Genomic DNA, 269,267 nt, shown 5'->3' on the forward strand with positions numbered 1-269,267 from the left:
GTCAGTTGGTCAGTTCAGTTTCAGATAGTTTCTTGTTCCAGCTTATACTTCTTGTCAAGGTTTATAATCCCCTTCCAGTGCTCAGTCAGTGCTAATACAGAGTTTTAATCTGCTGCACCTGTCACTTCCAAAGCAGTTCCCTCTTCTTTGTTTATTTTGGCTTCCTCTGTTCGCAAGTCTCTTCAGTGTCTAAATTCTGCCCTGACGCAAGGGGTGAAGGTGGCCACTTATTTAGGCTCACTCGTTCAGTCGTGCTGTGGGGAGGGAGGAACACTGCAAACAATTATCACTGGCATGTGTGGGGAGTGCTCACAGTGTATGGACCACACTGGGTCTGCTCCAGTTCATGGCAAGTGTGCTTTCCCGGTCTACACTGCTCAGGCTCCAGGTGGCTCTGCAGGGAAACTGTCCAAAGCAGGCCCTGGGTTTTGTGCACTTCCCAGGTCTAAGCTGCTCAGATTCAGGTTCTCCAGTATTCCACAAAGACACGGACTTGGTTGGGCCTGCGTTTTTTGCCCTTCCCAGTTCCGAGTAGCTCAGGCGACCAGGTGCTTTGTGAATGTACTGTCCCAGGTGGACTGTGCATCTTAATCACCTCCCTGGTCCCAGCCACTCGGTTTCCCTGGTGCACCACAAGAGTGCCATCTCAGGTGTGCCGTGTGTCTCCCTGGGGAGCTGATCTCTGGCTGTGACCCTCCTGGCAGATATCAACCATCCAGGATCCCAGGAAGACTTGGTTAGCAACTGGGAGCCTGCTCACAATTTGGTGGAGGATGCTGTCTTTGGGGCCAAGATTGCCCCTCGCCTTCCAGATCTGGCTGTCTCCCACCCGCAGGGGGATGGGCCGGTCCACAGCTGGCAAGCTCTGTTTTGGTATTCACTCAATACTTTGTTCTGGAGGCAGGCCCGGCTGTGGCTTAGGTTAGAGCTTTTCACAGGAAAGCTCTCTCTCACGCTCTCTCTCTCTCTCTCTTTCTCTCTCTGGCTATCCTACAGTTTGGGTCACTATCTCACGTTAGCTCCCTCAGATTGTCCTCAGGGCATTCAGGCTTGGTCCTTACCCTAAGCACGCAACTCATGCCTCCCTGTTCAGCCTCCACTTGCTCATGGCACATGCGAGCACCTGGGCTACTTCTCCACTGGGAGTTGTGGTTAGGTGTGTATTCTGTGGGGTTTTTTTTTTTTTTTCCCCTCCCAGTTATATTGCCCTCCGAGATTCCAAAACTCTCCACAGACCCGCCGGTGAGAGGGTTTCCTGGTGTTTGGAAACCTCTGCCTTCACAACTCCCTCCCCTGGACAGGTTTCCATCCCAAACTCTTTTTTCTCTCTTTTTGTCTTTTATATTTTGTCCTACCTCCTTTTGAAGAGAATGGATGACCTTTCTGGGTGCCTGGTGTCCTCCACCAACATTCAGAAGTTGTTATGTGGAAGTTACTCAGCATTCAAATGATCTTTTTATGAATTTGTAGGGGAGAAAATGGTCTCCCCCTCCAATTCCTCTGCCATCTTAGGACCGCCCTCCACATGCTGTATTTTATAACACACAGTGTAAACTGAAAATGCTTTAATTTTTATATAGTTTCTAATTTGTTCTCAATAAAAGTTAATTTGTATAAATTGCTAATTGCCTATTACAGTGCATGTTAAAGCTTATAAATTATAATAAAAAGACAATTCAACAAAAACTAAACAAAATATTTGAAAAGGCCTCTCACCAAAGAAAATCTACATGGCAAATAAACAAAAATGTTCGATATCACTAGCCATTAAGAACATGCAAATTAATATCAAATGCGATACCAATACACAATGGAATATTACTCATTAAAAAGAGTGAAATAAACAGATTTGTGACACAGTCAGAGAAGGAGAGGGTGGGATGATAGAGCAGCATTGAAACATGCACATTACCATATGTAAAACAGATAGCCAGTGGGAATTTTCTGTATGATGCAGGGAACTCAAATGCAAAACTCTGTGACAACCTAAAGGGGTGGGAAGTGGGAAGGAAGTTCAAGAGGAAGGGGACATATGTATACCTATGGCTGATTCATGTTGATGTATGGCAGAAACCAAAACAATATTGTAAGTAATTATCCTCCAATTAAAAGTAAATAAATTTTTTAAAAAGGAATTTAAAAAGGATGAATTCCTCCTCTGAAGATCCTTAACTTAATCACATCTTCTGCCACATTAGATTAATTTTCACAGGTTCTGGGGATTAAGATACAGATGTATTTTTAGCCCACTACACAACCCAAATGTTAATCAACTAGTGAATGGAAAAAAACAAATTTTGATATATCCATAGTAGAATATCACATGGCCATAAGAAAGAACTAGCTACCAATAAATGCAACAACATAAATGCACTTCAGCAGCACTTTGCTGAGTAAAATAAGCCAAATTCAATAGGCTACAGGCTGCATGATTCTATTTGCATTGTATACCCACTATAGGGATAGAAACCATATTAGTGATATCCAAGGGCTAGCGGTTCAAGAAGGGGATTGACTGTAAAGGGACATAAGGGAATTGTTTGGGTGATGGAAATTACATCTACTGATTATTATGTGAGTGGCTTGCATGTTGGTTGCATGACTATATGCATTTTGAAATTAATCAACCTTCACATTTAAAATTGGCAAATTTTACTTTATATAAAGTAACCTCAATAAACCTACTTTTAAACAAGCATACCAGGGACTTCCCTGGTGGTCCAGTGGCTAAGACTCCATGAACCCAATGCAGGGGGTCTGGGTTCAATCGCTGGTCAGGAAAATAGACCCCACATGTCGCAATTAAGAGTTCGCCTGCCACAATTAAAGATCCTGTGTGCTGCAACTAAGACCTGGTGCAGCCAAATAAATAAAAATAAATATTAAAATCAAGCATATCAAATTTTAATAATTTCATGCCGGACCTGCCGGCAAAACGAACAGGTCGAGGATGCAATCACCAGAGCCCCTGAGAAATAAAAAGACTCAGAAAGATGGGGTTGAGAGGGACGGAGTCAGCTTGTGACTGATTCCGACGACTTTATTGAGGGGTAACATACATATATATGCTAACAGGATTCACCAAATTTTAGATCAAAGACCTGCATACGTGCAGAACTACAGACATTAGTTTTAACTCAGGAGTTTTATCTTAACTCCAGCAGAGCATGGCACCAGCGTCTTACAATCAGTTAAAGACTACCTAGACATAAACCATTCACAGGAGCCCGATAATCTTATCAGAGTCAGGAAAATGGGCAAATGGTGGCTGCAGCGATTTCCTTGAGGGAGGTGAGAAAGGCCAATTTGCACTTTAATAAATCAGGGGTGGCGGGACAGAGAGGGACCTCTTAGATCTCTCTCAGGGCCGAGAAGGGGCCTGAGCAGTCAGGCCGGCTCCCCGCAATTTCATACTTTTAGCCTGAGATTCTATTAAGTTCTGATAATGTTCTGTCAGTGTGTTATAATTTTTCAAGGTTCTGTGGTTTTATAAAAAGTTTGGAAACTTTCCTTCTCTGTCTCTCCTTTTTAGAATACATTATCAGCCACTGTGAAGAAAACAAAAAGAATCCTATCCCAAAATCACTTTTGCCTGAATGACATGGAGGTTCTCTTAAGTTTCTAGAATGTTTTGGAACTCCCCTGCCCTATAGATGAGGGCCAGACGCTGATTAGGTGGTGGGTGGGAGATCAAAGGGCTGTGGTGGCAGAGCTGGTAGAGGAGGACCAGAGTCTGCAGTGTGGGAACAGAGCCCACGGAGGCACTGGGATGTGGGAAAAGAAGGGACCAGATCGACCTTAGAGCAGGACAAGAGGCCTCTTCCCTATGCCCACACTTTGGACCCCAGTCTAACCCTCTGCTGACAGCACCCCCCCCCCCCCACCAATCCTCATGGGGTGAAGACTCTGAGAGCCAAAGGGACACACCTATCCATGGCTCTCTCCACCAGGTGCTCACTTGGCAATATGTGGCCCACAACCCAGCAGTATTAGTATCATCTGGACTCTGGTAAGGAAAGCAGGCTCCCAGCCCTGTCTTCTGACCATAGCATGTTAACAAGTCTTCATTCAGTCTAACAAGATCCCCAGGAGGATTATTTGCATCTTAAAGATCCAGAATCACTGATCTAGACCATGCAGGGTCACCTGCCTAGGGTCCAAGACTGCCCAAGTGTCCCCAGCCTACTTCAAGAGCTTGTTTGGGCCTGTAGCCTGAGTCCATTGTCCCAAGGGCGAGAGCACCAGGCAGTTCCAAAGGCATGAGTAGTCCTGGGCCTTGTCTTGAGAAACCTGTATGCAGGTCAGGAAGCAAAGCTTAGAACTGGACATGGAACAACAGACTGGTTCCAAATAGGAAAAGGAGTACGTCAAGGCTGTATATTGTCAGCCAGCTTATTTAACTTATATGTAGAGTACATCATGAGAAACACTGAGCTGCAGGAAGCACAGGCTGAAATCAAGATTACCAGGAGAAGTATCAATAACCTCAGATATGTAGATGACACCATCCTTATGGCAGAAAGTGAAGAGGAACTAAAGAGCCTCTTGATGAAGGTGAAAAAGGAGAGTGACAAAGTTGGCTTAAAGCTCAACATTCAGAAAACTAAGATCATGGCATCCAGTCCCATCACCTCATGGCAAATAGATGGGGAAACAGTGAAAACAGTGTCAGACTTTATTTTGGGGGCTCCAAAGTCACTTCAGATGGTGACTGAAGCCATGAAATGAAAAGACACTTACTCCTTGGAAGGAAAGTGATGACCAACCTAGATAGCATATTAAAAAGCAGAGACATTACTTTGTCAACAAAGGTCCATCCAGTCAAGGCTATGGTTTTTCCAGTGGCCATGTATGGATGTGAGAGTTGAAGTATAAAGAAAGCTGAGCACAGAATTGATGCTTTTGAACTGTGGTGTTGGAGAAGACTCTTGAGAGTCCCTTGGACTGCAAGGAGATCCAACCAGTCCATCCTAAAGGAGATTCGTCCTGGGTGTTCATTGGAAGGACTGATGTTGAAGCTGAAACTCCAGTACTTTGGCCATCTGATGCAAAGAGCTGACTCATTTGAAAAGACCCTCATGCTGGGAAAGATTGAGGGCAGGAGAAGAAGGGGACGACAGAGAATGAGATGGTTGGATGGCATTACCGACTCAATGGACATGGGTTTGGGTGGACTCCGGGAGTTGGTGATGGACAAGGAGGCCTGGTGTGCTGTGGTTCATGGGGTTGCAAAGAGTCGGACATGACCGAACGACTGAATTGAACTGAACTGAAGTCCTGGGCCTGGGAGGCCCATTTTCCAGGGTGTGGAGTGGAGGAAAGCATATTTGAAAGAGCTTAGTTTGCTGGATCCTTTCCTTGTGAACTGGAGAACACAATGTGCCCTCAATATTTTCACTGCATTTGCTATGAAATGCAAAAACTGAAAATACTTAGTGAAAGAAATCTGCAAATTTCAGTAGAACTTCAAAGTGACCAAAGATGTTAATCTGTCAGGTGAAATCAGATATCCCTGTTTCTCAGTGTTATCTCCAGTTATCAAGGTGAACTTTCTTGGAACTGGTTTCCTACTTGGAGTAAAGGAATTCTAGCAGCATTAATGTCTCCTCTGTGCCTGGGTGTTGACTTGGTTACTACACATACAAGCCGCATCCAACCAGCTATGATGCTTTCTTATAAAGTCCACTAGTGGCAGAGTCAGCTCAGTTCAATTAGATCTTTAAGAAAACTAATGAAAAGGAGTTGTTCTTTTCATAGCAAGAAAAGGCATACCAGAATAAACTTGACTGATGTAATTCTAGGTAGAAATATGTATATATCATGGAAAAAAAAGAGAACCTCTGGAAAAAAATGAATTTACACTGCAAGACACAGTTGGGAGGAGTCTACAGGGCTTCTGTTGAGCACTGGATTGTGTTTTCACTGCCTCTGGAGGCCCCAGACATCCACTCCTCACTGTAGCTCTGCTGTTGGCAGAACCTCCACTCAGAACACTGCGGATTCACACAGGGTTCCCTCCCTCTAGCAACAGTGGAATGAATGGCTGTCCTGGGAATTTGGCTCACAGGTGAGTCTGCATTTGGTATTATTAAATCCTTAAAAAAAAATCACCTAATGCCATATCCTGCCTGTGTGAAAACTAACTTTGTTAGCAGTAAGCACCTTGGCTCCACATGCTCCCTGATGAGGCTGTGCATATTTCTGTGCTTTTACTCCCAGCTAGACGGGAGCCCTGCAGCTTGTAGGGAGCTGTGCAAATGACGCTCACAGAATTAAAACCCGTCTTAACCTATGCCATTGTCATTTTAAATAGAAAGGCTAGTTGTTGCGTAGAATGTCCTCAATTTGGGTGATCAAACTGATTTAGGCTATGCTTTTTTTTTTTTTTTTTTTTCTTTTGGAGGCAGGAGAAAGAACACCTTAGAAAGGATATTGTCAATACTTCCCTGGGTTGGGAAGATCCTCTGGAGAAGGGAACAGCTACCCGCTACAGTATTCTGGCTTGGAGAATTCCATGGACTGTATAGTCCATGGGGTCACAAAGAGTTGTACACAACTGAGTGACTTTCACTTTCACACATCAAGAGGCAAGGGTCCACTATTGGTAAAGTTAACTCTGGTCACTTGAGTAGGAGGCTGTGTGCCACACTTTCCTACTTTAAACATACAATTCCTCCCTTATTAACTAGTTAATTTGAGAAGATGCTTTCAGTCTATGAACATTCCCTTTCTCCCCTCACGTTCCAAGCATTCACCCTATATTCATTTATCAGCCAATATTGAATTTTGTCTGAATTTCTTAAAACAATTATGGCTGCCAGACAGCACATTTTCTGTCAATCTTTCTACATTTTTTTAGTTGGTAAGCTACTACAAAAAAAGATCTGTCCATTCCTTTATATCATTTATCTTATTAGAATCAGTATAAACTCATTTTTTAAAATTGTGTTATAAAATGGAAAGTTTGAAAATCCTCAGAACTCTGTTTACTGGTAATTACACTGTTTTAAATGTGATATAAACTATATCTCATAGAGACTCATTTTCATTTCTAAGTAGTATGCAAATTTTAACTTTAGACAATTTTTGTGTAAGATTAAATATGATTAGCTTTTGGATCAAATACTGTTTTGGAATACCGAAAGCTTTCGTCTATTGTGATGGATAATTATGAGTTACTTTGTTAAAACATTTGCTTCTTTTATGAGCAGGGTTGCTGAGCGAAAGAGTGAATTTAGTCAAAACTATCCAGTGTAAGCTTGCTGTAAAAACATTCTTAGTGTGTTGTTGTTGAGTTGCGAAGTGCTGTCCAACTCTTTGTGACCCTATGGACTACAGCATGCCAGGCTCCTGTGTCCTCCACTATCTCCCAGAGTTTGCTCAAATTCACATCCATTGAGTTAGTGATGCTATCTAACCATCTCATCCTCTGCTGTCCCCTTCTCCTTTTGCCTTCAAACTTTCCCAGCATCAGGGTCTTTTCCAATGAGTTCGTTCTTCACATCAGGTGGCCAAAGTATTGGAGCCTCAGCTTCAGTGTCAGTCCTTCTAATGAACATTCAGGACTGATTTCCTTTAGGATTGACTGGTTTGATCCCCTTGCAGTCCAAGTGACTCACAAGAAAGCATCAATTCTTTGGTACGCAGCCTTCTTTATGGACCAACTCTCATATTTGTACATGACTACTGGAAAAAACATAGCTTTGACTATAGGGACTTTTGTCAGAAAAGTGATATCTCCACTTTTTAGTATGCTAAGTTTGTCATAGCTTTTCTTCCAAGGAGCAAGCATCTTAATTTCAAGGTTGCAGTCATCATCCACAGTGATTTTGGAGCCTAAGAAAACCAAACCTGAAACTGCTTCTAATTTTTCCACTTCTATTTAAGAGATGGAACTGAATGCCATGATCTTAGGTTTTTGAATGTTCAGTTTTAAGCCAACATTTTGTTCTCCTGTTCCACCCTCATCAAAAGGCTCTTTACTTCCTCTTCATTTTCTGCCATTAGAGTGTTATCATCTGCATATATGAAGTTGTTGATAGTTCTCCCAGTAATCTTGATTCCAGCTTGTGCTTCATCCAGCCCAGGATTGCACATGATGTACTCTGCATATAAGTTAAATAAACAAGGTGACAATATACAGCCTTGTCATACTCCTTTCCCAATTTTGAACCAGTCCATTGTTCCATGTCTGGTTCTAACTGTTGCTTCTTGACCTGCATATAGGTTTCTCAGGAGACAGGTAAGATTGTCTGGTATTCCCATCTCTTTAAGAATTTTCCACAATTTGTTGTGATCCACACAATCAAAGGCTTTAGCATAGTCACTGAAGCAGAAGTTTTTCCAGAATTCCCTTGCCTTCTCCATGATCCAACAGATATTGGATCATCTTAAGAACATTAGATTTAAAAAGAAAAAGCTCAGTTATTTCATATTCTTTCAGTTTTCAAAGGAAAATCAACAGCTTACACATAAAACCCTGTGTTCTCTGAAGGGTTTTAAAGTGACTTGTGTGTTTCCAGGTAGCTTCTTCAACATCAAGACCATGCTGTTGATTTAAGAATAGCATCATTGTAAATACATGGACAGTATCTTTTTTAATACTTTATTTATTTCAGACTGTGCTGCATTTTTGTTGCTGTAGGGGCTTTCTCAAGTTGCAAAAAGCAGGGGCTACCATCTGTTGAAGTGCACTGGCTTCTCATTGCTATGACTTCTCTTGTTGCAGATCCTGGACTCTAGGGCACCGGCTCAGTAGTTGTGGGGCATGGGTTTAGTTGTTCCGCATCATGTGGGATCTTCCCAAATCAGGGATCTAAGCTGTGTCTCATGCATTAGCTGGCAGATTCTTTACCACTAAGCCACCAGGGAGGGCCTGGACAGCACTGTTTTTAGACCCAAGGGAAAAAAATCCAGAAAACTCTAATCCTGAGCAGGAGTTCAATTATTGCTAATGTACAGAAGGGCCTTTTGAAAGCCCACATGGTTTAATTTTAAACATAATATGATGGTGACAATAAAAAAGAGGATAATGTTGATAGTGTGGATTGAGAGTTTCTCAACTATCTGGGGTTAGGATTCAGTTTTATTTAATTTTACATTTTCAGCTATTGCAAACTAATCACTGATCCACTGGGAATGGCTAATGTGCAGTTCAGTCACTTGCCCTACCCCCTGCAACACTCACACTGGTCTCTGAGTTTTTCAGGATCCCACACATCCTAAGTGTGGATGTTGTGGCAATAGCAGACGGCTGCATGTTTCTAACTTTCTTCAAATTCCTGTACTTATTTCTAAACTGGTTACAAACCATGGTTCATGGACTAGCACTAACCCACAGACCACACTATGAGTGTCACTATCATATTTAAACTTTGCAACAGCCCTCTGACTATCCCCATCCAAAAGTACTATCCCCATCTCAACTTTCAGTCAAAAACTGAAGCACAGTGGGCTTCCCAATCTTACCCACACTTACCAGGTAGCAGACTCATCTCTAAACCCAGTCAGCAATGCCCAGAGGAGCCAGTATTTGTCCCTGGAAGGCTGACTCCAGAGTTTGTGCTCCTCCCCTGGTGCTTGTGTCATTTTAACTACATGTGAAGGAAGAACAGTTTGGTTTAGGTCATCAGATGAAGACCTCCTCAAATACACCTTCTACAGCCTACAAACCTCCTTCATCCATGCCCATCCTGCTCTCCTCTCCTGGTGAGTAGGTATCACCAAGGTCAGTGACTCCATCCTTTGTTTCATTGAATGCTTTTTGGTCCATCTGTCATCCCAACCAATGCAACTGTTCAAGGACAGGAACTATAGTCATTATTCAGAGGAAGCTGAGATTCAGGGATTGAGTCACTTACCAAGCATGTAACTAAGGTTACAAGGCTGTAGGGTGTCCATAGCCCATTTTGTCAAGCATGGTGCTAGTTTATTGTCCTGTCACTTTGGCTGATCATTGCTTTCCTTTCATTCTTAAGTGTCCCACCTCTGAGAGTACATTCTTTTGGCACCCATATTGCTAGCAAGTGGCAGAGAAAGAACTGATATACAGATAAGTGTGACTGACTCCAAAACCAGGGCTTTCTGTTATCCCAGGCTATACCTTAACATTTCAAAATCATAAAGTTTAAAAGGAAACAGTCATTCAGCAATCATTTACTGAGCACCTTTTATGTGATAGACACTGTACTAGAAGATGTAATTAAAAAGTGAATAGGGCATAGTTCCAAGTCTCTAGAAGCTCGTGGTTTAACGAGTAAACAGACTACCCATGAAAACTCAATCTTGACAGACTATATAATTTACAAGACCCAGTGCAAAATGGAAAAAGTAGGGTCCCTTGCTTAAAAGTTAAGTATTTCTATATGATGAAAATATGACATTAAACCAAGTTTGATTCAGCTTAACAAAACAGAGGTGCTTAGGGTATAACAGAAATATAAGCTATCTAGGATGATAGCTGATCTTAAGGTGGCTTCCTAGAAGAGGTGAAAACTGGATTGACCCTAGAGGATATCTCCTTTACATGAACTTTTCTTCCATTTTTTAGACCATAAATTATGGAGGAGAATTAGTTGGTCATTTTGAACTAAATATTGGTCATCAAGAGTTTACCCTACAATACATCTTCATCATCTACCTCTGGAGCTGTGACACATGCCATGGGGACTTGGAGACGTGCTGTCCTGACCTCCCTTCAAGGGCCTGTTGTCCAGCTGCTGGAAGTGCTGCCAGTGGGCAACTTTAAACCCCAGCCCCCCTGGGAGCAGCTTCTATGCAGTGACCTATCCAGGCTGAGGCATAAAGTCCTGGCCAGGGGACATGACAGGACAACCATGAAGGGCCATCTTCATTCCAGACCCTTCATGGGGTCAGCTAAGGTCATCTGGACAGTGATGCAGCTTGACTTTTCCCTCTGCCCTATCCCGTTTCTTCCCTTCTGATTCCACAATTGTTGATCCCAAGGGCAGCCCTAATAAACATCTCAACACTAATCTCCATCCCAGTCTGCATCCCAGAGAACCATCCTGCAAAATGTATCAAGGAAACATTCCAGTACTCAGGAGGATTTTTATTTGAACATATACAAATGTTATACATATAACATTTTCAAATTGCCAAATAAAATACAAAATGGTGGAAACAAGGACTTATTGTGTGAATGCGGTTATGGTTTAAAATCCATAATCTAATGTCTGGCCAAAATGAAATTGTTATATATTAATAACAAAAGAAAACTATTGTGTTGAACCATATGAAACTGCCATTGCACAGGTTAAAAAAAGGTTAAATGTTAGCAATTCCACATGGTTTGATCTAACAGAAAAATCTATTAGCATTTGCAATTTAAAGCACATTACACTTATGAATAACTCATGGGTAAGAGATATAATTAATGAATTAAATTAGAAATTTTTATAAAAGCAATATTATGGTTACTGATCAGTACTAAATACCAAAACTTCTAAGTTGCAGCTAAAGTGGAACTTAGTGGGGAAAAAAGTTGGTTTTATATACTTATACTAGAAAAATAATTAAATTACTAATCCAAGTTTCCAATTTAAAAATTTAGAGAAAAAAAAATCTCAAAGTAAATGAAAAGTTGAAGAAAAGAAAGAATAATATGACAAACTAGAAAACAAAAAAACAGACAACATTAACAAAGCAAAAAAATGATTCTTTGAGAGTTCATAGAAAAAGTTTTGTAAGGTTATTCATAAAAAAGAAGGCTCAAAGATAATAACAAAGCCCAAAGAACACAATTATATATGCTGTAGAGGTTAAACATGTAAGATATTGTGAGTAACTTTATTCCAATCAAACTCAAAACTTACAGGAAACAAATACACTCCAAAAATGAAGCTTACCAAAAATGTCTCTGTAGAAATAACAAACTGAATAATCCTAACATAATTACCAAAAGTTAACTAGACACTGATGGTTGCACACCACTGTAAATGTGATTAATTTCACTGAATGGTATGTTTAAAAATAGTTTTATGGCAAATTTTGTGTTATATATATTTTACCACAGTAACCAAGTGTAAAAAAAATAAAATCCTCAATCTAGAAGACAGCTGATCACGTGTCTGTCCTTCATAATCAAATCCCCTAGAACAGTTCCTATTTTGAGAAAGCTCATTTTGTCTCCTTTTATCTGTTAGAACACATTATATTGTCCTTCTGGGTATATACATATATATACATGTATATGTACATGTATATATATATATACACATATGTATATATACATGTACATATATATACCCTATATATGTATATTTTATTCGGAGGGGTTCACCTCTTTCTTCTATCATGTCACTTAAACTATAGTACATTGTATGTTTTTCCTATTAGCTTTCTCGGTAGTATTTTAAACAGAGGTATTTGGGTTGAAAAATGGATCCAGTTATGTTAAAGGAACTGGTGACACAAAATTTCAATTGCACACTATCTTCAAGTAAATAGAATCCGTGATATAATTGGAAAGTAACATGTAATTTATGGAACAGTAAAAAAATTACATCTGTGACAACTTTGTCTTGCAGCTTAGGAAATGAGTTTGGCTCTGGAGTCTCTTAAGGCACACAGCCTGGGAGACAGCTTTCCTTGATGGCTGCACCTCCAATTTAAAAAAGGAAAAACAATAATATAACATGTAAATAAATATGATAAATCCTTTTGCAAGAGATTGAAATCATTGAGTGAACTTGGAAAAAAAGTCTGAGTAAACTAATATATTGTAATGTGTAAATATTTGTTGCTGGTGTAAAAAAATAACAGTATAGTTTATGCAGTGCAAAAACTATTGAAGAAATGCTTTCAGAATTGACCTGACCTCATGGTAGAATCACAGTGTTGACTCAAACATTATTAAGGCTGCAGGTTGTCCACTGGAAGTGTTCATAACCACATGGTAACTGTGAGTAATATTTGACTATTTCATTTTGAAGTACACCTGAGGGGAAAAAAGACAAGAGCAACATGTTTAATAAGAGTTTTAAAGTCCTCCTTCTAAGGCAATATATTTCTAGATTCACTTCTTCATGTGAAGCAAACTGTATTACTCTTGGAGGTACAGTTTTTAAAAACTGGGGCTGTATTTATTCTATGGAGGAAGTAGCCCAATTAAAACCCTCAGTGGAGCTGGACTTAATGCCAAACAACCTGTAGATTCACTTGAGTTCTGATCATTCTGATTGTTTTATCACTACAGTAAATTGATAAGCAAAATCCTTTTACTGATTCAAAGTCTGGAGATAAATTAAAAACAGGGTGACACATATATATGGAATTTAGAAAGATGGTAATGATAACCCTATATGCAAAACAGAAAAAGAGACACAGATGTACAGAACAGACTTTTGGACTCTGTGGGAGAAGGCGGGGGTGGGATGTTCAGAGAGAACAGCATTGAAACACGTATATTATCTAGGGTGAAACAGATCACCAGCCCAGGTTGGATGCATGAGACAAGTGCTCGGGCCTGGTGCACTGGGAAGACCCAGAAGGATCGGGTAGAGAGGGAGGTGGGAGGGGGGATCGGGATGGGGAATACATGTAAATCCATGGCTAATTCATGGCAATGTATGACAAAAACCACTACAATCTTGTAAAGTAATTAGCCTCCAACTAATAAAAATAAATGAAAAAAAAAGGGTGACAGACTGAGAAATATAGCATCTGCAGGAGGGTTTCTCATTTTCACACATAAAATGAGCACAACAGATTTGGATGTTAATATCAGGTTATAATCTCTATATTTTATAATCTCTGATTGACAAACATTGAAATGCTGGCATATATGTATGAAATATCCTGGCATTTAATTTGTGTGGCAAAGCAGTTACAGGGCCTATAGAAATGTGATCTGTGGATAGTGGGTCCCAAGAATGAAAAGAGAAGCAAAAGCTTTAACAATGACTCAACCAAACAACTTCTCTAAAACGCAAGACGATACCAAATAATAGGACAGATCTTAGAGTTCTCGAATGTTACCGATTTCTCTCTGAACTGGAAGAGATACAGGTTTTCTGATAAATGTATAATCAGTACACAAAGGAAATGAAATGCTGTCATTTCTCTGCCACAATCATCAGTTTTTAATAGTTATATCATATCTCAGTTTCTTGATAGATGCACAAAACAAACTGAAATAATGTCAAGACTTGTAAGGCCTTATCTCAAAATGTGTTTGGATGAAAAACGACTTCCCTAAAAACAGAATGTGAAAAATTTTGTCTGATTCTTTAAAACAAAAATATGTACCATCTATCTGAGGCCGACTCATGTCAGAAGTTGGGTCATTCAGACATGTGATTACAGATCTGTTTTATAAATTGTGAGTTCAGGTACATTTGTGAATGCTGTCAACAAACATCACAAGAGATAACGGACCTCACATATGAAAGGCACTGAGACATCTACCTTCATAGTGAAAGAAAGTGTTAGTTGCTCAGTCGTGTAGTACTCTTTATGACCCCATGGACTGGAGCCCATCAAGCTCCTCTGTCCATCGGATTCTCCAGGCAAGGATACTGTAGTGGGTTGCCATTTCCTTTTCCAGGGGATCTTCCTGACCCAGAGGTCAAATCCAGGTCTCCTGCATTGCAGGCAGACTCTTTGCAGTCTGAGCCACCAGGGAAGCCACTTTCATAGTAAGTGCACTTATTCTCTTGTTGCTTGCATACAGGTTACCCCCAAACGGCTCTGCATATGACACCCTATATATTTAAATGTCACAAGTTAAGGAGAAATATAAATGCTCCAAGAAAGTTTGGGCCCCACTGAGTAAAATCTGAGGCTATTTCCATTGTAGCGGAAATATTTAAAAATAAGGTTGGGGTCGGGGGAAGGTGGCACAGCTAATTACATATCATCTCCCTCCTCCATTTTATTAAGCTAACCATATTTTGTAGAGTTATATATTTACGTACTCTCTTGGTAAAACTAAAAACAGTCAAAAGAACAAAAGGAAATACATTTTCTATTGCTTGACACATTCCCTCCAAAAATACCTGATTCCTTTCTCCATAGCACTTCTAAATATAAGTTTTTATGAAGAAAATGTTGTCATTAGCAACTTTTAACTGAAATTACCCTCACTTCATGGTCTGAAATACCTATACTTAATATTGCAAAAGATCTTTCTGTGTATAAAATCCTTGATTTGACCTTTCTTTCTCTTATCTGTTGTCATGGTTGTAGGCCATACTCTGGCTGACAACAGAAGTGAAAGAAGGTATCTTTTTCACTGGGTGGGTTATAAAGGGATTTGATATGACTGAAGATTTGTTAGCAGAGTCATTGTGAATGGTCTGAACCTGGGATGGAAAAGCCCAGTCTCACTTCTCTGCTGGGACCACTGCTTATTCTGGAAAAATCACTTAAGCTTTCTCTGCACTGACTTCCTCATTTGTGAAATGAAACAATGGCCTACCTCATAGGAACTAATTGATGTCTACAAAGTGCAGGTTGAAAACAGGCTGAGCTATGCTTAGGGTGTAACTATGATGCTGCTCAGGGATGGGGTCCCTTAATAGCAGCATCTCTCGGCTTGAATGATGAAAACAAAACATCTGAGAGGCCCTTTTGTGAATATTTTTATTTTTTTCTTTACAGAAGACTAGAGGTGAAGTTAAGACACATTTAACTGAGGGAACATGACAACCAGGTAGGCAGAAATGTAGTTAAAAGATTACTAACACTTTCTCTTCTGTGACTTTGAGAAGTTGCATAGGCCCCTCTATCTCATATTTTCCATCTGAGGAATAATAATGCCAGTTTGAAACAGTTGGAAAAATTAAAAGAGATGATAGCAAAAAAAAAGTTCAAATTTAGGCAAGCAGAACATAAGACCAGACAGTGATGGGCTTCTTGGCTCTCTTCTCGTTCTCTTGGTTTTGCTCATTATAGTTGCTCCAATGTAGATAGAAACTAAGTCTACTATTTAAACTCCAGCTTGTAAACAAAGCCACCATCATGGAATTAGATCTTACTAAATACAACAGAGCAGTAAAAGCTTCCTTGTATAGATAAAAGTCATCACTTCATGGTTCAATATATGTAGAATTCTGTCAGGATTCATTCTCACTGAACTGCAAGACCTTAGTTCAATCCCAGTAACCATCAAACTTCTCATTTTTAAAGTAGATCTAACTTAGGTATACATACTGGCAGGTATATTATCAAAGTTAAAGAGGGCTACAGAGTTAGGATTTCTGCTTCTAAGTTAATGCAATAATGAATTTTCTATTCTCTTATCCTTTCAGAAAGTGAAAATGAAGTTGCTCAGTCATGTCTGACTCTTTGTGACCCCATGAACTGTAGCCTACCAAGCTTCTCCATCCATGAGATTTTCCAGGCAAGAATACTGGAGTGGGTTGCCATTTCCTTCTCCAGGAGATCTTCCCGACCCAGGGATTGAACCCAGGTCTCCCGCATTGTAGGCAGACACTTTACTGTCTGAGCCACCAGGGAAGTCTTATCCTTTCAGAACTCATCCTAAAGAGCAAGGATGTGTGTGTATGCTCAGTCGCTCAGTCGTGTCTGACTTTGAAACCCTGTGGATTATAGGTGGCCAGGCTCCTCTGTCCTTGGAATTCTCCAGGCAAGAATACTGGAACAGGCTGTCATTTCCTACTCCAAGGGATCTTCCTGATTCAGGGATCAAAGTCACATCTCTTGTATCTCCTGCATTGGCAGGAGGATTCTTTACCACTGAGCCACCTGGGAAGCCCAAATAGCAAGGGTATTGGGAGATTTAAAAAATAAGCCTAACCTTTGATGAAATTAGGAGTCATTTGAAATCCCAAATGACAAAATATTTGGACAGGATGTCTTAAGAAACTAGATACAGAGGGCTGTGGAGCGGCGCTAGAGCGGGGAATTCTTGACAGTCCCTTGGACTGCAAGGAGATCCAACCAGTCCATCCTAAAGGAGATCAGTCCTGGGTATTCATTGAAAGGACTGATGTTGAAGCTGAAACTCCAATACTTTGGCTACCTGATGAGAAGAGCTGACTCATTTCAAAAGACCTTGATCCTAGGCAAGATTGAAGGCAGGAGAAGAAGGGGATGACAGAGGATGAGATGGTTGGATGGCATCACTGACTCAATAGACATGAGTTTGAGTAAACTCCAGGAGTTGGTGATAGACAGGGAGGCTTGGCATGCTGCAACAGTCCATGGGGTCACAAAGAGTCAGACGCAACTCAGCAAATGAACTGAACTGAACTAACAGAGGGTTATGGTAAGACAGAGAGCTGGTTCTATGGAACCAGATCTCAGCAATCATGGGACAGCACAGTTTTCCAACTAACTGATGAATTCTAAGTTGTGCCAATGAGGAATTATATGGAACCACCATCTTTGTCTGAAGCATTTACACTCTAATGTCCTAGGAGAAGAGAGATTCTGAAACGCAAGCAGCATTGACTGCCCATCTCCGCAAGCTAGAGAGAAATACAGGCTAAGTGGATTTGTGTTCTCAATTTCTCTCTCACTCACTTGTATACATATATTCACACACTCATTTTCTGGACTGTGAGGAGCTTCTCTGCTAAGCAGAAAGAATTCCATTTAGCCTGAAATCATGCCCTAGCCACAGCTATCCTGCAAATATATAATCTAGGAGAAACTCACTTAACTGAAATGTGAGTAGTAGGAAAAACAACAATAAAAAGGTAGCATGGGATCTGTAGGGGCTTTCCAGGTGGTGCTAGTGAAAAAGAAATAATTTGCCAATGCAGGAGACAATAAAGATGTGGGTTCAACTACTGGGTCAGTAAGATCCCCTGGAGAAGGGAATGGCTGCTCACTCTTATTCTTGTCTGGAGAATCCCTTGGACAGAGGAGCCTGGTGGGATACAGTCCATGGGGTCACAAAGAATTGGACATGACTTAAGTGATTTAGCACACATGTACACATAGGATCTGTAAAATATTCAAACAAAAAAAAATGAGGGTAAAGAACAAGATGAGTATATGCTGGATGAAAAAATACTTAACAAATGAAAATTATGAAAAAATATAATGCAATACATTCAAAGATAACATAGTATAATCAACCTGTGGACAACAGACATCTGAGAGTACAAGAAAACATAGCCACAGAAGATGATGAAACACTATTTGATAGAGGCCAAAAGTGAAATTGAAGAGAAAAATGAAAACATCAACAAAATGATCATTCTAAAAGGCAGCATAAAAAAGATTAGTCACTGCTGAAAAAGCAATATGAGACATGAAGGATAAGAGTAAGAATGCAAGGGAAATAGTGGAAACTAATAAAAATTTTTAAAGGATTATGGAGATAATAACTTTATAAAATAGACAAAGGACAGATACTATGTATATTATAGATATTTGTAAAGAGGAGAGTCTGATTAAATAAAACAAATTCAAACATAGTAATTCAAACAAACTTCCAGAAATAAAAGACTTGAATGTAGAGAAGAGTACACGATGCCCTAGGAAAAACTAACGACCTTCAAAATAGAGAAAGAATCCTTTGAGAATCCAGGAAATATGATCAAGTTATTTTAAATCAGAGATGCAGCAGATAAATATTTCATAAAGTTGACCTTTGATCAACATGAGTGTTAGGGGCTCTGACATTCTGAACAATCTGTACAACTCTGACTTTCTGAACAGAAACTCTGTATATAACTTTAGAGTCATCCCTCTGTATCCACAAATTCAACCAACTGTTGATTGTGTAGCACTTCAGCACGTATTTATTGAAAAAATCCACTGTAAGTGGGCCCATGTTGTTCAAACCTTTGCTGTTCAAGTATTAACTCTATTTACAATAGTTTAGAGACTCTAACTCCAATAGATCATCCCTTAAAATGTATAGAGCCTTGTTTTCAACTGTTTATTTCTACTGCCACCCACAATAATAAATACATTTAACTTTACATTGAGTCCCAGAACAGATTCACTATCTATATCTATGTTTATCCTGAAAGAAATTTCATGAAACATTTCCTGCTACCAGAAAAGAAACTGTCCTTTATTATTCCATTCCTTTCTTTTCTGTTTCATTTCCTAAAACATGCTGATCATGACTAAATGGATTTCATAGCACTACTAATGAATCACAACTCAAAGTTTGACAAATATCATAATAGAGGACATACTTTAGTCAACTAAAGATGGGGAAAGTATCATTTGAATCATATATATAAAATAATAGAGAATTAAATATTTTTAAAGACTTAAAGGTAAATAGTAGAAGAAAAACCCATTGAACAATTAAAATTTGGTGGTAGAATGGAGAAAAGAGAAATACGCTGTCAGTATTTATTAGATGGAGGTAATAATAAAGAAATAAAGTACTCAAAGAAGATATTAATGGGGCTAACCAGGTGACTCAGTGGTAAAGAATCTGCCTGCCAATGCAGGAGACTCAGGAGATGTGGCTTCAATCCCTGGATAAGGAAGATCCCCTGGAGGAGGAAATGGCAACCCTCTCCAGTATTCTTCCTAGAGAATTCCATTAACAAAGGAGCCTGGAGGCCTACAGTCCATGAGGTAGCAAAGAGTTGGACATGACCAAGCGACTGAGTAGCAGAAGATACTAAAGCAACACACATAAAATAATGAACACAAAACAAAAATTACGAATTACAAATTAAAAGGTTTTTTTTTTTTATTTAAAAAAGAACACTTAAAACTGAAAGCATAATAGAACTAAAATAAAACATACCTATAAGGGCAAAGATTAAATCTCAAAGCTAAATTTAATTATTGTAGAAGACACATCTACGATATGATACTAAAAGACAATCAAAGGCATATTCAGTTCAGTTCAGTTGCTCAGTCATGTCAAAGGCATATTAGACAAATGAAAACAAAATTAAAACAGGGGAGTCAATTTCAGTTTTGAACCAGCTTGGATTATGGGCCAGGAACATTAAATGAATGAAATAAAGGCATCTTAAAATAGCAGAAAATATAATTCATAGTGGAAACTAAAGGCATGAATGTCTGTGGACTGAAAAATCCCAACTGCAAAATTAATAAAAATGACAAGAACTACAAAGTAAAACTTCATGCAATATGGAGACTAATTCACCTCTCTAAGCCCAAGTCACACAAATAGACCTAAATAAATAAGGATAGAGAAAATATAAAGTCACTTTTTTGTTGTTTATTTTATTTTATTTTTTAATTTATTTATTTTAATTGGAGGCTACTTACTTTACAATATTGTAGTGGTTTTGCCATACAAACACTATAACTTAAACAGACAATAGCCTATCATCTTAAATGCCCTAAGAACATTCACAAAATAACCTATATACTAGAACACAAAAAAGTATTAATAAATACTGTTTATGGTATAAATAGTACAGAGAACTTTTTTTTTTTTTTTCATCACAAGACAATGAAATCAGTAAAATAATGAGTAAAGTAGGAAACAAATAAATATAAAAAGTCTCTATCCCCAGGAAATCTTAAAGATCTCCTTCTCAAAGAATTTTTGGGCCAAAGAGGAAATGAAAGCCAAAACTGCAGAATCTGTACATAAAAACCTAACTACCATGAGAGCACTGGGAAACATAGATGGCTCAGTGGTAAAGAATTTGCCTGCCAATGCAGGAGAAGGGGGTTTGATCCCTGGGTCTGGAAGATCCTCTAGAGAAGGAGATGGCAACCCACTCCAGCATTTTCTCCGGGAAATTGCATGGATAAAGGAGCCTGGCAAGCTACACCATCCATAGGGTCACAAAAAGTCAGACACACCTTAGAAACTAAACAATAGCAGCCTATCGACTTATAAAAAATGATCCCACTTTTATGTATTTTAAAATGCTCAATATTCTCAAAGAACTTAAGCAGGTGCTCTCTCATATGATCCCTGTAATAGGTGAAGGATCCGGCAGGGCTGTAATTCCTACCCTGCACACAGGTGAGGTCCTGAGGCTCAGAAACCTTTGCGGGACACAAGGCTATGTGGATGCTAAGTGCCTCCTCCACCTACTCAAACTGTTACAGACTCCTATATATAGGATGCTGGGATTTTATTGCTTTTGAGTTGTATCAGGCAATTTCATGAATAGACAAAAGGACATCTCTGTTATACACCGGTAACAAAGAAACTTCAAAAAACCTCAATCAGGTCTGCTTCATGACAGAACAAAATCAATGACAAGCATTGATCCTTTATCATGGGCCATCCTGTGTCCCCTCCAATGTTATATGTTGAAGTTCTAAACACACCAGTACCTCTGAATATCACCATATATGGAGATAGGGTCTTCAAAGAGGAAATTACGTTAAAATGAAGTCATATAGGTGGGCCCTAACCTATTATGACTGGAGTCCTTGTAAGAAGAGGAGATTAGGACACAGGCACACAGAGGATGTGAGGATACAGAAAGAAGATGGCATCTCCAAGCCAAGGAGAGAGACCTCAGGGAACCAACCCTATTGACACTTCGATCTCAGACTTCCAGTAACCAGGGCTATGAGGAAATAAGTTTCTGTTAAGTTGCCTACTCAGTGGTACTTTGGATGGGAGCCCTAGCAAACTAATGCACCCTTCAGCTTTATGGAGCTAAATGGTACTTTCTCTACTATTTCATGGATCATCCCAAAGGGTAAATCATGATGCAGCTTGCCTGCACCAACATTTTCAGAGAAGAACTACATGATCAAGAAAATGTGACTTGGAAGCACCTTTTCCCAGGTGCTGAATTTTCTTTTGATTATGAATTCTATTCTGTTAGAGTGAAAATCCTGTTGTCTTAGGCTAATCCTCCCAGAGTTGCAATGGTAAATGATGCATTGATACCTGATGCTTGCACATTTAAGGAGCTGACAATCTGACAACTTGTTCTTTTAAGAGGACCGAGCATATGCAGAAATAGTGTCAAAAATTTATTCAACTGAAATGGGAATCAAGATTGGTATTTCCTTATGTCTTTCCATAGAGATGACTTGAGCCTGTGGCAGGACTGAAATCTGAGAGTGAAATTCTGTCACCTTGTGAACTTGGGTGATGGCCCTGCCTTGGAAATCATGTGAAGGGAACACTGCTCTCAGACTCAACACAGAACACAATGCCTAGGGTGGCATTCAGCCTCCTCCTCCTCCTTCTGTGCTCCTTGAACTAATTCTGTGACCTTAGGTGAGTCCTTGAGTTAATCTCCTTAACCACAACATGGAATTAAAAAAGGAATGACATGAGAAGAAAGTGAAATCATACATGTGGGAATTATGCAAAACAAATGATAAGAGCTGCTCTAATGTAACTTACCACTAACATTGTTAAATTAGGTGCAGGCTTACTAGACCAGGAATCACAGATTTCTAATTCTATGACCTATGTCTATTTTTGTATGCATGTGACACTTGATTTGAAACATTTACTGAATGAACAGATTTTTAATTCTGTGTCTGCTCCAAACTAGTATAACACTTTTTGTATATAAAGGGCCATTTTCCTTCTAAGGGGTCTTACTTTCCTCATCTGTAAAATGCAGAGGCTGAATTGTGATTAAGTGAATTAGATCACACCTAAAATTGTGTGATCTACTTCTAATTACACAATGTTTGATAACATATAATGATAACACATATTTAAAATGAAGACTTTGATGCATAGGTGAAGACACCATTCTTTGACATGAATTGCCTAAGGTCAAAAGGTTTTGAGAGATTTCAGGCTATCTTGTGACTGTGTTTTAGAGAATTACAAATAATTATCAGGTCTTAGAAGAGAAACTCTGAGGGGAGACACGTTAATGGATGACAACACTCTATGAATTTCAGTCATAAATAAATATAGAGCTTCAAGTGTTGCTTCTGTATATTTGTATACAATATAAGCACCTAGGAAAAAATCAGAACACAGACTTCATTGTCCCTAAATCTAGATTTGACCTACAGGTCAAGGAGTAAAAGTTAGAACTGGACATGGGACAAAAAACTGGTTCAAAATTGAGAAAGGAGTACATCAAGGCTATATATTGTCACCCTGCAATATTAACTTCTATGCAGAGTACATCATGTGAAATGCTGGGCTGGATGAAGCACAAGCTGGAATCAAGATTGCCGGGAGAAATATCAATAACCTCAGATATGCAGATCATAGCACCCTTATGGCCAAAAGCAAAGACGAACTAAAGAGCCTCTTGATGATGGTGGAAGATCTGAGATACCAAGGTATGTATGCATGCCCACTCAGTCGTGTCCGACTCTTTGTGACCCTATGGACTATAACCCACCAGGCTCCTCTGTCCATGGAATTTTCCAGGCAAGAATACTGGAGTGGGATGCCATTTCCTTCTCCAGGGGATCTTCCTGACCGAAGGATCAAACTCGGGTCTCTTGTATCTCCTGCATCGGCAGGCAGATTCTTTACCAGCTGAGCCATAGAGTGAAAAAGCTGGCTTAAAACTCAATTTGCACAAAACTAAAATTATGGCATCTTGTCCCATCACTTCATGACAAATAGATGGGGGGAAAATGGAAACAGTGACAGACTTTATTTTATTGGCTCCAAAATCACTGCGGAGAGTGACTGAGCCATGAAATTAAAAGATGCTTGCTCCTTGGAAGAAAAGCTATGACAAAGATAGACCACACATTAAAAAGTAGAGACATCACTTTGCCAACAAAGGTCCGTATAATCAAATCTATGGTTTTTCCAGTCTTCATGTACAGATGTGAGAGTTGAACCATAAAGAAGGCTGAGTGCAGAAGAACTGATCCTTTCACATTGTGATGGTAGAGAAAACTCTTGAGAGTCCCTTGGACAAAAAAGAGATCAAACCAATCAATCCTAAAGGAAATCAGTGCTAAATATGCATTGGAAGGACTGAATCTGAGGTTGAAGCTCCAATACTTTAGCCACCTAATGCTAAGAGCTGACTCAGTGGAAAAGATCCGGATGCTGAGAAAGACTGAAGGCAGGAGAAGGGGGTGACAAGAAGATGAGATGGTTGGATGGCATCACTGACTCAACGGACATGAGTTTGAGCAAACTCAGGGAGATAGTGAAGGACAGGGAAGCCTGGCATGCTGCAGTTCATGGGATCACAAAGAGTCAGACAAAACTGAGTGACTGAAAAACAACAAAACCTAGATTTGAACTCAAACTCTACCAACTCTTCAGCCAGCTCTTTGACCCTGGACAATATCCTACCCTATGAACAGTGAAAAGTTCTGCTCTTCATTTCTTCATTTCTAAAGAGGGGGAATAAGATGAAACAGTGACAGAGGGAAATAAGGATACATTTTAGATAAATCTCACATATAGAAATACTGTTAGATACTGGAACATACTTACTTTGAGGGATACTATAAATATTATACAAATGATTTTATACAAATAACCAATTTAATCACATAGACCACAGCAGTGTCTAACTCAATGAAACTGTGAGCCATGCCATGTAGGGAAACCCGAAACAGATGGGTAATAGTGGAGAGTTCTGACAAAATGTGGTCCACTGGAGAAGGGAAGGGCAAGCCACTTCAATATTCCTGCCTTGAAAACCCTATGAACAATATGAAAAGGCAAAAAGATAGGACACTGAAAGATCAACTCCCCAGGTTGGTAGGTGTCCAATATGCCACTGGAGATAAGTGGAGAAATAACTCCATAAAGAATGAAGAGACTGAGCCAAAGCAAAAACAACACCCAGGTGTGGATGTGACTGGTGATAGAAGAAAGTTCCGATGATATAAAGAGCATTATTGTATAGGACCATAGAATGTTAGGTCCATGAATCAAAGCAAATTGGAAGTGATCAAACAGGAGATGGCAAGAGTGAACGTTGACATTTTAGGAATCAGCAAACTAGAATGGACTGCAATAGGTGAATCTAACTCAAATGACCATTATATCTACTACTGTGGGCAAGAATCCCTTAGAAGAAATGGAATAGCCATCATAGTTGACAAAAGAGTCCGAAATGCAGTACTTGGGTGCAGTCTCAAAAATGACAGAATGATCTCTGTTTGTTTACAAGGCAAACCATTCAATATCACAGTAATCCAACTCTATGCTCCGACCAGTAATAATGAAGAAGTTGAAGCTGAATGGTTCTATGAAGACCTACAATACCTTCTAGAACTAACATCCCCAAAAATATTTTCTTTTCTTATAGGGGACTGGAATGCAAAAGTGGGGAGTCAAGAAACACCTGGAGTTACAGGCAAATTTGGCTGTGGAGTACATAACGAAGCAGGGCAAAGTCAAATAGAGCTCTGCCAAGAGAACGCACTTGTCATAGCAAACACCCTCTTCCAACAACACAATAGAAGGCTCTACACAAGGACATCACCAGATGGTCAACACCAAAATCAGATTGATTATATTCTTTGCAGCCAAAGACAGAGAAGCTCTATACATTCAGCAAAAACAAGACCAGAAGGTGACTGTGGCTCAGATCATGAACTCCTTATTGCCAGATTCAGATTTAATTGAAGAAAGTAGGGAAAAACACTAGACCATTTAGGTATGACCCAAATCAAATCCCTAATGATTATACAGTGGAAGTGAGAAATAGATTTAAGGGACTAGATCTGATAGACATAATGCCTGATGAACTATGGACGGAGGTTTGCAACATTGTACAGGAGACAGGGAGCAAGACCATCCCCAAGAAAAAGAAATGCAAAAAAGCAAAATGGCTGTCTGAGGAGGCCTTGCAAATAGCTGTGAAAAGAAGGGAAGCCCAAAGCAAAGGAGAAAAGGAAAGATATACCCATCTGAATGCAGAGTTCCAAATAATAGCAAGGAGAGATAAGAAAGCCTTCCTCAGCGATCAATGCAAAGAAATAGAGGAAAACAATAGAATGGGAAAGACTAGAGATCTCTTCAAGAAAATTAGAGATACCAAGGGACCATTTCATGCAAAGATGGGCTCAATAAAGCATAGAAATGGTAGGGACCTAACAGAAGCAGAAGATATTAAGAAGAGGTGGCAAGAATACACAGAAGAGCTGTACAAAAAAGATCTTCACAATCCAGATAATCACAATGGTGTGATCACTCACCTAGAGCCAGACATCCTGGAATGTGAAGTCAAGTGGGCTTTAGGAAGCATCACTATGAACAAAGCTAGTGGAGGTGATGGAATTCCAGTTGAGCCATTTCAAAATCTAAAAAATGATGCTGTGAAAGTGCTGTACTCAATATGTCAGCAAATTTGGAAAACACAGCAGTGGCCACAGGCCAATCCCTAAGAAAGGCAATGCCAAGCAATGGTCAAACTACAGCACAGTGGCACTCATCTCACACGCTAGTAAAGTAGTGCTTAAAATACTCCAAGCCAGGCTTCAACAATACGTGAACCTTGAACTTCCAGATGTTCAAGCTGGTTTTAGAAAAGACAGAGGAGCCAGAGATCATATTGCCAACATCCTCTGAATCATCGAAAAAGCAAGACAGTTCCAGAAAAACATGTTTCTGCTTTATTGACTATGCCAAAGCCTTTGACTGTGTGGATCACAATAAACTGTGGAAAATTCTGAAAGAGATGGGAATATCAGACCACCTGACCTGCCTCTTGAGAAATCTGTATGCAGGTCAGGAAGCAACAGTTAGAACTGGACATGGAACAACAGACTGGTTCCAAATAGGAAAGGAGTATGTCAAGGCTGTATATTGTCACTGGGCTTATTTAAATTATATGCAGACTATATCATGAGAAATGCTGGGCTGGATGAAGCACAAGCTGGAATCAAGATTGCAAGGAGAAATATCAATAACCTCAGATATGTGACACCACCCTTGCAGCAGAAAGTGAAGACGAACTAAAGAGCCTCTTGATGAAAGTGAAAGAGGAGAGTGAAAAAGTTGGCTTAAAGCTCAACATTCAGAAAACAAAGATCATGGCATCCAGTTCCATCACCTCATTGCAAATAGATGGAGAAACAGTGGGAACAATGGCAGACTTTATTTTTGGGGGCTCCAAAATCATTTCAGAAAATGTGAAGTATGAAGAAAGAAAAACATACCCATAATTTAATGCTCAGAGATACAGTTTTGATAGGAAGCCTCACCACATACATTTGGAAGCCTTATCCCACTCTGAGGCATGTATCTCAACGGGCAAGATCACCAGACTTTCCTTTGCTTCCTCCGTCCTTCCATACACTCCACTCACACCTTGTTTTAGAGAGAATTACAAGTGGCTACATGAGAGTGACTAAGTTTCTTAAACCAGACCTCAGTTATCACATTTGTATTACAAGATATTACCACTTCACATGGTTAGAATCATATTGTAACAGGACCCAGGTGCTGCAACTATTTGATGAAAGTTTTTGTTCTTTTCATCTTCTCCCTCTGTGGCTAGGGACTGAAACTTACTTTCTTTGTTATTGTTCATTCTTTGTTATTGATAAATGAGGAGTGACGTAATTACTGTTTCTACTTGCTCCTCTTATTTTAACCAAGAAACCCAAGGCCATGAAGTCAACCAAGCAAGAATTGCCAAAAGAGGAACATTTTGACCATGACTAGAGGACCAAAACAATCAGAGGACCAAAATGGCCCAGGATAATGTCATGGAAACAAATAGCTCAACAAGTGACAGTATCCAGGTAGGAGTTTTCTTTACAGATTAAAAAACAGAAATGACCTACATCTTTCCCTGGTAAATCTTTCCAGGTCCAATTAATAATATCCGATGTTCTTTTTCTCAAACCCTCAGCACCTCCAGGATGTTGCTTGATAGTGTTTGTATTACAAATGTGCTGAGTACCTATCAGGATGAAACATGAAGGGTGTGCAAAATGAGAGTTTTCTGTGTTCCATGAGAACATGAAACCAGAGTACAAATGTGTAGGAAGTCCAATCCAAATCTCTCTCAGGCACATGTGAGCATACACACTTCCTGACCCCACCCCACCACTTCCTCAGATTCCCAGCAGACCTGCCTTCAACCTGCAACATGTTAAGACTCAGTAATGAAACTTTGTCTCTGGAGGCTTATAAGGGCACAGAGAAATTGTTGCCTGGTCCCTAGTACCAGATCATAAGGAATGAACCATGGAGCTGTAATTAGAACTTCCTGAAGTGGGCTCACCTGTTTTGCTGTTTTAGTGAGGGCAGTGGCCTCTGCCTCACCCAGTTGTTGCACCATCTTGTAAAACAGGCTGTCTGTATTTTGCAGCAAAACATATGGCTCATTATATTCTTCCAGTCTTCCCGAATCCAAAACCTGTTAGTCAGCAGAAAGAAACCTGTTAGTGCACAATGCTTTGCAGTAATGTATTATAACTCCAACAATATTTTAGAAAGGGGCAGGACAGGGAGAACAGAGACAATCTATTTGGGAGGTAGGACTGGCTGGTATTTAAATTGATTACTCTGTTGTACTAGCAGACAAAGGTCTAACCTGACCTTTTATTATTATTATAAGAACAGAAGAATATCAAAGCCTTCAACTATGATTATTGGCACTCAGCAATTTATAAAACTGTATATACTGCCAAAAGCATTTACGGTTCTTATCATTAGTGTTTTAGCGCTTTGACTCTGGGCTTGGAGGGCTACTTATACAGATACATGGAATTGGGAAATTTCTTGATTCAAGAAAATAAAATTCAATGTATTTAAAAAGTAAGTTGGTGTCACAGAAACCAGATGACAGTGACCTCACAGCAAAATTATTTTCAGGTTGGTTAACAAAATCTGAGTAACATTTTGGGGAAAACGTAAATGCTTCCATTTATGTCAGCTGCTAAGAGGGGCTGAATTCCTTGTCAGAGAGGTTAAGGTGCTTCTTAAAGTTGGCTTTGATTGTAGTTTATTTTTCTGAGAGTAAATTCTGCCAAAAAGATATGCTTCCAACCTGGGCTGGTGATCTGTTTCACCCTTGATAATATACATATTTCGATGCTGTAGTCTCGAAACATCTCACCCTCGCCTTCTCCCACAGAGTCCCAAAGTCTGTTCTGTACATCTGTGTCTCTTCGGGCCTGGTGCACTGGGAAGACCCAGAGGAATCGGGTGGAGAGGGAGGTGGTAGGGGGGATCGGGATGGGGAATACATGTAAATCCATGGCTGATTCATGTCAATGTATGGCAAAAACCACTACAATATTGTAAAGTAATTAGCCTCCAACTAATAAAAATAAATGGAAAAAAAAGATATGCTAAATAAGCAGCTTTAGCAGAAATTGCTCTCTTTGGAAGAATTCTCTAGAAATCCACTTTTCTATTTGAATAAGACTAAAGCAACTAAGAAATTGAGCCCCAAATTCCAGTGATCACAGCCCACACAGCACACAAGGGCAGCCCAATCTGAAGTGCTGAGTGTTTCACAAATTATTTTTCTTTACTTCTTTTCCTCTCTATCTTAAGCTGCCTTTCAGCCAGTTTATTGCTCCTTAATATCCCCACTACTTGGAAACTGAAAGGGAGAGGAAAGTGCTCTTAAATGCCTTTCTACTTATTAATGACTTTTGTTAATGGTTTCGGAGAGAAGAGTGTGAAACAACTGGCTCAAATGATGTACTGAGGAAAACAGTTCTGATGTCAAGTGGTAGTTAGTTCTTCATTTTGGTCACATTTAGAGTAAATATGGGCTTCCCAGGTTGGTGAGACATAAAGAATACGTCTAACAATGCAGGAGATGCAGAAGACATGGGTTGGATCCCTGGGTCAAGAAGATCCCCAGGAGGAAGTAATGGCAACCCTCTCCAATATTCTTGCCTGGAAAATCCCACAGAGTAGGCTGGTGGCTACAGACCATGGGGTTGCAAAGAGTCAGACATAACTGAGCACACACACACATGCAGAGTAAATGTATCTCAAGAAAATACGCTGAAATTCTAAGCAGGACACAGGTTGTTTTTCCACATCCAGGTATTGCAGTTAACTCCATCCCATCATATTTAATTGGAAATATTAAGTCTCATAAAGATCCTTCTCCTGTTAATCTTTTTTTTACTATTGTGAATCATAACTCAGGGCAGCTCTCTCAAAAGAGTTCATGAATAATGATCTGCCATATCCACATAATTGTTAAAATATCCAATAATTTTGCATAGCAACTCACATGCACTGAATGTATAGTTTTACTGAATCAAACATCATAGAGCATAACCATTTCTTCTGATGTTGAAGAAAATAATGCAGTCTTACAACACAGGTTGTACTTATGTTTAAGTCTACGTAAATAAGTAAACAAAATTATTTCATACAGTAAAGAAATTTACATCTTGCAAAAGCAGCAACTTTTAAAAATCACCACTTCAGAGTTGGTGGAAATGGGTTATCTGACTCTAAACATTATACATATATATATTTTTTTAAACTGGAAGAAAGTATTACTAACATTTGCCCAACTTTCTACTTCATTTATTCAAATTTTAGTGAATGGTAAGTTTTTCCACTTTATCTCATATTGCCTAAGACACATGATGTCACTGAAATGAATAGTTATCAGAAATAACCAATACCTAAAAATGCAAAGCCAGGAAAAATTAATGCTTTAAGATGCAATAGCATTAACAGTATAAATGGCACAAAGATCATTTTGATTAAAATGTTTTGAGCCTTATAAGTATTAGCAATTTAATACCTGTGTATTATATAAGTGAGTTTTCAATTTTTAGAGAGATGGTATAGAACTGTGACAGTTTATTATAATGCATTCTTATCAGAATCTTAACATCTGTAAAATAAAACTTTATGAGTGTAAAATAGATACAATACACCTCTTTAATACTCTTTTGATATGTATTAAAGCAAAATACAATATCTTAAAATGAACTGTATTTTTAAGACAACAGCAAATGGACAAATTCACAAGTTTCAAGAGAAGGGATGCCCTGGCAAATAAATACAATGTAACAAAAGACCATGGCTACCATAAAATCAATTAAATAATCCTATAACTAAACTAACAATCCTTGAGTTTGAAAAGGAAAATTAAAATAGCTGTGAGTTAAGCATTCACTGTGTCATATGCTTTATAGTTATCACTGTTAATTCTCAAGATAGAGTAGACGAACAAGGTACAAAATTTCCTTCTAACCATCCATCCATCCTTCCATCTAGTTAAGTACTGAATATCTATCACCAAAGCACTTTTCTAGAATGGAAGATTCAACTGTAAGCAAAACAGCCTATCAAAATTCTCTTGGCCAGGGGAGAGGGGAGGAGAGGGAGAGATGTGAGGAGAGAGTAACATGAAAACTTACATTACCATACGTAAAATAGCCAATGGGAATTTGTTGTATGTCTCAGGGAACTCAAACAGGGGCTCTGTATCAACCTAGAGGGGTGGGGTGGGATGGGAAGGGAGATGGGAGGGAGGTTCAAGAGGGAGGGGACATATGTATACCTGTGGCTGATTCATGTTGAGGTTTGACAGAAACAACAAAATTCTGTAAAGCAATTATCCTTCAATTTAAAAATAAATAAATAAATTTTTAAAAAAGAAAAAAAATCTCATGGCCAGAGATGAAGACTAAGGTGCAATTAAGTAATTTGGCTGAGGCAGCAGAATCAGTAGATGGCAGAGTTGGAATTCAAACTCAGGTCTGAACCTGTACTTGTTCATCACCAGGTGAGTTACCAGTGAAAGACATTGTTAGGCAACTTATTATCAGATGTAAAATAAGGGAGATGAGAATGGTAACATTCAATTTTCTAAAATACTTTCCATATGGATAATACTTTATATAACTTTATATATAATTTAAGAAAACATGCCTATAAACAGAAACACTTCCCCTGTCTACTGTCCACTGCAATTGTATTACACTCAGGCTCAAATTATTTACTGTATGACTAGTATACACTTAGAGAAGAAGAAAATCAATTTTATTTAACATTCAGAATTAAATAAAGAGTAACACAAAGCAAAATTCATTTAAGGAAAATGCTTTTTCATTAGTAAATGAAAATTTTCATTAGTTTCTGAATTTATTCAGTAAACATTTATTGAACATTTAACTGCTTGCCTGACATTATGCTAGATGCTATGGAAGAGGCAAACACAAGTAAGTTACAGCCCCTGCCTTTAGGAAGCTGATACTGAAAGGAGACAGGGAAGAAAATCCTCTATACTGCAAGAAAAAAAAAAAAAAAAAAACAATAATTAGTAGCAGAACACATTACTTCTGGTCAGAGGTTGTGAGGACAAGCTTCAAGGAGGACAGAGGGCAGTGAACTGGGTCTTGAAGAATGAATAGATGTGAACATGCAGAAATAGGGGTGGTGGGTAGACAGCGGTCATTACAGACACAGGGAACAACATGGGCTAAGAGGGCTGGAGGTGAGCCTGGTAGCTCCTGAAGGGCAGGGTTATGTGGTTTCTTTTGTTCACTGTTACATCTCAGGGCTCTGGCATTGACCATGAAATGTAACAGGTACATGATACATGCTGGTTGAAGGTTAAATACAAAGAAAATTAAATTTAGGGCATGAATGAGTGACTGCCCAATGGTGTAGTCTGTCAAGATTGTAGGGTGAGATCAAGGGAGAAAAGAGTATAGCTGGCATGAGAATAGCTAAAGCAGTGGGTCACAGGGATGAGAGGATTAGGGATGTAGACCTGGAAGAGCACATGCCTCAGGTTGATGACTGTGGACAAGGTGGGGGGGGGGGCGGTGGGAGGGGAAATGAGGGAGGGACAAGCCAAGGTTGAGGATGGAGACTTGAAACTCATTCACTGTCAAATATTGAGAAAGAGAAAGAAGAAAACGGGCAGTCAGAGTGGAGGGAGACTTGAGAGAAGCAAGAATGCAGTGTGGCCAAGGCTCACATCACGGGACTTACAAGAGCTGCATCAGGGGGCATAGACTGAAAAAAGGCCAGGAATAGAATTTTACCAACTTAACTTGTACATTTACTGGTTTGGTCAAAGATTCAAGATATTTCAGAAAAAAAGAAATAAATATAAAGCAACCAAAAATTTTCTTATATACAGAAAAGTGGCTATAGTTTTGAATTTTTATCTTAACACCCTTTAATACTGTAATTAAAAGTTTCCAGTAATCTACTCTTCCTGCAGTCCAAGTTAAACCATAAACTAAACCACTTCTCAAACAGTCATATTGCCTGTCACTTTCTAATACGTTAAGAAAAAATAGATTACATTGGCTGAGTCAGTCAGTTATATAAGCTCAATGAAGATGTGTTTATCAGATCTTTGTCTCTGCAGATAACCCAGATAGCTGTCCTAGACATAAAAATTAAATTAACCCACTGCAAAATAATATGATTTGTGTTTATTGGCAGGGTGCCATCAGTGATAATGGGGTGGCTGCAGGGAGAGGTGGAGGGCAGGACAGGGTGAAGGAAAAGCCTGACAAAGGGCTTGAAACAGGTAAAGTTCACAGCATCACTCACTTACTGTGGAACAAGGATGTTTGGGGGAAACAGTATGCAAATACAATGCTGACAGATGAGACCAACAAAGTGACAGGTAAAAAGTAGAAAGAAAAGGTTACTTTTCCAATTAGCATTCAAGAACACAAAATGAAGGCCTAAGGATGTTACACACTAAACATCACTGGAGTCTAAGAGTCACTGTCCTACCATCTTGAAATGACACCTGGTCCTTCCCAAAACTGCAGGATAAGCCTGCTTCCTATTATGATGTTCTAGTCCAGATGACCAGACACACTGCTCAGAGCCTATAGCATCCCTTTGGTTGGGATTCCCTACTCCTGTCATCTACCTCCCCAGAGCTCATGCCTGTAAACATCCAGCTCAGGGGAGTGAGGATACAGGCAGTGCCTCAGTGCTGAGTCCTGTCTGACAATGCACATGAAATAGGGTGGGAGGTGATATTCCAGAAACTGTCCAAGAAGTCAAAAGATACAGTTCCATTATTGTTGGACATAAGAAAGTTTGGGTATTACTGACCTTTTATCACAAATTATGATCTGGTGGTTCAGTTGGTAAACAATGTGCATGCAATGCAGGAGATCTGGGTTAGATCCCTGGGTTGGGGAGATCCTCTGGAGAAGAGAACATATACCCACTCCAGTATTTTGGCCTGGAGAATTCCATGGACTATATATAAGTCTATGGGGTTGCAAAGAGTCGGACACAACTGAGTGACTTCCACGACCTGTTTAGTAATGGAAAATCATATAACTCTGGGATTATATGCAGCCAAAGGTTTTACCTTTTGAGTGATGCTTTCCTTATCATTTTGTGAAGCCATACCTTAACATTTATTGAACCTCAGCAAGCAACAGAGGGAAATAAAAAGGAGAGAACTTTAAAAAAGAGAGAGAGAGAAAAGTAATAGAGGAAGAAAAGAAAAGAAAAGAAAGCCAAGGAAGGAAATATTAAATTACTAAAGAAGAAAGAGCCCATCAAACCAGGAAGGAAGATACTAGATAGACATCCAGAGATGAAAGTTTGGAGCTTGCTGTGTGTGCAGAGTCCAGATCTACTGTGTAAAAGACTGCTAGTTGTTAATTTACAGTCTCTCAGTCTTGATTTACCTTTCTTTCTACACTCTTATCTGAGATGTAGAGTCTGGGTTTCTGCAAGTCACATTTCAGAGGCTCTTTGGCCCGCTGAATGAAAAGTGAAAGTCGATCAGTTATGTCCGATTCTTTGTGACCCCCATGGACTATACAGTCCATGGAATTCTCCAGGCCAGAATATTGGAGTGGGTTGCGTTTCCCTTCTCCAGGGGATCTTCCCAACCCAGGGATCGAACCCAGGTCTGCTGCACTGCAGGCGGGTTCCTTTGTGAAGTTCTGCCAGTAGGGGGCACTAGAGGGAGACTGAAAGTGAGGAGCAGAGATAATGGTCTACTTGGTTTCTGCTACTCCTGCAGCATCACCTCAGCAGTCGGACCTGACTCCAGCTCCCAGCTTCTATTAGCACATGGAGAACCAGCCCCATCCTGCTCCCTCAGAAATATGACTAGAACCTGGGGCAGTCACCGCTTCTTGGAGGTCTGAGCACTGACTCTTAGGGCCTGTCCTCTGAGTTCTTAGGTCAGAGGACAAATCCCCAGGAACAGTAGCTGCTTCCTAAAATTACTGCCCTAGTGTTTTCTTTCATTTTTCCAGCCCTCAGATTCCTATGTAACAAATTACCTATACCAACTTTTTCCATTGAGATACTTTGTTTTTCTCACTGCACTCTTTCTCCTCATAGACCCCTCCAACAGCACATCTTGTGAATGTCCCGACAGTTGAGAAATTCGTCAGCCTCATCTAACAACCTCCTGAGAGTCTAATGAAACACTAATGTTTTAATTAAGGTAATCCAAAAATGCTGAAAGGACTGTGACACAGTAGAAATGACTGTGTTCTATCACTCTGAAATATGAAGCCATATCTTGGATTTGCAATATTTTCACGGTTTGCCATTTTAAAGAAAAAGAGCAATTCAAATAAACTTTTATTCTGAAAACAGGGAGTTACCTGATATATTATTAAATAGCACATTCTGAAAGGATATTCAAGTACTTGAGCTATGTCAGGAATGGGAAAAAAAATTAACTTAGTGGAAGTTCTCATTAAGTTTTACAAGGAAGGATACATTGAAAAATTGAACATAAATTGAAACAATAGAAATTCCACAGATGAGGGTCTTACCATTATTGTGTCACTGTCAATAATGGTGCTCACCCTGTGTGTGATGGTTAGCACAGTGCACTGGGCAAATTTCTCCCAGATTTTTCTTTTTATCATCTCGTCAGTTCTGGAATCAAAGTAGTTGAGTTTCGTTTCATAAAGACAAGAAAAATAGATTTAAGATTTTAAAATATCATGTATTTTTTATGCTTTTAGAAAAACAATACATTAAGATGTAACATTGCTCTTGAAGAACTAAGCATGAAAACACCAATTAGAAATTTACTATTTTCCCAAAACAATGAAAAATCACCTTCACTCAAAATTGCTTTAAACTATCAGAAGCTGGATTTATGAATCTAGCTCTTAGGATGCCTCATCACAACATTAATGCCATATAAGATGTTTTGGTTTCTCCCTCTGTTTTCTAAAATTAATGTTAATAAGAAATGTCTTTCAGGCAACAAAAGCACTTGGAAACTTTCTCAACATCACTAAATATTTCCCATGTATCCCATTTAGACTTGGATACAAGATTTCATGGACCTCAGCTCCATACCTTAGATCCACATGTGCTGTGGCTTCATCAATAATCAATATCCGGTTTTTCCTGAGAAGAGCCCTGGCCAGACACATCAGTTGTCTCTGTCCAACACTTAAGTTTGATCCTGATTCTGCTAATTCAGTATCCATTTTACCAGGAAGGCCTTCAACGGCTTCTTTAAGTTGTACCTGTGGACACAAAAAGAATGACAATTTTCTAAACAAACTCTTCTGGAGTAGACAATCCTCTTAGACGTTAGAGATTTAAAGTCCTCAGGACTTCTCATGTAGTCTACATGTACAGACAGAGAAATCTACTTCTAATGAGCATTTACTGAGAAAGATAGTAGAGTCAACAGTGGAGTCGAGACAAAAAGATTTCAGTGTCCTCTATCCCTACTTAAGAATTAATTAAGGAAATCTCTCAAAAACCAAAGACATTTCTCTCAATGTGATTTGAACATGTAAGTCAAAAGGATCTTTATGACTGGAATGAGTCATAAAGTATACCTTTTGCAAGGAAGTTGGTAAACTAAAGGGAAAATTTTTTAAATTATTGTAGGAAGTATGGTCCTCTAAATGCATAATCTTAGGAGCACTTTACCACTTTGGAAAGTCTAAATATTTCAAAAATATAAATTCAAACAGTGGGAAAATGCATGTTGACTCATACATCAACAGACCTATAGCTATTTTGTGATGGTCCTCTCTGATGTTTAATCCCATAATTATTGGACAAGTACATTTTCTTCAGTATCATAACTTTTTAAAAAAATTTTTTATTGAACTATTGTTGATTTGGTCCACTGGAGAAGGGAATGGGAAACCACTTCAGGATTCTTGCCTTGGAAACCCCATGAACAGTATGAAAAGGCAAAAATATAGGACACTGAAAGATGAACTCACCAGATGGGTAGGTGCACAATATGATACTGGAGATCAGTGGAGAAATAACTCCAGAAAGAATGAAGGGATGGAGCTAGAGCAAAAACAACACCCAATTGTGGATGTGACTGGTGATAGAAGCAAGGTTCGATGCTGCAAAGAGCAATATTGCATAAGAACCTGGAATGTTAGGTCCATGAATCAAGGCAAATTGGAAGTGGTCAAACAGGAGATGGCAAGAGTGAACATCGACATTCTAGGAATCAGCGAACTAAGATGGACTGGAATTGGGTGAATTTAACTCAGATGACCATTATATCTACTACTGTTGGCAGGAATCCCTTAGAAAAAATGGAGTAGCCATTATAGTCAATAAAAGAGTCCGAAATGCAGTACTTGGGTGCAGTCTCAAAAACGACAGAATGATCTCTGTTCGTTTCCAAGGCAAACCATTCAATATCATGGTAATCCAAGTCTATGCCAGTAATACTGAAGAAACTGAAGTTGAACGGTTCTATGAAGACCTACAAGACCTTCTAGAACTAACACGTAAAAAAAAAGATTTTCATTTCATTATAGGGTACTGGAACGCAAAAGTAGGAAGTCAATAAACACCTGGAGTTACAGGCAAATTTGGCAGTGGAGTACAGAATGAAGCAGGGCAAAGGCTAATAGAGTTCTGCCAAGAGAACACACTGGTCATAGCAAACATTCTTTTCCAACAACACAAGAGAAGACTCTACACATGGACATCACCAGATGGTCAACACCGAAATCATATTGATTATATTCTTTGCAGCCAGAGATGGAGAAGCTCTATACAGTCAGCAAGAACAAGACAAGAGCTGACTATGGCTCAGATCATGAAATCCTTATTGCCAGATTCAGACTGAAATTGAAGAAAGTGGAGAAAACCACTAGACCATTCAGGTATGACCTAAATCAAATCCCTTATGACTATACAATGGAAGTGAGAAATAGATTTAAGGGACTAGATCTGATAGACAGAGTGCTTGATGAACTATGGATGGAGGTTTGTGACATTGTACAGGAGACAGGAAGCAAGACCATCCCCAAGAAAAAGAAATACAAAAAAGCAACATAGCTGTCTGAGGAGGCCTTACAAATAGCTGTGAAAAGAAGGGAAGTGAAAAGCAAAGGGGAAAAGGAAAGAGATACCCATTTGAATGCAGAGTTCCAAAGAATAGCAAGGAGAGATAAGAAAGCCTTCCTCAGCGATCAATGCAAAGAAATAGAGGAAAACAATAGAATGGGAAAGACTAGAGATCTCTTCAAGAAAATTAGAGATACCAAGGGAACATTTCATGCAAAGATGAGCTCAACAAAGGACAGAAATGGTAGGGACCTAACAGAAGCAGAAGATATTAAGAAGAGGTGGCAAGAATACACTGAAGAACTATACAAAAAATATCTTTACAACCCAGATAATCACGATGGTGTGATCACTGACTAGAGCCAGACATCCTGGAATGTGGGCCTTAGGAAGCATCACTATGAACAAAGCTAGTGGAGGTGATGGAATTCCAGTTGAGCTATTTCAAATCGTAAAAGACGATGCTGTGAAAGTGCTGCACTCAAGATGTCAGCAAATTTGGGAGAGGAGCTAAGATGGTGGAGGAATAGGAAGGGAAGACCACTTTCTCCCCTACAAATTCATCGAAAGAACATTTGAACGCTGAGCAAACTCTACAAAACAACTTCTGATCGCTAGCAGAGGACATCAGGCACCCAGAAAAGCAGCCCATTGTCTTCGAAAGGAGGTAGGGAAAAAATACTAAAGATAAAAAGAGAGACAGAAGAGTTAGGGACGGAGATCCATCCCGGGAAGGGAGTCGTAATAGAGGAAGTTTCCAAACACCAGGAAACCCTCTCACTGACTGGTCTGGGGGAAGTTTTCGAATCTCGGAGGGCAAACTAACCAGGAGGAAAAATAAATAAAACCCACAGATTACTTGCCTAAAAGCAATTCCCAGCAGAAAAGTACTCCAGATGCTCGCATCCACCACCAGCAAGAGGGGGCTGAACGGAGAGGAGCGGGTGGCATTGCTTAGGGTAAGGACCGGGCCTGAATGCCCTGAGGGCAATCTGAGGGAGCTAACATGAGATAGCAACTTAAACTGTGGGATAGCAAGAGAGAGAGAGAGAGAATTAACTTGCAAAAAGCCCTAACCTAAGACACTGCCAACCCATTCGCAGAAAGAAGGACAGAGCAATACCAGAGAATAGCTAGCCAGCTGCAGAGTGGCCCATCCCCCACCAGAGGCAGGGGGAAGCCAGCGCCACCCAGAGCTGGAAAGGGGCAAACACGGCCCCAGAGACAGCATCCTTTACCAAACTGCAAACGGGCTTCCCGTTTCTAAGCAAAGACTTCCTGAGATTCTGGATGGTTGACATCTGCCAGGAGGGTTGCAGCCAGAGATCAGCTCCCCAGAAGAGACACAAGGCGCACCGGACCGGGTGCGCCTGGAAACTGAGGCTGGGACCGCAGAGGGGATAATGCGCACTGCACCCAGGGAGAGTGTGCTCGTCAAGCTCCTGGTTGCCTGAGCTGCTTGGATGGGGAAGGCACAAAATGCAGACCCAACCGAGTCTGGGTCTTTGTGGAGTACCAGAGAAGGTGAACCTGAGCGGCTTAGGCCTGGGAAGTGCACGCAACTCAGGGCCTGCTCCCTGTAGAGCAACCTGAAGCCTGAGCAGTGTAGACGGGAAAGCACACACGCCGTAAGCAGGGGCAAACCCAGTGTGGTCGGAACACTGCGAGTACTCCCCACACACACCAATGATATTTGCTTGTGGTTTTCCTCCCTCCACACAACACAACTGAACAAGCTAACCTAAACAAGAGACCACCTCTGCCCCTCTTGGGTCAGGGCAGAAATTAGACACTGAAGAGACATGCAAACAAAAGCCAAATAAACAAAGGGAACTGCTTTAGAAGCGACACATGCAACAGATTAAAATCCCTATAGTTAACACCGACTACACTGGAAGGGGCCTATACATAGTGAGAAGTATAAGCTGGAACAAGGAACTATCTGAAACCGAACTGAACCCACACTGCCCGCAACAGCTCCAGAGAAATTTCTAGATATATTTTTAGTATTATTATTTTTTTAATTAAATTTTTTTTCTTTTTTTTTAAAGTCCTCTATTACTCCTCTGCTAAGTTGCTTCAGTCATGTCCAACTGTGTGCAACCCCATAGATGGCAGCCCACCAGGCTCCCCCATCCATGGAATTCCCCAAGCAAGAACACTGGAGTGGGTTGCCATTTCCATCTCCAATGCATGAAAGTGAAAAATGAAAGTGAAGTTGCTCACTTGTGTCTGACTCTTCACAACCCCATGGACTGAAGCCTACCAGGCTCCTCCGTCCAAGGGATTCTCCAGGCAAGAGCACTGGAGTGGGGTGCCATTGTCTTCTCCTATTACTCCTCTATTACTCCTTAATTTTCATTTTTATAACCCACTATAACCTGGAAAAAAAAAACCCTATTTTTAAAGTGAACTTCATATATATTTCTTAATTTTTTTTTCAATATTGTATTTTTAAGAGTCTAACCATTACTCTAGATTTTTAATTTTTATTTTTCAGTATTTGATATCAATTTTGGACATTTAAGAATCGAATCTTCAGTACCCACTTTTACTCAGGAGTGTGATTACTGGCTTGATAACTCTCTCTCCCTTTTGACTCTCCTTTTTCTCCCCCAGATCACCTCTATTTCCTCCCTCCCCCTTCTCTTCTCAATCCAATTCTGTGAATCTCTGTGGATGTTCTGGGCTGTGGAGAACACTTAGGGAACAGAGTACTGCCTAGATCTGTCTCTCTCCTCTTGAGTCCCCCTTTTTCTCCTCCTGCTCATCTCTATCTCCATCCCCCCTCTCCTCTTCTTCATGTAACTCTGTGAACCTCTCTGGGTGTCCCACACTGTGGAGAATCTTTTCACCATTAACCTAGAAGTTTTACTATCAATGCTGTATGGACAGAGAAGTCTTGAGGCTACTGGAAGAATAAGACTAAAATCCAGAGGCAGGTGGTTTAAGCCCAAAACCTGAGAACACCAGAGATCTCCTGAGTACAGGGAACATTAATTAATAAGAGATCATGCAAAAGCCTCCATACCTACACTGAAACCAACCACCACCCAAGAACCAATAAGTTCCAGAGCAAGACATACCATGCAAATTCTCCAGCAACGAAGGAACACAGCCCTGAGTGTCATATACAGGCAGCCCAAAGTCACACCAAACCTATAGACCCATCTCAAAAACTCACTACTGGACACTCAATTGCACACCAAAGAGAAGAAATCCAGCTCCACCCACCAGAACACCGACTCAAGCTTCCTAACCAAGAAACCTTGACAAGCCAATCGCCCAACCCCACGCACTGGGAGAAACCTTCACAATAAAAAGGAACCACAGACTACCAGAATACAGAAAGGCCACCCCAAACACAGCAATCTAAATAAGATGAAACGGCAGAGAAATACCCAGCAGGTAAAGGAACATGAAAAATGCCCACCAAGCCAAACAAAAGAGGAGGAAATAGGGAATCTACCTGAAAAAGAATTTAGAATAATGATAATAAAAATGATCCAAATCTTGAAAACAAAATGGAGTTACAGATAAATAGCCTTGAGACAAGGATTGAAAAGATGCAAGAAAGGTTTAACAAGGACCTAGAAGAAATAAAAAAGAGTCAACTAAAAATGAATAATGCAATAAATGAGATCAAAAATATTCTGGAGGGAACCAACAGTAGAATAACGGAGGCAGAAGATAGGATAAGTGAGGTAGAAGATAAAATGGTGGAAATAAATGAAGCAGAGAGGAAAAAAGAAAAAAGAATCAAAAGAAATGAGGACAACCTCAGGGACCTCTGGGACAATGTGAAACGCCCCAACATTTAAATCATAGGAGTTCCAGGAGAAGAAGACAAAAAGAAAGGCCATGAGAAAATACTCGAGGAGATAATAGCTGAAAACTTCCCTAAAATGGGGAAGGAAATAGCCACCCAAGTCCAAGAAACCCAGAGAGTCCCAAACAGGATAAACCCAAGGTGAAACACCCCAAGACACATATTAATCAAATTAACAAAGATCAATAACAAAGAACAAATATTAAAAGCAGATAGGGAGAAACAGCAAATAACACACAAGGGATTCCCATAAGGATCTTTCAATAGAAACTCTTCAGGTCAGAAGGGAATGGCAGGACATACTTAAAATAATGAAAGAGAACAACCAACAACCCAGATTACTGTACCCAGCAAGGATCTCATTCAGATATGAAGGAGAATTCAAAAACTTTACAGACAAGCAGAAGCTGAGAGAATTCAGCACCACCAAACCAGCTCTTCAACAAATGCTAAAGGATCTTCTCTAGAACAGGAAACACAGAAAGGCTGAATAAATGCAAATGCAACATAACAAAGTAAATGGCAACAAGACCATACCTATCAATAATTACCTTAAATGTAAATGGGTTGAATGCCCCAACCAAAACACAAAGACTGGCTGAATGGATACAAAAATAAGACCCATATATATGCTGTCTACAAGAGACCCATCTCAAAACAAGGGACACATACAGACTGAAAGTGAAGGGCTGGAAAAAATATTTCACGCAAACAGAGACCAAACGAAAGCAAGAGTCAGAATACTCATATCAGATAAAACAGACTTTACAATAAAGGCTGTGAAAAGAGACAAAGAAGGACACTACATAATGATCAAAGGATCAATCCAAGAAGAAGATATAACAATTAAAAATATATATGCACCCAAAAGAGGAGCACCACAATATGTAAGGCAAATGCTAACAACTATGAAAGGGGAAATTAACAGTAACACAATAATTCTAGGAGACTTTAATACCCCACTCACAACTATGGATAGATCAACTAAACAGAAAATTAACAAGGAAACACAAACTTTAAATGACACAATGGACCAGGTATACCTAATTGATATCTATAGGACATTTCACCCCAAGCAATCAAGTTCACCTTTTTCTCAAGAGCACATGGAACCTTCTCCAGAATAGATCACATCCTGGGCTATAATTACCACATCCTTGGTAAATTTTTTTAAAAAATGAAATCATTTCAGTCATCTTTTCTGACTACAATGCAGTAAGATTAGATCCCAATTAAAGGAAAAAATCTATTAAAAATTCAAACATATGGAGGCTAAATAACACGCTTCCCAATAACCAACAAATCATAGAAGAAATCAAAAAAGAAATCAAAATATGCATAGAAATGAATGAAAATGAAAACACAACATCCAAAACCTAAGGGACACTATAGAAGCAGTGCTGAGGGGAAGGTTCATAGCAATACAGGCTTACCTCAAGAAACAAGAAAGAACCCAAATAAATAACCTAACTCGACACCTAAAGCAACAAAGAAGGAAGAAATGAAGAACCCCAGGGATAGTAGAAGGAAAGAAATCTTAAAAATTAGGGCAGAAATAAATGCAAAAGAAACAAAAGAGTCCATAGAAAAATCAACAAAGCTAAAAGCTGGTTTTTTAAAAAGATAAATAAAATTGACAAACCGTTAGCCAGATTCATCAGGAAACAAAGGGAGAAGAACCAAATCAACAAAATTAGAAATGAAAATGGAGAGATCACAACAGACAACACTGAAATACAAAGGCTCATAAGAGACTACAACCAGTAGCTCTATGGCAATAAAATGGACAACTTGGAAGAAATGGACAAACTCTTAGAAAAGTACAACTTTCCAAAACTGAACCAGGAAGAAATAGAAGATCTTAACAGACCCATCACAAGCATTGAAATCGAAACTGTAATCAGAAATCTTCCAGCAAACGAAAGCCCAGGACCAGATGGCTTCACAGCTGAATGCTACCAAAAATTTAGAGAAGAGCTAACACCTATCTTACTCAAACTCTTCCAGAAAATTGCAGAAGAAGGTAAACTTCCAAACTCATTTTATGAGGTCACCATCACCCTAATACCAAAACCAGACAAAGATGTCACAAAAAAAGAACAATACAGGCCAATATCACTGATGAACATAGATGCAAAAATCTTTAACAAAATTCTAGCAAACAAAATCCAACAACATATTAAAAAGATCATACATCATGACCAAGTGGGCTTTATCCCAGGAATGCAAGGATTCTTTAATATCCACAAATCAATCAATGTAATACACCACATTAACAAATTGAAAGAAACTAGTACAGCCGCTATGGAGAACAGTGTGGAGATTTCTTAAAAAACTGGAAATAGAACTGCCATATGACCCAGCAATCCCACTGCTGCGCATACACATTGAGGAAACCAGATCTGAAAGAGACACGTGCACTCCAATGTTCATCGCAGCACTGTTTATAATAGCCAGGACATGGAAGCAACCTAGATGCCCATCAGCAGATGAATGGATAAGGAAGCTTATTACTTCCTGACTCCTTAATATTACTCAGCCATTAAAAAGAATTCATTTGCATCAGTTCTCATGAGATGGATGAAACTGGAGCCCATTATACAGAGTGAAGTAAGCCAGAAAGATAAAGACCAACACAGCATACTAACGCATATATATGGAATTTAAAAAGATGGTAACGATAACCCTATATGCAAAACAGAAAAAGAGACACAGATGTACAGAACAGACTTGGACTCTGTGGGAGAAGGCGAGGGTGGGATGTTTTGAGAGAACAATATCGAAACGAGTATACATTCAAGTGTGAAACAGATCACCAGCCTAGATTGGCTGCATGAGACAAGTGCTCAGGCCTGGTGCACTGGGAAGACCCAGAGGAATCGGGTGGAGAGGGAGGTGGGAGGGGGGATTGGGATGGGGAATACTTGTAAATCCATGGGTGATTCATGTCAATGTATGACAAAAACCACTACAATATTGTAAAATAATTAGCCTCCAACGAAAAAAAAAACAAATTGAAAGATAAAATCCACATGATTATCTCAATAGATGCAGAAAAAGCCTTTGACAAAATTCAACATCCATTTATGATAAAAAACCCTCCAGAAAGCAGGAATAGAAGAAACAAACCTCAACATAATAAAAGCTATATATGACAAACCCACAGCAAACATTGTCCTCAATGGTGAAAAATTGAAAGCATTTCCCCTAAAGTCAGGAACAAGACAAGGGTACCCACTCTCACCACTACTATTCAACATAGTTTTGGAAGTGTTGACCATATCAATCAGAGCAGAAAAAGAAATAAAAGGAATCCAAATTGGAAAAGAAGTAAAACTCTTACTGTTTGCAGATGACATGATCCTCTACATAGAAAACCCTAAAGACTCTACAAGAAAATTACTAGAGCTAATCAACGAATATAGTAAAGTTTCAGGATATAAAATTAACAAACATAAATCCTATGCATTCCTATACACTAACAATGAGAAAACAGAAAGAGAAATTAAGGAAACAATACCATTCACCATTGCAACAAAAAGAATAAAATACTTAGGAGTATATTTACCTAAAGAAACAAAAGACCTATACATAGAAAACTATAAAACAATGATGAAAGAAATCAAAGAGGACACAAATAGACAGAGAAACATACGGTGTTCATGGATTGGAAGAATCAATATTGTCAAAATGACTATACTGCCAAAGCAATCTATAGATTCAATGTAATCCCTATCAAGCTACCAAAGATATTTTTCACAGAACTAGAACAAATAATTTCACAATCTGTATGGAAATTCAAGAAACCTCGAATAGCCAAAGCAAATTTGAGAAAGAAGAATGGAACTGGAGCAATCAACCTGCCTGACTTCAGGCTCTACTACAAAGCCACAGTCATCAAGACAGTATGGTCCTGGCACAAAGACAGAAATATAGATCAATGGAACAAAATAGAAAGCCCAGTGATAAATCCATGAACCTATAAACATCTTATCTTTGACAAAGGAGGCAAGAAAACACAATGGAAAAAAGACAATCCCTTTAACAAGTGCTGCTGGGAAAACTGGTCAACCACTTGTAAAAGAATGAAACTAGAATACTTTTTAACACCATACACAAAAACAAACTCAAAATGGATTAAAGATCTAAATGTAAGACCAGAAACTATAAAACTCTTAGAGGAGAACATAGGCAAAACACTCTCCGACATAAATAAAAGCAAGAACCTCTATGACCCACCTCCCAGAATATTGGGAATAAAAGCAAAAATAAACAAATGGGACCTAATGAAACTTAAAAGCTTTTGCACAACAAAGGAAATTATAAGCAAGGTGAAAAGACAGCCTTCAGAGTGGGAGAAAATAATAGCAAATGAAGCAAAATACAAAGGATTCATCTCAAAAATATACAAGCAACTCCTGATGCTCAATTCTAGTAAAATAAATGACCCAATCAAAAAATGGGCCAAAGAACTAAGTAGACACTTCTCCAAAAAAAGACATACAGATGGCTAACAATCACATAAAAAGATGCTCAACATCACTAGCTATCAGAGAAATACAAATCAAAACCACAGTGAGGTACCATTACACGTCAGTCAGAATGGTTACTATCCAAAAGTCTACAAGCAATAAATGCTGGAGAGGGTGTGGAGAAAAGGGAATGCTCTTACACTGTTGGTGGGAATGCAAACTAGTACAGCCACTATGGAGAACAGTGTGGAGATTCCTTAAAAACTGGAAATAGAACTGCCATATGACCCAGCAATCCCACTCCTCAGCATACAAACCAAGGAAAACAGAATTGAAAGAGACACATGTACCCCAATGTTCATCACAGCACTGTTTATAATAGTCAGGACATGGAAGCAACCTAGACGCCCATCAGCAGATGAATGGATAAGGAAGCTGTGGTACATATACACAATGGAATATTACTCAGCCATTAAAAAGAATTCATTTGAATCAGTTCTAATGAGATGGATGAAACTGGAGCCCATTATACAGAGTGAAGTAAGCCAGAAAGATAAAGACCAATACAGTATACTAGTGCATACATATGGAATTTAAAAAGATGGTAATGATAACCCTATATGCAAAACAGAAAAAGAGACACAGATATACAGAACAGACCTTTGGACTCTGTGGGAGAAGGCAAGGGTGGGATGTTCTGAGAGAATAGCATTGAAACAAGTATACTATCAAGTGTGAAACAGATTGCCAGCCTAGGTTGGCTGCATGAGATAAGTGCACCGGGCTGGTGTACTGGGATGACCCAGAGGGATGTGATAGGGAGGGAGGCGGGAGGGGGGATCAGGATAGGGAACACATGTAAATACATGGCTGATTCATGTCAATGTATGGAAAAAACCATTACAATATTGTAAAGTAATTAGCCCCCAACTAATAAAATTAATGGGAAAAAAAAAAAAAAAAGATATCAGCAAACTTGGAAAACTCAGCAGTGGCCACAGAACTGCAAAAGGTGTTTTCATTCCAATCCCAAAGAAAGGCAATCCCAAAGAATGCTCAAACTACCACACAATTGCACTCATCTCACACGCTAGTAAAGAGATGCTTAAAATTCTCCAAGCCAGGATCAGGAATATGTGAACCTTGAACTTCCAGATGTTCAAGCTGGTTTTAGAAAAGGCAGAGGAACCAGAGATCAAATTGCCAACATCTGCTGGATCATCAAAAATGCAAGTGATTTCCAGAAGAACATCTATTTCTGCTTTATTGAGTATGCCAAAGCCTTTGATTGGTGTGGATCACAATAAACTGTGGAAAATTCTGAAAGAGATGGGAATACCAAACCACCTGACCTGCCTCTTGAGAAACCTATATGCAGGTCAGGAAGCAACAGTTAGAACTGGACATGGAACAACAGACTGGTTCCAAATAGGAAAAGGAGTACGTCAAGGCTGTATATTGTCACCCTGCTTATTTAACTTATATGCAGAGTACATCATGAGAAACGCTGGGCTGGAAGAAGCACAGGCTGGAATCAAGATTGCCAGGAGAAATATCAATAACCTCATATATTCAGATGACACCACACTTATGGCAGAAAGTGAAGAAGAACTAAAGAGCCTCTTGATGAAAGTGAAAAAAAAGAGTGAAAAAGTTGGCTTAAAGCTCAACATTCAGAAAACTAAGATCATGGTATCTGGTCCCATCACTTCATGGCAAATACATGGGGAAACAGTGGCTGACTTTATTTTTCTGGGTTCCCCAATCACTGCACATGGTGACTCCAGCCATGAAATTAAAAGATGCTTACTCCTTGGAAGAAAAGTTATGACCAACCTAGGCAGCATATTAAAAAGCAGAGACATTACTTTGTCAACAAAGGTCCGTCTAGTCAAGGCTATTGTTTTTCCAGTGGTCATATATGGATGTGAGAGTTGGACTATATAGAAAGCTGAGCACAGAAGAATTGATGCTTTTGAACTGTGGTGTTGAAGAAGACTCTTGAGAGTCCCTTGGACTGCAAGGAGAGCCAACCAGTCCATCCCTAAAGGATATCACTCCTGGGTGTTCATTGGAAGGACTGATGTTGAAGCTGAAACACCAATAGTTTGGCCACTTGATGCAAAGAGCTGACTCATTGGAAAAGACCCTGATGCTAGGAGGGATTGGGGCCAGGAGGAGAAGGGGACGACAGAGGATGAGATGGTTGGATGGCATCATTGTCTCATTGGACATGGGTTTGGGTGGACTCCAGGAGTTGGTGATGGACAGGGAGGTCTGGTGTGCTGCGATTCATGGGGTCGCAGAGTCGGACATGACTGAGCAACTGAACTGAACTGAACTGGATTGTTGATTTACAATATTGTTTCAGGTATACAGCAAAGTGAATCAATTACATACACACACACACACACATACACATTTGTTCAGCTTATCACAGGATATTAACTACAGTTCCTTGTACTATACAGTAAATTCTGATTGCTTTTCTATGTTATGTATGTTCGTTACTCAGTTGTGTCTGACTCTTTGTTTCCCCATGGACTGTAGCTCACCAGGCTCCTCTGTTCATGGAGTTCTTCAGGCAAAATACTGGAGTGGTAGCCATTCCTTTCTCCAGGGGACCTTCCCGAATCAGGGTTTGAACCCAGGCCTCTAGTATTGCAGGCAGATGCTTTACTGTCTCCAACACCATTTTATGTATAGTAGTTTCTATCAGCTAATTTCATACTTTTAATTTATCCCCCCTCCACCAACTTCCCTTTTTGCTTTGGTAACCATAAGTGTTTTCTATGCCTGTGAGTCTGTTTCTGGTTTCTATATAGATTCAGTTTCTCTTTCGTATATAGGTTAATTTTTATTGGGCTTTCCTGATGACTCAGCTGGTAAAGAATCCACCTACAATGTGGGATAACTGGGTTCAATCCCTGGGATGATATCCTGGAAAAAAAGAACGGCTACCCACTCCAGTGTTCTGGCCTGAAGAATTCCATGGACTCTATAGTCCATGGGGTCGCAAAGAGTCAGACATAACTGAGTGACTTTCACTTTTCATTTGTATTACTTTTTAGATTCTTTATATAGGTAATATCATATAATATTTGTCTTTCTCTTTCTTAGTATGACATTTTCTAGGTCCATCAAAGTTGCTGATAATCATAATATTTCATCCCTTGTTATAATATTCCTGTATGTGTATATGTAAACTACACTGATATAGGTAAATAGATATCACATCTTCTTAAACCAGTTGTCTTTGATGGGCACTTGGGCTGTTTCCATATCTTAGCTATTGTATATAGTGCTGTTTTGAACACTGGGGTGCATGTATCTTTTTAAATTAGTGTTTCAATTTTTTTCTAGATGTATACTCAGGAGTGAGACTGCTGGATTATATGCTAGTTCTATTTTTAGTTTTTTGGGGGAAATTCTATGATGTTTTACATAGTGGCTACACCAATTTACACTCCCAGCAACAGTGTATGAGGGCTCCCTTTTTTTCTACACCCTCTCCAGCATTTATTATTTATAAGTTTTTGATGGTAACCATTCTGACCAGTTTGAGGTGGTACCTCATTGTTGTTTTGATCTGTATTTCTCAAATAATCATTGATGCTAAGCATCTTTTCATTTGCCTGTTGGTCATCTATATGTCATCTCTGGAGAATGTAATAAATGTTTTAAAGTGAATGAAAACTCAGGAAAAGCAGGACACAACATAGCATGTTATTTTCCCCAGACTATGGCTATAGGTGGTTTATATTAATCTTCATAAAATTATAATCAAAAGATTAAAAACCCCAAAATTTTAACTGTCAAAGATAATCTGAAACTACATTTGGTGGTGGGTGTCAATTCAGTGAATAGTTGTTTTGGGGAAATATTATAGAACAAGAAGCAAACTCAGACTATATTTGAAAAACAAAGAGTAAACACACTTCAAATTAAGAGATTAACAGATTGATGACCAAAAAGCACGGACCCAGAATTTCAGTGTCGAATAACAAAACACCAAGGTTGAAAGGGTAGTGTTTTCATGGTATGCTAAATGCTGAAGCATTTTTATGAATGTGATCCTGAATTGTGCTCCTGATGGAGTCCAATCCTGAGAAAGCAGAATTCTGAGTTAGGATTAAATATGCTATTGGTATTTAATGTTAGCATGAAAGGTACACAAAATCTAGAAGGTAAGATTTGGACTGTGATGTAACTGATGGTACTGAAAATTGTCAAATGGAACATGTCAGCTTATTTATCCCTCCCCTGTTACTGGGAAGAGGCATTACTGGGTATTCTTTCTATGAAATATATTCATAAATCTACACCCTGGTGATGGGACTGATCAAAAAGTGTGACAGCATCAAGGTTTTTATTGCTTTTCCTTCTGAATTGAAACTGGTAATCCTTGTATATGTAAAATGGTCTTCCTTAAAACTGATGTCCTAACTTTGAAGAAATAACTTCATAGTTGCCTCTGAATCAAGTGTCATCTCATCACTAATCTGATTGTTGACCTTGCTTCAGGTTGTCTATAGCTGTCATATGAGGAACAAGAGGTGTGAGGTGAAAATGTTTTCCAGAAAACACTATTTTCTGAGACTCTAACTTCATTTATGAATCAGGGATGGTTATGTAAATGTTATGAGTATGAAGGCCCTCTGTAGTATAAAAATATCAAGTTATAATTAAGTATTAGAATGGACAAAAAGCAACAGAGTCAGCAGACATTGGTAACTAAGAGTTACATTTGGAGAATCTGAAAACATATTAATAGTGTAATATTACTATAAAATTTGTTGAGTGAGATAACAACACAATGTTATATAGAAGAATGTCCTTATTCTTAAAAAGGTGTAAGTTTACATGTTTAGGATGAGCAGCAACTTTTAATGAAAATTTCTGCAACTTTTGTTCAAATAGTTCAGCAAAATACTGATTGTAGAAAAGAGAATCAAATACAAAAAAAAAATATTAACAGCTGGTGAATTTACATGAAGGTGTGTGTGTTTATCACACTATTCCTTCTATATTCCTGTGACTTGAAAACTTTAAAACAAAACGCTGGGCATAAATCCTTTCTAGCTCTGCCAATTGGACAGCTTCCTAAACGTTCTGTGTCTTAGCTTCCTAAACCCTAAGACTATAATATTGTAATAATAAAGGAATCTACATCCTAACATTGTTAGAATATAAAATAAGTCAGCAGGTGTAGAATTTACAACAGTGCTTTATACAAAGAGATCAATAGATATTACCCGTTATGAATAATGCTGTCAGCTTGCCTCTCTTCAAAGTTCTGCTCTTCCTCATTTATTTGTATCAGTGCTGAGACTTTATTACATATGCACTAGCTTGTTTTTCATCTTCTCCACCAGAATTTAAGGCCAAAAGAATAGAAACTTTGTCTCTCCTGATGACTGTAATAGCCCCAGAATCTGCAACAGTGCCTGTCTATCAAGCTCTCAGTCGATATTTGTTGGCTGGATGAATGAAGGCACAAGTGAATCTTATCTTGTGATACATCTGCACCTATAATTTTAAAATGAATCCATATAGATAACTTATGTATAATACTATTTTCTTATTAAATGTCATTGTAAAAGAAATATATTATCAATTTGCTCCAAGATATCATAACATCCTACTTTAAACTATGGAAATCTTTTATAAAAAGTCACAAGTTAAGGAAAACAGAGAAAATAATACTACTCAAAATTACACATCTCAGTATAGAATACTTCAGATCATTTTTTAGTTTGGAATAATAATAAACTATAGCAAAAGTGAAAATAATAAGCTGAACTTATGTGCATATGTTAGTTGCTCAGTTGTGTCAGACTTTTTGAGATCCCGTGGACTGTAGCCCACCAGGCTCCTCTATCTGTGAAATTCTCTGGCCAAAAAAACGAGTAGGTAGCCATTCCCTTCTCCAGGGGTCTCTTCCCAACCCAGGGATCGAACCCAGGTCTCCTGCATTGCAGGCAGATTCTTTACCGTCTGAGCTACTAAGGGAGCCCTTATAAAATACCCCATTTCTATTATCATAAACATTTTCAAATACCCTCCTAAGTGTACTTTCTCTCTCACTCAAGTGCCAATGCCCCTCACAGGAAGTTAAATAGATGTCAGATGGTTTCCACATTTGGTAGAATCTTCTCACTTTTCAAAATAAAAGGCTGGTGTGAGACAGTGAAATGCAACCAAGAAATGGGGAAGAGCTTTTATTAGAGAGAGAGCAATAAATGAAGTAAAGGAAGAGCCCGTTCACCTAAATACAAGGCCCCGGGAAATGGACATGTGAGCTGTCTCCACAGCAAGGACTGAACTACATGTTCCTGATGCACAGGCTGCACAGATTTCTGTATGTTGGTTTCCTGTCTGATGAGACACACATGAGTCCTAACAGAGACACTATCAATGTTGAACGTTTACCTGCATGATTTCTTCCCAGTTTTGACATGATATGTTGTTGTTCAGTCACCCAGTCATGTCTGACTCTTTGTGACCCCATGGGCTGCAGCATGCCAGGCCTCCCTGTCCCTCACAATCTCTGAAATTTGCCCAAGTTCATGTCCATTGAATTGGTGATGCCATCCAGCCATCTCATTCTCTGAAGCCCTCTTCTCCCTCTGCCCTCAATCTTTCCCAGCATCAGGGACTTTTCCAAAGAGTCAGTTGTTCATATCAGGTGACCAAAATACTGGAGCTTCATCTTCAGCATCCGTTCTTCCAACAAGTATTCAGGGTTGATTTCCTTTAAGATTGACTTGTTTTATCTCCTTGTTGTCCAAGGGACTCTCGGGGGTCTTCTCCTTGACATGATATACCATTCTGTTAATTGTACATCCCAGTATAAAAGTTGTTTTGTTTTTTAATAACTTCAACACATCGATCATTCATTTCCAGAGTTTTATTTACAGTCCAATACTTTGGCCACCTGACATGAAGAAATTTCTCATTGGAAAAGTTCCTGATGCTGGGAAAGATTGAAGGCGGGAGGAGAAGCGGATGACAGAGGATGAGATGGATGGCATCACTGATGTGATGGGCATGAGTTTGAGTAGGCTCCGAGAGCTGATGATGGACAGGGAAGCCTGGCGTGCTGCAGTCCATAGGGTCACAAAGAGTCAGACATGACTGAACAACTGAACTGAACTGATCTACTGTGAACCTCAAACCTTTGAGGGATAAAGTGCTTCATCTTCAGTTACTACTCAAGTTATATTTATAGAGGTGCTCTTGCTTTTTAGGTTCCCCAATGGGCACTAATTTCTGATGAATGTTCTTCAGTTTACAGTAAACTATTTTTCAGTATATGAAAAAATGTATTTTCAGTGTATTCTGAACAATAACCAAGATGAAATGGACAGCATCCTTAAAACTGTCTTCCTTCTGAATGTCCATCTCCACCAAGAGAGAAAGAGGAGACTGAAATTTGGGTTGACAGTTTCAGTTTGGCTTTACTTATAAAACAACAACTGGGGTTTTTTATAACCTAAGAACTGACCCCATTATTTTAGTGATACATAGTAGAGTGAGAAATCATCCCATCATTCTGTTACTCTAGGAATTATTTTTTTATGACCTTTGTATGTTTTTCAGTGAAAGATTTTCTTTTCATAGTACACAAAATCTTTCATCAAAAAATATATAGAATTCTTAAAGAAACAATTCCTAGAGAAACACAATAATGAGATGATTTCTCACTAAGAGATATCACTAAGGTAATAGGGTCAATTCTAGAACCAATACATGGAAACCACACACATCAGTTTGTGGAAAAATTTATGTTTATTTCAATTTGTAGAAAATTCTAAATGTAGTTTGAATAAAGATAGACCTTAGCACTGTCTATCACTTCCAGCATCTCATCATTTTTAGAACTGAGAAGTTACTAAATTTTATTTTAATTTTGGCTCTATCACTGGTGCAATGGACATGAACTTGGGCAAACTTCAGGAGATGGTGAGGGACAGGGAGGCCTGGCGTGCTGCAGTCCATGGGGTAACAAAGAGTTGGACACGACTGGGCAACTGAACAACAACAATAACAGATGAATTAAGTATAAGTTAGAGCCAAGTTCTGAGATAGTTTTTGACAGAATTTGTTTCCCAATTAACATTTCATCACTGTCCATGGAGTAATGTGTTCTAAAATTCTAGAGTTATCTTTACTACCTGAGAATCTGTGAAGAGAGATCTCGAGCTAGGAAACAAATAGAAAAATAACTTACCAGTACTTCCAGTTACTTTTTAAAGATGTGTCCCAATTTCACCATTAACTTTTTCTATGAATTCAAGAGCAATGACTCATCCTACTATTTTTTACATTTGATGGTTAACTACTCTCCCCACCTGTTCTCTTTTAGAATTCATAGTAGAAAGATTCACATACCTAAGTGAAATCAGAGGTCCACTGCTTTTCAAACAGGAGAAAGTGAAGCAATCAGCGTGATTTAGGAAAATAAAATCCCCACATTTCTGGAAAGCAGGGTAGGTGTGTAAAGATTCAGTGCCAACATGCCTTCAGAAACCTGAATTATTGGCTGAGAATTGACACACCTCCAAATCTGCCTGCTCATAATCAAAGCTCACCTATAGATTATAGATTTCCAAGCTATGCCTGAAAGAGTGATGATAAATGACAAACACACCAATTCAAAACAACAATGTGAGCAACTGGCCACTGGAATTTGTGCAATTTTCCTTTTTTAATGAAATACGTCACAATTCTCTGAAATGAAGAGATGGAACAAACATTCAGTACTTGTTTACTGAGCACATACTCTTTAAAGGCAAAAGACTGAGCTAGGTCTTTTATATGAGAGTTTAGAAGTCTGTCTATGGTTTCAAAGTCTAAAGAGAGTTTCTGCCATCAGCACATTACAACCAAGTTGAAAAACTAGGGCAAATACACGAAATAATTAGTACTAAAATATACAAAACATCAGCACCTTAACAGTCAAAAATCCTTTTCATGCACAGGTATGGAGATTCCAGGAAGTGGTCAAAAAAAAAATCACAAAGATAATAGAAAATCTAGAAAAGAACTTATCAGTATAAAAACTTAGCAAAAGTTACAGGATCCTGTTACTAGCATTCACTCTGCAGCATTAAAATGACCTGATTGCCAATAAATAATTATCAGGTTCCAATTGTGTAGTATACCTTCATGAACACAGTCTTATGAAATTTTACAGCATTTTACTGGGATGGGTTCATTTATCTTTCAGTTAATAATGAAAAACTACTATTGTCTCTACTTAGTAGATGTTCCCTAAAATGAAAGGAATAAAATGAATGTTGCAAGGTAACTAGGGTAATTAATGCACTAGATCATTTGTAGAATTTGAACCCAAATTCTTCTAGCTTAATGCTTCTAAACTAGTGCTCTGCAAAAGATAAGAAAAACAATGCATCTAGTTGCTTCGAAGGAAAAAACTAAAATAGAAACATGAGGCATTATGTTGTTCATTTTCATCATCATCATCATGAATACACACATTTTAAGTGCCCCCATATCATCAAAGTTCTCCTAGGAGGTAAACAAAGTCAGTTACCCCAATATGCTCCCCTTAAATACCTCAATACTATGAATGTACATACATATATACTGATGCTAATATATTAATTACAATTAATAAATTACCTCTTCCAAAGCATTCTGCAGTTCATCATCCGTATGTTCATTAAAGGGATCCAGGTTTTTCCTCATTGTTCCAGTGAATAAAAAAGGTTCCTAAATACCCCCAAAATAGTGAATATTATTAGCATAACCTCTTTTCATTTTATTCCAGTATTTACAGAACAGAATTAGAATTAAAAAACAAATTCACTATAATCATTAATAATAAGGTTGCAGCCTCACACAAGCTACACAGACACTACATGTAAAAATAAAATTAGAGAAACCTCCCTGGTGGTCCAGTGGCTAACACTCTGCTTTCCTAAAGCAGGGGGCCCAGGTTTGAGCCCTGGTCAGGGAACTAGAACCCACATACTGCAACTAAGACCTGGCACAGCCAAATAAATAAAAATATATTTAAAAGTGAAATTAGAACATTTTAAACACCATACACAAAAATAAGCTTAAAATGGATTAAAGACCTCCATGTGAAACCAAACACTTATAGGAAATCATAGGCAGAACACTCTCTGACATAAATCTCAGCAATATTTTTTTTCAATCTGTCTCCCAGAATAAAGGAAATAAAAACAAAATAAACAAATAGGACCTAATTAAACTCAAAAGTATTTGCACATCAAAGAAAATCATAAATTAAACAAAAAAACAACCACAGAATGGGAGAAAATATTTTCAAATTATGTGACCGAAAGGGATTAGTGTCTAAAATTTACATACAAACAGCTCATATGGCTTAATATCATAAAAAGAAGCAACCCAATCAAAAAATGGGCAGAAGACCTAAGTAGGCGCTTTCCCAAGGAAGTCATCCAGGTGGCCAGGAGGCACATGAAAAGATGTTCAACATCATAATTATTAGAGAAAATGCAAATCAAAACTATAATGAGATATCACCTCACAGCAGTCAGTATGGCCATCATCAAAAAATTCACAAACAAGAAGTGCTGGAGGGGGTTTGGAGAGAAGGGAACTTTCCTATGCTGTTGGTGGTAATGTAAAGTGGTATAACCACTTTAGAGAACAGGCTGGAGGTTCCTTTAAAAACTAAAAATAGAGCTATCATATGATTCTGCAATCCCACTCCCAGGCATATATCCAGAGAAAAACATGGTATGAAAAGTTACATGCATCCCAACATTCATTGCAACACTGTTTACAATAGCCAAGACATGGATACAACCTACATGTTCATTGACAGAGGAATGGATAGAGAAAACGTGATACATATATACAATAAAATATTATTCAGTCATTAAGCAGAACAAAATAATGCCATTTGCAGCAATGTGGATGTACCTAGACATTATCATATGAGTGAAGTAAGACAAAGAGAAACATCATATGATATTGCTTATATGTGGAATCTAAACAAAAATATTATACAAATGAACTTACTTACAAAATAGAAACTGACTCACAAACTTAAGAGAACTGACTTGTGACTACAGTGGGGAAGGGTGGAGGGGAGGGATAGTTAGGTAATCTGGGATTGACATGTACACACTGCTATAATTAAAATGAATAGCCAAAAAGAACCTATAGCATAGCAAAGGGAACTCTACTCAAGATTATGTAACAACCTAAGTAGGAAAAGAATTTGAAAAAGAATAGATACTGAATCACTTTTCTGTATACCTGAAAGGAACACAACATTGTTACTCAACTATACTCCAATGCAAAATAAAAAGTTAAATAAAAAATAAATGTAATTGGAAATTTACCTTGAAAAGAACTAATAGTAAAGTTGCAAATGCCTGTTTACAAAACACAATCTGTATATTAATTTTTCAATGTGTGCTCCAAAATACCTTCTGGATCATTGAATACTAATAAAAAAAAGTGTTAAAGTATGTCATCTTAAGAAAAAACTAGAAAAAGATATGAATTTTTACAAATGAATTCCTAATAATATCTGCTTAACAAACAACAACAACAAAATTAGGACATAGTTATTTGAGAAAATTTACATCAACAGAGCTAGTTAAATTAGTTGTCAATCCTGGTGATGAGATGATATCCCAATGTAGGGGCAGAGTGATGGGACAAAGTAAGTGATTATATAGTTAATTCCACTATGGGATCACAAGTAAAGAAAAAAAAAAAAAATGAGAGATCCTTGTAAGTTAATGATCACTCAAGAAAGCATGCTTGCTTAGCAACAAACCCATGCAACAGAAGCATGAGACATGTCCCCAAACAATAAAACAATGGAATGAGGCCCACCAAGTCAGTAAGTTAATGTATCCTACTACATGTTCCTCTGTGCACATTAAAACCAAAAATAAAGGGGAAAGATGATATTACTCTGAAACCTGAGATGATTTGCCACTTTTAGAAAATGTTACCACCCTTCTGCTAATTTGAATAATGGCATGACAGCCCCAGTTTGACTATGCAGGGACAAGAAAATTCCACCATTCAAGAAGCTGATGATGAAATTCGACCTCTACTCAAGAATGAAGAAGGAGATATGTTGATTAGACTACTCCTTTCTGCCTGTGGATGCTGTCAAGTAAGCATCATTGAAGCCTCCTCTCTTCATAGATGTCTCATCTAAATCAGAGGCTCCCAAAGAGCCTGAACAGCTACAGAAGCTCGTAATTGTAGATTCAAGCTCTGAAACAACAGATGGAAGAGCTGTGGAACCAAAGAGAGCCATCTCATGAAAAGATTCTCAAAGACCTGGTGCCTACTTAACTGTAAAAAAGATGTTTGCTGGTGGCATTAAAGACCCTGAAGAATATTACCTAAGAGATTATTTTGAACAGTATGGAAAAATTGAAGTGATTGAAATCACAACTGACTATGTGAAAGTGTTAGTCAACAGTCATATCCAACTCTTTGTTACCCCATGGATTGTAGCCCACCAGGCTCCTCTGTCCATGGGATTTTCCAGGCAAGAATACTGGAGGGCCATTTCCTTCTTCAGGGGATCTTCCTGACCCAGGGATAAAACCCAGGTCTCCTGCATTGCAGGCAGATTCTTTACCATTTGAGCCACCAGGGAATTTCTTGACTGACTGAGGCAATAGCAGAATAATAGGCCGTGCTTTCATAATCTTTGATGACCATGACTCCATAGACAGGATTGCTCAGAAATACCACACAGTGAATGGCTAAAACTGTGACCAACTAAACAAGAGATGGCTAGTGCTTCATCCAGCTGAAGAGATTGAAGTGGTACTGAAAACTTTGGTGGTGGTTGTAGAGGTGGTTTTGGTGGGAACGACAACTTTGACAATGGAGGAAACTTCAATGGTTGAGGTGGCTTTGTTGGTAGCCATAGTAGTGGTGGATATGGTGGCAGTGGGGATGGCTATGATGGATTTGGCAATGATGGAAGCAATTTTGGAGGTGGTGGAAAGTACTAGATTTTGGCAATTACAACAGTCTTCAAATCTTGGACCCATGAAAGGAAGAGATTTTGGAAGCAGAAAGTTTGGACCTCTATGTTGGTAGAGGCCTATATTTTGCCAAACCACAGAACCAAGGTGACTGTGGTGGTTCCAGCAGCAATAACAGTAGCTATGGCAGTGGCAGGAGGTTTTAATTACTGCCAAGAAATGGAGATTAGAAAGAGAGGAGAGCCAGAGATGTGACAAGAAAGCTACAGGTTACAACAGATTTGTGAACTCAACCAAGCACAGTGGTGGCAGGACCTAGCTGCTACAAAGAAGACATGTTGTAGTCAAACCCATGTGTATGGGCAAAAACTCAAGGGTTGTATTTGTGACTGATTTTATAACAGGTTATTTTAATTTCTCTTCTGTGAAAAGTATAGAGTATTCCAACAAAGTGTTTTAGTGTAGATTTTTTTTTTTACACCCACACTGTTGATCGCTAATTCTAATAGTCTGATCATGATGCTGAGTAAATGTCTTTAAAAAAAAATAATGAGGAAATTAGGTGGTTTTATCCCCCTTACCATTCTTCTTTTGATTACAAAATTGTAGCTCACTAAGTTCTCAGGGTGACACTCCCTTGCCCACCTGCTTGTACTTCTCAGAAGTGTCCTATACTAATAAACTCTGTCTTACCTATCACTCTGCCTCTTGTTGAATTCTTTCTGTAATGAGACAGAAGAATCTATGCTCTACTGAGATGTATTCTGTGGGTTTCAGTGTGATACTGGGAAATACCAGTAAAAGTTTTGCACTGAAGAATAAACTGGGACATTTTCTCCTTTGGTAAAACAGTATTCTGGGGTGGAGAATCTTTAGGAAATTCCTCAAAGCAGGTGAAGCTCTCCAAAGACTAGAAGACTAAAACGGAATTCTTTGCAGAAAGAGGAGAAGACTAAAACGGAATTCTTTGCAGAAAGAGGAGTCTCTCACTACAGAGATCCAGACCAACACCTGTAGCTGCTTCATGCTGAGATTTAGACAGAGCCTTCAGATACTCTGTCAGCCTTAAAGTGAAAGTCACTCAGTCATGTCCAACTCTTTATTACCCCATGGACGGTAGCCTGTCAGGCTTGTCTGTCCATGGATTATCCAGGCCAGAATACTGGAGTGGGTAGCCATTTCCTTCTCCAAGGGATCTTCCCAACTCAGGGATTAAACCCAGGTCTCCTGCCTGGCAGGCAGATTCTTTACTGTCTGAGCCAACAGGGAAGCCAAAGAATACTGGAGTGGTTAGCCTTATCCTTCTCCAGGAGATGTTCCCAACTCAGGAATCAAACTGGGGTCTCCTGCATTTCAGGTGGATTCTTTACCAGCTGACCTATGAAGGAAACCCTGGCCTTAAGGAGGTTCTGCACTCATTATCACCAAACCACTGATGACTGTCATCAAAAGAAAAAAAAAAAACTTAAGTATTTCCCATTATAATAAGTGTCCCCACTTAAGTCTAGATCATCAGTCTGAAAGGATATAGTGGGCAATTACATGTGTTTATTTAGCATTATTTGATGGAAGGATACAGTTTGGCAAATGAGAACACTTCTCTTTGTTATGACAAATACATTTCAAAATCAGTAATTTCTGTCAAAACTTGTTGAATGAAAAGAATAATTTATTAATATAATAACTGATTGAAGGTATACTTTTCTCTATAGCCAGCAGGCGATTTGTGAACAATGTCTGTTTAACATGTCAATGTGTTTTATGTTTGGTGTTCCTTTGCTTTCTATTCATTCTACCTTCATCCACTTTCAACCAAATAAGAAACTACTACATTATGTTCAAAGAGTTTCCCTGATGGTCCAGTAGTTGAGAATCTGCCTTGCAGTGCAGGGGGTCAATGGTTCATTCTCTGGTTTGGGAAGATCCTACATTCTGCAGGGCAATGAAGCTCTTCAGCCACAGCTACTGAAGCCTGCTTGCTCTAGGTCCCGTACTTCACAAGAGAAGTCACTGCAATGAGAAGCATGTGCACCACAACTAGAGAGAAGCCCCTGCTCCCCGCAACTAGAGGAAGCCCATGTGCAGCAATGAATAACCAGTGCAGCCAAACTAAATAAATAAATAAAATTATAAAGAGGTAATAAAAGTGCTCACAGTAGTCAACAACAAGTCTGGGTAAGGGTCAGATTAATGATCACTCCTGATAGATATTAATTAATGTACCCACATCTAAGCAATGAAATTAATAAATTAATCTTATAAACGTGTTGTACCAATGTTTGTGGGGAAAACACTTCAGCATAGAGACTTACAGTAGGACATACAAACTTTATGTAAATATACAATAAAGTCATTTAGCCCATGTATACTTTTTTCTGAAGGTACAGAATTATACCTGATTTAATAATATTTAGATGGCAGAGCAGCATCAGGCAACACATGCTTATCTTCAATGTAGTATTCTAAATGCATTAGTTTCAAAACCATTTTTCATTATGTTTTAAAATTGATACTTTTGCTAAGATGGTGGAGGAATAGGATGGGGAAATGACTTTCTCCCCCACAAAATCATCAAAAGATCATTTGAACGCTGAGCAAATACCACAAAACAACTTCTGAATGCTGGCAGAGGACACCAGGCACCCAGAAAGGCAGCCCGTTGTCTTCAAAAGGAGGCAGGACAAAATATAAAAGGTAAGAAGAGAGACAAAGGAGTTAGGGACAGAGACCCGTCCTGGGGAGGGAGTCGTAAAAGATAAGAAGTTTCCAAACACTAGGAAACCGTCTCACCAGCAGGTCTATGGGGAGTTTTGAATCTCAGAGGGCAACATAACCAGGAGAAAAAGATAAATAAATAAAACCCACAGATTATGTATCTAACTGCAACTCCCAGTGGAAAAGTAGCCCAGACACTGGCATCCACCACCAGCAAGAGGGGGCCAAACAGGGAGGTATGGGCTCCACTGCTTAGGGTAAGGACCGGGCCTGAATGCCCTGAGGGCAATCTGAGGGAGCTAATATGAGATGGCAACCCAAACTGTGGGATAGCCAAAGAGACAGAGAGAGAAAAAAAAAAAAGAGGAAAGAGAGACAGAGAGAAATTTCCCATGAAATGTTCTAACTAAGGCACTGCTGGGTCCGCTCGCAGAACAAAGGACTGAGTGAATACCAGAGGAGCGCTAGCCAGCTGTGGACTGGCCCATTCCCCGCTGGAGGCAGGGAGGAAGGCAGGCAACAGCCAGAGCCAGAAGGCAAGGGGCAAACTTGGCCCCAGAGAGGGCATCCTCTACCAAACTACCAAACTGTAAGCATGCTCCCAGTTGCTAACCTTTCTGGAATCCTGGAAAAAGATATTTCATGCAAATGGAGATCAAAAGAAAGCAGGAGTAGCAATACTCATATCAGATAAACTAGACTTTGAAATAAAGGCCATGAAAAGAGACAAAGAAGGACACTACATAATGATTAAAGGATCAATCCAAAAAGAAATATAACAATTATAAATACTTATACACCCACTTTGGAGAACCACAATATGTAAGGCAAATGTTAACAAGTATGAAAGGGGAAATTAACAGTAACACAATAATAGTGGGAGACTTTAATATCCCACTCACACCTATGGCTAGATCAACTAAACAGAAAATTAACAAGAAAACACAATCTTTAAATGATACAATGGACCAGTTAGACCTAATTGATATCTAAAGGACATTTCACCCTAAAACAATGAATTTCACCTTTTTTCTCAAGTGCACACAGAAACTTCTCGAGGATAGATCACATTCTGGGCCATAAATCTAGCCTTTGTAAATTAAAAAAAAAAAATAATTGAAATCATCTCAAGCATCCTTTCTGATCATAATGCAGTATGATTACATGTCAACTACAGGGGGAAAAAAACTATTAAAAATACAAACATATGGAGGCTAAACAATTTACTTCTGAATTACCAACAAGTCACAGAAGAAATCAAAAAGGAAATCAAAATATGCATAGAAACAAAGGAAAATTAAAACACAACAAACCAAAACCTATGGGATCCAGTAAAAGCAGTGCTGAGGGAAAGGTTCATATCAATACAAGCCTACCTCAAGAAATAGGAGAGAAATCAAATAAATAACCTAACTTTACACATAAAGCAACTATAAAAAGAAGAAATGAAGCACCCCAGGGTTAGTAGATGGAAAGAAATCATAAAAATTAGGGCAGAAATAAATGAAAAATAAACAAAGGAGACCATAGCAAAAATCAACAAAGCTAAAAGCTGGTTCTTTCAGAAGATAAATAAAATAGACAAACAATTAACCATCAAGAAAACAAGGGAGTAGAATCAAAATAACAAAATTAGAAATGAAAATGGAGAAATCACAACAGAAAACACAGAAATACAAAGGATCAGAAGAGACTACTATCAGCAACTGATTGCCAATAAAATGGACAACTTGGACGAAATGGACAAATTCTTAGAAAAGGATAACTTTCCAAAACTGAACCAGGAAGAAATAGAAAATCTGAAAAGACCCATAACAAGCACGGACATCAAAACTGTAATCACAAATCTTCCAACAAATGAAACCCCAGAACCAGACGGCTTCACAACTGAATTCTACCAAAAAATTTACAGAAGAGCTAACACCTATCCTACTCAAACTCTTCCAGAAAATTGAGGAGGAAGGTAAACCTCCATTCTATGAGGAATGGAAAATGGTAAAACTCATTCTATGAGGCCACCATCACCCTAAAACCAAAACCAGACAAAGGCGCCACAAAATAAGAAACCTACAAGCAAATATCACTGATGAACACAGATGCAAAAATCCTTAACAAAATTCTAGTAAACAGAATCAAACAACATATGAAAAAGATCATACATCATGACCAAGTGGGCTTTATCTCAGGGATTCGATTCTTCAATATTTGCAAATCAATCAATGTGATACACCACATTAACAAATTGAAAGATAAAAACCATATGATTATCTCAATAGATTCAGAGAAAGCCTTTGACAAAATTCAACATCCATTTATGATAAAAAAAAAAAACCTTCCAGAAAGCAGGCATAGAAGGAACATACCTCAATATAATAAAAGCCATATGTGATAAACCCACATGAAACATTATACTCAATGGTGAAAAATTGAAAGCATTTCCCTTAAAGTCAGGAACAAGACAAGGATGCCCACTCTTACCACTACTATTAAACATAGTTCTGGAAGTTTTAGCCACAACAATCAGAGAAGAAAAAGAAATAAAAGGAATCCAGATTGGAAAAGAAGAAGTAAAACACTCGCTGTTTGCAGATGACATGATCCTCCACATAGAAAACCCTAAAGACACTGCCAGAAAATTACTAGAGCTGATCAATGAATATAGTAAAGTTGCAGGATATAAAATTAACACACAGAAATCCCTGGCATGTCTATACACTAACAATGAGAAAACAGAGAGATATTAAGGAAACAATTCCATTCACCATTGCAATGAAAAGAATAAAATACTTAGGAGTATATCTACCTAAAGAAACAAAAGACCTATATAAAGAAAACTATAAAACACTGATGAAAGAAACCAAAGATGACACAAATAGATGGAGAAATATACCATGTTCATGGATCAGAAGAATCAATATAATGAAAATGAGTATATGACGCAAAGCAATGTATAGATTCAATGCAATCCCTAACAAGCTACCAAAGGTATTTTTCAGAGAACTAGAACAAATCATTTCACAATTTGTAAGGAAATACAAAAAACCTAGAATAGTCAAAGCAATCTTAAGAAAGAAGAATGGAACTGGAGGAATCAACCTGCCTGACCTCAGACTATACTACAAAGCAACATTCATCAAGACACTATGGTACTGGCACAAAGATAGAAACATAGATCAATGGAACAAAATTATAAGCCCAGAGATAAATCCACGAACCTATGGACACCTTGTCTTTGACAAAGGAGGAAAGAATATACAATGGAGAAAAGATAATCCCTTTAACAAGTGGTACTGGGAAAACTGGTCAACCACTTGTAAAAGAATGAAACTAGAACACTTTCTAACACCATACACAAAAATAAACTCAAAATGGATTAAAGATCTAAATGTAAGGCCAGAAACTATAAAACTCCTAGAGGAAAACATAGGCAAAACACTCTCTGACATAAATCATAGCAGTACCCTCTAGACCCACCTCCCAGGGTAATTGAAATAAAAGCAAAAATAAACAAATGGGACCTAATAAAACTTAAAAGCTTCTGCACAATGAAGGAAACTATAAGCAAGGTGAAAAGACAGCCTTCAGAATGGGAGAAAATAATAGCAAATGAAGCAACTGACAAAGAATTAATCTCAAAAATATACAAGCAACTCCTGCAGTTCAATTACATTAAAATTAGTAACCCAATAAATAAATTGGCCAAATAACTAAACAGACATTTCTCCAAAGAAGACATACGGATGGCTAACAAATACATGAAAAAATGCTCAACATCACTCATTATCAGAGAAATGCAAATCAAAACTAAATGAGGTACCATCTCACGCTAGTCAGAATGGCTGCTATCAAAAAGTCTACAAACAATAAATGCTGGAGAGGATGTGGATAAAAGGGAACTCTCTTACACTGTTGGTGGGAATGCAAACCAGTACAGCCTCTATGGAGAACAGTGTGGAGATTCCTTAAAACCTGGATGTAGAACTGCCATACCAAGCAGCAATCCCACTGTTGGGCATACACACCAAGGAAACCAGAGTTGAAAGAGACATTTGTAGCCCAGTGTTCATCACAGCATTGTTTACAATAGCCAGGACATGGAAGCAACCTAGATGTCCATCAGCAGACGAATGCATAAGAAAGCAGTGGTACATATACACAATGGAATATTACTCAGCTATTTAAAAGAATGCATTTGAATCAGTTCTAATTAGGTGGATGAAACTGGAGCCTATTATACAGAGTGAAGTAAGTCAGAAAGAAAAACACCAATACAGTATATTAATGCATATACATGGAATTAGAAAGATGGTAATGATGACCCTATATGAGAGACAGCAAAAGAGACACAGATGTAAGTAGACTTTTGGACTCTGTAGAAGAAGGCGAGGGTGGGATGATTTGACAGAATAGCATTGAAATATGTATATTATCATATGTGAAATCGATTTCCAGTCCAGGTTTGACGCATGAGACAGGGTGCTCAGGGCTGGTGCACTGTAATGACCCTGAAGGATGGGATGGGGAGGGAGGAGGGAGGGAGGGTCAGGATGGGGAACACTTGTACACCCATGACTGATTCATGTGAATGTATGGTAAAAACCACCACAATAATGTAAAGTAATTAGCCTCCAATTAGAATAATTTTAATGTAAATAAATAAATATGGAAAGTTGAGCAAGATTTAAAAAAATCAAATTGATACTTTCAAAATTTATCCTCTGTGCTGTACTGTATTCAGTAGTAATTTTTTCTTTATTACTAACATAAGTTCACATTAGATCTGTGACCCAAAAATGGCCACTCTAATCAAAGCATTTAATGTAGTAAACTGATGATCCCTCAACACAACTTCAGGGCTTCCCAGGTATCACAGTGGTAAAGAATCTGCCTGCCAATGCAGGAGACAAAGGAGATGAGGGTTTGATCCCTGGGTCAGGAAGACCCCTTCTGAGGAGGAAATAACAATCTGTTCCAGTATTCTTGCCTGTATAATTCCATGGATAGAGGAGCCTGGCTGGCTACCGTCCACAGGGCCACAACAAGTCACTCATGACTGAGCAACTGAGCACACACACAACACAGCTACACTACTGGAAACAGCAGTCTTACTGGACCTTTTGTATAAGCTGCTAGCAGACAAGACTCCATTATTTTACAAAGAAATCCTGCTAACTTTCTAATGCTTAAAATGACCTGAGACCTAGAAACAACCATAAAAGTTGTTACAAACTAAGCAGATAAAGCACAACAGTTTGTTCTAATCATCTCAGTCCAAACCAGGAAACTGCCTTCCACTAAAGTATATCTTCTAGACTAGCTACTGCTTCTGTTTGCTGAAAGTTGCCATTTGAATGCAGAGTTCCAAAGAATAGCAAGGAAAGATAAGAAAGACTTCCTCAGCAATCAGTGCAAAGAAATAGAGGAAAACAATAGGATGGGAAAGACTAGAGATCTCCTCAAGAAAATTAGAGATACCAAGGGAACATTTCATGCAAAGATGGGCTCAATAAAGGACAGAAATGGCAGGGACCTAACAGAGGCAGCAGATAATAAGAAGATATGGCAAGAATACACATAAAAACTGTACAAAAAAGATTATCCAGATAATCACGATGGTGTGATCACTCACACGCACCTAGAGCCAGACATCCTGTAATGTGAAGTCAAATGGGCCTTAGGAAGCATCACTACAAACAAAGCTAGTGGAGGTGATGGAATTCCAGTTGAGCTATTTCAAATCCTGAAAGATGATGCTGTGGAAGTGCTGCACTCAAGATGTCAGCAAATTTGGAAAACTCACCAGTGGCCACAGAACTGCAAAAGGTCAGTTCTCATTCCAATCCCTAAAAGAGGCAATCCCAAAGAATGCTCAAACTACCACACAATTGCACTCATCTCACACGCTAGTAAAGTAATGCTTAAAATTCTCCAAGTCAGGTTTCAGGAATATGTGAAACTTGAACTTCCAATGTTCAAGCTGGTTTTAGAAAAGGCAGAGGAACCAGAGATCAAATTGCCAACATCCGCTGGATCATCGAAAAAGCAAGAGATTTCCGGAAAAACATCTATTTCTGCTTTATTGAGTATGCCAAAGCCTTTGATTGGTGTGGATCACAATAAACTGTGGAAAATTCTGAAACAGACTGGAATACCAGACCACCTGACCTGCCTCTTGAGAAACCTATATGCAGGTCAGGAAGCAACAATTAGATCTGGACATGGAACAACAGACTGATTCCAAATAGGAAAAGGAGTACATCAAGGCTGTATATTGTCACCCTGCTTATTTAACTTATATGCAGAGTACATCATGAGAAATGCTGGGCTGGAAGAAACACAAGCTGGAATCAAGATTGCTGGGAGAAATATCAATAACCTCAGGTATGCAGATGACACCACCCTTATGGCAGAAAGTGAAGAGAAACTGAACAGCCTCTTGATGAAACTTTAAAAATAGAGTGAAAAAGTTGGCTTAAAGCTCAACATTCAGAAAACTAAGATCATGGCATCCGATCCCATCACTTCATGGCAAATATATGGGGAAACAGTGGAAATAGTGGCTGACTTTATTTTCTGAGTTCCAAAATCACTGCACATCGTGACTCCAGCCATGAAATTAAAAGATGCTTACGCCTTGGAAGAAAATTTATGACCAACCTAGACAGCATATTAAAAAGCAGAGACATTACTTCATCAACAAAGGTCCGTCTAGTCAAGGCTATGGTTTTTCCAGTGGTCATGTGTGGATGTGAGAGTTGGACTATAAAGAAAGCTGAGCACAGCAGTATTGATGCTTTTGAACTGTGGTGTTGGAGAAGACTCTTGAGAGTCCCTTGGACTGCAAGGAGATCCAACCAGTCCATCCTAAAGGAGGTCAGTCCTGGGCGTTCGTTGGAAGGACTGATATTGAAGCTGAAACCCCAATACTTTGGCCATCTGATGCAAAGAGCTGACTCATTGGAAAAGACCCTGATGCTGGGAAAGATTGAGGGCAGGAGGAGAAGGGAATGACAGAGGGTGAGATGGTTGGATGGCATCACCAACTCAAGGGACATGGGTTTGGGTGGACTCTGGGAGTTGGTGATGGACAGGGAGGCCTGGCGTGCTGCGATTCATGGGGTCACAAAGAGTCAGACACGACTGAGCGACTGAACTGATGTTCTCATTTTTAATCTGAGGCCCTTATTTAAGGGTCAACTAGTGTACCTGTTTCAAGAATCAGGGAATTGGACTTCCCAGGTGGCGCAGTGGATAATCATCCACCTGCCAATTCAGAAAACATGGGTTTGATCCCTAGTCCAGGAAATTTCACATGCTGTGGAGCAACTAATCCCATGTGACACAACTACTGAAATCTGAGTGCTCTAGGGCCTGCAACAAAGAGTAGGCCCCACTCTCCACAACTAGAGAAAGCCCTTGCTAACTAATGAAGACTCAGCACAGCCATAAATAAATTATATTTTTAAAAAAAAGAATAATGGAATCACCTGACGTTGCTTCAAATATTGGTTTCCCTCTTTAAAAAAAAATCCTATCGCTTCTAAATGAACTGATTATCATCCATATTCAGAAGTGAAGAACATTATTTGCCAACGAAAGGAAAAGAACTTGTGTAAAGTCCTCTTTCAGGGGCTTCACGGAGCAGTTCCAAGTGACTTAATGAAGACTTCAGGGTCAGAAACAAAGGGCCAACTGCATTAGGCTAGAATCCAGTTGTGTATCTTTGCTAGTAACAGCATGGCCACCTCTTCTGAGTTTTCTTCTTAACAACAACAACAACAAAAAACACAGGTTATCAAGGAGAAGTCTTAGAGAGACAGCTCTGGTTCACCTTCTTCAACCTACTGAAGAAAATTCAGGGAACAGAACTACCGAAGAGCAGAGTGAGTCATTTAAAAAACCTAGTTTCTGCTTTGATTTTTTTAAATGCCTATTAAATATAAAAACTGAATCTGCATAAGCATGATAAAGATGATGGCTGTTGATCTGTGCCAACCTGTGGACTGCAATCATAAGTCCTGAATTTGCATGGAATCCCTCTTCCGTTGAAAACACTTTCTTTATGCAAATAGCATAAGGGACTCTCGGTACAGAGAATCATCAAAAGAACTTCTGAAATCCACTTTTTCAGATCCTTTCAGATGAGCAGCTACTCCTTGAATATAATCTTCCCTCTGTGTCCTTTCTAACTACTTAACTACTTCAGATCTTGAGCACAAAGAGCACATACACATCAGCTACCTGTTCTATTTAAGGATATTATCTAGGAAGTGCTTTCATTTTTTTTTTTTTTTTTGAAAATCTGAATACAAATAAGGAGTACCTTCTTAAGAATACAATATTTATCTTCAAAAATTTCCCCCAGGGCTGACAGTTTATGCCCCTAGTCCTCTGCCTCTGGTTCCTACCCAAGTCCTTGCTGTTGTCACATGTTCCACAATTTATGGTGGGGTCAACAGTATTGGAGATAAGCCTGGGAGACAGAGAGAGAGAGAGAGTGAACCCTGGAAGCTTACCAGTGCTCCCAGGATCACAGAGAGCAGGGAGCCAGGGAAGAGAATGCAAGCCTGGCTCACCTAAGCTAGGCAATTCAAAGAAACAACACTGGGCTCCCCCTCTGCAGAGTCTGCTCTCAGTTTCCCAGGTTCCGTAAATCAGGGTATTGAGACACAAATAATACTGCTTCCTACCCATTTGGCAGGAAGAGGAGTAAAATCTTTCTGCACTTAGACAGGCAACTTCAAGTAACCACAGTAACAGACCTTCTCTACATCCACATCCAGCTAGACAATGTGAAAAGAAAGGGATCTTGGCTCTGGAGGGTAAAATTTTTAGAATCTTCCCCTGACACTTATCAGCCCATAACATTTAAATGAATAAACTTATTTCTAAACTGATACTGTCCAAACAAAGGACCCAGCATTAAGAGAAACATCTTCCTGTTTTGCTCTATATTTATTCACTTTTGTTATGTTTGGGGATTTGGAGAATTCTTCTGATGGAGTGGTAGGAAAATATGTGGAAATATCTGATGAGAATATCATTCAATTCAACAAACATTTATTGAAAAAAATACATACATCTGGAGTCATATAGTTTTAAGTTCTGATTCTACTGTTATTAGACTCATGTAAGCTATTAATCTCCCCAAGCCTCAACTCCTTTCCTGGAAAATGGGGCTAACCTTGGGGCTGTTGTGAGAAACTAGAACAACAGTGAAGCTCCTGGTGTGATATTAACATGGACCAGGAGCCCAGCCCAAAACAGGGGCAGTGAAAGACAATGTATGTCAAACTGTAGGTGTAGTCAGTGAATCAGAAAATAGATTTTATGCCTCGGTAACCATCATTTTGTCTTTTATATGATCTATAATAGAACAGATATGATAGGAAATATCAGAGCACAAAGCAAGAGTAATACTGTTTTGTGGAATTTTTGTTCCCATTTGTGCATGTGTGCATGTGTCTATATATGAAATCATGATACTAATGAGTTCTATTGTGAACAACAGTCAACAATGTATTGAAGTCCCCAGCAGAGTGGTGAGCTGCTCAGCCTCTGGAGTCAGAAATCACCCTAAATTAAATTTGAATCTGGGCTCTGTCACCTACTCGGTAAACGAGTTAAACTCACAGTGCCGATGTTTTTTAATTCATCAGATAAGGATCACAAGAAAATCCTCATGAGGATTAAGTAGAACATGGTAAGGAAAAAGGTTAAAACATGTTAAGGATTCCACAAGTGTTAGGAATTATTATGAATACTTGTATAACTTGTTAGGGGTTGCAACAAGCAGGAGAGCAACAGAAACAAGAGACTTGTCCTCAAGGACAGGAAGAAAATCATCAACAATGTAGAGAAGGCTAAGGAAGATGCCAGAGGTCTTTGTCAGGGACCTGGAAAGTAAGAGTTAGGGTACAGAGTGGTGGTCAGGAAAGAAGCTGAGAGGAGGGCAGCCAGAAATCAAAAGAAAATTAAAAAGTAATATTCTGTCCTCTTGTTCATTGGAGAAAAGAATTTAGATGTATTTCTCTGTTATGTTTTTTCCCTAAAACTCCTACTGTGTTGATTTTCTTTTTTCTTTTGCTTTGCTCTTTTATTTATAGAAATAATATGGTTTATGTTGTAAGCAATAAGCATAAAGAAAGTCATCTCGGATCACAAAAACATGAACAGAAATTAAAGAGCAAGGTGATTTCATAATGTGTTCTCTTTTTTACTTAAGTAGATATAATACCCAGAAGGCCAGTGCCCCAATTCTTAAGACCAATACTCATTTCTATTGACCCAGTATTCCAAGAACCAGGCATGGGCCACAAACATTTTCTCAGCCAGTTATATCTTCACAACAAATCTTCGTGGCAGTTGTCCCTAGACCAGGTTTAAGGATGAGGGCACTGAAGCTTGGAAGCCTAGTGACATCATCAAAGCCCCACAGTTGTGTGAGGCAGAGCAGGAATAAAACTGTGGGTCACGTTGACACTCGGTGTGCACTCTTGAACATTCTATCCCTGGCTGCCTCCTGAATCATTTCCTGGGACCCTTTACACATCCATCGCAAGCTCTCTGCAGATTCTCTCTGTTTAATCAACCAACATTGTACCTTGGTGACAAAGGCATTTAAAGTGAAAAAGGTTCTGTGTTTACCATAGTTATCATTATCTGCGTGGATACAAGCTTAGCACTGTTATGTAAGCATGCTCTCTGGAGTGTGCACACAGAGCATGCTCAAAAGTAGGATGAAACCAGTGGAATAGAACCAAAAACTAATGTTGTCAAGGTATATTTAATCTTTGTTCAGATGCGCTTCTAAAACATTGCTGGCAGAGCCAAGAATCATCTGTTACTTTTTATTTATAGAAGTCCTTTATGTACAGTAGTCAAACAATATTTTCTTATTAAGAAGTAATAAAAGTAATGCAGGGCAGGTTTCTAGATCCTTTCATCCAAGAATATGAAAAGACTTTAGAGACATACCCATTATTTCTGCCAACTAGTCTCATTTGGTCCATTTCAGAGATGGGTACAATAAAAATGTAAAACTTGGGAACCTAAATTCATTTATTTTCTATGGTAAGCACTAAGTCATGAATCTAATAGCCAGAGAGAATTTTTAAATAAAGGGGTTATATGTGCTGAAAATTCCTTCCCATTTTTCCTGAACTGGATATCTTAAAATAAAAACATTTTTTAGTTTTGATAAAACACACACAACATAAATTTATGACTTTAATCATTTTTCAGTGCAAAGTTCGGTTGTATTAAATACATTCATATTGTTGTACAGCCATCGCCATTGTCTAGCCACAGAATTCCTTATATCTTGCAAAACTGAAACTCTTCATCCATTAAACAACTCCTCACTCCCCTCTCCTCTCCTGTTGAGGCAGCTCCTGACACCCACCGTTCTACTTCTTGTCTGCATGAATTGACTACTCTAGGTGTCTCAGACTAGTAGAATCATACAATATAATATTTGTACTTTGTAGTTGGCTTATGTCCTAAAGATTCACCTGTGTTGTAGTATGTGTCAGAATTTCTTTCTTTTTAAAGGAAGAATAATATTCCATTGTGCACATTTTGTTTAATCCCTTCTTTTGTTAATGGACCCTTGGGAGCTTCCACCTTGTTGCTATTACGAATAACGCTACTATAAACATTCATGTACAGATATTCCTTCAAGACCCTGCTTTCAACGCTTTTGGGCTTATACCCTAAAGTTGAATTTCTAGATTGTATGATAATTATATTTTTAAATATTTTAAAGAACCTGCATCTAGTTTTCACAGTCACTGTATCATTTTGCATTCCTACCAACAATGTGCAAGGATTTCAAATTCTCTATGTCCTCATCAACACTTGCTAATGTTTATTTATTTTCTAAAGTAGACAGACTAACGGGTGTGAGATGACATCTCATTGTGGTCTAAAAGGAATATCTTGATTTCAGAAGTACTTAGAGTATTCCAGGTATTTTAGAGGATGGGTAGGTAGCAATGGCTGTAATCAATCATAAGACACAAGTCCATGTTCTCCTTCCCTTTGGGTGCCATGTCCAATTTGCTTCCTAATAAACAGGCATTTCAGAATTCATTATACCCACATTCCAGGAAGTGTATCTGTCTGACCCTTTCTGGCTCATCTCCTCTCTATATTTCTCATCTCAAGAGGGTATATGTTTTCTTCAGCTTCCCTTGATAGCCAGATGATTGTAGAGGAATTAAAAACAAACAAAATCAGCAAATTTCAAAGCAGAGGGCAGGATGGAGACATGAAGCCATAGGGTGGAGGGCATGTGGCCTATGTTGCCCTTGGCTATACCTGGAGGATAGTAATTATTCAAGAAATAGTCTCTGAATTATCATGAGTGGAAGAACCACAATGAAGGACTGGAGCTTCTACTGTACATATAATCCAATCACCAAACATTCCATGAAAGTCATAGTTCTTCAAGAACAAGGAAAACAGAATCAGAGACCAGGAAGAGAAGGTCAATTCAATTCTTCACCATCTCAGCAACCACTTATTGGGTCCATGTGAAGTACTCCACATGCACTGATCTATTTAGCCCTCACAACAGCTCAGAGAGTTACTACTGTTAGCTGCCTTTTAAGAGAGAGAAAACTGAGGAGCATGGAGAAGGAATTCCATGTCCTGTGCTCTTTCTCACTATTTTGTACTGCTTCCATGATTAAAATCATTTACTAATGGCAGAATTCCTAAAGTCTCCCTAAATCATCCATAAACTGGAATTCTCAAAAGTCCCACAGTTTCATAGAAAGCCCTCCAAGGATATGATCACCTTTAAAAAGTTTATTTTCTACAGGAATATTCCATCATTAAGACACAGTTTGTGTTTCCTTATACAAACCTCTCACATGCTAAACAAGCCATTTATCATTTTGATCTCAGAATTGTGGCTATCAGTGGATAATTCTGGTACCTGGGAAAATTTTGGTCTAGAAATATGAGTAAGTTATTAAGTCACACACACACACACCCCCCAAAAGAATAAACAAAAAACCTGGTATCTGACGAAAGTATCTGTTGAAAACACCTGGTGCCAAAAATATGCTCTATTGAGGGAAAAAGTGTCAAACTTTCATGCAATTTGGAAAAAAAATCAAATTAAAAGCAATTAAACTTAGGTGCCTTACAAAAAGAACAGATGAGAGTGCTCTGACATGCATACCTGAGGTACAACTGACATTTTCTTCCGTAAATCGTGAAGTCCAATACTGGTTGTCAAGATCTCATTAATCCAAATGCTACCTTCAGGTTCTGACAGTCTAAATAGGGCAGCGATAAGGGAACTTTTTCCAGCTCCTGTTCTTCCTACAATGCCAACCTGCAAAGAGATCCAAGAGGGATTAAGAACTAGCAATATGCAACAAATCTAAGAGAAACCTTGGTTGTTGAAGATGGATTTTAAAAGTTCTATACTGAATGCCATCTGTAAGTTTCTCAACCATGGCACTGTTGATATTTTGGATCAGATAATTCAATGTTAGGGGGCTTTGGGGGTGCCCTGTATATCCTGTATACTATAAGATATTTAGCAGTGTCCCTGGACTTTACCCACTAGATAGAAGAAACATCCCCAAAATTGTGATAACCAAAATATCAGTAATTGACAAATGTTTCCTGGTTGAGAACCCCTGGTCCAAAGAAGAGTTAAAAATAACAGAATCAGCCTCCTGGCAATGAAAAACCAGCAGTCACCTAAATGGTCCAAAAGAAGTCAGCTTTTAAATTAGCTTTTACTGCCTGGGTATTCTTTTGTGAAAAATGTTACAGAGATATCAACAAATAAAAGTCAAAAGTATTCGGGGGGGGGGGGGAGAGTGTTACATCTAAACAAGTATGCATTTTCCCAGAGTTTTATTATTTAAGAAGACTTATTTTTTGGTTTTCCCTGGTGGCTCAGCAGTAAAGAAACTGCCTGCAATGCAGGAGACACCGGGGATGCCAGTTCAATTCCTGGGTCAGGAAGATCACCTGGAGGAGGAGATGGCAACCCACTCCAGTACTCTTGCCTGGGAAATCCCATGGACAAAAGAGCCTGATGGGCTTCAGTCCCTGGGGTCACAATGAGTTGGACACAACTGAGCACATACTTTGGTAGAGAAATTAAATTACTTCAAGATACAAAATACCTTGACTGTGTTCTATGTTAAAAGGAAATGTCCTAAAATTTTAAAATGTAGATCTCGGTGTCTTAAAAGACAGTAGCCAGTAGACAAAATATACATAAGATCAACAACAACACAAAAAAAATTGTCATTATACAGAGTCTTTCATCTGAGTTGTTCAAAATACATTTTACAACCCTATTAATAGTTACAACTGCACCTTGGGAAAGATAAATGTCAATTATCAGTCTAGTTACTAAAACCAAAGCACAGAGAAATTAAGTGTACTAGCAATAAGATCAAAGAATCAGTATAATGCAGGTAAAATGCTGATCAGGAATGAAACTATTATATAAATTGGCTTTTAGCTAGTGCATTTAAACATATATGTATACATTATGTATACATTTATGTTTTACATATGTAAACATATGTATACATTAACTTTTTAAAAAAATTGTTTAGCAATGAATTTGCTCAACTGAAAATTCCCTGGTGGGAGCTTCCCAAAAGATGACTTCATGTCTATTTAGAAATCTGGAATTGATAAGGGGTGTAAGACAGACTCATTTGTAAATTAATTAATTGTAAATTAATTCCATTAGGGAACTTTTAAAACTCATGGTTTTTAAAAACAGAAAAACTCAATCTTTTAATCTGTATAACGGAAACGATAATACTTGCTTCTTTCTGATATAGCTGCAAGGATTCAATAAAAAATATATGTAAAAGAAACAACAGAAGAACTAAATCTTTCTGAGCACTGATTATATGCTGGGAACTTTGCATATTTTCTTGAGTACTCACAAAGGATTTATTAATAGTTGATTTATCTTTGTAGCCATTTCCTAGATTATAGTAAGTCCTAATTTATATATAATACAGATGAGCCATTTTCTGCATATAGGCAGGCTCTAGAGCACATGTATGTTTGTGTGTGTATATATATATACATACACCTTGCTCATGTGTCCTGTGTACAGACTGACCTGGGCAATATTGCAGGTTAAGTCCCAGATCATTGCAATAAAGTAAGTATCATAATAAAGCAAGTCACATGCCTCTTTTGGCTTCCCCATGCAAATAAAAATTACATTTATGCTATACTGTAGTCTTTTATATGTGCAATTGCATTATTTCTTAAAAAACAATGTACATATCTTGGTTAAAAATATTTTATTTTTAAAAAAATGCTAACCATCATCTGAGCCTTCAGCAAATTGTAGTTGTAACATCAAAGATCATAGATCCTAACAAATATAATAATAATGAGAGTGAGCAAATTGTGTAGAAAAAAATGGTGTTGATGGACTTACTTGATATCAGTTTGCCACATATGTTTGATTTATAAAGAAAGCAATATCTGTAAAGCACAGTATTTCTGGCTGTCCTCAAATGTAAATCAACACACATCTGGACATATATGAGAACTGAGTCATGAGAATGTATGGTGCACTCCAAACTCCAGTGAAGGGAGTAAGAAAAAGGCAATGCAAAGAAAACCCAACTCTGGCTGTCTTGATGACAATTTAGCCATTAAAACTATAATCTGAGTCTTTCCCATGTCACCAATGGGTTTCGCCAACTGCCTATGGTGAAACATATGGAGACTGTCACCATAGCAGTAGGTTTACATTCCTAACACTCAAGACACTTGGAGATAGTCTTATTTTAGTTTCTTTGCTACTGCCCTACTCTGTTTTCCCAAACAGGCCAAGGTTGGTCTCTGATGACCACACCAACTTGTTAAACATTTGTACCTGGATCTCTCTTCATACACCAAACTCAACACAATCAACATTCAATGCCCCACACAAAACAACCACTTCCTCAGTCTTCCCCACTTTACTCTCATTACTTCTTTTAGGCTCATGGACTCAACTGTCCACCTTTCTTCCAGCTTTCCCCGAGTCCAGCATGCTGCCAAGCCCTGAAGACTCTACTCCTGCAATGTTTCATGACTCAATCCCTTATTTTAATGCCCACAGTCATCACTTGAGCGCCAAGCTGCATTAGATTTTTAAAAATGAACATTTTTCTTAATCATAACCAGTGCAAATAAATCTGAAACGTAAATATAACTTCTAACCATCACCACAGCACTCTGATCAAACCATTCCTAAGATGTTGATACATTTTCTTCCTGGACTTGTATGTGTCAGAGATACAAGTTCATTTAAACAAATTGAGATTAATGTGAACATATTGTTGTAATTTGTTTTCATTTAGCATTTCATAAAATATTTAACAGCTATAAAATATTACAGTATATATGATTATCTCTTAACAAACCCCCTACTGGTGGATATTTAGGTGGTCTGTAATATTTTGCAATTATAAATAACTGTATGCTAAATAGTCTTGAAGTGCAGTCTTTGCAGACAACCTTCATAATTTCCTTAAGATAAATTCTTAGGTGTGGAATTGCTAAGAAATAGGTATGAACATTTTTAAAGTAGACTCTTAAGTACTGCCAATGATATCAATTTCTACTTTCATCCCTTTCCCTGCACATTCATAAAATTGAAAAAGTTCTAACTTTGCTTTAATTGGTTTGATTCCAAAAGTAGAATACCTTTCTTAGCATGTTTTACTGGAAGCATAACAGATCCTGGCTCCCTGCCTCCTGCACCTGCCCACTCTGGGCCATGTGCACTCACTTCTCAGATTGAACTCCTGAAGGTCACCTCTGTGCCCATCACTCCACCCTAGGATGTCTCTTCTACAAAACTGTCCCCACTGATCTCTCCATCCTTCATGTCCATGAATCAGCTTCCTTGGGGTCACTTGGATGTTGTTAGGGTTGAACATGAAAATGTGAGTTACACACCTGGTAGTTGATTTTCCTGAATGCTCTGCAGGTACCTAGTTCTTCATTCACTGGATCAGGGCATCATGCCTTTGTTCATGCTGGTCCCACCTCCTGGAATGCCTTTAACATGCACTTCCTCCTGCTGAAATCCTAATCACTCATCACTAAGTCTGTCTCACATTCCAGATTCCTCAGAAATGCTCTTCCTGTCCCCTCATGTAGTCTTCTCCCAACCCTAACAGATGTCATATCCTCTTTTTTAAACTTCTATAAAAATTCTGACAACCTTCTCTCATGTAAAGCTAATATAGCCTTTTCTTCCCATTTCTTCAACTGGACTATATACATTAACAGCAGGATCTGTATTGGATTTTCCTTTGTATTTTTTGTTACCTGTAGTATCTTGTGCAAAAAAGGATTCCATAGGGAGATGAGGCTTATAACTCAGGCTGAAGAAATGCATGGAAGACCTATTACCATATTCTTTAGGTATGTGAAAAGCTGGACAGAGAATAAACACAGTAGAAAGAAAAAGTGTAGTCACTCAGTCATGTCTAAGTCTTTGCAACCCCATGAACTGTATAGCCTGCCAGGCTCCTCTGTTCATGGAATTCTCTAGGCAGGAATACTGGAGTGGATTGCCATTCCCTTTTCCACGGGACCTTCCTGACTCAGGGATTGAACCTTGGTCTCCCACACTGCATGCAAATTCTTTACCATCTGAGCCACAAGACACAAGACACAGTAGATAGATCCTATAGCCATAAATACAATTGCAAATGGCTAACCCCTCACTTTCAGAGGACATAGAAAATTTTACACAGTGTAAATGGTTAAGGTCATTCGACATCCTATGAAAATGACAACTATCTTTGTCCATGTATTTATTCTGTGCTGCTCTCCATGCTGGGTGTTTTGTGTCTTATCTTGTTTAAGTTGTACAACTACCCTGAGGTTAGGTCCTACCACAACCATTTTGCAAAAGAGAAGATCAATGCTTACTTAGATTAGCCCAGAATTATTTCCTAAGTGCCAGGATGGGACTTAAACCCATATGTGTCTGCCTCTTTTCCATTCTACTGATGGCCTCCTTATCACCTAGATGGCCTGGCACCTCATTATGCCCCTCTGTGTAGCTAGAAGAGAGAAAGCGGGGAGAGATGTAGCTGCAATTAAAAGATCAGGCCTACCATACAGGTCCTACTGCCAGACAGTTAAAGTATGACATGGATACCAGTGAATATAAAATAGTAGGTGGGACAACAGGGCTGACATCACTAAAGAAAGATTATACCTGAGGTCAGGTGGGCTGGCTGTCAGTCAGAAGAACCAGAGCCCACAGCTGGGCTGGAAGAGAAACCCGCAGCTAAGTGGGGCACATGGTTCCACAGGAAACAGGCCAAACAGACCTCATGCCCTGTTTGGGGCAGCAAGACTCATTCTTTTACCTGATCCCATCAGGTGGTGAAAAAGCCGCACATACACTGCTACACTGGGCTGTCTCTGACTCCAGATCCAAGCAGGGCTGAGCCTATGGGAAATCCCTTCAGGAAATCCCTGCAGGAGGCTGATGTGGGGAAGGCGGGAGCAGGATGAAAACTGCCCGTGATGAAGACAGACTTCATAGAAAAGACACAAATAAATGCAGTGGAATCACACAAAATTATGATGTAAAGTTATAATGGTATAGTGTAAAGGCATGATTCATCAAATATGAAAGTAAATAAATCTGTAGGGTAAGTGGCACAGAACTTTCTAGAGCCTCCTGCTCAGTCACAAAAGGGATATGGGCAATTCATGAGCTCAATTTCAAACTGTCAAAGTACATTTCTTGGAAATCATATGTTATCAGTCATCAAAGTTGCCTATCAGAGAGAAAGGACTTTACTGAAAGGTCTTGTTCAAATCCAATGCTAAGTCAAGTGGTCTGGGTGAATCTGAAACTCTGCATTTCTAAGAAGTTCCAAGAGATGCAGGTGCTGCTGGCCCTGGCACCACAGTCTGAGTCACAGGGAATTAGGAAGCAGGCAGGGGAAGGGGGACAAGCTGGGAATAAGAGGAGGGGTTCCTGAGAAAATATTATATAAAAATGAAGAAAATGTAGACTGCAGCCTGCCAAGCTCCTCTGTCCATGGAGATTCTCCAGGCAAGAACACTGGAGTGGGTTGTCATGCCCTCCTCCAGGGGATCTTCCCACAGGAATTGAACCCAGGTTTCCCACATTGCACATGGATTCTTTACTGTTTGAACCTCCAGGGAAGGCCAAAAAAGAAGAAAATATAGGAAACTAGTATTTTTGCACATTGCAAGATCTAGTAAGCATCTATAAAAATGTATCATCCAAGTAACAGCTCTGAGCAAGAAAAACAAGCCAAAATCAATCTACCTCTAGAGTTGGAAAATGCTTTAAAATGGTCCAGTACTCTCCAAAATGATCAAATCAACCACAAAATCATCTAAATGAAAAATGCAGCCCATGTTCAGAATTTACCCAGGAAGCCTGGGGTGCTATTTCCTTCATTTTGGTTCTCTATTTTTACTTCTATTTCTTCCTTGAATTAGAATCCTATGTAGGACCTACTACATTTTCCTGTTGACTCTAACATCCAGGAATTGGGATAGCAGAGGAAATGAAGGAAAGAGAATAGAGTCCCACTTCTGCTGGGAGGGCTCACTCCCATGTCCTTTTACCCAGCAGCCTCTCTCAATCAAATCCAACACCAAGGGGGTTTCCTGGAGTGACAGGGGCTGGGACAGGTGAGCAGAAAGGGAGGTACACGGGGAGGTACACAGACAGAGTGAAATCACTTCATGAACACACTGTCCGAGTACCACCTCCAAACACAGATATGAAGGTAATGATGGTATGATAAGTGGACCAAGACACAAATCAAAAGTCAAGTTACTGCTGTTAACAATTCAATCTCCAAATTAAATGTTCCCTCAGACATTTTAGAATCTCAGATAATCCTATAATTTGAGGGTCTTAAGATGAAAGAATATAAATATATTTCTAAGTTATACTACAGAGTTTGTTAGAGAATCCATATTTTACATCTTTGCAGGAAATTTTAGACATGAACAAACTGATGGAATTACATTCACAACAGAAAATCTGATGGATACATTGTCTGTGAGTAAGCAGACATCACCTACAGTGCTCTCAGGGAATAGATTGCATCAAGAGCTAGGTCAATGTTTTCCCGACACAGCAGTCCTTACCTTCTTCCTTATATAGAATCAAACAGGAAATAGTTACGAGCAAGGTTTTGCCATGTGACTAACTGAAGCTGCTTTCTGTGTATCATTTGTGTATTAAGTTGAATATTCTTTCATGTCACAAGTGTATCATTCATTAAATAAGGCTTGTTCAGTTGCTAAGTTGTGTCTGACTCTGTGACCCCATGGACTGCAGCATGCCAGGCTACAGTCCACAGGATGGGGCTGTGGTGGAAAGGAGTTTTAAAGAACAGTTCTCTAAATATCTTGGGCTTACCAGGTGACTCATGTCTTTGCATGCTTGCATGCTTAGTCATGTGCAACTTTTTGCAACCTCATGGACTGTAGTCCGTCAATCTCTACTGTCTATGGGATTTGTCATAAAGAGTACTGGAGTGGGTTACCATTTCCTTCTCCAGGGGATCTTCCCAACCCAGGAACAGAATCTGACTCTCTTGCATTTGCAGGTGGATTCTTTACCACTGAGCCACCTGGCAAGTCCATCTAACATGTCTAGGTAATTGTTTGTCCACACAACTGTCTTTGTGCATTTTGGTTACTGTTTGCTTGTACCTGTATTTTACTCACTCACTTTCCCAGCAAACAGACCCTCTTTCCAGCAGAATGTCACTTTGGGAGTAACAGAGATGAAAATAAGATGCTCCCTGATTTTAAGAAGACTCAGGGTTCTATGAGATACAGACCCCAAACTACAAATCATGTCACAGATGCTGGATCATTTATGTTAATTGTGGTAAAATACAAACAACATAAACTTTACCAACTTAACACACTTTTAAGTTGACAGTTTAGTGTTAAGTTCATTCACATTGTTGTGCAAAAATCAACCTCCAGTGTATTTTTTGCCTTGTAAAACTGAAATTCTATACCCTTTAAACAACTCTCCTCCTCAGGAGAGTTAATTCCTCCCCAAGAATTAAGCAATTCCTCCTCCCCAGTCCCTGACAACCACCATTTCTACTTTCAGTCTATGAATTTGACTACCCCAAGAAGTTTATAAATCATACAGTATTTGTCCCTTGTATGTCTGGCTTATTTTATTTAACATAATGTCCTCAAGGTTTACCTATCTACTGATGGACACTTGGGTTGCTTCCAACTTTTGGCTAGCATGAATAATGCTGCTATAAGCACAAGTGTACCATTTACTCTATCTTAAAAGAATATATAAAATGAGGAAGAATTAAGAAGCAGACACATTAAAACTAACTCAGAAAATGAGACATTCACTAGTCAGATGACAGAAGGGTTCTCTGTGGTAGAGGGGCAGCATGCACATTGGGAGGACATGGTGCTTTGGAAGAACCTACACATGACCTGAGTATAGAGGGTTTGTGAATGTGAGGACTTGAGGCTGGAGAGGTATGGGGAAGAGTTTCCTATCACCTTGTCTCTTCTAGTTTAGCCTTTTCTGTAAGACTCTGTTCTTGTCCTGGCTAAGGGCTACAAACAGAGTGTGAAGGAACATCAGCAGACAAGGATGATGGTGGGACCAGGTCCCAAACCTCTCTGCCATCTCCCATGTAAATCTTGCCTTGCTCCTCTTGGTTTGGTTTCATCAACTTTGAGTGAATCTCTAGGTCCTTCCTCTATAGGAGGCTCTGGTTCCTCACCCCTAATTGAGGCATGATTCTGGGCACTTCTCTGGCAGCTACAAGCTGGCCATGCAGTCTCTCCTTGCATGGACTTGGGACTGCACTATAGTTGCAACAGCAGGTTGTCCAAGTCAGTAAGGATACATCTGTGATTCAGAAAGTTGTCTGTAGTGGGGGCTGCGGGTGAGGGATGCAGATGACAGCTAAGTGTGGGTGAGTGAAGCTCAAGTCTAAGGAAAGGGCCAAGGGACAGAAGACAAAGCTGCAGGGCATCACAGATGAAGAGAAGGTTTCAAAAATACAAAGAAAGGATGGAAAGGAAGGAAGCCAGGGCTGACTTCCAAGACTTTGCATGATAATGAGGTGAAACATGCAAGGTCCTGGGTCAGGTTAAGTTCCACCTTCATGGCCCAGGGCCACCAACCACCATGAGGGAGCTCCTGACACAGGTAAAGAAATGCTGGGATCCCCATTCCATGGTCAGTTTCCAAGGAAGATTCACCTACAAAGTCACTGATCTAATCTGCATCCATTAGGAACAAAGAGTCCCCCTGACACACTGACAAGGAAACCAAGAGCAGATGTGGTGCTAGATCTTTAGCTGGATTTTAAAGAGGCAAATGGCTTAAACTAACCTTTTCTCTTGACTCAATAAATGCTCTCAGATCCTTCAATACCAGAGGCCCGTCCAAGCTGTACCTAAAGTTAATATCAAAGAAAATGTTTCCTTCATGGGGCCAGGATGGCAGTGGACGATTCTCATATTCCCAAGGTGCTTCTTTCTTAAGATCTGTGTATTCAATCACTCTTTCTACTGAAATCATCTGAAACACATATGACACCACATGAGTTAGAATTGGAGGGTTTTCTTTATTGATATTCAGAGATTGTAAATGAAATGTTCTGCTTTTATATCTTTATATCTGCTTTTACATGGTTCAGAATATCTCAGATCTTAGCATCCACAAAGGATAGAAGTAGGAGAGGGTGAAGACTTGGATGATTTGCAAATTTGTTCATTTGTTCAACGGTCATCAAACCTTATTTTAATAGTTAGTCACTTTCTACTCTACTAGAACAAAAATGGAAAGATTTTTGTTTTATTGCTTTTCTCCCTTTAGGAATTGCAAATATTCAAAGGAAGACACAATTTACATATTGACCTCCATTTACATAAGGTCTCCTAAACAACCATAACTCAACACTTCTGACAGCACACTCTGAGAGGGAGCTTATCCTACAAGAAGGAAAACCAACAAATTCAGGTGTCCAACATATACAAGAATAAATGCTAAACTGGGGGATGGGTAGGAAATATCTAGTAATTTAACAAACAACCACGATATATTGAATTCTTCTTTTACCAAAAATGAGGAATTACCATTTAGATAATAATAACAAACAAGCCCCAAAGAATTTAGCTTATATCCTCTCCAGGATTTCAGAACCTCCCTCCTACAGAGACATTTATTACATTTGAAGACATCTGTGATGAATATAAAGCCTGCTGACATAGCATACATAAGACTGAGAAAAAGATGTATTTTTTTATGGAGAAAGGATCTAACAAACTGTTAGCTATGATATAAAAATGACAGTTTTAAGATTTTACATGAGAATTTCTTTCATGTCATTCAATGCCAAGAAGACTTGAAAAGGCTAAGAAGAGTAAGAAAGAGTCACCATATTCTCAACTTCGATGCTTTGCCTGATGGACCACTGGAACATTCCCATAAGGGTGAGGGCGTTGGAGAGTACCAGGCCAAACTGACCAGCATTCAAAGCTATAAGAAGAAGAGGAATAAAGTCAATCCTGTTCTCAATCCGAAGTCTAGCTCTTTCTATCGCTTTACCAAGAAGACTCCTTTATAAGATTTAAATTATTTGCATTTAATTATATTACCATTTATCCTTTTACTATCAGTTGACTGAGACTATGGAACAATGAAAAAATCCCCTATGAACTTAGAAAGATTATTAAATGAGTTTATAAATCCCCAAAGGATTGACATACACTTCACAGTATTACATAGGTGAGGAAAAATGTGATTATTCAGATTTTCTTTATTATGGTGTCAAGACCATTAGTAATTTCACTTGGAACATTCAATGCAGCTGCAATTAGAAATTATGAGAAACAAGGCAATGGGTTCTAAGAGCCATTGCTTTTAAATCTAAAATACCACTCTCATTGTTCCATTATTAAAGATTGTTATTCAGTGTTTTCACTATGGAATAGTTATGCATGTGTGCTCAGTTGCATCTGACTCTCCAACCCCATGGACTGTAGCCCACCAGGCTCCTCTGTCCATGAAATTTTCCAGGCAAGAACACTGGGGTGGGTTGCTATTTCCCACTCTAGTAGATCTTCCCAAACAAGCAATTAAACCTACGCCTCTTGTTTCTCCTGCATAGTTAGCATGGTGGATACATGCCACTCATCTAACACCTGCTTATCTGGTATCCACACAGCAATGAGGATACTGTTCTTTTCTACAGAGAATCTTCTCACCCCAGTGCATCAGGCACCTACAATCAAGAAACATGAGAAGACCTAAAGCTAAAACCTAAACCCTAAGCTGAACAAAAAGCTCAACGGTACTCTTGGTTCTCTCCTTCCAACTATAAGACACTGCCTGAAATGTTCAAAAGGTTAGCTTGCTACACCTGTGTAGACTTTAACCCACTTAAGAAAAATAAAAGGATAAAATGTCTCATCATACAAATGACTACTGTATGTGGACCACACTGTGAAATCATACACTGTAAATGCTTCAGTACAATTCATTAGAACCAAATTGTATATTAGACAAAGTGGCAAGAGTTTAATAAATATAAACACACCAATAAATTGTAGTCATACCACATATAGTTATTCACATCTGTACTTACTATTTGCCAAAAACAGAGACCCAAAAGCAACAACGGTGACAAAGATGGCACAGGTGGCATCTAGACGCACAGCAAACCATCGAGTTGTGGTCAAAAATAAAAACCAAGCCTCTGGATTTGTGAACCATAATAAGAACAATGGATAAGCAGAAAAACCATGTTAGTTTCATTAAATGAGGGAAAGCATTTTGCTCAGATGAGCTTCAGAAGATTTTTACACAATGTAGGACAACATAGTTACATACCCAAGGAACTTGAAGATTCCAGAAAGCTAGGTTTTGACAAAAGTCAACAAATGGTACACATGGGAATCAGTCCAAGGGCTTTGTGGGAAATGTGCATCGAAAACGTCAACCCACAGGTTATAAACAGAAATATTATAGTCATAAAGAAGATGGAAAATGGTTTCGTTGATGCGTTTCCTGCAGTGCAGGCCCTCAGCATGAAGATCATCCTCTCACAGGGTCAACTGCTCCCAGCTTTCTGACAGCAGAGAACACAGCTCACACACTGATTCCAGCACTTTCTGCCCTCACCCCAGGGCCTGCATGTGTTTATTCTTAGGAGCTAGTGTCTACATGACCATCAGCTAAAAGGATCTGCATGTGGCTTTCAAAATGCCATTTTATCTTTAAAATACAATAACAATTGGAAAGATGGGTCAGGATTAAATAGACTTACAGAAAATTCTGAAATTTCTACCTATAAAAACAAATCACCAATATAAGGAATAATACACATCAAGTGAGCAGCAAATCAGGAAATTATTTTCTTCAATCACATTGTCACCCTGCATACTTTGAAAACAGAAGATATCTGGCTCTTCAAAAAAAAAAAAAAAAAAGTTTGCTGACTCCTGTCCTAAAGGGACAGAAAGCCAGAAAGCACCATAATGGAAGGGTAATGCGAGCCAGTCACAAGAGAAAAGCAGAGATGTGATGAGGTAAGAGGGGAGCACAGAGGGGATGCTGAGAGGAAGGGGCAGGGGAGGCAGGGGTGTAGAGGGGGACGTGGGGCGGCACAGAAAGAGGTGGGGGCCAGCAAGGCCACACAAGAAGGGGGTCAGACCTCAGAAGGCAGCACATCCCCTCCTTCGAAATCATCTCCAGAAACTTACAGACCTGATTGCAAGTCCTGATATGCATCAAACATCTCCTGAAACCTCTGTTCAGCTTTGTACACCCGGATGGTCCAGAGTCCCCGCAGAGAAGATGCTAAGTGGGACAATACCGGACTCTGAGCTAGGGAAGCAGAGACAGACACAGGACAGAGAAAGTCAGGGAGGCTGGATACAAAGAAACCAACTGCCTACTCTTCTCCATCCTGCCAAACAGCACACCCAGGGATTCCTGGTGGGTTGCCTGGGGGAGGAAGGATGACACTTCTGGAGAGAATCCTCCATGTGACCCTCAAATTCTTGGTCACACCAAGCTTCACTTAATGACCTGGAAATGAAGGATTCTCTTTGAAACCATTTTGGTCCAAATTCAAACCACTGCTATATTTAAATAACAGAATTATTTCTTTCCTAGTTTGTTTGTCAAAGTCTTCCTCAAACATGTCCTTCCTGCAAATTCTTCCCTGACATCCCTCTGAGTGAAAATTATTGTCCACGAATGTTTGAGTAAGTAGCATTCTAAAATTTAATCCTCTTTGAGAGTCCTCGCTACTCTGAAGTTTGCTAAGCTACCTGTGTGCTGTCTCCACCTTAGATGAGAAACCTAAGGGTTGGAATAGAATCAGTACATCCCCCACCCTGGATCAGAGCCAGACCCAGGACAGGGTGTCCACAGGACCCAGGAGATGAGGAGTCTTTGAATGGTCTTGACTTCTGCTCTGGGGACCAGATGAATGTTTTTATAACTGCCCTGCTGAGTATCTGTCCTGGCATCTGGAGGCCACTGTGACATGTGACACTCACATCACTCTATTAGAATCTGACTGTGGCATCAGCAGTCATTCTCTTTTAAGTGACTTCATGTGGCTTTGGGGTCTGGTGTCACATGACTGGTCATTCATTTCCTGCCATGTTCTCTAAGAGCACACTGACCAGTATGAGCATCAGGGTCAGGCTCCTGCCGATCAGGGAACAGGTGGGCTGCAAGCTGACAGGAAGAGAGGACCCCTCACGGCTCTCATTCCCCACCAGGAATGAGGCTGTAACTTGCTGTTGTCAGGGGCACATAGTAAGCCTGTGACCTCTGTCTGGGATGAGAGATAACTTGTGCTGTGTCAGCAGGAAATACTGACATCACTTTGTTACCTATGCACCTCCTAGAGAAGAGCTGTTAGCAAAACCTGGGTGTTTAGGGGAACTGAACATCACTTATCTTATAGGAGGCTACAAAGATTATACAAAATGACTGGAGGAAAGAATTAAGTAGGAAAACTCCAACTTTTTCAGGGCCTGATTCCCTAACCTGGCCTCTGAATGCCTGTGTAGGTGGCAATTTAGTCAATACCAACATGCACACAGGCACTGCAGATGTGTGTGGTAGAGGGACTGGGGTACAAATGGGCAAAGACACAGAACCTCCTCTTGTCCTTAGTGTCCTTGGTTCTATACAGAAGGAAGGAGTGGTCTTCCTCCTGTGAGACACTGGGGCTCAGAGCAAGTGGACCCCCTGGGCTGGGGGAGGATAGGATGGGCTAGGGGCAGCTGACCTTCCACTCCACCCTGGGGCTCTTTCCACCTGGAACATCTAACCAGAAACTGTAACTGTTAGGGGCCCTCACCTGTGAAATTGCTTTAAGGAATAAACCCTTTCCTGAACCGGACATAATTTCCCCTCGTATCTAATTCAGGCAAAGAACCTCCAGTGATTTGCTGATGCTTCTGACTATCCAGTTGTTGTCTGCAGTTTTACTTAAGCATCCACACTCTTATCTCTCTTCATTCTATTTAGTAACTTTTTATTTTAGCTTCCTATAACTTTACACTTTCAAGTCTGTAATGTGAACACAGGCTGAGCTCATGCTCCAAACAAGAAAGGCCCGAAGTTCTGTACAGGCCTTTTTGCAGCCCCAGCAGGTGTCCCAGCCCTAGAACTGTCAGTCTGGAAGCAGGGTGCTCACAAGGATGATGCAGGTGAATTCCAGGACCATCAACCTCTCAGGAGAATGCTGAGAATCCAGCTCTGGAGAGCACAGAAAACTCACTAGAACCAGGGTCCTTTTTCCACAGCAAATGTTGGGACATCAACACTATTCATCACAGACAAGGCTTCTGAGAAGGAAGCAAATGTGGCTGTTCACCCAGGGAGATCTTAGAATGAACTCTTCAGCACGGACTCCCTCACCTGCTTTCCCTGTCAGGAGATAAACTGCAGCTGATTCTTTCTAGCAGAGTTTCCCTGGTGGCTCAGACAGTAAAGAATCTGCCTGCAATGCAGGTGACCTGATTTCTTTCCCTGGGTCAGGAAGATCCCCGGGAGAAGGGAATGGCAACCTACTCCAATATTCTTGCCTGGAGAATTCCAAGGACAGAGGAGCCTGGCGGGCTACAGTTCATGGGGTCACAAAGAGTTGGACACAACAGAGCAACTAACACTTTCACTTTCTTTCACAGGAGGGTAGGAGGGTGGGGTCGACTTTAGAAATCAGATATTATCTTGGCCTTGAATACCAGGGAACCCAAACACCCCATCACCTACCTCACCTCATACCCAAGAGCTACAGTGGGCCAGTGGGAATACTGACCTGTGAAAAATTATCCTGCTTCATTCAAACCCCACTTAGGGCCAAGCAGGATGCCAGGATGAGTGACCTGGAAGGTCTGCAAAGGATATTAGCTAGTATGGGGCAGAGGGGATGTCAAAACTCTGGTATTGCCTTGCCCAATGTAACATCCTCTTTCTACAAAGACTGAGCTCGCTGTCCTGAAGCAGACTGTGTAACAGTCATGGTGTCAGTCTGCACTCATAAACACGAGTAACCCTACAGCTCACATGACTGACAGCTGTGTTCTCCACAACCCTGAGGACACTTGGGAACACATCCCACCAGTTCTGCAGATCTTTCTTTGCAGGGGGACTGCGTGCAGATAGCCCTGCTGCAGGTTATCATTTATGCTATGTGAGGCCTGCCAGTTGTTATTATGTTCTTAATTCCCTCACTTTCAATATTCTAGTATCTTTGGTAGTAGCCAGCAAACTACAAGGAGAAGGAAATGGCAACCCACTCCAGTGTTCTTGCCCTGAGAATCCCAGGGACGGGGGAGCCTGGTGGGCTGCCGTCTGTGGGGTCGCACAGGGTCGGACACGACTGAAGTGACTTAGCAGTAGCAGCAGCAACAAACTACAATTATGAAGTCAAGCAATCCTCATGAGACCCCCTCATGCAACTGAGGGATTAAGAGCCCTCACTGCCCAAAATTAAGTAAATTAACCCACCTAAGTGGTAGAGCTGAGTATCAGACACAATTCTTATTCCCAAGGCTGTGCTTTTAATCACAGCTACAGTGAGTTAGGGGGAGAGTAATCAGAGTTAAGGATGCCCATGGTTACCAAAGGCATTTTTTCACGGCTCTATTGTTTATATATTAAAACCCCCAAATATTACTTCACTAACATCCAACAGCCTTAGCCATTACTGAACATCTTACTAAGCAGCTTATCTTGAACAAAGCCCCTGGAAATCTGGCACAAAAACCCCTTAGAACACAGAGTTGAGGACCTATGGTCTGAATACACATGACACATGCTAAGCCTCCCCTAGCAATGCCCATGGCAGACATTGATAGTTGATCACAGTACGTTTTAGACAGAATTTGGACATGGCTTCATCATTCAGGCACTGCCAAATGAACAGTTAGTTAGAGAATGGCAACCAAACTCCATCCTAGATTTATGTACTTCTTTGTGACTGACCACTGTTGTGCTCACTTTTGCAAAAATGTGCATGAAAACTCCATTATAATTAGCTGTAGATCTGTTATTAAGATGACAAATGTCAACCTAAGCTTCCAGAGGCATCTGGGCAGTAGGATTTGAAACTAAACCTCAGAAAATCACTAGTCCTTAGGAGCACAAGGATGAAGCAGGTTTATGCCTTCTGGCCACAGCAGTCAGGTGTCCTTTTTGCTGGTGACTCCAGCAGTGACCTTAAGACATACTATCTGTTCCTTCATAGAGAAAATGGTGGTATTGCTATCTACAGCACAGACCCACCACCTAAATAGATTAAAAAAATAGTTCTAACCAACTGGCCACCACATTCAGTTAGCTGGGGAGTATGGAGGAATGAACATCCAGATTGAATTTAATGTTAACTTATTGTTACAGCCTGCCTGCCTGCTTTAGTTGCTCAGTCATGTCTGACTCTTTGTGACCCCATGGACTGTAGCCCACCAGGATCCTCTGTCCATGGGGATTCTCCAGGAAAGAATACTGGAGTGGGTTGCCACGCTCTCCTCCAGGGGATATTCCCAACCCAGGGATTGAACCCAGGTCTTCCACACTGCAGGTGGATTCCTTACTATCTGAGCCACCAGGAAAGCCCAAAAATACTTGAGTGGGTAGCCTATCCCTTCTCCAGCAGATCTTCTTGACCTGGGACTCAAACCATGGTCTCCAGCATTGCACGCAGATTCTTTACCAGCTTAGCTACCAGGGAAGCTTGTGTTGCAGTCTAGTAGGATGCAAAAAAAAAAAAAAAAAACTGATATTTCACAGGGATGGAGCCAAAGTTTTCACAGTCTCCAGATCAAACAGTAAGAAAATCCTATACTGCTTCTATACAAAAGCCTCAGGAGGTGCCCTTGTTTCCACTTCTGTATGGATGGGAAGTGGCCCTTTCCCTAGGTATAAATATTAACCAAATGTTTCTTTTGGAACAACCCCTCTTTGAAAGTACCAGAGATCTGCTTTGCCACAAAACTGTTGAATGACTCCATTTCATGGGCAGCCTCAAATGATAAAATATCTGAAGCCTTGTCTACACAAAAGACTGGACGGAGCTCATCACTTCCCCTTCTGCCTCCCCAGGTCCTACCATCAACCAAGTCACATCAGCAGAACATCACACCCACCTGGACTCTACTGCTCCCCAACCATCCAAACACCTCACAAGACCAGACCTCATGGGAGTTTAGGTTTTTCTCTCAATGACTGAGAACTTTTTCTATAGCTCTTATGAAAATGACACCCACTATCCTTTATACAAATACTTAATACAAATGTCTCTTAACAGTTTAGTATTAAGGAAAAGAAAATATGCAAATACTATAAAAAAAAAAAAAACTCCTTTGTCTTGATGAACTCATATTTTTTCACCTACTAGATATGGAAGATCATGGGACTCATAATGTTTCTCTTCTTGGCTTAGGTTCTGGAAAGTTAATTTGGTATTAATTTGTAGTAATTATCCACAGTTGACATTTCTGATATAAACATTCTCCTTCTTTACTTTTTGGTTATTGTCCTTATACCTTGTAAAATATACATTATACTTCTGTTCTCCATATGATTTGCTTTAATAATGATGAAATATGTCTGTGCACTGAGGAGATAAGCTCTGAATTATTTCAGTCTCTGCAATTTGCAGTAGGATAGAATGATTAATCGTAAAATGTTTTTCCCATTTGTCCAAAACTAGAAAGTTGAATGGAGTGATAGACTAAATGCATGTTAAATGGATCCTCCTCCTGTGTCCTCCTAAGGGGATATTTTCAGTATCATTTATATGAACAGCCTTGGGGAGGAGGGCCCACAGTGTGGCATCACTCTAAATACTAGTGATGATAAAGAGCAAACCTGAAAACAATAGTGCTTGTCTTTCTAAAACATTTAACTGTAACTTACTTGCCATCTTCTGAATATGTGAGAGAATGTATTTTTCGAATGTATCAATTCTGACATATGAGCATATTTCATGATGCCTCCTTTCCTTTTCCCAATCTTCTTTCCTTATCATTTCTGGTAATTTCAGGGAAATAAAAATCTCCTATTTTCCTTCTACGAAGTTCCAACATGATGAAACTTTTTTTTTTTTTTTTTTAAGAAAAACATTTACTTAGTGGCTATTCTGTGTTAGGAAGTCATGAACAGCACAGAAATGGTCCCGTCCTCATGGTGCTCACATTCATCCCTCTTGTGCTCAAACATAAAGCTACAGTTAACACACCACCAGTTCCATGTGCCTTACAGGCCACACTGATTCACAGGGGCCATAATATGCAATTACCTAATGTTAACTTACTGAGAAATTTCAGAAGACAAAGTCTGCAGAAGCCAGTCTGTATTGCCATCCCAACCTGAGAGTCCCAGTATACTCACTTGTAGATTCCAGGCATTTGACATCTTGTGAAGTCTTTAAGAAATATCGCCGGAGAACAAAGAAAATGATGCCAAGGGGAATCACAGGTATTGCAATCCAAGGAATCATGGCCACCATAACACCCACCATACCAATCAAAAGTAGAGATGACTGAAATAGCAAAAATAGATACAGAGGTCTCCTTGTCAAGGACTCTACTCAAAGATAAACATTAATGTGTTGTCTTATTAGGATCAAACTTCTTTTCTCAAAAGACTTGTTGGAATAGCAGGGAATGCTTTTTCATTCAAAAAAATAAAATTTAGGTGTTTCACATGTCTATTGCATGTGCCAAATATTGTACTATAAGAAGAATTTCCTAGGTATTAGCTATTTTGATACACTTAGTAGCCCAATAGGGCAGGCATTACAATTTTTAACAAATAAGAGAATATTTTACTCAGAGTGGGACTTGAATCTTAAACTATCATGAGTCAGAAAGTATTAGAGAGATTAGCAAGCAGGTATTACAGATAAGGAATCCAGAAACCTCAGCTACATATGTGAGGATAAAAAAGTGGTTCATTACAAACTAAGTATCCATAAAAGAAGGAAAATTCACATGCTGGCCTTTGGAAGTGGAAATTCCTCTTTCCTGGTTTTTTATCCATAGGCAACATTTACTGAGTGCTGACTGAATACAGAGGTGCACATTCAATACTTCACATGCATTAACTCATTAATCCTCACAATATCCCTATTGAGTAATAGTGTTATCTCATTTTATAGATGGAGACACTGAGGCACAAGGAGGGGAAAAGCAACTTGATAAAGAACAAGAAGCCTCCCAGCACCAGCACCCACATCCCATGCTCTCCAGCCCAGGACCTCCCCACCTTGTCACACAGGGCAGCTAGCCCTGGGTATATCTCTGAGTGACAGGTTAGGAGGGTAATGCCTGTATTGCAGAGACTTGGGTTACCATTTCACAGCTCTTCCAGATCAGTTTTCTCCAAGGATCCTCACAACCATCATGTGAATGAGAAAATTAAGAACATTCATTCCAATTTACACATAAGAAGTACTAAGCTGGGAGGTTAAGTGAGCATTCTAAGTTGTCCTGGGAAGTTAGTGTGTGTCATGGAAAAAGCCAGGAGCAGTTCGTACTCAGGGAACCCCAGAGCCACAGCTGAAGGAGGAGGAGGTTGGAAGGAAGAGGAAACATCCAGAACTGTGACTCTGTGGCCAGGAGCCCTTGTGAACCAAACATCATTATCTGGATGTAGAACAATATTCTCCTGTTTCTTCCACTCTCTACTGTGGTATAAAAATAAGACTCAGAATGAAGAGATGTTGAATATTGGAGGAACAAATTCCAATCATAAGTGGAGAAAAATAGAGTTGTCCAAACTCTCTCCTATAATATACCTGTAGCAGAACAATTTCTTACAGCTACCAGATTAACTGATGCATCCCACCCTGCCATACCCTTCATCCTCATGAGGAGATCTTAAACCTCCTTGTATGTCTGATCTTAAGTAAAACCACTAGGGGTGCCATCACTACTTGTCAGAGGAAAAAAACCTGCTGAAAGGTCCATTACCCAAAAAAAGAAAAAAAATCCAAATTATAAATTTTAGGAGACACATCATTTGACTGGATAATATTCATCAGTTTTAATACCATGTCTCCTACCAGGTGAAGAACTTTCATGGCTACCCGAGCCTGGCAGATTACCTGGGAAGCAAAGTTAAGATCAAAATGAAGGGCCATGGGAGCTGTGCTGATGCATTTTCCTTGGGTAGCTGTTGAATACTGGTGTTGCTACAGATACTGATAATAGTATTTGAGGTCTACTTTTGAAGATGTACTTTTAAAATAATATGACCAATAAGTCATGACTACTACAATTTCTGTCCTATTTTCTTCCCAGTGCTAGGCTTTCCAAAGATTGATAACCTTAGAGATATGGCAGCAAGCTGACAATTTGGGGAGATGCTTCTTTTTTATTACATATCTTCTATCTGCTTCAAGTTTGGCTTCTTCTTGGTGAAGACTTACTGTTATGAAACTGCTGAGCATTTCTGATAGACTAAGGAAAAAACTAGTGGACCTCTGAATCATCAAAACCAAATCAGATTATTCAATATATTCCAAAGACAAGATCACTTGGATGTTTTTTTATTTCTTGCACCATTAACTGGTGTGCTGATACCACTGTAAGCACAATAGCTAGATTTTGTATACTAGTGAATCCCAGGAAATTCAACTGTGCCCACTCTAGCTCAGCCTTCTTGGTACAAGCAAGCAAGCTGGTTATGATCTCAGGATGACTAAGTAGAGACCCTGCACCACCAACCATGGAAAAAAGTCTAATGAGCACCTCTTATTCACAAAAAGGATGTTATCCTGGGAGCAACCATTTCTGACAAATCACAGTTCAGTTCAGTTCAGTGGCTCAGTCATGTCCGACTCTTTGCAACCCCATGAATCACAGCACACCAGGCTTCCCTGTCCATCACCAACTCCCGGAGTTTACTCAAACTCACATCCATTGAGTTTGATGCTATCCAGCCATCCAGACATCTCATACTCTGTCGTCCCCTTCTCCTCCTGCCTCCAATTCCACCCAGCATCAGGGTCTTTTCCAGTGAGTCAACTCTTCGCATGAGGTGGCCAAAGTATTGGAGTTTCAGCTTCAGCATCAGTCCTTCCAATGAACACTCAGGACTGATCTCCTTTAGGATGGACTGGTCGGATCTCCTTGCAGTCCAAGGGACTCTCAAGAGTCTTCTCCAACACCACAGTTCAAAAGCATCAATTCTTTGGCACTCAGCTTTCTTCACAGTCCAACTCTCACATCCATACATGACCACTGGAAAAATCACAGCCTTGACTAGGTGGACTTTTGTTGGCAAAGTAATGTCTGTGCTTTTTAATATGCTATCTAAGTTGGTCATAACTTTCCTTCCAAGGAGTAAGCATCTTTTAATTTCATGGCTTCAGTCACCATCTGAAGTGATTTTGGAGTCCAAAAAATAAAGTCTGACACTGTTTCCACTGTTTCCCCATCTATTTCCCATGAAGTGATGGGACCAGATGCCATGATCTTAGTTTTCTGAATGTTGAGCTTTAAGCCAACTTTTTCACTCTCCTCTTTCACTTTCATCAAGAGGCTTTTTAGTTTCTCTACACTTTCTGCCATAAGGGTGGTATCATCTGCATATCTGAGGTTACTGATATTTCTCCCTGCAATCTTGATTTCAGCTTGTGCTTCTTCCAGCCCAGCATTTCTCATGATGTACTCTACATATAAGTTAAATAAGCTGGCTGACAATATACAGCCTTGACGTACTCCTTTTCCTATTTGGAACCAGTCTGTTGTTCCATGTCCAGTTCTAACTGTTGCTTCCTGACCTGCATATAGGTTTCTCAAGAGGTAGGTCAGGTGGTCTGATATTCCCATCTCTTTCAGAATTTTCCACAGTTTATTGTGATCCACACAGTCAAAGGCTTTGGCATAGTCAGTGGCATCGAAATGAATTGTTAGTGAAGTATATACAAAAACAACACGTTAAAAGAAAACATTTGTGAACAATATTAATGGTTTTGATTAAAATCAAGAAAAGTTTTATTAATGGGAAAGAGAGATTAGGATTCTCTAGCCAGCAAGGGGTGAACAACAACAAGGAGGGAATCTCTGCATGTCTCCATCCCCTGGAGTGGGAGGGATGTGCTGGAAGAGACTCATAAGAGGAGGACTTTGTGTCTGACTAATCCATATACCTCAGGGCTTCAACTCTTATCTCAGTTTGTTGAAAAGAGGGAGGGAGAGGGGGAAATACCACCCACCTCATGCCCTGCCTCCAACTCACAAACTATAAACCCAAAACCAGCAACACCTCCTCAGATCCTACACTCCAGATGGGCCTCTCTCCTGCTTCATTCAAACTTCTTCCAGGAGTAGCCTGTCTTCACCTCAACTCCCTCCACACCTCCTGGATTTGCAGCCCTTTGCAATCTGGCCTCCTCACATCTAAAACCTGCTCCTCAGTCACTGGACACCTCCCAATCCCAAATTAACCAACAAGTTTCCATGGACTCACCTTTTTGTTTGCATTGAACAGACCTGTCCTTCCTCAGTTCCACAACCTAAATCCTCCCCTCTTTCTCTGATGTTCACTGTGCAGCTCCTCTGCTTCCCTCTGAATACCATGGCTTTCATAAGCTTCTGATCCTGGCCCCTAAAAATGCTTCCCTCTCTCTGGGCAATCTTATCTATCATCACAGATTCAGCTATGACCTGCTCAGTGAAGAATATGCAGGCTCCAAACTCATCTCAAGTTTCTCTCTCAAACACCAGACCTTTACTTTCAATTAACTAAAGGATGCCTCCACCTGGAGGTCACAAAATTCAAGGTAATGGAACTAAAAGTGGCAGAACTGGGACTGGAAATCTACTAGATTAGACTTTTCTCTCCTCACACTACTGAGAATGTTTTATTCTGATGTCAAGTAGCATCTCTCCCTGACCCTCTAAACATCATGCAAAAATATGAGACATTTTCTAATTATTAGGGCTAACTAACCATGTCCTAAGGACACAGAGGGCCAGACAGCTTTGGAGAACCCAACCCTGGCCTAGCTTACAGTAGTAAAGAAATAGAACTTTTCACAAAATCTTAAAGTAATTCACAATCACTGTCAAACTATGACACTGCTTTAGTGAAAGATGGATTCTGGGGATAAATTACATAGCTAAACCCATCAGTACACATTTATAAATAAGTTTGTTGAAGAGAAAAAAATCAGATATCTTTACAGTAAAAGTACTATGCCTCAGTTTACTTCATGTTGGTAAACAGTGGAATCCTTTACCCATAGGCTATGCTGTTTGCAGTCACTTATTCACTGCTGCATTTCCATGTGACTAACAGGAATGCCTAGAATCATATCCCACCTATTACTGATTTTTCTGACATAGCTAATTTTTGAAATTACTTTTGGCTCCTTTTATAAAAACTAGCCTAAGAAACCCTAAGTTTTGACTTGAAAAGTATTTGACCATTGAGATAAAAAACATGATCAGTACATAATTATAAACCCTAATTGTGACATTTCTGCTTCTAGGCCTTAAAATGTTAGTCATTCAGTTGTGTCTGACTCTTTGCAATCCCATGGACTGTAGCCTGCCAGGCTCCTCTGTCCACGGAATTCTCCAGGCAAGAATACTAGAGTGGATGTGCTGTACTCTTCTCCAGGGGATCTTCTCAACCCAGGGATCAAATCCAGGTCTCCTGCATTGCAGGGAGATTCTTTACTATCTGAGCCACCAGGCAAGCTCTAAGCCTTAAAATAAGTTCATGCAAACTAGCCCTTAGGAAAAGTGAAAAAGGTTCAAACTTATGAAGCATTTTAGAGTAGCTGTGATTTTAGAGTCTGTGCAGCTTTTGATAAATGTATTTCCTGTCCCTGCAGTCTGAATCTCTGACAAGTAGACAGAATTAACCAACAGAAAAAATATTCCATATGAGTTACAATATTGAAAGAGAAGATGAGAGATGAGATGACCCAACATCATTCTTTAGAACCTCAAGTTCACAGACAAAACAAAGGCTGGATAAAAGGTATTTCTGTGGGGTTGTTAGGTTTTACAAAAATACACAAAAAGGTACCTAAAGACTTAGAGCAATAGAAGTGTGAAGAGAAAAGCTGCCTACAAAAAGGAAAAAAAAACATTTTCTGAGATAACTTTGATCTTGTACTCAAATTGTTGGCTTAAACGTACTTGCCTTTAAAGCCTTCACCTGGCTTTACAAAAAAAAAAAAAATAAAGATGTGAGAGTTGGACCATAAAGAAAACTGAGCACCAAAGAATTGATGCTTTTGAACTGTGGTGTTGGAGAAGACTCTTGAGAGTCCTTTGGACAGCAAGGAGATCAAACCAGTCAATCCTAAAAGAAATCAGTTCTGAATACTCATTGGGAGGACTGATGCTGAAGCTCCAATACTTTGGCCACCTGATGAGAAAAACTGACTCCTTGGAAAAGACCCTGATGCTAGGAAAGACTGAAAGCAGGAGAAGGGGATGACAAAGGATGAGATGGTTGGATGGCATCACTGACTCAATGTACATGAGTTGGAGTAGGCTCCAGGAGTTGGTAATGGACAGGGAAACATGGTGTGCTGCAGTCCGTGGGGTCACAAAGAGTAAGACACAACTGAGCAACTGAACTGAACTGATCTTCAATAACTGCTCTCTATTGTCCTTGTTAAAGTATTATTTTCACTTCATTATTACTAATCTTTTCTTTGTAAGTAAACATACCTGGCTTTAAAAAAAAAAAAAAAAGAACAGTGCAATAAGTATTTGTCCTTTGTGGTAATACAGTGCATAATTTAGTTCATTTAGGCTATCTTTCCATGAGAAGTGATTGGTTTTGTCATGAATGTGCTCACAGTAAAGGGAATCCAGTGAGACACCAGGAAGGCAGAGTGAAAACCACTCACCCAGCATGTCCGCTGCTTCAGATCAACCTTGATGTGACTGAGTAGCCACTGCTGCCCCAGGGGTTACTCATGTTAACCAGCCTCCCAATCACAGCCACCCCTTTCTCTCACAAACACGGCCTTTTACTGAAGGTAACAGAACACATCACCAGGCTGAAAGCCCACCCTCTGCCCCTGTGAAAAGGCCTTGAGAAATAGGTACTCTGCTCTTCCCTGTGAAAACTTGACAGAATTCCTAACATTACCTGCATGAAAACTTGAAACATCAGGGGCAGTGAGTCATCCATTTGTCCAATGTCTTTGAAGAAACGATTTAAAATTCCTCCTGCAGGAACAAGATATGAGAAATTATTCATTTCTCCAGATAAGCCCTTTAAGAGAAACAATTCATGAACAAATCAAAACAATATTTTAAATGCATATATATTTAACATACAGTAAGTCCCCTACATACAAATGAGTTCTATTCCAAGAGTACATTCGAAAGTCCAATTTATTCATAAATCCAACAAAGTTAGGCTAGGTACACAACTAACACAATCAGCTATATAGTACTATACTGTAATAGGTTTATAATACTTTTCAGACAAGTAATACATAAAAAACAAACACAAAAATAAACATTTTTAACCTTACAGTACAGTACCTTGAAAAGTACAGTAGTCTAGTACAGAGGCTGGCATACAGTGACTGGCACTGAGTGAACAAGTAAGAAAAGTTACTGACTGGAGGAGGGACAGGAGGTGGGAGATAGTAGAGCTGAAGGATCATCAGCAGGAGATAGAAGGCAAGCTGCAATTTCATTCATGCCTGATGTTAATGGCACAAGTTCTGGTTCCTTGCTGGATTCAATTTTATCTACCCTCTTGAAAAAACTACCAGTGATGTCTGGGTAGTACTGTACCAGCTACAAGTTTCTTGAGTGTGAAGTCTCTCAGCAGAGAGTCGTCAGGAGAACCACTGACTAAAACTGCCTGCCCTAACCAGGTACCATGCTACTGCTGCTGCTAAGTCGCTTTGGTCATGTCTGACTCTGCGACCCCATAGACGGCAGCCCACCAGGCTCCCCCATCCCTGGGATTCTCCAGGCAAGAACACTGGAGTGGGTTGCCATTTCCTTCTCCAATGCATGAAAGTGAAAAGTGAAAGTGAAGTCGCTCAGTCATGTTCAACTCTTCATGACCCCATGGACTGCAACCTACCAGGCTCCTCCATCCACGGGATTTTCCAGGAAAGAGTACTGGAGTGGGATGCCATTGCCTTCTCCAACCAGCTACCATAGTAACCACTTAAATGAGTTATCTTAAACCCAGGAGATTCTGGTAAGGAACATGGAACAAACAAGCTACCACCAACCAAAAGAATTCAGGAAAGGTAAGGAGGAAAAAGGAGACACCAGTCCATATGTCCTAACAACCTTCCAGAATTCTTCTCACTGGAATCCATCTTGGCTGAGCCATGCATGTGCCACCAAGGACCCTGAGTCAAAATGATTGATAAGAGACAACCCAAAAACTAATCCCATCACCGTAAAAACTGGAGACTGTGAGCCACATGGCAGAGCAGTCCTCCTGGGTGCCCTTACCCTGCTGCTCTCCACCCGGGCATTCCTTCCCAATAAAATCTCTTGCTTTGTCAGCACATGTGTCTCCTCAGACAATAAATTTCTGAGTGCTAGACAAGAGCCCACTCTCAGACCTCAGAGGGGTCCTCCTTCCTGCAACAACCTCTGAGTGAAAAAATACATTATTCTTTATACAAAAAAAAAAAAATGTTAACAGGTGCACAACCACTAAGGTGAGATGATGACTCTGATCCCCAGGTTCTGCAGCATCACATCACCCAGGAAATTCCACCAGGCACTGCAGAAGGGTCCACTTGGTAAAATGCAGATTCTGATTCAGGAGTGTAGGGGGAGCAAGAGAGTCTGCATTTCCTCCAAGTTGCCAAGTGATGCCCTTTATGCTATTTCCCAGACCACACTTTGAGGAGAAAGGGGATTGGTCATTATTTAATCAGTTCTGTTTTAGGAATATTAAAATCAAATGGGTAATTTTTCCACATATGCTTCTGCATTTTTGTGGCCCACCAAGTTATTTTTAATTTCTCAAAGTAGCTATATCCAAAAAAGGAAAATACACATCAAAAAAAGTTAAAGGTTAAGTTTAAATGCTTGTGATTTCTTCAATGGAAAAGTACAACTTTTTAATATAGGCATGACTCAGAAACACTGCAAGTATGACTGAGCTTATTAGAAAGTACTGAAAGCAATATTCATTTTTTAAAGATAAAAAGCCTACTCAGAAATGAACAGTATGTTAAAGCCACCCCTTTATCTTTCACCAGATGTGGGAATCTTAAGGTCTGAGACACTCACGGCTGGCAAATAATGTAAAATACAATAAAAACAAAAACAAAGAGAAAAACCATCTCCCCACACAGAGAATACAAAAAGTGAACCAAGTGACAGAGTCAAAAAACTAAAGTGTTATTCACCAATAAGCTGAGTGTAGAAAATGTGAATCCAGAAAGTTCAAAGGTTACATCTGCACACTAAGAAACATTAAGAGAATGAATAGTGTTTGCAGACTATTTCATCTGGCCTTGTAATAGATTGTTTGTAAACAGAGGTATTTTTAGCAGTCCAATAGTGTTAAAGTTTTCTCAAACATCTCAAAATGAAATCCTTATGACGAAATCCCTTTGTACACATGCTATGACTCTTTATCTAAATGTCACTTGGCTCCCGCTGGATGCCTGAGAAATCTGTATGCAAGTCAAGAAACAACAGTTAGAATCTGACATGGAACAATTGACTGGTGCAAAATTGGGAAAAGAGTATGTCAAGACTGTATATTGTCACCTTGCTTATTTAACTTATATGCAGAGTACATCATGCAAAATGCTGGCCTGGATGAAGCACAAGCTTGAATCAAGATTGTAGGGAGAAATATCAGTAACCTCAAATATGCAGATGACTCCACCCTTAATGGCAGAAAGTGAAGAGGAAATAAAGAATCTCTTGATAAAAGTGAGAGAAGAGTGAAGAAGCTGGTTTAAAACTCAACATTCAAAAAACAAATACCATGGCATCCAGTGCCATCACTTCATGGCAAACGGATGGGGAAACAATGAAAACAGTGAGAGACTTTATTTTTGGGGGGCTCCAAAATCACTGCAGATGGTGACTGCAGCCATAAAATTCAAAGATGCTTGCTCATTAGAAGAAAAGTCATGACCAACCTAGATGGCATATTAAAAAGCAGAGACATTACTTTACCAACAAAGGTTCCTCTAGTCAAACCTATGTTTTTTCCAGTAGTCATGTATGGATGTGAGAGTTGGACCATAAAGAAAGCTGAGTGCTGAAGAATTGATGCTTTTGAACTGTGATGTTGGAGAAGACTCTTCAGGGTCCTTTGGACCACAAGGAGATCAAACCAGTCAACCCTAAGGGAAATCAGTCCTGAATATTCATTGGAAGGACTGATGCTGAAGCTGAAGCTTCGATACTTTGGCCACGTGATGTGAAGAACTGACTCCTTGGAAAAGACCTGATGCTGGGAATGATTGGAGGCAGGAGAAGGGGATGACAATGGATGAGATGGTTGGATGGCATCACCGACTCAATAGACATGAGTTTGAGCAAGCTCTGGGAGTTGGTAATGGACAGGGAGGCCTGGCGTGCTGAGGTCCATGGGGTCACAAAGAGTTGGACACCGCTGAGCGACTGAACTGACTAATTGGAGTATCTCCAGGGATGTAGAGGGAAGGGGGGTTCGTGTGAATAGGGGGAACCCAATGCATTTTCAAACTGTTCTATTATACAGGGTTTTCTCACATTAAACTGAATCTTGCCTTCTTGACTGAATCTTGCCTTCCTGGAACACCAACCTCTGCTACTTTTTCTATTCTTATAACCACACAAAGTGAATCTAATTTCTTTTCATAGAATAGCTTTTCAACTCCTGAAGAGAAGTGAATCATACCCTTTGCTGCATGTACTCCTTGGTGTCTCGATGATCCCTTACAAGGCACAGTGTCCTATCTTGGCCACTGCCTCTTGCTGAGACTCAGATGGCCAGTCTCAGTCAATGCCTTGAGCCCAGGTTTAAAATCAATGTGCTCAGTCAGCCAGTCATGTCTGATATTTTGTAACCACATGGACTGTAGCCTGCCAGGGTCCCATATCCATGCAATTTCCCAGGCAAGACTACTGGAGTAGGTTGTCACTTCTTTCTGCAGGGGATCTTCCCGACCCAGGGATCGAACCCACATCTCTTATATCTCCTGCATTGGCAGGCAGATTCTTTACCACTAGCACCACCTGGGAAGCCTGTTTTTAGGAATGTGTGGCCATGAGTCAATAAGTGCCTCAAAAGGTTGAATGTGGCATATTTGTCAAGTCAAAAGTAGAAAACAACCTGAACAAGTCTGAAAAAAATCTACAGTGGACTATGTGTGATTTTTAGGTTTGTCACTCTTCCAATTTTCCTACAGTGACTCTGTACTACTTGTGTAAAGTAGGGAGGTGAGAGCAGAAAATGATTGGGAAGCTGTGGGGTGGGTATATGGGAGAGAAGTAGAGGAATGGGGAAGAGTTTTGAGGCATGAGGAAGGAGAGCAGGATCTCCCCTGAAACTCATGGTATCCCAGAACCAATCAGGATCCCCTTAACTGCTCCAGTTCACATTTTTCTGTCCTGGCCAGAGGATCAAATATCATGAAAGATGTCAGTGAACTTTTGTCAAAATAAAAATTTATAATGATCATATTTTAGGAGTTGACTCTACAATCTAAGCTGGAGTCAATTACCTCTAAAATTTTGACACCTATATCATACATAGGATTTCAGCTTACTTGTAACCAAACTGTAACTTAAAACTTGTAAGTTCCCATGTCTAGTCTAGGCCCTATTTTTTTTTTCCTTTATTTATTTATTTATTTTTTCAGTGGGTTTTGTCATACATTGACATGAATCAGCCATAGATTTACACGTATTCCCCATCCTGATCCCCCCTCCCACCTCCCTCTCCACCCAATTCCTCTGGGTCTTCCCAGTGCACCAGGTCCGAGCACTTGTCTCATGCATCCAACCTGGGCTGGTGATCTGTTTCACCATAGATAATATACATGCTGTTCTTTCGAAACATCCCACCCTCACCTTCTCCCACAGAGTTCAAAAGTCTGTTCTGTACTTCTGTGTCTCTTTTTCTGTTTTGCATATAGGGTTGTCGTTACCATCTTTCTAAATTCCATATATATGTGTTAGTATGCTGTAATGTTCTTTATCTTTCTGGCTTACTTCACTCTGTATAATGGGCTCCAGTTTCATCCATCTCATTAGAACTGGTTCAAATGGCCCTATTTTTTTAAACAAGAAAAAATGTTTATTTATATGCCATAAAATAATCAAAGTATAAAGAGGTATATTTTACATCTGATAAATTTTGCCCACTTAATATATCCAATCCAATGAATTTTAATAGCTTTGATGAGTGACGCAACCATTAGCAAAAAGTCAGTTTTGAGACATTTTTATGCCCCAATAAGATCCCTCTTGCCATTTACAGTGACTCCCTATTTCCACCTCCAGTCTCAGGCAAGCAGTAATCTACTTCCTTCTGCTATAAACTCATCTTTTCAGGACCTAATATATGAATGGAGCCATACAATATGTAGTCTCTGGGTGTGGCTTCTTTCACTCAACGTAACAGTTCTGAGGTTCACCTATAATGTAGCATGTGTCTTTTTGAGCTCCATTCTTTACCTATATCGGGCCATGCCACACATGACTGTGAGGTTGAGAGCGGATGTGTTCTGTGATCTCTTCAATATTGTGAACTTCTTTGTATGTGTCCATGGTTAGATTCACTGATGGTTCTAGAACTTAATTATTTTAATAAGAAAAGGTCATTGGTTTGACAGCCCTGCAGAGAGTCAGAAGCCAAGAGTCTCATGTCATAGCCAGTATCTAAGTCCAGTGCAGTATGGAAGGGTAGGAAGAACAGTAAAAGATCCACTGTCCTGGAAAGACATGGGATCTACATCCAAGCAGCCCATTGAACAAAGAGCAGAGTCCCTCTAAAGGGGCAAAGAAAATACATCTGTTCCTTCTAGGTACCATGCAAGGGGATAGGGCAATATTAGTCCAATGTAGAGGGTTTTCAGTGGAGTCTGGAGATGGTCACTAGCCTCAAAAGGACCCCTGTGTGCATGAGGGAACCACTAAGGGAGGTGGATTCCTGGACTTCCTGCATCATCTGACACAAACTAATTCAGCTTAGGCTACCCTAAGAATAGGAGTGGAAGTTGTAGAAACCTGGGGGAATCCATAGTTTCTCTCCATGTATATTATTCTTGAATTCACAACTAGATTATACTCACTTTGTAAACACGGATCGCATTTTACACACAATCTATAATGAAATAGAGGCAGAGGGTGGGCGGTGGTCCTCAAACAGAACTTACTAATAAAACAACATAAACCCAATGGCTCTCCAACTTTTTTTTTTAATTTAAGATGGGAAAACTTCTGTGCAGATACATTCTTACACAAAAATATAAACCTATAAAATGAATAGTTTAAAATTGGCTCTTAAAGAAAGACTATAAGATCTGGAACCCACTCAGCAGCCATCTGAGTGGCATGTCAATCAGGGGACACAAGTAAAAAGATTAATTCTGTTCACTACAGAGTCCACCAAGGCTCTAGTATTATATTTATAGGCATGGAAGGTTCATGGAAGGTTCCTGTGAATCCGAGTGAAGTTACATGAGAAACCGTTATCACAAAGAGTATACTTCACAAACTCTAATCTGTATACAAATCTCCTGGGAATCTGGTCAAAATGTAAATTCTCAAGAGCATTGGGGGAGGTCTGAGATTCTGAGTTTCTCAGAACTCCAAGGTGATGATGATGCTACTGGTCTAGGGACCACATTTTGAGTGGCAAGGAAGAAACTGAGCATCTCTGATGATGTTCCTTTGTCACTTACACCTGTCTCTGAGAGCTAAAAGATCCTGCCTTGATTTACCTCTATGCTTATTTCAAAAGCTCCTGGTATTTGACAGAGGTTGTGCTGTAACAGATATGCAGTGGTCAACTGCCCTGAACAGGCTCTGACTTGACTACAGAAATGTGCATGCACATGTGAGATCTGGAGGTGTCTGAAAGTGACCTTGCTTCATTACCTCTGTCCAAGGTGGGAATTTGTACTTGATTAGGCACAATTCCTGCCAGGTGTAGAGGAATGTGAAAGACTGCACATGCCCCAGCTACCCAAGCTGTTCCTGGAAATCTCTGCCCTCTTCCTAGAGTCATGGTGACATGCCTGCCTCCTCTTAAGGTTAAGACCACCTTAACCTCTTAAAGTTCCTTTCCTTTGTCCTCTTCCCTTAGGGTGAAGGTGTTTTTAGAGCAATGGCTCTCCCTTCTCTATTCCTTAATCAACAGATAGAGTTTCTGCTCTGCTATACAGAACCTGGTTTCATAAGTAGCATTTGTAACTCCAGGCAAACGGCCCATTGAAAGGCCATCAACCCAGTGGGAATGAGTTACATCTGTTTCAAGAACCTTGAAGTTGAACTTGTCTTATCTACATGTGTAACTACTGCCCTTTTAAATTCCATTCTTTGCTTCCAGGAGCTAATAATCACTTGTGTCCCTTTAATTCACACAAATTAAACTAGAATACAGACATTATTGAGAAAAGTTTGAGTCTGTTTCATTCATTGTTGTTACCCCAGGGATTGGACCAATGCTTCACAAATAGGAGGTTCTGCTCAAGCATATTTCAAATGAATCAGTAAAACAAGCTCTTCTGCCATAAAGAGATGGCTTGATTTCTAATTTTAGCCTCTATCGAGACTAAAGCAGTCTTTCTTTTTTAGCTGTTGTTTTCCAACCTGAGGAAACTCAGTTTCAACATGAAGTGTCCGGTTCATCATATTGTCATACTTCAAAGTCCATTAACAATCCCCAGGAAATAAAAATAGATTCTGGATCATAAAATAAATTTCTAAATTTGTGCTTAGTCTAGTTTCATTTGTTCATAGGGTACCACAAGCAGATGCCTTGCACCCAGCCCTTCAGACAAGAATTTGTGGTGCAAAACGGTTTCAATTCAATTCAAGATGGTGGCAGTGGGCCATGTGTGTGGACAAGAAAAGCAGCCATGCCAAGGGCCTTTAAGTGAGAGTGTTTACTCTACAGTACAAGCTTTCACCACTACATCCTCTGAACAAAGAATAAAAATTTCCTTTGCTTCTGAACCAAATTCAGCTTCATTTTATTGAAGTGAGCAACACTAGGTAGAAGGACCTTGGCTGGGGACTGACTCACCCAGTATCATAGAGAGTAAAAAAAATTAATGTCTGAACATCTATGACATGGGGCTATTTAACTGGAAACATTGAAAAGCTCTTTTAAATAGCTACTAATAAAGATTGACCATGCTAAAGCCTTTGACTGTGTGGATCACAACAAACCGTAATATTTCTAAAGGGATGAGAATACCAGACCACTCTACCTGCCCTCTAAGAAACCTGTGTACAGGACAAGAAGCAACAGTTAGAACCAGACATGGAACAACAGACTGGTTCCAAATTGTGAAAGGAGTACATCTATTTTGTATATTGTCACCCTGCCTATTTAACTTATATGTAGAGTATATCATGCGAATTGCCAGGCTTGATGCATCACAAACTGGAATCAAGACTGCCGAGAGAAATATCAACAACCTCAAATATGCAGATGATACCACTTAAATGACAGAAAGTGGAGAGAAACAAAACAGCCTCTTGATAAAGGTGAAAGACAAGAGTGAAAAAGCTGGCTTAACACTCAACATTTAAAAAACTAAGATCATGGTATCCAGTCCCATCACTTCATGGCAAATAGATGGGGGAAATGTGTAAAGTGTCAGATTTCATTTTCTTGCACTCCAAAATCAATGCAGACAGTGAATGTAGCCACAAAATTAAAAGTCGCTTGCTCTTTGGAAGAAAAGTTATGTCAAACCTAGACAGCGTTTTAATTAGCAGAGATATCACTTTGCCAACAAAGGCCCATGTAGTCAAAGCTATGGTTTTTTTTCTGTAGTCATATATAGATGTGAGAGCTAGACCATAAAAAAGGCTGAGCGCTAAAGAAATGACACTTTCGAATGGTGGTGCTGGAGAAGGCTCTTGAGGGTCCCTTGGATAGTAAGGAGATCAAACAAGTCAATCCTAAAGGAAATCAACCCTAAATATTCATTGGAAGGACTGACGCTGAAGCTGAAGCTCACCTGATACTTTGACCACCTGATGCCAAGAGCTGACTCATCAGAAAAGACCCTGATGCTGGGAAAAACTGAGGTCAAGAATTGAGAAAGGGGCGACAGAGGACAAGATGGTTGGATAGCATCACTGATTCAATGGACATAAATGTTTATGGAATGAACTGATGCTGAATAAAGTGAAAGTAGCCCAGTCATGTCCAACTCTTTGTGACCCCATGGACTATATAGTCCATGGAATTCTCCAGGTCAGAATACTGGCATAGGTATCTGTCCCCTTCTCCAGGGCATCATCCAACCCAGGGATTAATCCCAGGTCTCTCTCATTGCAGGTGGATTCTTTACCAGCTGAGCCACCAGGAAAGTCCCAAAGGACATGAATTTGAGGAAACTCAGGGAGATAGTGATGGACAGAGAAGCCTGGTGTACTGAAGTTCATGAGGCTGCAAAGAGTCAGACATGACTTAGCAACTGAACAACAACAAGAAAGATGAGCCAATAAAATCATAGGCAGGGCTGGAGTTAAGCTGGTATGAAAGGTAATGACCAGCTGATCACTGACAGCCTGGACCCTTCTGACTGGCTATCACCTGCTACACTGGATGCTGAATTCTTTGAACATCACTCCCAGTTAGAAGAGTTCCAGGAATTCCCTCTTGGCTAACCATAATTAAAGTGAAACATTTAAAATAACTCTACCTCATGATTAAATTACATAAATTACTGAAGGTTGAATGAACAGATTAACACGTGAACAAATGACTGAAAGAATGAATGAAGACAGATGGTCAAATAAAAGACATAATTGATTAGGTAATTCCAAGGGCTTAAGAGCTACCTCATCCCAGGCCTTACCCTATCCTGTAACCCAGGGCAACTCATATTACTTATTGCTAAGTATGATAGGAGATTGACCCTGAAGAAGTGGATACACTTCACAAATTGCCCCAGAATATCACTCTGCTGCAGCTTCCATAAATGCTTTACTAGAGTAAGTAATCAATACTTTACATTTCCCAAGCCTTAAAAAAATTTTCTGAAAGCTAGACCAGATTAGTCCCTATACCCATGGATCTCATACACATGTCACACAGGCTGCCTCACAGGAGTCTTGCTCATGGCTCATGTATGGTCAGGAATGGACAGGCCAGAGAATAGCAACAGGCAGAAATATCTCTTTGATGGTGGTTCTGAAATGCTCTGGGTCTGATGAAAGCTATGGAGCATGTCTACTGGAAAGTGCCCTTGTACACAGTTTCAGGATTTCAGGGCATTCTTGAAGCTTGAACCATAAGAAGTGAGGCAGCTAAAGAGTGATGTGGGCCAGGTAAGACTGCCTATTCTGAGGGGACAGGACACCACTTATCACAGGCCTCTTCCTGCCACAGGAATGTACCACTTTGTTTCTAAGAGAGGTATTTTCCCTGGCTCAGTACACCTGGATGGGCTTTCAAGGAGAAATGAACAGTCTCTATTTCATAGAGAAGAATTATAACTGCCAACAGGTGAAAGCTCTATCATGTGGCAGATCTCTGATGCACTAGATGGTATATGCAAACTACTATTGTAAAAATTATCTAAAGTCTTTCTAACATAATTTTTCTAACAAATTATTTCTATAAGTTCTGCATAATGACAGAATCACTGAATTTCAGGGCTGAAACCCTCTCAGACATGATTGAGGCTGGATGCCAAGACTCAGGATGAGGCAGGTGCTCCCTGCATAACTAACACAGCTACCTGGCAGGCAGATGCTAGTAGACCAAGTGCTCCCTGTTTTCACTTATGTCTCGTCACCCAAAGATGTGCATTTCTTCATCTATCTTAATGCCATTATATATCCCAGCCAATTAGTTATGGAATTTAAATGGCTAATTTATTAACACTAATTGGGCAGTATTTATAGGAGAGTTGAATTTGTTTTGTCATGTTTGTTATGCCTTTAATAGCTTTAAAATACAATCTACAGTTTATAAGAACTAACCAAGAATTTCAATTTCATCCCAGGCTGCTTTAACATACCTTTTCTCATTATTTTTAAAATTTTTAATTGAAGGATAATTGCTTTACAATGTTGTGTTGGTTTCTGCCATATAACAACCTGAATCAGCCATAAGTATACCCTCCCTACTGAACCTCCCTCCCACCTTCCTCCAATCCCGCCCCTCTGCATTATCACAAAGCACTGGGTTGAGCTCCCTGGGTTATACAGCAACTTCCAGGTCATTATCTATTTTACATATGGTAATGTATACATTTCAGTGCTACTCTCTCAATTCACCCCACCCTCTCCTTCTTCTGCTGTGTCCATAAGTCTGTTCTCTATGTCTGTATCTCTCTTCCCACTGGCAGATAGGTTTTTGAAAAAGGTGAATACATAGAAATTCTACCTTTTGACCAGTTAGAGCATTTTCTTTTTAAAAAAAAATAATAAAAGGAAGTTCCTGCTACTACTTCTTAGGAAAACATCCACGTCCCTGGAATAATTCCAATGTTCCATTTAAATAGAACTTGCTTTATAAAATTTCCAATTCTTTCCTTAATTACACAATAGACTTCTGTAATAAAGTTTAGCTGTGTCATTTTTCAAACAAAAAATAAACCAAATGTTTAGTGCTTATATGCAAAACTGAGTTCTCCTTGTGAAACTAAATTAAAATAAACTCAGGAGTGAAGCTAGGTTCTGATGAAAACAAAAACAATCAAACAAAAAACATGATATGGATTTTTTGTGGCTTATTGGTCTTACTCCTTTATCTATTTTTCCTTGTATCTGGGAAGACATAAATATCCTTCCCCATTCTCAACCCTTTTTATTAAATTTATCATATTCATTTGCATTTTTAGATGAAAAAAAAATCCCTAAAATTTCACCAAGTCACTTAATCAAAAAAATCAATTAATGCCATGTATTTGCTAGGCATTCCTTTAAATGTTTTACATATATTAAAGGCATATATTAATGCTTTACATATATTAATTCCTTTAAATGTTTTATATACATTAAGTCTCTCACACACAAAAACATTGAAATTATTATTGTACTATCATCCCTGTTGTACAGAAAATTGAGGCATATAGAGGTTAAATTACTTGACACAGTTCTGTCTGTTGGTGGCCTGGCTGGCATTCACATTTAGACAAGTTGATTCCAAAGTCTGTTTTCCTTACCATAGGGCAACATAGATCCAAGTTAAACAGTGGTTCAAAACCACTATTGAAAAATAAAGGAAAAGCATTCAGCTTAGTTTGGGTAAAGTTAGAGGCCATTTTATTTCCTGATTAATTACAAATGTTAAATTTCACATCTCTTTAATAGAATCTAATAATAGTAAATGACTGACATAATTATTCCAAAGCTATATTCTAGGAACTGAGACACTACAACATCAACTACAGCTCAACTTCCATCCATTAATAGCTTTAAAATGTCTATTGATGACAACAAAAATTCTCCCTTATCTGACATCAAATTTAAAATGGACACAAGAATTAAAGGGAGGAAAAAATGAGCTGTTTTTTAAAATATTGCATGTTTATTCAAAATTTATAAGGTATTCATTGTGTACCCAAAATTTCAAACCTTAATCTCATCTAGAAAAGTTAGTAACTTGGATATAACAAGAAACAAGAGACAATATACCTGAATGTCAGGTCACTTAAGCATGAAACTCCTATGGGGTCTCCTTTGTGAAAGAAAATGAGGTTGGTTAAAAATTTCCAAGAAATAGAAGTCCAGGTGAATTCTATCAAACATTTAGAAGAGTTTACCCCTATTCCTCTGAAACTTTTCCCAAAAATCGCAGAGAAAGAAATACTTCCAAACTCATTCTATGAGGCTATCATAATACCAAAATCAAAGATAGCATGAAAAAATTAAAATATAGGCTAATATTGCTGATGACCATAGATGCAAAAATCCTCAACAAAATACTAGCAAACCAAATCGAACAATATATTAAATGGATCATACACCATGATAAAGTGGAATTTATCCTAGGGTTGCAAGAATTTTTTTTTTTTTGAAATCCACAAATCAATCAGTGTGGTACATCACATTAACAAACTGAAGACTAAAAAGCATATAATCATCTCAGATGCAGAAAAAAAACACATGATAAACATCAACATCCATTTATCATACAAATCTTCAAAAAGTGGGCATAGAGGGAACCTAACTCAACAAAGATATATATGACAAATTCACAGCAAACATTATACTCAATGTTGAAATGCTGAACACATTTCTCCTAAGGTCAGGAAAAAAACAATAATGTCCATTCTTTCCACTTTTATTTGATAAAGTTTTGAACATCCCAAAAGGACATTTTTTTTTTTAATCAAAAAAGAAGACAGAAGAATTGCCCTTGTGTATAACCTATGAGAATGTTACATTTAAGAGTTTGTGTAAGTATACTGTATTGGTCTTTATCTTTCTGGCTTACTTCACTCTGTATAATGGGCTCCAGTTTCATCCATCTCATTAGAACTGATTCAAGTGAATTCTTTTTAATGGCTGAGTAATATTCCATTGTGTATATGTACCACAGCTTCCTTATCCATTTGTCTGCTGATGGGCATCTAGGTTGCTTCCATGTCCTGGCTATTATAAACAGTGCTGCGATAATTTAGAAAGATGGTAACGATAACCCTATATGCAAAACAGAAAAAGAGACACAGATGTACAGAACAGACTTTTGGACTCTGTGGGAGAAGGCGGGGGTGGGATGTTTTGAGAGAACAGCATCAAAACATGTATATTATCAAGGGTGAAACAGATCACCAGCCCAGGTTGGATGCATGAGACAAGTGCTCGGGGCTGGTGCACTGGGAAGACCCAGAGGGATGGGGTGGGAAGGGAGGTTGGAGGAGGGATCGGGATGGGGAATACGTGTAAATCCATGGCTGATTCATGTCAATGTATGGCAAAAACCATTACAATATTGTAAAGTAGTTAGCCTCCAACTAATAAAAATAAATGGGGGAAAAAAAAAGAGTTTGTGTAAGATGTGATTTTCTTAATGGTTTTTTAATTACAGGGATTTTTGTTTTATAAACATGCTTTTCTAACTTTTACTTTGTAAATCATTTAATCTAAACTAAAATGAATGAACTGAAGAATGCTAACTATATTTTATTGGCTAGCTAATCCGATCCTTTCACTTCATAGCCAATAGATGGGGAAACAGTGGAAACAGTGGGGAGAGCGGGCTCCAAAATCACTGCAGATGGTGATTGCAGCCATGAAATTAAAAGACACTTGCTCCTTGGAAGAAAAGTTATGACCAACCTGGACAGAATATTAAAAAGCAGAGACATTACTTTGTCAACAAAGGACCATCTAGTCAAGGCTATGGTTTTTCCAGTAGTCATGTATGGATGTGCGAGTTGGACTACAAAGAAGGCTGAGTGCCAAAGAGTTGATGTTTTTTGAACTGTGGTATTGGAGAAGACTCTTGAGAGTCCCTCGGACTGCAAGGAGATCCAACCAGTCCAACCTAAAGGAGATCAGTCCTGAGTGTTCATTGGAAGGACTGATGTTGAAACTCCAATACTTTGGCCACCTGATGCAAAGAACTGACTCCTTGGAAAAGACCCTGATGCTGGGAAAGATTGAGGACGGGAGGAGAAGGGGACGACAGAAGATGAGATGGTTGGATGGCATCACCGACTCAATGGACATGAGTTTGGGTAGACTCTGGGAGCTGATGATGGACAGGAAGGCCTGGTGTGCTGCAGTCCATGGGGTTGCAAAGAGTCGGACATGACTGACCTGAATGGAACTAAATATTTAATCATCAGTTTTCTCTTATCAGTAAACTTCTTCCTCCTTTTACTCTTTTTTTTTTTTTTTTTAGGACCTGAGGATACAAGAGGGTCATGTGAAGTGAATTCTTTAGGAAATTAAAGAGCTTGAAAGGAGCACCCTCCAGCCTGAGGTGTAATCATATTGGCACTATTCCTTGGAAGGGAAGTCATCGCTACTTAATGCAAAGTCCTTTGGAACCATTGGCTGTTCCTGTAGTTTTCTGCCTTGACAAGTAAGCACCACTAAGGCACCTCTACAACTTAATATTTTGCTATGGGTGAAAATTTTTATTTGAGGTATTATAAAACACTTTTGTGCAAAAAAAAAATACAATTCATAAGCCATTTTCTTATTGTGCAAATCTGACACATTCAAATATGCTCACATTAATAAAAAGATAGATGGAATGTGAGAAAACTACATTGTCCAAAAGGTGGAGCTGCAGAATGGTTACTTTCCTTTAATGTGGTCAGATGGGATTTTCTTACCTCACAACCACATAAAAATATGTGGCTGAAACTTCTTGGATTTCGTTATTAGAGACATTGGCTTCTTCCCTAAAATCACTGGCTAAAAGACTAAGACATATTAAGTGATGTTAAGTGATGTTTTGTACTGGTATCATTTCAAATTCCTAGCTCTCAGTGGTCAAAGAATATGGTTGAAATCCCTCAAATACTATGAATGAATGCAAAGCTTGACACACAATATCGCTGCCTGAATTGTTTTTCTGTTTCTTATGTATCACATTTAATATGTAATACTTAGCTTTAATGTCAGTTTTAATAGAATTTAATTTATTACTACCTTTTGGTTGGATAAAGACCTTTTTTTGTTCTTTGATGTGGAATTTTTCATAAATAGTCTATATCTAAGAATCTGTGACCCACTCCAGTACTCTTGCCTGGAAAATCCCATGGATGGAGGAGCCTGGTAGGCTGCGGTCCATGGGGTTGCTAAGAGTCAGACGCGACTGAGCGACTTCACTTTCACTTTTCATTTTCACACATTGGAGAAGGAAATGGCAACCCACTCCAGTGTTCTTGCCTGGAGAATCCCAGGGACGGGGGAGCCTGGTGGGCTGCCGTCTATGGGATCACACAGAGTCGGACACGACTGAACTGACTTAGCAGCAGCAGCAAGAATATGTGAACATGTGTCTGGGCCCCAATCAACAACTGATATATATCTTATATATAAGCCAATTTTATATCAATCTATTATAAACAGTTGGTGTGCACATTAAGAAAATTCTCTGGAATAAAAAGACAATCCACAGAATGGGAGAAAATATCTGCAAACAATGTGACCAATAAGGGATTAATTTCCAAAATATAGAAACAGTTCATAAAGCTCAATAACAAAAAAATACATAACCTGATCAAATAATGGGCAGAAGATCTCAATAGACATTTCTTCAAAGAAGACATACGGATGACCAAGAGGCATATAAAAATGTTCAACACTGCTAATCAAAATGCAAATTAAAACTAGAATGAAGTATTACCTCACACCAGTCAGGAAGGCAATCAACAAAATGTTGACAAGCAACAAATGCTGGAGACAATGTAGAGAGAAGGGAACCCTCCCATGCTGCTGGTGGGAATGCAAATTGTACAGCCACTATGGAGAAGAGTATGGAGGTTCCATAAAAAACTAAAAAAAGAGATACCATATGATCTAGTTATCCCATTCCTGGGCATATATCTGGAGAAAACCATACATTGAAAAGATAATGCACACCAATGTTCACTGAAGCACTGTTTACAATAACCAGGGCATGGAAGTAACCTAAATGTCCATTGACAGATGAATGGATAAAGATGTGCTACGTATATACATTGGAATGTTACTCAGCTATTAAAAAAGAAAGAAAGAAAAAATAGCATTTGCAGCAACATGGATGGACCTAGAGAGCATCATACTAAGTGAAGTGAGTCAGACAGAAAGACAAATATCATACATTAATACTTATATGTGGAATCTATATAATGATACAAATGAACTTATTTAAAAAACAAAAACAGACTCACAGACTTAGAAAACAAACTTATGGCTACCAAAGGAGAAAGCTGGGTGGGAGAACAAATAAGAATTCACAGAAGAACTGTGCAAAAAAGATCTTCATTATCTTCATGACCCAGATAATCACAATGGTGTGATCACACACCTAGAGCCAGACATCCTGGAATGTGAAGTCAAGTGGGTCTTAGAAAGCATCACTACGAACAAAGCTAGTGGAGGTGATGGAATTTCAGTTGAGCTATTTCAAATCCTAAAAGATGATGTTGTTAAAGTGCTACACTCAATATGCCAGCAAATTTGGAAAACTCAGCAGTGGCCAAGGACTGGAAAAGGTCAGTTTTCATTCCAATCCCTAAGAAAGGCAATCCCAAAGAATGCTCAAACTACTGCACAATTGCACTCATCTCACATGCTAGTAAACTAATGCTCAAAATTCTCCAAGCCAGGCTTCAGCAATAGGTGAACCGTGAACTTCCAGATGTTCAAGCTGGTTTTAGAAAAGGCCAAGGAACCAGAGATCAAATTGCCAATATCTGCTGGGTCATCAAAAAAGCAAGGGAGTTCCAGAAAAACATCTATTTCTGCTTTATTAACTACGCCAAAGCCTTTGACTGTGTGGATCACAATAAACTGTGGAAAATTCAAGAGATGGGAATACCTGACCACCTGACCTGCCTCTTGAGAAACCTGTATGCAGGTCAGGAAGCAACAGTTAGAACTGGACATGGAACAACAGACTGGTTCCAAATAGCAAAAGGAGTACGTCAAGGCTGTATGTTGTCACCCTGCTTACTTAACTTATATGCAGAGTACATCAGGAGAAATGCTGGGCTGGAAGAAGCACAAGTGGGAATCAAGATTGCCGGGAGTAATATCAATAACCTCAGATATGTAGATGACACGACCCTTATGGCAGAGAGTGAAGAGGAACTAAAAAGCCTCTTGACAAAAGTGAAAGAGGAGAGTGGAAAAAGTTGGCTTAAAGCTTAACATTCAGAAAACTAAGATCATGGCATCTGGTCCCATCACCTCATGGGAAATAGATGGGGAGACAGTAGAAACAGTGTCAGACTTCATTTTTGGGGGCTCCAAAATCACTGCAGATGGTGATTGCAGCCATGAAATTAAAAGATGCTTACTCCTTGGAAGGAAAGTTATGACCAACCTAGATAGCATATTAAAAAGCAGAGACATTACTTTGCCAACAAAGGTCCATCTGGTAAAGGCTGTGGTTTTTCCAGTGGTCATGTATGGATGTGAGAGTTGGACTGTGAAGAAAGCTGAGCGCCAAAGAATTGATGCTTTTGAACTGTGGTGTTGGAGAAGACTCTTGAGAGTCCCTTGGACTGCAAGGAGATCCAACCAGTCCATCTTAAATGAGATCAGTCCTGGGTATTCATTGGAAGGACTGATGCTGAAGCTGAAACTCCAATACTTTGGCCACTTCATGCGAAGAGTTGACTCATTGGAAAAGACCCTGATGCTGGGAGGGATTGGGGGCAGGAGGAGAAGGGGACGACAGAGGATGAGATGGCTGGATGGCATCAACAACTCAATGGGCATGAGTTTGAGTAAACTCCGGGAGTTGGTGATGGACAGGGGGGCCTGGCGTGCTGTGATTCATGGGGTCACAAAGAGTCGGACACGACTGAGCGACTGAACTGAACTGAACTGAACATTAACATCTACAGGCTTCCCTGGTGGCTCAGTGGTAAAGAATTTACCTGCCAGTGCAGGAGACATGGGTTTAATCCCTGGGTTGGGAAGATCCCCTGGATAAAAAAATGGCCATGGGGTCACAAAACATTGAGACATGACTTAGTGACTAAACAAGCAATTAACATTTACTGACTATATAAAATAGATAATTAACAAGGATCTACTGTATAGCACAGGGAACTCTACCCAATACTCCATAAAAACCAATGGGGAAAACATCTGAAATATGTATATATATGAAATGAAGTGTAGTGAAAGCCGTTCAGTTGTGTCTGACTCTTTCTGACTCCATGGACTGTAGCCCACAAGGCTCCTCTGTCCATGGAACTCTCCAGGCAAAAATACTGGAGTGGGTAGTCATTCCTTTCTCCAGGGGATCTTCCCAAACCTGTATGTATATATACATATGTGTGTGTGTGTGTGTGTGTGTGTGTACAACTAAATCATATTTTTATTAAAAAGAAGAGATATTACTTTGCCGACAAAGGTCCGTATAGTCAAGACTATGGTTTTTCCAGTAGTCATGCATGGATGTAAGAGTTGGACCATAAAGAAGTCTGAGTGCTGAAGAATTGATGCTTTTGAACTGTGGTGTTGGAGAAGACTCTTGAGCGTCCCTTGGACTGCAAGTAGATCCAACCAATCCATCCTAAAGGAAATCAACTCTGAATATTCATTGAAAGGACTGATGCTGAAGCTGAAGTTCCAATACTTTGACCATCTGATGCGAAGAGCTGACTCATTATAAAAAACCCTAATGCTGGGAAAGGTTGAAGGCAGGAGGAGAAGGGGACAACAGAGGATGCCCACCCTATGGACTGCAACATGCCAGGCTTCCAGGTCCATCACCAACTCCCAGAGCTTGCTCAAACTCATGTCCATCGATTCGGTGATGCCATCCAACCATCTCATCCTCTGTCGTCCCCTTCTCCTGCCTTCAATCTATCCCAGCATCAGGGTCTTTTCCAAGGAGTAAGTTCTTCGCATCAAGTGGCCAAACTATTGGCGTTTCAGCTTCAACATCAGTCCTTCCAATGAACACCCAGGACTGATCTCCTTTAGGATGGACTGGTTGAATCTCCTTGCAGTCCAAGGGACTCTCAAGAGTCTTCTCCAACACCACAGTTGAAAAGCATCAATTCTTCAGTGCTCAGCTTTCTTTATAGTCCAACTTTCACATCCATATATGACTACATGAAAAATCATAGCTTTGACTAGACGGACCTTTGTTGGCAAAGTAATGTCTCTGCTTTTTAATACACTGTCTAGGTTGGTCATAGCTTTTCTTCCAAGGAGCAAGTGTCTTGTTTTAAGTGTAAAAGAAAAGGGCAGTGGTTAATACCATTTCACAGGAGAGGGAGTTCCCAGACATCATAACGCCATTGGCACTGAGGTTTGCTAGGCACTGACCATGTGCTAAGTGCTGTGAATGTACTAACATGCTTAATGCCCAGAACATCAAGACAGATAAGGTAGGTATAAGTAGCATCCTCAAGTCATATATGAAAAAACTGAGACACAGAGAATTTAAGTAATAAGCACCTGAGTATTAACATAACTACTACCAGCTATTACCATTTGTAACTAGCACCAGGACTGAAACCAGGCAGTTGACTCCAGACTACACACTTTTAAACTAAGGTAGACAATATCCCGAGAAGGAAATGGCAACCCACTCCAGTATTCTTGCCTAGAGAATCCTGTGGACAGAGGAGCTTGGTGGGCTGCCGTCTATGGGGTCACACAGATTCAGACACAACTGAAGCAAATTAGCTGCAGCAGCAACAGCAAATATCCTGCCTTGAGATTTTCATTTCCTACAGTATCTACCAGCTTTAGCCTCAGTCCCGTGGCTACTTGATGGCCAGGCCAAGGCTACTCCTGTCCTCCCTCCAGCCTACCACCCTGCTTTGACAGATCTTGTCAATCATCGCCTGCAAAAACAAAGCCACCATGGGCCTCATCACAAGTCTTACCAACCTGTAAGCATATACACTGATGAACTAACTCTTACAGGAACCCAGGACAGATTACTTTAAAAGCAAGACAGATCAAAGGCCTCAGCATGGAGGAAGCAACCACTGGGAAACCATCAGGGACACTCATATCAAGAAACTTGCAACTGTTATGCACCACAAAGCCTCTAACATGTCACCAAAAGTCCACAATGAAACAATATAATTAATTTTCTTGAATAAGATGCTTACATTTTATCAATCTTATATTTTAATTAATTTTGCATTACCATTTTACATAAATCTCAAAACATGGGCACATGCCAGAGCTCTGTAGTCCCAGAAATGGATGGGAAATGAAAGAAACACACAACCTGTCTCTTGTAGAGTTTCACTGGAAGAAGTCCCTAGCAGACAATCTGCCTTAAGGCTATTTAACAAAACATGTTTTATTAACTAGTCAACAATATTTGCACCAAAAGTAGAGTGTTTCATATGCTACTCAAAAAATGGATTTCAAACTCATTCTGCAAAGTGAATGTTCATTTATCTTTCAGTCAGTCAGTTCAGTCGCTCAGTCATGTCTGACTCTTTGCGGCCCCATGAATCGCAGCATGCCAGGCCTCCTGGTCCATCACTAACTCCTGGAGTTTACTCAAACTCATGTCCATTGAGTCGGTGATGCCACCCAGCCATCTCATCCTCTGTCGACCCATTCTCCTCCTGCCACCAATCCCTCCCACCAGCATCAGGGTCTTTTCCAATGAGTCAACTCTTCGCATGAAGTGGCCAAAGTATTGGAGTTTCAGCTTCAGCATCAGTCCTTCCAATGAATACCCAGGACTGATCTCATTTAAGATGGACTGGTTGGATCTCCTTGCAGTCCAAGGGACTCTCAAGAGTCTTCTCCAACTGACGCTTCTTCAAAAGCATCAATTCTTCGGGTCTCCAGCTTTCTTCACAGTCCAACTCTCACATCCATACATGACCACTGGAAAAACCACAGCCTTTACCAGACGGACCTTTGTTGGCAAAGTAATGTCTCTGCTTTTTAATATGCTATCTAGGTTGGTCATAACTTTGCTTCCAAGGAGTAAGCATCTTTTAATTTCATGGCTGCAGTCACCATCTGCAGTGATTTTGGAGCCCAAAAAATGAAGCCTGATACTGTTTCTACTGTTTCCCCATCTATTTCCCATGAGGTGATGGGACCAGATGCCATGATCTTAGTTTTCTGAATGTTAAGCTTTAAGCCAACTTTTTCCACTCTCCTCTTTCACTTTTGTCAAGAGGCTTTTTAGTTCCTCTTCACTCTCTGCCATAAGGGTCGTGTCATCTACATATCTGAGGTTATTGATATTACTCCCGGCAATCTTGATTCCCGCTTGTGCTTCTTCCAGCCCAGCATTTCTCATGATGTATTCTGCATATAAGTTAAGTAAGCAGGGTGACAACATACAGCCTTGACGTACTCCTTTTGCTATTTGGAACCAGTCTGTTGTTCCATGTCCAGTTCTAACTGTTGCTTCCTGACCTGCATACAGGTTTCTCAAGAGGCAGGTCAGGTGGTCAGGTATTCCCATCTCTTGAAGAATTTTCCACAGTTTATTGTGAACCACACAGTCAAAGGCTTTGGCATAGTCAATAAAGCAGAAATAGACATTTTTCTGGAACTCTCTTGCTTTTTCAATGATCCAGTGTACGTTGGCAATTTGATCTCTGGTTCCTCGGTCTTTTCTAAAACCAGCTTGAACATCTGGAAGTTCACGGTTCACGTATTGCTGAAGCCCGGCTTGGAGAATTTTAAGCATTAATTTACTAGCATGTGAGATGAGTGCAATTGTGCAGTAGTTTGAGCATTCTTTGGGATTGCCTTTCTTAGGGATTGGAATGAAAACTGATCTTTTCCAGTCCTGTGGCCACTGCTGAGTTTTCCAAATTTGCTGGTATATTGAGTGCAGCACCTTCACAGCATCATCTTTCAGTATTTGAAATACCTCAACTGGAATTCCATCACCTCCACTAGCTTTGTTCGTAGTGATGCTTTCTAAGACCCACTTGACTTCACATTCCAGGATGTATGGCTCTAGGTGAGTGATCATACCATCATGATTATCGGAAGATCTTTTCTGCACAGTTCTTCTGTGTATTCTTGCCACCTCTTCTTAATATCTTCTGCTTCTGTTAGGTCCATACCATTTCTGTCCTTTATCGAACCCATCTTTGCATGTTCCCTTGGTATCTCTAATTTTCTTGAAGAGATCTCTAGTCTTTCCCAATCTATTGTTTTCCTCTATTTCTTTGCATTGGTCGCCGAGGAAGGCCTTCTTATCTCTCCTTGCTATTCTTTGGAACTCTGCATTCAAATGGGAATATCTTTCCTTTTCTCCTTTGCTTTTTGCTTCTCTTCTTTTCACAGCTATTTGTAAGGCCTCCTCAGACAACCATTTTGCCTTTTTGCATTTCTTTTTCTTGGGGAAGGTCTTGATCCCTGTCCCCTGTACAATGTCATGAACCTCCATTCATAGTTCATCATGCACTCTATTAGATCTAGTCCCTTAAATCTATTTCTCACTTCTACTGTATAGTCATAAGGGATTTGATTTAGGTCATACCTAAATGTTCTAGTGGTTTTCCCTACTTTCTTCAAGTCTGAATTTGGCAATAAGGAGTTCATGATCTGAGTCACAGTCAGCTCCTGGTCTTGTTTTTGCTGACTGTATTGAGCTTCTCCATCTTTGGCTGCAAAGAATATAATCAATCTGATTTTGGTGTTGAAGTCATTTATCTTTAGATACACACAAACTGAAATAAAAGCTTATGGTCTTCTATATTCAGATTTTCTCTAGTATGAGAAAAATTTCGGTAATACTTTTTGTGGAAAATTAATCAACATGCACAGGAATTTCTTCTAAGAATCTCCTCCATTTTCAAATATCAAATGTAATCAGGCAACATATGTGTTAACAAGGCATATTTATTTAGAAACTATATGTCTAACTTACCTATTGTATTTCTATCGAAGAATAATACTGGAGCTCTCAAAATAGACTCCAACATTTTGTTGTGCAAAATTTGTGAAGAATTGACAAGGATGTAGAATAACAACAGAGATCTTGTGATGCCGAAAAGGACAGTACCTACAGTTAAAACTGAAACAAAAATATCTCTCAGAGAGTATAAGATCTCTGGCTTTTCTTCAATGATGCTAAAGCATGATAGGCAGTTTATAAAGAAATTATGCATTTTATTCAATAAATATATATACAAATTCATATATAGAATATAGAAGAAAGTCATGAGTTTAATACATTCACAAGATACATTTTTATTTTTACAATATTGTAGTGGTTTTTGCCATACATTGACATGAATGAGTCATGGGTATACATGTGTTCCCCATCCTGAACACCCCCTCCCATGTCCCTCCCCATCCCATCCCTCAGGGTCATCCCAGTTTACCAGCCCCACAAGATACATTTATACAGAAGAATATAAAAATCACTATGTTCCTCTCAGTAAATAGCAAAGACATGGGGGGGGGGGATCAGGTGTAAACTACAATTTCAGCCTTTCCTAATTCAATTATAAGTTTTTATGAAAAGTTATAAAAAGTAGTTGATCTTCCTTTTTCCATATTTCAAATCTTACTATTCACAATGTCTCTAATCTAAAATTGATGAATTCTTTGATATGCACAAACAGGATACAGGAGAAATAATTCACTATTCCCTTGTAAATGGAAACATTAACATGGAAATTTACTTCCAAATTACATTTTAACACAAGATAATTAGACAAGCAACTAATCTCTCCCTAAGTGCTTTATAGAAATGAACATAATCACTTAAATTTATGTTTTATTAACAATATAAATTAGTACTTACCATGCATATAAAAATTAAAATAACCCTCTTAACATCTCTTGAACTCATAATGCTAAGTAGAATGGGGACAACTTCTGCTATAAATATTCCATCAAGTACTTATTTTCTCCCTTCAGCTTTCACATCACTCTTATTTCAACTCTCAAAGCTCCTCAAATTCCTAAATTCCATCAACAGGCATTTGCCTTATCCCACCTTCCTATGTGAATGAAAAACAGAATCCTTTCCTTCTTCCTTTAAGTCTCCACAGTCCACCAATTCAGAAAGTAAACAATAAATGAATTTATGTTTCTTAGCAAGTGATCAACATTATAAATACCAAATTTCAATGAGAAGGTTCTTACAAAGATAAGAAATTCTATCTTTGCAGAAAGCTTCTGTGAGGGTTTCCTGTGGGAATATTTAATATTTTAGATGAGGGTTTCCTTTAAAAAGTATGCAATGCTACAAAACTGTGGTGCTGGAGAGGACTCTTGGAAGTCCTTAGGACAGCAAGGAGATCAAACCAGTCAATCCTAAAGGAAATCAACCCTGAATATTCCTTGGAAGGACTGATGCTGAAGCTCCAATACTTTGGCCACCTCATGTGAAGAGTTGACTCATTGGAAAAGACCCTAATGCTGGGAAAGACTGAGGGTAGGAGGAGAAGGGGGTGACAGAGGATGAGATGGTTGGATGGCATCACTGACTCAATGGACATGATTTTGAGCAAACGCTGGGTGATAGTGAAGAACAGGGAAGCCTGGCATGCTGTAGACCATGGGGTTGCAAAGCGTTGGACATGACTGAGCAACTGAAGAACAATGGTGCTACATACATTCTAAGCACTCCTGTGAAAGCAGAGAGCCTTGCTAATATTAGTCTGGCAAGACAGATGTTGAATAAATCACATTCAGTTGGAGACACTATGATCTCAAGGTAAGAAACAGGAGGAATCCTAATCCCCAGACATTGGACTTCTCCCTGCTTAGCTTCTCTCTTAAGTAATTAGTGAATCCCAGAAGATGAATAGTATAGCAAAGGGGAATGTTGCATATCTGTAAGGGTATTTCATTTGGGGACCTTGCTGCCAGAGGATTTAATCCAACTGTTGTAGGGAGGGAGCCAATTCTGACTCCATGTTGAAAACTATTTCTTTGACTTAGTTTTATTATTGTAATCATACTCAGTGGCTTGCCTGGAGGACCCTGCTCCTCTACTTAACTGTAAACTGAAGTGCTTTTGTTCCACTCATGGAGAGATAGTTTGTCCCTGCCCACTTGTGAATAGAAGAGATTAACACACACCTTCTGAAAGCTGGACATTCCTTTGGAGATGTTTTCCAAGACTGAAATGGCAACCTACTCCAGTATTCTTGCTTGGGAAATCCCATGGACAGAGGAGCCTGGTGGCCTACAGTCCACGGGGTCGCAAAGAGTCGGACACGACTGAGCGACTTCATTTCACTTTCCAAGACTGAAAACCCTTTCACTTTACTTCCCCACTACAGCTCCCTCTCTATCCTGCCTTTTGACTTCAGTTCCTCATTGCTTCTTTCTGTCTGATCTATAAAAGAACCTGGCATCCAGATTCCAATAAGATAGGCACTCGTCTGCCATTTTCTCAGTCTACTGGTTCCCTGATTAAAGTCTCTTCCTTGCCTCAACACCTCATCTCTCAGATTCATCGGCCTATCATGTGGCGAGCAGAGCGAGCTTAGACTTGGTGACACAACTTCAATAAAAGCCAGGATTTATTCAGGCTGAATTGGAACAATCTGAACCACAGTGTGGGGATCCATTTCTAACTCACTTGCCCATCCAGATAATGATATAAGATTTAGCCAAAGCAGCCTATTAGAACAGACAATAGCTACATATTTCTGGTGGCTGATTTTCTCAATGAATTATCTTAGTTTAATTTCGAAAATCTAGTAGAGAGTATATTTTAGTGTCATTCAACCTCTTTCTTCCAGTAGATTTTTTTTTTTTTTTTTTTTTGCATTTCATGATTTATTTAATGTTCAAGCTCTTACATTAGATTTTTACAAGCTGGTGAACACTGACAAATTATTTCTCTCGCAGAACTATAACTGCATGTTCCCAGACAGTATAAACATACAGTTTAACTAATATCAATACATACATATCACCATTTTATAAATTACATAATAAACAAATTTTCAAGTATCAAAATATTGTTACCTAGCTCTAAAGGTATATAAAATATGTGTCTGCTCAACTCATTAGTAGAAACTCATAAATTTTTTTCAAAGGAGGTTGGAAATCACACCTCAAACAAAAATGAATTGGTAAACAACTCCAGGAAAGTATGAAAAAATTACAAGAATTTCAGAGATTTTATTATTAAGAATTGTTATTATTAACAATTGTTAAGTATTTCTACCCTTTAAAAAATTTACTAAGTTGAAGTGTATATTCTACTTGTTCTGCACAAGACAAAGCCAAAATTTTACTAAAAATACTTAATAGCCCCCTCGCATTCTTTTTTCAGGCCCTCTGAGTAAGTGCAAACATTAAAATTAACTGAAGGCTTTCTTTTGCTTGAGACATTAAAGACATGTATTTATGTACAATGTAGATTTTCAAAAAAGAGGTCTTCTATAACAGTACAAAATTATATTTATAGAAGACATCAAATAATCACTGTAAGACTTGGTTAATTTTTAAAAAGGAGTAAATCTGATGTAATCTGGTATGAATGTGGGAGAAGCAAGCATACTGTGAGCAAATAATCTTATGGGCCCTACTTATGGGCTCTTTTCCTTGAAATGATTAAAAGAATAAGCCCCTTAAGGCCCAGAATGTTTATAGTTTCTGGGATTTTAGTTCTATATGACACCGAAATATACAAGTATTTTACTAGGCATTTTAGCACCTAGTCTTTCTAAATTTCTTACATATTGATAAAATTCTGGCATGGAAAAAGATTTAAAGTCTCAACACCACATGAGTTCAGGGAAGGTCAATTGGCACAAATGACATTTTTTTTTCATTTATTTTTATTAGTTGGAGGCTAATTACTTTACAATATTGTAGTTGTTTTTGCCATACATTGACATGAATCAGCCATGGAATTACATGTATTCCCCATCCCGATCCCCCACTCCCACCTCCCTCCCCATTCCATCCCTCTGGGTCATCCCAGTGCACCAGCCCTGAGCACTTGTCTCATGCATCCAACCTGGGCTGGCAATCTGTTTCACATTTGATAGTATACTTGTTTCAATGCTATTCTCTCAGAACATCCCAGCCTCACCTTCTCCCACAGAGTCCAAAAGTCTGCTCTATACATCTGTGTCTCTTTTTCTGTTTTGCCTATAGGGTTATCGTTACCATCTTTTTAAATTCCATATATATGCGTTAGTATACTGTATTGGTGTTTATCTTTCTGGCCTACTTCACTCCGTATAATGGGCTCCAATTTCATCCATCCCATTGGAACTGATTCAAATGGATTCTTTTTAATGGCTGAGTAATATCCCATTGTGTATATGTACCATAGCTTCCTTATCCATTCGTCTGCTGACGGGCATCTAGGTTGCTTCCATGTCCAGGCTATTATAAACAGTGCTGCAATGAACACTGGGGTGCACATTTTAAACTTTGAACAGCAAGAATCCTTTGCTAAGTATCCAGATAGGTTGATCATAACCCAAACATAAAGGTTGCAATTCTGCCAGGCTTGTGACCTGGTGAAACTTCTTTTCAATGCTCCTATGAAAGCAAAGCCAATATGTTGGCTACCATGTATGACAAATTTCATCCTATCTCAGGTTCCACTTACAAGCAATGGCACTAGGCACCCCAGTTTTATTAAATGCAACAGTTGTTTCTATGATCATTGGAGCCTTTGAAGCACATCCATCCACATTTTAGGACAATACTTTTCCAAATACAAAAGTTGCTTGCTGTTAAAAACTCCATGCCGCTTTTGTCTTATGAACTAGACTGCATCTTCATATTTTATTCCACCTTCAATTAATGCTTGAGTGATGATCACTGGAGCTCTCCCAAGGCCTACAATACTATGAATGGCAATACAACAAGCAGGGTCTTCACAAAACTTAATTTTCACAAGACTTAACGAATCACCAACAAGCTAGTTAGATGGTGGTGTGTCATCACCAAAAGGCCAGTTGAGAACATGGATGTCTTCTCCACAAGAATAGTTGCTTCACATACTCTTACTATTGTGGTAACACTGTGTTTCTTGTGCTGTGCCGTGCTTTGCTCAGTCACTCAGTCATGCCTGACTCTTTGAGACCATGGACTATAGCCCGCCAGGCTCCTCTGTCCATGGCATTCTCCAAGCAAGAATACTGGAGTGGGTTGCCATGCCCTACTCCATAGGATCTTCCCAAACCAGGGATCGAAACCAGGTCTCCCATGCTTCTTAAGTTCCTCTGTAAATTTGTTTAAGGTTGCATTAGTTGGATTGTGTGTAGTAAGAAATCTCATGTATGTGACTTGTATGTGACTTCCACAGGCAACAGGCAGTTTATTTGAGCCATGTTAATTTAGTTTAAAAAAAATTCAGTAGGGTTATGAAAGAATTTTAAAATTTTAAAATTGAATGCAGAAATGATGCAAAGAAACTGAATCCACTTCATTATACTCCACTTGAAATCATCAGCACTTTTGAGAAAAAAGTTTGGAGTAATGGGAAAGGAAATGAACCTCCTAATAAGAAACAACTTCAGTCCAGTAATACTGAGGCAACAGAATGGAAGTATACTGCAGTATACCCAACCCAGTCAGAACTCTTGCAAAAATGCTCTGTGGATTTCAATTCAATATTTCTGTGTCCAAGCTAATCACTCTTATGGGGGCTTCTTGTTGAGTAGTAATGAATTTGCAAAGTTCCCTTGTCCACGAAGGGGTTGTGCTATGCTAGGCAGTTATCTTCATTGTCCTTCCACTAGCCCTAAACATGTGACCAAGAACACCACAGAACTGAGGAATATGTTTACTGATTGAAGACTGTGGCCTAGTCATACAGCTAGTACTGAGGTAACATCGACACAGACGGTGATGGCAGCAGAGGAGGGGCTGTGGTGGTCATCACAGGGCGATGGTGGGAGCCTAGTAAATTTTAAATATAATCATTCTAACAAAAGCTTGTGGGAGCCTGAGACATCTTGTAGTTGTCTGTAGATTCTTCAGCCACTATGTCAAGCAACACAGATGTTTCTCTTTCTCCGTAAGTTGAAGATAAGGGATCTAAATTTATCCAAAAAGCTAGACAGGCATCATTTATCCCTGCTGAAAGAGCAGGTTTTTGGGATAGCAGTTTCTATAAAATGTTGCATATAGATTTACATAAATTGAAGACTAGGGGAAATACTAAAATGTCTGTTCACCTCATCCACATGCATGTGGATGGTCATGCATGGCAGCCCAAGGCTTTGTTGTGGGAGCAATGACTCTTGGTATAGGCTATTCCATGTATCAAGAATTCTGGGCAAAACCTAAACCTTAGAAGAGGAGATGCTTTCTTGGTCTTATTGGTGGTTCTTGCTTTAGTTAGATATCTCATATTGGGGTTATACGCTTGTGTTGAAAATAAATTATTTGGGTCAGACAATAACATGGTAATTTGAATATTGGCTTCCTTTTGCAGGCTTGATTTGCCTGATGACCAAGTTGTTGATGACCAGTTCACCAACTAGGTCATTCAGAGGAGTCAAATTAGCACAAAAGAAACATGTCACTTTTAAATGCACTTGACAGTGGCAAAATGTACATCTTCTTAAACTCTTCTCATAGAAGAGGCATGAAGAGGACACCATGCCAATCCTGAAATGCTTTTAATGCAACATAGGAATCTTATTATCCCAGTTAACTCCTTCCTGACTGCTTTGTAGACAGTACTGTTTTAAGGGCTGGTTGGCTCTTAAACCAGCCCTTTCTGAGAAACCCTTTCAGAATAAAAGGGAATTTTGGTTTTGCATGGTTGAACTTTGCCAATGAATTATTACTTGCTGTCTATTTTAGACTATTCAAATTCTAGTGATTGATATTCAAGTTCACAGTGAGTCATAAAGCAGTGGACACAACTCACAATGCATTTGGCCGAGGAACTGCTAATGAAGAAACAGTGCAGTGGTGGTTCAAGAAGTCTGGCAAAGGAGACTAGATCCTTGAAGATGAGGAGTGCAGTGGCTGGTCATTGGAAGTTGACAGTGACACCTGAGAGGATCATCAAAGTTGATCCTCTTACAACTACACAAGAAGTCACCCAAGAACTCAACTTTGACCATTCCACAGTTATTTGGCATTTGAAGCAAACTGGAAAGGTGAAAAAGCTCAATAAGTGGGTGCCTCATGATGGTGGTGATGTAGCTTAGTCATTCAATCATGTCTGACTCTTTGCAACCCCATGGACTGTAGCCTGCCAGACTCCTCTGTCCATGGGATTTCCAAGGTAAGAATACTGGAGTGGGTTGCCATTTCCTTCTCCAGGGTACCTCATGAGCTGACCACAAATCAAAAAAAAAAAAAAAAAAAATCGCCACCTTCTCTTAATCTATGCAACAACAATGAACCATTTCTCGACTGGATTGTGATGTATGATGAAAAGTGGCGTTTACATGAAAACCAGCAATGACCAGTTCAGTGGCTGTACAGAGAAGTTCCAAATTCAAATTTGTACCAAAAAAAAGGGTCATGGTCACTGTTTGGTGGTCTGTTGCTGGTCTGATTCATTACAGCTTTTTCAATTCCAGCAAAACCATTACATCTAAGAAATGTGTTCAGCAAATTGATAAGATGCACAGAAAACTGCAATGCCGGCAGCCAATTTTGGTCAGCTGGGAGAGCCTAATTCTTCTCCATGACAGTTCCTGACTGAACGCTGTACAACCACCACTTCAAAAGTTGAACAATTTGGGCTACAGTTTTACCTCACCTAACATATTCACCTGACCTCTTGCCAAGTGACTACTACTTCTTCAAGCATCTCAACAACTTTTTGCAGGGAAAATGCCTCCACAACTACCAGGATGCAGAAAATGTTTTCCAAGAGTTCATTAAATTCTGAAGCACGGATTTTTACCACAGGAAAAAACAAACTTATTTCTCGTTGGCAAAAATGTGTTGATTTTAATGGTTCCTATTTTGACTAATAAAGATGTGTTTGAGCTCAGTTATAATGATTTAAAATTCAGGGTCCGAATCCATAATTACTTTTGCACCAACCTAGAATACAACATTGTAAGTCTTCTGACAAGTATGTGTGTTTTTTTAAAACCAAATCTAAAAAATTGATAACATAGCTATTTAAAAGTGTTATTTATTTCAGGATCATAGTTGTAAACATGGGAATAACTTAATTGTAGATTCCCATTTAGCTCTTTTGTAATTGCAGAACTATATTTTGCTGCTGTTATATTAATTTTAAAATGTCATTTTTAAATAGAAAAGTGTATTTTAAGTGCTAAAGCAAAGGTAAATGAAAAACACTTTTAAATGTGTGCAATATGTACATTTTCTCTGTAAGAAACATAAATGCTAAACTAAATAAATTACCTATAATGGAAGTGATTTATAAGTAAACTGGTTTGGCCAGACATTATACAAACTTTGGTATACTACAGAATGGTTTGATGTACTTGTGAAATTCTCTCATCTAACCTGAATTTCCATTCCATGGTGATAACATGGTAAATGTACTATTATTAAAGTAAGTGAACACATCAAATAAATAAGCAAAATCATTCTAAATAATTCACAGAGTAAATATGAATCAGACTGTTAAAACATTACTGAATTACTCCCAGAAGCCCTAGTTGCGCACATGGGTTCATTGCAAGCACCTCAGACTCTCGTGTAATAGACCAGATGATTCAACTTTACCTGAATAAGTTTGAAAGTACCAGACAGGATCACGCACCACAGTTATATTTCCTTTACCATACACCATGCCATACAGGGCACTCTGTTCATTTGCCCTATAAAAGAGGAAGAAACAACATTGCACTAGACAGAATTTAGAAAAAAAATTAACCTCAATTTGGGGGATGTATTTTATGCTAGAAGCTGGTTCCCAGCCCACTGGGCCCTGTGTCCATCTGCCTTATAAAAATTCAACTTGAATCATGACTTCTGGTTCTGAAAATTGTCTTGTGAGGAAGCAGCTGAGGGTCAGACATGGGGAAAGACCATGGCAGGGTCACAGTCCACCCACAAGAAGTTTACTTTTTCTTCAGGGAAACTACCTGAGGGTCAGAAGAGGAGGCTGAACAAGCTCCACCCCCACCCCCAAATCTTTGGGAAAGTGAGGCTTCATGTAGCCTTCACAGCACTTTGCATCAGACCAGGAATCACTCACCAGTCTGCAAGCCACCAGTCCTGCAGGGCGTAGGCGACCTGGAGCAGGAAACACAGTCACTCAGACACTGAGGTCACTGAGCCTCACCCCCGCCACCTCCCCCCCGCCCCGCTCACAGGATGGGGGAGGGGAAGGCTCCAGGACAGGTAAGCGGTCCTTCCGGCTCAGGTCTGCACCAAGCCCCTCACCCCGATGACCACAGGTCAGGGGAGGGCAGCTTACATGTTAAAATCTTTAAAAGGCATTCTTTTTTTCCTAGAAGCTCTCTGTCATGTATAGACAGCATCAGTAAGCCTCACCTATTTTGCTCCCCACAGAAAATGCTTTTCACTGTATATCCAAGCAGACTGTAAATTCAGTAACAATAGTGCAAATGTTGGGCTTTTTTAAATGAAAGAAGCTTGACAGGTACTGATGGTCAGTCTTCTGTGTCCGCTTGGCCAGAACAGTCTTCAGTGATTCAACCAAACACTCATCTAAATGTTTCTGTGAAGGTATTTTGTGGATGTGGTTCACATCTACTGACAGAACTTAAGTAGAGGAGATCACCCTCAACACTGTGGTGGCCTCATCCAGTCTATGAAAGGCATGAAGAGTAAAACCTGAGGCTTCCTGGAGGAGGAAGAAATTCTGCTTCAAGACATCAGGGTCAGCTCCTGCCTGAGGTTCCAGCCTGAAGGCCTGCCTTTTTGATTTCATGTTCACCCAGCTAGGCCCACAGCTTCATGGGCCAATTTGAAATAAATCTCTTTATACACACACACACACACACACACACACACACACACACATAAATATATACACGAATAATAACAATAAAATAAATACAGTAGAAATAGTAGGTAAATATCAAGTTGAGGGCGTAAACCAAGATAAATATTTTTATTTACCTGAGCTGCAATGTTTACTAGAATAAGGAAAACCATGGTTAACCAATGAGCACCAGCAGTGAAGTAATTCTTGTAGGTCTTAAAGCCAACACTTCCTTCCAAATGACTCTCGTCTGATAGTGTAACCTGTATATTCTCAGTCTGGAAAGGAAATGGCAATGAGAAACAAAATTTTAAATGATGAACCCTAAAATTTCAAAAGTTCAACAATGCCCTCCACCACAAAGCTGTGGGTAATAGACACATCTCATACTCTGGTAGGAGTGCAAGATGGTCTATCTCCTATAGAGAAGAATGTGGAAATATCTAGATAAACCATATGTGCATTTACCCTTGGACCCAGCCATCTGACTCCTAGAAATTCATTAAAAATAAGGAAATGTCATTTGCATGAGGTTATTCATGGTTGGGTGGCTTTGCTTAAAGTCAATCATGAGTCTCAGCACACATACAACACACCTGATTCAAGTATGAATGCAGAAACTTGTTCCAAAATAACAGACAAAATGATGTGGAGCAATAATAACAGACAAAATTATACAGACAAATAATAGATAAAATGAAAAATAGACAAAATATGTATCCTTGTAGATTATTTGTGTAACTTAATGATAGAAACATAAAATGTAGTTGGGCCTCGAAATACTACCCAAATAGAGTAAACTGAGTTCATACAGCAAATTGGAGTAATGTGAGTTTGGATAGCAGGGGGACAAACATATGTTCTGAATCTATTTGGTTCCTAAATTTCAGAGAATGATTCCTGAGTGTGGAATGTGAGGAACTAACCTGAATACTTATCAGAATCATCCACGCTCCTGGGTCTGGATAATGAGGGTTTAGATAATGAGGAATATTTGTATTTTTAAGGGAGATCTAGTGCATTTCTGCAGTTCTGTCTGCAGGACTGAGAATGCATGATAGAGTCATAAGAGCCAAGAATGTCCTCGGGTCTATGCTGGCTACTGGGGATTCAAGGTGCATAAGATGTGGTTCTCAGTGTTGAAGGTTAAGAAAGGAAGATGGTAACTAACTCCAAAGTGTCTACCCTGTGTCAGGTCCTATGCAGAGGTTACCTCTGGCCTATCACAAACCTCCTAACAATGGCGCAAAATACAACCATCAATCACCTGCAGTGATAAAACATGTCAAGACACAGAAAAAGTAGCTGATTTAATCAGGAACTCAGCAGGACTCAGTCTAAGGGGGTCTTCACATTAAGCCTCTGGACACATAAGGGAAGCTGAGGGCCACCATAGTGAGTAGAATGTAACTCTTCCACAGCAAGTGGAAGAGTTCTCATATCAGTGTGAGTCACATGCACCCAGAAATTTATAAGTAAAGCCAGTAGTGGTCCCCATAAGATTCTCCTTCCTACACCCAAAGGAGAACACTCATTAGGCTTGTTCCCTTCATGCTCTTAATTCTACCAATTCTATAGAATAAGGTTTTGGCAACTTAGGATCTATAATATTTGGTGACAAAGGAATATGTCATGAGTGGAGCAGACTGAAGGTCCATGAGACCATTAAGACTATACAGATCAGGGCATGATATAGGATGAGAAACTCACATCTCGGCCCTCAGGAGCAGCATCTTTCAACAACGGTGTGGAAGCCTGTTGAGACTGAACTGAAGTCTCAGAGGAGGTCTGATTCCTCAGACTGAGAGTTCCTGGACCCGGAGATGGTTCAGCCTCCTCATTCTCCTTCTTTAAAGGAGTATCAAAATATACCCAAGATTTCATGAATTCACTGTAAGTCCCCTCTTGTACCATCTTGCCCTGAAATAAAAATAAAAATTGTGAAAGGAATGCATTTGAATTTGATAATACTAACCTAATCTACCTAATCAAGAGAAGTAAACTGGTCTTAAATTATGATTTCTCATACAAAAGTGATCTTTAAGTCTAGAATTCTACTTGACAAATTTAGGTCAGTTCAACTGGACACAGAAATGAACATTCTGGTTTCTTCCAAACCCTGTGTTAGGTGTTAGGAGACATGAAAGAAATGTGTGGCCATGTGTTAAAAATGGAGGCCACTGACATAACTTCCACAGGCACTTAGGGAAGCAAGAATTACAAAGGCTGACGGGAGTATCAGTGAAATCTTCTTAGACAACATGGAAATTGAGATAAACCTCAGGTGACCATGAGAACTTTAAAAAACAGTCAACTAGGGAGGATATTCCAGAAAAGAAATATAAATTGGACCAGAGGTGAGCACAAGAATATCTGCATAAGTAAGGGTCACTCATCAAATCTTCGCTGAGCATGTCACAGTCATAGTTGGGACAGGAGGTGTAGGAACCAGCCCTGGACAGAAAACCTACGAGCTAGTTTTTCATGATCTTCAAGACTGCCCATTAAACTCCCGAAGTTCCCCCAAAAATTCAATATTCCACCTGATAAAGTAATTAAACAAGGAGGCCATGAGACTGGAGTGGCTCCAAAGCCTTGGCAACCTGTGCCAGCAAACCAAAACCTAAGCCAGAATCAGTTCACTCAAATCCAAGAAAAAACTTAAGAACAACCAATCACAAGCAGCCAACCAGATTTCCCCCAATCAGGCAACTGCTTAAGCTACAGCCAATCTAATCATTTACTTTGAACACATGTGACACATGACTGTACAGTTTCCTTCCCCTCCAAAATTATATAAAATAATGTGAAAACACTTTCAGTATTTTCTGACCCAATGAAACAACTGATTCACTCAGCTGATTGACTCAGTGGCAGACAAAATGTTATGCAAAATCTTGAAATAGAAAACTAATCAAGGGAGGGCACCTCTGTTTAATAAGGAAGGTCAGAAGGAAGAAGTTGACCCAGGCCCTAGTTGGGACCCTTTTCATCCTACCCTCTGAGGTGGTCCACTGGGAGAAAAGCAGTGAAGCTTTTGGGTACCTTCTGATACTGCAGAATTAGAAAATTCAGGATATACGGTGTCTTGTTCCACTTGGGAGGCAAAATTCAAGCACTTTATTTAATGAAATTATCCCTTTCCACTTAGTATCTATATAAGATATTAAGTATCTATAAGGAAATGACTGATAGTACAAAGACAGCAATTTCACTCAGTAGCCAAGTACTGACAATTCTGAGGGGACGGGGGGGCAGCCATCCCCTCTCTGCTGTTAGAGAGGGACCAGACAAACAGAAAGGATGTACCCCAACTCATCCAGGAGTATTCAGCAGTGGACAAACGGTTGCTCTAATAGTACTAAACTTGAGGGAGGTCCTCAAAAGACACATAAGGGAACCTAAACATCTAGGCACATACTAAATAGGTTATTCTGCCCATTGATTCTATGTTCCTAATACTACCAAAGTGGGGTTTTACACACTAGTATCACTCCCTCTGTGGGCTTCCCTGATGACTCAGATGGTAAAGAATCTGCCTGCAACTCAGGAGACCTGGTTTTATTCCTGGGTTGGGAAGATCCTCTGGAGAAGGGAATGGCTACCCACTCCAGTATTTTTGCCTGGAGAACCCCATGGACAGAAGAGCCTGGTGGGCTACAGTCCATGGGGTCACAGAGTAGGACATGACGGATCAACTAACACATACGCACGCGCGTGCGCGCGCACACACACACACACACACACACACACACATCATCATCATCATCCCCTCTGCACATGAAATTAATTTCTATCAAGCTTGAGAAATCTGAAACCCCAAATTCTGGAGGAGTGAAGAGTCAACACATGGAACTGCTTCTAGAGAGGTAGAGATGCTTTATTTTAATCTTTCTTAGTGCAGAAATTCATTTGATAAGTGAGGGATTTGACCAAGGGCCCATTTGAACAGACAAGGGTTTCATGATGGTGCTGAGGCATAGAGGTAAACAAGCCAAGGGGTGAAATATAAACCACCATCAAGTCTGAAATATTCTCACTAATCTCCACCCCACCCCCAACCATGCTAAGAGTTGTGGGTTGAATGGTGGCCCCTGAAAAAGGCATGTTCAAGCCCAAAACATGACACCTGGGAACATGACCTCATTTGGAAAGAGGGTTTTTGCAGATGTAATCAAGTTAACATGAGGTCATACTGGAGCAGGGTGACCCTACATCCAATTAGACTGATGTCCCTATGAGAAGAGAAGAGACCCAGACAGACACGGGGACAATGGCCATGTGACATCAGAGGCAGAGAGCACAGTGCTGCAGCTGGAAGTCAAGGAACACAACGAAGGCTGGTGAACAACCAGAGGCTGGATGGAAGGATTCTCTCCCAGGGAGAGCATGGTCCTGCCAGCACCTGGATTTGGGACTTGTAGTGTCCAGAACAGGGAGACAATAAACTTCTATTGTTTTAAGTCACCCAGTTTACAGTGCTTTGTTACAGCAGTTCTAGAAAGTGATACTCTAGCCTGAGCCCACACTTCTATCTTCTCAGCTTTACTAAGACTCCCAACTGCTTCTGCTGTCACCCCTCCAGTGACCATCAGAGGACTCTCTTAACTCCCACATCAGACCACATCCCTCCTCTGCTCTGGACCATCCAAGGCTTCCATCGCACTTCTGGGCTTGCTGCCCACTGCTCAGGGACCAGCTCCCTCCATGTCCCCCTGCTCACTCTCCTCAGACACGCTGGTCTTCCTGCTGTTCCTCCAACCTGCCAGGTCAGCTCCTTCCTTAGGACCCCCTGCCTCAGACCCCCTCCCCCAGGTGACTGTGTGGCCCCCACCTTCATGTCACTCAGACCCCGTGAGGCACCAGCTCCTCAGGGAGGTGGCCAGGATGTCACCCTCACTCCCTCTTTGTCACATCCTCCCCATAAGAACAGGAGCCCCATGAAGGCAGGGCCTTGTCCTCCTGCCACACAGGCTCCCACATGCATCAGGCACATAGAGACCTGGGCAGGGAGACCAGCAACTGGCGACACCAGCAGAGTGGGTGTCTCTGACCAGGTGCTCAGGTACCCAACCTCACTTCTGGTGTTAATGGAAGATGCTCTTGAGGCAAACTGTGTATAACAATCACCTGGATACAAACAGATCTTAACATGTCTAATATCTAAATAATACATTTTGACTTAAGTTGTGAAAGGGGAAAACAAAATGTTCTAAACAGAATAGCATCATTACCCTTAACAGATTTCACTAGAACAGTGATAATTCAGTACCTCTGTGGTAGCACTTTTTAAAAAACATTTTATCTTGTATTGAGGTATAGCTGATTAATAACGTGACAGTTTCAGGTGAACAGTGAAGGGACTCAGCCATATGTATACATGTATCCATTCTTCTCCAAACTTCCCTCCCATCCAGGCTGCCACAAAATATTGAGCAGAGTTCCATGTGCTAAACAGTAGGTCCTTGTTTGGTAATGGCATTTTTATACACTTTAGGGTTTATGTGGCTTAGAGAGTAATAGTGACATTTCTACAGGCCTTTGGTTTTACTCTCCAGGGCATAAACATCAGCCTGAGAAGAAAAAAGGCATAAAACTGAGGGAGAAGGGCCATTTACCAAGAACCCAGGAAAAATTTCTGCAGGGAGAGCTGTCCTTCAACATACCTGAGTGCAAGCAAGCTCCATAGACTTTTAGAAACTACTTACATTTTCCAATATCAGAATCTGACTTGCAGCTTTTAGGTACTGCAACTGATGAGTCACTAAGATTGTGATCTTCTCACGCAAGGCTTGGCAAATACATCTACAAATTATAAAAGGTACAATATGCAAAAGCAAATTAAAAGGGCTGCTCCCAACTGAAAACACAAATTTTGAAAACATAATGAGACAAAGACTACACAGCAGTCAAAGATGTATAGTTTAAATACCAAATAAATAATACAAAGTCAATACAAATACAAATCAATGATTCTGACTAAGTCCTCAAATTTACTGGTAGCAAACTTGAATCTAGTTCTGCTAAAAAAAAAATTCTAAACAGCAGTCCAGTGAAGGAGTGACCAACAGCTAAGTCTTTTTTTCCCCAAAATGCAGCTTAACAATTATTTACATGCCTCACAATGAAAAACAGTTGAGTGATACTGAGGCTCCAAAAGTTGACTGAATTAAAATACTATTTTATTGCTAAGTGGGAAGGGGAGAAGGGGGATTTATGTCATATAAAAATATGTACATTTTTCTTAGATAGTTTTCTGATTTTTTATGATATATGATGTACATAGTAACAAAAAAAATTAATAGATTCTTGGTAACCTCTTCCAGAGTGCATTTTCTAGACACTTCTTCCAAAGTATTAGATAGAAAATGAATGCCAGCATAGCCTCCATCAGTGTCTATAATATTTCCAGTTCCATCCAGGAAGTAAGTCTTCTATTATGAGGACTGAACACCTTCCAAATATAAAAATGGAAGAACAGAATCCATATGGCCCAAATCACAGTGGGAAGCATAGAACAGATTAAAGGACACACCAGTTCTCTACAACCAAGACCCTTGTTGATCCGACCACCGAAGATGGCTGTTCTCTTGCTCTCTATATATCCCTGCTTGACCAGTGCCTGCTTCACCTACACCTACTCATGTGACTGACCTTTCTACACATTTTCCCCAGACTTTAGCTGATGACTGTTCTATTTTTAGATCAGAACCCTCCACTATGCTTGTCAAAGAGGTGGGAGGGGCATGACTCTCTATTGGTTTCCATGGTAACTGACAAGTCAATCTTATTTGAATTCCCCTCTATGTCTTAATCTTCCTTCTTCCTCACCTCCAGCCAGGGGCAATAACTAGTGTCATGTTCTGCCCTACTGGCCATCGCACATGGTGGGGTGTTGGGCAGTACCTTGCTTCAGACATGGGAGTTCACCCTATCCGTTAAACCATTCATGTCTCTGTCACTCACTCCAGGCTCTTTCTTTGGTCTAATGTGGGCAAATACAGACCTTGCAGGCTATAGAGTGCAACTTAATGACCCACCCTGTAGTCAACCTTAAGGGTGTTTTCACAGTAACCCGTTAAGCTGCTCCTACATTTTAAATGCAGATCCATAGGGATTCAACCCCAGTCTCATCCCATAGGGTCTACAAATTCTCCAGGGAAACGAGTAGTTGGGTCAGGGACCCTAGTGACCAGGAGCGGAGCTCCAGGCATGAACTCTGGGTGCCCAAGCCCCTCAGAGAGCAAATCTCAGGAACCTGGACCAGAGCTCAGCCTGTGAGTGAAACAGATGGAGAGTCTGGAGGCAGCAGATTGCATCTCAGTCCCTCTCATGAGCCTGATGATGTCGGACAAGCAACTAAACCTCAGTTTCTTCATCTCAGAACAAGGTCAGTGACAACTTCATCCACACGTTCTGAGAAATCAAACCACCAATCCACTCAGTAAACATTAGCTCCCTTCTCCACTCCTCCCCAACCACGAGTGGTCATGTGCTTTGGACTCAGGACAGGAAAGTCCTAAGGGGACACTCTGGACACTGGGTCTGTGATCAGATCATCAGAGCAAGAGTCCAGGATGTAGACACATACTCCATTAGTTAAGTACAAGCAGTATTTTTGATGTGTCTTAGTTCAGTTTTTGGCTTTTTTTTTCCCCCACTTTTGACATGTCTTAGTTCAGTTTTCCTACTTAAATTTCTTAAATATTTAGTACTAAAGCTTTTAATGGAATTATTTTTCCTTCAATCAAAATTATCCACTAATAGTCCCTAAAGTTGGATGTTAATCAAATCTGTTGGGCAGCTATGTCCAAGATGAACCAACCCAAAAGTTTTTAAATGTTTTCTTTCTAACATTCCATCACATAAGAGGTAATATAAATGCAAATAATTACAAGGAAGTGATCAGTTGATGACTGTGAATTTTTCCTAAATAATGCTTTTTATCAAAATCTCTAGGAAAATATTTTCCAAATTGCTAGAACAAAGATTCCCAAATCACACCAAAGAAAAGAAAAAGACTGATTCAGCAAGAAGATGTTCAACCATTATTCCTACATAAGGGCTAAGTTAAGAGGTGACACATCCTATGGTAGAGAGGATACAAAAAAAAAAAGAGTCCGCAACTTCTTTCATTCTATCAGCAGAGGTTTATTGAGGAGCCAGGCACTGTCCTAAGTGCTGAGGACACAGAACAAGAAAGCAGGTCAAGACAGTAGACAACACTCTGCATCATGTAATGGGGGACACTGAACGAGTATAGAAAATACACAATCAGTCCATGATGCCTGCTTTGAAGGAAAAGCAAGGGAGGCCACTGTCTTAGATGGGGAGACATGGGAACCCTGGGACTATGTGGGGAAACATCCCTGGAAGAAGACACAGCAGGTGCAGGAGTCTTGATACTGAACAAGCTGGGCTGAGGCGCCTTCCTGCATTCACAGTTTCTAGGGGTAAGAGGATCTATAAATGGTCAAGTGCACCCACTGAGGGCTGTGGGAAGACAGAGGGCACATGCACCTCCTGCATAAGCAGGAGGGAATGGCAGGGCCCATCTTTCACTTTCCTAATGTTCCCTGATGCACTGCTCCCTGGCTCTGGGACACAGGGAGCAAGCAGTGTGGACAGACAGACGGGGATGAGAAAGGACCCCCACAAAGCCAGCAAGGCTGGATATCAAGTGTGTGGGGGACAAGATGGAAAAGCTATTAGGGACTTAAAGCAACAGCATTTGTTCTCCATTTGAGGACCTGGAGTTACATCCTGAAAGTGAGGGGGACGGGTGGTCTGTGAAGGGCTGAAGCAGGAGGATGAGCTATGTAGATAGCAGCATGGGAGTCTGATCAGGGCAGACCCAAAGATCTGATGACACAGGAGGGGGGGGTTCTGGTGATGTGGGGTTCCCTGAACCACAATAGACCCATGCCATGATCCCCACAGCATGACAAGACTGCATCAGTTCACTTAAAGCCTCTAACTTTCAGTAGGTGATAGAACCCGCTTAATGTTTACAATATAGTTGCACACCTCACAAACCTTAATAACCTTGGATATAGAATCATGACTGAAGGAAATTGTTAACAAGTAGAAGACTGATGCATTTATTTGAATATAAAACCCTCCCCATGACTAAGCTTCCACATGACCACCATCTCTCATATCATACTGTTCCATCCAATTTTCTAACTTGAGATCCTTCTCCAGTTACTTCAGAGTGATTTCCTAAATTACACTCATGCTCCTTGTCCTAAGTTTTCTCAGGGAACTTGGTTTTGATCAGCATGCAACAATCTTCACAATCTTGCTTTCATCAAATATACATCCACGGTCATTAAACTGAAAATGTTAGAAGATTTTATAACCACCTGTGTTTGAACAAAAACTTGTGAGAGTTTTCATGATCAGCACACTGTACTTGACAATCAGAATGCCTTCCTCTCCCTTCCCTGTGACACAGATGCAATGGTCATGAGAGGGTAACAGACAGGAAGGCCAGGGGTCTCCAAATGGAGGAAATATGGTGCAAGTGTCAGATATTTTTTTTTATCTCTCTCTTAAGTGGCAGGAGGAAACAAACTAGTGATATATTGTTTCCCTTTCTCTATACAAATTTAAAAAGAAGTTTCTCTTAAAAAACTGTGTTGCCATAATGACACCTGATTCCACCTGAACTTAACTTTTCTCAAATCTTGAGCTAACCAATATATATATATTTTATGGAAATGTCTGTTTTAAACTATATTAATGTACTATGCATTTACCCTAGACTCTATCTTCAAATCCGATCCACCTAAAATCTCAGATTTAGGCTCAGAACCGACTTGATAAATTAGTATGTTATACTCAGACATTGTTCTCCTAATCTATGTAAACAAAACTATTTGTATGGTAATCTGCCTTTCTACAAGATTCAAGTCAATCGTTTTATGGCCCAGGATGATTCGCTTGGTGCCAAGATTATCTCAAAATACATCTTGTGGGTGAGGGGCCTGGAGCCATTCTCTGAGTTTTGAGACATTCCTTTCTTTCATTAACAGACAGCTAGTAACTATATAACATCCAGCTAAAGACTAGCAGTGGGGTATTCTTTCTGCCCCCTTCTGATGTCTATGTCAGAACTTTTCTCTATCTCTTTTACAGTTTAATAAAACTATTACACAAAAGCCCTGAGTGATCAAGCCTCATCTCTGGCCCTAGATTGAATTCTTCTCCTCCAGAGGCCAAGAATCCCAGCATCTTTCGTGGTTCAGCAACAACTTTCAGCCAGTAGAAACTGTTCTTGTCCTGATGGAAAACTTGGGCAGATGCTCACAAGACAGGATGACACATTTGTGTCAGGGCAGGGCAGGGCAATGGGAACAGGGAAACTGAGCTACTCATGATGCCAGGAGGGTGGGGGTGGGGAATCCCTGTCACAACATTAGTGCCTGTCATCTCAGCTCATGACAAGACACAAGGTACTTCTCTGTTGGTGTCATACCGAAATAATTCTCACAAACACACAGGATTATGAGAGACAGCACAGGGAGAGCTTGCAGAAGAGCAACTCCCTGAGGAAACTGCTGAAAGCATATTTATTAGAAATTTATCTGACAGAGCTCAGTGGGGTATGACAAAGACCAGAAATCAGGAACAAAGGCAAACATCTGAGGGATATGGAATGTGCATGTAAACTACTTCCTTGTGGTCAGCAAAGGATTACATGGGAATCATAAGTTGCTCTGTATACAGAATGGTTTCCCTAAAGTAGAGTTTCCCACACTTCTCTAAGGGAAAATTCATCAAGTCACAAAGACAAGAGGGTGGGAAAGGGGGGTCATATCAGAAAGCTGAAGGCCATGACACATGTCAGCTGCCCTGCTCTCTTGTGTTCTGAAAGAACCAACACTAACATGTCCTTTTTTGTGCAGCAACACACACATAACATGAAATTTACCATTTTAACCATTTTTAAGCCTACAGCTCAGTGGTATTAAGCACATTCACACCATTGTGCAGACATCACCAGCATCCATCTGCAGAACTCTCTCACCATCCCAACACTAAGCATGAGTTACACACAGACTTTGGGGGAATATGCCCCATGATACCTGCTTAGAGGATGTTGAAACCCAGCTCCTGCTATCCAGAGCTCAGTGCTCTCACATGTCTCTCTCTCTCACTGACTTTGCTGAAGTCTCTTTACTTTGTTATTTAGGACTTGCTATGAAGTCTGTCCCCTCACCAAAACTCACATGTTGACACATGAACTGCCAGTACCTTAGAATCTGGTGATAGGACTTTTAAAGAGGTAACTGTTACCCTTAATTAGGGTAGGCCTAATCCAACCTGACTGGTAACCTTAGGAGACATAAGGACAGAGACACAGGGATGCACGTGAACAGAAGAAAAACCATGTGAGGACTCAGAGAGGAGGATGCCATCAGAAGCCAAGGAGAAAGATCTCAGCAGAAACCAAATCTGCTCACACATTGATCTGGACTTTCAACCTCAATAACTGAGAAAATTAATCTTTGTCATTTAACTCCCACCCCCAAGCTGTGACAGCCTGCTACAGACTGAACATCTGTATCCTCAATATTCATACACTGAAACCTATCCCCCACTGTAATGGTACTTGAGCTGGAGTCTTCTGGAGGTGACCAGGTCATGAGTGAGGAAACTCCATGAATGGGAAGAATGTCCTTATGAAAGGGGCCCAGATGGCTCTCTCACCCCTTCCACCACATGAGGACACAGGAATCGTGCCCTCAACAAACACCAAATCTGCCAGCACCCTGACCTTCGACTTTCTCAGCCTCTGGAACTGTGAGGGATAAATTTCTGTTATTTCTAAGTCTCCCAGGCTCTGGTCTCCTGTGAGAGCAGCCTGGACAGACACAGCCCCAGCAAACTAACACAGGACCTGACAGCAAGAATTTCCAAACAGCTTCTCTCTGCCAAACATTCTGCCTCCTCAAGGTGAGGACGTGTCTGCTGTTCTCCTCACAGCCCTGCTTCCTCCTCCCTCCACACCTGTTCTTCGACTCTTCCTTCAGCAAAAGAACTGGGTCATCTTCTCAGCCTCCACACACCCGCCCATCCTGCAGGCCCCCAGGGCACCACCCCCCCAGCCCCAGGCACAGGGAGCTTTCCAACTTCAGTGAAAGCCTCCAGCTGACACTTCTGCTTCTATTCAGCACTTACTACCCTGTAGTGAAACCCTCCAAACCCTGACTAACCTGACCTTTTCCCAGGTCTTAACAAGCTCCACATAGAGACAGATTCCTCTGAGGCAGGAATGAGAGCCAGGTGTCCTAGTCTCCCTTATCCTGCCCAGTGTGGGTCCTTCCCCTCTCCTGGCTCACTGTCCTCCTTGTAAACTAAGAGGCTCTGTGCAGTGACATTTACAAGGGCACTGATCTCAGTGCACACAGCTGGGCTTTAGCTGTAAGGGCTCGCTAGCTTTAACAAGGTGAACAACAGCAAGGAAGCCACCCGTAGGGGTAGATGTGATAGATGTAGAAGCTGTTTTAGCAAAAGCAAGTTCATGAGGCTTTCAAAGAGGTCAGTATAGACACTATAAGAACCCTAGTCATTGTGTCAGACACATTATACACAGAAAATCATCAGTGTTGCTCTACTTCATGTGTTCTGTGGCCAAATAAGAGCCACTGACATCAAATTCCAGAAACAAGGTGAGAGTCAGGACTTCAGCCCGATTCCAAATTCCCAGTTTCACATTCAAGTTAACCTTACATTGTAGGTTCTAAGTATTCATTCTAGTAAGTAGCCATGAAGCAATGTTAAATAACTGAAGTCATACCCAGATATGGAATAAATCATTCTTAAATTCTAGACTTCATTAAGTATTTCCAAACCAGCAGAATTATAAGTATAAACCAATAGGTCATTGCCATGGAAGCCCTATATCAGTACTGAAAATGCTGTACCTTCTAACATGCCTTTCACAAATGGAGGAAAAGAACTGGCAGTCAAGTACCAGATTACCGAGATCCAATTTCCGATTTAAAAACTGTACATAACCTTCTTTATTCCTCGGGTCTGAGTTCACCCACAGTATCCAGTTATCAACTGCATGTAGCAGTGGGAAATCTGCCATCTACCCCACACTCCCTAAAGCACGGAACCCACTGGCCTCTTCATACTGGAAGCATTTTCTGTATTATCCTGTCCTCACCTCATCATGATGCAAAATTTCTCTACAATGGATCTTCTGTGGAGAGAAGGGAAGGGAGATGAGGGACACGAGGGCAGAATAAGCTGAGTCTCTTCCCTGATCTCTACAGGGTTCCTGGAAAGCAGAAATGATAGAAAACAGGAGCAAACTCACTGTTCAAACAAGTGCCTGCTGACTGCTGCATCCACTGCACTGAGTGGATCATCCAGGAGGTAGATGTCTGCGTCCTGATACACAGCCCTAGAAAACGTAGAGAGACATCAGGAGAAGACACTGCATACTCCTTGGATCTCATCTCTGAACAACTCCATGTTCATTAAAGGAGTCCAGGGAAAGGACTAAGACCTTGCTTCACACAGCCCCACCCGGAAAGCAGGGCCTGCGTGCTCATGTCCACTAGGAGCCACGGAGGAAGAGGGACAGGATGGAAAATGAGACCCCATTTACCTTGCTAGGCTGATCCGGACTTTCTGTCCTTCACTCAGTGTGATTCCTCCATCTCCTATCACTGTTAGATCTCCTTCCTTCCAAAGTTGCAAATCCTATATGGAGAAAGAAAAGGGGGAAAAGAAAAAGATTTAAAATGTGTTCTCCTCGTGTCTTCCTAACCTTTTAGCATTCATTCTTCACCCAAGCATTTGATCAATAGCAATGGGTATATTTCATAGTGACTAAACTCTAACCTGAACATTAAAAAAAACTTCTCAAAACTTTTCAATTGTTTTCATTCTGTAGTTTTTCATGGCATTTATATATTTGGCAATTTTAACAGATATTTTGTTGAGTATTAACTATACACCAGATGTTATTCTGAGAACACTGAAATCAGCCAGGATGAAACAAAGTCCCTAGAGTTTATTTCCATGGTGGGAGACAGACAAAATGGAAAATTAACCTGAGTGCAAGTACTGAGGACCAGAAGGAAAAGGAAGCCAGCTCAAGGGGTAAAGAGGGAAAATGAATTCACACTGGAGTCCACAGGGCTCTGCTCAGAGGGGTGTGAGCAGATCTGGGGGAGTGGGAGTGGCTCACATAGACCTGGAAAGGCTGCTCCACAGAGAGGGACAAATAAGTGCAGCGGCCAAGGGGGAGATGCCCAAGGTGTTCAGGACAAGGAGGCCAGGAGAGCAGGAGCCAAGTAGGAATGAGGGAAGTGAGGGCAGAGACAGAACAGGAGGAATCCTGGTGTCACTCCCAGTAAAGGGGGAGGGCTGACATCATGAGATTTTTAAGGAATCACTCCTGTGCTTTGCAGAAAACAGACAGGGAAGGAAGGGTAAGAGCAGATACGAGTGATGAGGCTACTAGAATAATCTATGGGAGAGAGGGCAGTGATCAGGACCAGAGTGGGAGCAGCAGGAATGGAGAGATGAGGTCACACTCCAGACACATTTAGGAGGTGGAGTCTGTAAGACCTGCTGATGGGCATGAGCTGTAAGAGAAGAGGACTGTGGTGTTTGGGGTGAGGAAGGGGAAGGACAGGGTCTCCATTTACTGAGTTGGGGAAGATGGTGGAGGCAGGTTTAGGAGACTACACTCGTGGACAAGCTGAGATGAACTCTCACTGATGTCATGGTGCAGCTGGACATGCAAGTGTAAAGGTCTGTGCTAGAGACACAGTGTGAGTGCTGGTGGCCCAGGTTGGTCAAGGTACAGGACTTATCTTATCAAGGAATAGGTGGCAGCTGTGTGGCAGCACTGGAATGACTGTGAGGAGATACCCCGCGTCCAAGAGCAGAGAAGCCCCACCAAGACCATAGGTACTGCAGCAACAGCTGCGCAGCACTAGAGCAACTTTGAGGAGATAACCCACATCCAAGGGCAAAAGAGAAGCCCAAGCAAGACAGTAGGAGGGGCAAAATTGCGTTTAGAATCAAATCCCATACCCACCAGAGACACTCAGAGGGCTCAAACAAACCTTGTGCAAACCAGGACCCAGAGACCCCACAGAGACTGAGACAGAACTGTGTTTGAGTGTCCTCTATGGAGGTACAGGTCAGCAATGGACTGTTTCAGGGACAGGGGTTTTGGGTGCAACAGACTTGGATATGGCATAAGCCCTCTTAGAGGAGGTTGCCATTAACCCCACCATAGAGCTGTTAGAACTTACACAGGACTGAGGAAATAGACTCTTGGAGGGAACAAACAGAACATTGTGTGCACCAGGACCCAGGAGAAAGGAGCAGTGATCCCACAAGAGAATGACCCAGACTTGCCCTTGAGTGTCCAGGAGTCTCCAGCGGAGGCATGGGTTGGAGGTGGCCTGTTGCAGGGTCAGGGAACTGAGTGTAGCAGTGCATGCATGGGACATTGTGAAGGAGGTCACCATTATCTTCATTACCTCCACCATGGTTTGGACCCAGTAAATAACAGGGAGAGAACACAGCTCCACCCATCAACAGAAAATTGGATTAAAGATTTACTAAGCATGATTCTGCCCATCAGAATAAGACACAGTTTCACCTTGAGACTGACTGAAGCTTCCATAAGCCTCTTATCCTTCTCCATCAGAGGGCAGAGTGAATGAAAACCACAGTCACAGAAAACAAACCAATCTGATCACATGGAACACAGCCTTGTCTAATTCAATGAAACTATGAGCCATGCCATGTAGGGCTACCCAAGATGGGCAGATCATGGTGGAGAGTTCTGACAAAACATGGTTCACTGGAGAAGGGAATGGCAAACCACTTCAATATTCCTTCCTTGAGAATCCCATGAACAATATGAAAAGGAAAAGGATAGGGCACTGAAAGGTGAGCACTCCAGGTCAGTAGGTGCCCAATATGCTACTGGAGAAGAGTGGAGAAATAATTCCAGAAAGAATGAAGAGACAGAGCCAAGGCAAAAACAACAACCAGCTGTGGATGTGACTGGTGATGGAAGTAAAGTCCGATGCTGTAAAGAGCAATAATTGCATAGGAAAATGGAATGTTAGGTCCATGAATTAAAGCAACTTGGAAGTCCTCAAACAGGAGATGGCAAGAGTGAAAGTCGACATTTTAGGAATCAGTGAACTAAAATGGATTGGAATGGGTGAATTTAACTCAGATGACCATTACATCTACTACTATGGGCAAGAATCCCTTAGAAGAAATGGAGTAGCCATCATAGGCAACAAAAGAGTCTGAAATACAGTACTTGGATGCAGTCTCAAAAATGACAGAATGATCTCTGTACATTTCCAAGGCAAACCATTCAATATCACATTAATCCAAGTCTATGCCCTGACCAGTAATGCTGAAAAAGCTGAAGTTGAACAATTCTATGAAGACCTACAAGACCTTCTAGAACAAACACCCAAGAAAGATGTCCTTTTCATTATAGGGGACTGGAAAGCAAAAGTAGGAACTCAAGAAATACCTGGAGTAACAGGCAAATTTGGCCTTAGAGTACAGAATGAAGCAAGGCAAAGGCTAATAGAGTTTTGCCAAGAGAATGCACTGCACATAGTAAATACCCTCTTCCAACAACACAAGAAAAGATTATACACATGGATATCACCAGATGGTCAATACCGAAATCAGATTGATTATATTCTTTGCAGCCAAAGATGGAGAAGCTCTATACAGTCAGCAAAAACAAGACCAGGAGCTGACTGTGGCTCAGATCATGAACTCCTTATTGCCAAATTCAGACGTAAAGTAAAGAAAGTAGGGAAAATGACTAGACCATTCAGGTATGACTGAAATCAAATCCCTTACAATTACACATAGGAAGTGACAAATAGATTCAAGGGATTATATCTGACAGACAGAGTGCCTAAAGAACTATGGGTGGAGGTTCATCACACTGTACAGGAGGCAGGGATCAAGACCATCCCCAAGAAAAAGAAATGCAAAAAGGCAAAATGGTTGCCTGAGGAGGCCTTACAAATAGCTGTGGAAAGAAGAGAAGTGAAAAACAAATGAGAAAAGGAAAGATATTCCCATTTGAATGCAGAGTTCCAAAGAATAGCAAGGAGAGATAAGAAAGCCTTCCTCAGTGATCAATGCAAAGAAATAGAGGAAAACAACAGAATGGGAAAGACTAGAGATTTCTTCAAGAAAATAGGAGATACCAAGGGAACATGCAAAGATGGGTTCGATAAAGGACAGAAATGGTATGGACCTAACAGAAGCAGAAGATATTAAGAAGAGGTGGCAAGAATACACAGAAGAACTGTACAAAAAAGATCTTCATGACCCAGAAAAACATGATGATACGATCACTCACCTAGAGCCAGATATCCTGAAATGCAAAGTCAAGTGGGCGTTAGGAAGCATCACTACAAACAAAGCTAGTGGAAGTGATAGATTTCCAGTTGAGCTATTTCAAATCCTAAAAGATGATGCTGTGAAAGTGCTGCACTCAATATGACAGCAAAATTGGAAAACACAGCAGTGGCCACAGGACTGGAAAAGGTCAGTTTTCATTCCAATCCCAAAAAAGGCAATGCCAAAGAATGCTCAAACTACCACACGGTTGCACTCATCTCATGTGATAGTAAAGTAAATGCTCAAAATTCTCCAAGCCAGGCTTCAACAATACGTGAACCATGAACTTCCAGATGCTCAAGATGGATTTAGAAAAGGCAGAGAAACCAGAGATCAAATTGCCAACATGTGTTGGACCATCAAAAAAGCAAGAGAGTTCCAGAAAAAAATATCTACTTCTGCTTTATTGACTATGCCAAAGCCTCTGACTGTGTGGATCACAATAAACTGTGGAAAATTCTTAAAGAGATGGAATACCATACCATCTGACCTGCCTCCTGAGAAATATGTATGCAGGTCAGGAAGCAACAGTTAGAACTGGACATGGAACAACAGACTGGTTCCAAATAGGGAAATATGTCAAGGCTGTATATTGTCACCCTGTTTATTTAACTTATATGCAGAATACATCATGAGAAATGCTGGGCTGGATGAAGCACAAGCTGGAATCAAGATTGCCAGGAGAAATATCAATAACCTCAGATATGCAGATGACACCACCCTTATGGCAGAAAGCGAATAAGAACTAAAGAGCTTCTTGAAGAAAATGAAAGAGAGTGAAAAAGTTGGCTTAAAGCTCAACATTCAGAAAATTAAGGTCATGGCAGCCAGTCCCATCACTTCATGGCAAATAGATGGGGAAACAGTGGAAACAGTGACAGCCTTTATTTTGAGGGGCTTCAAAGTCACTGCAGATGGTGACTGCAGCCATGAAATTAAAAGATTCTTGCTCCTTGGAAGAAACGTTTTGACCAAACTAGATAGCATATTAAAAAGCAGAGACATTACTTTGTCAACAAAGGTCCATCTGTCAAGGCTATGGTTTTTGCAGTAGTCATGTATGGATGTGAGAGTTGGACTATAAAGATCTCTGAGCGCCAAATAATTGATGCTTTTGAACTGGGCTGTTGGAGAAGACTCTTGAGAGTCCCTTGGACTGTGGTATTGGAGAAGACTCTTGAGAGTCCCTTGGACTGCAAGGAGATCCAACCAGTCCATCCTAAAGGATATCAGTCCTGAATATTCATTGGAAGGACTGATGCTGAAGCTCAAAGTCCAGTATTTTGGCCACCTGATCAGAAGAACTGACTCATTTGAAAAGATCCTGCTGCTGGGAAAGATTGAAGGCAGGAAGAGAAGGGGACAACAGAGGATGAGATGGTTGGATGGCATCACCAACTCAATGCACATGAGTTTGAGTCTACTCTGGGAGTTGGTGATGGAAGGGAGGCCTGGTGTGCTGCAGTCCATGGGGTCACAGAGTCGGACATGACTGAGTGACTGAACTGAACTGAGGTGTGACTTCAATTGGACATTTGACTAATGTTTGCATCAGTTCCCACTTTCACAAAGGGAAAACACATGACTTGTGCCTTCACAGTAATACATACGGCAAGTGATGGAGTGACAGACAAGGTCTGCCCAAGAAATGGAAGCAGAAAGAGCAGGCTGGGCAAGAAAACCAAATGGAAAGAAACAATGTGCTCAAGGCACATGGAGCAGATCAGGTGGACCAAGTAGCAATCATACAGTAAATGTAAAAAATAATCCACACACAAATATGATATCAAAACCAACAATCATCAGAAAATGTGAGGAAAAATATAAGATACTAGAAATGCATTAGAAATTAAAGACCAGCAACTAAAAAACAATCTTGTTTGTATATAGACTGTTATAACCTATAACTTCCTATACCTATAACCTCCATGGTAACCACAAGTGAAAATCTACAATAGATACACACACACACACACACACACACACACACACACACACACACACACACACAAATCCAAACATAACACTAAAATTAGTTGTCAAATCACAACAGAAATAAACAAAAGAGGAAAAAGAGAAAAAGACTTACAAAAAGGAATCCAAAACAATTAACAAAATGGCAATAAGAACATACATATTAATAATTACCTTAAACATAAATGGACTAAATGCTCAACCAAAAGACCTAGAATGGCTGAATGGATACAAAAGCAAGATCCAAATATATGTTGTCTACAAGATACTTGTAGATCTAGGGACATATACGGCTGAAAGTGTGGGGATGGAAAAAGGTATTCCAAGCAAATGGAAATAAAAAGAAAGCTGGTTTAGTAACACTCATTATCAGACAAAATAGACTTTAAAATAAAGACTGTTACAACAGATAAAGCAGGACACTACATAATGATCAAAAAAGAAGATATAACAGTTGTAAATACATATACACACAGTATAGGAGCACCTTGATATATACGGCAAATACTAATAGCCATAAAGGGAGAAATAGACAGTAACACAATAGCAGGTGACTTTAATACCTCAATTATATCAATGGGCAGATCATCCAGACAGAAAAATCAATAAGGAAACATAGGCCTTAAATGACTTATTAGACCAGATGGACTTAATCAATATCTACAGAGTAGTCCATCCAAAAGCATCAGAATACACATTCATTTCAACTGCACATGAAAAATTCTCCAGGACAGATCACATGCTGAGCCACAAAGTGAGCCTTGGTAAATTTAAGAAAACTGAAAACATGTAAAAAATATAAAAACATATAATAAATATATTATAAATAAATATATAAGTAAATAAATAATACAAAAACATATTAAAAATCTTTTCTGTCCACATTGCTATGAGATTAGAAACTAATTAAAAGAAATGAAAACTGTAAGAAACACAAACATGTGGAAGCTAAACAATATGTTATTATACAACCAATAGACCACTGAAGAAATCCTAGAAAAAATCAGAAAATACCTAGAGACAAAAGAAAACAAAAGCACAACAGTCCCAAGACTATGGGACACAGCAAAGCAGTTCTAAAAGGGAAGTTTATACAATCTTACCTCAGAAAACAAGAATAATCTCAAACAAATAAGCTTACCTTACACCTAAAGCAATTAGAGAAGTAAAACTTAAAGTTAGTAAAAGAAAATAAATGAAAGATCATAGTAAAAAGAAATGAAATAGACATTCAGAAAACAGTAGAAAAGATCAATGACTTAAAAGCTGGGTTCTTTGAAAAGATATGCAAATTGTATAAACCTTTAGTCAGACTCATCAAGAAAAAAAGAAGAGCGCTCAACTCAATAAAATTAGAAATGAAAAAGGAGAAGTCATAACTGACTCCCCAGAAATACAAAAGATCATTAAGAGACTACTACATGGAACTATACTCCAATAAAAAGGACAATCTAAAAGAAATTGACTAATTCTTAGGAAGGTACAATCTTCCCAGACTGAACCATGAAGAAATAGATAATATGAACAGATCAATCACAAGTACTGAAATTGAAACTGTGATTTTAAAACTCAAAAAAACTGTATTGGTGTTTATCTTTCTGGCTTACTTCACTCTGTATAATGGGCTCCAGTTTCATCCATCTCATTAGAACTGATTCAAATGAAGTCTTTTTAATGGCTGAGTAGTATTCCTTCATGTATATGTACCATAGCTTCCTTATCCATTCGTCTGCTGATGGGCATCTAGGTTGTTTCCATGTCCTGGCAATTATAAACAGTGCTGCGATGAACATTGTGGTGCACATGTCTCTTTCAGATCTAGTTTCCTCAGTGTGTATGCCCAGGAGTGGGATTGCTGGGTCATATGGCAGTTCTATTTCCAGTTTTTTAAGAAATCTCCACAACTGTCCAGGACCAGATAACTTCACAGGTGAATTCTGTCAACACTCAGAGCAGAGTTAACACTTCTCCAAAGTGAAACTCCTCCCAAAAACTGCAGAGAAAGGAGTACTTCCAAAGTCATTCTATGAGGCCACAATTACCCTGATACCAAAACCAGACAAAGATAGAACAAAAAAAGAAAATTATAGGCAAATATCACTGATAAACATAGATGCAAAAATTCTCAACAAAATACTAGCAAACCAAACCCAACAACACATTAAATGGATACACCATAATCAAGTGCAATTTATCCCAGGGATGCAAGGATTTTTTAATATCCACAAATCATTCAGTGTGATACAACATATTAACAAAAGAACTAAATCATACAATCATCTAAGTAGATGCAGAAAAAGCTACTGACAAAATTCAACACCAATTTATTACAAAAACTCTCCAGATAATCAGCATAGAGGCAATAGGCCTCAACATAATAAAGGCCATAAACAACAAACCTACACCTAGCATCATACTCAGTGGTAAAAAAGCTGGAAACATCATACTCAGTGGTGAATAGCTGGAAGCATGATCCCTAAGGTCAGGAATAAGACAATGATGTCCACTCTCACCATTGTGTGACATAGTTTTGGAAGCCCAGGTCACAACAATCAGAGAAGAAGAAGAAATAAAGGATTCCAAATTGGAAAAGAAGTAAAACTCTCATTGTTTACAGATGACATGATACTATACACAGAAAATGCTAAAGATGCTATCAGAAAATTACTAGAGCTCATCAATGAATTTGGTAAAATTGAAGGATACACAATTAAACCACAGAAATCTGTTGCAATTCTACATACTAAAAGGGAAAGTTCAGAAAGAGAAATTAAGGAAACATTGAAAGATCAGAAAGAGAAATTAGGGGGAAAATTTCATTTACTATCACATCAAAAAGAATAAAATACCTAGAAATAAATCTACCCAAGGAGACAAAAGATCTGCACCCTGAAAAATACAAGACACTGATGAAAGAAATTAAAGATGACATAACCAGCTGGAAAGATATACCATGTTCTTGAATTGGAAGAATAAATATTGTCAAAATGACTATACAACCCATGTCAATCTATAGATTCAATGCAATCTTTATCAAGTTACCAATGGCAATTTATTTGTTTTTACAAAACTAGAACAAATTTATTTTTTAATTTGCATGGCGACAGAGAAAACCCCAAATAGCCAAAGCAATCCCAAGGGAAGAAAATAAAAAACAGAGTTAGAGTAATCAGGATCCCTGACTTCAGACTATTCTAGAAAGCTACACTCATCAAAACAGTATGGTACTGGCACAAAAACAGAAATATAGATCAATGGAATGGGATACAAAGCCAAGAAATAAACACATACACATGAGATCAATTACTCTATTATAGAGGAGGCAAGTATATACAATGGAGAAAAGACAGACTCTTCAATAAATGGTGATGGGAAAACTGGACAGTTACATGTACAAGAATGAAATTAGAATATTCTGTAACACCACACACAGAAATAAACTCAAAAATGGATTAAAGATCTAAATGTAAGAATGGATATACTATAAAACTCTTAGAGGAAAATGTAGGTAGAACACTCTGACATAAATTAGAAAAGTATCTTTTTCAATCTGTCTCCTAGAGTAATGGAAATAAAACAAAAATAAACAAATGGAACCTAACTAAACTCAAATCTTTTGCATAGCAACGGAAACCATAAACAAAATGAAAACACAACCCACAGAATGAGAGAAAATATTTATAAACAATGCAACCAACAAGGGATTAATCTCAAAAACTTAAAACAGCTTCTGCAGCTCAATATAAGAAAGCCAAAAAACCCAATCAAAAAATAGGCAGAAGACCTAAATAGAGATTTTCCAAAGAAGACATACAGATGGCCAAAAGGCACATAAAAAGATGTTCAACATCACTAATTATCATAAATGAATACAAATCAAAACCACAATGAGATATCATCTCACACCAGTCCAAATGGTCACCATCAAAAAAAAAAAAAGTTGGAGTGGGTGTGGAGCAAAGGGATTCCTACTACATTGTTGGTTAGAAGGTAATTTGGTACAGCCACTATGGAGAACAGTATGGAGGTTCCTTTAAAAACAAAAAAATAGACTACCATATGATCCAGTAATGCTACTCCTGAACTTATATCCAGAAAACACCATGGTTTGAAAGGATACATGCACCCCAATGTTCATTGCAGCACTACTTACAATAACCAGAGCATGGAAGTAATGTAAATGTCCATCAACAGATAAATGGATAAAGAAGATGTGGCATATATATAGAATTCAGCCATTAAAAAGAATGAAATAATGCCATTTACAGCAATATGGATGGACTTAGAGATTATCCTTCTAAGTAAGTCAGACAGAGAAAGATAAATATTAAAACACATGCAGAATCTTAAAAATGATACAAATAAACTTATTTACAAAACAGAGACATACTTAGAGACTTAGAAAACAAACATTATGGTTATCAAAGGGGAAAGGTGGCAGGGAAGGAAAAATTGGAAATTTGGGATTAACAAATATTAACTACTATTAATATATTTAAATAGATAATCAAAAAGCACCTACTTTATAGCACAGGAAACTCTACTCAATTTTCTGTAATAACCAAAATGGAAAAATAACCTGAAAAATAATAGATATAGGTATATGTATAACTCAAGGGCTTCCCAGGTGGTGCTAGTGGTAAACAACCTGCCTGCCAATGCAGAAGACCTAAGAGATGCAGGTTTGATCCCTGGGTCAGGAAGATCCCCTAGAGGAAGGCATCCAGTATTCTTGCCTGGAGAATCCCATGGACAGAGGAGCCTGGTAAGCTACAGTCCATTGAGCAAAGAGTCAGACACAAAGAGTCAACTGAAGTGACTTAGCATGCATGTATGCATGCATAACTGAATCACTTTGCTATACACCTGACACTAACACATTGTAAATCAACTATGCTACTCCAAAATAAAATGATTTTTTAAAAACTACAAAAAATGATAACATGCAGACAAATGTGACATACTATATTGCTTATGTTAACAGAATGTTTTTATTGCTGATTTATATAATGTACTATGTGTAGAGCACCTATATAAAGATCAGCTCAAATAAAGGAAGTTAAATACTCAAATATTTTTTCCATTATCTATCATATTTCATGGCTGTGATCTTACCAAAAACTAGCTGAGCTTATAATTAAGAGCTAATTTATTTTCAAAATTATTTTAGCATTAACAGAATGCTTGTTGGGTCCCTAGCAATCAGGTGCTTTATAATCACAACTACATTTCATCCTCAGAACAAATTTATAAGGTTGCTGGTACTATTATTTCCATTTTACAGATGAAAAAATGGGCTTCTAAGGTTCAAACAACTGGTCAAAACACACACCTAGTAAATAAACTGAAACTCAGTCCCTGAGCCTTCTGACTCCTGGGCCTTGGAGTTGATGTCAACAGCCTAAATCAAAGTTGCCAAAGTGATTATTTCATATCTGCTATTTTGTTACAGAAATACTTTAGCTCAATTAACTTAAACATTTACTTTCATTAGATCTAGTATAATACATGTGAGAAACATGCTCACCAGCCCAAACTCAAAGAATGGACTTAGAAACATGAGGTGCAACAGGAAGCGAGGTTTTAAGGACATCTTGCAAGATCGGGTGTCTGGTGGGCAGGCACACCCAGAGTCATTACACAGAAAAAGTTATCCTAGCACAGAAGTCCCTCCCCTAGTTCCTCATTGAGTACTACAGGGTGAATAAGCTTCCTGGACTTCACCTACATTTGTTCCCCTCCTCTTTATGGGCTGGTCCCTCCCTGACATCTTGTTTCCTCCTTTCCTGCAAACCTATTCCCATTCTATGTTTCAAATTCACCAATAGGATGAGTTTGTGTGAAACCCTATTCCCATTCTTATGTTTTGAATTCACCAACAGAAAAAACCCAGACAAAAATCCTAGGCATCCTGCCCTCCTTTTGCTTGCCTGGACTTTTCAGTTTTGTAAGCCTTATGACTATCGGCTATTATATCAGCAATCTGTTGCTATTGCAAGAAAGCTGATTACAAAAGCAAGCTGGGTGTAAAAGCAAGCTGTTGTTATTACATCAAAGCTAGTTATTCTTGAAAATGGACCACTTTAAGTTTTTTCTTACATACATATGGCTGTTATGAACATATGTAATAGAAGAAATATTGCCTGAGTGGTAGTGGTGGGAAGAACTGTAAGGAGAAATCTTTATTATATTTATAAGCATGTACATATGAATGGATGGATAAATATACAGAAAATGGCTATAATATTAACAATGTGCATGTGTGCATGTTTAGTCACTCCATTGTGCCCAGCTTTTTGTGATCCCATGAACGTAGCCTGCCAGGCTCCTCTGTAACCCTCATCTCCTGCATTGGCAGGCAGATTCTTTACTACCACCTGTGAAGCCCCATAGTAATGATAACCACCATTTACTGAAAACCTGGCATGTTTGAATCTCACAAGCATTTGCCTGTGCCTTTACAGTAATCTCATCCCTCCTCCACTTATTAATAATAACAAAGGAAACTGAGACAAACACCTGGAGTTACTACCGAGGACTATGTCTCTCTGAAGGCCAAGCATTTTCTACTACATATTTAGCCTCAATATCTACAGGCCAAAATAATTCCAAGAAGCCACTACTATTTGTAGTGTCTTAGGCCCATCCACTGATACATGGATTCCAAAAGGAGATAAGCAAATTATCTCATTACTCATTACAGTAAATCCCCTACATGCAAACCTTCAAGTTACAATCTTTCAAAGATGAGAACCTGGAGCTTACTAATGAAGACCTGATAGAATGGGAGGTCAAGAGAAAGGACAAAGCTAGACAAGAGGAAAAAGCAGTAAAGAACTAAAGACATTCAAGATGCAGGAAATGACAAGGGGGTTTTCTTTATTTGAGGAATCACTGTTAGGTTTTGAGGTATAGTGCCTCAATGTAGAACCGTTCATGAAAGCTGCAACAATCCAGTGCTACCATGTCATCTATGATGAGAAAAAAAAGTATTACCCAGACATCACTGGATCATTTTTTCAAGAGGGTAGATAGAATGGAATCCAGTAAGGAACCAGAATCTGTGCCATCAACATCTCGTGTGAGTGAACTTGCAGCTTGCCCTCCATCTCCTATTGTTGATGATCCTTCAGTTCTGTCATCTTCCACCTCCTCTCCCTCTTTGTCAGTAACTCTTACCTGTTCACTCAATGCCAGCTCCTGTATGCTGGCTGTTGTACTGCACTATGGTTCTTTTAAAGATACTGTACTATAAGATTTAAAATGCTTTGTTTTTTGTATTTGCATTTGTTTTTTCTGTATTATTTGTATGAAAAATATTGTAAATCTATTACAGAACAGTACTATATAACCAATTGTATTAGTTGGGTACCCAGTCTAACTTTGTTGAACTTACAAACAAATTGGACATACAAATACACTCTTGGAATAAAACTCATTTTTATTTAGGGGACTTACTGTAAATGGTTCCCAGGTGTCATAAAGACTGTGATGACTCCTTGCTAATCAGAGTCATAGATGACATTTCAGAGCAGCAGCAAAACCTCTTAGAAACCCTCTGACCCAATGTCCTCATTTTGCTGCAGAAATGTCAGAGGTCCAGCCAGGAAACAGAACATGTCCAAAGTGACAGTGGGCAAGTGACAAAGCTGGGGTGAGGACTCCATTCTCTGTTGTTTCTGGGCCCTGGGCCTCCCTTCCTGCCAAAGAGGGAATGGGCAGAAGGGACCCTGACTCTATGTCTGGACTACGCAGAGAACAGGAGAGCAGTCCATGTTTATAAACTTCACAACACATACAGAAGAATTACTGTGCAGACCAGTCCTGCAGGGACTCTTCCCACCAGAGTCTGTGCTACACAGATGCCCCAGGGTGGGTGAAGCCCCGGACACTGCCGATGTTACTGGTACTGTCACCCACATGGCTTCAACAAAGCATCAGCCTCTAGGGGAAATGCTGAATGGCAACCACTGTTCTAGCATCTGCTCTTCTCCAGAGATATTCAAATGTGAGGGAGAAGGAAGGCCTCAACTTCACAAGAAAGGCAAGGTCATGAATGAACAGCCACACACTGGCCTGGGTCTCTGGGGTCTGATCTGGACATCAGGAGCTGGACGTGATTAAGGTAAAGAGGAAAATCTGTTTATTCCACATCCCACCTTCATCCTTCACTGGCTTTTAAAATATATGTTCTTTCTTTTAAATTTCCTCAATTGGGAGGCAGCAAAGAACTGTGGAAAAGCATGGAGTCTAGGGTCGTGCAGAAATGGATGTGAACTGGAGCTGCAAATGTTGAAAAGAGTCCTTTCATCTCTCCAAGTCTTAGTTTTACCAACTATAAAATGAACATGGTAACACTCAAGATACTCGTAAAGAATTAATAACTCATATACCCTATGAGCATGCATGTGTGCACGTGAGAGACAGAAAAATGCTGTGCACGTGAACTTTGAACAAATAAGAGTTACTGTTCTCACTGTTTTACATTTGCTTTTCCCCCTTCTTTTCCTACACAGTCTGTATACCATTTAATAAAAATCCAGTTCATTCCTACTAACTTGACATCATTTCTTCAAATACACAGTCTCCATTTAACAATAACCCAGGAGGGACTTCCCTCGTGGCCCAGTGGTAAAGAATCCACTTGCAAAACAGGGGACATGGGTTCGACCCCTGGTCAGATCCCACCTGTCCCACAGCAACTGCGTCCATGCACCATAACTACTGAAGCCTGTATGCCGTACCTAGAAAGTCCATGAACCTCATCTTAAGATCTCACATGATGCAACAAAGATCACATGTGCTGCAACTAAGACCGAATGCAGCCAAATAAATACATTAAAAACAATAACCCAGAAGAAAGAAATAGAAACCCATTAAATGGGCAATTCTGTTTTGTTTACATCATTCCAAAATGCTGCTTACCTCATATAATCTATGAAATTCAAGCCATTGTTCAAGCAAAATTTCTTATTTCCTTGCAAAGCAGCTTTGGAGTCTTCAACAACACACTTTTGAAAGTCTGTCCCAGCCTTTTCTTCACAATATAAAAGAAAAGTCAAATGTCCAAACTGCACTCAACAGACCCTGGGTGGAGCCCTTTAATGCTATTACTAGTGATTTTTATAACCCAAGAGAGTAATATAGTATTTTTCAGTATTTACTTTTTTATTTTCCCAAATTATATTTCCTATCAAGTAAGTTCAGTTTTCATCATTTATTCACTAATTCCATTGAAATCCCAACATACAGTTAAACACTTCATCTTACCATTTCCTGTGAAACTCAATGCCATTTCTGAAAACAGTCTCTCCTCCAGTGAAACAATGCAGTACAAAGAAGAAATTTTAAAGCATTTCATTTTCTTTGAATTATAAATTACAAGTAAAAGATGAAGTGGAGAGGGAATCTCACACAGTGAAAGGAACCAAGGAGGCATTAACCAAGGGCAGGGGCAGGCCTTCTATGGAGCCTGACTCCAACAATGGTGAAAGAGATTTCTCAGTAAGAAGATTAACAACACATAAACACAGACTAGTAGGCTGATGATATTCAGGAATTTGGGTTATTTTTCAGGTGAAATAATGTGATTTTTTTCCCAAAGATTTTCCTCCTTTAGAGAAAACTAATGAAATATTTACTGATTAACTGATCTGAGGTCCAGGATGTGCTCCAGAATACTCTGGGGTGGGGGTTGGGCAGGCAGGGCATAACGGTAGAGACGCAGCAAGACTGGCCAGCAGCTGCTCCTGGCTGAAGCTGGGGGTGGGTACATGAGGGTTTATTACACTGTGCTCTCTATTTTTATAAATTTTTGTAACTGTCCATTAAAAAAAAAAAAGTTAAAAGTGGATGAAACTTAACAAATCAAAACAACCCTTTCTCCCAAAAAAGGCATTTTGCAAGTGTTGCTATTACATCTGGGTTAAAACACCAGTGTATATGCATGCATATTTACACAGAAACCAGCTTAAAATATTGTTTCAAATTAAAAATAAAAAAAAAGAACTTTCACCAAACCTTACAGTTTAAACTAACACTCTCACCATTCACCTTTGCAACGAAAAGAATAAAACACTTAGGAGTATATCTACCTAAAGAAACAAAAGACCTATACATAGAAAGCTATAAAACATTGATGAAAGAAATCAAAGAGGACACAAACAGATGGAGAAATATACTGTGTTCATGGATTGGAAGAATCAATATGGTCAAAATGGTTATACTACCCAAAGCAATCTATAGATTCAATGCAATCCCTATTAAGCTACCAACGATATTTTTCACAGAACTAGAACAAATAATTTCACAATTTGTATGGAAATACAAAAAAACCTCGAATAGCCAAAGTAACCTTGAGAAAGAAGAATGGAACTGGAGGAATCAACCTGCCTGACTTCAGGCTCTACTACAAAGTCACAGTCATCAAGACAGTATGGTACTGGCACAAAGACAGAAATATAGATCAATGGAACAGAATAGAAAGCCCAGAGATAAATCCACTAACCTATGGACATCTTATCTTTGACAAAGGAGGCAAGGATATACAATGGAAAAAAGACAACCTCTTTAACAAGTGGTGCTGGGAAAACTGGTCAACCACTTGTAAAAGAATGAAACTAGAACACTTTCTAACACCATACACAAAAATAAACTCAAAATGGATTAAAGATCTAAATGTAAGACCAGAAACTATAAAACTCCTAGAGGAGAACATAGGCAAAACACTCTCCGACACAAATCACAGCAGGATCCTCTATGACCCACCTCCCAGAATATTGGAAATAAAAGCACAAATGAACAAATGGGACCTAATGAAACTTAAAAGCTTTTGCACTACAAAGGAAACTATAACCAAGGTGAAAAGACAGCCCTCAGACTGGGAGAAAATAATAGCAAATGAAGCAACAGACAAAGGAATAATCTCAAAAATATACAAGCACCTCCTGCAGCTCAATTCCAGAAAAATAAATGATCCAATCAAAAAATGGGCCAAAGATCTAAACAGACATTTCTCCAAAGAAGACATACAGATGGCTAACAAACACATGAAAAGATGCTCAACATCACTCATTATCAGAGAAATGCAAATCAAAACCACAATGAGGTACCATTACACGCCAGTCAGGATGGCTGCTATCCAAAAGTCTACAAGCAATAAATGCTGGAGAGGGTGTGGAGAAAAGGGAACCCTCTTACTCTGTTGGTGGGAATGCAAACTAGTACAGCCACTATGGAAAACAGTGTGGAGATTTCTTAAAAAACTGGAAATAGAACTGCCATATGACCCAGCAATCCCACTTCTGGGCATACACACTAAGGAAACCAGATCTGAAAGAGACATGTGCACCCCAATGTTCATCACAGCACTGTTTATAATAAGCAGGACATGGAAGCAACCTAGATGCCCATCAGCAGATGAATGGATAAGGAAGTTGTGGTACATATACACCATGGAATATTACTCAACCATTAAAAAGAATTCATTTGAATCAGTCCTAATGAGATGGATGAAACTGGAGCCCATTATACAGAGTGAAGTAAGCCAGAAAGATAAAGACCATTACAGTACACCAACACATATATATGGAATTTAGAAAGATAGCAATGATAACCCTATATGCAAAATAGAAAAAGAGACACAGATCTATAGAACAGACTTTTGGACTCTGTGGGAGAAGGTGAGGGTGGGATGTTTCGAGAGAACAGCATTGAAACATGTATATTATCTATGGTGAAACAGATCACCAGCCCAGGTTGGATGCATGAAACAAGTGCTCGGGCCTGGTGCACTGGGAAGACCCAGAGGGATTGGATGGAGAGGGAGGTGGGAGGGGGGATCGGGATGGGGAATACATGTAAATCCATGGCTGATTCATATCAATGTATGACAAAAATCACGACAACATTGTAAAGTAATTAGCCTCCAACTAGTAAAAATAAATGGAAAAAAATAAAAAATAAACTAACACTCTCATTATTTGAAATTCGAGTATATGCAACTCAGTAGTAATTACTCACCTCTTCCAAAGCACAAGCCCTTATTACTTCTTCATATCGATCCTTTCCATATTTCTTCCCAAATAAAATGTTACTCTTCACAGTTCCTGAGAACACCCAGGGCTGCTGAGAAACATACGCGATCCTCCCGTGCACGCTGACCTTCCCCTGGCTCGGGAGTAGCTCTCCCAGCAGACTGCTTAACAGTGATGACTGAAACAGATGGCAACACACACACATATACAGGGAGCACTCAGGATGGAACACGTCCTGCAGTACAGCCGACCCCACCCTAGTGCTTGAATAAACTATAGAACTGTTTCCTTCAGAACAGGATAAATACAGCCCTCGCAATTGGGACAAAAAAATGGAAAATAATACCATAGGTCAATGAAAATAATGGTTGATAAGGAATATTAATAAAACAGTCCAACAATCTATTCTGCCCATGTGTTTCCTCAAAATGAAGTGCTCCACTCAGCAAAGACTAATTAAGAACGTTTAACATCCTTCACTAGAGAGCAGTTCAGCAGGACCTTTTTGCTCATATATCTGATGTTTAATCTAATTATTCCTGTATCTGGGTATCCTTTCCTTGACAAACACTTGTTCCTAAAAAGCTACCTGTGAAGAATATATCCAAAGATGATTAATTAAAAGAACTCTGAAGTGAGTTGTGTCCGAAGAGCAAAAGTCCCTAATAGAGGAAATTACCCTCTAGTGTATATATCCCATGTTTAGGTTTCTGTATTTTGTTATAAAAAACACAGGAGATTAAGTGCACATGCATGCTTCCTTCAAATCTCTTACAACACACAGAGTGACATGTCTTTGCACACATCATCAGTGTGTTCACCACACTGGGCTGAAATAATCTGATTGCATATCTCACCCTGGAACCTGGTTGCCTCTGGAGGGCAGAGGCATTGGGGTCTGGTTCACGTCTGTATTTTTAGCTCTAGCACATGGCTGCACGTTCACTACACGTGCACTGACAGGACCAAGTCAAGTCACATGAGGAAATACTAGGAGTTTCTGGGAAGAGCCTTCACCACCTCCAGACTTCCTGGAGGGGCCACTGTGACAAAAAGAAGCCCCCACTGTCTCCGTTCATCCTGCATTGCTGCCACATAAATAACTTCCTTCACTGAGATGTCCAAATTATCCACAAGCAGTTTCCAACTGTGCCACATGAAGCACTAAGAAGGAAAACACAGTGTGCAATTATCCAGATTTATTTGGCCATGAAACCTTACAAAACTAATGTTCAGTGGAACATACCTAGAGAAACACCATTGTAGATACACCCAATTCAAACTGTGTTACACACAGCTCTGGGATCCATTCTGAGACCCGAACAGGGGCTGCGGCATTGCATCAAGCTGCTGAAAGGCATCATGACTTACCTTTCCTGATCCCACAGGTCTGACCACAGCCAACAGTTCACCAGGTCTGACAGTAAAGGAAAGGCCTTGTAGGGTTGGGGTTCCTGATGCCTACAAATTAGAGTTCATAAAAACATCCCCATTTCAATACAGTAGCACAGATTGCTTCAGAAATCAGAGAAAATAATACAATAGTCATTGAAATGCTAACATAAGCCACATTTTTCTCCTTTCTGTTTTAAGATACTGTGTCCTGGAGGCCTTTCCAATCCTGTCTCTTTGAGGGTTTGAAACAGTCTTAGTTGCCTTTAGGAAGATTCTTTCTTTCACCAGATTTCCATATAGACTCAGCTCTAGACACCCACAGAATGTAAGGAGTTGAAATGATAAGGCACCTATTTGAAATGCAAACTGCATGAAGCATGTTAGTTGCTCGGTTCAGTTTAGTTGCTCAGTCGTGCCCGACTCTTTGCAACCCCACGGACTGCAGCACGCTAGACTCCTCCATCGATGGAATTCTCCAGGCAGGAATACTTGGAGTGGGTAGCCATTCCCTTCTCCAAGGGATCGTCCCAACCCAGGGAACAAACCTAGGTCTCCTGTATCATAGGCAGATTCTTTACCTATTGAGCCACCAAGGAAGCCCAACACAAATCTATCAATAAGAAGCTAGAGAAATAATTTTTAAACTTTTCCTCTCCTTTTATCCTATCTAACACTTAGGGTTTCTATTTTACTATGTTTTACTCAGTTGTGACAACAAACAATAAGCCACATACAAATATAAGCTTCCTGTCACCATCCCTCAACAGTTTGTAAGAACAGCACACTGAGTTCTCTCCCTGTTCAGGCTTCAGGATTGAATCAGACACTGTTCTTCCATGATGAGAAGAGGGCAGCACTGGACATCTGAGGGAACTGACCCTTCCTGGTTATCCAGGGTCAAAGGGTGCTGACTCAACAAGGGTCATCAGTTGAGCCCCTAATCTGTACCAGAAACAGTTCAAAACCCATGTCCCATGGAGAAATGAAGGCTCTGACAGGAATAATTTAATTTTATGAGACCAAATCCCATCATTTCATGAATGAGATCTGAGACCCTGAAATCTTCCCCCATCTGCCCACCTGGCTATCTAGGGGAACAGGTTACAGTACTCACATTTATCTCCTGCCTCCCAGCCTGGCAGTGACTTCATTCACACTCAGCTTCTCCCAAAAACCCCAAAGGCTGTGCCCCTCCCCATCCCAAGGGCTTTCTTACCCATGACCTAATCTGATAGCCCCTAATTATTAATGATCCCAGCAAGGAGCACAGCCTTCCATAGGCAATGCCAGGACAACAGAATAAGGTGATCCATACAACAATGAAAGCTGAACAGAAGTCTGAGAACATGTTATTAAGTTCTTGAAAGAAGAATAAAGTCGCTCATTTTAAAATGCTGCCTAGCTTGGTAAAAAAAAAAGAAATTTGAAAAAGCGTCATACAAAGTATGTGTCAGCATTCACATAGAATCACCTTTATAATGGAATTTTGGTGGTGCTTTCCACAAATGCTTCAAGAGTATTCTGATGAGAAACACCAAGTTGGAGGTAAATCTACTGTGTTAAAATAGGATAAGCTGTCAGGTTAGGTCAGGCACCTTGGTTGAGTTTCCATGTGCAAAAGGTACAGGGATGTGGTTTCATATATTTGGGAAATTACTACTGTGTTGTCAGCGGGGATGGCAGGCACTGAATTAGAAGTAGGTGAACACAATACAGGTGGCACCACAGAGTCACAGGCATGAAAGACAGGCTGAGTCTACAGTGTCTGGACATGTCCTCTGTGGACCCCACTCTGACAATAGCTGGTTCCTGGGCTCTGCTCTGGAGGGTGGACCCTCTGATAGAGACACCTCCCCCCTGAATCTCTCCAGCCCTGGGGGAGGGAACTGCTTCCTGCCTTTGCTAATTTCTGGGCTGTCTCACTCACCACTATTTTGCCATTCCTGCTTTTTTCCCCCTCTTTCACTATCCACACAACTAATTCTCTGCATAAAATTTCCTCTACCACAGTGTGGGTTCAGTTTTCCTGACTAATCTACACCGATATTGGAGGATATGAACAGAGGACCAAGGACCGGTTACACTGGGTGTGCAATACTAACTGACAGCTTCCTAACAGCAGATCTTGTATTGTTTTTGCCTGAATGTCATAAATAAATGAAGTATTGTAAAATAACCAGTTCTCCCTTTCAGCTTGCCATGCAGTACAACCCTTTAACTAGGAATTACTGGGGCTCACTATGCCCACCTGTTGTCTCCTCCTACCCCGGCTGCCACCAAAGTAGCCAGAACCATCCAGAAGCTTAGGATGGAGGAGACCCCAACCCACCCCACAGCAAAGATCCCAATCATGGCTTCATTCAGTATATAATAAGGTGATCTGATAACATAAAGCTAAAAAATGTACACTGATTCCTCACCTTTAACAACTGACTAGGTATACATCATTTAATCTGTTACACACTTCAGTATTTTGTCTATCCAAATCTAACATTACAAACACAGGTACTTTTTTTTACTATTTATTTGTTAATACTCATTTTAAATTTATTTATTTATTTATTTATTCGGCTTCAGCTGCAGCATGTGGGATCTAGTTCCCCAACCAGGGATTGAACCCAGACCCCCTGCATTGGGAGTGCACAGTCTTAGCCACTAGACCACCAGGGACATCTCCAAACATAGGTACTTTAAGTCCAAAATGTGCTAATACTTTGAAAGCTCTTTTGAAAATGAGATAGAAACATTTCAAAGGTCTTGGGCTGATTTTATAGTTAATCTCCATCAATAGCAAACCTTATTCCAGATTTTGAAATTTTTATAACATACTTTCAGTAAATGAGCAAGTCACATTTTATACCATGTTTAAAATCTCAAAATTCTCCAATAAATTTATGTCACCAGGAATCTGTTAGCAATCATGGAGGATTTTTTACCTTTTCCCAAAAAGCAGTGAAATCTTGCACGTTCACCATCGTTTCACCATCTGATGAAAGCTGAGGGTTGTGCTGTGATATTTCATCAAGTAACAGAAAGTTCTACAGAAGAAAAAACAGACTGTTAAACTGTAGGGACAAAGGACAAACAAAAACAACTGCAGTAAAAAACTTTATACAGCCTACATATTATTTTGCCAACTATACTTAAAGTAGTGTTGGTTCACATCAGAATATATTAAATAATATATAGAATAATATACACTGACTCAATGGACATGGGTTTGGGTGGACTCTGTGAGTTGGTGATGGACAGGGAGGCCTGGCGTGCTGTGATTCATGGGGTTGCAAAGAGTTGGACACGACTGAGCGACTGAACTGAACGGAACACTATTATTACAGCATACAGTATATATAATCATATACTATGATTCATAGTATAATATAGTATAACATTTTATATACTATAAAATAGTATATAATCATAGTATATGATTATACATATATAGAACATATATATACATATGTGTGTATATTTATATAAATTTTATATAAATAAAACAAAGAGTTCCTGGTCATGAGCAAAGGTATAATTTTCTCAGCAAGTGTACTAGCTCCTTCTTAAAGAGAAAATAAAGCTCCGAACTCCAGCACATTTAGAACATGGACGTTTTTATTGTTTAACTTTTAGTTACTAACAACAAACAGGGGAGTTGGTAAGAACTGATTTCATAAATATTTACTGAGTCCCACTATGTGCCAACCGCCATGTGACATTGCTAGGAACACAGAAAGGAAAGCCATTCCCAGGCCTTCAGGAATCAGGTGGCACAGGGCAGGCCAGAAACACAAGACCAGTGAAAATCCCAGTTCTGCCTGTTTGCGTCATGACCTGGGCACTTAAGTACACTCTGCTTTTCTCCTCATGCATATCAATATTATTGCTTTTCATTAACTATCGCATAAGTCATTGTTCAAAAAATGAAGTACTCTTATTAAGTTTCTATCTCTTAAAAATTATTTTAGAAGCATCTTTTCACAATCACTGTCTCTTCTCCTTAGTCGCTGCCCTCTCTCCTCCACAGTAGGAATGGCCTTACCTTCCACTTCTTACTCTTTTCACAACACTTAGCAGCCATTCAATGCAACTTAACTGAATAAAACCAAGTCCCAAGAACCACTACAAGGCTAACAGAGGCAAGGAAGTATTCTCTCTTATGAGATTCAGAGTTGTGCCCTGGTGACTAGACTTCTAGCCACCAGGACTGTGGGGAAAAAAATTTCTGTGGTTTTAAGCCACCAGGTTTGTGGTACTTTCTTATGGCAGCCCCCAGAAACCCATACAGAGGCTTACAAGGAATTTTTCATGAAGGAAAAACAAGCTATTGGTATCAGCAGCTTTAACATGGGTAATTCTAGGACCAACAGGCAAAGTGAATCTAACCAATACAGGGGGCAACTGAAATAAGCAGGTGAAGATGTTTGAGAAAGAAAACAACACATGAATAGTAACCTACTACTGTAAACATAGACACCCTTCAAATACTTGACATCCTCATCTATCACAGCCCACAGCTACAAATGTGATTGCAACCTTCTATTAACACTTCAAAAGAACAACTGGTAAAAAACTGAATGTGAAAACCTACCTCTGTGCAGGAAAAAGAAGACACAATCCTTGCATTTCTCTCAAAGACTGACTAATCATTCCCTTATCCTCTCATCCAGGCTTACTGAGAACCTTAGCACTGGGCACAGCTACTCCTCCTCGCCCTGAGCCCATGTCCAGCAGGAGGTAGGATGGACGGACTGTGGTCTGAGGACTCCTCTGCAGGCTCTCAACCACTGCAGCCGGAGTTCTCTCTCCATACCACCTCACCCATCATCAGCCAGGTACCAGACCTTTTCTGTTCTGCCATAGCTCATCCCTCTCCCAATTCTCCTTTCCTCTTGAAACAACATAATGCCAGACTCTCACTTGCTATTAGTCATTTCCAATACTGATACTTTTTCGCTAGTTCCTTCCCCAGCCCTCCCCAACACCACTCCCTACTGATCAATTTACAGCACCTCTGAGAGAGTTCACCGTGCTTAACACCCCCAGAGACCAATCAGTACCTCAGTCCAAACTCCCCAGATGGCCACTGCCTGGACACCCTGAGTACTAACCCCACTCATTCTTTTAGCCCATCTCAAACGCTAATTCCTCCTAGGAACCATCTCAGGAGAATTCAGGCTGGTACTGCCCCCCTTCCTCTGAATTCCCAAAGAAATAATAAGTCACATAGAAGGGAGGCACTATGTCATTCACACTTACACAGTCCCAACTCCAACTAAGACTGAGATGTGCACAGAGTTTGCCCATCATGGATATCAGGCAAGATAAGGAACAAACTGTAAGGGTGATTCAAATAATTCCAACCACTGACTGCATGGCTACAGCCTTACATAGTCTGAACTAACACAGCAACAAGCTAAAGATTATATGCAATGTTATACATATTGTCCAGAGAGAATCAAATTCCAATTTCAGCTTAAGCATGCTACCAAGACAAAAAGCTCAATATTCAGTGTGCACAGTAGAATAGAAAGTCCCCACTTTAAAAAAAAAAAAAAAAAAAAAAACAGAAAGAAAAAGTATGCCCTAAGTGAGGAATTAAATCTGTTGAGCTGTTGTCCACAAATAATTGGTCTAAGTAGGGCAAAAATCACAATCTTCCAGGGGTTAAATAAGACTTCACTCAGCACATGACCAGCTTGTAAAGGAGCCAGAAGTGCCGGCTGGATTTTTCTTCAGGACTCAGGCTGATGAAGAAGTTGAAATTAAACAACCATTAGAACCATGAAGTGCAGACCAGAACAGGTCATGCGGGAAAAGTATCAACATCAGAACTGCAGCCAAAAAGTCTGACTTCCCGGTAGCTGGTAGGGGAAACCCTAAGCAGCTTTGTGAACAATATAACCTGAGAGACAGATTTTACTAGCTGTAAAAGTCACTTAAAACTTTCCGTGTCTTAAAGTCAAGACAAGATATTTATAATCCTATTGTAGTTGTTCAATGCCAAGACCTTCGGTACCCGTTCATTGTTAAGAGAAAAATAGAGGAGGTTCTTGGGCCTATAAGGTCATAATAAATCATTCATTTTCTGTACTTGTAAAAAAGGAAAGTGAAAAGCACGTGTAAGAAAGACACAATATTATGCAGCCACAAGTAGGTCTGCCCATGGAGATGGACCACCGCACTCCCTCCAAGGTAGATAAGGGTGGTGGGTTTCCTTCCTAGGGCTCCCAAATATGTCCTGAGTAGAAACCCTGGATAATGAACCATCCAGTCTACTGAATCCCAGGCTGCAGGAGGCAGTGGACGGCAGGGCTCAACACCACACTGTGTCCTAAACTCTATATGCCCACCATGCCTCCAGCCCCTCTGTGGTCAAATATCACCCAGTTCTGACCACCTAATCAGTAAACTCAGCTGACCTTTTCTTCCACCCCTGCTGCCCTTTTCACCTTCTAACTGGGCATTAACACATCGGAGTGAGTGGCAGGGAAAGGAAGAAATCTGAACATTGATCAGCTAATTATATTTATTGCCTAGTATATGTTAGGAAAGGAGTCAGAATCAGGCCAATGGCCTGCCAGTGGGGTGGGTCTTATAAAAAAACACTAGTGTATTTCAGCCTTTCTGAAATTCAAAACCAAGTTCAAGCTTTTCTCCTCCCCAAACTTGGTCTTCTTCTAGTATTCCTTATTTTAGTGAACCCAGGTGATTTGCAACCCCCAAACCCAAAGCGGCTGGAACCCCCTTCCTCACCCCATACCCAACTCAAGTCATGCCCTGAGTGGCTCTCAAATCTGGCCAAGACTATTTCACCCTAAACCAAACCACATCATCTTGTCCTGACATATCTCCCTGCCTCCACTCTAGGTCCCCACCCCACCTCCCTGCCCCTTTCCCCAGGCTGCAGGCAAGCTGAGCTCTGAGATGATAGAAACCTTAATGTTTCCTGTAGGGTCCTGTAAAGTCCCCTGCTCAGACCTCTAACTCTGTACTCTGCAGTCTCAGATATTTTTGGTTCCTCAAAAGCACAGATCCCCTTCGTGCACTAAAAACCTTTGTCACATGACCATCCCCAGGAAAATGCAAAGCATCAGCCTCCCACCTCCTCGAGCCCCACACACAGAATTCTCCAGGTAACTTCCTCAGCCTTCCCAGGAAGCACGAGCTCCAAAACTGCACCAGTGACTCTGCAAAGCACCTCACGGCACCTTGAACTTTTCCTTCCAAGGACTAATAACAAACAGATGTGCATCCACAGTGAGTTTCACTATTTGACTCTTTATTAAGCACCCACTTGATAAAATATAAATTCTAAACAGGAAAGATTCTTCTGCATTTGATTACCTGCCACGATATATATGCATCAAGCCTGTGTCAGGTTTCAGATATGTACTCAGTTACTAAGTAATGAAATGGAAGAATAAATTCCAAATTTGCCCCAAAAATCATCTAGAATTACCAAGACATGTTTTCCTCTCAATTGATTTTAGTTTTTAAATGATCGAGACTTCTTTTATATTTGCCAAAGTACATTTTGGTTTTGTGTGTGTATTTTCTACACCTGTGATAATGTTTCCAAGATGTGGCCTATATTTCAGGTACACAGGAACATCGACTAAAGACATACATACTTTGGGCCCCAGGTAAGACTGAATGAATCAGAAACTCTAAGGTGTGATCCTGTAGGTTTAATAAGCATTCCAGGTGATTCTGATGAACCAGGAACTAATTCTTTTAAAAGGTTGTAGAAATTACATGGGCTGAAAAAGGATCTATGATCTAAAAGAAAAAAAATATATTTTGCTAATTATTTCAAGCCACCACAGAGCAGATGGCCACGTTAACACCAACAGTTCTCACCATTCTTAACTGCAAATATTTGTCCTGTGTTTACTGAACACAACTACTGCCAAACAGAACTCTAAATTCCTAGGCCACCTTCCTGCCAGAATCTTTATGGACCTGAGGGAAATTTTAGGTTTCTTCACAAAATCTAAGGTGTTTCCTTCAACAGTACCCAAAGTCTCCTGATGAAGTCAGCCCCAGGAAAATTCACAGTTGTCCCCAGGTCATAATTTTAATGTTACTGTGCACAACTCCATGAGAAGGAATTTCAAGCCTGAGACAGCTGAGATGCATGCTGGTGGAAAAGGAATGAAAAATCCTACCCAAATATTTGAGCCCAATTCCCTGAAAAACCTTCTCCAGGACCCCTTTCGTGCTACACTGTGGTCTATCACATCATCCATCATAGAATTAGAGTTATCACTTTTTCACTACAACTGTGCTTAATGTTTAGGCATCTGCAGAAGCCCAGACATGATGGAACTGGGTGGTTCCTTCAGTTGCACATTTTCTGAGCACCTGCTATTTGGTAGGACTGTGAAGATGAAGGAGGCACTTTTTCTGCTCTTTAGGTAAGTCTGGAGTTCAGACAGGGAAAGGAATCCACAAACACATGGCTTAGCGAGGACAAGTCACATCCAGGAGCTCAAAGCAAGAGATGGGGATTAGAGAGGGTGTGATGGTTAATTTTATGTCAAATTAGCTGAACTGCAGCCCCCAGACACTTGCTCAAACACATACTACAATGAAAGTATTTTCAGATGAGATCAGCTTTTAAATCAGTAGACTCTGAGTAAAGCAGATATTCTCCATAATGTGGGTGGGCCTCAGCCAATTAGTCAAAGGCCTTAAGAGAAAAAGTACTGAGCAACTCCAAAGAAAAGGGAATTCTGTCTCAAGATTACTTTTGGACTAGAGATGCATTTTTCCATAAAGCCTCATGGTAATAACCTTCTTTTATATCATGATGGCCAGCAAGACAGTCAGATTAACTTTGTTAGCCAAGTAAGACTGTTTCTAATTATCTATAATACCCGAGAGCCCAGACCAGGAGCCAGGCCAGCAGAGTCTACATGAACATCAGGCTGGACAGGGCACAACCCCTCTCTTTAGACAGCAGGTCCACCAAGTCCAGTTGGACTGGTTTGATACACAGACAGACCCATAGAACAAAGGGAAGATTCAGATCTAGTCCCACTCTAGATAAGATCCAGCTCCCTTGGGTTGAGATTCCCTCCCCAAAGTTCAATGTTCCAGGAATGCCTAACCCCCATATGTTCCCTACATCTGCATTTCTCCAGCTTCTAGAGCAGTTTGGGCCACCCTGGGCCTCTGTGAGGTCCCAACCATTTCCTGTAACTGTTGTCTCAGTCAATCCAGCATTTATTTGATGCCCATGATGTGTCCAGCATGGATCGGGCACTACACTAAAGAACCACCAGACACAATCTGCTGTCCTGGGGCTCAGAACACTCCTGGGGAGTCAGCATCACCCCACCTGACACAAGGCTGCACAGTGCAGGACTGGCTGTGCACATAGATGGAAGCCCTAGATCAGCGTGAACGAAAGTCCTGGGGGAGGGTCATGGGGCTGCTAGAGGCTCAGCAGCATTTGCTTAAATCAAGGACAGAAGAGAATGCAACCCAGGGGGCCAAACAGAGTGAGCCAAGACCCCAAAATGGGGGTGAATATGCAGGTCACAGAGGCACCCCTCCTTCCCCCACCCCACTGTCAGAGTGGTAGGTCATATTGTTTTTGTTCAGTCACTAAGTCATGTCCAACTTTTCATGACCCCATGAACTGCAGCACAACAGGCTCCTCTGTCCTCCACTGTCTCTCAGAGTTTATCAAATTCATGGCTATTGAGTCATTGATACTATCTAACCATCTCAACCTCTGCTGACCCCTTCTCCTTTTGCCTTCACTCTTTCCCAGCATCAGGGTCTTTTGGTTGGGAAACAGAGTGACCAGTGGAGCCTAGGGTTTAAATTTTGATTCTGCAAGAAACAGGGAACCTTGGAAAGTCTTCAGGATAAGACTAAATGATGAAAACTATACTCAATGAGATAATTCACATGCCAGAAGGTACTAAGAAGGCAATAATGTAACAGTGGTTAAGACACCAGTCTTTGGACAGAATCCTAGTTCTGTCATTTACAAGCTATGTAAAGATGGGTGAGCTATTTCACCTGATACAGGAACCTGCTTCTTTATCTGCAAAGTGAGGACACTAAGACTAATCCCATTCAATTGCTATCAGGATTAAATGAGATGACATGTAAATGCTTTAAGAGATCCCAGACCACATAGCAAGCCCTGACAGTGATCAAAGACAGTGGCTGTGGCAGCAGCAAGAACAAAACCACAGCAGCACAACACTTGTATGATGCTTTCGTACGGACAGGTCACTGTATCACTAAGAATATCACTATAGTCCAAGGAGATTCCTAAATGTCTTATTTCAAGATGTGAAAGCTTTAAAAACAAACAAACAAAAAAAATTCACTGAACTTCATGGACCATCCGTAACCAATGTTACTAGAAGCCCTCATCAGAAAGAATATCTTTTTCCAGCCCCTCACTTTTAGTCTGTATGTGTCTCTAGGTCTAAAGTGGGTCTCTTGTAGACATCATATATAAGGGTCTTGTTTTTATATCCATTCACTCAGTCTGTGTCTTTTGACTGGAGCATTTACATTTACATTTAAGGTAATTATTGGCATGTATGATCCTATTGCCATTTACTTTCCTCCAATTAAAAAAATGCTTTAAAAAGAATGATAAACTTGGGGAACCAGACCTGACCCTGTATAACTGGTCCGTTTTATGGGTAATAATTTTTTATAGTATAGAAACTTCATCACACACACACAAATCTCATGTCCATAGATAGATGGATGGATGAACTAATTTGAATCAGTTCTACTGAGGTAGATGAGGTAGATGAACCTAGAGCCTGCTATAAAGAGTGAAGTAAATCAGAAAGAGAAAAACAAATACCATGTATTAACACATATATATGTAATCTAGAAAAATGGTGCTGATGAATCTATTTGTAGGGCAGAAATAGAGACACAAAGAGAACAGACTTATGGACATTGAAGAAGGAGAGGGTGAGACAAATTGACAGAGTAGCATTGAAACATATACATTACCCCATACATAAAATACACATGGCTGTATAACACAGGGTGCTCAACCCAGTGCTCCATGACAACCTAGAGGGGTGGGAGAGGGTGGGCAGGGGGGTGGGATGAAGGTCCAAGAGAGAGGGGATATATGTATACTTATGGCTGATTCACACTGTTGTATGGCAGAAATCAACACAACATTGTAAAGCAATTATCCTCCAATTTAAAAAAAAATCTCAGCTTTTATAGCAAGACCCCAAATAAAAAATAATCACAACCAGAGCAGTCTAACTTCACTAGAGATCTATCAATGGCCATCCATCACTTGGAGAAGTAGGAACAAAACAAATTAGATTTTTTATAAAGTCCAGGCACTAAAGGTCATGCTCAGGCCAGCTCTGTGCAGAGCCAATTTATCTTCATTTTAGACGTGAATACTTGGGCACTTGTATGCCAGGCCCATACCTTGGTGATGTAAATTACTTGCTCCTGGCAATTCAGGGACAGTTGGTTAGGAAAAGGAGACAGCGGGTATTGCGGGAATCACAAATTTGAAAGGAAGAGGCCAGCTAGAAAGGAATAAGCAGTAAAAGAAAAGATGACAGGGATGAAAAGGCAGATCCAAAAGGCAAGCTCAGAAATCAATAAACAAAACATCTACAGGGGGAAAAAATTTTTTTAAACAGAGAACTAAGTGAATCCAAGGCCACTCTTCCTGCCCAAGGAGTAGGGAACTCTCAGCAAGTTCTTACCCTCCCATCCCTGAGAGGAATCCTATTCATCCCAGGACTGTGTACACTGACTACCTAGTCAGTTGAGTCAGCCCAGGAGATGCAATCTGTTTGCTCCTCCTGCTTTTAGACATTTTAACTGCCCTGCAGTCATCACTGTGCATCCATGAATGCTCAGTCATCATTCATTCATGTCCTGCTCTTTGCAACCCCACGGACAATAGCCCGCCAGGCTCCTCTGACCATGGGATTTCCTAGGCAAGAATACTGGAGTGGCTTGCCATTTCCTCCTCCAGGGCATCTTCCTCACCCAAGGATTGAACCCTATCTCCTGAGGCTCCTGAATTGGCAGGTGGAGGCTTTACCACTTGAGCCACCTGGGAAGCCATGCCACCTCTACTACTACCCATAAATGAGCAGGGAACTTACTATATTTATAATGGACTCTATCAAAAAGAGAGGAGAGTACATAAGACAGTCTGGAATGACTACTAGCTTTACCAGCGAGAGAGTGAAATATCACCTAACTGGTATACAGTGAGACCAAATAAAAGGAGACATTTTACATAAAATTCACCTACAACTTAAAAAAATTATGTCACCAAACCTTGATTCTTTGGATGCAGACGACAGCCTCTGACACTTTCTCGATGGCCATGGGGAAGTAGAGGGTGCTTGTAAACCGCAGGGCCTCGTACAGTGTCACCACCGTAAACACTTGGCTGGCTGCCATCACATTGTCAAGGAGCACATTGGTGATGAAAGTGGCAAAAATCATGATTTTGCTTACAGTGAAAAATGATGTCAAATTCATTCCCCTAAGGTAGGAACTTCTCAGAATCTTGGAAATTTCCTTCCTGGAAAGGAGAGTAGGAAATAATTTTAAAAGAAGCATCAATATCCAAGTCATGAATTCAGTGCTCTGTGTGAGTGGCCCCTTTCTAGGGAGTGGACACAGATTAAGATAAATCATCCCTCAGGTCATGGAGACACTACACAGTGCACACCTGGGGCTCTGTCCTGACCCAAGGACCACACACTTTATCACCACTTCACTCTCCCAACTAAAAGTAGGCTTAGTGTCACACTTTTAAACATTTCGGGTAATTCAGACGGGGTTTGAGATAGTGAAGGACAGGGAAGCCTGGTATACTGCACTGCATGGTGTTTCAAAGAGTCAGACACAACTTATAGACTGAACAACAGACTGGGTTTGAACATTCATTCAGAAAGCATTCAGAGCCACAGGTCCTATGCTGGGCTCCTCTCTGATGACAGAAAGACACAGCCCATCCCCTCCAGGAGCTCATGAACTTGTGGGGGACAAGAATAAATACCTCAAAATTGTGAGACACCTAGACATTAGACAAAGGAAGACAGCCTAGCCACCACCAGGAGCTCAGAGCACAGGCATATAATCCTGTTTATGTTTGTAGGTTTTTTCCACCTTTTCATTTAAATATCTGATGAATATTTATACTCTAGCACAAGGTATAGGGTCAGATACACAAGTCAGGGCAAGTCACATGGACATGGACCCTGAGAAGACAAGCTGGAGTCAGTCAGGGCTAGCAGAGGCCAGAGAAGAGGGAAGATGGGAGCATATTCCCAGCAGAGGGAGGGGCCCCACAAAGGTGCAAAGTGAGAGGTGACAGGGTGGGGGCAGAGAATTTTAAGTATCTTGTGCTAGAGTATAAATATTAATCAAATATTTAAATGTAAGATGGAAAAAATCTACAAACATAAAGCAAGGTAAAAAGAAGAGTATTTTGAATATAAAAAAAGGAAGTACATATGTGTATAACTAAGTAATTTTGCAGTACAGCAGAGATTGGTACAACACTGTAAATCAACTATACTTAAAATTAAAAATTAAACTAAAAAGAAAGAATAGTATTTTAATGGCTTTGTTTGGAATAAATAATATTGATTTATAAGGTATGGCCTGAGACAGGTACACCCAATCTCTGTAATCTTCCCATTTGTGCTACATTAATATACATTACAGTTTCAGTTTAAACATCATAGTTTCATATACTAACATCTTAAACCATTGCTGATTTGGGATTTGCAGTAACCAACATTTGGAATTTCATTTCTGTATAAAGATGTATAAATATTTTTTCCTTTAAGAACATGAAAAATGTTAAAATGACAGGTTAAAATGGTATCTACTGTTCTACTTAACCCCACTGTCACTCCATTTGGGAGGATGGAGTTGACAGTGTTTAAAGCTCACCTTAATGTGAAAACTTTTCAAGACTTCTAAAACATTCAGCAGTATAGGAAATAAAGTATGAAAATATGGCATGACATATATATATGTAAAATTACCTTCTCAATCTGGCAATAAGGTCTATAAATGACTTTTCCCAAGCATACATTTTTATTATTCTGATGCCAGTTATAACTTCACTCATGGTCCTGATCCTTTCATCTGTGAGAACTGCAGTCTTATTCCTGAGGGGACAAACGTGAAAGATGAGCCTTAGTGACCACAGCCCAACTTTCTGTAGCAGCAGCTGCAGGAGACACAGGGAGGGATCAGGCATCAGATGATTCCCTACAGCTCTTCTGTGCTGACATCACAGATGGGTCCTCAGTAGGAATGAATACAACACGGTAAAGCAGTTATATTCCAATAAAAATTAATAAAAAAATAAAGCTACAAGTAGGTCCTACTCAAAGTACAAATGGAAAAAGACTTCAATTAGGAAGGCCATTATTCAATCCAAGAAGTAACCTGGAGAACTTGCAGCATCAGCTAAGGAAGATCTGAAATAAGTCAGATAGAAACCATCTGCTTAAGGAGGTTGTGGTTGGGTAGGGAAGATGGAAAGACAATGACTCTAACAGGAAAACAATGTCTATGCAGGACTATAATAAAGCAGGAGTAAAGTGCTGGGGAACAGAAAGATGGGGCTGTTAATTCCATTGGAAAAAATGGACAAGAAAAGCTTCAGGAACCCAGTAGCATTGAAACAGGGCCTTGAAGGACAAGAAACACTTCTCTACAGCAAAGACAGGAAAGAAAATTCAAAAAGAGAAATACAGCATGCATAAAGGCACAGGCTGACACACAAAAGAATTCATTGTGCTTCAAATAGCACACTACCTCCATCACCTGATAACCTGGACAATGACCACCTCCAACCCTCTGGGAACTGCTTTAGGTCTAACTCATCACAATTAGATCCTTCAGCAGCAGCAATTTTCTATCACCTATGCTGCTGGGACTGTGGGGCTTTATAAAGACATAATTAAGTTCAGCCTTGCCCTTGGGGTGATTATAATTTAATGGAAACATGAACATACCTGACAATGGCTCTAACACAAGAATAACAAAAATATATACAGCTAAAAATGGGCTTGTAAGATTACTATTTTTAATAATGTTTAAATAACTTGGACATGGGTACGTTCTGCTTAAGGACACTCTTCTTATTCAGATAAGTTACCAGGAGGAGCCAGTGAATGCTGTCACCTTTCCTGCTTCAAAATCAGCCTTAATCTTAAAGCTGGAGCCTTGACTGGATAAGCCTGAAAGGTCTATAACACACGCAAAGAAGAGATCACTGAAGGCATTTGCTTTGTTTTTGAACGAAAGCATGGTGCAAACTGTGGATGTTACCAGATACATGTCACCTATTTTTTAAATCAGAATTTGTCTTACCGGAGTGATGAAAACAACTTCCCGATGCAGCTTTGCAAAAGCAGAAGAATAATGAGAACCGCCATCCCAGCAAGACATGATATTCCTATTTGCATCCAGAGCAGGGCGGTCACTGCAATAGCCTGTAGTGGCCCTGCCCACAGGAAGTGCAAGAATATTGTTACCTTAAAAGAAAAAGACAAAGCTTTCTTAGGACTACATAAAAACAAAACCAGTAAGGACACAGTGTAGAAACAATCTGCTCTGAAGGAACAGAGAGTAATCTAAACTGAAATGATCTCAGTGAGTCTTAAAACTGCTAAAGCAGAAACCCAACCATCCACCCCAAATGAAGGTGTTCCAGGGCAGCACAGGACCAGCTTCAGAGATGTGCAGGGAGAGCCCAACCCACTGGGAGGAAGATCTGAATTTTTCCCATCACACAGGTGAGCTTCAGTTCAGTTCAGGTCAGTCACTCAGTCGTGTCCACCTCTTTGCAACCCCATGGACCACAGAATGCCAGGCCTCCCTGTCCATCACCAACTCTTGGAGTTTACTCAAACTCATGTCCATCGAGTCAGTGATGCCATCCAACCATCTAGAAAAACCATAGCCTTGACTAGCCAGACCTTTGTTGGCAAAGTAATGTCTCTGCTTTTTAATATGCTGTCTAGGTTAGTCCAGTGGTCATGTATGGATGTGAGAGTTGGACTGTGAAGAAAGCTGAGTGCTGAAAAATTGATGCTTTTGCACTCTGGTGTTGGAGAAGACTCTTGAGAGTCCCTTGGACTGCAAGGAGATCCAACCTGTCCATCCTAAAGGAGATCAGTCCTGTGTGCTCATTGGAAGGACTGATGATGAAGCTGAAACTCCAGTACTTTGGCCACCTCATGCAAAGAGTTGACTCATTAGAAAAGACCTTGATGCTGGGAGGGATTGGGGGCAGGAGGAGAAGGGGATGACAGAGGATGAGATGACTGGATGGCATCACCGACTCGATGGGCATGGGTTTGGGTAGACTCCGGGAGTTGGTGATGGACAGGAAGGCCTGGCGTGCTGCGATTCATGGGGTCGCAAAGAGTCAGACATAACTGAGCAACTGAACTGAACTGAACTGAACTAGGTTAGTCATAACTTCTCTTCTGAGGAGTAAACGTCTTTTAATTCCATGGCTGCAATCACCATCTGCAGTGATTTTGGAGCCCCCAAAAATAAAGTTTGTCTCTGTTTCTCCATCTATTTGCCATGAAGTGATGGGACCAGATGCCATGATCTTAGTTTTCTGAATGTTGAGCTTTAAGACAACTTTTTCACTCTCCTCTTTCACTTTCATCAAGAGGTTCTTTAGTTCCTCTTCACTTTCTGTCATATGGGTGGTGTCATCTGCATACCTGAGGTTATTGATATTTCTCCCAGCAATCTTGATTCCAGCCTGTGCTTCCTCCAGCCCAGCATTTTTCATGATGTACTCATATAAGTTAAATAAGCAGGGTGACAATATACAGCCTTGATGTACTCCTTTTCCTATTTGGAACCAGTCTGTTGTTCCATGTCCAGCTTTAACTATTTCTTCCTGACCTGCATACAGATTTCTTAAGAGGCAGGTCAGGTGGTCTGGTATTCCTATCTCTTTCAGAATTTTCCACAGTTTATTGTGATCCACACAGTCAAAGGCTTTGGCATAGTCAATAAAGCAGAAATACATGTTTTTCTGGAACTCCCTTGCTTTTTTGATGACCCAGCATATGTTGGCAATTTGATCTCTGGTTCTAGATGAGCTTAGGCATCCCCAAACTCTCTCTGCCCCCAAATTCAGCCACTGTCTCTCCTAAGGCTCCCCAATACCTAAAAGAAACCTATATCATGGTACCTACCACTCTCTCCAGTGATTATTTATGTATTTACCTCCCTGACAGGCTGTGACTTCTCCAGGTAAAAACTAAATCGTATTCATCCCTAAAACTAAGAAGGAGTCTTACTTCATCTTTGATGAATGAATAATTGAAAGAGAAGTGGTCTTGTGAAATACAGATCTGACCAACAGCTACAAAGTCACAGATAATATAATCTATTCATAAGGTAAGTATAAAAATAGAGCATGGGTGGGGGAGGGAAGAGTAGGCTGTGTCTGACTGGGGACTACCCACTTGGCGTATTCCTCACAGGCTCCTTATGCAGCAGTACTGAACAAGGTGCAGGTGAAAGAAAAACCCCTGCCCACCAGGCCTTCATTATCCTGAGGAGAAGGAAGACAGTCCAGGAAACCAACACCACGTGCCAAGAAGGACCACTCCAGGAGGACCCCTAGGGATACTAACCAAGCTGAGCAAGAACACTGCTTACTGCCTATTATTAGAAAAACAAAACTCTCATCTAAGAGACAACATGCAGAAATTACATCTAAGTTGCACACAGAAAAAAAGAGCATTGGATAAAGAGAACCCTTGTCTTATGTTCCCAGAAGAATCCTAACTGATGCCAGACTCTGGCACCTGGCATCCCAATAAACTGAACCCAGCAAAAAGGACAGGAAATGGAAGAGACTCCCTTGGGCAACTTACCTGGTCAAACTTGTTGACATCATTGGACAGCAGGCTGACTATCTGGCCTGTGGTGGTCTTCCCCATGGCCGAGCTACTCAGGCGAAGTGCCTGAAATAAGAATTGGATTCAGGTCAATGTATGGCAAAAAGCACTACAATATTGTAAAGTAATTAGCCTCCAGTTAAAATTTTTAAAAAAGAATTGGATTCTTACAGTGATACCAAGTAATTCTTAAGACATAACAGAGCACGTTTTTATGGGGTCTTGAGTGGTTGTGGCAGCAGCCCTGCCCACAAGGACAGCAAAGGGAGGAATAGGAGGTAGAAGCAAAATCCACACCCCCCCCCACCCCTTTTCTCAATTAACTTGAACTCAAATTTGAGGAAATTTGTCTTTCCCACGTTTCTGGAATTTCACATTATGTCTATGGTTTAACCCCCGCAATTCCTGACTTCATACAGGAACAACTCCTTTAGGCATAAGTAAAGCCAGCAAATGAGATGGGAGATGTTTACATTCACATAAGCAGATGTGTCAGGTCAGGTTAGATTTCCCAAAGGTGAAGTTCTAAAGTGTTAGTGGGAAGAGGAAGAAAAAAAGTAGGTGGACAATGGCTCACCTGTGCAGCAAAGTGTGAGCTGTGACTGATCCATCACCTCACACCTAACTTAAAATTTTCACAGTGCAACTCTAGTGAAATTTCATGCATACTTATGAGAGCTTGGCATGATCTAGAAAGAAACATCTAGCTAATCTGTGGGGAAATCTATGTAATTGTCTTCTAAATAGTAGAAGTTGCCACAGAATAAAAAGATGATAAAAAATAAATCAACTAATTAAAATTTAAAAAAATAAAAGATGGTGATGAATGACAATGAATACTTCTGACTAGCGTGTAAAGGCACCGCTGCCATTCCAAGTCACCCAGGAGGAAACCAGTTCATGCACAATAGTCAAAGACAGAATGAGATGCCAGGACCCTGGGTTCACACAGTGTGGAGATTACCAAGACTCTACTCAAGGGAAGATGTGAAGACATCTTCTATTTTGCAAAGAAAAGTCCTCCCAGGAAACAAAAGCTCTAGATAAGGAGCAACTGGGTAAAGCAAGCAATATTTTCAATTTAAGTTATGGTTCTAGGTTTCAATGAGGACTTTATTTTTTGATAAAAATTACATATATTTAAGGTATATAACATGAAGTCTTAATATAAGTGTACATTGAGAAATGATTACTGTAGTAAAACCAGTTAACAGACCCATCAACTCATGCAATCATCCTAATTTGTGTGTGTGGTGAGAACACTTAAGATTTACTCTTTCAGAACAGGAAACCTTTCTACAGTATTAGAATGTAAATTGGTGCAACCACTATGGAAAACAGTATGGAGTTTCCTCAAAAACTAAAATTAGAGTTTCCACATGATCCTGCAGTCTCCTTCCTGGGCATATATCCAGACAAAACTATAATTCAAAAAGATATATGCACCCCTCTGTTCATAGCAGCACTATTCACAATAGCCAAAACATGGAAACAACCTAAATGTCCAATGACAGATGAGTGGATAAATAAGATGTGGTACATGTATACAATGGACAATTACTCAGACATAAAAAAGAATGAAATAATGCCATTTGCAGCAACATAGATGGACCTAGAGATCATCACACTAAGTGAAGCAAGTCAGAAAGAGAAAGACAACTACAAAAAGATATCCTTTTCATATGGAATTTAAAATACAACACTCTGTATAATGGGCTCCAGTTTTATCCATCTCATTAGAACTGATTCAAATGTATTCTTTTTAATGGCTGAGTAATATTCCATTGTGTATACATACCACAGCTTTTTTATCCATTCGTCTGCTGATGGGCATCTAGGTTGCTTTCATGTCCTGGCTATTATAAACAGTGCTGCGATAAACATTGGGGTCATATATATGGAATTTAGAAAGATGGTAATGATAACCCTATATGCAAGACAGGAAAAGACACACAGATGTAAACAGACTTTTGGACTCTATGGGAGAAGGCGAGGGTGGGATGATCTGAGAGAACAGCATCGAAACACGAATATTATCAAGTGTGAAACAGATCGCCAGTCCAGGTTGGATACATGAGACAAGTGCTCGGGGCTGGTGCACTGGGATGACCCAGAGGGATGGGATGGGGAGGGAGGTGGGAGGGGGGTTCAGGATGGGGAACACATGTAAATCCATGGCTGACTCATGTCAACATATGGCAAAAACCACTACAATATTGTAAAGTAACTAGCTTCCAACTAATAAAAATAAATGGAGAAAAAATAAACAAAATAAAGTAAAATACAACACATATGAACATATCTACAAAACAGACTCACAGATACAAACAAGAGATTCATTGTTGCTAAGGGAGAAAGAAGTGAGGGAGGGAAGGATTGGAAGTTTGGGATGAGCAGATGTAAACTAGTATATATAGGATGGATAAACAACAAGGTCCTACTATATAGAGCACAGGAACTATATTCAGTATTCTTTGATAAACCATAATGGAAAAGAATATTAAAAAGAATATATAGATATAATGAGTCACTTTTCTACACAGCAGAAATTGAACACATTATATTTATATCAATATTGATATTTATATCAATAAAATGTTTTAAAGTAAATAAATAAAAAGCTTCCCTGGTGGCTCAGATGGTAATGAATCTGCCTGCATCACAAGAGACCCAGGTTCAATCCCTGGGTCCAGAAGATAGCCTGGAAAATGGAAAGGCTATCCACTCCAGTATTCTTGCCTGGAGAATTTCACAGACAGAAGAGCCTGGCGGGCTACAGTACATGGGGTTGCAAAAGAGTAGGACATCACAAAACAATGAACACTTTCACTTTCTATTCCCTCAGCCAATTTCCAGTATACAATACAGTTAAATAAGGATTTTTTTTTTTTTTTTTTTTAAGCAAACAACCCAGGGCAAAGAGATACCCAGGAACACTTTTTTTCAGTTTTTGACACAGTGTATCTGTGTCAATTCCTTTGTAAAGACACCCAAAATCCTTAATCATTTTATAGTAATTAAGCCTAGGGTAAACTATGCAATAATTCTGTGGCATTTCTCAATACAAAATCACTGAACACTTCAAATCAGATCTTATTAAGAATGCTAAAATGCATACTAAAGAAAAAAGGAAATATTGTATTAAAATAACTTGAATGAACAGCAATAAATTATCTCCAATATTTCTAAAAACAATGGAAATTTTCAAGTTCTATCCTGAACATTCAATTTTTTAATACCATTAAAAGACACCATATCTATAGAATATAGTGAGTGAGTCTATATTTAGCATGAATTCCATTTATATTTTTCTTTAGTTAACACAATTATATTGGATATAATTAGATGGGTCATTCCCTTTCTCAAATGAATTCTTTCCTCCTAGATTTAATTTTACAGATCCAATCACTGAAGTTCACTTTTAGATAAAATTCTGATGTACGTGAAGGCTTTAAAAAACAATAAAATTTCCATAAATACTACTATGAGATTTAAGCGTGAAAATATGGAAAAACAATTTGATACTTATTTTTAAATTAGATCTCAAAAAAAATAAAAGATCTCATTACAAATTTAGTGGGCATTATGCAACTGCCTGCGGAGAAAAATTATCAAAGGTAGCCCTGACCTGATCTCAATAAAAAAACATTTTATTATTTATTGGTAAAGTTCTCTTTAACAAACAACAAGAATAAAATTAGCTTGATGAAAATAGCAAGTTTCTCTATGCTGATGATCCCAGTTACAAAATTTTTAATTTACAGAGAACTTTTCCAGGGTGTTTCTAATGCTATAAAAGAGGTAGAAACTTTCATACCAGATGACACTTCGTTGTTGTTCAGTTGCTAAGTCGTGTCCAGCTCTTTGTGAGACCATGGACTGTAGCCCACCAGGCTCCTCTGCCTGTGGGATTTCCCAGACAAGAATACTGGCATGGGTTGCCATTTCCTTCTCCAGGATCTTCCCACCCTGGGATTGAACCTGCATCTACTGCATTGCAGGCTGGTAGATTCTTTACCACTGAGCCACTTGGGAAGCCCGCAAAATGACACTTACCTTGCAGTAAATCATATGGCACATGGCTACTCTTAACCGTATCCCCACACGCTGAATATGATAGTAATAAAAATGGTGCAGAATGGCCCAAATTAGTGTGCCGGCACTCAGCCCTGCAGCATAGGCGTAGGCTTCGAACAAAGTGACAGAACTGGTAGGATCGTAGTTTTCAAAATAGCTAATAATTTTCCCCAAAAATATGGGCTGAATTACTTTGGTGCTTTCCTAAAAGAAAAAAGCCTTAATTAGAAATGTAAGTAGTATCAGATTTTCTTAACAGCAGCTTTACTTCCTTTTTTCCCTTTCATTAAGTCAATACAGTTTATTACTGAACTGCAATTTCACAGGAACCAGAACCCCCCAGCTGGCTTTCCTGGACCAGGACAGGGAAGAGAGTACCAGGCTGTTCAATCTCTGGGCACCAGCTCTCCATGTGCACACACACTGCAAGCCAGCAGCTCCTCACACATAAATATAGATACACTTAACAAAAGTAACATATCGTCTTTGCAAGGAATGAAAACTAGCCTCAAATATGTACATCAGAAAACCTGGGATGGCCAGGCTAGGCTGGGACCCCAGGGGATGAGACAGGCTATTGGTGGAGCAGGGGAGAGAGGGAGGCCTGAAGGGTTCCTGACCATGCCACCCTGACCTTGGCAGCCTAGCTTCCCAGGCTGAATAGGGATGGGGCACAAATTGTTCAGGTCAGGCAGGACTGGCCCCTCCAGCCAGCCTAACCTCCACCCCATGAACAAGGCTCTCCTTCCTGCCCTTCCTGCCTGAGGTAGGGAAGACCCTAGGGCTCTCACAGCTTCTCTCTGTAGCTCCCCTTCACCTCTGGGCTGAAGTCTCTAAACCCAGTGAGCAGCAGCCCAAGGCAAAGATGCCACAGGCTGATCTTCTTGCAGGAAGTGAAGCAGTTGAAGTCATAACAGCTCCGGTGCACCTATCTTGGGCTCAGTTGGCCCCTTAGTCACGGTCATGGGAGCCAGGGAAGGGAAAACGAACAAGAGCAGTGCCAAACTGCAAGGCTACCAGAGCTTCAGTATGGGGTATTTCCTGCAGCTAGAGCTCCTCCATCCCAAGTGGGGCTGGCCTCTAGCTAGAGGCCTCCAGAGGACACTGGGGTTGGTGGGAAGGATTTGGGCCAGGCCAGAGGTGGGGGATAAGAGTAGGGTGGGAGGAGTCCTGGTCCTTGTTTATTTACCCCAGACAACCTGAATCGCTAATTAGTCATAAGTGGCCTCTAAGTGACTCTTAGAGGGTGGGGATGAATGGAAGGGGAACCCAGGACAGGAAGCAGGGAGAGATAAGAAATGATCAACTCTGAGGCCATAAGTATAAAAACAAAGGCAGTCTAGTCTCTCTTTCTAGGGATAGGGGTCAGAAAACTTTCCAGTTCCCTGGCAAGAAAGCATGCTCAGGGAGGCTAAAGAGGAAGGGGGGACCCCCCAATCAGGCTGGGAGCTCTGGCCCCTACTCACAACCCCCCACACACACCTGTCAGCTTCCATGGGGCAGATCATGGGAAATGTTGTAGGTTTTGAGACAAGGAGAATTGTGATGTCAAGGAAGATGGCTCTCACAGAAGCATGGTAAATTACAAAACTAATTTCAGGGGACCAGATCTAGACCCAACCCTATGGTGGACAGGTGACTGTGGGCTGCATGTAGTGGTTCTCCTGGTAGCAAGGGTGGCTGGACAGAAGGATGTGGTGGAGGCAGGACATGGTGGGCAGATAAGTGGGTTGTCAGTGACTGATCATTTCTGACTAAATAGCTAGTCATGTCTGTCAGTGGTTGAAGTGCTCCTGGTTCTTCCTGCTCTTGGCTGCTGAGTTGTTCCCCCAGAGTTCCACAAAAGTGTCCCAGCCATTGTTCTCCTGGATCCAAGGCTCCAGATGGTCATTCAAGTAAGTACCATATGATTTGTGATCTGTCTCACCAATATCTGCATCTCCTTGTCTACACTTTCCATGCACAGTGCCCCCACAAAAGGAGACAAAGGCTATAATATGACCTCAGTTCACCCCAACCTGAAAGAGTTTACTCACCACATGCTCAAAGTTTTAATACACTATCCCTGGGATGATATGGAACTGGGTTGCCAGATCACTGAATGCCCAGTTCATATTTATCACCCAACTCCCTCAGCATTTGCTTCACTGCTGCCACAGGAATCACCACCACTGAGCATCCAGACGGCTGCCATGGTCAGTTGCTTCCTTTTCACAGGTACCAGGATAGGTTGCCATTGACAGCACTGGGGATTTCCATGTCTGCTTCAGTCCCTTCTAGGGCCTTAGTTCTGTTATCTTCCACATCACTAAACTGATTCAGCTGTATCCTTTCTAGGAAAGCTTGTAGGAAAGAAAGTCAACCACTAGGTCCTGGCTGCTCTGAGACATTTATAATAGGGATGGGCTCCATTTATCCATTGTCCAAAACACCTGCTCACTCACTAAGTCTGGTCTCTGCTTAGTGGTTCTCTTCCAAGATCCAAAGTCAAGATATGGTTACTCAAACCCATCTCTGGCCACAACCGGCAGGTGCAGCCCCTGGAAGATCTTTTGTCAGGAGAAGAGGTGGCAACCTGGACGCTGTTGACTCAGTCTGCCGCACAGTGGCTGGCAGACAAAAGCAGCTCAGGCTGAAGGAATCATGTTACCTGATGGACTAAGAGCCCAGAACATGGCAAAGAAATTACAGAATTACAAAACTCAAGAACTGGACCCCTTGTTTGTTTCCTCTTTCATCATCCAAACTGACAGCAACTGCTCAGTGGCTGCAACCTCCTGCCAACGGGGAGCCCAGCCCCCTCACTCTTGCATAGCTCTCGGCTCTCTGAATCCTACTGAGAGAAAGAGAATTCCCTTGGAGGTGGCTGGTATGTGGTTTAGATTTTGGTGTTTTCTTCTTGAGTACCAACCCAGGATAAGGCTTCTGAAGAAACCTTGAAGGTACTTCTCAATGGGGCTCACAGTTTTCAATGAGATATAGAGGGAGAGTAAAACCACCTTGGATCTGCTGTCTAACTTTGGAAAGGCCATCCCCAGGCCTTTCTGGGAGGTTAAAAGATAGGAATCCCCCAGAAATGCAGCTGGTTTTCTTTGAATTCCCCAAAGGCCTGGACATGGCAGTCGGGGGTTGCCAGGTCCTCTGTTCCCCACACAAACACAGTGACCACTACCACCCTGTACAAAGACCAGGTGCGGTGGAGGCCTGGGCCTCTCCTCAGATCAGGGAGAGAGGTCGAGGTCTGCTTGAGACCACCCCATAGCTAAGACCATGTTTTCCTGGGCACAGGCCCAGGGCAGCTTCCTGGCAACCCTGGAAGGGCTTGAAGTCTGGGTGCTGCACCTCTCCAGAGCCCAGAGTAGGTGGGCAACAGCTAGGCCCTATTTTTATTACTCATTTTCAAAAAGGCATTTAGACAAAATGCTTCATTCATGGCTAATCTAAAAGAAAAACATACAGATCCACTGTCTTCTATAAGACAAGCAGACAATAGTTTCAACCTTAAGCCAAAAAAAAAAAAATTATGTTCAAAGATAATACAGACTTAGTACAGTATGCTTAGTACACTGTAGATGCTCAATAAATACTACAAACAACATTTTATAGTATTGCATATAGAATGTATTTGGCAAAATACCAAGTGAGTCTTAACCTAAGATGAATGAGGGAAAAGGTGGCAGAAGAAGGGTAAGAAATTTTCTTACATATGAATAAGCCCTGCTGGCAGCCTGCCCATATACCCTGTTCTCTCACTGTCCCAGCCCAATAGAAAATCAAGATGACTCATGTACAGGAGACATGCTCTTACCATCACCTTCTGCTTGCAGAGACTTTATGAACTATTAGAACAAACACATCTAATCTTTCCCAACCATTAATTTATAAATATATGTGTCAGTAAATCAAGAGAAGGAGAGTCCAGCATCTGTTGGAGTATCACAAAGAAACCAAACTTGGAAAGTTCCCAGACTCTCAGCCCCAGGGGGCCCTGCATCAATATGTCTCTACCCCCTAGAAGCTAGGATGTTCCTTGGAGTCAAAAATGAAACACAACAGAAGCGCTGGGAGGGGTTAAGAGAACTCTGACACCTGAGACCCAGGCTCCAGAAACTGGTTTAGGTTCAACTAATTAGAGATGGAGCCTGAAGCTCCCTTTCCATGGAAGATTCTGGATGCAGAAACTAATCCCATGTAAGCATCTGCTTTCCTCCTCTCCTATACAATTAGGACATCTGATCCTGAAGAATCTTTCTTTGAATGACTTACAAGGAACACATAGGGTTTTAACCAGAGTTTATGTCACATATCGTGCTTCCAAGAAAATCCTCTGCATCCAAACTCTTAAGACTCTAATGATGAAATTAAGACCTTTCCTTTGACACATCAGAAAAGTTAAATGTTTAGAAAAGACTATATTTAAAAAAGAAAAAGATAAATCAAAATTTGTAGAATTACCTCTAAAAGGAGAGGGACAATTAGTGGAGCTTAACAAGGATATTTGTTGTTGTTGTTCAGTCACCAAGTCATGTCCAACTCTTCATGATCCCATGGACTGTGGCATGCCAAGCTTCCCTGTCCTTCACCGTCTCCTGGAGTTTGCCCAAATTTATGTCCATTGAATTGGTGATGCTGTCAACCATCTCCTCCTCCATTGCCTTCTTCTCCTTCTACCTTCAATCTTTCTGAGCATCAGGGTATTTTCCAATGAGTCAGCTATTCACATCAGATAGACAAAATATTGACATTTCAGCATCAGTCCTTCCAAAGAGTATTCAGGGTTGATTTCGTTTAAGATTGAATGGTTTGATCTCCTTGCTGTCCAAAGGACTCTCAAGAGTCTTCTCCAGCACCACAGCTTAAAAGCATCATTTCTTTGGCATTCTTCCTTCTTCATTAGCCAACTCTTACATCCATACATGACTGCTGGAAAGACTATAGCCTTGACTATATGGACCTTTGTCAGCAAAGTGATGGTCTTTGCTTTTTAACACATGGTCTATATTTGTCATAGCTTTCCTGCCAAGAAGCAAACACATTCTAACAAGGATATTAGCCTTCTTTAAAAATAGCCTTTTATATTGATTTGACTTTGGGACCATGAAAACATTATACAGAATTATAAAACACTTTTTGACATAGAGCTGCATAAGCTGTTTGTATAAGGGAGATTAATCCTTCATCGGTTGTTTGGTTACAAATATTTTCTACCATTCTGTACACTGATTTTTCATTTGCTTGTGGTTTCCTTTGGTGGTGCTAGTGGTGAAGAATCCACCTGCCAATCCAGAGTCTAAAGAGATACAGGTTCGATCTGTGGGCCAGGACGGTCTCCTGGAGGAGGGAATGGCAATCCACTCCAGTATTCTTGAGTGGAGAATCCCATGGAGAAAGGAGCCTGGTGGGCGATAGTCATGGGGCCGCAAAGAGTCTAGATACGACTGAGGGGACACACACACACACACACACACACACACACACACACACACACACACACATGATTTCCTTTGCTGTGCAAAAGCTTTTAAGTTTAATTAGGACCCATTTGTTTATTTTTTATTTGTTTTCATTATTCCAGGTAGTGGATGTGAATCAAAAAAGACTGCTGTGATTTATGTCAAGAAGTGTTCTGGTTATGTTTTCCTCTGAGAGTTTTATAGTATCTGGCCCTACATTTAGGTCTTTGATCCATTCTGACTTTATTTTCATGGATAGTATTAGAAAATGTTCTAATTTCATTCTTTTTTTAATCACCTTTTTAAAATCATTTTTTGGTGGTGCACCAAAGAATTCAGGATCTTAATTCCCCAACCAGGGATGGAACCTGTACCCTCTGCAGTGAAAGCATGGAGCCCTAACCACTGGACAACTATAGAATTCCCTCTAATTTCAATATTTTACCTGTAACTGTCCACTTTTCCCAGCACCACTTATTGAAGAGATTGTCTTTTCTCCATTGTATAGATTAGAAAAGTATACATCTATACTTTTTAAAATCCATACATCTTTATTAATATGCATACCTCCTGTATACATGGGAGATACCCATTCATGGATCACAGCCTTGTCATAGCAAAGGGGCTTGCAGAACTCAATAAAGCTATGAGCCATGCTGTGCAGGGCCACCCAAGATGGACAGGTCATAGAGAAGAGTTCTGACAAAAAGTGATCCATTGGAGGAAGGAATGGCACCCACATCAGGATTCTTGCCTGGAGAACCCCATGGACAGTATGAAAAGTCAAAAAGATATGACACGGAAGATGAACCCCCACAGGTTAGAAAGTGTCCAGTATGCTACTGAAGAAGAGCAGGAGTACAATTACTAATAGCTCCAGTAAGAATGATGCAGCTTGGTCAAAGCAAGAATGATGCTCAATTATGGATGTGTCTGCTGGTAAAAGTAGAGCCCAATGCTACAAAGAACAATATTGCATAGGAACCTGGAGCATTAGGTACATGAATCAAGGTAAAGTTCTTAGCATCCTATTTCTTATACTTAGGCCAAGTTCTGGATGCATGTATCTGAGACTCTGAAGACAAAGCCCTCAAGACAAGCTTTTCTGACCATGAACTAGCTATTAGTTATTGGGATGGTCAGGTTTGGAAGTCATAGCAACTGAGATGGAACCTCAGTCTGTGCTTTATGCTCTGTGTGACCATGTGCATACCATATAACTACTTGGCACTCAGTGTCATCTCTTCTAAAAATGGGCGTAATATAATACTTATGGATTTCATTGAGTTAGCCAAAGGAATAGAAGCAATATTACACATAAAGTGCTCATAGCAGTTCCTGATACATGATTTTTTTCAAGTACTTACTATTACTATAACTAAACTTCTCATATTACTACTGTTACCTCAACCACCACAACTACTGAGTGTGAGCTCCTATTACTGCTTCTAGTACTTCAAATACTATTACTGAGGATGAGCCCCTACATTTATCAGGTCCTCAACTCCCCAGTTTTCTGCCATGATCACCCAACAACCAACCTCCTGAAAAGGGGGCCAGAGCTCTACCAGTTGCACTTATGCAGCTCCAAGCTCTGGCCTTCCTGGACTCCCAGCAGGAAGTATTACTGGGACTGGGAAACTTTGAAATCAACACTTCACCCTGTATTTCACAAGGCATAGCAGTATCTGCATGGTCAGTGCCCCTCAGACGTGGCACTCTGTCCCATATACTTGTCCCCACCCTCCAGCACAATGGCCAGTTCTCTTCCATCATCAATGAGAACGCCATCCCCCAGGACCACCCAGTCCCCTGGGAGCTGACAGACTCTCTGTCTCTCCAGTTGTGTGGGGCAGACTTCACCTGCCCAGCTGCCCACTGCCCACAGGCCCTTCAGTACAGCACTGCCTTTAAACAAGAGCCACACTGCCCACCTGTGAACCACCTGGCCCACCCACCTCACCCCAACACAATGGACTGATGATAGCTCATACCTTCTCCACCTAAAACCCCCCTTTCACAGCAGCTGCATCTTCCATCCCTCCTGCTCTCACACACTCACAGGCCACCCGTGTCCCTAAGGCAGCACTAAGGGACCATGAAGAGCATGAGCCACACAGGGAGGTCTGCAGCAGACCTCCAGCAGGCTCAGCCAGAACAGGGGGGCTAATGGCACTGTGTCGATAAGTGAAGATACCTAGGTGAAGATACCTTAGGAAAGCATTTATCAGATGTGACCTGGTCAAGTTAATAATTATTTGCTGAGTACCTGTAAAATATCTTATGTTGTTCTGGGCTCTGGTCCAAATTCACTTCCTTCAAACCACAGGGTACATATTCCTTGAGATTGTAGGATCTTCTTTTGGACAAAGATCACTCTTAGCATTTATATCATTTACTGAGCACCAACAATGTCTTAACATGGTATGAAATCTCTTTGCAGTGCCATCTATCCACAACATTATGTTTTAACTGCTTAAAAGAAAACATAATAATCCCCCAGAGGTCCAGTCCTTTAAGCACTTGTTCATTCTAAAGATAAACACAACCGCTGAGCTATGTCATGTTTCCTAGACAAGATTTATCCTCTGACCTTAGACTACTAGCCTCTCTCCCCATGGGTCCCACCCACCTCAGTACTGATCTACATACACTGAAAAGCAATGCAGTGTATGGAAAAGTTTTTACCTCAAGAAACGTAAAAATCCCCCAGACTACATAGGATTTCCAGTAACAGTTTATGACTGCTTTCATTAAAGAAGGCTCCTGTGCATCTTTTTTGGCTCTCAAAAGTTCTTGATCCCAGTACCTGTGATAAGAAACAAAGCACAATAAAGAACATCATGTCCCCCATAGGTGAAATAGGGGAGAGGACAGATTGGAAGATAAGCCTTCACTACAGGGTGCTCTGCATCCATAAATGCTGGCTAATTGCCAACACGGCTCCTGAAAGATGAGTGGTACAGACTGAAGCACCAGAAAAACAGACCTTGAGGGGAGAGTCCCAGTCTTGGGAAACAAGTTCCTGCAAAGATTTGTTGGATTCTCAGCTCCATGAGCAGCTCAGGGGGGCAGACTCCCTCCTCCAGGGATCCCAATTCCGGGGACAGAGCTCGGCCTCCAGGGCCGTGACTGTGGGCTCCCTCCACCTCCACAGATGCACAGGGAACATGGGCTCCCCAGCCTCCAAAGTGGGCTAAGCCCGGGGTCAGCCTGAGGTCGGTGAGCATGCAGTGTCGGGGAGGAGGCTCAGAAGAACCCAGAGGAAGGCAAAGCCCCCCTCCCCAAACCTTTAGCCCCACATGGAAATTCTCACTCTCCCTCCCTTTCTCCCTGCTGCCTGTGCTCACCCTTGCAGCTCTTCTCCGAGGTGCTGGGAGCGATCTTCTGGAAGCACCGAGTACATGTCATTTTCTTTTAGTCTCCGTTCGTGACCAATTTTAAACAAGGGGTTTAGCCACCTGTTAAAAATTAAGAGAAAAGGAGAATGACATATATTTGAATTATGAAAATTATGGAAGTGTTAGTTGCTCAGTCATGTCCAACTCTTTGTAACCCTATGGACTGTAGCCCCCAAGGCTCATCTATCCATGGTATTCTCCAGGCAAGAATACTGGAGTGGGTTGACATTTCCTTCTCCAAGTGGTCTTCCTGACCCAGGGATCAAACACAGGTCTCCTGCATTGCAGGCAGATTTTTTACCATCTGAACTGCAAGGGAAGAACTCTAATTACACAACTCTAATTAGAGTCCTAAATTGATGGACTTTGTACAAAAACAAAAAAGAGAGAGAGATAATCTACATTTTAAATATATAAAGATAATAGAGATACAGGGGGGAAAGTTAGATATGGGTTTACACACACACACACATATAAATATACTCCCTAGCTCTTTACACTGAGAGGTCATGGTAGCAATGACACACCAGCAGTAAAGAGTATTCCAGCCCCCTGATACGTGGGGTTTTGCTTTTTAACATACAAAACTTTTTTTTCTTGTGGTAAGAACTTTTAAGTAGGTCTACTGTCTTAGCTTTCAAATATGCAATACAGTGTGATTAACTATAATCACACACTGGACATTACATCCCCATGACTTATTTTATAACTGGAAGTTTGTGCCTTTTGGCCCCATTCACCCCAAACTTGACTTTTTCAATATCCTTGTTCCCTAAAATAAACCAAGGCTCCCTGAAGAAATGGCTGTTTCTAAGTTTGGGTCAGTTTGTGTCAGCACCAGATAATTAGCTTTTATGATTGTAATGTAAATGCCTGATATTAAACTTTGGAGACATCACTTCAAAGACATCCATCTTCAATGAACATGAGCTAGCTACACAACTAGATAAAGAGACAGATCACCCCACCCATGAAATTCACTTTTCTAGAAAGTTCTGGTTGACCTGATAACAGATAATCTCACCAACTGCTTGCTTCTGCCTTCCAGCATTCTAGTCCCTGCTCTTATAGTTTAAATTCACCAATAAAGTGAACCTATGAAACCCTAGGCACCCCACCCTCAACCCAAAAAAAGCAGAACTCCAAGTTCAAGCCTGCTCTTGCTACCTCTCCTTCTCCTCACTGTATCACCACAGGGATGCCCTGTACCCTTCAGGACATATGAAGGGTATTGCAAAGTATTGCAAATACCTCACCATTGCAAAGTCCGGATGGTTGGTGCTCAGACATGCCTCACAATGCTAAGAACCACAAGATCCAGTCAACCCACAACATTGGCTACAAGAAGGGCATGTCTGTGAGGGCTGCTGTAACTAGAATGGGCCGAGGTGAACAGAGCCCTGAGGTATTCCAGCAACAGCATCACTATCAATAGACTGAAATCAGCAGGCAAGGAAAGTCCAAGGTGGGTCTGGGACATCTTACACCATAAAATATGAAAACATTCAAGGAATCATGAAAACGTGTCCAAAGAACAGAGAAGCCAGCTTGATGGTCTCTTGCTAGACAAATGTAGGATACTTTAGGCATCAAAATAAATAAATGACAATTAATTATAACCCATTAAATAATGAAAAATCCATGAACTCTTACTTCCACATAAACAGGAGAGAAGGGAAAGCTCTTGCATTCTACAATGCAAACAAACATGGAAGGAACAAGGGAGTTAGAAAATTGTCAATGCAGATTAAACCTAGTCAGTGAAGGTTTAACATGCATCACAGTATTTACAAAACTTCAAATTATCTCTCTACAAATTACTTATTAATTATAAAAGTAAAAATCTATACAGTAAGGTCAGGAAGCATTTAACAAGAGGCTTCCTGTGTGCTGTTTTGGATCTGTCAGGAACCCTCTGGCCCTTATTGATTCCTGAATATTCAGGAATTAAGAGGACAGGCATGCCTTTCCCAGGACTGAGGAATCCAGGCATTTCTCATTACAGTGATAAGTACCCTCTTCCTTTTTATAAGCCAAATGGTAAAAGGTGATTGTTTGCAACTCTCTCTTTGATAGGGATCATCTTATGTTTTGTAAGTCTGGAATTTTTTTTTTTTTTTTTATTAGTTGGAGGCTAATTACTTCACAACATTTCAGTGGGTTTTGTCATACATTGATATGAATCAGCCATAGAGTTACACGTATTCCCCATCCCGATCCCCGCTCCCACCTCCCTCTCCACCCGATGCCTCTGGGTCTTCCCAGTGCACCAGGCCGGAGCACTTGTCTCATGCATCCCACCTGGACTGGTGATCTGTTTCACCATAGATAATATACATGCTGTTCTTTTGAAACATCCCACCCTCACCTTCTCCCACAGAGTTCAAAAGTCTGTTCTATAGATCTGTGTCTCTTTTTCTGTTTTGCATATAGGGTTATTGTTACCATCTTTCTAAATTCCATATATATGTGTTAGTATGCTGTAATGTTCTTTATCTTTCTGGCTTACTTCACTCTGTATAAGGGGCTCCAGTTTCATCCATCTCATTAGAACTGATTCAAATGAATTCTTTTTAATGGCTGAGTAATATTCCATGGTGTATATGTACCACAGCTTCCTTATCCATTCATCTGCTGATGGGCATCTAGGTTGCTTCCATGTCCTGGCTATTATAAACAGTGCTGTGATGAACATTGGGGTGCACGTGTCTCTTTCAGATCTGGTTTCCTCAGTGTGTATGCCCAGCAGTGGTATTGCTGGGTCATATGGCAGTTCTATTTCCAGTTTTTTAAGGAATCTCCACACTGTTTTCCATAGTGGCTGTACTAGTTTGCATTCCCACCAACAGTGTAAGAGGGTTCCCTTTTCTCCACACCCTCTCCAGCATTTTAATCTTTGTCTTTGCTGAGAATAACCACCTTGTAAGACAGTATATATGCCCACGCCATATTGATTAAAACACCTTTGCTCCATCAGAGCTTTGGTCCCCGTGTCTGTCTTTCTTTCTATTCCTTCTTTCTGTCTTTCTTTCTCTATTTCTGGTTAATTCCTTGGAGCGCGGAGGCCCACTGAGCTCACTTTCTTGCCTGGGCTTCTAAGACCCTCTGGAGAAGGCGCACTGTGCCTTCACCCACTCGAGAGGGTGCCTGATGCCTATGTGCAGCAGCATGAGCCCTAAGAACAGGACTCTACTGGCTTTCCACATAAACCAGGGGATATCAGCCTCTTTCTCTCTCTTACTTTCTTGTCATCAACTCCGGACCACCAGGTTCCAGTCCATTAAAGGACCAACACAGTAACTATGTAGAAGGCTCCCCCCAAAAAACTACTCAAATCCATTCTGTATTATTTAAATGATAATATGCAGTGATAGCCCAAAGATTTGTACTACTTCACTGACTTTGCAGGGTAAGAAAATTTCCAAGGCCAGAAAATAACAACTCATGAAAGCAGAGATCATATTTCTCTTATTTATTGTGCCCAATAAATTGTACAATACAGATATAGAAGAGATGCTCAATAATTATTTGTTGAATAATAATGTCTATGAAGAAGCAATAAGAAGAATATGAAGCAATAAGAAGCAATATGAAGAATGTCTGTAAAGAAGCAATAAGAGAGACTGAGCTTTAGACTTTGCAAACCCTGGTAGCTTGGCACCTCTAAAGGTGCAGGAGTCAAAAGATGGGACTCTAATTGCAGCAGTGGTACTGAGGAGCCAGGGCCTCAACTGTCCTCAACTGCCAGGGCTCCACTTCTCCAATGCAGTTTGGCATCACCCAAACCCTCCAAAACAGGTCTCAATTTCCTTCCAAAACTAAATTATAAACCTGTGAAATTTACCAGTATAACAAGTTTGAAACATGTTGGGCCATTTATCCTACTTCCATACAGAAAATGCCCAGGAAATTAGTACTGGGACTACCCAGGTGATAACACTCTAACCTGAAAGGCCCTCTTAAAAATTCTGCTAGCAAAGGGAAAAAATGCTTAACATTACAGGTGTTTGTCTAGTGTAGGACTGAAGTCTGAAAGTGAGCTGGGATGAAATTGGGGAGAAATGTGACCTCAAATAAATCTGGAGGGAACCAACAGTAGAATAACTGAGGTGGAAGATAGGATAAGTGAGGTGGAAGATAGAATGGTAGAAATAAATGAAGCAGAGAGCAAAAAAAAATTAAAAGAAATAAGGACAACCACAGAGACCTCTGAGACAATGTCAAATGCCCCAACATTCAAATCATAGGGCTCCCAGAAGAAGAAGACTAAAGGAAAGGCCATGAGAAAATACTTGAGGAGATAATAGTTGAAAACTTTCCTAAAATGGGGAAGGAAATAGACACCCAAATCCAGGAAACCCAGAGAGTCCCAAAAAGGTTAAACCCAAGGGAAAAAACTCCAAGACACATATTAATCAAATTAACAAAGATCAAACACAAAGAACAAATATTAAAACCAGCAAGGGAAAAACAACAATAACACACAAGGGGATTCTCATAAGGATAACAGCTGATCTTGCAATAGAAACTCTTCAGGCCAGAAGGGAATGGCAGGACATACTTAAGGTGATGAAAGAGAAAAACCTACAACCCAGATTACTGTACACAGCAAGGATCTCATTCAAATATGAAGGAGAAATCAAAAGCTTTACAGACAAGCAAAAGCTGAGAGAACTCAGCACCACCAAACGAGCTCTTCAACAAATGCTAAAGAATCTTCTCTAGACAAGAAACACAGAAAAGGTTCATAAACTTGAAACCAAAGCAAAAAAGTAAATGGCAATGGGATAATACTTATCAGTAATTACCTTAAATGTAAGTGGGTTGAATGCCCCCAACCAAAGACAAAAACGGGCGGAATGGATACAAAAACAAGACCCCTAAATATGCTGTCTACAAGAGACCCACCTCAAAACAAGGGACACATACGGACTGAAAGTGAAGGGCTGGGGAAAGATATTTCATGCAAATGGAGACCAAAAGAAAGCAGGACTAGCAATACTCATATCAGATAAAACACTTTGAAATAAAGGTCAAGAAAAGAGACAAAGAAGGACACTACATAATGATCAAAGGGTCAATCCAAGAAGAAGATATAACAATTAAAAATATATGTGCACCCAACATCAGAGAACCACAATATGTAAGGAAAATGCTAACAAGTATGAAAGGGGAAATTAACAGTAACACAATAGTGGGAGACTTTAATACTCCACTCACACCTATGGATAGATCAACTAAACATAAAATTAGCAAGGAAACACAAACTTTAAATGATACAATGGACCAGTTAGACCTAATTGATACCTATAAGACATTTCACCCCAAAACAATGAATTTCACCTTTTTCTCAAGTGCACACAGAACCTTCTCCAGGATAGATCACATCCTGAGCCATAAATCTAGCCCTGGTAAATTAAAAAAAAAAAAAAAAAAAACTGAAATCATTTCAAGTATCTTTTCTGATCACAATGTGGTAAGATTAGATGTCAACTACAGGAAAAAAAATTATTAAAAATACAAACATATGGAGGCTAAACAACACACTTCTGAATAACAAAAAAAATCACAGAAGAAATCAAAAAAGAAATCAAAATATGCATAGAAACAAATGAAAATGAAAACACAACAACCTAAAACCTATGGGATTCAGTAAAAGTAGTGCTAAGGGGAAGGTTCATAGCAATACAAGCTTACTTCAAGAAACAAGTGAAAAATCAAATAAATAACCTAACTCTACACCTAAAGCAACTAAAAAAGGAAGAAATGTACAACCTCAGGGTTAGTAGAAGGAAATAAATCATAAAAATTGAGGCAGAAATACATGAAAAAGAAACAAAGGAGACCATAGCAAAAATCAAGAAAACTAAAAGCTTCTTCTTTGAGAAGATAAATAAAATAGACAAATCATTAACCAGACTCATCAAGAAAAAGAGGGAAAAGAGTCAAATCAACAAAATTAGAAATGAAGATGGAGAAATCACAACAGACAACACAGAAATACAAAGGATCATAAGAGACTATTATCAGCAGCTATATGCCAATAAAATGGACAACTTGGAAGAAATAGACAAATTCATAGAAAAGCATAACCTTGCAAAACTGAACTTGGAAGAAATAGAAAATCTTAACAGATTCATCACAAGCACAGAAATCGAAACTGTAATCAAAAATTTTCCAACAAATAAAAGCCCAGGACCGGACGACTTCACAGCTGAATTCTACCAAAAACTTAGAGAAGAGCTAACACCTATCCTACTCAAATTCTTCCAGAAAATTGCAGAGGAAAGTACACTGCCATACTAATTCTATGAGGCCACCATCACCCTAGTACCAAAACCCGACAAAGATGCCACACAAAGAAGAAACCTACAGGCCAATATCACTGATGAACATAGATGCAAAAATCCTTAACAAAATTCTAGCAAACAGAATCCAACAACATATTAAAAAGATCATACATCATGACAAAGTGGACTTTATCACAGGCTGCAAGAACTCTTCAATATTCACAAATAAATTAATGAGATACATGACATTAACAAATTGAAAGATAAAAACCATATGATTATCTCAATAGATGCAGAAAAAGTCTTTGACAAAACTCAACATCCATTCATGATTAAAAAAAAAAAAAACCTCAGAAAGCAGGCTAGAAGGAACATACCTCAATATAATAAAAGCCATATATGATAAACCCACAGCAAACATTATCCTCAATGGTGAAAAATTAAAAGCAATTCCCCTAAAGTCAGGAACAATGCAAGGGTGCCCACTCTCACCACTACAATTCAACATAGTTTTGCAAGTTTTAGCCACAGTGATCAGAGAAGAAAAAGAAATAAAAGGAATCCAGATTGGAAAAGAAGTAAAACTCTCACTGTTTGCAGATGACATGATCCTCTACTTAGAAAACCCTAAAGGCTCCACCAGAAAATTAGTAGGGTTACCAATGAATATAGTAAAGTTTCAGGATATAAAATTAACACACAGAAATCCCTTGCATTCCTATACACTAACAATGAGAAAACAGAAAGAGAAAATAAAGAAAGAATTCCATTCACCATTATAATGAAAAGAATAAATTACTTAGGAATAAATCTACCTAAAGAAACAAAAGACCTATATGTAGAAAATTATAAAACACTGATGAAAAAAATCAAAGATGACACAAATAGATGGAGAAATATACCATGTTCGGAGATTGGAAGAATCCATATAGTGAAAATGAATATACTAGCCAAAGCAATCTATAGATTCAATGCAATCCCTATCAAGCTACCAATGGTATTTTTCACAGAACTAGAATAAACAATTTCACAATTTGTATGGAAATACAAAAAACCTCGAATAGCCAAAGCATTCTTGAGAAAGAAGAATGGAACTGGAGGAATCAACCTGCCTGACTTCAGACTATACTACAAAGCTACAGTCATCAAGGCAGTATGGTACTGGCACAAAGACAGAAACATAGATCAATGGAACAAAATAGAATCCCATAGATAAATCCATGCACCTATGGACACCTTATCTTTGACAAAGGAGGCAAGAATATACAATGGAGATAAGACAATCCCTTTAACAAGTTGTGCTGGGAAAACTGGTCAACCACTTGTAAAAAAATGAAACTAGAACACTTTCTAACACCATACACAAAAACAAACTCCAAATGGATTAAATATCTAAATGTAATACCAAAAACTATAAAACTCCTAGAGGAAAACATAGGAAAAACACTCTCTTACATAAATCACAGCAGGATCTTCTATGACCCACCTCCCAGAGTAGGGGAAATAAAAGCAGAAATAAACAAATGGGACTTAATTAAGCTTAAAAACTTTTGCACAATGAAGGAAACTACAAGCAAGGTGAAAAGACAGCCTTCAGGATGGGAGAGGATAAGAGCAAATGAAGCAACTGACAAAGAATTAGTCTCAAAAATATACAAGCAGTTCATGCAGCTCAATTTCAGAAAAATAAACAACCCGATCAAAAAATGAGTCAAAGAACTAAACAGACATTTCTCCAGAGAAGACATACTGATGTCTAACAAACACATGAAAAGATGCTCAACATCACTCATTATTAGAGAAATGCAAATCAAAACCACAATGAGGTACCACCTCATGATGGTCAGAATGGCTGCTATCAAAAAGTCTGCAAACAAACAAAAAAAAATGCTGGAGAGGGTGTGGAAAAAAAGGAACCCTCTTACACTGTTGGTGGGAATGCAAACTAGTACAGCCGCTATGGAGAACAGTGTGGAGATTCCTCAAAAACTGGAAATAGAACTGCCATATGACCCAGCAATCCCACTGCTGGGAATATACACCGAGGAAACCAGAATTGAAACAGACACGTGTACCCCAATGTTCATTGCAGCACTGTTTACAATACCTAGGACGTGAAAGCAACCTAGAATGTCCATCAGCAGACTAATGGATAAGAGAGCTGTAGTACATATACACAATGGAATATAACTCTGCTATTAAAAAGAATCCATTTGAATCAGTTCTAATGAGGTGGATGAAACTGGAGCCTATTATACAGAGTGAAATAAGTCAGAAAGAAAAACACCAATACAGTGTATTAACACATATATATGGAATTTAGAAAGACGGTAATGATGACCCTATATGCAAGACAGCAAAAGAGACACAGATGTACAGAACAGACTTTTGGACTCTGTGGGAGAAGGCGAGGGTGGGATGATTTGAGAGAATAGCACTGAAACATGTATATTACCACATGTGAAATAGATTGCCAGTCCAGGTTTGATGCATGAGACAGGGTGCTCAGGGCTGGTGCACTGGGATGACCCTGAGGGATGGGATGAGGAGGGAGGTGGGAGGGGGGTTCAGGATGTAGAACACATGTACACCCATGGCTGATTCATGTCACGTATGGCAGAAACCATTACAATATTGTAAAGTAATTGGCCTCCAATTAAAATAAATTAATGTTAAAAAAAAAATGAATTGGACATGGAAAAACAGACTAGTTCCAAATCGGGAAAGGAGTACATCAAGGCTGTATAATTGTCACCCTGCTTATTTAAGTTATATGAAGAGTATATCCTGAGAATGCTGGGCTGGATGAAGCACAAGCTGGAATCAAGATTGACGGGAGAAATATCAATAACCTCAGATATGCAGATGACACCACCCTTATGGCAGAAAGCAAAGAAGAACTAAAGAGCCTCTTGATGAAAGTGAAAGAGGAGAGTGAAAAAGTTGGCTTAAAACTCAACATTCAGAAAATGAAGATCATGGCATCTGGTCCCATCACTTCTTGCAAAATACCAAATAGATGGGGAAACAATGGAAACAGTGAAGACTTTATTTTGGAGGGTTCCAAAATCACTGCAGGTGGTGACTGCAGCCATGAAATTAAAAGACGCTTACTCCTTGGAAGAAAAACTATGACCAACCTAGACAACATATTAAAAAGCAGATATATTACTTTGCCAACAAAGGTCTGTCTCGTCAAAGCTATGGTTTTTCCAGGAGTCATGTATGGATGTGAGATTTTTACTATAAAGAATGCTGAGCACCACAGAATTGATGCTTTTGAACTGTGGTGTTGGAGAAGACTCTTGAGAGTCCCTTGGACTGCAAGGAGATCCAACCAGTCCATCCTAAAGGAACTCAGTCCTGGGTGTTCATTGGAAGGACTGATGTTGAAGCTGAAACTCCAATACTTTGGCCACCTGATGCAAAGAACAGACTCATTGGAAAATACCCTGATGCTGGGAAAGATTGAAGGTGGGAGGAGAAGGGATGAAAGAATGAGATGATTAGATAGCATCACCGACTTGATGGACATCAGTTTGAGTAAGCTCTGGGAGTTAGTGATGGACAGGGAAGCCTGGCGTGTTGCAGTCCATGGGGTCACAAAGAGTCAGGCATGACTTGAGCAACTGAACTGAATTGAACTGATCTTATATCAAAACCTAAACAAATTTTAGCTGTCTTTAATCTTAGAAATGAAACAAGAAATGAATTACAATAAAATGCTTACAGAGATTTAGATGATCTTGAAATTTTAAAAAGACATATTATGATTTCTTTTTTGATTTCTTCTATGATTTGTTGGTTATTGAGAAGCGTGTTATTTAGCCTCCATAAGTTTGAATTTTTAACAATTTTTTCCTGTAATTGAGATCTAATCTTACTGCACTGTGGTCAGATGACTGGAATGATTTCAATTTTTTTGAATTTTCCAAGACCAGATTTATGGCCCAGGATGTGATCTATTCTGGAGAAGGTTCCGTGTGAACTTGAGAAAAAGGTGAAGTTGATTGTTTTGGGGTGAAATGTCCTATAGATATCAATTAGGTCTAGCTGGTCCATTGTGTCATTTAAGGTTTGTGTTTCCTTGTTAATTTTCTGTTTAGTTGATCTATCCATAGTTGTGAGTGGGGTATTAAAGTCTCCCACTATTATTGTGTTACTATTAATTTCCTCTTTCATACTCGTTAGCGTTTGCCGTACATATTGCAGTGCTCCTATGTTGGGTGCATATATATTTATAATTGTTATATCTTCTTCGTCAATTGATCCTTTGAACATTATGTAGTGTCCTTCTTTGTCTCTTTTCACATCCTTTATTTGAAAGTCTATTTTATCTGATATGAGTATTGCGACTCCTGCTTTCTTTTGATCTCCGTTTGTGTGAAATATTTTTTTCCAGCCCTTCACTTTTAGTCTGTATGTGTCTCTTGCTTTGAGGTGGGTCTCTTGTAGACAGCATATATAGGGGTCTTGTTTTTGTATCCATTCAGCCAATCTTTGTCTTTGGTTGGGGCATTCAACCCATTTACATTTAGGGTAATTATTGATAGGTGTGGTCCCGTTGCCATTTTGTATAGAAATGAATGAAAATGAAAACACAACAACCCAAAACCTATGGGACACTGTAAAAGCAGTGCTAAGGGGAAGGTTCATAGCATTACAGGCTTACATCAAGAAACAAGAAAAAAACCAAATAAATAACCTAACTCTACACCTAAAGCAATTAGAGAAAGAAGAAATGAAAAACCCCAGGGTTAGCAGAAGGAAAGAAATCTTAAAAATGCAGAACAGACTTTTGAACTCTGTGGGAGAATGTGAGGGTGGGATATTTCAAAAGAACAGCATGTATACTATCTATGGTGAAACAGATCACCAGCCCAGGTGGGATGCACGAGACAAGTGCTCCGGCCTGGTGCACTGGGAAGACCCAGAGGAATCGGGTGGAGAGGGAGGTGGGAGCGGGGATCGGGATGGGGAATACATATAAATCCATGGCTGATTCATATCAATGTATGACAAAACCCACTGAAATGTTGTGAAGTGATTGGTCTCCAACTAATTAAAAAAAAAAATCAGGGCAGAAATAAATGCAAAAGAAACTAAAGAGACCATAGCAAAAATAAACAAAGCTAAAAGCTGGTTTCTTGAAAAAATAAACAAAATTGACAAACCATTAGCAAGACTCATTAAGAAACAAAGAGAGAAAAACCAAATTAACAAAATTAGAAATGAAAATGGAGAGATCACAACAGACAACACTGAAATACAAAGGATCATAAGAGACTACTACCAGCAGCTCTATGCCAATAAAATGGACAACTTGGATGAAATGGACAAATTCTTAGAAAAGGATAACTTTCCAAAACTGAACCAGGAAGAAATAGAAGATCTTAACAGACCCATCACAAGCAAGGAAATCGAAACTGTAATCAAAAATCTTCCAGCAAACAAAAGCCCAGGACCAGATGGCTTCACAGCTGAATTCTACCAAAAATTCAGAGAAGAGCTAACACCTATCTTACTCAAACTCTTCCAGAAAATTGCAGATGAAGGTAAACTTCCAAACTCATTCTATGAGGCCACCATCACCCTAATTCCAAAACCAGACAAAGATGCCACAAAAAAAGAAAACTACAGGCCAATATCACTGATGAACATAGATGCAAAAATCCTTAACAAAATTCTAGCAAACAGAATCCAACAACATATTAAAAAAATCATACACCATGACCAAGTGGGCTTTATCCCAGGAATGCAAGGATTCTTTAATATCCACAAACCAATCAATGTAATACACCACATTAACAAATTGAAAGATAAAAACCATATGATTATCTCAATAGATGCAGAGAAAGCCTTTGACAAAATTCAACACTCATTTATGATTAAAACTCTCCAAAAAGCAGGAATAGAAGGAACATACCTCAACATAGTAAAAGCTATATATGACAAACCCACAGCAAGCATCACCCTCAATGGTGAAAAATTGAAAGCATTTCCCCTGAAATCAGGAACAAGACAAGGGTGCCCACTCTCACCACTACTATTCAACATAGTGTTGGAAGTTTTGGCCACAGCAATCAGAGCAGAAAAAGAAGTAAAAGGAATCCAGATAGGAAAAGAAGAAGTGAAACTCTCACTGTTTGCAGATGACATGATCCTCTACATAGAAAACCCTAAAGACTCTACCAGAAAATTACTAGAGCTAATCAACGAATATAGTAAAGTTGCAGGATATAAAATTAACACACAGAAATCCCTTGCATTCCTATATACTAACAATGAAAAAACAGAAAGAGAAATTAAGGAAACAATACCATTCACCATTGCAACAAAAAGAATAAAATACTTAGGAGTATATCTACCTAAAGAAACAAAAGACCTATACATAGAAAACTATAAAACACTGATGAAAGAAATCAAAGAGGACACAAACAGATGGAGAAACATACCGCGTTCATGGATTGGAAGAATCAATATTGTCAAAATGGCTATTCTACCCAAAGCAATCTATAGATTCAATGCAATCCCTATCAAGCTACCAACGGTATTTTTCACAGAACTAGACCAAAGAATTTCACAATTTGTATGGAAATACAAAAAACCTCGAATAGCCAAAGTAATCTTGAGAAAGAAGAATGGAACTCGAGGAATCAACCTGCCTGACTTCAGACTCTACTACAAAGCCACAGTCATCAAGACAGTATGGTACTGGCACAAAGAAATATAGATCAATGGAACAGAATAGAAAGCCCAGAGATAAATCCACGAACTTATGGACACCTTATCTTTGACAAAGGAGGCGAGGATATACAATGGAAAAAAGACAACCTCTTTAACAAGTGGTGCTGGGAAAACTGGTCAACCACTTGTAAAAGAATGAAACTAGAACACTTTCTAACACCATACATAAAAATAAACTCAAAATGGATTAAAGATCTAAATGTAAGACCAGAAACTATAAAACTCCTAGAGGAGAACATAGGCAAAACACTCTCTGACATAAATCACAGCAAGATCCTCTATGACCCACCTCCCAGAATATTGGAAATAAAAGCAAAACTTAACAAATGGGACCTAATGAAACTTAAAAGCTTTTGCACTACAAAGGAAACTATAAGTAAGGTGAAAAGACAGCCCTCAGATTGGGAGAAAATAATAGCAAATGAAGAAACAGACAAAGGATTAATCTCAAAAATATACAAGCAACTCCTGCAGCTCAATTCCAGAAAAATAAATGACCCAGTCAAAAAATGGGCCAAAGAACTAAACAGACATTTCTCCAAAGAAGACATAAAGATGGCTAACAAACACATGAAAAGATGCTCAACATCACTCATTATCAGAGAAATGCAAATCAAAACCACAATGAGGTACCATTACACGCCAGTCAGGATGGCTGCTATCCAAAAGTCTACAAGCAATAAATGCTGGAGAGGATGTGGAGAAAAGGGAACCCTCTTACACTGTTGGTGGGAATGCAAACTAGTACAGCCGCTATGGAGAACAGTGTGGAGATTTCTTGAAAAACTGGAAATAGAATTGCCATATGACCCAGCAATACCACTGCTGGGCATACACACTGAGGAAACCAGATCTGAAAGAGACATGTGCACCCCAATGTTCATCGCAGCACTGTTTATAATAGCCAGGACATGGAAGCAACCTAGATGCCCATCAGCAGATGAATGGATAAGGAAGCTGTGGTACATATACACCATGGAATATTACTCAGCCATTAAAAAGAATTCATTTGAACCAGTCCTAATGAGATGGATGAAACTGGAGCCCCTTATACAGAGTGAAGTAAGCCAGAAAGATAAAGAACATTACAGCATACTAACACATATATATGGAATTTAGAAAGATGGTAACAATAACCCTATATGCAAAACATAAAAAGAGACACAGATGTACAGAACAGACTTTTGAACTCTGTGGGAGAATGTGAGGGTGGGATATTTCAAAAGAACAGCATGTATACTATCTATGGTGAAACAGATCACCAGTCCAGGTGGGATGCATGAGACAAGTGCTCCGGCCTGGTGCACTGGGAAGACCCAGAGGCATCGGGTGGAGAGGGAGGTGGGAGCGGGGATCGGGATGGGGAATACATGTAAATCCATGGCTGATTCATATCAATGTATGACAAAACCCACTGAAATGTTGTGAAGTAATTAGCCTCCAACTAATAAAAAATAAATAAATAAAAAAATAAAAAGACACATTATAAAAGCAACATGAGAAACCAAAGGAAGGTTCAATATAAACATTGATAGATAATTTAATAATCAACAAATTGATAGATAATTTAAAAACTCTAAACTGAGAGATAAGTGAAAATATGGGAAAACATTATGAGTCCTATTATAAGTTATTTCAAAATATAAATGCTTCATAGAAAAAATTTATTAATAGACAATTCAAAGAAAGACATAAACAGTCAATAGATTCTAGATAAGTTCCATCTCTATAAATCAAATGAATTCAAATTAAGACTATGATATTATTTTAAACTTTAGAACTAGAAAAAATGTAATTTAGGTACTTAAATTTGACAATGAAATAAGCACACAAATAGCTGTCAAGAGGGCAAACTTGTTTTAGCGTAATGGAAAACAATTCAGCCTTTCACCAGTTATCCTACTTCTGGAAATATAGAAATAGGAAAGATGCATGAAAATACATGGTCATCATTATAGGTATACTAACACATATATACGGAATTTAGAAAGATGGTAACGATAACCCTATATGCAAAACAGAAAAAGAGACACAGATGTACAGAACAGAATTTTGGACTCTGTGGGAGAAGGCGAGGGCGGGATGTTTCGAGGGAACAGCATTGAAACATGTATATTATCTAGGGTGAAACAGATCACCAGCCCAGGTTGGATGCATGAGACAAGTGCTTGGGCCTGGTGCACTGGGAAGACCCAGAGGGATCAGGTAGAGAGGGAGATGGGAGGGGGGATCAAGATGGGGAATACATGTAAATCCATGGCTGATTCATGTCAATGTATGACAAAAACCACTACAATATTGTAAAGTAATTAGCCTCCAGCTAATAAAAATAAATGGGAAAAAAATAATAAAGGAAGAAAAGAAAAAAAAATACATGGTCATAGACATGGTCATCATATCATAATTAGCAATAAACTGTGTTAAACAAAAGTGAAAGATGGCATAAATTGCAATTAAATACCATACTTTTAACATTATTTCATACCATTAATAAACGTTAACCATAGAAAATTAAGAATAAATCAGGATTCAAAACTATTTCACTTCATAGAAAGGATGTATGTGGGCAAACAGGTATGCACAAGAAATTCTAGGGGAAAGACTAAAAAACAACCAAAATATCAGGAAGAGTTCTTGGGTAACAGAAATCCATATTCCTTTCTTCTCTTTCTATAGTTAAAATTTTCTCGCAGATATAGAAAATATTATTTTCTAAGATCCACAAAGGAATTCCCTGGCAGTCCAGTGGTTAAGACTCCCAGCCTGCAATGCAGAGGGTTTGGGTTTGATTCCTGGTTGGGGAAGCTAAGATCCCACATGTGGTCTGGCCGAAAAAAAAAAAAAAGGAGTAAAATCCACAACAATTACCAATAGCCATTCTGTAGGACTTCTCTCAGATCCTAAGTCCAACCTGGCTATGAAAAACACTAAAACTCCAGGGAGGTTATTTGTATACAGTTCAGTAAGTTAGTTATTGGCATCATTTATATGTTTAGAAGAAAGATAAAATTTGAGAAGAAAAGCAAATACCCAATGAGAAGATGAAAACTTATTTTTTTCCCTAGAGCATGGGCCTTGTCTGTGAGTGGCACATTCTGTCTGGACTTATTTCAGTTTTCCTGTGGCAGTGACACAAAGAAATCACTAAGGTACCTCAGCTTTAAACACATTTGGCAAGCTGAGTGCCATAAAATTGATGCTTTTGAACTATGGTGTTGGAGAAGACTCTTGAGAGTCCCTTGGACTGCAAGGAGATCCAACCTGTCCATCCTAAAGGAGATCAGTCCTGGGTGTTCATTGGATGGACTGATGCTAAAGCTGAAACTGCAGTACTTTGGCCACCTCATGCAAAGAGTTGACTCATTGGAAAAGACCCTGATGCTGGGAGGGATTGGGGATAGGAGGAGAAGGGGAGGACAGAGGATGAGATGGCTGGATGGCATCACCAACTCAATGGGCATGAGTTTGAGTAAACTCCGGGAGTCAACCGCTAACCCCTTCTTAAAAGCTAATACTGAAATAATGTAACCAAGATGGACCCTATGGAGCTTTCCCAGGACAACCTTCTAAGTACCTCTTTGAAGTACTTAAATAATTGTATATGATACAGTTGCTGAAACCACTACAAATGGTAGAAATTAACTACCTGATGATCATAAGCTCCTAGACCTACTGGCACCTAAGGCACATTAACCCCTGTGACACCGCCCTGACACCTCACCATCAATCAATCAGAATTGTACACTGTGATGCTGTGACCCTCACCTGGCCTATAAAAATGCTTTGCTGAATCCTTCCAGGAGTTCGGAGTTTTAGTGCATGAGCCTCCTGCCCTCTTTGTATTGGCAGTTTAACAATAAATGCTGCATTTCCTGTCACCACAGCCAGTGTCAGTATATCGGCTTTACTGCAAGTGTGTAAGCAGACCCAAGCTTTATTTGGTAACAATAATAACACTAATGGAAATAGAAGTGAAGGTCACTCAGTCGTGTCTCACTCTTTGCGATCCCATGGACTATCCACAGAATTCTCCAGGCCAGAATACTGAAGTGGATAGCCTTTCCCTTCTCAAGGGCGTCTTCCCAACCCAGGGATCAAACCCAGGTCTCCAACCCAGGTCTCCCGCTCTGCAGGCGGACTCTTACAAACTGAGGAAGGATTGACTTAAAGCAGAAGCCAGCCTCAACTTCCATCAGAATCACCTGAAGTTTGTTTAACCCCATCCCCAGAGTTTCTAATTGTACAGAATTGGTCTAGAAGGAGTGTGGGGGGTGGGGGGATTTCTAACAAGCTCCCAGGTGACAAGGATGCTACAGGTCTGACAGCCATACGCTAAGAACAGCCGCCCTAAAGCTTGATTATAGAGATGTTTCACGTGTATCATTTCCAACAGCAAGAACTTTTAAGAACTTCCCTTGATAAACTCCTGCCAACAAAAGCAAAGACGCATTTGGAATCCCCTTCTCCCTGCATTTAAGAACAAGTATCCCAATAGAAGCAGCTCAATACAGCAAGTACGTACAGGGCAACACAGGCTTGGGAGCTAGACTCCTGATTTGGGATCCAACACTTTCACTACTAGTTGTGTGATGGCAGGCAACTTCCTCAACCTCTCTCTTTCAGTGCCTTCACATATAAAATAAGAGATAATACCTCCTTGTCAATGAGAAATCCTTACCATCCCATTTCCATGCACACACCTTTGGAAAATACACAAACAGAAGGTGCTTAAAGAATTCCTTGCTCTGCCTGAAGGAGAGGGTTGCCTATTTTGTTATTAATTATGGTAATCATTTCTTCTTCTCAGCCCCTTTCCTTAAGGGCCACCAAATGGTCAAGCAATGTAGTTACACATACTAAAATACCATAATCAAAACAAGCATAGGCGCCCACATGCTCTGGGGATCCCCCAAGTCACTGTGTGGGAAAGATGACTATGTTAGGGTCCAGAAGCAAAAGATCTATTAATCATAGTCACCCAAGTGTGGTTATAGCCCAAAGTCCAAACACACCTAGTTAGTAACCCCAGCTCCTAGATGGAAAATATTTGGTGGTGGGGTGGGGTCAAGGGGGTTGGAGGTGGACATCAGCAGTGTGTGCTGCCTGGCTTGTGGAATTTTAGTTCCCCAATTAGGGATCAAAACCAAAAGCACTGAGTCCTAACCACCGGAACCCCAGGGAATTCCCTACTGAATGGAAAATTTTAGTTAAGAGCTTCACCTCTCAGAGCCACTTTTCATCTGTGTTTCCTCCCAACTCAGGGACCCTTCAGTGGTTTCAGGACCAAATGACTCCCAGGCAGGACCATCTGCAGCAAGACCACAAACTGCTTCTCTAAAGGCTAAAGATCCAGATAAGACCCCATGGCTTCAGGGACCTGATCCCCACTGTGTTCCTCAATGGTAAAAGTGGACATAATTGGGGAAGGACTGGTCAAATGCATATTCCAGTCCTGGCTGTGTGTCCCAGGCAAAAGTGAGACATGTTCAAGAATCATATTCCCATTCATTAAACAAAAGTTAATTGTACTTTTCCCCACAGGAAATTTGCCACAACTAGGAACCAGGTGATGCAGTGAGAGATGCACAGGGAGAGAGGGTGACATGGTCATAGAGAGAGGAACAGGGGGAGCCCAGTGCTGTTGCAACTTAGCTGTCACCTAAGGAACACGGGAAAAGGTGGGGACGTTATTAGAAAATGGCAATGGTGCAGGGCACTAATTAGATAAAGGAAGTTGTTCATAAGCTGCTTGCTTAGCAGAGGAAAGGGTGCAGTTTAGTTCAGAACTGAGAATTCTTATGGGGGAAGCATGCTAAGCATGGAGTCTGGGGAGGTCCTTTCTGCTGGGTGATGATTCACCTCCAGAAACCTAGGTTCTCAGCCTCCTGTCCCTGCTGCTGCTTCGCCTTCCTCTCCTGCTCCCAGACCCTGGAGACGCTTGCTCGGAGTGGTGAGCATCAAGGCAGGGGGATTCTGCGTCCCTGCCACCTGGTCGCCGGATCCCCCTCCCCGACCCTGCTCCCGCCAGCCCCGCGCCCCGGGGCGCAGTCAGGTATCGCGTACCTGGCGCGGGGCTGCCCCACTAGTGGCAAGAAGCCCTATGCCTACCGCCAGCGGAAAGTGCTCTCTCGCCCCAACCCTAGACCCTCTGCCTCTGAAACGCGCCGGTGGCATCAAGCACTCGCCCAGCAGCCAACAGCGGGGTTGCCACAGCCCAGAAAGGGCGCTCACCAGAAGAACAGGCGCGAGCAGAGGTTGGCATTCTGTAGCGGGTTGGGTTTCACTTCCCGGTACACCGGCTGCATCTTGCCGGCGGGCGGGCGCGGGCAGAGGTTGCACTGCTCAGGCGGTGTGGGGCTCCCTCTGCTCCTGGAGGCGCCCTCGGGGATGCTGGAGTCTCCACTGCCGAAGTCAGTCTTCTTGGCAGCCGGAGAACCACCTGCTCCCTGGAGTGGAGCACGTTAAATCCTGGTCTAGCGGGGGATGGGGGAGGGGGAACAAAAGAGGGGACACTTCTGCCAAAGTGCACGCTCTGACCCCAGGCACCTACTGAGGAGGTGGAGCAAAAAGGCGCTTGCTTCTCCCACCCCTCTGCTCTGCCTCTTGGCTGCAGAGAAGACCTGGAAAGCTGGCAGAATGTGATAGCAGCCTACTCTCTGGGCATTTTGCCCTCATCAGGATCAAACCTGGTTGCTGTGGAAGGTTCTTCAACTGTAACAAAGCATGCCCCTATGGGCCCTTCCTGGTACAGACCCACCCCACCCCCATATCCTCTGTTTGCCTCTTGTTTGTGGAAAAGCCTTAGTCTCCCAGGCCTCCCCTAAGATACAAAAAGCTGGTTCAAGGGACTTCCCTCAGGGTCCAGTGCTTAAAAGTCCATGCTTCCGATGCAGGGAGTGAGGGTTCAATCCCTGGTCAGGGAACTAAGGTTCCACATGCCCTGCAACCAAAAAATAAAATAAGAATTAATGATAAAAAATAATATGAATATGTAGCAACAAAAATAAACAATGGAGCAGCCATATAGCAGTCACAGAATCTTCAGGTCCTCCTTGAAAGACATAGATAACAAACAGTATCTGATGCACATTCTTGAATGGTTTTGCAGATACTAAACCCCCCACCAGGTGGAAGAAGTTAACTGCAATAACTGTGAGCACAGTAGCCCTAAGACTGGCTAGAACCTAAAGATAGATGATGGTAGCACCTGTGACACCACCCTGTTACCTCACCAGCAACCAGTCAGAGGATTGCACACCAGTTGATCAGGTGCACTTGCTTTCTCCTTTATCTTGCCTTTAAATAAATCTCGCCTGAAATCCATAGGAGAGTTCCAGCCTTTTGGGAAGGAGCTAGCTGCACTCCTTGTTTGGCTTTTGCAATAAACCTTTTTCTGCTCAGACTCTGATCTTTTGATATGTTTGGCCTCACTATTTGTGTGCATTAGGCACACAAACTTGGGTTGGACTGTACAACCTGTATCCAAGCATTTAACATGGGACAACAGCCGGGTCTAGCACAGACTCTGTGTGTAGACCTGCAAGACCTAAAGAAATATTACAGATTAGAGGAACCCAAAATATTTTGGAAGATGTATGAATGCTGCCACTGGGAAGAACAGGCTTTTGGCATCTCACATGCTGCATTGTACAAGGGACTTCTGTGAGCTTTTTGCTGCCTTTGTAGTTTGGAAAAGGGGAATATGGGGGGAGAGAGACTGCCTTATGACTTCTTTCACCATGTGCTCAGGACCTAGCCAAGTAAGAGTGACATATGTTGTGGAAAACAGATTATGCAAATTTCTGGCAAATTTACCTCACTTTCAACTCAAATGAAGCCCTGTTCCAGAAGGTATTATTATCCCTCTTTTACAGATGAGAAAGATGAGGCTCAAGGACAGCACATGTCCAAGGTCTTTATTCCGGAAAATGATGAATCCTGATTTGAACTCAAGTATGAGTCCAGCATGATTGTCTCACTGGTGGATGGACAATGTGCATGAAAAATGCCTAGAATGTGCTGTTTGAATGACTATAGAACTGAAAGAACTGAATGAACAAAATCTTGGACTCCCACTTATAAGTGTTTAGTCATTTGTGTGGCCCTTTTACCAGTTCAGCAGATTCTCTTCCCTTCCACCCCAGATGAAAACAGATCAAAGTTCTTGGTGCTTATAACAAGATCTCTTTATTATCATTTGATAATTTCCCGTGTACCTTGGGGGATTCCCTGATAACTCAGTTGGTAAAGAATGCACCTGCAATGTGGGAGACCTTGGTTCCATCCCCAGGCTGTGAAGATCCCCTGGAGAAGGGAAAGGCTACCCACTCCAGTATTCTGGCCTAGAGAATTTCATGTACTGAAAGGTGTATGGGGTCGCAAAGAGTCAGACACAACCGAGCGGCTTTCACTTTCATATACCTTGGCTAAAACAGTGTTATTAATAATGGCTTTTAGGGACTTCCCCAGTGGTCCAGTGGTTAAGACTCTGCACTCCCAATGCAGGGGGCCCAGGTTCAATCCCTGGGTTAGGGAACTAGATCTCCCATGCATGCAACAACTAAGAAGTCTGCATGCTGCAATGAAGATCCAACATAGCCAAAATAAAGAAACACTTGTCTAAAAAATGGCTTTGGCTTCAGTTATGCAAGATGAATAAGTTTTGTAGAACTGGTGCACAGCAATGTGGCTCCAGTTGACAGTATTATATGTGTACTTTTAATTTGCTTAGAGAGCGGATCTTGGGTGTTCTGAACATGAAAAAAAGGAAAATTGTTATGGTGTGAAGTGATAGCTATGTTGATTGACTTGATTGTAGTGACTATTTCACAATGTATATGTATATCAAGTCATCAGGTTGTATATTTTAAATATATACAATTTTTGATTGTCAGTTACACTCAATAAACCTGGAGGGAAATGACTTTCAAAGAAAGCCTTAATGTATCCAGACATTATTTATAAGTCAAACATAAGAATGGCGATATGTTGATAATTTTCAATTGATGAGCATGGTGGGGATTTATTATACAACTTTCTTGATATTTCATGCATTTTAGAAATTCTCTGTTACAAAAAGAAAAACAATTAGGGATGAAAATTGTAACTTTTTTATTATGTAGCTTTCTGTTAGCTCTTTCTCAGATAATGTAATGTACAACCTATATAACTAGTCCTCACCCAATTTGCAGTTTTCTTGGACATTTCCTACATTTTCCAGTCCTGTAAACACTCAGCTACTAGTTCTACTTCAAAAATGAAGTAATGTCTTGCTGAAGTTGAAAGCCCAGAGACTATCCTTATCAGACTGCCCCAGACTGTTCCCTCCAGTCCCAACTATCAGGACCATAATTAGCATCTCCAAACTGCCAAATACACTCAGTCCCTTCAGCTTTTGCTATCTTTTTCTATTTTCAAAGAACTTTTGAAACTTCTTAGCATTCTTTTCTAAACATAAACTAACATGATGTTGAGAAGAGGTGTTGAAATCTAGTGTTGAATTATACAGGGAAGACTCTGAATATGAAGCCAGGGGACCAACGATCTGGATGATTCACTTAATTACTGGTCTACAGTGGAAAATCCTCAATCTTCCTACAGTGTTATTGTGAGCCTCTTAATTTGTGAATGCACTTTGTAAAATTTAAAACCTAAGGCAACATACAGATAAAATGTTTGTTGGGTTTTTTCCCATTCATTCAGCAAATGTTTAGCAAATGCCTTCTAAGATTATGATCATTATGCAAGGTACAAGCTTACAAACATGAGGAAAATGTCATAAGACCTTTATCTGTACTTGTTTCCTGATCTTAAAACATTCTATACTATAACTTAAAAGATAATAATACCTTGTTCAGCTGGGCTCCACCAGGTGCTGTCTTCCTTGGCTCCATTGGCATGTTTGTCCTGCTTCCTCTTGGCACCTCACTCCAGGCACTGAAGCCAAGGGCAGTAGCTGTGGCAGGCAGGGCCTGGTGTTTTGAGGCTCAGCAGCACTGCAGGGGTGAGGGGAGCAGAGGAAGAGGAGCAGTAGCGGGAGGAGGAGCTGTGTGCCTTGGTGTTAGGGAAACTAAAATGGAGGAAGTCTTGTTTAGGCTTCAGAAGCAGGAGAGCAGGCCTCTGATCTGCTTCTGACCTGCCTGGACACTGCCCAAAATTCCATACCTGCCTGCAAACACAGCAAGTCTGGCAGTATTTTAGATAAGAAAGGGAATGGGTCTTAGAATTCTTGAGCCCCTGGAGATCTGGCCAACCCCTAGGGGTCCAAGAAGTCTTGTGACTCACAAGACAAAACAAACAGAAGTGTAAAAGTTAAAAAAAAAAAAAAAAAGTTGTGTCTTTGCACACAGACTGATCATATCAGTTTGTAGCCTGGGATTATAAACAGGAGCCCCCAAAGCTGCAATTTGAAGTCTCACCTGTGGGATGGATGCACTACCCAGGCTGTTGTTTAGTCATGTTACTAAGTCATGTCTAACTTTTTTGTGACCCCATGGACCCTTTCCCAATTGGGACTTCAAAGATTGCTCTTAACGAGGGACTTCCCAAGGCTGTTTAAATCTGGATGCTGGTTAGTCCAATTTGGTGATGTATATGCTGTTACTTTTATTCTAACAGAAGTGATTAGAATCTAGAAGAGAAGTTAAAAAAAAAAAAAAGATGGAGCTTTTGCATGAGAACATGGACTTCATAGAAACTTCTGTGAAGATTACTTCTAATATAGACGAGGTATTTATTAATACAGCAAGAGAAATTTATGAAAAAGATTCAAGGAGTCTTTAACCTTAATAACAAGACAAATTGCATTAAAATTGGCCCTCAGCATGCTGCTACTAATGCCAACACACAGGTAGTCAGGGAGGACAACAGAAGGGAGAGGCAGCTGTTAGAGTCTGTTTTCACTGTCTCACTGCCTGAATGGGACTACTCCCCTATTCGTTCACCCTCTCCTCATGTTCAGCTGAGACATTAAATAATTTGAAATGTTTTGATGTCACAGAAAATTTTAATCCTTCAAATTATTGTATAACTTTGAATAAATGGTTAATATTCACTTAAAAAATAACATGTTGGAGAAGATGTAAAGGAATTAGAACCCTCATACTTTGCTAGTTAGAATGTAAAATGGTACAGCTGAAAAGTTACCATATAATCCAGCAATTCTACTTCTAGGTATCTGCACAAGGTGAATGAAAATACATATCCTGATGAAAACTTAGATGCAAGTGTCACAGTAGGACTTTTCATATAGGCCAGAAAGTATGTTGGGGAGGGTGGGAACCAATAAAATATCATATCACATGCAATGGAATATTATTTGTTGATATAGATATACTGATGCACACCATTTTCACATGGATGGACACTGAAAACATTATCCTGAGTTAATAAAGTCACCCCTTGACTCCAGTGAGATTGACGAGACAACATCTAAGGAGAAATTCAGTCTTGTTGTGCTTAATGATTCATTCCCAAACAAAACTCAGGGACATATGATGCAAATTTGTAAATTTGCAAGCTATATGATCAGTGGGATCTCTGTCAAATCATCACATCATCCAATGTCAAATCTGCAGTAGGTATAAGAACAGTGCTACAGTGGTTTAGCTGAGACAGTGTTGATCCTCAAGCACATTTTTATATCAAGACACATAGGACAAATTACACTCACAATTCAAACATACTCCAGCGGGTATCCACAGTTCTTAGTATGGTGAAAATTCCTTTGTCACTCTACCTTCTAGTACTCTATCCACCTCTGTAACCTCAGAACTGGGCACTCAACTCAAATCCAGTCAATCATAATTTGTCATATGTCATGTCACAATATGTCCAAAGGGTTTGATACAGAGATAACCTCATGAGCCAGACCAGGCCAACTGGATTTTTTTCTTTGAGAATGTTGAGGGGCTTTTGGGGAGGGACTGGTTTTTGCTTTTGTTTTCTTCTTTTTTATTGGAGCTAGAATGGGAAAAACTTCACTTTCCTTTATGATGAGGGAGTTATACGGATATGACCCATAAGTGCTGGTAGCCATGTCCCCCGTTTACATGAAGAGGCCTGAAAGAATAAAGCGAGTATTCAAAGGAAAGTCATACATTCAACAACTGTTTATTAAATACCTACTGTGTACCAAGACCTGTTGCAGGAGTTAGGGACACATAAGTGAACAAAGTGAGTGATACAAAACAGAGTCAGTGGCATCAAGGATCTCTCCTTGGGTGGTGTGACCTGCTGGAGCAGAAAATGTCACTTCCCAGCTCATATCCTCTAGACACTTCTCCAGGACTAAGGAGCTCATTGCTTATCTGCAACTCTCTGCTGCAGGGCCTTTTTCTGGCTACAGGAGCACATTGAGACCATATACAAAGCAAACCCAAACCTTTGGATTCAACCCTCAACCAACAATGGATAGGGTGTTGGTAGATAAATCCCTGTCAGTTGGAATAATTTTTTCTCTCAGGGTGAGACAGCAGGAAGAAGTCCACTTGCCTAAGCAGTAAACTGCTTGTTAACACACTATTTATTGGCTTCCTTTCCTTCTCTATCTCATTTCTCCACTTCCTACAAGTGTTTTCCTGGGATCACTTCCAAAATAAACTATTTCCACTCACATCCTTGTCTCAGGGTCTGCTGCTGTGGAAACCCAAACTAAGATGCCTACTAGAACCATCCTCCTAATGACTGAAAAATATTAATATATTCACTCCCTTGCACCCATTGAAATCCTAATTAATACTATAAACCTTAACTAAATGTACTGTAAATATAAGATGCACAGTGAATTTCAAAGACAGTATAAAACAATTTTGGCTCAATAATGATTTTTACATTGATTACATGTTGAGGTAATACTATTTTGCACACACTAGCTTTAAAATATCTTACTAATATTAACTGCACTTGTTCCTTCTTGGTTTTTAACATGACTACTACATAATTTAAAATTAGACATGTGGTTCACTTTATATTTCTGTGGACCTAAGATAGGGTGGCAGCTTAGGTAAGAAACAAGCAGGAATGGAGGGCAGCTGGCCTTTGGCCCAAAGATGACGGTTTCGGTCAGAAAGACTAAGGTGCTACCTCTTCAAATGAGCTGGTCTGTAAGGATTGTTTAACCCCGTGTCCTATATCCATGCAAGGTTAGGAATTAAACTATTTGGTATAGTTTTCTTGTATACTGTAAGAGATACCACTTTCTCTAAATTGAGACCAAATTCTGGAACAAAAGTTTCCATCTCTTTCACCGACTGGTGTGTATATGTGTGTAATTTACCATTTTTAAACTGTCAGGCAATTTAAGATTTTAATTGCTATTCAAAACAGCCAGGCAGACTATTTCTAGCACACATTTATGTGTTCTATAGGATCACAACCTTTACTCTTCTACCCTCAAAGCACTTTTCTTATTTCAAATTTGGACTTTCATCAAGCAACTATCAAGCATTGCCATCCATCCCTGCCTATCAGTCAACTTGTTAGTTTCCATGAAACAACCATTTCTGTATTGTAATGGCACTTCTTTGTGGATCTATTTGGGTGTTTTATTACATTTTCCTGCATTGTTTAAAATAAATACATGAAAGATGGAAAAATGAATATGCCAGTATTAACAATAATGCAATTAATATGAAGATGGAAAGAGTATGAAGTAGACCAAAGGAGGTGCGTCTTCAGTCTGGATTGGATGTATATTAGAAGTAAGCTAGATGGTGATATGTTTAATTTTGAAAGAAATGAAAACATTTTTAATTTATTAAATACCTATAGAAGCTTATTCATAACTGCCAAAACTTAGAAGCCACCAAGATGTCCTTCATTAGGGGAATGGATAAATGGGTTCATTCAGACAATGGTGTATTATTCAGCACTAAAAAAAATGTGCTACCAAGTCATGAAATCATATGACAAAAACTTAAATGCTTACTAAGTGAAAGTTGTCAATCTGAAAAGGCTACAATCTGTATAATGCCAACTATATGACATTCTCCAAAGCCAAAACTATAGTGACAATGAAAAGATCAATGCTTGCCAGAGGGTGGAGGTCAGGGTGAGGGATGAATAGGTGGAACACAGAGGAATTTTAGTACAAAGAAAATGCTCTGTATGATACCACATGTGTACAAACCCATAGACTGCACAACACCAAGAGTGAACCCTAATGTAAACTGTGGATTTTGGGTGACAATGATGAGTCAATATAGATTCATCTATTGTAGCAAATGTATCATCTGGTGGGGGATGTTGATAGTGGGGAGGCTATGGAGTGGAAAAATGTGAAGTCTCTGTAATTACCACACAAAAAAGAAAAAAAATCTATGAAATACATATAAATATTGATGAGGATTAGATATCCAAAAGATGGAATGCTGCAGGGAGCCGGCCTGAATGTACAGGCCCCTTACGGCCCTAAGAGAGAACAAAGGGTCTCGCTTTGTCCTGCCACCCCTTCTTTTTTTTTTTTTTTTTCTCCTTTATTTATTTTTTTTTTCCCCAGTGGGTTTTGTCATACATTGATATGAATCAGCACCCCTTCTTGTTAACGTATAGACTGGCATTTGTCTCCTTCAGGGAAAAAACACCTCGGTGACCTTTTGCCTGTTTTCCTGGTGCTGATAAACTCATCATGCTCGAAACCTGTTTTCCATCTGTTTAATGTTCTATTGATGAAGCCTGTTTTCTATCTAGTTCTATTGATCTTAATCATGTTGGACGCTAGGGTAATTAATGCTCTACTGATCTTGAGTGTGGGAATTTAAAACATCTGTAGTTCTGCACGTATGCAAACCCGCGATCTAGTCTTAGTAACTCCTGTTAGCGTATATATAGGTGTGGTATTCTTCAATAAAGTTGGCGGAGTCAGACACAAGCGGACTCCGTCCCTCTCAACCCCATCTTTCTGAGTCTTATTTTCCTAGGTACTCTGGTAATTGCATTCTCGACCAGCTCGTTTGCCGGCAGGCTCTGGCAGAATGCTATAATAAAGGAAATGGAGAAAATTTTTAAGTTGTAGATTGAATTCTATACTAACAAACATTTCTGTTGATCCCTTTCACAGATGTTTACTTTATCTGGTACATATACAACTTAGTCTCAGTCAAAAAAAATCAGGCCAGACAGCCTTTCTCCTGTCAATTTTTAAAGTATAAAAGTAATTTTTATATTTTTTATATAAAAGTAATTTATGTAACACTATCAAAATTATCATCATAACCTCCTTTCCATCTTTTGCAAATCAGCATCAATGGGTCCACTTTTTTTCTTCATTAAAATATTTTTGTGTGTTTGTTCATTTTTAAAATTTTCTTTATTTAGTTATTTTGGCTGCCCTGGGTCTCCATCACTGCACATGAACTTAGTTTCCCTGTGGTATATGGGGTCTTAGTTCCCTGACCAGGAATCAAAGCTCCATTCCTGCATTGAAAGTTGGATTCTTAACCACTGGACAACCAGGGAAGTTCTTTGTGTGTTTATTAAATGTGATTTCCATTTAACTAAGAGAAATAGTATTTGAAGTAAGAAATATATGTATAAAAGTAATTTTCACAGCATATGATGAACATTTAATCTCTATTTTGGAATTTCACAGGTATATGACATTTAGGGGATAAAAAGGTGAAGTACTCTTCCTAACTATAAAGAACTCTAGAACTCTTTTTTGTTGTCTGAGAAGAGACTTCCATTCATTCATTTTAGGCAGTCTAATGGCAGAAAGTCAAGAGGAACTAAAGAGCCTCTTGATGAGGATGAAACAGGAGAATGAAAAATCTGTCTTGAAACTCAACATTCAAAAATTAAGATCATGGCATCCAGTTCTATCACTTCATGGTAAATATATGGGAAAAAAGTGAAAACACTGACAGATTTTATTTTCGGGGGCTCCAAAATCACTGCAGACAGTGACTGCAGCCACGAAATGGAAAGACACTTGCTCCTTGGAAGAAAAGCTTTGACAAACCTACATAGTGTATTAAAGCAGAGACTTCACTTTACCAAAAAAAGTCCATATAAGCAAAGCTATGGTTTTTCCATTGGTCATGTATGGATGTAATAGTTGGACCATAAAAAAGGCTGAACACCAAAGAATTGATACTTTCAAACTGTGGTGTTGAAGAAGGCTCTTGAGAGTCCCTTGCACTGCAAGGAGATCAGACCAGTCAAACCTAAAGTAAATCAGTCCTGAATATTCATTGGAAGGACTGATGCTGTAGCACCAGTACTTTGGCCACCTGATGCAAAGAGCAGACTCATTAGAAAAGACCCTGATGCTGGAAAAGATTGAAGACAGGAGAAGGGGACAACGGAGGATCAGACAGTTGGATGGCATCACCGACCTAATGGAGATGAGTTTGAGCAAGCTCCGGGAGATGGTGAAGGACATGGAAGTCTGGCATGCTGCAGTCCATGGGGTCACAAAGAGTTGGACATGACTTAGTAACTGAACAGCAACAAGACACTCTACTTTCAATTGTACTCTTAGGGAAGCCGTATGTATAAAAGTATCAGATTGCATCCGAATGAAATGGATGTTTCCTAGTCTCACAGAGCTTGTAACTTATCAGTTCAGTTCAGTTCAGTTGCTCAGTCATGTCTGACTCTGCGACCCCATGAACTGCAGCATGCCAGGCCTCCCTGTCCACCACCAACTCCCGGAGTTTACTCAAACTCATGTCCATTGAGTCAGTGATGCCACCCAGCCATCTCATCTTCTGTTGTCTGCTTCTCCTCCTGCCCCCAATCCCTCCCAGCATCAGGGTCTTTTCCAATGAGTCAACTCTTCCCATGAGGTGGCCAAAGTATTGGAGTTTCAACATCAACATCAGTCCTTCCAATGAACACCCAGGACTGATCTCCTTTAGGATGGACTGGTTGGATCTCCTTGCAGTCCAAGGGACTCACAAGAGTCTTTTCCAACACCACAGTTCAAAAGCATCAATTCTTCAGCATTCAGCTTTCTTCACAGTCCGACTCTCACATCCATACATGACCACTGGAAAAACCATAGCTTTGACTAGACGGACCGTTGTTGGCAAAGTAATGTCTCTGCTTTTTAATATGCTATATAGGTTGGTCATAACCTTCCTTCCAAGGAGTAAGCGTCTTTTAATTTCATGGCTGCAATCACCATCTGCAGTGATTTTGGAGCCTCCCCCCCACCTCCACCCCGCAAAAAAAAAAGCCTGACACTGTTTCCACTGTTTCCCCATCTATTTCCCATGAAGTGATGGGACCAGATACCATGATCTTAGTTTTCTGAATGTTGAGCTTTAAGCCAACATTTTCACTCTCCTCCTTCACTTTCATCAAGAGGCTTTTTAGTTCCTCTTCACTTTCTGCCATAAGGGTGGTGTCATCTGCATATTTGAGGTTATTGATATTTCTCCCGGCAATCTTGATTCCAGCTTATGCTTCTTCCAGCCCAGCGTTTCTCATGATGTATTCTGCATATAAGTTAAACAAGCAGGGTGACAATATACAGCCTTGACATACTCCTTTTCCTATTAGGAACCAGTCTGCTGTTCCATGTCCAGTTCTAACTGTTGCTTCCTGACCTGCATACAGGTTTCTCAAGAGGCAAATCAGGTGGTCTGGTATTCCCATCTCTTTCAGAATTTTCTGCAGTTTATTGTGATCCACACAGTCAGAGGCTTTGGCATAGTCAATAAAGCAGAAATAGATGTTTTTCTGGAACTCTCTTTCTTTTTTAATGATCCAGCAGATGTTAGCAATTTGATCTCTGGTTCCTCTGCCTTTTCTAAATCCAGCTTGAACATCTGGAAGTTCACAGTTCACATATTGCTGAAGTCTGGCTTGGAGAATTTTGAGCATTACTTTACTAGCGTGTGAGATGAGTGCAATTGTGTGGTAGTTTGAGCATTCTTTGGGATTGCCTTTCTTTGTGATTGGAATGAAAACTGACCTTTTCCAGTCCTGTGGCCACTGCTGAGTTTTCCAAATTTGCTGGCATATTTTGCATCACCTTCACAGCATCATCTTTCAGGATTTGAAAGAGCTCAACTGGAATTCTATCACCTCCACTAGCTTTGTTCATAGTGATGCTTCCTAACGCCCACTTGACTTCGCATTCCAGGATGTCTGGCTCTAGGTGAGTGATCACACCATTATGATTATCTGGGTCATGAAGATCTTTTTTGTACAGTTCTTCTGTGTATTCTTTCCACCTCTTCTTAATATCTCCTGCTTCTGTGAGGTCCATACCGTTTCTTACCATTGCATTAATCACTGAGGAAAGCTTTCTTGTCTCTCCTGGCTATTCTTTGGAACTCTACATTCAGATGGGAATATCTTTCATTTTCTCCTTTGCTTTTCACTTCTCTTCTGTTCATAGCTATTTGTATGGCCTCCTCAGACAACCATTTTGCCTTTTTGCATTTCTTTTCCATGGGGATGGTCTTGATCCCTGTCCCCTGTACAGTGTCATGAACCTCTGTCCATAGTTCATCAAGCACCCTGTCTATTAGATCTAGTCCCTTAAATCTATTTCTCACTTCCACTCTATAGTCATAAGGGATTTGATTTAGGTCATACCTGAATGGTCTAGTAGTTTTCCCTACTTTCTTCAATTTCAGTCTGAATTTGGCAATAAGGAGTTCATGATCTGAGCCACAGTCAGCTCCTGGTCTTGTTTTTGCTGACTATATAGTGCTTCTCCATCTTTGGCTGCAAAGAATATAATCAATCTGATTTCGGTGTTGACCATCTGGTGATGTCCATGTGTAGAGTCTTCTCTTGTGTTGTTGGAAAAGGGTGTTTGCTATGACCAGTGTGTTCTCTTGGGAAAACTCTATTAGCATTTGCCCTGCTTCATTCCATACTCCAAGGCCAAATTTGCCTGTTACTCCAGGTGTTTCTTGACTTACAACTTATACTGTATCTTTAATTCCCATTCTAGGGTCACACCTTTGGGTTAAGGGTTTAATTATAATGTGGACAAAAGAAGTGAAGTCCATTATGTTTCAATATACCCACTCAAGGCTTCCCTTGTGTCTCGGTTGGTAAAGAATCCACCTGCAGTGAGGGAGACCTGGGTTCAATCCCTGGTTTGGGAAGATTCCCTGGAGAAGAGAAAGGCTACCCACTCCAGTATTCTGGCCTAGAGAATTCATACAGTCCATGGGGTCACAAAGCATCAGACATGACTGAGTCACTTTCACTTTCATATTTCAATATTGAAACAAAAAAATGTTACCTTATTTGATGGGCATTTTTCTAAAATTGACTGCTGATGTCCCTCCATTCTTAGAGTGGACAAAACATAATGATAAATGTTATTAATTATTTTGTATTGTTACCAGCATGTAGTATTATGCCCATTTAGCACAACACCCTTAGGGGATATTGAATCATAGATACAGGGTTTTATGGATTTAGTTTAAAATATTTAATAGCAACCACTTAGCTTTTAAAATTTTCATTTTCTTTTCTTTTCTAACAGCATTTTTTGCCACTTTTAAGCCAACTTATAAAGTAAGACTTTATAGGCTTTAAAGTAAGGATCTGAGGGTCTCTACTAGGAATAATTGGGCTTACCTGGTGGCTCAGAGGTTAAAGCATCTGCCTGCAATGTGGGAGACCCGGGTTTGATCCCTGGGTCGGGAAGATCCCCTGGAGAAGGAAATGGCTAGGAATAATAATGATGATACTGGATGTATAAGTTTGGCAACTCAGATACCTCTTGTTCTCAGTTGCCCAAAGAGTGATAGCTGGAGAAGTGAATGTTATCAGATGGTGCTTTGTTTGCTAATGGCTTTATAAGTGTCTTTAAATGATTAGTAAATATTATCTCTTCTTTTAATATGAAATATTTTGACAATAGTAAAAATCTCCCAAATTTGAAAATGTACATGTAACAGATTATATAACATGTTCACATTTTCCTATACCTATTTAAGAATTTTTGTTAAAGACATGAGACTTGTGGAAACCAAAAACAGAGAGAGAGAGAAGGAAGTGAAAAGACTGAGCCCTGAGATCCTCCAACATTTTCAAGTAGAGACCCACCCAAGGAGACTGAGGTGGGAGGAGATGTGCAGTTACAGAAGTGAAGAGAGTGTTTCTAGAAGGAAAAGCTGGAGCCTATGCTTCTGAGAGGCTAGAAAGTTGAAGACAGAAGAGTAACAATTTTGGAGCAGAGGGGTTTGGTGACTTAATAAAAGCAATATCTTAAAGAGGGATGGAAACCCGGAGGGTGCAGGACCTCAAGGCAGTCAGTGAACCCACCAAGGACCAAGGACACACATCCAGAGGTCCCTGGCCTGCCTCAAAGGACCCTGGCCCTCTGCCTGACTGTAAACTAAAGTGCCTTTGTTCGGCTCATAGATAGGTAATATGACCCTGCCCACCTGTGAATAGAAGAGATTAACACACTCCTTCCAAAGGCTGACCCTTCCAGGAGATGTTTTGCAAGACTGAAGACCCTTTTTACTTTACTTCCTCATTGCCTCTCCCTCTGCATTCTCTTCCTCATTAGTTACTCATTAATTCTCTCTCTCTCTCTCTCTTTCTCTCTCTCTCTCTCTCTCTCTCTCTCTCTCTCTCTCTCTCTCTCTCTCTCTCTCTCTCTCTCTTTCTCTCTCTCTCTCGCTCCTTCCTCCCCAATTCTATAAAAGAAACTGGCATCCAGGACCCAAGAAGATGGTTATTTTCAGACATTAGTCTGCCATCTTCTTGGTCAGCCTGCTTTCTGAATAAAGTTGCATTCCTTGCCTCAACACTTCATCTCCCAGATTTATAGGCCTATTACATGGTGAGCAGAGTGAGTTTGGACTCAGTAACACTAATCCCTGTATCCTGTTGGCCACTCTACCATCCACCAGCACCTGGTATTCAGTATTAGATTCAAAAGATGTCTTTGGGGGATAGTCATTCTGTTCCCTTAAAACTTTATAAATCTTGAACTTGACATGGGATCCATATAATGACTGAATGACCAGTGTTAGCTTTTCAGCCTCCTTTAGCAAAGTTGTAGTAGATGCTATTATATTAGCCCCACACTCACAAGAAATTTTTATTCTTGAGTGGCAGGACCCAAACACACAAGAAAAACAAAACTGCAGGTCAGTCCTGCTTCAAGAGTTCAAAAATTCCTCCCCTATCTTTGGGGAAAGTTTACCCAAAAACCTAAAAGATCTATACCTGGAGGAGGAAATCTGCCTCCAGCATGTAGATGACATTCTGATCACAGCCCTACCAAAGAAGCCTCTGAAAAAAACTACTGTAATCATCCTGAAGCAAGCACCCCAATGATAAGGTATCCAAGAAAAGACTCAAATATCACGGGCCAGGGAGACCCACTCAGGCATCATTCTCACAGGAAGTCAGAGAAGCCCACCCTGACAAAGGTAAGCCATTTGCAGCCTCACTCCTCCTAGAACTGGAAGATAGATTAAAGGTTTCCTGGGGATGGCCAGGGATTGCTGCATCTGGATCCCTAACTATAGTTAATAGCTGGACCTCTATATGAGAAGTTGAAAAAAAAATGATGATGAGCCTGAGATAGAAATTGTCAGGCAGTTAGTGTAGGATTCTGAGACCTCAGCCTATTTCAATAAACATCCTGGAAGGACTGGTGCTGAAGCTCCAATAGTTTGATCACCTGATGGGAAGAACCAACCAATTGGAAAAGACCCTGATATACTGGGAAAGATAGAAGGCAGGAGGAGAAGGGGACAAAAGAGGATGAGATGGTTGGATGGCATCATCAACTCAATGGACACGAGTTTGAACAAGCTCTGGGAGATGGTGAAGGACAGGGAAGCCTGATGTGCTACAGTCCATGGGGTCAGACACGACTGAGTGAACTGGACAGCAACAACAATACCCTTTGTCCCAAATTCCTGGGATGTGTCTTTGGTCTGATAAATTATCACCACTCAGATTCAGGAAAGGTAGTAATTAACTTCTGTTCATATGCCTGAGGGAAAAACAACTGGTGATCATTAATCTTTAGTCTATATAATCTAATCCACTGTAAAATGGCCAGAGATCATGGTGACATAATGTCTAAGAAAACTAAGAATCCAAGGATCAAAAGAGAGCATAAAGATGTTTAAGTTAAACATTGTGACCTTTAATCCGATTGGTTAGAAATGACATATGTTAAGAATAAGAATCAATCAAAAGTGTATGAATCAATATTTGTAAGGATATAAACTGCTGTAAGTCCCACCTTTTCTGGGCACTTCACCTCCTCAGTGTCTATGCTGAGAGCTTTGTACTTTTCTTCTCTCTGAAATAAATTCTGTCTGCTTGCTACCATGAATGTTTGCAAGTTTGTGAAGTTCACTATTCAGCTCTGCAAACAAGAACTTGGGTTCCCATTTCAATCCTTTTGAATGGAATTCAGAATGCAAAGAGCCTTTCAAGAATTGAAAAAGCTTGATGTTTGGCAGAGACCAATATTTGTCTCTTGGTCTCAAGACCAAGAATTGTTGCACTAAGAGGGGGGCTAGTGACCTTGACCAGGGGAACCATATACAACCCTGTTACCAAGACAGAGGTAACAGGCACCCTGCTGTCAGTGGCCAATGAGACCAACCTGGACTTCCAACTGTGACACAAGCCCACTGCCTTCCTGGCCTGGATGGCCCTGGGGGACCGAGTTACCCCACATCACCCATTCACTGCCTGGGGAGGGGGTCTGTGCACTGGGTGGCACGTGGAGCTGTTTTCACATGGATGCATGTGGCCTTGTTGAAGGAGGCACAGACGGACCCCTGGGAGAGCTGCTCAGCTGCAGACACCAGGCCACCTGATACAGGAGCAATTTGGGACTATGGTGATGAGGCCACCGGAGCATCACTGGGTTTGTGCCTTTCCTGGGTCCCTTCCTGACCCTCAAAATCTAGAAAACTCCAGAGGGCAGTCGCTCAGGGAAAGAGCAGTTAGGGCCAAGGCCTGGGGGCACCAGACATGTCCAGAGGTGGCAGGAGAAGTCCTGCTTCTCCCTGGGGCCTGATGACTCCACACTCAGGAAACAGCTGCAGGAGCTAGACCTGCATCTTCAGTGCCCTCAGGATGAAAAGCAAGACTGGGACACAGGAGGGCCATGTCACCACAAAGCCCACCAAGTGTTACCAGGAAGAAACATAGAATCTGCTCATAAAATAAAGTCTAACCTTTGTCTTTTCCTTTGTGCTGAGTTGGGTTTCAATTGCTCACAGGTTTTAGAAAAGACAGAAGAACCAGAGATCAAATTGCCAACATCTACTGGATCATCAAAAAAGCAAGAGAGTTCCAGAAAAATATCTATTTCTGCTTTATTGACTATTCCAAAACCTTTGACTGTGTGGATCACAATAAACTGTGGAAAATTCTGAAAGAGATGGGAATACCAGATCACCTGACCTGCCTCTTGAGAAACCTGTATGCAGGTCAGGAAGCAACAGTTAGAACTGGACATGGAACAACAGACTGGTTCCTAATAGGAAAAGGAGTATGTCAAGGCTGTATATCGTCATCCTGTTTGTTTAACTTATATGCAGAATACATCATGAGAAACGCTGGGCTGGAAGAAGCATAAGCTGGAATCAAGATTGCCGGGAGAAATATCAATAACCTCGAATATGCAGATGACACCATCCTTATGGGAGAAAGTGAAGAGGAACTAAAAAGCCTCTTGATGAAAGTGAAAGAGGAGAGTGAAAATGTTGGCTTAAAGCTCAACATTCAGAAAACTAAGATCACGGTATCTGGTCCCATCACTTCATGGGAAATAGATGGGGAAACAGTGGAAACAGTGTCAGACTTTTTTTTTTTTTTTTTGCAGGGGGGTGGGGGGGCTCCAAAATCACTGCAGATGGTGATTGCAGCCATGAAATTAAAAGACGCTTACTCCTTGGAAGGAAGGTTATGACCAACCTATTAAAAAGCAGAGACATTTCATTGCCAACAAAGGTCCATCTAGTCAAGGCTATGGTTTTTCCAGTGGTCATGTATGGATGTGAGAGTTGGACTGTGAAGAAAGCTGAGTGCCGAAGAATTGATGCTTTTGAACTGTGGTGTTGGAAAAGACTCTTGTGAGTCCCTTGGACTGCAAGGAGATCCAACCAGTCCATCCTAAAGGAGATCAGTCCTGGGTGTTCATTGGAAGGACTGATGTTGATGTTGAAACTCCAATACTTTGGCCACCTCATGGGAAGAGTTGACTCATTGGAAAAGACCCTGATGCTGGGAGGGATTGGGGGCAGGAGGAGAAGCAGACAACAGAAGATGAGATGGCTGGATGGCATCACTGACTCGATGGACATGAGTTTGAGTAAACTCCGGGAGTTGGTGATGGACAGGGAGGCCTGGCGTGCTGCGATTCATGGGGTCTCAAAGAGTTGGATATGACTGAGCAACTGACCTGACTGACTGCTCACAGGGCTCCTCCTGCAGATGCCTCATACCCAGCACTTCAGGCCAGACTCCCTGATTCGAAATGGTTGTGCGGACACCTCAGCGCAGAGGGCCATGTGCAGAGACACTGCTCCTAGCACTGTGATTCAAGATGGAGTCCAGGGAGCCGTGTGCAGAGACACTACACCTGGCACTACGATCTGGAGTTGCAGCTGCACAGGTGTGCCAGCCAAGAGAGAACCCCGCCCCCTTCCCAGCTGACAGGAATCACATACAGCAACCCCATGGAGGACTGCTTGGTGGGAGCACAGGCTCTAGAGCCTGAGTTTGCACGCCTCCATGCTTTGACCAAAGACCTTACTTCTGAACTCACATATTTCTCAATCTACTGATGCTTGAGTGGCACCAGATAGAAGGCCATTGTTTATGTCTGACTTGGGAGGAGAGGTAGCAGAACATGGAGAAAGCAAACCCTCTTGCGCTCAATAACAGTGTGGGATTCTCCTAGAAACCTAGATAATGGAGAAGAACCAGACTAGCTAAGGAAATTATCTGATTCTTAAATTTTACTATAGTCTGAATTATTCCCTCAAAAAGCAATATTTAACCTCAGAAACTCCTGCCTCCCCTCCTGACAGAAGCCAGGTGAGGGTTATACACCTCGTTCTATCAAGTCAAAGACTTAAAGAACCACACACCCAGGAACCTCTCAGAGCTGGGAATCTTGAAGGAAATCCATTGTCTGTGACACCCAAGCTCACGCTACACCCAGGAACCACCAGAATCAGAGTATTTTTCTCCTTCAGATGCCCCTACCCTACCAAGCTGAGCCCTAGGAAATACCCCTGTCACTCAACTGAGTAATTTAGACTCAAGGCGTGGTGACTGGAAGTAGAGCTTGATTCACGTGATGAGACCCTCATAGGGATGTTTCCTATGAGGATTGGTCTCCTGCAGGAGCCAGGGATAGATTTGTGTGAAGAGAGTGGAAGGGGGCCCTCAATAAAAAACCAGGGGCAAGAGAAATGGTTTGAGCACCTACCTCAATTTCGCTCACCTGCCACCATCTGCCTCTGGGGATCAGCAATTTGTTCTCTGTTCTCTGAGCTTGATTTTGGTCGGGGGTGGGGGGGTTTGGTTTGTTTTTAATGAAATGTTTCAATATTCAGAGTGTGGATGAAAAGCTCGGCACCATGACTGCCCAGTGGAGCCTGACTGCATTGACTATGCTGCACAAAACCCAGGGCTGATTTTTTACCTCAGGACACTCCTGAGACCTTCGTGTATGTTAACAACACCTTAGTATCTCACCATGGTTTTTCACTTATTCATTCAGGAGTCATTGGTGAGATTTCTGTGTGTGTGCAGGTCTGTGTCCACACCGTGGGCAGTGTGGCATGACTGGGATGAGAGGCAAGACAGGAAAGAGCTGGAGACCAGCCTCTCCCTGCCTTGTGCAGGGAAGGCAGAAAAGGAGAACTATGGTAAAAGTGCCTGCACAAAGTCGGCTCTCCTGCAGACCCTGCACATGGGGGCCCCACCAACAGGGAGCAGCACCTAAGAGCTTCCTTATGATGCCAACCCTCAGCCCACCTGGACTTCCTGAGTCTGAATCTGCTTGTTAACAGTGTCCCCAGGTGACCCACAGGCACATTCAAATATGGAAAGCACTGGTCCTGACTACAGACAGAAGTGTGGACAGATGGAGAAAACTTTGATGAGTTAGGAAGGCTTTCTAAAGAAGGCCTCCAGCAATGAAAGCAGCAGCCATTTGGGAAGAAATGAAATATTTTGCCTCCAACCGTGGTTCTCACTTGACTGCAGGATGGAATCACCTGTGGGGTTTTAAAGTGTTGGCTCCTGCCTCCCCTCCTGCAAGAAACTGATTTAACTGAGATGAGGCTTCAGCAATGGGATTTCACAGAGCTCCCCCTGTGATTCAAATTTGTAGCCAAGTTGACAAACAGTGCACCGGCCTTTGCCATATTGAGGATATAAAGGACTATAACTGGAGGAGATAACTGAATATACAGGGATCAGGTGATTCTGCAAGGGTAGGAGTGTGTGTTTCTGTGTGTGGAGGGTGAGGTGAATGAGGAGGGTGAGGTTAGGGCCCTCCAACCCTTTTACTGGCTGTGAGGACTTGGCCCCTCATTCCATGGCCTTTCCACTCTCCTCACCTGGATGTCTGGATTCTGCTGCCCCCTGGTGGTGATTTTCAGTATGGCACCGCTGTCCCTGGAGTCATACAAGTCCCACCTTAGTTCATCACAAACCTGAGCCTGAGTCCCAAGGTGTGGTTTGCTGCGAGGGAAATCCTGGGAACCATACACGATGAGCAGCTCGATAGTAACTTCAGGAGGCGCTCCTGCACAGGGAAGCTCAGGGAGCTCCAGGTCACTGGCCAAGCGCGGGTCTGGCACATGCCTGTGACTGGAGCCTTCCTGTGCGTGCGGTTTGTGGAAATTGGTCTTATCAGCCAGTGACAAGTGCCCGTGATATCAAGCATCAGGAAGCGCAGAGCTGTAAGGTGACAAGCCTCACAATAAACAGCAGCCGCCGCTTATTCTGCTCTGTGTGGCAGGATGTGTTTTTACTTAACTATCATGTTTAATTCTAACAGAAGCATGGGGGGAGGGAGGTTAAGATCCTCATCTTACAAAGAAACAGACCTACAGAGCTTAAGGATCTTGCTCAAGGTCATATAACTCGTTACAGATGACTCTGAGCCCTGGTCGGACGGCACAATCTGTCTCAGCTCCTCCCGTGTCCCAGTAGGACCAGGAGGTCTCCCTGCCCAAAGATCTGCTCAGCGGCTTCAGCCTGACCCCGTGGGTGGGTTCATGTGGTCCCTCCAGGCACCCGCATCCAGTTTGCTCCTATTGCCCCTGACCTGGCTCCTTCCTTCTACAAGGCAGTCCCCAAAATCTCCCCAGAGCAGGAGGACACCCTTGCCTTTTCTGGCAGCTTCTCCCTGCAGCCAGCTCCCGGGGGGTTGGGGTCAGGCCAGGTTGTGAGGAGAATCATGAGAGAAGCAGGAAGGGTGTGAGCTCATGTTCAGCACCTTCCTCTGACCTGGGCCCTCCCTCTCTTCTCCCTGAGGCTTCCTGCCCCTCAGGGCAGCTCCTTTCCACACCACCCCCGGCCCCATTACAAGTGCTCCTATAGCTCTGCTATGGATCAGAGTCACCAGGGGAGGGGGCAGAATGCAGAGTCCTAGGCTCCAGCCCCAAAGATCTGATCCAGGGGTCACAGAGTGAGGTCTGGGAATTTGAATTTTTAACCAACAACCCAGCACATTCTGATACAGGGGGTCCTCTGAACACACTTTGAGAAGAATTTAACAAACCTGCCACTCACATCCATGAACACTGGTCAAGAGTAAAGAGTATAAATGAAGGCCCATACTATTAATGTATGTTTTCATACTCAGTCACTCAGTCATGTCAGACTCTTGAGATTCTATGGGCTGTAGCCTGCCAGGCTTCTCTGTCCATGGAATTTTCCAGGCAAGAATACTGGAGTGGGTTGCCATTTTCTCCTCCAGGGGATCTTCCTGATCCAGCAATCAAACCCACGTCTCCTGTATCTCCTGCATTGGCAGGCAGATTCTTTACCACTAAGCCACCAATATATGTTTAAATATTATTTAAAAGTTATAAACCAGATAAATAAACTTTCAAATATACCTTTGTAACCACCCAGCAGGCTAGGATTCCTGAACCCTGGAGTTAGGAACTAGAAGGCAGCACAGCAGAGGGAGGGGCCAACCCAGCCCCCAGCCCTGTTCTTCCCACCTCTGGCTCTGACCCTGTTTGTGCCCTAAGGAATCTGCTGCTCAAGCAAGAGCACATATACCCAGCCTTCAAGTCCAAGTTCAGGCCACCTTCTTCCCGCCCCATAAACAGCTGTATCTTGACCACTCATTGAGCTGGGAGATGGGTCCCCGGACGGAGGCCTGCAGTGGTGCTGGGAGCAGGGATTCTAGTGTCCAGGTGCTCAGAGCACAGCCTGGAGGGGGAAGGGCTCCAGGTGACCACACCCCCTTGCCCTCTCTGGGACCTGCACCTTGTGGGTGCAACCACAGGATGATCTGAGCAGGGCCTCTAAACCAGCGCTTCTCAAAATGTAATGTGAACAGGACTCAACTGGGATCTGGAGATTCTGAGTCAGTAGGTCTGGGGTAGAAATAAGATTCCATGTTCCTAACAGTCTCCCAGGCCAAGACCACATGGTCCACGGGCCACACTTAGAACAGGAGAACTCAGGCAGGGTGGGCAGAGCATTTCTGTAAAGGGTCAGGAAGTACATTTTCAGGCATTCTGGATTCAGTGGGCCTCTGTAGCTCCTCAGCTCTGGTGGTGAAGCCCAAACTGAGCCACAGATGAACATCAGTGAATGAGCATGGCTGTGTTCCAATTGAAACTCATTTCTGGACCCTGAAATTTGAATTTCATATAGTTTTCCAATGACACAAAATGTTCTTTCAATTCTTTCAAACATTTAAGAATGTAAAAGCTGTTCCTATCTTGTGGGCCACAAGAAACAGAAAATGGGCACTAGTTGTCCAGTCACTAAGTCGTGACTGACTCTTTGTGACCCCATGAACTGCAGCAAGCCAGGCCTTCCTGTCCTTCACTACCTCCAGAGTTTGCCTAAAGTCATGTCCATTGAGTCAACGATGCCATCTAACCATCTCATCCTCTGTTGCCCCCTTCTCCTCTTGCCCTCAATCTTTCCCCACCAAAAAGGTCTTTTCCAAAGAGTCAGCTCTTCTAATCAGGTGGCCAAAGTATTGGAGCTTCGGTGTCAGCATGAATCCTTCCAGAGAATATTCAGGTTTTACTTCCTTTAGGATTGATTGGTTTGACCTCCTTGCTGTCCACTGAATTTTCAAGAGTCTTCTCCAGCACCACAGTTTGAAAGCATCATTTCTTCAGTGCTCAGCCTTCTTTATGGTCTAACCAAATCTCTAAAACATAAGGATGTTTTAACATAACCACAATACCAACATCCCACCTAAAAACAATTGGTAATAATTTTTAACATCATCAAATACCCTTTCAGTGTTCTAATTTCTAGTCTTCTCATAGAAGATAGATTCACCACTGTCTTAATATATACCTCTGTTAACCTGTCTTTTTATTCCCTTCCCTGTCCCTACAGTAGCTCAGTGTCTTGAAAGTGAAAGTGAAAGTGAAGTCACTCAGTCGTGTCCAGCTCTTTGGGACCCCATGGACTGTAGCCTACCAGGCTCCTCCCTCCATGGGATTCTCCAGGCAAGAGTACTGGAGTGGGTTGCCATTTCCTTCTCCAGATATTCCCAACTCAGTGATCGAACCCTGGTCTCCCGCATTCCAGGCAGACACTTTAACCCCTGAGCCACCAGGGAAGCCCAGCTCAGTGTCTTACAACCCACAAATGTTGTCAAAGTGCATCTTACCTATAGATGGCACTAGTAATCGTGACTTAAGCTAACTCCACTTAGAATTTACACAAAGGAAAACTTTCTACGCGATTTGCAATTATAGCTGAATTTATGAACACAAAAATGGAAAATACCCTGTTTGCTCTGTGTAACATGTGTAAAATTTCAATATATTCCAGTTTCAAGGAAAAATTTTTGATGTCAGTTCAGTTCAGTCATTCAGTGATGTCCGACTCTTTGCAACCTCATGGACTGCAGCACACAAGGTTTCCCTGTCCATCACCAATTCCTAGAGTTTGTTTAAACTCATGTCCATCAAGTCAGTGATGCCATCCAACCATCTCATCCTCTGTCGTCCCCTTCTCCTCCTGCCTCAATCTTTCCCAGCATCAAGGTCTTCTCCAATGAATCCATTCTTCATATCAGGTGGCCAAAGTATTGGAGTTTCAGCTTCAGCATCAGTCCTTCCAATGAATATTCAGGACTGATTCCCTTTAGGATGGACTGGTTGGATCTCCTTGCAGTCCAAGGGACTCACAAGAGTCTTCTCCAACACCACAGTTCAAAAGCATCAATTCTTCGGCGCTCAGCTTTCTTTATAGCCCAACTCACATCCATACATGACTACTGGAAAAACCATAGCTTTGACTAGATGGACCATTTTTGGCACCAATGTCTCTGCTTTTAAATATGCTGTCTATGTAGGTCATAACTTTCCTTCCAAGGAGTAAGCATCTTTCAATGCCATGGCTGCAATCACCATCTGCAGTGATTTTGGAGCCCCCCAAAATAAAGTCTCACTGTTTCCATTGTTTCCCCATCTGTTTGCTGTGAAGTGATAGGACCGAATACCATGATCTTAGTTTTCTGAATGTTGAGTTTTAACTCAACTTTTTCACTTTCCTGTTTCACTTTCATCAAGAGGTTCTTTAGTTCTTCATTTTCTGCCATAAGGGTGGTGTCATCTGCATATCTAGGTTATTGATATTTCTCCCAGCAATCTTTATTCCAGCTTGTGCTTCATTCAGTCCAGGATTTCTCATGATGTACTCTGCATAGAAGTTAAATAAGCAGGGTGACAATATGCAGCCTTGACGTACTCCTTTCCTATTTGGAACCAGTCTGTTGTTTCATGTCCAGTTCTAACTGTTGCTTCCTGACCTGCATACATATTTCTCAGGTGGCAGGTAATGTGGTCTGGTATTCCCATCTCTTGAAGAATTTTCCACAGTTTGTTGTGATCCACACAGTCAAAGGCTTTGGCATAGTCAATAAAACAGAAGTAGGTGTTTTTCTGGAACTCTCTTGCTTTTTCAATGATCCAACAGATGTTGGCAATTTGATCTCTGGTTCCTCTGCCTTTTCTAAATCCAGCTTGAACATCTGGAAGTTCACGGTTCACATACTGCTGAATCCTGGTTTGGAGAATTTTGAGCATTACTTTGCCAGTGTTTAAGATGAGTCCAATTGTGCAGTAGTTTGAACATTCTTTGGCATTGCCTTTCTTTGGGATTGGAATGAAAACCGACCTTTTCCAGTCCTGTGGCCACTGCTGAGTTGTCCAAATTTGCTGGCATATTGAGTGCAGCACTTTTACAGCATCATCTTTTAGGATTAGAAAGAGCTCAACTGGAATTCCATCACCTCCATTAGCTTTGTTCATAGTGATGCCTTCTAAGACCCACTTGACTTCATATTCCAGGATGTCTGGCTCTAGGTGAGTGATCACACCATCGTGGTTATATGGGTCATGAAGATCTTTTTTGTATAGTTCTGTGTATTCTTGTCACCTCTTCTTAATATCTTCTGCTTCTGTTAGGTCCATACCATTTATGTCCTTTATTGTGCCCATCTTTGCATGAAATGTTCCCTTGGTGTTTCTAATTTTCTTGAAGAGATCTCTAGTCTTTCCCATTCTATTGTTTTCCTCTATTTCTTTTCATTGATCTAAGGAAGGCTTTCTTATCTCTCCGTGCTATTCTTTGAAACTCTACATTCAAATGGATATATCTTTCCTTTGCTCCTTTGTCTTTCACATCTTTTCTGTTCTCAGCTGTTTGTAAGGCCTCTCTCACAAGGATACATGTGATGGCACTTAGGACCCACCCAGATAATCCAGGATGAATTCCTCCCCTGGATATCCTTAACTTAATCACATCTCCTGCCTAGTTAGGTAATTTTCACAGGTTCAGGGGATTAGGGTACAGATGTATTTTCAGCCCATTACACAATCCAAATGCCCATGGGTGAATGTAAAAACAAACTGTGATACATCCATATCGTGGGATATCAGATGGTCATAAGAAAGATCTAGATGCTGATAAGCACAACAGCACTGATGCTCTCCAACAGAACTTTGCTAAGTGAAAGAAGTCAGGTTCGAAAGGCATTAACTGTATGATTCCATTTATATGGTATACCAGAAGAGGCAACACAATAGGGATAGAAACCTTATCAGTGGTGGCCAAGGGCTGGAGGTGCAAGAAGGGGACTGACTTCAAAGTGACAAAAGTTAATTGTGGGGATGATGGAAATGTTATAATCTACTGAACATTTAACAGCTTTCTTAGCCTTGTCAAAATAAAAATGCAGGAGAAAAATCCAGTTTGCTCTAATCTGGCAAGAATTTATGTTTGGAAATCCTGATTTCATGTGCTAGGTGAGCGTAGGATTCTGTTCACAAAAATAGCCAGGCCCTTGAGAGACTTGGCTGTTGTTGTTTCTGCCTGTTGACAAGCCTGTTGTTACTGCCTGCTTATATCTCAAGAAAACAAAATCATGAACTCATCAGCATTAATTTTCAATATTTTTGAAATGTTATTTCTACATTTGCTTCCTGGTATAAGAGAAAAGCAAGGGAGGAAGTGGGAACACTGCAGAGAAAGGAGCCAAGAGAAACTGGACTTGGGGAGAGTGGGTGGGAGCTCAAAGGGCTGTGTTGCCAGAGCTGGTAGGGGAGGACCAGGGTTGCAGTGTGGGAACAGAGCCCACAGATAAATCAGGACATGGGCAAAAAAGAGAATAGATTCCCCTTAGACCAGGGCAAGAGGCCTCTCCCCTGACCCTCACACTTTAGAGGACCCCACTCTAGCCCTCTAGTGACTCTGCTGGCCCCCATGGGGTGAAGCCTCTCAGAGCCAAGGAGACACGCCTATACAGAGCCCTCTCCTCCAGGCGCTCACTTGACAAAGTGTAGTCTACAAACAAGCAGCATTAGCATCACCTGGATGCTGGTGAGAAATGCAGGCTCCATGGCCTGCCCTGTGACCATAGCATGTTAATAAGAGTTTACATTTTGACAAGATTCCCCAGGGGGATTACTGGCAACTTAAAGAATCCAGAAGCACTGATGTAGACACTCAGGGTATCCAGGATCCCAGAATGATCTGCCCAAATGGCCCCAGCCCACATCAAGAGCCTCCATGGGCCTGTTACCTGAGTCCACCCTCCCAAGAGCCATAAGCCAGGCAACACTGCAGGTATAAGTAGTCTTGGGCCTGTGAGGGCCCATATTCCAGGGTAGGGAGACGTGGGCAGCATGTTTGAAAGTGCTTAGTTTGTTGGATTCTTACCAACAGAGAGTATTATCTGTTATAACCCTGGTGAACTAGAGAACATAATGTGCCCTTGTTGTTTTCACTGTGAAAGTCAATGTGATAGTCAATGAGTCATGTCTGACTCTTTGTGACCCCATTGACTATACAGTCGATTCAATTCTCTAGGCCAGAATACTGGAATTGGAAGTCTTTCCCTTCTCCAGGGGATCTTCACATTTGCTATAAAACAAGAAGAAAAACTAGAAATACTTAGTAAAATAAATCTTCAAATTTCAGTAAAACTTTTAAATGACCAGAGATGTTAACCTGTTTGGTGAAATCAAATATTCCCATTTCTCACCATTTTCTCAAATTGTGAAAGCGAACTTTATTGAAAATTGTTCCTTACTTGGAAGGAATTCTAGAACAATTAAAACATCTCCTGAGTGCTTCTGTGTTGGCCTGGTTACTACATATACAAGTAGTATCAAAATAGTGATGATGCTTCCTTAAACAATATGTCCCCTGCATACAAATGAGTTCTGTTCTGAGAGCACATTCATAAGTCCAATTTGTTTGTTAAGTCCAGCAAAATTAACCTAGGTACCTAGTTAACACAATCAGCTATATAGTACTGTACTCTAATAGGTTTATAATACTTTTCACATAAATAATAAATAAGAAACAAACACAAAAAATAAAACATTTTAAATCTTACAGTAACTTGAATAGTAGAGTAATACAGTGCATACAGAGGCACAATCACATCTTTGAAAATTTACAGCTTGAAAGTTAGTATGTAGAGGATTTACTGTGAAGTCCACTAGTGGCAGAGTCAGATCAGTTAAACCAGGTCTTAAAGAAAACTAATGAACAGGAGTTAATTTAACTTCATATTAAGAAAAGGCACACCAGAATAAACTTGAATGGCACAAAGAAAATGTATGTATCACAGGAGAAAAAGAGTCTTCTGGAGGAAATGAATTTACATCAGAAGACAAGACATGGTTTAGAGGAGCCTATAGTGCTTCCAATGAGCAGTGGTTTGTGTTCCCACTGCACCTGGGGGCCCCAGGCACCCACTCCTCACTGAAGCTCTGTTATTGGCAGAACCTCAGCTCAGAATACACGGGGATCCCACGGGGCCACCCTCTCCAGCAACAGTGGAATGAATGGCTCACATGTGAGTCTGCACTTGGCATTATTAGATCCTTAAAAAAAAAAAAAAAAAATCACCTAATACCATAGCCTGCCTCTGTGAAAACTAATTTTGTTAGCAGTAAACACCACAACTTCACATGCTCCCTTCTATGCTTTCACCCTAAGCTAGGCTGAAGACTGTGCTGTGCTCACAAAATTGAAACTTGTCTGATGAGCTAAAGCTTGTCTGTCTTTCTCATGAACATTTTCAAAGAGTAGAGGCTAACGTTTTGTAGACTGCTCTCAGTTTGGGTTGTCTGCTGATTTGATTTAGACTATGCTTTTTTCTCCTCTGTGGGGCTGGTGAAACAGGGAGGGCTAGCAAGCAAGAATACCATAGTAAGGATGTATTGTTGTCATTACCTCACACAGCAAGAGCCAAGGGCATTAGAAATGAACTTATGTACAAAGAAGAAACAGACTCATAGACAGAAGGAACAGATTTGTGGTTGCCAAGAGGGAGGAGGTGTGGAAGAGGGATAGACTGGGAGTCTAGGGTTAGCAGATGCAAACTATTATACATAGAATGGACAAACAACAAGGTCCTATAGTACAGCACAGGAAACTATATTCAATCCTGTGATAAATCATAATAGAAAGGAATATGAAAAAGAATGTATGTACAACTGAATCACTTTGCTGTACAGCAGAAATTAGCACGTTTTAGATCAATTGTATTTCAATGAAATGACTTTTTAAAGAAACACGAAAAAAAGAGCCAAGGGTTTCAGTAGGTTCATTATTAGTAACATTAACTCTGGTCACTTGTTTAGCCTGGTGTCTGCAAGATTTTTTCACTTAAAACTAAAATACTTCCCTAAAGAATTAATCTGGGAAGATACTTTGAGTTTGAAAATTCCATGTCTCTCTTAACCCCCCAAACATTCACAATTTTGTCTGAATCATTTATAGCAACAATGGCTGCCATATGGTACTTTTCTGTCAATCTTTCTACATTTGTGAGCTGGCATTCTACTGCAAAGAAAAAAAAAAAAGAGCTTTCCCCTTTATATTTTATATCTTTCAGAATCAGTACAAACTCATAGAATTTTTTTTTTATTGCTGTAAAACATAGGGTTTAAAAATCCTAAATCCTCTGTGTATCATTACTTACCTACTTACAAAGCCTCTAATGTTATATAAGCCCCATCTCAGAGACTCATACTTTTTTTTTTTGTCTAGGTAGTCTGCAAAGTTTAATTTTAAAAATATTTTTTCACAAAACATCCTCCAAAATTAAATATGATTAGCTTTTGGATCGAACACTATTTTGGAATATCCAAAGCCTCCATCTACTGGGATGAATAATTGTGAGTTGGCTAGTTTTAGGAGCATGGTTGCCGAGTGAAAGAGTGAATTTAGTCAGAATCATCCAATATAAGCTTTCTGTAAAACATTCTTGATATGTCTAAATCTTGATCTTGATTCCTCTTGAAAAATCATACAAATCCATATGTTGACTCCTGAAGTGAGTTAGATAGGCTTGGAGCATAAATGGAGGTCTTATAGGACTGGGACTTGTCATTTCTTCTATTAATGTTACATTTTTAGTTCTGAATTCAAATAGATGTATATTCCTCTCAGATTTTCAACACATACACTACTGTTTTGGTTTTTGGGGAAAAGTGAGGTGTATTTCCTTAGAACATTAGATTTAAAAAACAAAAGCTTTTAATTAATATTTTTTCTGTTTTTAAAGGAAAATTAAATCTTACAGATAAAATCTTGTGTTTAAAAAAACTCTGAAGGGTTTTAAACTGGCCAGTTGTGTTTCCAGATACCTTCTTCAATGTTAGGACCATGCTGCTGATTCAAGAATAGAATCAGTATAAATATGTGCACAGTACTGTTTTTAGACTTGTTGGGGGGGGGGGGAACCCTCTAAACTTGAACAGGAATTGAATTATTTCTAATTTTTAATGCTATTAAAAATATTGATAATGGGAGGGCAGAAGAAGATGGCAGAGGAGTAAGATGGGGAGATCACCAGCCTCCCCCAAAATACATCAAAAACTCATCAAGATATGGAACAACTCCTACAAAGCAGCCTCTAGGTGACAGCAGAAGACCCCAGGCCTCCAGGGGGACAGGCTAAGCTCCCTGAAATGAGGTAGAAGAGAGGGGGGAGACATAAAAAGGGAAAAGAGGGAGAACTTCTGGGCAGTAGCTTCTGTCCCAAGGGAGGGAGGGAGACCTGAAACAAGAGTTCCCATGCACAGGGAAACTCCCTCACTGGTGGGCCCAAAGGGGAGCTACGAAGTCTTGGAAAACTAGGCAAAGCAGGGACTTGGAGGGCAGTAAACAGAGAAAGCTGTATTTCTCAGCCCGTTTACAGATCATGGACAGTGGCCCCAAACAGACAGCAGGCTCTAGGAACGAAGAGTGGTGCGGTATACAAACCCAGCCAGCGCACACAACCCTTGCAGCACAGGGGGAGGACCCAGGTAGCCGAGTGCGACGGGGAAGACAAACCTAGCTAGCGCAGCACAGAGGGCGGACCCTGGTAGTCAGCAAATACAGCAGGTGCAAAAGGCGGGACTGGAATGCCGATAGAGGGGGGGCATGCAAACTTGGGCAGCACACAAAACCCTCTTTTGGCATAGCTGAAAGAACGGAAAATAACCCCCACGACAGAGAGAGCAGACAGTGAGATGAAACAAGTACACATAAACCCCATGCCACAGAGGGCAGTAACGGGGAGCTGAAACAAGTGCACACAAGCCCTGCGACACAAAGTGTGAGCCTGGGGAGCTGAGATAAGTGCACACAAGTCCGTGACACAGAAGGTGGGCCTCAGGAACTGACAGTCAAGTGCACACAGCCTTGTGACACAGAGGGTGATCTTGGGGGCTGAGGGAAGCCGACACAAGTCGTTGCGACGCAAAAGGATCCACACAAGCACCTACATAGCAAGTTTCAGCCAGCAGCGCAGGGCAGGACAGGGGAACAGAAGGACCGGCAACAATCACAGGGACAAGTAGGGGGCTGGTGGCTCTGCAGTTACGCTGAGAGGGCCACTTTGAAGAAGCCGCGAAAATAAACTCGCCTAACACCGCGAAAACTAGAAGGACTGCCCAAAGGCATACTGAACCCATAGATAGTCCAAAACCTACTGCTGAACACTAAACACTACTGAACACTGCATTGCCCTTCAGAGAGACGAGCTCCAGCTTCATCAACCGGAACAGAGACACAAGCTCCGCCAACCAGGAAAACATCACAAGACACTAACCCAACCCCATCCACAGGGGCAGACTCTACAACCAAGAACTACGACCTTGAAAATCCTTTTTTAAATTTTTTTCTTTTTAATTTTTTTTTCTTTTATAAATCACACTGTTTATTCCTCCAATATGTCTCCACCTTCACACTAGCATTTAGAGGTGCTGTGCAGTTTTCCTCTTTGTGTTTCTTGTCAAAAAAAAAAAGCAAGAAAAAAAATCATTTTAAGGTGTTTTTTTTTTTTTCTTTTTTTTTACTCTCACTTTTTTTTTCTTTATTCTTGATGAGTTTCTTGGATTTTGTTTTGGATATATTCAACTGCTTTTCCTACTATTCTTTAATGGCTGTAGCTATTCCTGAATATATGTAAATCTTTTCCACACATGTCTATTCCTCTTTGCTTTTTTTCTTTCTCTCTTTTTTATTTAATCCTCTTCCCCACCCATTCCTTTTCTCTTTTCCCTCTCTTCTCCTCTTTCTTTTTTTGCTCTCCTTTTTCCTCTCCCTTTTTTCCTTCATTCTTTCTTCTTTCACCAAGTAAGTTACATTGTTGAGCTCTCTATGCTATATTCCTCTCTGCTCATGCTCAGATTTCCAGATTGAACATTAGGTAACTCTGCTTTCAGTTGGTTGATAGCCCCTCTGGTTTCCCTTGCTCACCAAGTCAATCTTCTGTACTCTTTTCTTTAGAACAGTTCGGTTATAACTGTATTTGTGGAAGCGTGTGTGTATATGCCCCAGGATTTCTGTAACTACCTACTTGATCTCCCACTGGAACACAGGCACAAGTCATCCCCAACAAGAAATCAACACAAACCACCCAACCAACATTTTACTCTAAGGGCAAAAAATCAAAAGGAAGAAGTAATACAACCCTAAAGCCCAGGAGAAGGAGACCTCAAGTGGACCAAGTTAGAAAAAAAAAAGAAGATGATGAGGATGAAAAGACAGAGAAATACAGCACAAAAGAAAGAGCAAGGTATAAACTTTGGTATAAATTTGGTCTTGTAAGACCAAATAAACAAAGAGGAAATAAGTAATCTCCCTGAAAGAGAATTAAGAATAATGATAGTAAAGATGCTTCAAAGACTTGAAAATAGAATGAAGAAAATACGAGAAGCATTGAACACAGTTAATACAATCACCAAAGACATAGAAGAAATAAAGAATAAGCAAAAAGAGATGAATAACACAATTTCTTAAATTAAAAATATTCTAGAAGGAACCAATAGCAGAATAACTGAGGCAGAGGAACAGATAAGTGAGCTGGAGGATAGAATGGCGGAAATAATTGCTGAAGAGCAGAATAAAGGGAAAGGAATAAAAAGAATTGAGGAAAGCCTCAGAGACTTTTGGGACAATATTAAACACACCAATATTTGAGTTATAGGGGTCCAGAGGAAGAAAAAAAAAGGCACTGAGAAAATTTTTTAAGAAATTATAGTTGAAAGCTTCCCCAACATGGGAAAGAAAATATTCAGTCTAGTCCAAGAAGCCCAAAGAGTCTTTAGGAGAAGCACATTGAAACACATATTAATCAAGCTAATAGAGATTAAACACAAATAAAGAATATTAAAAGCAGCAAGGGAAAAGCAACAAGTAACATACAAGGGAAAACCCATATGATTAACAGCATATCTTTCTGCAGAAACCCTACATGCCATAAGGGAATGGCAGGATATATTTAAAGTGCATGAGTGTGTGCTCAGTCACTTCAGTCATGTCCGACTCTGTGCGACCCCATGGACTGTAGCTCACCAGACTCCTCTGTCCATGGGATTCTCCAGGCAAGAATACTGGAGTGGGTTGCCATTTCCTTCTTCATATATTTAAAGTACTGAAAGAGAAAAACCTACAACCACGATTACTGTACCTGGCAAAGATCTCATTCAAAATTGACAGAGAAATCAAAAGTTTTACAGACAAGCAGAAATTTAGAGAACTCAGCACCACCAAACCAGCCTTGGCACAAATACTAAAGGGACTTACATAGCCAATAAACACAAGAGAAAGGAAAGACCTACAAAAACAAACCCAAAACAATCAAGAAAATGCCAATAGGAACATATGTATCAATAATTACCTTAAATGTAAATAGGTTAAATGTAGCAAGTAAAAGATACAGACTTACTGAATGAATACCAAAAAGACCTACATATATGCTGCCTACAGGAGACCCACTTCAGACCTAGAGACACATACAGACTGAAAGTATAAGGATGGAAAATGATATTCCTTGTGAATGGAAACCAAAAGAAAACTGGAGTTGCAATCCTTATTTCAGACAAAATAGACTTTAAAGAATGTCATAAGAGACAAAGGACACTACATAATGATCAAGGGTGAATCCAAGAAGAACACATAGCAATTGTAAATGTCTATGCACTCAACATAGGAGCACCTCAATACATAAGGCAAACTCTAGCAGGCATAAGAGGAGAAATTGACAGCAATACAATAATAATAGTAGGGGACTTTAACACCCCACTCACCAATGGACAGATCATCAAAACAGAGAATCAATAAGTAAACACAAGCCTTAAATGAAACATTAGACCAAATGGACCTAACTGATATCTTCAGGACTTTCCATGCAAATGCGGAAGAATACACTTTCTTCTCAAGTGCACACGGAACATTCTCCAGGATAGATCACATCTTTGGCCACAAATCAAGCCTCAATAAATTTAAGAAAATTGAAATTATATCAAGTATCTTTTCTGACCACAATGCTATGAGACTAAATATCAACTACAGGAAAAAAAACAGCAAGAAACACAAACTCATGAAGATTAAACAACACATTACTAAATAACAAAGAGGTTACTGAAGAAATAAAAGAAATCAAAGGATTCCTAGAAACAAATGACAATGAAAACACGATGACCCAAAATCTATGGGACTCAGCAAAAGCCATTCTAAGAGAGACGTTTATAGCGATACAATCATACCTTGAGAAACAAGAAAAGCATCAAATAGACAACCTAACTCTACATTTAAAGCAACTGAAAAAAGAAGAACAAAAAAACCCCAAAGTCAACAGAAGGAAGGAGATCATAAAAATCAGAGCAGAGATAAATGAAAAAGAAATGAAGGAAATAGTAGCAATGATTAAAAATAAAAGTTGGTTCTTTGATAAGATTAACAAAATTGGCAAACCACTAGCCAGACTCATCAAGAAAAAAAGAGAAAAATCAAATCAATAAAATTAGAAATGAAAAAGTAGAGGTTACAACAGACAACACAGAAACACAAAGGATCATAGGAGAATATTATAAGCAACTATATGCTAATAAAATGGACAACCTAGAGAAAATGGACAGATACGTAGGAAAGATCAGCCTCCCAAGACTGAACCAAGAAGAAATAGAAATTATCAACAACCCAATTACAAACATTGAAATTGAAACAGTGATCAAAAATCTCCACAAATACAAAAGTCCAGGGCCAGATGGCTTCACATGGGAATTCTATCAAACATTCAGAGAAGAGCTAATGCCTATTTTTCTGAAACTCTTCCAAAAAATTGCAGAGGAAGGAACACTTCCAAACTCATTCTATAAGGCCACAATCACCCTGATACAAAAACCAGGAAAAGACAACACAGAAAAAGAAAATTACAGGCAAATATTGCTGATGAACATAGGTGCAAAAATCCTCCTCAAAATTCTAGCAAACAGTATCCAACAATACATTAAAAAGCTCATACACCATAATCAAGTCAGGTTTATTCCAGGGATGAAAGGATTCTTCAATATGTGCAAATCAATCAACATGATACACCATATCAAAAAATTGAAAGATAAAAACCATATGATCATCTCAATAGACTCTTTAAAAGCCTTTGACAAAATCCAGCGTCCATTTATGATAAAAAAGAAAAAAAAAAAAAAACAACTTCCAAAAATGGGCATAGAAGGAACCTACCTCAACAGAGTAAAGGCCATATATGAAAGGCCCACAGCAAACATTATTCTCAATGGTGAAAAATTAAAAGCTTTCCCTCTAAGATCAGGAACAAGACAAGGGTGTCCACTCTCACCACTATTATTGAACATAGTTTTGGAAGTCCTAGCTACAGCAATTAGAGAAGGAAAAGAAATAAAAGGAATCCAGATTGGAAAAGAAGAAGTAAAACTCTCACTGTTTGCAGATGACATGATACAATACATAGAAAACCCAAAAGAAACTATCAGAAAATTACTAGAGCTAATCAGTGAACTCAGCAAAGTCACAGGATACAAGGTCAATACACAGAAATCACTTCCACTCCTATATAATAACAATGAAATATCAGAAAGAGAAATCAAGGAGTCAATACCATTCACCATTGCAACAAAAAGAATAAAATATCTAGGAATAAACCTACCTAAGGAAATAAAAGACCTATATATGGAAAACTATAAGACACTGATGAAAGAAATCAAAGACAACATAAACAGATGGAGAGATATTCCGTGTTCCTGGGTGAGAGGAATCAATATTGTGAAAATGACTATACTACCAAATGCAATCTACAGATTCAATGCAATCCCTATAAAATTACCAATGGCTTTTTACACAGAACTAGAACAAAAAAACTCACAATTCATATGGAAACACAAAAGACCCTGAATAACCAAAGCAGCCTTGAGAAAGAAGAATGGAGCTGGAGGAATCCACCTTCCTGATCTCAGACTATATTACAAAGCTACAGTTATCAAGACAGTATGGTACTGGAACAAAAACAGAAGTGTAGACAATGGAACAAGATAGAGAACCCAGAGATAAACCCATGCACCTATGGGTACCTTATTTTTGGCAAAGGAGGCAAGAATATACAATGGGGCAAAGACAGACTCTTCAATAAGTGATGCTGGGAGAACTGAACAGCTACATGCAAAATAATGAAATTATATCACTACCTAATGCCACACACAAAGATAAACTGAAAAAGGATTAAAGACCTAAATGTAATACCAGAAACTATTAAACTCTTAGAGGAGAACATAGGCAGAAAACTCGATGACATAAATCAAAGTAACGTTTTCTCTGACCCAACTCCTAGAGTAATGGAAATAAAAACAAAAATAAACAAGTGGGACCTAATTAAACTTAAAAGCTTTTGCACAGCAAAGGAAACTACAAACAGGATAAGAAGACAAGCCCCAGAATGGGAGAAAATAATAGCAAAGGAAACAACTGACAAAGGATTAATTTCCAAAATATGCAAGCAGCTTATACAACTCAACACCAAAAAAGCAAACAACCCAATCAAAAAGTGGGAAAGAGACCTGAAGAGACATTTCTCCAAAGAAGACATACAGATGGCTAACAAGCACATGAAAAAATGCTCAACATCACTTATTATCAGAGAAATGCAAATCAAAACTACAATGAGATACCATCTGACACCAGTCAGAATGGCCATCATCAAAAAGTCTACAAACAATAAATGCTGGCAAGGGTGTGGAGAAAAGGGAACACTCTTGCATTGCTGGTGGGATTGTAAACTGATACAGACACTAAGGAAGATGGTATAGAGACTCCTTAAAAAGCTAGGAATAAAACCACCATATGACCCAGCGATGCCACTCCTAGGCATATTACCCTGAGGAAATCAAAAGTGAAAAAGACACATGTACTCCAATGTTCACTGAAGTACTATTTACAATGGCTAGAACATGGAAGCAACCTGGATGTCCATCGACAAATGAATGGATAAAGAATCTGTGGTACATATATACAATGAAATACTGCTCAGCCATAAAAAATGCATTTGAATCTGTTCTAATGGGGTGGGCAAAACTGGAGCCCATTATACAGAGTGAAGTAAGTCAGAAAGAGAAATATAAATATCATATAGTGACACATACATATGGAAATGGAAGAGATGGCACTGATTAATTTATTTTCAGGGCAGCAATGGAGAAGCAGACAGAGAGAACAGACCTATGGACAAGGTGGGTGAAGAAGAGGGAGAAGGGGAGATGTATGGAGAGAGTAACATAGAAATTTACAATACCTTGTGTAAAACATAGCCAATGGGAATTTGCTGTATGACTCAGGGAACTCAAACAGGGGCTCTATGACAGGCTGAAGGGTGAGGTGGGGAGGGAGATGGGAGGGAGATCTGGGAGGGAGGGGACATGGGTATACCAATGGTTGATTCTTATTGATGTATGACAGAAAACCACAAAATTCTGTAAATCAACTATCATACAATTAAAAAAATTAATACATTGATAATCTATAGCAGGGCCTTTTGAAAGCCTGTATGGTCTCACTTTAAACATAAATATCATGGTAACCATTAATAAAGAGGGTAGTGCTGGAAAGTGTAGTACTGATGGGGAGCTAATCATATATTTAACATTGTTCTAAAGCAGTGTTTCTCACCTGTCTGGGGTTAAGAATCAGTTTTATTTATATTTTCAACCCATTGAAACCTGATCAATGACCCAATGTACATGACTAGTGTGCAGCTCAACTACCTCCCCCCTTGCAACACTCACACTGGTCTCTGAGCTGTTCAGGATCCCACCTATCCTGAGTGTAGATGTCACAGCAATAGCAGATGGTTGTGAGGTTCTAGCTTTGTTGAATTTTCTTTACTTACTTCTAATCTGGTTACCAATAGTTCATGGACTGGCACTAGTGCACAGACCACACTGTGAGCATCACTGTCATAGTTAATCTTTGCAACAGCCCTCTGAGAATTGTACTATCCCCACTTCAACTTTCAAACAAAGACACTGAGGCACAGTGAGCTTCCCAAACTTAAGAGCCCATGATTAGCAGGTAGTGGAACTTGTATCCAATCCCAGTCAGTGCCCAGTGGAGCTAGTATTTGTCCCTGAAACATTGACTGCAGAGCCTGTGCTTCTCCCCTTGTGCTTGTGTCATTTTAACTACATGTGAAGAAGGAACAGTTTGGTTTAGGCCATCAGATGAGGACCTTCCCAAATACACCTTCTATATCTACAAATCTTCATCTACACCCATCCTGCTCTCCTTCTGGTAATTAAGAATCACCAAGATCAATGATTCCATCCTCTATGCTTCCTTGGATATTCTTGGTCCATCCATCATCTCAAGCAATGAAACTGTCCAAAGATAGGAACTATATTCATTTTCCAGATGAAGAAGTTGAGATTCAGAAGTTGAGACATACCAAACCATGTAACTAAGGATACATGGCTGTAGGGTGTCCAAAGCCCATTTTGTTGAGGATGGTGCCAGTTTACTGTCCTGGCATCTTGGGTGGTTATTGCTTTCCTTTCACTCTAACTTCTGACAGCACATTCTCTGGACACCCACATTGCTAGTGAGTAATAGAGAAATAAGTGACAGGCAGATCAGTGTGACTGACTCCAAAATTAGGGCTTTCTGTCATCCCAGGCTACCTCCTAAGATTTCAAAATTATAAATTTGAGAAGAAAGGTTTGTCCTCATTCATCATTTATTCACTCTGCAAACATGTACTGAGTACCCCTTATGTGACAGATACTCTGCTGGAAGATGTAATTATTAAAAAGCGAATAGGGCACAGTTCCAAGTTTTTAGAAACCCTTGCTATAGTGAGAAAACAGACCATGTATGAACAGTTCTAGTCAGGGCAGGCTACACAGCTTACAGAACCCAGTGCAAATGGAAAGAACAAGGTCCTTTGTTTAACAACTAAATACCTTAAGATGGTTAAAGCAGACATTAACCAAGTATGGTTCAGTATAATACATGAGAGATTCTCAGGGGCTTACAGAAATATGAGTTACCTAGGATGATGACTGAGCTTAAGGTGACTTTCTAAAAGAGGTGACGACTGGGCTGACCCTAGAGAATGAGGATATCTCCCCTACATGGACCTTCTCCTCTATTTTCAGACCAGAGGATGTTGAGGAGAATCATTGAGTCATCATTTAGATTTAAATATCAGTCACCAAGAGGTTCCTGCCACAGTATACCCTAGTAACCTACCTCTGGAGATGTGACACATGCTGTGAGGGGCATGGAGACATGCTGTCCAGACCTTCCTTCAAGGACTCATTGTCCTATTGGTGGAAGTGCTGCCAGTCAGCAAACTTAAACCACCAGCCCTTCTGGGGGCAGCCTGCGTGTACTGACCCATCTAGGGGGAGTCATAAAGATCTGGCCAGTGGACATGTCAGGACAAACCTGAAGGGCCAAGGTCACTCCAGAGACCCCTTGGAGATACTAAGGCCATTGTTCCAGTTTAATCTTCCTTCTGCCCTATCCTGTTTCTTCCCTCTTGATTCCACAAGTGTTGGTCCAAAGGGCACTCCTGATAAACATCCCAGTAATAAACTCCATTTGAGTCTGCACCCAAGAGAACAAACTTGTAACATGTATCAAAAAAGATTCCAATATTTGAGCATGATTTTTATTTTAAAATTACTGGTTATACATGCACTTACATTTTAAAACCTATAAATAGAATACAAAATGCTAGAAATAAGGAATTTGTATGTGAATGTGGTTACTTTTAGTTTAAAATCCTCAATAAAATGTTCTCTGATCAAAATGAAATTGTTATATATTAGTAACAAAAGAAAACTATTATGTTTAACCATATGAAACTGACATTTTATAGGTTAAAAAAAAGATTGACTAAAAATAAAAATCAAAGTGAAATTTTAAAAAGAGAGACTGAATGTTAGTAATTTTGCATGGTTCAGTCTAACAGAAAAAAGGCATTGATATTTGAAATTTAAAGTACATTACACTTATGAATAACTCATGGGTGAAGATGTAATTATGAATCAAATTACAAATTAGACAACACAATGGTTATTAATCAGTGCTAAGTACAAAAATTTGTAGGCTACAGCTAAAGTGGGCCTTAGGGAAAGAAAAGTAGGCTGTATGTGCTTATATTAGGAAAAATTTAAGTTAAATATTAATCTGCTTCAAATTCAAGAATTAAAAATAAACTCAAAATAAGTGAAGAAAAGTTGGGGTAAGGAAAGAATAATATGATGAACTAGAAAACAAAAAACTAGGAAGGATCAATCAAGCAAAAAAGTTAATTATTTGAAAATCGATTTTTAAAAAAAGTCATGCAAGATTATTCAAGAAAAAAAGGGAGAAGGCACAAGAAAAATTACAAAGCAAAAAAGAGCACAATTATAGATGCTGTAGTCATTAAACATATAAGATACTGTGATAGCATTATGCCAATCAAAATCAAAACTCAGAAAAACAACAACTACCAAAGGGGAACTAAATGGCACATCACTGTGAATGTGATTAATGCCACTGATTATATGTTTAAGTGGAACCTTAGTTCCAGACCAGGAATCAAACCCAGGCTACTGCAATGAAAGTGCCAAGTCCTAACCACTATACTGCAGGGTTATGTTATCTAAGCACAAATTTTATGTTATGTATATTTAAGCACAATTTAAAAAGTGAAAGAAAAAAAAAAAAAAAACATCCTCCATCCAGATGACAATGATCACACATGCGCCCTTCATTATGAAATCCTCAGCAGCAGGAGGGTTCCTATTATGAGTAAACATCTTTCTTCTTCCTTCCCCTTTAGAACATATACTTAAATATCATCCTTCTGTGTTTTAACAATATATCTTTGTTTTTGGAAGGGGGGCATCTCTATATCTTTTAAGGTTACTTAACGTGTGTTTTTTGTTTTCCTATTAGTTTTCTCTGTACTATTCTAACCAGAGATCTTTGGGTGGAATAATGGATCCTAGTTATGTTAAAGGAAGTGGTGACACAAAACAACTTCACATGGTTTTCAAACAAATAGAATCCCTGATAAAATTGGGAAATAGTATGTAAATTGCCTAGTGTGCTGCAGTCTGTGGGGTCACAGAGTCGAACACAACTTGGCAACTGAACAACAACAACAAATATAATATGGGGAGCAGTAAAAAACATATGTAACAGCTTTGTCTTATACCTTAGAAAATGAGTTTTGACTCTAGAGTTTCTTGAGGCACAAAACTGGGCAGATAGCTTTTATTGGTGGCCTACACCTTGATTTTTATTTTTAAAAAATAGCAAAACATAAAATAAACATAATAAACCATTTTGTAAGAGCTTGAAATCATCAGGTGAAGTTGGAGAAAAAAATCTAAATAAACTAACATCTTATATGTGTAAATATTTGCTGCTGGTGTAAAAAAAAAAGTACAATATAGTTTATGTACTACAAAAACTATTGGGAAAATGACTTTTTAATATATTTGACCTCATGGTAGAAACACAGTGCTGACTCAAAAACTTTTAAGGCTGCACACTGTCCACTGGCAGTGTTCATAACCACACGTCTGATATGTCTGATGTGAATAATCCTTTGCGATGCACCTAAGGAAGAAAAAAGACAAAAACAATGAGTTTAAAAGTTTTAAAGTCCTTCTCCCTAAGGCAAAGTATTTCTATGTCCACATCTTCATGTAAAGCAAATCATATCACTAGTGGAATTGAGGCACAATTTTAAAACCAGGGATGTGTTTATTCTATCAAGGAAATAGATCCAAGTTTCGATCCATGAGACAGGGTGCTCGGGGCTGGTGCACTGGGATGACCCAGAGGGATGGGATGGGAGGGGGAGGGAAGTGGGAGGGGGGGTTCAGGATGTGGAACACATGTACACCCGTGGCAGATTCATGTCAATGTATGGTAAAACCACTACAATATTGTAAAGTAATTAGCCTCCAATTAAAATAAATAAATTTATATATTTTTTAAAAACCTCTCAGTGGGGGTGGATTAAATGTCATACAACATGTGGTCTACTTGAGTTCTGAGCATTCTGATTCACAGATAAGCTTTATCACTACTTTAAAGTGAAGTCATTCAGTCGTGTCCAACTCGTTGTGACCCCATGGAATGTAGCCTACCAGGCTGCTCCAACCATGGGATTTTCCAGGCAAGAATACTGGAGTGGGTTGCATTAAACTGATAAGCAAATCATTTTACTGACTTAAAGCTTGGAGATAATTTAAAACAGGGTCATATAGAGACTAGGAAATCTGGCATCTGCACAAGGGTTTCTCATTTTTACATATAAAATGAACACAAAATATTTGGAGGTTAATATCAAGTTTTAGTCCCTTTATTTTATGAACTCTGATTGAAAAGCACTGAAATCTTGATGTGTTGTTCTTCATCTGCTCAGTCATGTCTGACTCTTTGTGAGCCCATGGCAGCAGCACACCAGGTTTCTCTGTCCTTTGCTATCTCTTGGAGCTTGCTCAAACGTATGGCCATTGAGTCAGTGATGCCAACTAACCATCTTGTCCTCTGGCATCCCCTTCTCCTCCTGCCATCAATCTTTAACAGCATCAGGGTCTTTTCTAATGATTTGGCTCTTTGCATCAGGTGGCCGAAGTATTGGAGCATCAGCTTCAGCATCAGTCCTTTCAATAAATACTCAGGGTTGGTTTCCTTTAGGATTGACTGGTTTGATCTCCTTGCAGTACAAGGGACTCTCGGGAGTGTTCTCCAACACCACAGTTCAAAGGCATCAATTCTTTGGTGCTCAGCCTTATTTATGGTCCAACTCTGGTATTTAATATCCTGAAATATACTGGTATTTAAAGTGTGGCAAAGCAACTATAGGATGGATAGAATGTGATCTGTATATAGTAGGTCCCAAGAATAAAAAGAGAATCAAAAGCTTTACCAATGATTCAACAAAGTGACTTCTGAAATGTAAGATGATACCAAGTTCAGTTCAGTCACTCAGTCGTGTTCAACTCTTTGAGACCCCATGAACCATAGCATGCCAGGCCTACCTGTCCATCACCAACTCCCGGAGCCCACCCAAACCCATGTCCATTGAGTCGGTGATGCCATCCAACCATCTCATCCTCTGTTGTCCCCTTCTCCTCCTGCCTCCAATCTTTCCCAGCATCAGGGTCTTTTCCAATGAGTCAGCTCTTTGCACCACGTGGCCAAAGCATTGCAGTTTCAACATCAACATCAGTCTTTCCAACGTACACCCAGGAAAGATCCCTTTTAGGATGGACTGGTTGGATCTCCTTGCAGTCCAAGGGACTCTTAAGAGTCTTCTCCAATACCACAGTTCAAAAGCATCCATTCTCCGGCACTCAGCTTTCTTCACCGTCCAACTCTCATATCCATACATGATCACTGGACAAACCATAGCCTTGACTAGACAGACCTTGTTGGCAAAGTAATGTCTCTGCTTTTTAATATGCTATCTAGGTTGGTCATAACTTTCCTTCCAAGGAGTAAGCGTCTTTTAATTTCATGGTTTCAATCACCATCTGCAGTGATTTTGGAGCCCAGAAAAATAGTCAGTCACTGTTTCCACTGTTTCCCCATCTATTTGCCATGAAGTGATGGGACTGGATGCCATGATCTTAGTTTTCTGAATGTTGAGCTTTAGGCCAACATTTTCACTCTCCTTTTTCACTTTCATCAAGAGGCTTTTTAGTTTCTCTTCACTTTCTGCCATAAGGGTGGTCTCATCTGCATATCTAAGGTTATTGATATTTCTCCCGACAATCTTGATTCCAGTTTATGCTTCCTCCAGCCCAGCGTTTCTCATGATGTACTCTGCATAGAATTTAAATAAGCAGGGTGACAATATACAGCCTTGATGTACTCCTTTTCCTATTTGGAACCAGTCTGTTGTTCCATGTCCAGTTCTAACTGTTGCTTCCTGACCTGCATACAGGTTTCTCAAGAGGCAGGTCAGGTGGTCTGGTATGCCCATCTCTTTCAGAATGATCTCTGTTCATTTCTAAGACAAGAATATAGGAATGCAAGGGACTTCTGTGTGTTAATTTTATATCCTGCAAATTTACTATATTCATTGATTAGCTCTAGTAATTTTCTGGTAGAGTCTTTAGGGTTTTCTATGTAGAGGATCATGTAATCTGCAAACAGTGACAGTTTTACTTCTTCTTTTCCTATCTGGATTCCTTTTACTTCTTTTTCTGCTCTGATTGCTGTGGCCAAAACTTCCAACACTATGTTGAATAGTAGTGGTGAGAGTGGGCACCCTTGTCTTGTTCCTGATTTCAGGGGAAATGCTTTCAATTTTTCACCATTGAGGGTGATGCTTGCTGTGGGTTTGTCATATACAGCTTTTACTATGTTGAGGTATGTTCCTTCTATTCCTGCTTTCTGGAGAGTTTTAATTATAAATGAGTGTTGAATTTTGTCAAAGGCTTTCTCTGCATCTATTGAGATAATCATATGGTTTTTATCTTTCAATTTGTTAATGTGGTGTATTACATGGATTGATTTGCGGATATTGAAGAATCCTTGCATTCCTGGGATAAAGCCCACTTGGTCATGGTGTATGATTTTTTTAATATGTTGTTGGATTCTGTTTGCTAGAATTTTGTTAAGGATTTTTGCATCTATGTTCATCAGTGATATTGGCCTGTAGTTTTCTTTTTTTGTGGCATCTTTGTCTGGTTTTGGAATTAGGGTGATGGTGGCCTCATAGAATGAGTTTGGAAGTTTACCTTCATCTGCAATTTTCTGGAAGAGTTTGAGTAAGATAGGTGTTAGCTCTTCTCTGAATTTTTGGTAGAATTCAGCTGTGAAGCCATCTGGTCCTGGGCTTTTGTTTGCTGGAAGATTTTTGATTACAGTTTCGATTTCCTTGCTTGTGATGGGTCTGTTAAGATCTTCTATTTCTTCCTGGTTCAGTTTTGGAAAGTTATCCTTTTCTAAGAATTTGTCCATTTCATCCAAGTTGTCCATTTTATTGGCATAGAGCTGCTGGTAGTAGTCTCTTATGATCCTTTGTATTTCAGTGTTGTCTGTTGTGATCTCTCCATTTTCATTTCTAATTTTGTTAATTTGGTTCTTCTCTCTTTGTTTCTTAATGAGTCTTGCTAATGGTTTGTCAATTTTGTTTATTTTTTCAAAAAACCAGCTTTTAGCTTTGTTGATTTTTTTGCTATGGTCTCTTTAGTTTCTTTTGCATTTATTTCTTCTGAATAACCAACAAATAATAGAAGAAATCAAAAAATAAATCAAATAATGCATAGAAATGAATGAAAATGAAAAAACAACAACCCAAAACCTACAGGACACTGTAAAAGCAGTGCTAAGGGGAAGGTTTATAGCAATACAGGCTTACCTCAAGAAACAAGAAAAAAGTCAAATAAATAACCTAACTCTACACCTAAAGCAACTAGAGAAGGAAGAAATGAAGAAGCCCAGAGTTAGTAGAAGGGAAGAAATCTTAAAAATTAGGGCAGAAATAAATGCAAAAGAAACAAAAGAGACCATAGCAAAAATCAATAAAACCAAAAGCTGTTCTTTGAGAAGGTAAATAAAATTGATAAACCATTAGCCAGACTCATTGAGAAACAAAGGGAGAAGAATCAAATCAACAAAATAAGAAATGAAAATGGAGAGATCACAACAGACAACACAGAAATACAAAGGATCATAAGAGACAACTACCAGCAGCTATATGCCAATAAAATGGACAACTTGGAAGAAATTGACACATTCTTAGAAAAGGATAACTTTCCAAAACTGAACCAGGAAGAAATAGAAGATCTTAACAGATCCATCACAAGCATGGAAATTGAAACTGCAATCAGAAATCTACCAGCAAACAAAAGCCCAGGACCTGATGGCTTCACAGCTGAATTCTACCAAAAATTTAGAGAAGAGCTAACACCTATCTTACTCAAACTCTTCCAGAAAATTGCAGAAGATAAACTTCCAAACTCATTCTATGAGGCCACCATCACCCTAATTCCAAAATCAGACAAAGATGCCACAAAAAAGAAAACTACAGGCCAATATCACTGATAAACATAGATGCAAAAATCCTTAACAAAATTCTAGCAAACAGAATCCAACAACATATTAAAAAGATCATACATCATGACCAAGTGGGATTTATCCCAGGAATGCAAGGATTCTTTAATACCAACAAATCAATCCATGTAATACACCACATTAACAAATTGAAAGATAAAAACCATATGATTTTATCTCAATGGATGCAGAAAAAGCCTTTGACAAAATTCAACATCCATTTATGATAAAAACTCTCCAGAAAGCAGGAATAGAAGGAACATACCTCAACATAATAAAAGCTATATGTACAGATCACCAGCCCAGGTGGGATGCATGAGACAAGTGTTCGGGCCTGGTGCACTGGGAAGACCCAGAGGAATCGGGTGGAGAGGGAGGTGGGGGGGGGGGGGGGGTGGGATGGGGAATACATGTAACTCCATGGCTGATTCATGTCAATGTATGACGAAACCCACTGCAATGTTGTGAAGTAATTAGCCTCCAGCTAATAAAAATAAATGAAAAAAAAAAAAAAAAGCTATATATGACAAACCCACAGCAGACATTATCCTCAATGGTGAAAAATGGAAAGCATTTCCCCTGAAATCAGGAACAAGACAAGGGTGCCCACTCTCACCACTACAATTCAACATAATTTTGGAAGTTTTGGCCACAGCAATCAGAGAAGAAAAATAAATAAAAGGAATCCAGATAGGAAAAGAAGAAGTAAAACTCTTGCTGTTTGCAGATGACATGATCCTCTACATAGAAAACCCTAAAGACTCTACCAGAAAATTACTAGAGCTAATCAATGAATATAGTGAAGTTGCAGGATATAAAATTAACACAGAGAAATCCCTTGCATTCCTATACACTAACAATGAGAAAACAGAAAGAGAAATTAAGGAAACAATACCATTCACCATTACAACAAAAACAATAAAATACTTAGGAATATATCTACCTAAAGAAACAAAAGACCTATATATAGAAAACTATAAAACACTGATGAAAGAAATCAAAGAGGACACAAATAGATGGAGAAATATACCATGTTCATGGATCAGAAGAATCAATATAGTGAAAATGAGTGTGCCACCCAAAGCAATGTATAGATTCAATGCAATCCCTATCAAGCTACCAACGGTATTTTTCACAGAACTAGAACAAATAATTTCACAATTTGTATGGAAATACAAAAAACCTCAAATAGCTAAGGCAATCTTGAGAAATAAGAATGGAACTGGAGGAATCAACCTGCCTGACTTCAGGCTATACTACAAAGCCACAGTCATCAAGACAGTATGGTACTGGCACAAAGACAGAAATATAGATCAATGGAACAAAATAGAAAGCCCAGAGATTAATCCACATACCTATGGTCACCTTATCTTCGACAAAGGAGGCAAGAATATACAATGGAAAAAAGACAACCTCTTTAACAAGTTGTGCTGGGAAAACTGGTCAACCACTTGTAAAATAATGAAACTACAACATTTTATAACACCATACACAAAAGTAAACTCAAAATGGATCAAAGATCCTAATGTAAGACCAGAGACTATAAAACTCCTAGAGGAGAACATAGGCAAAACACTCTCCAACATAAATCACAGCAGGATCCTCTATGACCCACCTCCCAGAATACTGGAAATAAAAGCAAAAATAAACAAATGGGACCTAATTAAATTTAAAAGCTTTTGCACAACAAAGGAAACTACAAGCAAGGTGATAAGACAGCCTTCAGAATGGGAGAAAATACTAGCAAATAAAGCAACAGACAAAGAATCTCAAAAATATACAAGAAACTCCTGCAGCTCAATTCCAGAAAAATAAGCGACCCAACCAAAAAATAGGCCAAAGAATTAAACAGACATTTCTCCAAAGAAGATGTACAGATGGCTAACAAACACATGAAAAGATGCTCAACACCACTCATTATCAGAGAAATGCAAATCAAAACAACAATGAGGTTACCATTTCACGCCAATCAGAATGGCCACTTTCCAAAAGTCTACAAACAATAAATGCTAGAGAGGGTGTGGAGAAAAGGGAACCCTCTTACACTGTTGGTGGGAATGCAAACTAGTACAGCAACTATGGATAACAGTGTGGAGCTTCCTTAAAAACTGGAAATAGAACTGCCATATGACCCAGCAATCCCACTCCTTGGCATACACACCAAGGAAACCAGAACTGAAAGACATGTGTACCCCAGTGTTCATCACAGCACTGTTTAAAATAGCCAGGACATGGAATGAACCTAGATGCCCATCAGCAGATGAATGGATAAGAAAGCTGTGGTACATATACACAATGGAATATTATTCAGCCATTAAAAAGAATACATTTGAATCAGTTCTAATGAGTTGGATGAAACTGGAGCCCATTATACAGAGTGAAGCAAGCCAGAAAGAAAAACACCAACACAGTATACTAACGCATATATATGGAATTTAGAAAGATGGTAATGAAAACCCTATATTCAAGACAGAAAAAGAGACACAGAAGTACAGAACAGACTTTTGAACTCTGTGGGAAAAGGCAAGGGTGGGATGATCTGAGAGAATAGCACTGAAACATGTATATTCAATTGTGAAACAGATCACCAGTCCAGGTTTGATGCATGAGACAAGTGCTCAGGGCTGGTGCACTGGGATGACCCAGAGGGATAGGATGGGGAGGGAAGTGGGAGGGGGGTTCAGGATGGGGAACACATGTAGATCCATGGCTGATTCATGTCAATGTATGGCAAAAACCACTACAATATTATAAAGTAATTAGCCTCCAACTAATAAAAATAAATGAAAAAATAAAAGAATCCGTCTTTAAGAATGTGTCTGCCAATACAGGAGATACAGGGTCTATCCCTTTTTCAGGAAGATCCCAAGTGCCTGAGAGCAACTAAACCAGTCTGCCACAACTACTGAGCCTGTGCTCTAGGGCCTGGTAGCTGTAACTACTGAGTCCACATGCAGCAGCTACTGAAGCCTGCACGCCTTAGAGTCCATGCTCCTCAATGAAAGCAGTGACGTTAATGAGAAGCCTGAGCACCACAATTAGAGAGTAGCCGCTGCTCTCCACAACTAGGGAAAGTCCACAACTAAGACCCAGCCTGGTCAAAAATAAATAAAATATTATAGACAGCAACAAAATAAACCAAAGGAAGAAAGAAATTAATACATATGAAAGCAGAAAGTGATAAACAATACAAAAATTAAGTAAATTTGAGAGCTTCTTTTTGAAGAAAAAAACCGTAAAATTATAACAGTTAATTAAGAGAGAAAATGAGGAGTAGTGAGTGGAGAAAGCATAAATACTATGTAGCCATTAGAAAGAATGAGGTTACTATGCATTGATATAACTGAGATAAAATATTAAATGAAAATGCAAGCAACAGCTGTCATTTGTGCTAAAAAGCAGGAACACCATATCTGTAGAAGTTCTTCCTGATGCAGTCAACAGAACAGTCAACAATGGTGCTGGGGCTCCACCTGTGGGAGGAGCTGGGTGATGAAAGGAGTGGCAGAGTGAGTTACTTTTCGTTCATAAATTTAAAAACCTATTTTTTAAAAGTTTTCGAATTTTTTAGCATTAGATATATCATTTTAAAACTGATTATTAAAACTACATTTTAATTATTTAGTCTCTAAAGTCACTTAGAAGACCTATGCATATATTTTATTATTATTATTGGGAAGAAAGGGTTCAGTCTACAGTCTTTTAAAAAATGATTCCATTTTTATATTATAAAATGGTCAATATTCACAAAGCACTTAAGCATCTGCTCTCTCATATGATTCCTGTAATCCTTTAATAACTGTGAAGAAGCCAAGCAGTGCTGTATTTCCTGCACTGGATACAGATGACAACCTGAGACTCAGACACCTGGGGCTACATATGGGACCAGACACAAGGCCATGTGGCTGCTAAGTGCCTCCCCCACCATTTTAAACTGGTCTAGGCTCTAGAACCTGGAGAGTAGGATTTCATAACTTCTGGGCTACATCAGATGATTCCATGATAGGTAAAATGATATCTCTGGTACATACTGGGAACAAAGAAGCTTCAAAAAATTAGAATTAGTTCTGCTTCATCACAGAACAAAATGTATGATAGGCATTCATCGCTTGTTATAGGCTTAGCTGTGTCCCTTTCAATTCTGTATCTGGAAGTAAATTCTAAACCCCTAGTACCTCAGAGTACTCTCACCTGGAAAAATCCCATGGATGGAGGAGCCTGGTAGGCTGCAGTTCATGGGGTCGCTAAGAGTCGGACACGACTGAGCAACTTCACTTTCCCTTTCATGCATTGGAGAAGGAAATGGCAACGCACTCCAGTATTCTTGCCTGGAGAATCCCAGGGACGGGGGAGCCTGGTGGGCTGCCATCTGTGGGGTCACACAGAGTTGGACACGACTGAAGCAACTTAGCAGCAGCAGCAGCAGTACCTCAGAATGTCACTACTGTTGTTTTTGTTCAGTTACTAAGTCATGTCCAACTCTTTGTAACCCCATGAACTGCAGCACACCAGGCTTCTCTGTCCTTCACTATCTCACTGAGTTTGGTCAAACTCATATGCATCAAGTTCAGTGAAGCCATCCAACCATCTCATACTCTGTCATCCCCTTCTCCTCCTGTCTTCAGTTTTTCCCAGCATCAGGGTCTTTTCCAATGAGTGAGCTCTTCATATCAGGGGGCCAAATTATTGGAGTTTCAGCTTCAACATCAGTCCTTCCAATGAATATTCAAGACTGATTTCCTTTAGGATGGATTAGTTTGAGCTCCTTGCTGTCCAAGGGACTCTCAAGAGTCTTCTCCAACACCACAGTTCAAAAGCATCAATTCTTCAGCACTCAGCTTTCTTTATAGTCCAACGCTCACATCCATACATGGCTACTGGAAAAACCGTAGCTTTAACTATATGAACCTTCATTAGCAAAGTGATGTCTCTGCTTTTTAAAACACTGTCTTGGCTTGACATGGTTATTCTTCCATGGAGCAAGTGTCTTTTAATTGCATGGCTGCAGTCAACATCCGCATTGATTTTGGAGCCCAAGAAAATGAAATCTGACGCTGTTTCCACATTTCCCCATCTATTTGCCATGAAGTGAATGATAGGACCAGATGCCATGATCTCAGTTTTTTTAATGTTGAATTTTAAGCCAGTTTTTTCACTCTCCACTTTCATCTTCATCAAGAGGTTCTTTAGTTCCTCTTTGCTTTCTGCCATTAAATTGGTATCATCTGCATATCTGAGATTGTTGATATTTCTCCCAGCAATCTTGATTCCAGCTTGTGATTCATCTAGCCTGGCATATCACATGATGTACTCTGCATATAAGTTAAATAAGCGTATAAGTTAAATATTGTCACCCTTCGGTGACACAGCCTTGGGTGATAACAGCCTTGACGTTCTCTTTTCCCAATTTAGAACTAATCCATTGTTCTATGTCTGGTTCTAACTGTTGCATCTTGTCCTGCATACAGGTTTCTCAGGAGGCAGGTAAGTTGGTCTGGTATTCCCATCTCTTTAAGAATATTCTTTTGCTGTGATCCACACAGTCAAAGGCTTTAGCATAGTCAATGAAGCAGATGTTTCTATGAAATTCCCTTGCTTTTTCTATGATCCAGCATATTTTGGCAATTTGATCTCTGGTTCCTCTGCCTTTTCTAAATCCAGCTTGTACATCTGAAAGTTCTTGGTTCATGTACTGCTGAAGTCCAGCTTGAAGGA

The 269,267-nt window shown here is 40.1% G+C and overlaps 1 protein-coding gene, 1 non-coding gene and 3 pseudogenes across 2 annotated transcripts; 2 read left to right on the forward strand and 3 right to left on the reverse strand.

Moving 5' to 3' along the window:
- Positions 1-12,718: 12,718 nt before the first annotated feature.
- On the reverse strand, positions 12,719-217,327 carry LOC133049659 (ATP-binding cassette sub-family C member 4-like). Its single transcript, XM_061133820.1, has 31 exons — positions 217,254-217,327; positions 197,935-198,045; positions 197,273-197,393; positions 189,111-189,335; positions 185,031-185,120; positions 182,491-182,654; positions 181,152-181,277; positions 179,425-179,674; positions 170,049-170,150; positions 167,089-167,178; positions 165,704-165,895; positions 147,900-147,994; positions 147,606-147,692; positions 139,981-140,077; positions 135,983-136,192; positions 134,410-134,550; positions 133,520-133,557; positions 133,045-133,139; positions 124,307-124,453; positions 100,757-100,836; positions 94,022-94,172; positions 87,869-87,988; positions 86,748-86,858; positions 85,539-85,639; positions 84,491-84,679; positions 75,269-75,424; positions 56,021-56,110; positions 36,089-36,261; positions 35,551-35,656; positions 28,053-28,187; positions 12,719-12,958 (listed from the first exon to the last, which is right to left on the reverse strand). Exons 1-31 carry the CDS (start codon positions 217,325-217,327, stop codon positions 12,938-12,940), a joined length of 3,888 nt encoding a protein of 1,295 aa, XP_060989803.1. The 3' UTR covers positions 12,719-12,937.
- LOC133049660 (protein tyrosine phosphatase type IVA 1-like) lies at positions 129,004-129,701 on the reverse strand (annotated as a pseudogene).
- Positions 130,359-130,669, forward strand: LOC133049661 (HIG1 domain family member 1A, mitochondrial-like; annotated as a pseudogene).
- On the reverse strand, positions 190,907-191,521 carry LOC133049674 (bcl-2-like protein 1; annotated as a pseudogene).
- Positions 217,328-219,484: 2,157 nt separating the features above from the next.
- On the forward strand, positions 219,485-219,558 carry TRNAG-CCC (transfer RNA glycine (anticodon CCC)). The gene has a single exon. It is a non-coding gene; the product is annotated as a tRNA-Gly (tRNA).
- The last annotated feature ends 49,709 nt before the right edge of the window (positions 219,559-269,267 follow it).

Source organism: Dama dama, chromosome 30 (genome assembly GCF_033118175.1).
Source record: "Dama dama isolate Ldn47 chromosome 30, ASM3311817v1, whole genome shotgun sequence".
Taxonomy (NCBI): domain Eukaryota; kingdom Metazoa; phylum Chordata; class Mammalia; order Artiodactyla; family Cervidae; genus Dama; species Dama dama.

Bases quoted from the DNA above. Each gene is read 5' to 3' on its own strand.
- LOC133049659 (XM_061133820.1), bottom strand. From the start codon at position 217,327: ATGCAGCCGGTGTACCGGGAAGTGAAACCCAACCCGCTACAGAATGCC. The intron at 133,140-133,519 runs GTGAGTGATTCC...CCTCTTTTATAG, and splicing joins GACTGGTGGCTTGCAGACTG to GGCAAATGAACAGAGTGCCC. The intron at 100,837-124,306 runs GTAAGTTAGACA...TTGTTCCTGCAG, and splicing joins CTTCGATAGAAATACAATAG to GAGGAATTTTAAATCGTTTC.